Source organism: Salarias fasciatus, chromosome 23, assembly GCF_902148845.1.
Source record: "Salarias fasciatus chromosome 23, fSalaFa1.1, whole genome shotgun sequence".
NCBI lineage: Eukaryota > Metazoa > Chordata > Actinopteri > Blenniiformes > Blenniidae > Salarias > Salarias fasciatus.
Window position 1 is genome coordinate 9,657,094 of NC_043766.1, and position 288,358 is coordinate 9,945,451.

The 288,358-nt window shown below is 40.6% G+C and overlaps 13 protein-coding genes and 2 pseudogenes across 21 annotated transcripts in view; 3 read left to right on the top strand and 12 right to left on the bottom strand.

Annotated features, from left to right (window-relative positions):
- Positions 1–38,522: 38,522 nt before the first annotated feature.
- Positions 38,523–84,975, bottom strand: LOC115381579 (lysine-specific demethylase 4B-like; annotated as a pseudogene).
- An 11,177-nt stretch (positions 84,976–96,152) lies between these two features.
- uhrf1 (ubiquitin-like with PHD and ring finger domains 1) lies at positions 96,153–107,087 on the bottom strand. Its single transcript, XM_030084014.1, is given in 24 exon segments — positions 96,153–97,627; positions 97,881–97,979; positions 98,516–98,664; positions 98,871–98,928; positions 98,931–98,972; positions 99,341–99,469; positions 99,690–99,811; positions 99,814–99,863; positions 99,976–100,082; positions 100,299–100,387; positions 100,390–100,402; positions 100,810–100,902; positions 100,904–100,918; positions 101,092–101,160; positions 101,162–101,205; positions 101,208–101,215; positions 101,430–101,616; positions 101,777–101,892; positions 102,193–102,318; positions 102,320–102,406; positions 103,217–103,371; positions 104,327–104,614; positions 104,846–105,008; positions 106,970–107,087. Coding segments are annotated over 23 exon segments (2,346 nt in total). The 5' UTR covers positions 104,999–105,008; positions 106,970–107,087; the 3' UTR covers positions 96,153–97,480.
- Positions 107,088–113,547: 6,460 nt separating this feature from the next.
- kcnn1b (potassium intermediate/small conductance calcium-activated channel, subfamily N, member 1b) lies at positions 113,548–119,759 on the bottom strand. Its single transcript, XM_030083658.1, has 9 exons — positions 119,433–119,759; positions 117,864–118,298; positions 117,095–117,190; positions 115,890–116,308; positions 115,672–115,813; positions 114,815–114,925; positions 114,429–114,556; positions 114,162–114,231; positions 113,548–113,849 (listed from the first exon to the last, which is right to left on the bottom strand). Exons 1-9 carry the CDS (start codon positions 119,757–119,759, stop codon positions 113,565–113,567), a joined length of 2,013 nt encoding a protein of 670 aa, XP_029939518.1. The 3' UTR covers positions 113,548–113,564.
- A 3,980-nt stretch (positions 119,760–123,739) lies between these two features.
- ccdc124 (coiled-coil domain containing 124) lies at positions 123,740–126,644 on the bottom strand. 2 transcript variants are annotated; one of them, XM_030083779.1, is made up of 5 exons: positions 126,530–126,642; positions 125,863–126,040; positions 124,656–124,866; positions 124,402–124,507; positions 123,740–124,314 (listed from the first exon to the last, which is right to left on the bottom strand). In XM_030083779.1, exons 2-5 carry the CDS (start codon positions 126,019–126,021, stop codon positions 124,110–124,112), a joined length of 681 nt encoding a protein of 226 aa, XP_029939639.1. In that variant the 5' UTR covers positions 126,022–126,040; positions 126,530–126,642; the 3' UTR covers positions 123,740–124,109. The 2 variants fall into 2 exon arrangements, with proteins under 2 accessions (XP_029939639.1, XP_029939638.1); XM_030083778.1 differs by having other exon boundaries at positions 123,742–124,314; positions 125,863–126,043; positions 126,530–126,644.
- Positions 126,645–127,657: 1,013 nt separating this feature from the next.
- cluap1 (clusterin associated protein 1) lies at positions 127,658–132,695 on the bottom strand. 2 transcript variants are annotated; one of them, XM_030083091.1, is made up of 14 exons: positions 132,537–132,695; positions 132,106–132,162; positions 131,919–132,030; positions 131,638–131,722; positions 131,360–131,539; positions 130,964–131,059; positions 130,729–130,812; positions 130,478–130,611; positions 130,079–130,220; positions 129,889–129,961; positions 129,692–129,802; positions 129,018–129,067; positions 128,552–128,611; positions 127,658–127,906 (listed from the first exon to the last, which is right to left on the bottom strand). In XM_030083091.1, the coding sequence occupies exons 2-14, from the start codon at positions 132,125–132,127 to the stop codon at positions 127,733–127,735; spliced, it is 1,323 nt and encodes a 440-aa protein (XP_029938951.1). In that variant the 5' UTR covers positions 132,128–132,162; positions 132,537–132,695; the 3' UTR covers positions 127,658–127,732. The 2 variants fall into 2 exon arrangements, with proteins under 2 accessions (XP_029938951.1, XP_029938952.1); XM_030083092.1 differs by lacking the exon at positions 128,552–128,611.
- A 5,610-nt stretch (positions 132,696–138,305) lies between these two features.
- Positions 138,306–138,730, bottom strand: LOC115382012 (intraflagellar transport protein 57 homolog pseudogene; annotated as a pseudogene).
- An 808-nt stretch (positions 138,731–139,538) lies between these two features.
- On the bottom strand, positions 139,539–152,783 carry slc5a5 (solute carrier family 5 member 5). The gene is made up of 17 exons (XM_030083802.1): positions 152,709–152,783; positions 150,362–150,737; positions 149,431–149,496; positions 149,175–149,226; positions 148,926–148,993; positions 148,373–148,527; positions 148,080–148,220; positions 146,482–146,611; positions 145,988–146,076; positions 144,329–144,441; positions 144,034–144,104; positions 143,589–143,675; positions 142,140–142,342; positions 141,866–141,963; positions 141,188–141,273; positions 140,830–140,886; positions 139,539–140,573 (listed from the first exon to the last, which is right to left on the bottom strand). The coding sequence occupies exons 2-17, from the start codon at positions 150,707–150,709 to the stop codon at positions 140,442–140,444; spliced, it is 1,896 nt and encodes a 631-aa protein (XP_029939662.1). The 5' UTR covers positions 150,710–150,737; positions 152,709–152,783; the 3' UTR covers positions 139,539–140,441.
- A 7,144-nt stretch (positions 152,784–159,927) lies between these two features.
- Positions 159,928–177,891, top strand: jak3 (Janus kinase 3 (a protein tyrosine kinase, leukocyte)). Of its 3 annotated transcripts, none has more exons than XM_030083550.1 (24): positions 159,928–160,085; positions 162,080–162,286; positions 164,592–164,709; positions 164,918–165,035; positions 165,368–165,513; positions 165,683–165,986; positions 166,613–166,735; positions 166,851–167,008; positions 167,096–167,207; positions 169,015–169,195; positions 169,913–170,037; positions 170,181–170,312; positions 170,424–170,511; positions 171,359–171,483; positions 171,712–171,850; positions 171,966–172,117; positions 173,491–173,641; positions 174,197–174,324; positions 174,477–174,666; positions 175,199–175,323; positions 175,624–175,796; positions 176,347–176,464; positions 176,558–176,671; positions 177,094–177,891. In XM_030083550.1, exons 2-24 carry the CDS (start codon positions 162,088–162,090, stop codon positions 177,211–177,213), a joined length of 3,339 nt encoding a protein of 1,112 aa, XP_029939410.1. In that variant the 5' UTR covers positions 159,928–160,085; positions 162,080–162,087; the 3' UTR covers positions 177,214–177,891. The 3 variants fall into 3 exon arrangements, with proteins under 3 accessions (XP_029939410.1, XP_029939411.1, XP_029939412.1); XM_030083551.1 differs by lacking the exon at positions 159,928–160,085 and adding an exon at positions 160,512–160,592; XM_030083552.1 differs by lacking the exons at positions 159,928–160,085; positions 162,080–162,286 and adding an exon at positions 162,908–163,055.
- Positions 177,892–183,699: 5,808 nt separating this feature from the next.
- On the bottom strand, positions 183,700–190,298 carry LOC115382347 (N-acetyllactosaminide beta-1,3-N-acetylglucosaminyltransferase 3). The gene is made up of 2 exons (XM_030084085.1): positions 190,190–190,298; positions 183,700–187,172 (listed from the first exon to the last, which is right to left on the bottom strand). The coding sequence occupies exon 2, from the start codon at positions 187,160–187,162 to the stop codon at positions 185,996–185,998; it is 1,167 nt and encodes a 388-aa protein (XP_029939945.1). The 5' UTR covers positions 187,163–187,172; positions 190,190–190,298; the 3' UTR covers positions 183,700–185,995.
- Positions 190,299–192,566: 2,268 nt separating this feature from the next.
- LOC115381709 (potassium voltage-gated channel subfamily V member 2-like) lies at positions 192,567–196,821 on the bottom strand. The gene is made up of 2 exons (XM_030083271.1): positions 195,574–196,821; positions 192,567–192,854 (listed from the first exon to the last, which is right to left on the bottom strand). Exons 1-2 carry the CDS (start codon positions 196,819–196,821, stop codon positions 192,567–192,569), a joined length of 1,536 nt encoding a protein of 511 aa, XP_029939131.1.
- Positions 196,822–198,912: 2,091 nt separating this feature from the next.
- On the bottom strand, positions 198,913–220,209 carry LOC115382346 (low-density lipoprotein receptor-related protein 8-like). The gene is made up of 13 exons (XM_030084084.1): positions 220,140–220,209; positions 218,723–218,848; positions 215,627–216,004; positions 212,445–212,564; positions 212,126–212,251; positions 210,848–211,019; positions 208,435–208,650; positions 206,695–206,813; positions 206,312–206,451; positions 205,132–205,273; positions 204,861–205,058; positions 202,634–202,794; positions 198,913–201,129 (listed from the first exon to the last, which is right to left on the bottom strand). The coding sequence occupies exons 1-13, from the start codon at positions 220,198–220,200 to the stop codon at positions 201,094–201,096; spliced, it is 1,995 nt and encodes a 664-aa protein (XP_029939944.1). The 5' UTR covers positions 220,201–220,209; the 3' UTR covers positions 198,913–201,093.
- Positions 220,210–222,624: 2,415 nt separating this feature from the next.
- Positions 222,625–224,418, bottom strand: ndufa7 (NADH:ubiquinone oxidoreductase subunit A7). Its single transcript, XM_030082872.1, has 4 exons — positions 224,292–224,418; positions 224,013–224,062; positions 223,099–223,236; positions 222,625–222,838 (listed from the first exon to the last, which is right to left on the bottom strand). The coding sequence occupies exons 1-4, from the start codon at positions 224,340–224,342 to the stop codon at positions 222,751–222,753; spliced, it is 327 nt and encodes a 108-aa protein (XP_029938732.1). The 5' UTR covers positions 224,343–224,418; the 3' UTR covers positions 222,625–222,750.
- Positions 224,419–225,586: 1,168 nt separating this feature from the next.
- On the bottom strand, positions 225,587–269,530 carry mast3b (microtubule associated serine/threonine kinase 3b). Of its 4 annotated transcripts, XM_030082867.1 has the most exons (28): positions 269,305–269,530; positions 266,711–266,800; positions 255,105–255,193; positions 248,521–248,593; positions 246,315–246,335; positions 245,902–245,980; positions 244,083–244,240; positions 242,534–242,609; positions 241,450–241,659; positions 239,266–239,367; positions 238,657–238,789; positions 237,739–237,806; positions 236,498–236,589; positions 235,984–236,192; positions 235,645–235,783; positions 235,140–235,272; positions 234,839–235,004; positions 234,333–234,434; positions 233,968–234,090; positions 233,202–233,314; positions 232,797–232,966; positions 232,057–232,178; positions 231,756–231,956; positions 231,371–231,597; positions 231,119–231,241; positions 230,895–231,031; positions 229,902–230,086; positions 225,587–229,772 (listed from the first exon to the last, which is right to left on the bottom strand). In XM_030082867.1, exons 1-28 carry the CDS (start codon positions 269,349–269,351, stop codon positions 228,688–228,690), a joined length of 4,473 nt encoding a protein of 1,490 aa, XP_029938727.1. In that variant the 5' UTR covers positions 269,352–269,530; the 3' UTR covers positions 225,587–228,687. The 4 variants fall into 4 exon arrangements, with proteins under 4 accessions (XP_029938727.1, XP_029938728.1, XP_029938729.1 ...); XM_030082868.1 differs by lacking the exon at positions 246,315–246,335; XM_030082869.1 differs by lacking the exons at positions 266,711–266,800; positions 269,305–269,530 and adding an exon at positions 260,556–260,865.
- A 6,256-nt stretch (positions 269,531–275,786) lies between these two features.
- Positions 275,787–284,390, top strand: LOC115382344 (uncharacterized). Of its 2 annotated transcripts, XM_030084083.1 has the most exons (6): positions 275,787–276,044; positions 277,484–277,789; positions 278,791–278,943; positions 280,785–280,828; positions 280,916–281,061; positions 282,588–284,390. In XM_030084083.1, exons 1-5 carry the CDS (start codon positions 275,975–275,977, stop codon positions 281,057–281,059), a joined length of 717 nt encoding a protein of 238 aa, XP_029939943.1. In that variant the 5' UTR covers positions 275,787–275,974; the 3' UTR covers positions 281,060–281,061; positions 282,588–284,390. The 2 variants fall into 2 exon arrangements, with proteins under 2 accessions (XP_029939943.1, XP_029939942.1); XM_030084082.1 differs by having other exon boundaries at positions 280,916–284,390.
- A 3,634-nt stretch (positions 284,391–288,024) lies between these two features.
- il12rb1 (interleukin 12 receptor subunit beta 1) overlaps positions 288,025–288,358 on the top strand; it is an 18,923-nt gene continuing 18,589 nt past the window's right edge. The window contains exon 1 of the mRNA XM_030083279.1: positions 288,025–288,327. Coding sequence (XP_029939139.1) covers positions 288,255–288,327 — 73 coding nt within the window. The 5' untranslated portion in view covers positions 288,025–288,254. The remainder of the gene's footprint in view (positions 288,328–288,358) is intronic.

Genomic DNA, 288,358 nt, shown 5'->3' on the forward strand with positions numbered 1-288,358 from the left:
CATCAGTCATTTAGGACAACATTGGATCATTCAGAGATCCTCACTGAACTTCTGAAGTGAGTTTGCTGCACTGAAAGTAAAGAGGCCGAATAATTTGCACGCCCCACTTTTCAGTTTTTCATTTATTTAAAACGTTTAAATATCCAATAAATTTCGTTCCACTTCATGATTGTGTCCCACTTGTTGTTGACTCTTGACCAAAAATTAAAATTTTCTATCTTTATGTTTGAAGCCTGAAATGTGGCAAAATGCTGAAAAGCTCAAAGGGACCGAATACTTTCGCAAGGCACTGTATAGATGTTGCGCTCATTATCAGCTGTATTAATTGTAGTTGTGTGATATTTTAATATCACACAACTACAATTAATGCTTTCAATGTTCTTATTGATTAATGTGTTTTACTGAAATTGAAAGATTTAATCTGGAGCCTGTTTACTGACTTGTTTGCATGTTAATTGGATTATTATGTATGATTGACTGACTAAATTAGGTTAACTGGAAAGAAACTTAGATGTTTTTGTTTTTTCTTTGTTTTGTTTTTTTTCCTTTGGGTGTTTTCTTATCTGCTGTTTCCTCTTGCCAGAGATTACTTACTTTTAAATTCTCCATTCTTTGTCAAACTTTTTCCACCTTTACCTGTGAATCTTTTTTTGTATCAATATTGTGCATCAATATTTACAAATACCAATTGAATTTCAATTTACTTTTTAGGAAATGACAAGTTTTTGTTTTCTGCAGTTTTAGTGTTCGTGTGTCAAAGCAGTGCCTTTACTTGTCTGTGGTCTTGTCTTCCTGTACATCTGCTGAGCGAAGAGTTCAGGTGAGGTTTGCTCCCTTTTCAGAGGCCTTGATGTTGTAGCGCCGTCTGACTGCGAACTTTAGTGGTCCCTGCTCCCTTCACCGCTCGCTTTTTTGTGTACTTCTCTGTTAGAGGTTTTTAGATAAACTTTGCAATGTCTTGAATTCTCTGTCTTTTGTAATATTATCTGCAGAAGTCACCAGCACTTACTGTCACAGCATAAAATGCATAGGTCTGCTATGAGGTGGTGGTTATCTTCCCACAGGAAGGTTCGCAATTCTTTTTGCTTGGAAATGTAATTTGCCCCGATGGAGGTCACATTAAGTGAGAGGAAATTGTTTTAATTTGCTGGTTCAACACCCAATAATTCGACACTAATTTGTGAAATTTCCAAGAGCAATTGCTGCAACATAAAACAAACTGATAAACTAACTAATCATACTTTATTAATCCCCTTATGGAAATTCCTTTTTCCACCTTTACCCGTTGCAGGACGTGCTGTCTGCTGTGTTGAGCAGCTTCGGTGGGGGACTGATACCCCCTCGCTGTGTGGAGGAGAGACACCGCTGGTCCTTTATTCCTGCTGCTGTCAGACTTTACAGCCAACATTTGTAAACTGCTCTGGTTGCACCTGTGCAATATTTCCGTATCTGTCATCACCTTTTCAAATACCTGTGCAATATTTATTTAATGTTAATGTGCAATAATTATTCTGAAGCAAACTCATTCACTGACTGATTTTTATAAATATCCATACTGGATGTACTCAGAACATATTCTGTACATATTTATGTTTCTCTTGAGTGGCTTTTTACTGTTCTTATGCTGTTGCAACAAAGCAATTTCCCCACTGAGAATGTTACAAAGCTTATCTTAGCTCATCTTATCTTATCTTATCTTATCAATTGCTCAGATGCAGTGAGCATCCACCAGTCTTGCTCTGGCACTCAAAGAAGCGAGCTGTGGGATTCAAACCTGCAAGATCCTGATCCAAAGTCAACTCCTCCAACCTCAAGGAGCTTAATTCCGGGTTGTTACGAGTAACGAGTTTGATTTCTCCTGCTCTGATCGTCAACTGGTCAGATGTTGAGCGCTGGTCGCCATTTCAGCAAGGCTTCCTTTGATTGTTTTCGTTTCTCGCGCCAACTGTTTGCTTCACGCGGCAAAGTTTGGGGCCATGCACTGTGCTCATGCTGCATCGCTGTAGCACGCATTACAGCGCTGCATTTCCTCATAAAATGTGCCTCACAGTAAATCGGAGGTCGACGTGTTCCTACCTTCATCCAGTGACAACAACACCCCGGTGTGTTGGTGTGGTCCGCTTATAAAAGTGTGAATACTGCCACCCAAATCCTGGCGCTCATCAAACAGGCAGACCTTTTTGGAAAGGAAGTCTTAGTTTCCAAACACAAACAAGTGAGGTGGGACTGACGTTTGATTGAAGTCTGTTTGCAGCAAGGACCAAAGAGCTCTAATCCGGAGAACCAGGCTGTGACGGGCTTCAGAAGTGCTGGATTTCTGTCAGCGTTAATTGATGAGCATAACAGAGGTATTCCTGCAGGTGTTTTGACTCCTTTATACATTTTTTAAGCTGTTGGCGAGTTTGTGACTGGTTAAAAACATCACATTGAGCCCAGCACACAACCTTGCTCAGGAAGTTTTGTCAAAATATGGGACAGAGCATCTGTTCATTATGCAATTTGTCATCATCTTCTGGTCTGATGTTAAAAATGCCCCCTGTGACCGGGTTGTGGCCTTGAGTGTAAGGTTTTCTTCTCTCTGAGTCAAAAACTTTCATCATGCGGTGCCACAAACGTTGCAAGCTGATGCGAAATCAAAAATCCTGCCAAGTGTTATTTCATGTTTTTGAGTTCTATTGTGTACTGATCGTTTTCTTAGTTGATTGTTCCTGTTTTTACTTTTTCCTTTGTATAATTATTAATGAATCATAATTACCCTGGCTTCTGATGTGAAATGGATTGAACATTTACACTGTACAAGTTATTTGTCCAACAAAAATAGACCGTGAAATGACGAGACCATATCTTACTTTCTAAAGAGGCTGCAGTGCTGCAAGTAGTGAATAAACAAAATCCAAAAACCAGGCTTTACATTTGACCTCCTGAAAATGAACCATCTATTCCCACTGAAGCCTTAGAGACAACATGTCTGTGAAAATTTAACGTTTGTGTGTGTGTGTGTGTGTGTGTGTGTGTGTGTGTGTGTGTGTGTGTGTGTGTGTGTGTGTGTGTGTGTGTGTGTGTGTGTGTCGTGTGTGCACGCGAGTGCCCAAAAATCAGCAATTGGAGTTATTTTTGTCAACCAATTTTCTCCATCCGCAGAGCAACAAGCTTCCAACTTCATAAAACACCAACCTCCAGAGACTCGGAAGGAGAGGGAGGGATGAAGAGGTGAAGGCAGACAGCAGCAGATGAATAACAGGAAGAATTGATCGTGTGTACAGGAGGCGGCTGGATATATGGAAACACAACAGAAGATGAGAAGATGGAAAATTGGGCAATCAAACACGCACGAACAGAAAGCAGACAATTTTGGGGGGCTGTACAGACGTCTAATCGATTTGATTTCCCTCATTTTCAGCTGAAGCCAAATGTACACAAACACACACACAACACAGACCCACACGCACACACACTGTGGGAATGACAGCAGGGTACATTATGAAAACTGTAATCGAAGGAAACATCTCAGATGGTACCAGCATGTTAATATTGAATAATCACTCCCTCATTTCTCTCTCTCTCTCTCCTTCTCGTTCTCTCTCTCTTTGCCTCTGTGACCCCCGATTTATTGACGGAAAGAAAATCAAGGCTGCTAAAAGAACAAATTACAGGGTTTGAAAAGGAACACTTCCCTTGCGGGCGAAGGGACTTCAATTACAATGGAGAGCTGTGTTTGGCAAAAACAAAATAAATAAATAATCATAATCATAATTCAAAAACACACAATAAAAGTTGTCTGGTGGATTTGCTGCTCGCCTCTCCCCAAGAATCAATTTGTCATATTCAGGGACGTACGTATATGAGAAGCAATCTATTTCACACTCTGAAAGAATTACTCATTTCCAATTTTCCTTGTTGACATTTGAGCGGGGGCACTGTTTGTTTGTGTGTTTGTGTGTGTGTGTGTGTGTGTGTGTGTGGTGTGTGTGTGTGTGTGCGTGCGCCCGCCCGTCTGACTTCTTTAATTCTCTTTCTGGTGTTTTTTTTTTTCCTCGAGCTCTTTCAGAAATACCCTCTCCTGCTCTGGCCGTTGTCTGTAGTGGTCCACTACACAGCAGTATCATCCAGTAATGAGGACAAATGTGGACAATCCATGGAAATAGAAAAATTAGGAGGCACTTAAATGACGACCGGCACCGACTTTAACAAGTCTTTCTGGGCTTTGAAGCTTTTCTCAGCATGCTGTAGTCTTTTTCAATTTTCTAAAAGTAATCCATATTTTTTTAAGGGAATAAGGGAATAAGTAGGGGATACAATGAATAAGTGCTTTGTAGAAACAATAGTTGAGCTTTTAACACACACACACACACACACACACACACACACACACACACACACACACACACACACACATATATATATATATATATAATATATATATATATATAATATATTATATATATTATTCTTTTGAAACTCATCTGGATATAAGTCTGGTATTCAGTGAACTTTGAAAGGGAATGAACCCAGACACACCACAAAGGAAACTCAGACCTTGAACTCTCTTGAGATTTTTTTATAGATTTTAATGAATAAGCAGCCAAACATGTTGTGACTTGAGTCTCAATAAAGATAAAGCAGGAAAACTACATTGTAAGAACCCAAAAACAAACAGGATGGTATCGGCAATTGTGGAAGAAACTATGTAAAGCATACCAAATGGTAGCTTTCAGTGAATTTTGGGAATAAACCGACATGCCGTTGCACTACAGCGGTAACATTTCAACGGCAGATGCGAGTCCCGTATGTCTGCCTGTTTGCAGACGTGCAGCCTCCATACCGGGGACAAGAAGAGAAGAGCAGCCCTGACATGCTGGCTCCTCATGTATTTTGGCAGAATGGTAAAAAAACAGCAAAAATAGAAATCCTATAAGTACAATTACCAGGACCAGGACAACAAGGACTGCATTTCATATGCTTCACTTGAATGTTTTTTGTTGGAGACTAACTTATGATGAAAGCAGGTGTTTTTTGTTCATATTTTTATCTCGTCTTTCTCATTAATCATCCCAGCACCCCGGATTTATTTGCCATCTCTCTGTGTTAGACTATATTAAGTAGTTCAAACGGCTTCCCCCTCCAGCAGTTTCAACTGTAACCTGCTGTTGAGACACATAAAACACCAGTCAGAGCAACTAAACCGGTAAAATTAGTCTTTTATTTTAAAAACTGATTAAACTAACCTCCACTGACTATTCACGGGTTTTATGTGCCTAACAAGAACAAGGTGGTTTTCTGTTGCTTTAAAAAATAACCTTACAAACTGTTCATTTTCATTTAATTTAATCCCATTTGAATACATTTTATTTTTGCTGTTCAATGTGACAAATGCAACACTTACAATAAGTAATATTGAAGCATTCTTTCTCTTAAACTTGTGTCAAATCAATCCTGTAAACCAGACTGTATTGAAGACAGATCATGCTGTTCCTCCTACATTTGTCTTAGTTATTTAAATGTTTCACTTTTTTGAAATGTTCCATTTTCTGTTTGTTTGGATCTTTTTCACCTGTAATAAAAAAATAAAAAATAAATCAGTCAATATCATGAAAAGTCCAATCCTGTTACCTGCCCAGCATCAATGAAAAACAAGTCTTCAGTTCAGTAAAGACAAAGTGATTTGCAGTGTTATTGTTGGACTGAAAGCTACGATGAACACGTTAAGGACCGTGCTGCTGAAATCTGATCCTAGTCCTTTTTTTAAATACATTTATAACAAGCATAACTTCAGCGCAGATGCTTTGAATGGTTTATCATAGCTCGTACATGCAGGTGCGAAGTGGAACGGTTTCTGGTTTCTCCCAGTTAATTTTCTCCCAGTTAACTCGTCAGTAACAAAAAAGCAACACGCCCTCCTCCAGTCGTTTTACTGCTCACAGAGTTCAGAGGTGATAAACAGGCTCATCATCGCACATAAACCAAGAGTTTGGATAAAATGAAGCTAATAATGTACATTTATGCTCGTTTGCTGTACAGTCACTGTTGTTTTGAGCTATTGCACAAAATAAATAAGATGTTCTATATATACTCGTTTAAGTGGTCAAGGTTGCAGCTCGTGCCAACAGACAAGCGCAAAATGAGATTTAAAAAGGAGAGTAAACTATCTTCTTAACTTTCTTCAAATGCTCTCTTGTCATGTTGAGTGGCATCAACTCTTTTTCATGAGCTCTCCAAAACCACTGTTTTCTCTCCCAAGTTTAATTTTCTGGGACCTTTCTTCTTCCCAGTTAGTTTTGAATGCATCCAATTAATCAAATTCAGTCACTGGTCAGATATTCAAGCATTCGTTTTCACACAAACATGAAGGTTTATTCTTTTTTTTTTGTTTTGTTTTTGTTTTTTCGGCATCAGCTTGCCACATTCCAGTCTTAACCCAGATCTGAGAGCAAGAGAAATGACCACAGACTGATTGTCATATAAAACTGGAAATCTGAAATAGTGGTTGTTTTATCAACTGACACCTGAAGCATATGCAAGAAGAGTTTTGCGTTTCCTCTGTCAGGTTGTTGGAAGGTTTCATAACAAGATGGGGAAGTTTTCAGTCGATAGGAGTAGCTCACCATATTGCACAGTAAATATGTGCTGTAAACACATCTTTAGAGGTGAAATCTCCAGAATTGAGAGGTCTCTTCTTCTTATGCAGCAGTGAGATGAGATCTTGCTGAAAAAAGTGACATTTTTCAAAACAAGCATAAATGCTTGTTGATATAAGGACATAAATTCACTCTCACTTCAGACACTCATAAAAGAGCGAGAGGCTACACACTGAGTAAATGAGTCAATTTTCTGATCTTTCCAAATGAAACCGGGGAGACATTTTGTTTCCCTCTCACATCGTTTTGGCTTTTGGGCAAGATGTCAGTCGGCATTGCGGCGTCCATCCTGCTGTTGTCAGTTTTAACATTCGCCTAAGAGCAAATTGTTTGTCCAGTCAGAGAAATAAAGCACGGATGAAATGTCGTCATTTGTGAAAGCAGGCTTGCTGCTGGTTTTTTTTTTTTTTTTTTTTTTTTTTTTGACTCAGGCAGAGAAATAATGTCCCTTTTTTTAATTCCAAGTAGTTCCTTCGTAAAAAAAAAAAAAAAAAAAAAACAGAAAAATTACAGAGCACGACACCAGATGTATTTTTGAAAGCTGGAAAATGTGAACCGTGGGCGGTGAGTCAGAAGTAGTGCTCTAAAGTGACGAATGTTGATTTACATCTAAAGTGCAATTTAAATTTTTGCATGTAAATCTCTCATTTTTCTGTGGTCCACAAGGGGCGAGTTGAGCTTTTAACACATGCCGTCTACACGTTTACTGTAATTTCTCTGCAAATATGTCTTTTTCAGTTTTACTGTCTCACTGACACACACACTCACACAGACACACACACACACACACACACACACACACACACACACACACACACACACACACACACACACACACACACATAAAATCAGTCGGTTTCCATGACTTTCTCCTGACATTCCCCCTTCATACCTCATATATTCTTCCTCCATAGTGTGTGGCTCTCTCTCCACCATCCACTCTCCCTCCCTCCATCTGCTTGGCTGCACTGCCAACTGGGTCAATTAATCATCAAATACTATTTGCATATTTACAGTGGGGCTAAGCTAAGCTGATTACTGTTAGTCCAATAGCCGCTGATTCAACAGGGATTATGCTGCGACATAATGTGATGAGGATTTGGGGAAAACGGCTTTAGAGTGATCTGATTGGATCTCATCCCTGAATGCCTGAAAAACAGAGGAGTGCAACATCGGTGACCTTCACAAAACACCTCAGTGTCATCCGAAATTCCCACAAAAATTGATTCTCTCCTTTCACTGTGGATTTTCTTTCAGTTTTGTGTGTGTGTGTGTGTGTGTGGTGTTTGTGTGTGTGTGTGGTGTGTGTTTATTTTTACTGTTGTTTTTTTTTCCCCCCCTTTGTGAAAATCAGAATAGAACAGGCCCTTACAGTCAGACTGTGTCTGAATACTCCTGTCAAGCGACAAAAACCAGAAACACAAATATCGAACCGGGCTATTGTCACTGCGTCCTTTACAAACTCATTTGGTTTACGTCCAAATTATGTTCACTCAGACTGGGTGGCTGACATTGTGCTGCAGGTCTCAAGCCAAGCTGACATGTCAGCTTACTGCCTGAGCGTGGACTCACAATCACACTCCGTAATAAGGTTTGTTACAATCATTGCAGAAAAGAAAAAAAATCTCCTTGATGCACGACAGACAGTATTGCTTTGCTTTCCTCTGCAGCTGCTCATTACTGTAATTGGTGGCGCATCACACTGTTGTTATGTTGATGCTTTCTCTCTTCTCCCCCCCCCCCCCCCCCTCTCTCTCTCTCGTTGTTGGATCGGTGCAGGTCACACATGTTTTGGCTCAAGATTGTCTATCCTCAGGTCTAGTGCAGGCAGATACTGTCTGCTTCGAAAACAAATTTATGTGGCTTTGTTTGGGGAGCGGGTGCCAGGGCGAAAGGCTTTGGCACAACAGTGCACGGTCACTGACTCAACTTTCACTGCACTGCAATATTACATCATCCGCTGAGACACAGCAGGGCCCAATTAAACACATGCGAGACCACATACTCGGTAAATCACTTTGAAGGATCACAGCCGTATTTCTGCGCTTTAGAATGTGATTGCCGTCGTCATGATGAAAGATAAAGTAGCCATCACAAAAAATGTTGCAAGATTTTTAAGTGCTGTTTTGTTTATTACATGAATATTATATTAAATGGCTGAGAGTAAATGTGGTATGTTTGATATTATTGATGTTTTGAATCCTAATGACTTTGAGTATCTAAATTTATTTTCACTGTTATGAATAATAAAGTGTTGGACACACATTCAGGCACTAAACCTAAAAAATAATACTATTTTATGCTCATCTGATATTTGTGGTGATTAATAGAATAATCCAGCAGACTTCTCTCTCATAATAAACCTGCATTGTGATGAAGGATATGTTCTTAGATTCAGAACTTCGATTTGAGGAAGATTAGAAAACATACTAAAGCATTTGCTTTTTGTCAGCTCAGGTCGGGTTACATGGTGCCTGCCAACCTTTTTCCTTGCTGCCCCAGAAGATTACCTCGAGAGACTCTCATACAACAGGAGTCACTTTCAATGCAAACAATGGGCAGATTTCCAACTTTTTCAAGAAACTTTCCTGTTCTCTCAGACACACAGCTCTAATTCTGACAACCTGAAAGCAGGAAAAGACTCTTTTTAACAACAAAATGCCGATTTATCTTCCTTAAACTGAAACAATCCCTTCTTTAGTAGTCCAGAGTATGAACCCTCATCAACCTCATCTGTCCTCTTCACCCTGTGTCTTTTCTCACCTTTGAACCTCAGATCACCTCTTCCCTTTTCTAATTTCTCTCCACCCTCGATTCCCGCTTCATAAAATGGGGCAGGGAGAGGGGGAGTGGGGTGGGAGAGGTATTACGCTGGGATTAGGTCTCAGCCGGCTTTAATTCCACCTCCTGAAATGAGATCCATGCTGTAGCCAAAGAGAAGGCTGCTTACAGCCCTCACACACACACACACACACACACACACACAAACACACACACACAATTCAAGCATCCATCTTGTATTTATATTTCAGCTCTCTATGCAAAAAGGAAAAAGAGGAAAAAACAATGAACATGAAAAAATGAAAATGAGTGAAAACACAGATTGCTCATCTTAACAACCGTCATCATAGCAGAGACATCTTCACATTACTCCAGAAACGTCACATCTCTTCTAGGATGTGTTACTTCTTCAGTGGTATGTGCTCTTTTTATAGATTAAATGATTTAAGGCAGATATTGTTCAATATCTGAGTTCACGGTTCCTCATCTTTAAATAAAACACATTTTAAATTAGACCAAAAGGGTAGACAGTTAAATCTGTGTATTAATTCGATAATTCACGTGACGAAAGGAGCGGACTATTTTCGCTGCTGGAGGAAGAAAAGAAAGGCACAACAACATGTATTAAGTCCTTAGTGCTCTTTGTAGTTGAACGTTTAAAGTTCTTAACAAGATCCAACACACATTGTAAAACATTACACACATTACACAAACGGTCAGGAGATGAATTCGCCTGACCATGTTCTGCTTCAAAGAGACAACCAATATTAACAATAATAATAATAACAATAGATATAAAAGTGAACTTTTTCTCGCAATCACACAGTCATAATTTTTTTGATTACAATCAGTGTGTGACCTCTGAAATCATGCAGCGTGTGTTACCTCATCCAGAAACACGTCCAGGAGAAAATTAAGAGTGTCTAGTTTAATGCCCGTGTGTGTGTGTGTGTGTGTGTGTGTGTGTGTGTGTGTGTGAGTGAGAGAGAGAGAGAGAGAGAGAGAGAGAGAGAGAGAGAGAGAGAGAGAGAGAGAGAGAGAGAGAGATGGAGTGGAGACAGCTGGTGTGTTATCATGCGTTAACATGTGGAGTTTCACTGCCCCCTAGTGGTAACATTAGTTGACCACTTTAAGAAAAAAGAAAAGAAAGGAAAAGCGCACAGAATTGTGCGTGTGCGCGCGCTCTAAAGCTCCATTTAGAGGAGAGGAGAGGTAGAGGAAAAAAAGAGGACTGGCAGAGTGCGGGATTGGCCCGAGCCTCTGCAAACATCTTCCTTGCGACAGAAATAGAGAGTCCGTTCAGTGTCTGAGAGACATGGCGAGGCTGACCCGTTGTTCAGGAAGCACTGATTGATTTTATCCTTGTTTATATCTGTGTGGCGAGAGTAAACAAGCCACAGAGTAAAAGAGATGTTGTATGGGTGGGTGTGAGCACAAGGACACTGATAGACAATAAAGTGTGTGATTGAAAAACTGTTTTTTTCCCTTTCCTCCAGCCTTCTTAGTTCCATGCCTGTCCACTTTTTTGCCACAATGCAGCTTATAAAAGCACCCCGTGGTTGAAGAAAGAGTAAGGTTAGAGAAAGACAGCATGAGCCAAAATGAAAAAAAATGGAATGTAGATTTATAGAAGAACCGTTTGCAACTAACACATAAAATGAAATATTCTATAAGACAAGCATAAAGAGGGATGAGCAGGTGGGAAATGATGGAATTAGGATTTGCATTTAGAGATTAATGCACAGCTGTGTTGACCCTTTAACTTCGAGCATGAGCAGCAGACACAGACACAGTGAGGGCACAGGTTACACATGTTCAAATCTGTCTCTCTCTCCACACACACACACACACACACACACACACACACACACACACACACCACACACACCACACACACACACACACGCATACGCACATGCACTCTTCACAGTTTCATAAGTCCATTCATTGTTTTCCGCCAGTTTACTTGTGTGTATAAAATTCATTGAGCAGGTCGAGTCACAGGTGTTAACTGAATGAGAGCAGGTGCAGACGTTTCGCACAGGGTTGTATGAAGGTGAAAGGAGTGTCAAAAAATTCCAAGTGAAGTGGCGAGGTGCCAGAAGAGGGCTGAACTCATCTTTATGCAAATTTGGAGTCTGCAGCAATTACACAGATAGAGTAGTGAGTGTCCACTTGACTGATGCCAGTAAATGGAGCATTATTTTCCAGCCTGTGACGACTGAGTTAAAACTATCTTACTAGTAATTCAAAACTGACTAATTACCACAAAAAATGTAGAATTATAATAACAGCTCGTAAACTCCCAGCATACATGAGGGGTGGGGGGTTGGCCTGTCAGCTGATGGAGTTACTACTGCCTCCACCTCTGCAGTCAAGTTTACATTTCAGTACAATATCCTCAAAACATTGACCAGAAAATAAAGGATTTCTGTTTGAGAACGATACATGTTTAAACTTTCAACAGGCTGGACAAATGAAACGGGGTCATCTGGAGTATGAGAAAAGAAAACAGAAAATCCATCAGACGGCTGTAGCTCAACTGGGTGTGATCGAATCAAAACCAAACAAACCCAAGAAGACACTTTCAGAAACAAACTTCCTGAATATCTGAGTTCGACTGAAACTGTCAGCTCATTGTTCACTCCTGCTAAGCATTTACGTAGATAAAAGCTGTTTTTAAGATCAAGAACTACTGATATTTGTGTCAAGAGTCAAACTTTTACTTCATATTTTCTTTCAAAATGCATTTCCTCTGACATTATTTTCAGTCATTTATTTTCTGGTTGTTGCATGGCGTCTTTAATGAGTTGAGAGTTTCAAAAGACATGAAGGTATTGGCCTCGTATCAGTTCTCCTCTAGCTGCAGTCTGTAACTGTACAATTGAAGAATAAGATTTAATCCCTCCTTTTTGGGCTGAAAAAATTTCATTGCCGTGTTTCCTAAAGATGTGAAAATTCTCCATAACCTCATGAACACGTTCATCAGAAGTGTTAGGAATCGAGCTGCTGGAACCTCTGCAGATTTGCAGTGTGTTAAAAACACGCTGATATGAAGATCGTCAGTTAGTGAAAGCACAGACTGGATGGCTCCTCGTGAAGCCAGTGGGGAAAGGTTCACTCTGGCATCACTCTGCATTAGAAACACATTAGAAACCCAGAGACAAAGCTGAGATCAGGTGAGAAATAACAAGATGGTCCTTCAGACCACAGAAATATAGTTTTATGGATATCAAGACTGAAAATTAAAGACAACAGATGGGACCTGTTGGATAATGCACTGCTGATTAGTACAATTAGCCGACCTCCTTTGTGCAGCCATGGATCTTTATAGCATCAATCTGTGCTTACTTTGAGAGATAACTGAATTCATGTGGATATCACACTTCATTATCATTTTTCACTTTGGGAATTATGGATCTAAGAGTGTTTATTCCAATTAATTTGACTGTACAGAAGGTGTTCTTTAATGTATCTGTTACTCAGTATCTTACTGAAAAATGGATATGTGTGATTTATGAGTATTTTATTATCATTTGCAATATGATAAAATAATGCTGATAAATTAAGAGTTATGACAAGTGTTCAGCTATTCGGATCATCCTGTAATAAATCAGCATCTGAACAATCCTCTCACATAAGCATGGTAGGCATTTTACTCCTGACGTAAGAAGTCAAAACCTGCAGCGCGGAGAGAAACGCTGTTGGGAGACACTTTGACGGGGATTTGTTTTTGGAGCAGCGTTTCTCTCCGTTGGGGCTTGGTGTTTTTGCTTTTTGTCAAGCTCTTTGTCGCCACTCCTGAGTTGAGGAAAGCAGGGCGGGACTGTCAGTGAGTTGGTCGCCTGGTGGTCTGAGGTTGCCAGGTCAGGTGTAGAGAACAGCTGCAGCGCAGGAGTTTCCATATTGGACGGTGAGGGAGCCGAGTTTCCTGTCTGTCTCCCCACATGGGGAAGGACGACTTCACTGCATTTGAAGCCCCAAAACAATAACTGTAAGTCACAAAGTGCAAACGATATCATGAATACTGAAGGATTTAATTGAAACTCTTTGGCCACAATTAATATTTTTTTTTAATTCAGAATTAATTATTCTGGATTAAATTATTCAGAATTACAGTATTCTCCGTTGTGTTTATATGAGAATAGTAATTCTGAATTCAAGCTTGCATGGAAAACACGTTTATTTGCCTTTATTCAATTCAGCTTAAGATCTGGGAAAGGTTCTGATTGTACAGGGAAGTAAACAAAATCTGGTTCTTGTGTTTCTTTCTTTCTTTCTTTCTTTCTCTATTAATGTTCATACTCCCTCTTTGAAAAGGTCTGTATTTTTATGCTTCCCTCATTTCACTTTGTTTGTTCTGTCCATTTCTTCTAAGGCTCTTATTAAACAAGTTGTCTCCCTTCGATTTCAACGCTTCGGGCGGCCATCTTGGAATATGTGTATCTTACAGGACAAGGGAACCAGCATGTATAGCAGGACTGGAATTAAATAAAGTGGAATTAAGGTAGACGTGGTTGAGGAATTAGTTAATTCTGCTTTAAAATCTGAATAAACCAGCCACTTTATTTGGAATAAACATTTCATTTGGAATTGGGTGTTTACAAGGTCATTTTAAAGCGGAAGTTTTATTCTGAATTAAAGGTGGATTAAGACTATCATATGGCAGGTGAAGAGATCAAGACGATATAACAGAGAAAAGTACATTTCTTTAACCTCTGTCTGCAAGATTGTCTTTTACTTCTGCAAAGCAAAGATCAAACTGAAAGAATGAAATTTCAGCCATTAAAGATGTGAAATAAAACCATCAATAGAAAATAAGCCAGATCAACCTAGTGGTGTGCACAGATTCAAACTCACCTTTTATTCACCATGAAACATTTTTAGAAATAAAAGTACCTTTGGAAGAGCCCATAAACTGGATTTGGTTTTGACTGAATCAATCGCTGAGTCAAGTTAGTGTTGAAATACGCTCGATCTGTGGGAATAACTCTGTGATCAGTTAACGAGTGTTGATTATCGGCAGTTTCATTGACTGTGCTCCACGAAGGAAATTGCTTTGAGATTACTTTCCGAGCAGGTGCAGAGGAAAATGTTCACTGATTTTAATTTGTGGTTGTAATTTTCCACGCACATGCACCTTTTTCCAATAACCACCACATTATATCAAATACAAACTTTATGAAAGTGCCTGGTGTTTTTGAACTGGCCACAAAGGCTGGGATTTTCTTCTACATGCACTGCTTCTGGTTGACTTTTGAAGGCGCCACAGGTGAGATTTCTTTCTGGATATAGCGGTATCAAAGCAGCTCTGACAGGGAGCAAAATTCTACAAATCCTTTTAGCTTATCACTACTATTGTTTCTTAGTGTGACTCTTTTTCTTTTTAAACGGGAGAATATTTAGGGAGAAACGGCAGCAACATTAAGCTGCTTTGTTCTTTCATAAGGCTGGATTTGGGAGGGTTGGCGTTGGATCTTCTTCGAAAGCTATAAACTCCTTTCCAGTGGGATGTTAATAACATTTTCATTAGGGCAGGGAGGACAAGAATTGTGAGTGGCATTTCCAAACAGTTTGAAATGGTAAGCAGAGCTTTGCTGGCTGCAGTCACAATGTTGTGTTTTTTTCTCTTGAAGGCTCAAAAAAAAAAAAAAAAAAGATGCCCTTCCACAGAAATTCAGTCTGCGATTTCACAAAAGCAGCATCCATATCATCTACAATGAGGTACAAAAAGAGACAATCTACAGCGTGAAAGCATTTATCACCTTGTTTATTGAAGTATTTAACATCAAAGTGGAGCCATTAAATCCAGAGAGTCGACTGAGGCCTTTGAAAGGGAGCAGTTTCACACAAGTTCATTACATTTGATGTACACAATGAAAAAAATCAAATCTCTCAGACGTAATATCTCATTGCAGTTAGTTTAAAACAGGATTCAAATTGTTTAAGAGCATCATATACAGAATATCTTTGTCATTTTTCCAGTGAATACATATAAATCTGATCAATTCTGTTATATCTATTATGCATTTTTGCCATCGACTGTTGAGTTTCTGATAAGAAACTAAAGTGTGACCATTTCTCAGATACAGCCGTGCTTGTTTTATTTCCAGGATGTGCAGTGCAGCCGGGGCCTGATTTTAAGTGGTATTGCTGCTGCACATGTGAAAGTGTTGGCCCTGCAGGAGATCCTCAGCCAGCAGCTTCCAAATCATTTTAATTCAGTCGGCGCATACCGCTCCGTTTGATCTCAGTTGGGCTGGACCATTAAAATAATCACATTACTAACGCTCACAACTCAAAATTTCTCCTTTTGTTTCAGTCGAATATGTGCAGAGATTTTTTTTTTTTTTTTTTTTTAAAGTTTCATGCCCTTCTTACAAAAGATATTCTAAATGACCAAATGTTTTCCTCTAAGGCCAAACAGCCCTGATAGAAATGTCAAATGAAAAAGCATCACTTTTCACTTTGCGTCTGTGTTTGTGTTTAGTCTTTCCACATGATGACGGAGTCGAAGCGTTTTCAGAAAGTTCCAACCTGGGAACGTTTCCAAAAAGCTGTGTTTTCATTTGCTCAAAGTAATATGGTCGAGTGAACAAACCCCAGAAACACACCGAAAGCTTTGTGTGTTCACTTGAAATTATGGTTGTGTGAATAAGACATAAAGTAAGCTGATGTGACTGAAATCCTCTTTCAGTGAGTGAGTTTCTTGAAAACTTTTGACCAATACACAATTCTCCTGTAAACTTCAGAGTGCGTGCGTTGTAGGATCCAGGAGTGGGGCTCTCATGTCTCAGGCACTGTTTTGTGCGTAAGTAGTCTTTATAAATGAGGCCTCTGCACAATAGGGAGAGTTTAGTTTGGACTTTTAGGTTATGACTTCAAATACTCTTTTATTTGAGTAATGTAAGTTAATCTAATGTAAGTTAATTTTGATCAGAAAGTAAACAGCATATTCTTGAAAGACAACATTTTTACTTTGAATTTCTTAAATTCAAGTCACTGTCATGATAATGGATGGGACAACATACACCTGTTCAATGACTTGAAATCTTCACGTTTTACACTAAAAATTGATTTTAGGGGGAACGTCATAAAATAAAATAAGAGCCTGTCATACTTCATATCCTTGGATGAAATCTATCATGGTGAACAGTTTTTTCTTGCAGAAGGGCGTTAGTGCCATCGGTATCAGTAGTTCAGAGGCCTCACTAACAAATGCTTGATGTTTTTTCATGTTTATCAGCTCATCCCAAGTTACTTTAATAGTTTTAATGTGTTTATTCTACTTTGGTCATGTTGGCGAACAAAACAGTTTAGACATCTCATAAACCATTTTCTTATACAAGTGTTTATCTGACAATCAAAGCAGCATCTGTCGCCTGCAGTTTAAAACAGACACACATCCCGATCCCTGCGTCGTATTATTTACAGCCCTAATGACGATGGTTATTAGGATTGTATATTCAGGCTCCCGTCATAAATCAGCGAGGAGATATTGTAAAGACGGAAACTGTTTCAGAGTGTGAATCTTAATTTAGTGCCAAAAGAAAAAACTTTGCAGCAGATCAACTCTGTTTCACCATCTGCTGCTCTGCTCTGCAGCACTCAGGATGGCTTCAGCACACTGATTTAGACACAGGAACGCACCACATAAGTAAAGTGTGTGAATGAGAAAACAAATCCAGATACAAAGATAGCATTGTTACACTTTTTCCCTTTGATGTCAAGTAAATTGCAGACTTGGACTCATTACCAAAACACTCCAAAGTCAGAGCAGGACAGAGAAGGTTCCCACTCCAGCCCCCATCTCCAGCTACATGTAGATCAGGGGTGCTCAATCCTGTTCCTGGAGAGCCCCTATCCAGCATGTTTTAGTTCTCTCCCTGTTTTAACAAACCTGAATGCAATGACAGGCTCATCCTTGTGTTTTGTTAGGTGTTTGACGATGATACAATAATTGGATTCAGGTGTGTTAAAGCAGGGAGAGAACTAGAACATGCTGGATAGGGGCTCTCCAGGAACATTGAGCACCCCTGATGTAGATATTAGTGGGGATTTATTAGTTCACTCTCGTAAATTAAGTTATCAGTGACTGAAAATACTGCCAGCTACATGGGTGAACTCATGTAAAATGGTTTTCCCGTACTGCATCCTGGGGGACATCTGAATATGTAAAATAATAATAATAATAAATAAGTAAAGAAATAGTTATTCAATTCTAAAATGCTAGAGATTAAAAAAAATTCCAGTCTGGCCATGTTTTTGTTGTGCTGTGTTTTACTGTGAAGAGAAATATTGATCGACTCCTGGTAAAGAACCTAAGTGTTTCATTAAGATAATTATTTGGCCAATCAACAGTAACTTCATCAGCCAGTCAGCTGAATCAGTTATGTAACCTTGTTTTTTAACATTTATTTTCATTAAAAAAAAGTCTTGATTAAACAGAGCATTATCAGAGAAGTCAACTTAAAAAAAAAACTACATTTTTCCTACAGTATGTAAATACAGTAGTGTTTAATTCGTACGTTTTCGAGCTGCTCTCTTGTGTCTGACACCTCAGGTATAACATTTTAATTTCTACATTTTGTGTTGGGAAAGGAAATTAGAACACAACAAATAACTGAATAAAGAGAAAATGGTGTTAATAATCAACTATAATGTCTCTTTCAGACTACTTACAATGAAATAAGGTTCTTTTTTTTTTTTTCCAGAGACAGACAACATCACTCTGTGTTGTGCAGCAGCCCTCTGCAGCAGACGGTGAGCAGTATCCCCCTTTTCAGCTGGGAGGGACGACCAGCCAATTACATCTTCTTCCCCTCTTAAGTCCATTAATCACCTCATTACAAAGGCCTCTCTTCCCTTTAAGGAGAGTTTTGTCCTGCTATCACACTTTATCACATTAGTGCTTAATTAAGAATTATGTCCTAGCATCTTGGTTTTAATTATGTGAATGCCTGGCTCCATTTGTAAAGTAACTGCGTGGTGACATGCAGCAGAAGCAGCCACTGCAGGAAAGACACGGAGGGAAAACAGGCTGTGGCCTTTTGCTGAAGTAATGAATTTAGTTTTAATGATGAAGGAACACGGGCTGAGCCTCCAGGCGACAGCAGCTTATTCGGAAGAGTGAACACTGAAAATGAAAAGTGGATGTGTGTCACCTGACAATGCAAAAGTTGAATATAGATCCAAAGGCAGCAGCTGAAGTTACTGACATCCCAGCTGTGATTCTATAAGCACAATTAAAGAGGAAGCTCATCTCAGGGCTTCGTTCACTCCATTCAACTATTTCCTGAGTGCCGAGGCTAACCTGGCATTGTTAGTCAGAGTGGAGCTGATGAGGCTTCGGCATGATTTTTATTTACGGGCCAAGAGCCAACCTCATCGACCTCAAATGATCGAACCGATTAGTTGGGTTTTTTTCTCTGTAAAAGTGCCTTGAAATCACTCTTTTATGTAGTCACGCTTTATTATTTTTTCAAGTTTAAAGCATAGAGGTGGACTCGTCCATTCCAAGCTGAAGTCACCGAGGTGGTGGTAAGCTCCTCGGTGCAAGGCACCGGGGTGGATGAGATTCACCCCGAGTACCTTAAGTCTCTGGATGTGCAGGGACTGTCTTGGCTGACACGTCTCTGCAACATCGCTGGCGGTCGGGGACGGTGCCTCTGGATTGGCAGACTGGGTGGTGGTCCCCCTGTTTTAAAAGCTCCAACTATAGAGGATCACACTCCTCAGCCTCCCCGGGAAAGTCTACTCCAGGGTACTGGAGAGGAGGATTCGGCCGATAGTCGAACCTCGGATCCAGGAGGAACAATGTGGTTTTCGTCCTGGAACACTGGACCAGTTCCATACCCTCCATAGGTCGCTCGAGGGGTCGTGAGAATTCGCCCGACCCGTCCACATGTGTTTTGTGGACTTGGAGAAGGCGTTCGACCGCGTCCCTCGTGGTGTCTTGTTGGGGGTGCTCCGGAATACGAGTCTGGGGTCCCTTGTTAAGGGCCGCCCGGTCTTTGTATGACCAGAGTAGGAGGGTAGGAGAGTAGGACTGCATTGTCGGTAGTAAGTCGGACCTGTTCCCGGTGTATGTTGGACTCGGCAGGGCTGCCCTTTGTCACCGGTTCTGTTCATAATCTTTATGGACAGAATTTCTAGGTGCAGCCAGGGGCCGGAGGGGGTCCGGGTCGGGAACCACAGGATTTCATCTCTGCTTTTTGCAGATGATGTTGTCCTGTTGGCTCCATCAAACCTGGGCCTGCAGCATGCACTGGGACAGTGCGCATCCAAGTGAAGGATACAAGTGGCTGAAATGAGCTTCCTTCGTAGGGTGGCTGGGCGCTCCCTCAGAGATAGGTGAGGAGCTCAGTCACCAGGGAGGAGCTCGGAGTAGAGCTGCTACTCCTCCGCATCGAGAGGAGCCAGCTGAGGTGGCTCGGGCATCTGTTCAGGATGCCTCTTGGACGCCTCCCTGGGGAGGTGTTCCAGGCATGTCCCACTGGGAGGAGACTCCGGGGAAGACCCAGGACACGCTGGAGAGACTATGTCTCTTGGCTGGCCTGGGATCCTGGAAGAGCTGGAGGAAGTGTCTGGGGACAGGGAAGTCTGGGCATCTCTGCTTAGACTGCTGCCCCGTGACCCGGTCCCGGATAAGCAGTGGAAAATGGATGGATGAATGGATAAAGCATCGAGTGTTACCTTAGGCAATGAGCAGCAAAATCCTATTGCATGTCAAAGAGGGGTGCATAACAGACTGATCTGCTACAACATTCAGAAACTAGTTATTTTAAGTCACAAAACACTGTTATTATTTGATTTCCCAACATTCACTGAAAACTTAGCCAGCCTGTCAAAAGCAGTTTGCAACATGAGTAAACTGGAAGTTAGTGATTACTGAAGTGCCAAGACATGCAGTCAATACTGCCCGAGTGAACACTTATTACCACATTTACACATTAAGGTCCAAGTTGAACAACAGTCCATCTTTCGATTGCTACTTAAAATTGTATGTGGTTTGGACTGTAATACACACTGTGAATAGTTCCTTCATATTTTTATCAAAATGTCAAACGTGAAGGGACAAAATCATAGAAAAGTCATTACAAATTTTAAGAAAAGTGTAATTAACAATGATTGATTTACAAAACATGCGTCAATAACACTTAAAAATATTCTGACAGCCTGATTTTTGTTTATTTCCTAACTTCTCACAGAACTCACAGAAGCACAGTGTTGAACAGTGGCCAACAGGAGTGCTGGCTGATCACCAGAGAGTGAGAGAAGCTGCAGGCCACCGGCTCTTAAAAGGCTACTTCACAAAAATAGTTAAAGAAGTGAATGTTTGTCTCTAAAATATCAATACAGTTGAACAGAAAACAAAGATCAGGGTTTTGACAGTGTGGGAAAGTAGAACTGAGCAGCAGAAAAATGCATATTTGCTCGTAGAGTGATATGGATAAACACGTGTGAATGAAATTTACCGCTCAGTTTCACGGTTCTCAAAAGCCTTTCACACACATTTATATTCTTGTACATTCTTGAACAGTGAAAGAGAACAGCTCTGCTAACTGCACTGCATTTCATTGACTTTAACAACGCAGTCACTAAAAATCATTCAATGAATGTCAGAGCAATTTTAAATTTCCATCTACAAATGAGACTTTCCAGTCTATTTGGATTTGTCATTCTCGTACTGCAGATGGTTCCAGTGTTTTTGTTCTTTTTAGTAAACTAATCATTAATTGGACTTGTCAATAAATGTTTATGCTTTCCAACACAATCCAGAATTTATTTGTACACAACATGTCCACGATATATGGTAGTAATAGAGATTTAATTACTCATTTGACAACAGTACAGACAAATATACTTTAATTGCACATTTGGTGGAAAATGTGCCAAAACAGGATCTTTAGAAAACCCTGTATTAAAATGGGACATCTCTTTCTGCCCTCTCTCTTGATACTCCCACCTCCCTATCTTATCAGCCTCATATTCTCCATTCTCCCTCTGCTCTCGTCTCTTCTTCATGGCTTTTATCTGACATCGTAGTTGACTTGATAAATCCTTGGCTGACACAAAACCCCACATTCACTCCTTCCCTGAACAACCAACAAGAGAAAGTTGCTCTATGTCAAACCGAATAAACAGCCTCACATCTCCGTCGCTCATTCCAACCTTCTCGTGAAACTCGCCTCATGTTGGTCCATGACATCCCTGAACTTTCGTCTCGGCTATCAGTGTTTTGCTTTACGTGCCTCCTTTTACCACCTCAGTGACGAGGCATGAACCCCCTCCAGAGGTCCACCCTTGTGTAATCCTGCTTCCTATACGAGGAACCATAAACACGGCCTCCATTATCTAGTTTGATGTCGCTCGCTGTGGGAAGAGAGTTTACAACGGAGGAGAAGAGGAGGCGTCTTTGTTACTTTCAATTAGCAGGGAAAAACAGAGGCTCCTCAGCGAAGAGAGGATGGAGATTTCGGTGTTAGATGCGATAATTATCCAGAGGTTGTTGTGACAGGAGGGGAGGGCCGTGGAGCACATGTCGGCGCAGCGAGGGGTGGTTCCTCCCACGGTGCTGTTCAGGGTGGGGCAGCAATCACATGTGATAAAGGCTGATGTCTCCATTTTTTGTTTCCCCTCCACGGGCTCATCATCTTTTTGCATCGGCGCCGCTGCGCTCAGAACAGATTGATGATCGGGGCCGCTCCGAGAACAGCTTGAGATAAATTGTGAATTGATTCACATATGGATTGCAGGTTCGCCTCTAAACAAATTTGATCTGCGACTGAACATGTGTCAACTGGTACTTTAAAAATGATGAATTTGGCCCCATTTTACTCAAATAATACATCAAGTGTTGTGTGACTGGTACATTTCTGTATGTGCTCTCTGAAATTGTGACGCCTGCTGTAAAGAAATTCTCATAACTTCGTGTGAAAGCGATACACCCATCTTCTATAGCTGCTTTTTCTGTGAGTGATAAATTCAGAAAACTGACAACTATCCCTGCTATTGGGAAAATACACAGTCAAATGCAGCATTCATGCCTACAGACCGCTACCAATTAATCCAACAAGAATGTGTACGTGGAAGTAATGTGGAGAAAACTCACACATACAGAACATACAAATTCCACATGGAAAAAGCTTCAAGCCCTAATTTAAATTAAGGATTTCTCACAGTGAGGTGAGCCTGTTCACCAACACACGACTCTACACCTCACAATTAACCTCCCATACATCTGAAGTGCGAAATCCATTATGGTGAAAAGTCTCTTCCAGTATTTAATTAAAAGAAAATTCTCATGATGACAGCAGTTGTTCAGAAAAGTCAACGCTTCAAATAAAATGTATGACACTAAATATAAAAGACAATTTTTCAACAGGCATGAGCACACAAGTACAGTCAAGGTCATGCATCAAACTTTAGTTTTTTGCATGCATTTGTCTTATATAATTAAAATCTGTCAAAAAAATGTAACCAAGAATTGACTGAGTTGGAAAATGCAATTATGAGTTGTGATAACTGAAGTTTCGTTGATTTCTAAAGAAGATCTGAAGCTTTGCGTTCAAGTTGGACAAGTTGCTAATCTCCCTCCAAGTTTTGAACTTTTATCTGAAAATGCCGTGTAATTGTTGAAGAAAGGCAAACGTGCTGATCTCAAAATGTTGCTTTTTGTTTCTAACATTTCAGATCATTTCTTTTCTAATCCAGAAATGTTATGAGGAATAATTATTTCCATGTTATATTAACACAGTGATTTATAACAAGCTACCCTTGTTGGCATCATGTCTTATGAAAATCTTCCCATCTATATTCCTCTAAACCTCCTCCTGACCTGACTCAAAGGGTTTTTCATGTCTGGAAAGGATGCCGGACTGTCACCGGGTTTAGACACACACTGAGGCAATCATCTAAACACACATTTACTCCATCAGTCACTCCAGAGTCACCAGTTAAACCAGGAAGTATGTCTTTGGGTAGAAGCCGACGCACCCAGGGAACATCTCACCCAGCCCCAGGGAGAACATGCAGACAGAAAGGTTCTATTAGTGTGAGATGTGTTACAGAAATATTGCTGCACTCACACAACCGGTTTCAGAAAGCTGATGTTTCCTGGAGCAGGAAGTGATGAGCCAGAAATACAAACAATGGCAGCCAGAAAAACTAATGTCCGAACAAAGTTTGGAGAAAACAAGAGAAAATTTAAGTCACATGAAGACATTTTATGTCAGGTACATCCAATTAATCATGAAAATAAATTAACTGAATGATTTTCTTTCAAGCTTCAACTGGTTTCTAATGTTGAACATGAATGAATATTTTTGCTTTATTTGTTTTTAAAGAACGAAAAGATTATTTAATCATGAAACGCCTGAATAAGCAAACTCTGCTGACTTGAATTGTGAACTGAAAACCCGAGAATGAATTCAATGTGAACATCCTACAGTAATGGAAAATAGATCAAGTTGCAATTTGCCTAATGTGATTATTTCATATTTGCATGGAGTGTTGCTTTAAAGCTCTCAGGATTTCAAGGATTCACAAATGTTTTTTCAGGCCCTCAATTACAGATGCTTTTGAAGTGCCTTTTTTCTTTTCAGGAAGAGCAAATGAATGACTGTAAAGAAGATGAAAGGTCTTACTCAAGGGCTTGGAGCTCCGGCTGCTGGAGGGCATTTAACGGCAATTTCTGGATCAAATCAGAGCTGCAGTCATCTGTTTATTTTCTCACTGTCTCTCAATGTCCAACAGGAGGATCGCTCACCAGAAGCCAAGGAGAGAAAAAATAAATAAATATTTGCTTTGCATTCTTTTGTCGCCAGTAAGTTTGATGTAAACTCAAAATACAGTAAAATATCTGGTTGAAAACAAAATAACTGTTGTTTTTGAAAAGAAATTCTGCTTCACAAATATACCTGTAATTATTATAGCAATTTAATACTCTGGGCAATGAATCAACATGTTTTAATTAAGTCATTAAAAAGTTATCCAGAAAAAAGGAGAAAATAATAACAGAAGATCAGGGAGGGGATTTTTTTGTTTGTTGAACAATGTATAAAGTCTAAAAAATGGATTTTAATAAATGACATGATTGTTTTGCAGGATACATGCTGATGCTCAGACACTCTTTTCTGGCTGGTCTCATCTGTCTGATTCCATCTTAACTCACAATTAATGAATAGAACGCTTGTTGCTCTGCCAACAGGAACAAATCTGCTCTCCTGTAATAATCCCCTGGATGTTCAAGCTGACCCTCGGAGCCTTGACAACACACACAATGCGCCACGTCGGCGTTGTTTATTTAATTCAGCTTTATTCCAATGTTATGGTGGAGCAGGTGTGGCGAGTGAGGGCTGTGTAATTAACAACATTACACTCTTCACACTGCGTCTTTCGTTATTTTTAACTATAAGAAAGAAATCAACTCTCTTTGACTCTTTGACACGCATACGCACACACACACATACTCTCACACACACACACACACACACAAACAGGAAGAAACTCCAACTGTCAGAGGTTGTGCAGGAACTTATATCTCCTCTGCGGTTCTGCATGCAGGTTTTCTTTATCACATCAGGCAGCAGCAGTGAGACTGAGGTGATGTTGTCTTACTGTTAGTGAGAACATTTGCCCAAAAAGGACTCCAGCAGGTGTTTATGAGTGAAAGAAGGAAGCTAAAACAAGATTTCAACCCAAAGCCACATGAACACAGCTTTGATTGGGAAGACGCTATGGCAGCTCAGAGTTTTTCTGAGAGTGTTTTGGGGGTGTTACATGATATAATTAGTTGAACAAAAGAAGATTGAGTTAGATTGTCTAATTTGAGGAGACTGCCTGGAAGACAGAGATCCGGCCTTTGGCTGCTCGGACTTGTTTTTGGAGCGCCTCTTATCTTTACGCTGCCGATCCCACTTTGGGCCGCAGATCAATTTTAATGGGCTCGCCAGAAGTCCAGTAAATTGTCTAGCAAATTTGTGAATTAAGTGTGCTATATAAATTTGTCTCTCTCCGGTGCGTCCTGTCTCTCGCTCCCTCCCTGCTCGCCTCCTCGTTCTCCTTCCCCTGCTCATGAACGGCACGCAGGCCGCTGGCCGGCCAGTTTATCTCCATGTGGTGTCTGACCGCAGTGCGGCGCAGAGGAAGAGAGAGATGAGCGAGCAGCAGGCGTCTCGCTCCCAGTGGCAGCGCGTGTGACTGCTAAGCGCGCATATACAAGGACGGATTCATTACGCCTGGCTTGACAAGACCCCAAGGAAATGGAGAAGACCGGCTTTAATGCATTTTATGTGGTGCGGTGCGCAGTTTGAAATTAAACAACCTCCATCAACATTTTCAATCCCAACAGGAAGAGTAAGAAAGTTTAATGTCCAGCCGTGTTGGTGCGTGCTGGAGTGGTGATTTCTAATAACACGGCCAGCTTTGGGTTTTTCAGAGAGACATTGAGTTGTTCTGTGGATTTCTTTTTTAACACACAGTGGCCCTTTGAAACGCTTTTGGTCAGTGAGCCACAATCAGCAACAGGCTGAAACAGCATTTAAAAAAAAACTGGCTCCTTATTGAATTACTTGTTGTTTATGAGACTGTTTAATAACTTTAAATATGTTCAACCGTGTTAAGATGAACATCCTTCCCAAATTTTCTATTCTTTTCCAGTGTTTTCTTGTTTTTATTCCCCAGACTTTCCTTAGTAAATTCGATGTCTTGGTTGCTTCATATGGAAGGGGACGGCTCCTCGCTTGTACAGAGGTGTTGCAGAGGCACACGAGGAGGTTTTTTTTTTTTTTTCGGGCGGCCAACCTTCAGGTAACTCAGTCCTTCCTGAAGGGACATCTGTTCCCCCTTCCTGGTAAAGCACATCTTGGAGTTAAATCTACGTCTGAGAATTTGGAAATAATTTCACGGCCATTTTGGTCTGCAGACATTTTCCTGTTTAGCAACAATTTCTGCTAATTCTGTGTGAATGTATGTTATTAATGGTTGCATCATTTCACCAACTCTCAGAGAAGTATCATTTACCTTGTCTTGTGTGTTTGCATTTTTTTAATCTTTACAGATACGTAGTTTAACCCGCAGTCTGAGTCCTCCTGTTCTGCTCTGCAGGAAGCTTCACCGACTGACTCCTTCTTCACCCCACTTCCTGCCATGAATGCTATGATTTCTGGTTTGTCTGACCTTGATGAGACGAGCAGCAGAATGTTGGTTTGATCTCTGTGCGACATTCCTATGAGCTGTGGCGGTCATTTAAAGTGCAAAGGTGGCGCTAGAGAGCACATTTTTGGTGGTGATGGGATGTTGTATTCAAATGAAGCTTTTTCCAGAAGAGCAAAGAAAGGCTGAGTTGAGGTCCCAGGAAGGCTCCTGATTCATGATTTGTATCTTGAGTAAGAAAGGTCTGAGAACCCCTGCGCTGAGACACACTGCTTGTATCTGCAAATGTTTGAGTGTTCGCTTTAATGGTTTTCATTTTTTCCTTGTGTGTCTGATGAATTTCTTTTTCATCAGGACAACATTTGATGTGAGGACTCTGGAAAAAAGCATTTTGTTTTTCTTCCGTAACTAAACGTCTGCTGCAGCACAGTTTTCAGACTTTCTGCGGTTGAACTTTCTCTTTTGTGCAAGAAAATGTGTTTTTTTAAATGAAAGCACAACTCTAATGTAGACCTCTTTTAACAATGCCATTTTTTGACACTACAAAGTTGGCATTGCACATTGAAATCGAGGACCCACTCCTGGCTCACAGTGAAATTATCCCCAGTTTGACCTCTGAGGTTCCCTCTATGGAGCTGGATGTTCTCCATCAGCAGACAGGGGTTGGGCCCCTCCGGAGGGTGTGGCTGTCCATCTCTCTGTGTTGGATCTATGGTAGAGGAGCAACTCTAAAGAACAGGGGCGGAAAAGTTGTTCTCTCAAATTTCCACATGAGCAACTAGCACTGCTATCGAGGAATAAGTTCATTTCAGTTTTCCTCAATAAGGATTATTGCTTAAAAAAGGGGTTTGTTTGTTTTTTTTTATGAGTTCCTGTTGCTCTACTTCATGTTTACTCTGAGTCTGTTCAAGTCTATGTCTGAATCGCGATTATTTTTTTTCTAAATTCGCAGCTTGCGGCACAAGTAAAAAGAAAAAGAGCTTGATTTGAACACCAGTTTTGTGGGAAATAGTTTCCAGTTCTGTTAGCCAAGATGCTAGGCCAGACCAATAATGTCATAATGGCTAATAGTGTGAAAAACGTCACCATTGTAAGTGTAATGAAGCCAATAATAACAGAGATTTTCATTTGATTCGAGATTTGCCATGGACACCCTGAGGGCCAGTCAAGTGGAGGTTAAGGGCCACATGTGGCCCCCGGGCCTTATGTTGTCCAGGTCTGATGGATACGTTTAGTGGTCCAGCCAATTATGTCCCAATCCTCTATCATAACATCTCACACACACACACACACACACACACACCACACACACATACGAGCCCATCTTTAAGATCAGCCCTGTTTACATTAACATTAAATACTAATATACTGTGTCTCTGTGAGTGGATCCTCTTCATGAATATTTGAAAGTCATTAAAAGTGTGTCTACACGAGGGGCCGCACTGGGGGAAATACTTCAACATAAATCTATTTTAAAATGCTGACTACATCTGCACCCGACATTACTTTTGCCTGAAATATTTCACCAGCACAGAGACAATCAGATCCAGTGCAATGCGGGTGTTTTCAAAGTATTCCTCTTTCAAACAGCCGTTTCTTTTCTCTCTGGATTTCCGTGATGGCTTCCCAACGCCTCGACCTGAGGCAGCTGAGCTCTCGCTGGATAATTACCCTCAGCTTAGCAATCACACGGCTCCCAGCCTCCTCGCTGCATGTATAAAGATGCTCCCACCTTGCTCAACAGTTCCCGTCACAACAGGAAATAGCATTCGATGCTGGTGGAGGTGGAGGTGGAGGCGGAGATGTTGAGCCACATGATGCAGAACTGAGTTCATGAGAAGATCTGAAGATTTGCATTCAAGCTGAGGGTTGAAACATTTCTTCAAGTCTGTGCTGCAAGAGAAAATTCCATCCATCATCAAAGTCATATTCAAGACATTTTATATCAGGTACATCCAATTAATCAGGAGAAATTTTCTGTCAGAATAACATCAGGTTTCAACAGGCAGTGTTGAACGGTAATGGATACTTTCTGTGTTTTGTTTTTTTTTTGTTTTCCTTTTTTTTTTTTTTTTTTTTTTTAAGAAATGATTATTCAATCATGAAATGTCTGAATAAGGAAACTCTGCTGACTTGAATTGTGAACTGAAAAACCGAGAATGAATTCAATGTGAACTCCTACAGTAATGGAAAATAGATCAAGTTGCAATTTGCCTAATGTGATTATTTCATATTTGCATGGAGTGTTGCTTTAAAGCTCTCAGGATTTCAAGGATTCACAAATGTTTTTTCAGGCCCTCAATTACAGATGCTTTTGAAGTGCCTTTTTTCTTTTCAGGAAGAGCAAATGAATGACTGTAAAGAAGATGAAAGGTCTTACTCAAGGGCTTGGAGCTCCGGCTGCTGGAGGGCATTTAACGGCAATTTCTGGATCAAATCAGAGCTGCAGTCATTTGTTTATTTTCTCACTGTCTCTCAATGTCCAACAGGAGGATCGCTCACCAGAAGCCAAGGAGAGAAAAGGGGAAAAACTGATGACAAACAATAAGAGAGGTAAAAACCATTAGCATCAATGGATGCTGTCTTTCCCAATAACATTGTCACAGATGAAAAAAAGTCATCAGCTTCTTTCACATCAGCTGCTTTGCACCATCGTGAGGATTCAGGAACGTGACACAGGCAGAGAATAGCTGGAAAGCAGAAGAAAGACACAAACCACAGCAGTCTCTCTCGGTGCCGTTCGGCTGTTCTCCGCAGGACGCCATCTGGAATCGCCGAGGCTCAGATGGCTGAGCAGATCATCTTCCAGTCCAGACGCTGACGGCCGGACTTCCCTCTCGCCTTGTGAAGTGTCCTCGAGCAGAAACGAAACCGCCCCCCGCGTCACTGCCGGCGAAGGTCGAATGTCATGGCAGCCGTCCACGTTGGAGTGTGAGTGTGCACGTGGATGGATAAATGTGACTGTGCAAAGTGCCTTGAGATAGCTGACGGAGTGAGAGGGAGTCGGTGGAGTCTACTTTCTGTTTGCATTCAGCCGACTGCAGCCTCAAACACGACTCGCATGAGGATTTGCAATTACTTAACACATAACCGTTTTGTGTCAATAAGTGATGCTTGCATTGAAAAGGAAGGCTTGTAACAACAGCGGCGCGCCGCCGCCGCCGCCGCTTTGGAGTCCTGTGACGCCGAAAAGTTGATAACAAATTAAATCGGGTGGCTGAATGCTTTTTCTCTGAAAAAACGCAGAGACCAATCAGAGGAGCCTACACACATAATTTGTGCACTTAGAAAAACAAAAATTACCCAAAATATGCATTTGAAAAATAAACCCATTTAGAGGCAGCTGCAGAGCAGACGCAGTAGAATTATGTTGTGACTTGCTTGCAAAGTAAAAATGATGAGAGTCCTCGTTTCTGCAAGCGCTGCAGTTGAGAGTTTTCACAAAAAAGTAAATAACAGCAGCAGGGCTGGGCGGTCGTGAAAGTCTCTACCCCCTTCAAATGTAATTAAAAAACTTCTGGCAAAGGAATGAATTAAAGGCTCCCAGTTGCACTGATAACCCTGGCGTGGCAACAAGCAGGGGCTTTAACAGTCTCCTAATGGGGTTGCTTAAAAGCCCTTTAATATGTTTTCTCCTGTAAATGATCAAAACCTCAATAATGATCTTTATCAGAGCGAAAGAGAAAATGTTCACAAAGGATGAAAGGGAGGAAAAAAACACCACAGGCAACAACACTTGGATGGGCTAAAGGCTAATTGTGTCTGAAATGAGATTTTAAGCGTTTGAATTAGCAGAGGGTGCAGCTGAGAAATGGAAGGAAAATGGAGAGAAAATAAATGCAGGTCACATACAGATAAGCATGTCAGCTCCGAAAGTCTAACTCTGTTTGTGCAGCTCTTTTTAGCCGTGCCGTCTGGTGATTAATTAGGCTGACTTAGAGGAGCAAACCCTGTCATTACTTAGCATATTCATCTTTCATTTCACCCATTTAGATGCTCTCCTCCGCACTGCAGCTCATAGCTGAGTTCATGCATCACCAAATAAAAGTCACTGCAACCTGACGGCAGATGAAACACAGTATCGCCATAAATGATCGAGTAGGATGAAAGATCCGAGATAAAAGTTACAAGAAGACAGAAGCAATGAAAGAGACGCAAGATGTTAAAGAGCTCCTCCAACTGATACGTTTTTTTAGGTTTGTTGTGGCAGGACGGGCAAATGTAAGTATTAGATGATGAAGAGGGAGAAAGAAAACAGCATGAAGATGTGAAGAACAGTGTTTATTGCTCAAGTGAGGGAATAAATTGATGTAGCATCTCCAGCTGTGCACTCAGCTCTGTCAGCGCGTGTGGTCGGCATGCAAATACAAGGTGATGTATCTGGTCTGGTCTAAAGGGAGAGTGAGAGGGGGGAGAGAGAGAAGGAGGGAGGGAGAGAGGGAGGAGAGAGAGAAGAGAGAGAAGAGAGAGAGGAGAGAGAGAGATAGGCAATGTTTGGGGGGCTCAAAGACTAATGGGCCGATTAAGAGCTTCAAGGGGGCGGCCATTTATTTGTCGTGTGTGACTGGATAAAGATTCACTTCATTAAAAAGGCCCGGGCACTTACCAACAATGTTGGTGTGTGTGTGTGTGTGTGTGTGTGTGTGTGTTTTGCTTGCAACACCCCCCCCACCCCACCCCTCTCTGTCTATCTCTCTATCTATCTCCTTTCCTATTGATTGTAGAAAACAGCAGTCTAAATAAAGGTAGATTCCTCTCCAGTTGAAAAATGCCGCAGTGTGTTTGATCAGCAACATGCCACACCACCACCACCACCTCCACCACCACCACCTCCACCACCACCACCACAGGCACTGAAAGGCTATCCTGAAAGAAAAAAAGTAAAATAAAAATCAAGGCCGAAAGTCACATTAGGTTTACTTGTAAAGTTTCCTGAGTGTGAAAACTTTTGGTTTCCTTCGCGGGGTGAGCTCAAACATTTATCATGCAGAAAATTTATTCCAGGGCTGCACTGTCACCTAAAAGTGGGCATATTCCGAGTTTGATTTTGGAATTGGGTGCCTTTCTATGCAGAGCCCGTATTTTCTACCTATTTCACAGCCCAAAAAAAAATGTGTTTGAAGCTTTTTGGTGACTCTAAAATTGCTGGTATGGAAAGACATGCTTGTTTGTGACTTTCTGTTTTTGTTGGACCTGTGATGGACTCATTGAACAAGACCTTTTCTTCTTATTTTCAATTCAATTCAGCTTTATTTATATAGTACCAGGTACAACACAGTCATTTCAAGGCACTTTCACACAGAAAAACCCAACATCCATTAACAGTTATTTAAGACATTAATTACAAACAATTTAGTAGTTAAAGCACTTCATAGTGAAGAGACTGACTCAGACTCAGTGCTGCAGGTGTCACTGGTACATATAGAGTAGCTACTTACTGCAGAAATATGTAGACGAACTGCAGGCTGCCCGTGGCCTTTTTGCTGCGGTCGCCCACATTAACGCCAGCAGTCAACCGTCACCGATGTTTGTGCTTCATAAACCGTTTAATTACTTCAATAATGAGGGAACACCTGATTCACAGCTTAATCTAATAGTCCTCAAATGGACTGGACTAAATCACTGCACACTAATTTTCCTTATAAATTAAAAAAAAAAAAAAAACAAGCAAACACAAACAAAATATGTACACCAACAACTGAAAAGAACTGAAACATTTTTGAGAAGACTGTTTTCAAAAACTTCATTCAGTGGAATCTGGCAACATGAAATTCCACTTGTGATATAATCTGCAAACATGTACAAATACAAAAACTTCCACAGCGGTCATTTTCAGGTGAAACCGGGAGACGTTCTGTGGTACAGCAGGCCAGATGTGATCATGTGGCGCGGGTCTAAACTGCTGCTCAGAGACCTGGTCCTAAAGCTGGTCTCAGAGCTCCAGTCAGGCTCTTCCAGTCCTGCGTGCTGCTGGGTGAGAAACGTGCTTCACATAGTTGTGCACAGTAGTTAAAAAAGCAGACTTCAGTAGCAGCCGTGTAAACGTGTCTCTCAGTGATACTGGAAACATGACGCCATTACAGTCCGATCAGTGTCACAATCCGACGCCTCTGCTTTAGCTTCAAATGTAATCTGAACTCATTTTGGATTATGTTAAGGACCTGTTTCCACTGACAGAGTCTGAGCTGTCGTCCCATCCTGCTCCGAACCAACACTGCTGACACACAAAGGCAAATTAATTCACTGGATTAATTCAGTGATTATGTCTTGAAATGTATAACATAACGGAAACAGTAATTTATTGTTTGGTGTTGCTACTTTCAGTCTAAAAATCTAAAAACTTTTTGAAATTGGTTGTTTTCAGTTTGCTCTGAGCAGGGAAACAAATCTTTCCTGTGTCTAGCACCACATCAATGGATAATTTACAGACCCGTTTAAGATAATATTCTTTGTCTCTTAAATTTAGCAGCATTGAACCTTTTGTCTGATAATGTGATCTGGTTTTTATGTTCATTTGTTTTTTTGTTTTGTTTTTTTTTATTTTTTGTTACTGGCTGCTGTGAAGGACAGGCGTCCCTTGAAAAAGAGATTTCTGTCTCTATTATCTGTTCCTGGTTGAATGACGGCTTTGTAATAACAAAAAGTAACGACCAAACTGGTCTGTTGATGGAAAATCAAATTAAGTGTGTTTGTACTTTTGACATTACTTGATAAATGAACCAGTATGCAAAGCTCCCATCTCAATTAAAGTGCAACAATGGGGTTATTTATTCGAAATCAGGGGAGAAATCAACCCTTTGAGTGGGGGTCAATCATTTTATCATCTTGCCAAGCAGTCCATATTCAAAGTGGCCGCTGGAGGATGCCGCCTTGATGGATGTTAAATAGACAGAGTGTACATGCGTACATCGCTGCCAGCCTTTGCTCTCGAGGAGTTGGTAAAGATCAGGAAACACAAGTAATCCCTTTCTGACGTGGGACAGCGCTGACGAATTGAGATCCACTCAGTCATTATGGTAATAATGCTTTAGTGATGTGATTTACTAGGCAGAGATGTAATAAAAGCTTAAGGCTATAATGGAGCTTGTCATACCAACCAGCTTGTCAACATAATTACCACTTCCATCTGCAATTAGATCCTGCTGCATTCACTGACTTTAATTTCCATGTGAGCCTTACAGCTGTCTGACAGTCATCAGGCAGGCTGGAGGTTTTAATGCCGTCTTGAAGGACGTCTCGGTGGCGAGCGCCAGACGGCCTCACGGTACCTGCAGATGTGGGCTTTGAACTCCGTGGCCTCAAAACATCCTTTTACCGCAACTGTCCGCCCGCCTGCCGGAGCTGGAGGCTGAAGATGAGCGAAAGGCAGCGCACAACACACACACACACACACACCACACACACACACAACACACACACACACACCACACCTGTAAGGCGCCAGGAGCATCTAGAATAAATGGCCAAAATCCTGAACCCTGAAATCTCGCGGGGCTTTTCTTCGCGCTGTCCGTGTGTTTCCCCACGTTGCCCCGCAGCCCTAAAACACACCATAAGTTCTGTTTCTCTGTTTCTTAAAGCGGGTCAGCGTAAACTTTTGTCCTTCACAGTCGTCTTCACCTTGTTTCTCCTTAGTTTTACCCCTGGCTGGGTTCAACTGAATAAAGAAATCAAACTCTGGAGTTGTTAAAGTAATTGCCAAGCTGGCACATCCCCAGTTCCTCTGCAAAGACACGGCAGGCACTTCAGAATGTTAATGGCCGCCCTGATCCAGTGAGGGCAATGCAGGCTTGGTATATGCATAGCACGGAGCAGCAGTGTGTGTGTGTGTGTGAGAGTGTGTGTGAGAGAGCGAGAGAGAGAGAAGCAATGCCCACATGAACAATTTGCCCATGTGTTGATATGATGCAGGATTCTATTTTTTTCTCCCTCTTTCACAGACCTTCTGTCTTCTCTTCGATCTTCTATTCATTGAACTTCAGTCGGTGTTTCAGCTCTTAACCCTGGAAAGACAGAGTGAATCCTGTTTGTGCAGCGGCTGCAGCAGCACATGCCCGGATTGGAGCTAATGCTATTTGAAGGGGTCGTCGTGATGATGTCCTGGAGCCGCTCTGTGATGGATTTGATAATGACGTCTTTCAGGAAGGATGATGTTGTTTCCTTCATGTTTCAAGTCGTGTAAAAAAAAAAAGAGAGAGACAAAAATGAAGAAGAGACGATAGATTCACAGTGATTCAGGAGTCTGCACTCTCACCTCACAGTGCAGGGATCCTTTTTTCAAGTTCAGGCCAAGTCTGTCCTGAGTTTGCATGTTTTCCTTGTGTATTAATCAGAATGAGTAATGGAAATCATTCAGAAGCTGACGAGAGACGCTCATTTGCTTTAGATGTCTAATAAAGTACAGATTCTACTGGCTGTTGCTGATTTATGTGTGTCATCATCATGCAATGCAATGTTTGGTGAGCAGTAATTGCTAAATGATAGTTAAAAAAAACAAAAAAAAAAAAGCAGTTAACATCTACAAGACAAACCAGAAATGTACCCGTAGTGGTCTGAGGGCCCGATCCACATTATCAGAGTGGATTGTTATTTTGAGCAGCAGGTATTATGGTGATAACATCCCGGACTGTCTGCAGGCCTGTCAGCTCCACAGACATGGCTGTGCACACCTCTCACAGATACAGCAGCGATACCCCACAACACACCCTATTAAAGGACACCTTGACAGGATCATTCTGTGCACAGGGATTTATCCCCACTTGAGTTGCTGTTTATTTATTTAGATTTTTCCCCCCTTTAACACTGGTTAAAAAAACATTTTTGAGTTTACAATGAAACGGATTTGGAGCTGGTGGAGGGCTGCGTTGAGATAATCCACGCCTTAGAGCCTTACCAGACTTTTGTTTGACATTCACATAACCTATTAGGGAGAAATAAAACACTTGAGAACATATGAATCATTGTCTCTCTGCACTCATATCCTCCGGGTGGGAAATAGCCGGCAGACAAATGAGAGGAGCCCACATCTAATATACAAGAAAGCACACAGTTAATGCACCTCATCCGCATTCCCATGAGTCAAGCATCCTTGCAGAGTAATATATTCCATTTCCAAAAATATAAATTGGGGAAATTTTATTCTGAGGGAGTTTCAGTAGATCTGGATGGCGGTTCCTGCTAATTACATATGCCATCTGAAAATAACTTGTGCGACGATCCCAGCAAGGAAGCATAAAACACACTTCCCTGCTGCTCGGTTAATGTGAGGATCCAGGATTGCTGCCAATGAGCCACAACAGTGAGGAATAAACAGCAGTGCTGGTGTTTGCTCTGCCAATCGCTGGCAGTTTGTGGTATATTAATATGAGGTGGAGACAGATGATTATTTCTTTAAAGAGGTCATTTCACATCTCAAACTTGTCTTGGATGCCTGAAGGTGAAATCACATGAAGGTTGGAAAAAGAGTGAAGTTTCTCACTGCAAAAGTACGACTTCCTTCGTTCACTCACTGACTGCACTCTGCGTGTTTCTTTGTTCATGGTTTCACTCATAACAAAATTAAAATTCTCTGAATACTGAAAAGACTGCAAATAAACTAAGGGAAAATATGTCTAAAACATCACATTGTGTTACAGAACTGCAGAATTTTTCATCTTTCACTGTCGTATTATTGAAACAACACCACTTGCTGTATTTATACAGCTCTATTTTTCACATTTGGCTGAATGTCAGACCGGATTTTGTTGGATTGTGTGTGTTTGAACTGGAATATGGCAAAAAAACAAACTATTTTCTTGTTAAAATCTGAAAAACCATTAATTATATCACAATTTTAAAAGCTATTCCTTGTCATTTTCCTCTTAATGACTTATTTATCCTCTGAATGCATCTCTGCACTTTGCCTACCTGAGTGCAGGAGGGGTGAAGAGACGCACCTCGACGGCGAAAGGCCCTTTCTTTTACTTTTCCCAAGGCATCTTGTCAGATTTTGTTGTTACATTTTTGGCAGCAAACGGCTCTTTGTCCCATTTTCAGTTTTAGATGTGTTCCTGAAATGTTCAGTGCTGGCGAGGCAGAAGTCGTTCAGCTCACTGCTGGGCTGGTCACCTCTCCTCCACTTTCTGAAATCCTCTTTGGCAAAGATCCTAAATTACATTTTATGAGAGGAGCTTGTACTTTTACTATTGTCCTGTGCTAACCTTTACTCTTGTTTCCTCTAAAATAATCACTAGTATAGTTTAATTTGGATGAATTAGGTCGACTGAACTTCCATTTCAGAAGCTGTTTTCATTGAAACGACTGTAAAACACTCAAACTGCAACAAATTTCCAGAATTGTTGTATTATATACAATTAATTCTAGTTTCAATAGAATTAACTATCTTCCTAGAGCCACTTAAATGCAAACGATACAGTGATGGACTTGCAATTAATAATGAAGCATTTAATCAGGATGCACTGAAAGTTACCAAGACTTTCTCGCTCTTGTTTTGAAGTCAGTTTTGAGGTTCAAAGCTGCATTTTCCACTCAATGGGCAACTGAAAACACAAAAACACTGATGAGCTGGCAACTAGCAATCCACTTTAATCCCCATTCACTTGGACAAAGAACAGTAACTCTGTTCCAACTTTTTATCTTGTGACCCAAAAAAAAAGGAGGGGGGGGGGGGGAAAAAAAAAAAAACGTGACATTTACAAATTGGATTCACAATACGAGGCCTGTCTTATGTACAAGGTGATGGTGACAAAATTATTTCAGTAGTTTGATATATTCCTATAGCACCTCTATAGCACACACTCATATTCAGGGTGAACATGTGGTTTACAGCTCTCAGTACAAATAGAGAGATTCCTGCAAAATGTAGCCAATAATAATAAATTGTTTTAGATTGACAAGGTTGGTGAATTCCTTTCCGAAAAACAAACATAGAAAGGATACAGTACAATATTAGAAAAGAACAAACATTATACAATATTGATTTACATACATCATAAAACCAGTAATGGTAGATTATATATTGTGAGTTTAGGGTTCCCACATATTTTGCTTTTCCCAAATAGTTTCAAGGCTGCCATTTCTCATACCAGCGTCAAAATTTTGAACAGTTTTTAATAGAAAATGAGGCAACAAACGTTGGATAAGCAAAAGATACCCGAGGACCCAGTGCAGGTACGTTTCTGGGATGTCCTCGACTGTGTCAGAATTTGTTGGAGACTTCAACTTTAGTTCTAATATGTAGGAACCCTGAGACAACTTTATTTGAATGAAGAATAAAATATTCTTCTGTCAGCTACTATGACACATCTTCACAAAAAGTTCAATGAATCCTTCAGACACGTCTACGAGTGCTTGCATTCAACATGTTTCATATTCAATATTTGACTAAGACATTTAAATACTGAGTTCCCTCTACAATACTTTTTTTTTTTAGCTTTTTTTTAACCCCTTTACCCCATTTTTGCTGTTAAAATCTGAAAGCAAAACATCTCACTTTAAAATCCTATGGATGGATCGTGTGACACTTTTGAACCACAAACAGTTTCTGGATTTAAAAATATATATCTGTTGCTGGTTGTTCCTTAAAAATGAGAGAGAGAGAGAAGAGACAAAGAGAGAGAGAGAGAGAGAAAGAGAGCGAGATGAAGTCAACGGGGGGCCTCAGCGCTGGGAGGCCGACATGCTATTTTTAGGAGTGTGCCATCAATTACTAAATCGCGACGAGGTATGAGGTCAAAGGTCAATGCCGGCCAGGTCTGCGTACCTTCCAGCCATCTCATTTCATTTTGATTCGGTAAAACAAAAAAGGGAAACAAGCCGATTTACATTTTCCATGTTGATTGGTTAAAAAAAAAAAAAAAAAAAAAAAAAGAGTCCGAAGATGTTCTTCGTTTTAAAATGGCAGCGCAGACCGCGGCGCCTTGTGGTGTCCGGCCCCTCTGATGACAAGCTGCTTAAACGGAAGCAAGCTGTCAAAGACCGCCTTCCGTGTTCCCCTGCTCGTGTTGAATGTAGCTGGGCATGCAGCCGATGTTGATTTTTTTTTTTTTACCAATATAAAAACGAGGAATGAATTGTTTCCCATTTTCATTTTTTCCAAATCAAAACGCCAGAAGGTACGCGGACCCACCCAGAGATGTATATTCATATTAGGATGGGAAAAAAAAAACAGTAGCTGGCAAGAAATCCTTACAATAATAAAAAAAAAAAACTGTCAGTAAAGACAGATTATTAAAATAATAACATTAATGCTGAACATGAAGAAATGCTCTATTTAGCTTCTGCTTCTGCACAGGCTAAAGCACCACTGCAAATACGTTAACTTAAAAATAGGAAGGTAACATGCATTATAAGAGTACTCATGATGTTGAGTTGTTTCCTGCTCCCGGCCTGCCAGAGCCGGAGGAAGGAATACCGATGTCCATTAATACAGCACTCAGTAGGATCCGCTCCGTTAGCTTACTTCCAACAGGCTCGGCTTCCAGCGGCCGAGTGACAACGCAGCAGGTTCCTCCTCTCTAATACAGGGATCCGGGGCCGTCGTCTGAGGAAAATGTGAGTGCAGGAGCGTTTCCATGTAGGACACGAAGCCGCTGCTGGGCATGTAGCCGTCGGACATGTGCTGAGGTGGAGGTGGAGGCGACGGCGCGGACAGGAGGGGGTCAGAGTTCAAGGTTGACTGAAAGGGGGTTGACTGCAGTGTCAGCGTGGGGTCCGAGACCAGGCTGGACTCCGTTAGCGCGTCGGAGAGGGCAACACCGGTGTCCATCGGGCTCTCAGTGTCCACCTGAATGGCGCTGGCCGCGGGGACGGCATCCTGCGGCGCCACGGCCAGCTGGCTCAGAGGCTGGGAGGGCAGCGTCGTGTTAATACTGCTATCTGGGGCTGGCGTTGCCATCGGGACTGTCATTGCGGGGCCGGCGGGGGCACTGGTGGTCTCCATGGGGGTTTCGGCCGGCGTGGCAGAGGGAGACGGCGCCGTTTGGCCGCCTGGGCTTCGTCTACCGACGGGACGCTCTCCTGCTGTACGGGGGTCGACTGAAAGCAGACAGATGCAGACTTCAGACGGCGAGAAGAGGAACCTGACCACTACAAGCATGTGCTGATCATTTATTGCTAAAATAATTCCTGAGATGAGCGTCTCAAGCTTGATTTCAGTGAAATACTCACCAATCGGTTTCGGACCCTTTTGGGTAACTCGTGGTCCAGCTGATAGATCTCAGTGTGTTTGAGTATGAGCTGACTCTGGTCCTGAAACTCGACCTGCACAAACATAATCAAACAGCATCTGAACTCATCTGTTCATGCAAAGGTGCAATAGAAGAATCGGTGTACAGTCAAGTATTGGAGGTGACACTAAAGTGGAAAAGCGTTTTTCTCATGGCAGAAGAGGAGAAGTCGTCGAGTAGCGAGTAAAAGAGCCACGGCGAGTTAAAATTCAAAGTTGTACTCGGGCAGTCGCAGGTTGGATCTCAGGCATAACAAATGGTTCCATCAACAACTTGTGCTCCTGTGAAAACGTCCTTGACCGGGACACTGAACCCCAAAGCTGCTCACTGACTGGAGAGGAGCTTCATTTAAGCACTTTAAATGCAAATGTAGATTTTAAAGAATACAGAGGGAAAAAAGCGGCTGAGGTCGGGTTCGAGGTTCCGACTCTGTGACCAGCTGGAGGTTTGTTTTTCAGCTCATCACAGCGGAGCCTTCATCTTTGAGAGGCCTCTCCATATTTTAGGCAGCAGGTTACGCAGACAGTCAGACGACTCTGATTCACTGTGTGAAGAGCACTTCATGGGAAAAACAGACTTAAAGACAGAATTACAGGCTTAAACTGGTTGATAATCTACGAACCTTGTAAGAAACAGAACGAGACTGATGTCATCTTCGGGCTGACGAGGAAATCCGTGGTTGTAAATGTCGACATGTCTCAATCACGTGATGAAAGCATCCCCACCGAGAGAAACCGGTTAAAATTTAAAACAGCCACTTCAGGGTAGCTTAATCAGCTAAATGTAAGTTTTTGAGTGTTTGGCAAATAATTTAAATTAAGAATACGGTTTCTGGTTTGCGCTTGCTTTAAAGTAACAGCTACGATCCAGGGTTTTCTGATACTAGGTTGTGATTTGGGTGAATTTTTCAGATGCAGTTCTACACATTTGAATTAAAATTCTCCAGAACACACTGGTGCCACAACGCGAGCAGCTGGACCTTCCGCATGCTGATGAGGGTGAATCTGGGCGGTCCTGAGGGTGACGAAACCACACAGACCACCCTCCAACCAGAAGGTCACCGTTTTCATCACTTCTAGTCGTTCTGCATCAGATGTCATAAACGCCGTCACTCGTTGGCCAGCAGCCGTTTGCCACTTCACATCTTTGTTAAGCTATTCTGACAAATGACGGACTTGAGAAGTTTTTCAAAGCCGAGACTCAAAGTTAATGTTTCACCTTTTTTCTCCCCTTAACATCAATCTACCGATCAGTTGTAGCAGGTAGGAATTGCTACAACTTCACCCTACAGGGACTTAGGCCAGTCCAATCTTCAGACCACAACTGGTGTTTTCTCAATGAAGACCTGTTGATCTGACCTCTGACCGTTTGACTGTACAGGACCTGCTGTGTTTCACTCACCTGGTAGAACTTGTGGGTGTGCAGTCTGACAAAGGAAGCGTTTCGGATCTCCCCTCCGGGGTGCTGACCACAATGAGCTCCCCAACCTCAGGAGGACCACTGCGCAGGCAGTCGTGACTCTGACGGAGGAATACAGGGAGAAAATGAAACCGGGATCTGAATTTAAATAGTTGATGTGAAGAAATTAACCCAACGGGGTGGATTTAACCACAGTGCTGTTGTCGGTGTTTTTGTGACGCTTCATGTGTCCATTGCAGATTAACCTATAGATCTTTACCTTCTGTGTAATTCAAAGCGTGTTTTTTTCGATAGCATATGATCAATTCATGCTTGGCACTACAGCGTTAAAGGGGAACGGTCGTTTTTACAATCTGGACCTTATTTCACATTCGTCACAACAACATTTACGCACCCGTTTGACTTTCGTGTGATTTGCAGTTGGTTCGGAGATAATTAGATACTCCCATATCCATATAACGGCAGCGGGCGGGGCACCGACATGCAGCCGTTACAGACGCTCTTTCTCTTATGTTTGTTGTGGTGTGGTAGATACATGTACATTTATTAAGTCAGCATCACTTAGCGCTATTGGGAAGTCTGTAAAGCGGCTAGATTGAGCTACTCTCCGGGAACTCTGAAGCAATGATGTCATCACACTGCGCGTGGCGCACTGTGTTTGTTTACATGGAAGTAGCGTCTCTGCTCTGCAGTCAGACCAAGGCATCTCGATCGGCTTTTTTAGTCTGTCAGAGTTTATTTTCAGCTGGCTGTAACTTTGGTACAATGGTTCCAGTGTGCATATATCCTGGTTGTGAAAGTAAAATGACAATCTGGACGTCATTGAGCTCACAGGCTCCCACTTCGTGACCGGGATTTATTGAAGCTATGGCTAATAGCGCTCAACACGGACCCCAGCATCAAAGTTCAATCTTTACCACATTTGGATTATCGGGTGTGCAGTGCCCACTTCACATCTGAGGACTTCTTCCCAGTTCAGGAAAGAAATGAAGGCCAGAAGATCCAGAGAATGAATCTCAAAAAGAATGACATTCCAGCGGCTGCAGAGAGAGCAGGTCGAGGTAAGAAGACGCTAACGCTATTCATTTTTTTCTTTACTAATGTCTAGAGGCTGGGATGTTTACTGTTTAGTTCATTTGAGCAACAACAAAGGATGATACAAGTATATCTGTCAATGGCAAGAGTTGTACATAAACAGTAAAATATCTGTACACTGTTGCTCAAAAGGAGTAGGAACAAGTTTATAACATTCTAGCCAACTCTAGACATTAGTAAAGGAAAAAATGAATATTATTAGCATCACGTTACCTCGACCTGTCCTCCTCCTGCAGCCGCTGGAATGGCATTCTTTTTGAGATTCATTCTCTGGATCTTCTGGCCTTCATTTCTTTCCTGAACTGGGAAGAAATCCTCCGATGTGAAGTGGGCATTGCACACCCGATAATCCAAATGTGGTAAAGTTTGAACTGTGATGCTGGGGTCCGTGTTGAGCGCTATTAGCCATAGCTTCAATAAATCCCGGTCACGAAGTGGGAGCCTGTGAGCTCAATGACGTCCAGCTTGTCATTTTACTTTCACAACCAGGATATATGCACACTCAGACCATTGTACCAAAGTTACAACCAGCTGAAAATAAACTCTGACTGCCTAAAAAAGCCGATCGAGATGCCGTGGTCTGACTGCAGAGCAGAGACGCTACTTCCATGTAAACAAAGCCAGTGCGCCACGGCGCAGTGTGATGACATCATCGCTTCAGAGTTCCCGGAGAGGAGCTCAATCTAGCCGGTTACAGACTTCCCAATAGCGCTAAGTGATGCTGACTTAATAAATTTACATGTATCTACCACACCACAACAAACATAAGAGAAAAGAGCGTCTGTAACGGCTGCATGTCGGTGCCCCGCCCGCTGCCGTTATATGGATATGGGAGCATCTAATTATCTCCGAACCAACTGCAAATCACACGAAAGTCAAACGGTGCGTAAATGTTGTTGTGACGAATATGAAATAAGGTCCAGATTGTAAAAACGACCGTTCCCCTTTAATAGATTTCACTGAGTGTCAAGCTAATACTAGTGTGTCCTTGTTGGTTTTAAGCTAATTTCTAATGATGATTCGTTATATTTGCTACCAGCGACCAAGTCATCCAAATCTACTGAATATCATTTCAAATGAAAAGTTCAAATCAGAAAGCATAAAAGTGTTTTTCTTTTTCTAATATATTTTTGGTCCGGGAATACAGACTCTAAGTAATAAATAAAAAGTACGGAGCAGTGAGAGCACTTACCAATATGTTTTCAGGGAACAAGTTGTCACAGTAAGAGCCTTCATCAAAGTTGACCTCGTAGTACGTCTGCGTTGCCATGCCGATGACGGTGCAGTGGTAGTACCAGCCGTCGTTGTTGCGACCAATCACCTTTTGCCCCAGACTTGGACCCTGAGGAACCTTGGGTGGCGGGCGAGGCTGTGGAGAGAGAAAGTGTTGGGTTGAGTTGGAGACCTGAGTTCATTCAGCATTAATGTGGTCAAGATCCACTTAAAAAATGGAAATTCAATGTTTGAAATTCAAAAAACAAAAAAACTAGACAACAGGTGGTAGATATGGGAACCGGCAGCTCGGGAAAACAGAAAGAGTAAGGCTGGGATCAATCAGTGAGTCAAATATTCTCATAATAACAACAACCTGCCAGGCCTTTTTCTCCATTTTTCACTTACTTTTGGAGGCCCCCTTTTATGCTTGTGGCAGGTGACAGACACCACATACGGCCAGTCGGCAGGCATCATGATCACTCCGGCGATTTGGGCACAGGTGACATGGAAGGAGGTGGCGCAATTCTCGTGGGAGCACTGGATGCAGGCGCCACGGTTCTGATTGGCGCTCTTGCTGTGGCAGAACACGCATTTCTGTGAAAAGAAAAAAAAAAGAAGATACAGAGAAAAGTTAGTAACAGAGTCATCGGAGAATCTGAGCTGGAAAAGTTTTGTTTCACAGTATCGGTAAAGATTTGTAATACCTGACCTCTGAAACCCGCACTCGTGTGACTCCAAGAAGGTTAAAACAATTAAAGCTACGGTTTATCTCAAAAACAATTTCACTCTTCCAGTCTGAAACACCAAGAAATTGCAGTAATTGTAGGGCATTTCATGAAATAGATGGTGGAGGAGTCGGCGATGTTACAATTTTCGCCTCTCTCTGATCTTTGATTCTGTTTGGTACTCTAACGGGGCTCCTACTCATTAAAATAGAATGGATGTTTTCAGCTTTGCAAATAACATGCTCGTGCAATCATCTGTGTCTGTGCTGTGGTGACATTTCCATTTCCCCCCGCAACTTTGAATGTGCTAATAACAGGAGACCAAACTGTCACTTTGACATTCAAAATGTTTCTTTTTTATTCTGTCTGCTCACCCTGCCTCCTTTTGCATCACTCGCCCGACCTCTACTCTGACACGACCACGTGAAGACCGATCAAACCTGACCCGGCACACACGGGCCCCGCAGTCATTACTCTCCATATTAATCCACAGCTCTGCGTAAATACCGCCGCCTGCCTGGCTTCAAACCTCACGCTTCTTCATTTGCTGCTTTTTCATTCAGGCAAAAATATTAAGGGGGGGAGGGGGCTATGAAAAGCCTAACCGAGTGTAAAACTGTGCCTATTCAACACATGACAACGTTGTTCAAACAAATACTAACCATTATCCTGTAAGCTCTGACAACCATTATCAGCCTTCATTACAACCGTTCACTTTAATGCAATTACCTGATCATCTCACACAATGCAGCCCTAATCTCTGCTCTAAAATCCTCTATGAGAGCATCTGATCTCAGTAAATGATCAATTACAACAAAAAATACGAAAATTAATTGGTTTATTTTTTTGTACTGCCGTTATATCAGCAGCCGAAGCGGTGTTGTTCAGCTGGCCCTGGAGACAGGTTGACACCAGTGATGCCAGGGAGGCTGTTTTCTTCTGTTTGATTTACTGTTTATAATTTATTTCAATTTCACCTTCGTTCCAGTACAATTTGTAACAACGCACACAGCTTACTATATACAGCACACCACCACAAGACTATTTTTGTACAGGGGACATCAACTTGTAAGGGTTTACTTTTCATTATCTAAATGCAGCAAAAACTAGAGAGGGTGAGGCTGGTGTGAAATTACAGGGTTATTATGCTGCTCGTTAGATCTGGGTACTGTTAAAAGACATTTCTTGACACGTCTCAGATTATTTTCCACCGACAAATCAATTGGCTTGAGGAGCACTGCAATGTTTTTAACTCTAAAACAGAAAGAAAATGGAACTTTTCAGCACAGTATAAAATGATTTGTATCTGCCATATTTAAATGTTTATAAACTTTCTACTTCCGGAATCTTGTCTAGAAAGCTCTTCCACAGTTAAACTAGCCTGGCTTGACACTCGACGACAACAATAATTCAAGCCACTCTTTTCTATTTTGCTTGCACACAAAATCACCAGAAGCGAAACACCCTCAGGTAATCAAACGGAGAAGTAACTGGGCAGCTGATGAGCAATTAAAAGAAGTACTATTTCAAACAAAAAGCCGGAGTTCTTGCAAGACGTGGCAGAGTAGACCTGCAGAAGTAGGTGAAAAACTGTTTTAAAGACCGTGTGACGATTTATTTAAGCAGCCTGCGTTTCCGGGCTCGAGGTTGTTTCCACGAAAGAAGAGAAATGGCGAGATCCATAGGTACAAGAGGCAACGCTCCCTTTGAGAAAGGTACATCCTTTGAGGGTTCGAGCTTCGATACTGTAACCCAGGAATTCTGCAGTAACTAAGACAGAGGTAACATGTAAAATCTCCGTCCCTACAAATGAAATGTTCCAACCACGACCACTGAACGAGTTGCAATATGAATTTGCGTGTTCCCATTTGAACAGGCCGGTCCTTCCAATCATTAGACCGCAGAGCTTCTCCTCACTGCCTCTTAAGATATGGGCGAAACCTGCTTTGACAGCACTCAGATGCAAATGTCACCCGGCCTGCCTTTGATAGATTATTCAAAGTGGAGAAGAGAGGGGGGGGGAAGGGGGGGGGGGGGGGGGGGGGGGGGGGGGGGGGGGGGGGGGGGACACATTATTGGTAGATTTGTGATAATGTAGCACCAACTGCTTCTACCGCCTGCGAATGAAGCAGGGGAACAGAGAGGGAGACAAGAGCAGCAGAAGGAAGGGCGAGTTATGTTCAAAGACCCGGTAGCAATGGGGAAATTGCCTCCTGCCCACAGGATCTATGCAGTTCGTTTGACACAGTGAGAAATGACAGCTGACTATTCAACCATTGCTTCCAGCACAGCTGTTTTACCCCATGTCCTCCAGTGTCTGCAAAAACACATCAGTACATCCACCGGAGAAGAAGGGAGGTAACAGAGAGAGAGAGAGAGAGAGAGAAGAGAGAGAGAGAGAGAGAGAGAGAGAGAGAAGAGAGAGAGAAGAGGAGAGAGAGAGAGAGAGAGAGAGAGAGAGAGAGAGAGGAGGACAGCGAGTTGCCTCAACGTAAGTCAATGTTTCAGGAAGGAAAATGAGCTCATGAGAAAAAGGAAAAACATTTTAATGCTAAGGAAACAAAAGCAATTAAACAGTTGCTGTGGGCAACGAATACAGAAAACTGACAATTCTCTCCAGAGAAGGGATAATGATGAAAACTGTAAAAACAATCTTTAATGGATCCACATTTTGACCTGAGACACCCTACTACATCATGTTGAACTTCTTTTTCTAATCTGTCTGTTCAAACGTACCAGATTTTTGCGGGTCTCTGGGACGGCGCTGACATCCACTGGCTCCCTTTCAATGGAGTTGACAAAGCGAGCTTCAGCCACGGCGATGGCACAGATGACATGGACCCATCTGGTGATAGTGATATCGAAGAAATGCTGTCAGTGCTTCAGCAGAGACGACAAACTTGGACAGTGTCAGGAGAAAACTGTACGTCAAATACATTATTTTTTTTTTAAATGGATTCATCCACTCTTTCTTCAAGACACACATTCTTATCAACCTCTTGACGAGTTACTGCAGAATTTGTGGAAAAACTGTAAATGTCACGTCAAACCAAGAATTCAACACTTACCGGTTGTCTACTGTCTTTTTCAAAGCTCCTCCTCTCAAGTTACAAAGACAACACTCCTGAGGAGCAGAGACAAAACGAGAGAAGCCTTCAGCCAAAGGACACAGTGACAGGTTTTGTTTTGGCTTTATTCTTTTCTTAAACGTGTGCATGTTGAAACTGCAGCGGGCGCAGCTCAGCTCTTCAGCGGCGCTGACAGTCTAAATGCTGCGAGCGTCCGCAGCTGGCTCAAGCGCTCACAGATAGACAGTAGGCAGTGCTTTTGGCATCAGGTGTGGCTATCACTCACCACTGTCCAGGCTCCTGCTTCACATCTGGAACACGTCCAGGGACCACTGACAGAATCTGGCTTCACACCGTAACAACCTGCAAGGGAGGAAAACACTCATGACTCCACGTCTTCCCCGCAACACTTGGCACTTTAGTTTCCTCAGCGAGGCATGTAGCACTCATAAGGAGGAGTGGTCTGCACGGCAACCTCATCGCTGCATTCTGTTCATTTTCTTTCATGTTGCTCATTCTTGATTCATAACTTTCCCAATCTTTAAATCGCTTTGCGGGCCTGAGTAACATCTGAAATGAACGCCACAACAATGAGAAGCAGAAGGTTGGCGCACACAACTCTTGTTTTCAACAAGAGCACTTTCTGCTTCGTGCCCACTTTCATTTAACGTTGCCGTTTCCTCGCAGCTGAGTCCAGTGCATCCTGGATGACTAATGAACCGGCCATGAAGGTGCACACCAGCTTAAGGGGTAATAAGAATCCAGGAGAGCGTGTGTGTGTGTGTGTGTGTGTGTGTGTTTGTGTGTGTGTGTGTGTGTTGTGTTGTTGCAAAATGAGCCAAAGACATCCGTTCATTCATTTGTTCTACTCAACTGATGGATGAGTTTCTACACAATTGATGCCAAAATATTGATTATATTCCACCTAAGAATTTAATGTTATATTTGACAGGAAAAACTAGAACTAAGCAATTTCAGATATTCATCAATCACATATCACCACAATGACAAGCTTCCTGTCCACCATGCTTTGCTTTGCCAAAGGTTACATACCATGGACATTCTACTTTTTTGTGAAATAGTCCTAAAAGGAGCAGCAGGTGAAGGAGGCCTGGGTTCAAATACTGGCCTGGCATTTCTATGTGGAGTTTGCATGTTGTCCCTGTGCATGTGCGGGTTTCCTCTGGGCACTCCTGCTTCCTCCCAGAATCCCAAAACATGTATGTGAGGATAACTTGAGACTTAAACTGACCCCAGGTGTGAGTGTGTGTTTTCTGTATGTTTGTCCTGTGAAGGACTGGAGGCCTGTTCAGGGTGTATCCTGCCCTCAGCGGTAGTTAGCTGGGGTCAGCTCTAGCGCTCTTGCACCCTGAACAGGGAATAAGATGAGTGGGCGAAGATAGCAGAATAAATAGGAGCTGTGGTTTGTTTACCCTTTGCTGTATTTAGGAAGAGCTGTGTGTTGCTTCAACAGCCTCTTAGCTAGTTTAACCTGAGTCAAGGAGAGCCCCGTGGAGTGTGGCAAATGGGGAATTGAGCAGACAGTGTGTAGCACTGCTGTGTAGCAGAGCCTCATCCTCTGTGCATCCGATTTTCACAACACTACCCATGGGTCTAGTAGCCCATAATGCTGTGAATAGAAAACATGGTGTAATGTCAAGCACAGTCGTTTGTGTGCAGCTTTGACAGCAATATGCTTAATGTGGAATCCATACAATAAAACCTGTTTTTTTTATTTAAAAAAATAATTAAAAATGCCTTAATATTGTAAATATCCAAACCTCGCTTTTTATTCAATAAATATCCCATGAGCCACTCCTGTGCACGCTGTTGTAACAAGTGTCTTCACCGTCATTTCTTGGCATCAGCTTCAACTGAAGATGTAAATGTGATATTTGTCAATATTAATCACACTCACTGGCATGGACTTGCATGTTGCAGGAAGAACAGCGGATCAGTAGACTGGTGCCGTCCTCCCCGATGTGACAGTTGGTGGGCGGCGGCTCCGTGTTTCCGGCTCCCACGCTGAAGCACATTTCTGGAACCAATGGACGAGTCATGCTGCCGTGATGAGGAATGGAGGAGCGCGGCGAATCGTTTCCACTGGTCACGTCTTTTGTGGCTGCAGTGAATGAAAGAGGGGGGAAAATATTTCAGGAAAAGAAAAAAAAAAACATATCTCCAGGTTGGACTTCATAATAATCTCTTGATATCTGCCAAATAAATGCCATCTGTCCTACAACTCATACCTCACGTGAAGGAGTTCACTGAAGTGCAACAGGAATAACTACAATGCTACTTTAGCTCGTCTGCGCTGCACCACACAGATGCTGGTTTCAGATATTGGCTCAAATCTGCACGTTCAGTGAAATCACTGACTGAAAATTGAAGACATGAGTAGAACATGCCTTGAAGCATTTCAACTTGATGTATATGTTCAACTGTTTCCATTACACATGATGTGAACCTTGTTGGACAGACTCAAGTAGAAATCAATGGGAACTGTTTACATATGACCTGTTTACGCCCATTGAACCCGAACCGCAACTATTGCATCTCAGATTAAAACTGCGAAAAAAACACCGAAGCAGCAAGTTGCTGTACCTTTTTGTAGGGACAGAAGAGAGAGCAGACGGCGCAGTGTGGCTGAAGTGCGGCCACGGCAGCATTGAAGGCCACCTCAGCCCGGAAGTTGGGCGAGTGATTCTGCCACAGGTGCTCTTGCTTCTTCATGTCGCTATCCAGCGGCATGGGGACAGCTCTTTGGATGAGAAAAATTAAATTCATTAGTTGTCTCTGCAAAAGAAGACACCCACACTGAAGAAAATGACACACACTAAAAGATGCGGGAAGATTTGTTGCCAGTAATGATTTTCACTTTCCACTGAAATGCACATGAAGCATTTTTAGTGAAGCTCTGAAATCTTTTTAATAAGGGAATACTTGCCAAGAATAGCACATTCAGTGTCTTGACAATAACACCAGCGCTCTTGATATAATTGGCTGATGAACACAAACAGCCACGACGTCAATAATTTGCTGCTCTGAGTTGGAAATCAATTTTGAAGTGAAGCCCCAGAGGCTACTGATCCACGCCTGGACACAAAGCGGGAGCTCTTCCCCCAAGCTTCGCGTTCTACTCCCGCTTGTTCCCACTGTTGGCCTTCCCTCCCTTTTTGTCCCCCACCCGCCGATCTGAAGGACGGGCCCCAGTCCGGTCCCCTGCTGCAAACCTAAAGTGACTTTGAAAGAAGGTAATTGGAAGTCATGATCCCCAGATCAATACACGTCAGTCAGAAAATGAAAAGAAAAACACAGAGGGGGGGGGGGGGCGGCAGGAAAAAGGCCTTGCTGTCTTGATTTCATTACCCCACAGGGAGCTTCAGTCCTGCTTGTTTTTCTTTCCCCAGATCGATAAGCAAAACAAAAACGGTGCCTCTTAATTTTAAGTGCCATGATGGAGAGAACAATTAGTGAGACGAATAACAAAGATTTTACAAAATATCTGTGCTAATATGTTAAAATGTTCAACTTGTCAGTTTTATTTTGCTTTTTAAAAAGCTCCATACCTTTGTCACTGGAGGGGTCCTGTTTGACATGGACAGCGGAGAGCGTGTCGGCGGCTTGCTGAGCGGGTGGCGACGACTCTTCTTGACCTCTGTAGGCATTTCATCTTGGGGAAGCAAGTCTGAAGAAACATTTTATGGAAAGTTTTGCTTCTTTATGTGTTTTAACATTGCAGCATTCACTTGTAAATACAAAATCCTTAATGTGCTAAAAAATGGATACTACATGAAACTGTTGTTTCACGTTGTACTTGGCTGATGTTTAACTCTTAAATAAGTTCAGAGAAGAAAAATGATTTTCATTAGCACCAGTAGCAAAGCTAGATAAAGCTTTTCTTTATGTGTGATAATTTGTTGAGTATGCAGTAATAGTCAATCCTGACACCCATTTTTCATCATATTTTTTAAATAAAATCTGCAAAGATTACTGACTTCACGCAAACTTTCATGAATTTGCTTGTAATTCACTAGCTTCTTTCTTTCTTTATTTTTTTTTACAGGCTCCACTGTATTTTCAGATCTGCGACATGTTTACTTCACCTGGTAATTAAACTGTGAACGTTTCCTCACTGCTCAGTTGTGGTGTGCTACTATAGAATTACAAGTTGAGCACGGGGACCAGACTCACCTGAGTGGTGCCCACATCCTTCATGATGTCTGCTGGGCCGTTGCTGTGTCCAGACAATGAGGGGTCAGCTGTTGCCTTTTTGGAATTTTTGACGCTCGATGTGGCAAACTGCTCAAACGCTTCCTCAAATCCAGTGATGGCTGAGTGGAGGTTAGAAATCTTCTTCGGTTTTTTCTGCCTCTTCTCCTTCAGGTCATCTGGCAGGATCTGCTGTTTCATATCAGTTTCTTCTGTTTGCATTGAAATAAAAAAAAATGGGAGGGAGGGGAGGTCAGTCATTGATTATTGAACACAGATGAAATGAAAGTGCAAATGAAGTCTGGTGAGTTACTACCAGTGGGTTTTTTTTTTTTTTAAATGTTTTCATAAAGGTTATGTTTATGCTGGAGAAGAGCATCAGCTCTGATTACTCTCATACAGTTCCGATCTACTGAGGTTCATTCGAATATTGCTGTGCACGTCCTCCTCACCTTCCATAAATGGATTCTGTGCTGCTTTAGCAGCGGCTTCAGCTGCCTCCTGCTCCTCGCGCTCCAAAGCCTCGAGGGTTATCATTGCCTTCTGGGCAAGGCGTTCCTCCCTCTCCTGTCTCCGCTCAGCCTCGCGCTCCTCCACTTGACGCTGGTACTCGGCAGCATTCAGCTCAATGCCCTCCTCAGCCAGCACCTTGACTTCCTCCAACTTCAAACGACGGACCTGCTTCATCTTCTGCATGGCCCTGCAGCGGCACGGAGAAGTGGCTGAGTAAGCCCTTCATATGGTTTCACTTTCCATTGCACTGAATTTATACTTCCAACTCGCTATGTCACAAACGCAGATCATAAATTTGTTTTAACCAATGACACAAAATTAAACAGAGAATATATGAAGTGAAATATACTCAATTAACTGATTTACCTAAATAAATCTGCCAAAAAAACGAACGTATTCGGTCCAGACTTATTACCTCCGAAGGATCTTTGCTCGGTGGTTGACACGGTGCTGCCTCCAGCTCTCCAGCTCGGGGCTGCTGAGCTCCGTGGCCCTCAAGTGGTCCAGAACTGTGATGTCTTTGCCCTGCTTCCACATTTCATAACGGTCGGGCTGCAGGCAGCGCACAAACACATCCATGGAGATTTTCACCATGTCCTTACGACAGGTGCACTGAACAGAGGAACACAAAGAACAAGAGAGAAGAACTCCGAATTAGAGTCAGGAATCTGTGCAGGTGAAAATGGAAGCCAGTGCTGAACCTGAAATGAATAGGAATGAAAAACCAGGAAATCAATGTTGTGCATTCAAGCTTTTCAGAGCTACACTGGCGTCTCCACATAGCCACAAAATATCAGATATGTCATCTTTTCAAGCTACATATCACAAATGGCGGTGGGAAAAAGGCCTTCTGTGGCAAACTGATGAGGAACTGCACATACGAGAGTCAGCAAAGACCTGAAGAGGAAAGCAGTGTCACACTTAAAGAACTGCTCCTTAAATGAAAACTGTACTGATGAAACGTATGTAATATTCATAATAAAAAGGTCGATGCATGTTTTCAGGTCTATTTCACGGCTAAAATGTAATTAAAATTTGAAAAAAAAAACTCCATCTTATTACAAACCAATCAATCTTTCTGCGGAGTGGGGATTCAAGCAAAGCCGTGCACAAGTGAGTGAAAAATGGCGTGTACAAAAGTTTGCGAATGAAGGGGACAAATGAGAGAGATGAAACTAACAAAACTGGGGGAGGTTAGAGATGGGAAAAAAAAAGTGCCTTGCTTGCTGTATTACATTCTGGGCCTTTTATTTTCAGAGCTGTGCTGAGAGTCCTGTGTTCAATTACTGGAAAACACAACAGCTTCCACCTCCACAGCAAAACAATATCTAGCCTACATCTCATCTAGACACCACTTGACAGACGGAAACATTAAAATATGGTGTTGGGTGGAGGGTGTCGGAGCAGAAAGAAGGTGGGTGGGAGCAGTGGAAGAGGGGGCGAGTATGGGAGACTGCTGAAACCTTTGCTATTGTTTTATGAAAAGAAAGCACAAACGAAAGAAAACGCAATTAATCTTGTTTTTATACTGAATCTACCTGCTTAAGATGGTAGTCTTAAAAAAAGGGAGATGCTATGCACAGGGTTGCAATCCTCAAGTGGCCACAGTAAGTTACACGTTATTATCATATAAAAAGTTAATCAGATGAAACACTTTTGAAGATGCACGAGATCTGAAGAAACAAAAACTCGCCTGGAGGCAAGCAGCCAGTGAGGCCTGCACTACACTTAGGCTCCTAATGAAGCTAAATAATTGAAACCACAGAAAACCTGCAGTCCGGGGACTTTATAGATCTATAGAATCAGTGAATGTGGCGAGTATTAACGACAGAACACAGTCTGAGGCTGGCTTTCCTGACCAGCAGCAGGAAACAACGGATAATCAAATATTCTTCATGCTTACTGTGATCAGAGTACTGATGGGAGCAAAACTACAGAGTAAGATTAGATGATCCCACTAATGAAGAATAATATCAGAAATAATGAGGCCTTTTTCAGATGTGCATTGTCGAACTGTACTAACAAAGGAATCGTCTAATCGTTCTTCCATCTTTTCCACAAATGTGTCTTCACTGAGACCCACAGAGTTAGAAAACGTTCACTAAGTTTGAATAACTAAATTGTTCTAATTCTCTCACCCTCCTACTCGTTTTTGTCCTTTCTACATCTCCTCATACGCGCCCTCATTTGACAACAGCTGTTTAGAATGCTAAACAGAAAGGGGAGATTTAAAAGCAAACAGTAAGCAGTGTAGAAATGTTAATTAGTCAGCGTCGCAAGGCAACTGTGAAGCTGACAGTGTTTATAACAAACACTGTCTACAGCAGTGTACTGCTGCATCTGTCAGGTTTATGTTGCACCAAGTTTTCCGTTGTGAATGTCAGCAATATTCCAACTGTGATTAAACACTGCCCACTAATCTCACTGAGTGGCCAGAAGTCTGCAGTTCTCTTTTGAAAAATAAATGCTGTTAGTTACTGCAGGGCTCCTCTCTAATAGCTGAAAATGCCATGAGAGTACAGTGTGCGCAGCAAAACTAAAGAAACAGTTGGCCTTCAGAAACTTAAGATTCAATGACTCATTTTCATAGTAAGACTTTGCTTTCAATAAAAGTGAAAAAAATACTAAAAGGATAAATTACCATGAACTGTACGACTTGCTCATTTATTTCGCATGTGTCAGTCACATTCAAACTTGGCTTATCTTTAACCAACGCAGAGACATACAGAAAGGTTATTATTGTTGGAGTGTTGCTTCATTGTTCAACATTTATAGAAAGCTTCGTCAGAGGTGGTTCTCAATTAATTTCAATTAAAGGAACAGCAATTTTGAATGTGTACTCTACAAAAGATCAGTGTGGCAGAGACGGCCTTGGAGCTGCTTTACATCTCGTGAGCATCTGCGGTGTGGCTGTCACTGTCACATGGCAGGTCACCTCTTCCACACAGGCATTATTGATAAAAATAAGTTTATAATGTATTATCAAAAATCTCACTGAACTACCTTGTTCTCTCTGGGACTGACAGAGAACTGCGAATGTCTAATATGATTACTTTAAGTGTGCAACTTTTGTCAACAGCCTGAATATGGGAATTATGTTCTAGTGCCACATGTGCCGTGCGTTTTAGTGGCGTTAGATAAAAAAAAATATATTTTTCAGTGAATACAGATTTTTTTTTTTTTCCCTGTGAACACAGCTTGCCTTAGGCTCTGGTTATCGTTAGCTATGACAACAATCGAACTTGTCTGTTAAATAATGCAACAAGGCAACTGTACAACTGAAAGGACATATTTTTGTTAAGTCATGAACATTGGGCTCACTTAAACAAAGCCTGAAAAAAAAAACTCAAGATGCCTTATCGCAATGTGGCTGGACGTGTAAGTTTGAAGACAAATCTCTAGCAAAAGAAATAAAAAGAAGAGGAAAAAAATGCAACAAGTCATCTGCAATTCACTCTTGAGATGAAAAAGCGATGTGATTTAGTTTTGGACCAAGGGGGATGATTTCTGCTCTTCTCCCAGACAGAAAAATCACCCGGGAAGCCTGAGGGAGCAGCAGCAAAGTGTGACTGAGCACCAAATGAACAGAAAGAGGCTTTCAGTGAGAATACGACAGACCCAGCAGACATAAACTGTTAACATTCAGCAACATAATGGCGTGGCAAATATATCTGTTATAATGTGAAGGATGTTTTTTCCAGTTTCAGTTCTGCAGTGCACTCAGCATGCTGTTGTTTGTTGAAAAAAAAAAAAAAAAAAAACAAGCGAGAAGTTGCACAAACTGTTTTATCTTTTCATATAATAATTTTATACCAGATTGTTGGGGTCAGTTGTATGGTTTTTTAATTAAAAGAATAATAGAGACCAGTTCTTCTAATCACTGGATGACTCTGGGTGGTTCCTTCTTAAAGTTGGGTTGTACATTTTGTCCAATTACACAGAGTAAACAAATTTGCTTGAGGCACTTTGGAAAAAAAAGCCAGAGAAATAATGCAAATGAAGATTAAACACTCAGTGCGCGTGCAGGATGCTTTAAATAAAAGGTTAACTCAGGGTGGAGCGTTTCACTGAAAGACTGCTGACAACAGGTCTCCTCTGATCGCAGGTGCGAGTTCGCTTAGTAAGTCAGACAGATGGGTCAGCAACCCGGGAGCTTGTATCTAAGAAGACTAAGACGTTAAGCACAAACAATCTTGCTCCCTCCCTCTCCCTACTCTCTGTCATTTGCTGGCAGCCCCAAAATGGTGACAAATTCGATTCTTGGCCTCATCGTTCACTGCCCTGTTCAGTGCTGACAGAACAGAGCTGTATGGGGGGAGGGTGGAGAGAGGGAGGACAGACAGACAAACCAGTTAACGGATGACTGCTTGAGCCAAAGACAAGAGAAAGACCAAGAGAAGATGACAGTCTTTATTACTGCAAAGCATGCAATTGTGTAGGCGAGGGATATAAAACCAATGCGTGCGCATGACTCTTTACATAAATCAAACTACAGACACTGATGCGTCAGTCAATCTGTGGACTAAAAGCAAAGATCTGATCCCTGCAAAAAGGACGACAGAAAATCCAATGGGTATTTTCTCTTTCATCAGAATAATCTATAATGAAGAGGTGATCTGTACAGGACTCGAAATAAAAAGTCTCTGTAACAGCTATACAACCACACCACGCAAAAGGAGAGTGGAAAAACGGAGTGGAATGTGTAAATGCCAACAATAAAAACACAGAAGACGAAAGCTGAGCTGGCAGAAAGAGTGTCGATCAGTGGCTCGTGCTGCTGCACTTCACATTCCTCTGGCTCTGTGGGCTGAAGTGCCCCAGCGCTACACTGACGAGCTGTCCGCTCACATTAGCGGTGCAGAATGGATCACTCTTCCTTATCAATTTGAGACGACTGCAGAAGAGATGACCCCTGAGCACTGGCGGTTTTTGAAAAAAAGGGGGGTTCCTTAAATTACAAGGGCCACATGGGTAAAGCAGGAAGTGTGGGGGGGGGGGGGGGGGGGGGATGCACACCCTGAAAACTGGCACCTCAAATCTGACATGCAGTCAAGTAGAGAAAGTGATGCACCCACACATAAATGAAAGAGCAAGAAGGACTGAGCTGGGGAAAATCAAGCGGACTGTAGAAAGAAGACAAGGGAGGGGTTCCTTCCAGGGGACATTGTAGTTGGGACTCCTTCCACAACCAACCCGTGCCCTGTCAATTTCATGCTCAACAGCCCACAGGCAAAGGAGGCAGTTTGCGTCAGTGCAAGGATGCGAGGGTACAGTTAGTGTCGGTAACAGATGGTGTGCAGCAGAGAACCAGACGCTGCTTTTATATTTCGATATGATCTATTACTTCATGCCTTCAGAGAAGCAAACAGCCAGAGCAGGAAGCCTGCCTAGTTGCTCCTGAATCACACTTCAGATCAAATCTCTTCATCTGAAGTGTCGACCTTTGCCTGCAGAGTGTCTGAGCAATGATAAAAACATCACCATTTTTTTTCTTTCTTTCTTTGTGTGTGTGTGTGTGTGTGTGTGGTGTGTTGTGTGCGCGCGCGCGCGCTTTGTTGCAAGCAGCTTCATGCCAGTATTACCAAGTTAATACATTAACAGGATTTTGCTATTCAGGAGCCAACACTATGTTCAAACTGTAATCTAGTTTGTTGGTGTCCAGGTTGCATCAAAAGGAAACTTTTCAACACTTCAGTCTGACCTCCAATTACACTTCTGGGGCTACTCTATCAGTGTTCTTCAGTTCTCATTGTTTCTTAGACCCTGCCTCAGGGCTGAACACACACTAAAGTAGCTTGTCTTACCTGAGTGGCCATCTTTGCCATAATCCACCCACCGCAAGGTGGCAAAGTTTGTGGACTCTGCCCAGTTGAAGCGTGGTTGAAGCCAGCATGGTAGCCATAGGGATATGTAATCATAAACTCTCCTCTTTCTGTGTTATCTGGAAAATAGAAGGAGGAAAAAAAAAGAGTTACAATTTTGATCACACATCATCTGAGAACCCTGACAATAAGAAAATGTGATATTATGTTTGAGGGCGAATTGATCAGCTGTGTGAAGTTTCACTGGCTGCTGGAAGCAGCTGCTGGTGAGAGAAGGCGAAGAGTCTGATAATGAACAAACACTCATCTTTTTCCTCTGGTGAGTAAACAGCTGCTGGCAATCATGCAAAACTCTTTGTGAGAGCAGCTTCTACCTCATGTTTAGTTCCCAGAAAAGGTTTTCATTCATGTGGACTTAAAAGTTTGTATCGCTGGGCTGACTGTTGCGTGAGGGCTTAAAAGTTAACAGTTTACTTTTGTCCAACAGGAAAACTGAAATGTGATTTGGTAAGGCTCTGCAGTGAATGTATGAGCAACCCAAATATCCATTCCCTGAAATGACTCTAAAACTAATATATTAAAAACATTTCATAATTTGCTATTTCGGATGTAAATCATCGTATACTTTTTTTCTTCCAATTTTGCATTTTTTCATGCCCATAAAAAGGAGGTGGATGCTGTGAACATAAATATATATCTTACAGCATAGTATTAACCCTCATGATGTAGTCTTCGTGTTCACTATATTTTCCGCATGTTTGGTCTCACTTTGAACATTAAACAATTGACAATAACTAAAACAAATGTTGCATATGCCACAGTAATTAGGTGTGTAAAACACAGCCTTCTAGTTGTTTTTCAGAATAAATGGGGAATGGGCTGTAAAAACTTACATTAAGAGGGACAGTTTCACAAACAACTGCTGTTTAATTTGTTGAACTATCATTTTCTTAACAGAGTCACTTTAGAAGACAGTATTGATTGTTACCTCGCTCACAGATCTGGTGTCATTGATTCACAGACATTAGCATGAGTCACATGTCGGCTTGTTAGCAGGATTAAACAAGACAGAAAATGACAATTTGAAACTGCAAAATAATCTCAGTCCAATAACTGAAAATGCCACTGAGGAAAATTTCTGATCAGTATGTTTTTCGACACAGAAACCAGAGCACCAGGATTTGCATTGTTTGTTTGTTTTTTTTCATTATTATTATAGTAAAGAGGAGGAAGCTCTGTCGTTGGACTAGTGCAGGGGGGTCAAACCAAAATGTATAAACACTGCGGCGAGGAATCATCCCGGTAATTCCCTAAGTCTTTATTTGCATGCTGTCCGCATTGGTGTGGGGTGCAATTAAGCACCTCTACGTGATGCTCCTTTAAAGATCAACAAGGAACTCGACTCCTTGGAAACAAGTTTCCGTTAAACTTTTCTGACTCGCAAGCAGAGTTAATTCAACCTAACATGACTGCTGCTCTGAGTGCTGAGTGTCTTCCCATGAGCTCAGTGTTATTCTGAGAATGTTCAGAAATGTGAGGACGACTTAAGCACATTCTTTTTTAATGTGTTGCCCCAAAACTTAAGCCCTGTACGTCTGACTGTGGATCTCGACTTCTTTGTGATGCCTGGATCCCGGCAATCAAGAGACACATCAAGCCAGTCGAGGTGACAGGCGTGAGGGGGGAGACGGGGGTAGAGGCTGAAAGTGGAAGATAAACTTCCTCTACCAAAGGCAGTGGTGCAGATATCAAACGTCCCTTTTTGCTCTGGCAAGAACACAAGACGGGTTTTATTTTTTACACATGAATCAGGAAACATACTGTAGGTGTTAACAAGTAGTATGTTCACTGTGATAATGACGTCCTGAGGGAGAGTGACGCGGTAAGCGGGGTGGGAGGGGGGGGGGGTGCTGACTGTGGAGAACTTGGAATTCTGCTCTGTGCTAGTTTTTCCTTTTCCTCCGTCAAACTTATACGGTCTTGCACTTTGAGGACTCGTCTTGTGAAGAGAATAGACACAGAAAGAATGACAATTAATTTTCAATGACAGATATGAGAGATTATCCGACTCTGTAAAATCATTTCACAGAGCAGAGGACATAAAGTAAAGTATCCCTACTGGCTTCAAGCTTAATTCAGGTTTCTCTTATTGAGCCGTCAGTGTCCAGTGCATAATCCATTAGGCGACCTTGTAATCAGTCAACTTAAACATAATTAAAGTGATCAGATGACTTATGGCTCCAACTCATGTACACAGCAGTATCACCAAAGAAGTAGCAGAAGAATAGATATCTTCACCTTTGAGGTTTTTGTGCTGATTCTGCCCATTTTGCTTCCTTGTACGAGGATCTAATTCACTCTGTTAAATTTAATTGAATTCTTATAACCCGTTTGAATTTTCAGCTGCCACTCACCCTGTCAAAAGGAATTCCGTATTTCTTCAGGATGGATGGAGATATTAGTGTCATCTTGTGGCGAAGGAAAGCGTCGCACCCTTGTGAGCTGCCGGGGAAGAAGCCTGCAGAAGGGGACAGGGCGCATGTAGCGTGTGAGTCAATTTAATGGCAAACAGAATGGGAAGTCAATAAGAGAAACATCTGAAACGACGCCGCGAGTGTTCAAATCAGCAGCAAATAAAACAGAACATTACAATATGCCTGTGTTCCATAAAACATAAACTTAAGAAAACATACACCTGACGAAGAATGCAAACCTTCGTCAATAGCATTGTGAGGTATGAAAGTCTTTTGCCTTTTGGGCGTTTAAGTGAAACAACGGCGCTCATTGTTCAATCACACAACAGCGGTGGTTTGGTAAGTTCACAAGCTAGCAACAGTGCGATACTTGTTCCTGAAAGACACATATATAATCATTTTCCTGCTCCTCACAGCACGGTTCCTTCATACCTGTCAATAATCCGAGGACCATTTATGCTACAGGTGCAGCTTTTGTTCATTACCAAGTAATCACTTCCTGAAACCAGAAAATGTCTCTTCCACCAGTTACAATTTCATCCAGTATAAGCAACAGTGTAATCTTGGCTTAAGGACCTGCTAGGCTTTTTCAAAGTATACAACTACACAGCAAGTCTGGAAATAAATACACAATTACTGTTTTAAAACCAATTCTCATCTGTGTCCTGAAATTGAATTATTTAAATAATATTGGGAGGTCTAAAACCACAGCACTTTGATTGGTGAGGTTCCTCTTCCCAAGGTCAGAACAAAAAAATCTGCAATGAAAATTTCATAAAAACCCCAAGAACCATGTGCTATTCCAATGTGAGATGGATACTGTCATTTTTTTTTTTTTTTTATGAAAAACCAAAGCACACTTGCCTAACTGCAGTAACTTTCCACTGTTACTTTGTGTTACAAACAAACCCACCTCCTTCAAAATACAGACTGCTTTAAGGTCATAATATACCTCTGACATTTTGTGCTTTCAAAGGCCTAACTCTCTCTCTGAAACAAAGGCTCGCTTTTGCTCTTGGAGACAGAGAGACTCAGGCGGCCTCCGAATAATCAAAAGAAAGAATTTCTCCTCCATCCGTCGCTCCCTCGCTCTTTACTGTCTGTACCCACCGGTGCCTCAAAGGGGGGTCCATCCAAGCCTCCACCCAGTTAAACTTTAATGTGACTGACAGTATAATCGCACCCATTTCATCCTTCATTTTCACTGCATTGTTCAGTCTCTGTTCCACCCTACAAAGCAAAAGAGGGAGAGAGGGAGTCCACTCATTGCCTGCCTGCTTGTTGGAGCTGATAAAGGTGAATAATGTGCCGGCAGAGTCTGGGTATTAATCCCCATTAAAATGCAGCTGGCTCTCAGAGCTCTCCACGGGGTAATATTAACTTAAAGGCTTCATTCTGTCCTTTCGAGTTTGGAAATTAAGTTCCATTCTCTAGCCCTGCATCCTCCCATGCTGCCCACACCTGCCCAAAAAAAAACGTCTGAGGCTACAAATGAAATAATTCAGAGATGAGGAGTGATAACAGCAGTGGCTATCACTGTTTGAAACATTTGGAGAGGAGTTTTCAAGTAACAAGACTATTGTCCCGGTCTCATTTGGCATTCCTGCTACACTCATAACTGTCTTTTTAGGACCTCATAAACAGTTGGCTGCCTGTGCTGACGATGGCTTTGATAGGTCAGTGGGTGCCTGTTAAATAACGCTGGCTGTGTTTTCCTCCTACTGCCAGCTGCTAAGATAAAAAGAAGTACGGCTGAATTCTGACAAACTCAAAGCAGAACACTGACATAAAAAGTCTACATACAATTTATGTATAATACTACAAAATATAATGTATAACGATACGCTGCAAAGATTATTACGTTTCATTTTCAACAATGTCAAAGAACAAAATGACTGACACCTCATGTAATCAGCACTGAACTTCTACGAATGAAAACTACTCGTCTATGTTACCTCTATGTCATCGCCAGTAATGTAGTCCTAAAATTGTTTTAAAAACATAAATTTTTTTCTTAAACAGATGCTGCAGTGTCCTTCAGGCACACCTGGTTGATTGTGTGGAAGCCTGTCATTTGACTTGGACTGATTTTGGAGGGTGGAGCAGTGGTTAGCACTGTGGCCTCACACGAGAATGACGTAGGTTGAAATGCTGGTCGGGCTTTTCTGTGTGGAGTTGGTGTGTGTGTGTGTGTGTGTGTGTGTGTGTGTTTCCTCCAGGAAGATGGGTGTAGGGTGGGTGTAGGATGAGCAGTTCCTTCCCCTGCTCAGTGATCTCCAAGGGAAGGGGAAGATTTCATATCGTGCCGCTGGGTTCTACCAGTGGATCTTCCTCTGGTTGCCCATAAACAGGAGTCATTTCTTGGCTGCGCACCAAGACAGTTCCAAGCTGGACTTTTAGTCCTCTACTTAGCACGGTTGCCGCTTAGTGGCTTCCTCCTCCAGTTCACTGCTTTGAGTTAAGGTAAAAAAGGGTCATTTCCACAAAGTCAATTTACTTTAACATTTGAGTTTGATCAGAATTCTTCCTACGCTGGTGTCAGAGACAAGCAGTGAAATATAACTGTACTCTTATGCTATGTAGGACTGAATCAAATATCCAAACACTTGGATGGTGAAAACCAAACTATAAACTACCTTTAGTGGCAGAATACACGTTTCAAAATGAAAATTCAGAGCACCATCAATGAGCAGTGGCCACAGCTATACAATATTTAATCAATTCGAAATTATTCAGAATTCAATCCTTTAGAATTAAAGTATACTCCTTCATGTTTACATAGACATAGTCACTCCAAATTGAGGCTTATGTGGAAAACATGTTTAATCACCTGTATTTAATCCTGCTTAAGATCAGGGGACTGGGAAGGGTTCTGATTGGACGGGGCCGGATGTGACGTGTTTACATCTACCGGCAGAAAACAAACTGCTTCTTTAACTTTGATGCTACAGCTGTAAACAGGTCAAGATTGTCATTCTTCCATCCATGCACTGCTTTCATTTCATGCATTTCTTCGAAGGCTTTCATTAAATAAGTCGTCTTGGCTCAAGTCTACCGCTTGCTTTGAGCAGACATTCTGGAATATGTGCATCGCCGTGACAGGTCAAAGGAATGATAATGTGAAGAACAACGATAATTCATAAAAGTAGAATTAAAATATATACATGATCAAGGAATTATCTAATTCAGCTTTTTAAACAGAATAAACCAGAAACTTGGTGTAACATAACTTACTGCATAAAAATAAAATAAAAAAAAAAAAAACAAGAAAATGTATTTTTGCTCATGTTGCTCACTGGATGCATGCTTTCTTTAAAACTTAGTGGTTGGCTTAAAACTGTGTGTTTGTTTTAAGAGGAATTATTGACAGGTTTGTCTGTCTTGGGACCACAGTACACTGTATTAGAGCACCCAAACTATCTCAGATGGATAGGTGAAATTTAGTCTTTGATAATATGCCTGATTTGAATGAATATTGAGATTGATTTAAGAAAAAAAAAAAAAAAAAAGGAAATCCTCCTTCCCAAAGACTTACCTGTTACTCATTATATTCTGAGTGTTAAATATATTCCTTGCACACTGGTACAGGAAAAGCATAACAAGTGCCTGTGGTAGGACAGTGTGTGTCTGTTTAATCTAGTTTGGATTAGGAAACACTCCCTAATCATGCTAACATCTACTTCTGCAACATGCAGGACTTGAGTTAATCCCCATTGATCAAAACTGAGAGTAATGGAAGAAGAAGAACAAGGAGTGGGATAAAAGGATGCGTCTTGTGTCAAACGACAGAAGGCAGAAGAGCTTTGCTTCACTTGGTCTCATTTATGCAGCTCAGACATTAGTTCTAGGCTTAAAACAAAAACCCAGTCACAGGTGATTTTCCTCCCGTGGCAGTAAACAAATGCTAGTGTTGTTCATGAGAACGCAAATGTCTCTGCTAATCCCATTTTTTTTTGTGTTTTCAAAAGTTAGCATTACACCCTGCTTTCAAACTCGGCATAAATATTTAAAAAACATATATGCTTTTGCTCGGGGAGGCACTCCAAAATAAACTGAGGTGTTCCATGTTTAGTTGAAACCACAAATAGACAGCAAAATTCACCATTCTTATCACACACAGATGAATTTTGTGAACTCTACAGCAGTGTGCTGCCAGCAGTGGGATTCGAACCTGTGGACCTTAGATTCCAAGTCTGCATCTCTAACCTCTGGGTCCGGCCAATGCCCACTGGAGACACCACAGCAGGCATAAAAATTCACCGCTTGCTCCAAAGCACAATTTTCATCAAAACATAGTCCAGATTGTTTGGATTTTATTGCCTGGGTTTGGTAAGTTTGCTTCCAAATCTTTCTGCAAAACACACAGTCGTACTGCTGGCTTTACTTCACACAGCCTCTCCTCCAGATTTGGCGTGTACAACCCTCCTGATCTTTTTAGCACAAGTGGCTGCACACACAAAGTGTTTCAAGCTGCTCCTCCTTCCCAAACTACATTTAGCCCAGCCAGGTGAGGAAAAAAAATCAATGTTTTTATATGTGTTGAGAAAAAGTGGAATATCAGCATTTCTCACTAAGAATACACATGAAAGATTGTTTTCAGAGGCAGTGTATGCTATTTACTGTGAGGTCCATTGTGTTTGTCAGGCTAAAAGCTGCAGATAGGTTGTTTACTCTGAGTAGAGCTCTAAACAGTGCTGTGCCCAGGAGAGATGAAAAGGTGTACTGCTGAGACGTGCTGACTTAATTTCTGTTGATATTCAACAGCTGACGAGTAAGAATCTTTTAAATGTGCCCAGTGTCTAAAGGTTAAGTGTATATAATGTCATGGTGTTTGCTCAAAAAAAAGCTAAAGCATGTGCTTTTTCCACTTTATTGCATGTTATTCAACACAAGAATGACCGGCGCCCGATATGGCATTGTAATATAAAAGCGGAACATCCGGCTTTGAGCTTACCTTGAGCCAGACGCTCGAGCCTCTTGCCATGTTCGGGTGGGACAGCATACCTGCAAGTAGAGAACCAGGTGATCAGCTAAGAAAACGCTTAAGCACGCAATATGGTAATCAAGCCGAGAGCTCTCATTCGAAACAAGAAAAGATTAAGACTCGTGATGCTGTGATTGAGTGCAGGATTGTCAGAGTTGACTTTTATACCGTGACAACCGATGAAGATCAATCAACCTGCCTGCCACATATTATGAGAGGTGAAAGAATACAGTCACACTACAGGAGGAGTTTTAGATGAAGTTTCATCTTTTTAACAAACTGACATCACTTATATGTAGCACAATGAAAGAAAGAAAGAAGGACAGACACACTGCATCACAATAAAACTGACTGGTACAGAAAACACAACTTTTCTTGAAGCCTCAACTATGAAGGAGAAACTTTGGGTGACAGAACTATGGGAAAACATTAAAACGACAAGAAAATAAAGCTACTGCAAAAGTTAGATATTAGACTTTAGAGATTAAGCATTCTTCCATTCTTTCACCGTCAAAAGATAAGCCTAAAAAAGGGGTGGCAATAGCTTCTTTCATTTTAGATTTTTAAATTTTCTTTCCGCTTTTCCTTATAATGTACATAAGCAGTAAAACAATTTCTCTGCAGGTACAACTTGCAGCTTCAAATTTTTATCGAAAGGATATGTTCCAAGTCCAATACTGAACATGAACAGAAACTGAATGGACACGACACTTGCATAACTGGACTTCCTTTTTCCCACAGATTCTCATGCCATTGGTAATGAATGAAATCGCATGTCAACACAAATTTAAGGTAGAAGAGCAGAATGAAACAAAACCACAGGTTTGACCAAAATCACTGTTTCCCAAGTCACAAGTAACTACAATACCTCAAAAAAAATTAGTTGGCCAGTAATTGAACCCAGGACCTTCTTGCTGTGAGGCAAGAGCACAAACCACTGCTTCACCGTGCTGCTGGTTTATTTTAATACATTAAAAGTATTCATATAAATAAAGGGAAAAAGGTCCATAAAATCTCAATACTATAGCATACACTCACTGGACGCTTTATTAGGTACATGGCCATAAGCTAATGCTGTCAACATTGCCCTAAAATATGCTTTCAGAAAGATAACATTTCATTAGACTTGGGGTCTTTACAGAGATCCTGCTAAATGTGACATTTCACTGAATGCATGAAGACCACAGTCACTGGACTTTGAACAGCAGAGAGTCTTTTTTTTTTTTTTCTTACAGACGAATCACAATACATTATCATTACTGACAAAGACAGGACGCCATTCACATTCACGCTCTTCAGACACACAAAGCACTCGGCTATCCGTGAAGGCTGACATGACCTAACCTTAGAATGTTTTTTTTTAGCAAATGGCATTGCCACCACACAGGTGTCTCTGTAGGAAATGTGGTATAGTGTGCGCTGCGGGGCAGGAGTTCACGCCGCCACTCAAACACAAAGAGACAGGTCGCATATGGACATGTCGTGCATAAATGTCCTGCCTGCGACTGACCGGGCGGAGCTGCTTCCATCCAGGACGGCTGACTTCAAACAATAAAGCACACAGAGAGTCTCTGTCACTCTGACAGTGATTATGCTACAGCGTGCCAATGGAGGCACGAGTGCCGGCGGTTGCCAGCCCCAGGTCCAGAATGACCACGGATTGCTCCAAATAGCAATAACACAGAGCAACAAAAAGCACAAAAAAAAAAAAAAAAAAACAGGGAAAATTTGGACCGTGTATGTGTGTGGATACAGAGATTCTGTCATACACTATCATTATAATCTACCGATCCATCAAAATTGGGCAACCTGTAAACTGAATCTAAAATTAATGGGCTTCACCTTACTGGTCTTTGTGTCACTACTGTGGAAGAAAGATTAACGTTCTGCCTCTCCATCAGTTCTACACCGTCCAGGTGTTCTGCATGTTTCCGTTTGCCGCTTTGTAGTCTTTGCAATGAAAATATACAACAATTTGCAAGTACCACGCTCAGCTCAAGAAAGCTCCGCTATCCTGTGATCGGAGACTGTTAGATGGTGGATGCAGAGCTGCAGGGAATCCTTGCCATTATTCTGATACAGGAAACAAATGAAAAATTAATTGATCCATGACACACTTTTAAATAGCAGACTGTTAAGTTTTTTTTTTTTTGGTTTTTTTTTGACTTGGGGGAAATGTCAAGTCTTTTTCAAGTTAAAGGTTCAAATTTAAGTGAAGGCTGGAGTCGGTGATTCTGAACTTCATATGAGTGTGTGTGTGTGGGAGTGTTTACAGTTGGAGGGGTCGTGAGCGGTTGGGGTGGTGGGGAGGGTGTTGGGAGGGTGAGTGGGTGGGGACAGAGGTCCTGGGGATGTCCTCCACCTAGGCCCGTGGTTTTTCCTGAGATGTAAGTTATGATTTATCAAATATTAGAAAACAGACAGACACAGAGAATTGGTATGCAAAAAATATGTGATAAACAAATGGCTTGAACATACTAATGAAATTTTGAAGCTGAAGTTTTCTCTCCTTACAGCAGGAATAGGCAGACAGTTTTTAACACTGGACTCTGACATGGCCAAAGCTAATAAAATTAGTGCAAACAGGTGCTCCATTAACCATGCCTCGAATATTTACACTTAGCGTGTGAATTCACCTGTTAAATTATGCCAAAATGAGTAACCTCTGGCATGTCAGCCACTCAAACACCGTTTATATGTAATGAAATATACATGAGAAGTTGTGCATCCAAAGTAATCTGGTTTGAAAAAAAAAAAATCCAAACTAGATGAAAATAAAAATAAACTAAAAAAGAAAATGACATTGGTCCCTTACCCGTGCAACATGAATTATACCAATATGCACAAACAGCAGGTCAGGGGAAAGAAAACTTAAGTTGTACAACTTCCTGCTCAGCTTACTTTCTTGTGTCTGAGGTTTATCACAGCATGTGCAAAATTAAGCACATCTAAGTTGAATAAGTATTTGATTGCATAGCTTGTAAGCGAACACTAGTGTTGTCTAAAAAGCCACGCCTTCACACATTGACACAAATCAATGGGTAATTGCTTAAATGATAGTGACTATATGCTGGCTGTGTTTTCTTTAAGGTTGCGTCAAGTGAGAGCGAATCATTCCCACTTCTATAAAGTCTCGGTACGTCAGAGTATGACACATTACTCTAAAAGTCATATGCTACATGTAGAACGCAGGTCTTTTTGTGAATTGAGTGGGAGGGAATGAATTCAACTGGAATCTGTTCACTCGTGGAGTTATTACACACCCTTTATTACAGCATTTATTTCTTCTGGGCTGTATAAACCTCCAGAGACCTCAGGCAACCTCAGGTGAAAACAAAGCACGCATTTTTCCTCTTCTACTGAAGGACCGACAACTCGATGTTTGAAACAAGCGGAGAAACTGGAGTACACAATGAAAAAGTAAGAACAAAGATGGAGGGACGTGAGAGGCAACAACACTTAACACGGGAGAAGAATGAGTACAAGACATAGAGAAATGGAGGCATTTAAAAAAAAGACATTCCATTTCAGTCAGAGGGGCGAGACTGAAGATGGAGCCACACTGCCACCTGTAGGCCACACCTCAGACATTCAGATCAATGCAGACTACTTCTGTTTAATCAATATTTATTTTCACAACTATCAAGGAAGTGTTTTTTTTTTTTTAACTACTGCGGAGGTAAGGAAGTAAAAGTTAGAAATGTGACATCTGTCAATAAAACTATGAAGTTGTGTTCAAGTTATTACATTTTAGTGAAAATAATTTTTTGGGAGGGAAATAAATGCAATTAATGTCTGTAACTCTGTCATGACATGAAGACCATAATCTTTCTGAGAGAGTGTGACCACACTTCTAATTCCTGCAGTTTGCACCCAAACATAATGGGCAATGAGTGAGATGATAAAAATGAATCACGTTATACGAGTTGTAATTTGTCCTGTGGCTATAAGACCAAGGACAATAAAAAAGTAATAACTTCTGAGTCCTGGTGGTTTCCATTATCCTTCAGAGATAGCTGAAAACTTTGCATATACTTCAGCTCTAATCTGACCTTGGGTTATGGTTTTTCATTACAAACCTGACTCGTAATTGCCGAAAGGCATTATCGTAAGTGCCAATGTGACCAGATATAGCACTCAAGACTTTGTCTCTGCATATGCATCGCTCTGCCTCATTAACTTTTTGACATAGTATCTTAACCTATCAGTGGGTGCCAATTACACCACAGTTACTGTCTTGCATTGATAGTTTTCTATTGTCGGCAAACAGTTTGAACCCTTTCAAATTACAAAAGCAAGTGTCACACAACATGTACATGTGCAACAGCATCGCTGTTTTAAGGAAATGCAACTCAAACAGTTAACAGCTTCTGGAATAAATACTCCCACTGCTCTCATTACGGAGACAACAAGTCTAAAGATATATCAAGACAGTGCCACATCTGAAAGATACAACGGACTACAACAATAAGTGCAGTGGAGTCCACAACAGGCTACAGTGTTTGTGAAAGAAAGCCTAATTGCGTCAGAGCTACAGATTTGAACTGAAGATGAAATCAACAATGATCTTCAAGAGTCAGGAATGAAGAAACTGAGTTTATATCTGCTAGTGTTAAAGTATCCCTTCAAAGTGTTTCACGCTCTTTGCAAGCTGCTTTTTGTGTAAATGTGCACAAAATTGTGAAGCACCCGCCATCAGAGAACATCCCTCCGATGATCCCTTCTATCCCAGCAACAAACACTAAACAAATCAGCCGATCAGCGTGTGATCTCCCGCTCCCTCCCTCCTAAGGCCGCTGTTACCATGGCAGCAACACGTATGAAACTCCGGCAGCAGAGCGAGAAACACAAATAAAACAACACACAGCAAATGAAGGCTTGAACTCTTACACCTCTCCGAGGAAGAATATGATTTATCTACAGTGGGACGTCATTCCTGCGAGTCGGGAATTAAGGAGTCATGAGAGCATTAGAAACACGGCAGCATATATTAGTGAGATTTATCCAGAAATACATACATACATTCATGAAACCATATTATTTATTCAAATACACAACTTTAGAATTATAATATTTATAGGTGTGGGACAGTGCGGATTTGGTCAGGCCCTCTGCTGTGATGCTATTCAGTACTGAGTGATGAGAAGCCTTCTGGGGGAAGATATGTCTGCCGCTATGCAAGCTACTGGCGAGGACAAGGGACTGGAGTCACGCCAAGTACAACACAGGTGAAATGTTAAATAATTGGTGAGGTGGTTGTAATATTTTCCTTCTTTGTGTATTTCTTTTTTTTTTTTTTACTATCGTTGCAATGTCATGGAAAACTAATTATTTTCTTTAGTCCAGAGGAATACTGTGTAATTAATTAACTGTTGTATTGTGACCATGATGAATTATAACTTTATAAAGTTCTTACTGAAATATCCTAACATGTTTTGGGCATACTGATTGGGGTGGCTGTGGCTCAGTGGGGAGAGCAGTTGTCTCTCAATCGGGCGGTTGTTCGTTCGATCCCGTCTCTGTATGCATGTCGAAGTGTCCTTGGGCAAGACACTGAACCCTGAATTGCAAGTGTCTTGGATGGCAGCCGCCTCCACTGGTGTGTGAATGGGTGAATAAGATAATACAGTGCAAAGTGCTTTGGGACCCTTGCAGGGTGAAAAGCCATTTATACTGATGTTGGAATGTTTAACAAAGTTTTTTTTTTTTTTTTTTTTTTTTTGCAAAGTTTGGCGACAAGAACTTGCAGCTGAGACAAAGTTTAATGTACTAAAGAAGTTCCTCTCTTTCCTTCTAGATATGTCAGTGATGTTTCTGTGCAGTAAAGTAAGTAAGTAGCCAAAATGATCAATGATATTGTCATTAAACAACAGAAAACTACTTCACGCAACAAATTCACATTAAATTATTCAATACTTAAGTGCCTTATGAAAGGTATCACCTCTGAAAGTGGACACAATTACAAGACAGACAGAGTCAGGATGCGTCCAGAGGAAACCACTAAGCAGACTCAAAGCAGACAATTTTTCTAAAACCTAAGCAGGGTTTTCTCAAGTGGTGCGAAAGAACGTGCTCTCCAACACTGAATCTAAACCTAAACCGACCAGTCCACCGTCTGAATTGCAGTTACTTTGTAACTAATATGCAGATTTTTCAGCTCTCTGTGTCTGTCCTCTGGGAGCCGTCAAATGAGAGTGGTTGAAAACTGCTGGACTACAGAGGGGGGCTGCGAGCTGATGGATTCATAATAAATCTGTCCTGTTTCCGGGAACTTGCAGCTGGGCTATGCTTCACCATATCCCTTTCTATTCCATTTCGTCAGCCTTTTCCTACCTTCCCTTCACATGCTCGGAGGCTCGTCTTTTATCTGACAGCGCATCTACGGTTGTGTGTTGAGGAAGAGGGGTGATTGAGGGGTTCAGCATTGAAAAGAAAGAGAAAGAAAATACTGAAGGAATAAAGACAAGGAAAAAGTGACTGGCAGCTGAGGCTGAGATGTTATACACATTGTGTGTGTGTGTGTGTGTGTGTGTGTGTGTGTGTGTGTGTGTGTGTGTGTGTGTGGCGGAGGCTGACTTTGATGGGAGCAGAGTTGCAGGGGGAATGGAGTTAATTTCACAAACCGCTGCACTATGAGAGGAGAGGAAGAGAAAGATAAAGGGAGCTTGTGTGTGTGTTTTAAAGGGGCACGCTCTTGTTTAACAGCCTGTAATTACCCCACCACACAAGTACAAAAGTGAAAATGATTCGGTTCCAGCGGGGGGAAAAATGAAGGTGAAAGGGCTTGATGATAGCTCAAGTGAGAGGCAGAGTCACAGGAGAAAGAACAGAGCCCGGTCAGAATACTCAACAGAGTGAAAGAGTGGGAGAAAGAAGAAAAGCTGTTTTAAATGGTGAAAAAAAAGAGAGAAAAAGAAGAAGCTGTTCTTCAAACCTCCTGGGAGCAAATTAGGGAGGAATGATGTAAAGACTACAAAATTCAGGAACAAGCAATGCAAGACATTTGAAGGTTGTGCATGTTGGACTGAACCACCAGTTTAACATGGTGAGTTTGTGTTTGATTTCATTAAAGAACAAATCAATATGCCAGGTACGGTTTTCACAGGGTAGATTGTAAGATCCCACATAAAAAAAACACATTAATGTAAATGAAAATTCCAAAAAGTTCAACAGAGAATTTGTATGAGAAATTATTCACATTACTGTATGGTGAAACAAGAGTGCGATATTTTAACAGACACACAGCTGGAAAATGGAGTGTCTTTAGTACAACAGTAGATGGCGCCAAAGCTCCACATAATAGAGCAAGTATGTCAATTAAAAGAACCTTAACAGAAAAACACATCAAGTTACTGCTGTTTTCAGCATAATGTCACTGCTGTGTCACTACTTTGTGAGTTTTTACTAAACAGAAGCACACATTTACCTGCCAATGATGCAGCTCCATACTAAACTGTGCATATGACAGTGAAGATTTTGGTGTGCATCGCTCAGAACATAACTTACACGTGCCGATTACTCGATACGAGGCGGTGTCAAGTTATGGCCACACGTTTTCCGCTGGTGGTATCCAGACCAAAGAAAAGTACTACATGCACAGCGGTGCCAACACCAGCTGTCTCCAGCTTAATGAACATCATTTTCATCTCCTCGCACACGAACGCACGCACGCGCGCACGCATGCACACACGCACACACACACAGACAGAGGGGTAGTGACTTAGACCCACTGTTGAGGATATGTGTGAAAACTAGATGATGATTTAAATTAGATCAAATCAAAGAGAAGGGAAGCAGGAACACATACAGTTACCAAAAAAAGCTCCAGGAATTGGACGAGAAAGCAGAGGAAGGTGCAGGAGAAGCACAGTTGGAAGAAAGGTGCAAACAGAAAAGAAACCAACGCGCTCTCACACCGAGGTAATACTGTATTTCTGACAGTTGTGTGGATTGTGCTCCCCTCCTGCAGTGGTAGCAATGGAAAACAATGTGGAGGTGAAGCAAAAAAATGAAACAGATCCAAATAAAAGGGCAGAAAAGGAGAAAAAAAAAAGTAGGTTTTTTTTCTCTGGAACTCTGAACCTCCAAGGTGTGTGACAGAAAGTTGAGGCGCATATGCAACAATGATGCAGAAATGACTCCCAGTCACCTTTTGTGTGTCTGCTCTCTACTTCTACTGCATATCAGACTCAGTAAAAATAATGAGCTTTGGTTTGTTTTCTTAAATTAAGGTCTAGATATGCTACATGTAGCTGCAGATCAACCAGTATTGTTTGACAGAAGAAATGTTTTTGATCAAGCATTTATATATAAAAGCAAACACTGGAGGTAGAGAGGGAGCAAAGTTCTTCTATGAATTCAAAAAATATATCGTCTTACTACTGCCAGCATACTAGTATGCAAATATGACAAATCACTTGGCTGCACAGCTGTGAATCACTTCCACAGTCTCATTGCTAAAATTCAGTGTGAAGACTAGGAGAATTCAGCAGCAGTTTCCACTTCAACACTGTGTACTGATTCTCACTGTCTAAAATGTAGGTCACAATTGGGGACATCTACTGTGTCTACATTATGACAGCTTTATTGGTGTCACGTTAAAAAGGAAGTTGGTCCTGTATGTCAACAATGGCAGGTTGACGAGACTTTCTGCATGAACCTGAGACTGAAAAAATACTATACAGTCAGTGTGCACTGAGTGATTCTGCAGTGAGCTACAAGTGCTTCAATGTTTAGTTTGGAATAATTCTTAATAAGTATCTCAATAAGAATCATCTACTGAAGTCCATTCTGATGTGTCTTGTATAATGATGCATGGGCTGAACTAACCTATGACAGGAGTAATTGTTTTTGAGGTATATATTTCAAAGAAATGAGACAAATGCTCATCAGAGATGGCCGTATGCATAAAGGCTGGTCTATTTCACCCAGAGGTGAAGGGATTACGTTTGTGTCTTGCATAATCTGGCCACCAGGTGGTGCTGCTGACAAATGTATGACACCACGTGCCCATTAACAGGCAGATGGCTGTTATCTTATTACTGTATGTAAAGAATTTTCTTCACATACAGCAATTAAATTACTTCATCTGAAATCTATTTAACGGCTGCTTAGAGTGTTGATCCAGTGTTCCAGTGATCTTTGAGTGTTGAGCCAATTCTGGTGAAGAAATCTGTAGAACTCTGTTGAGAATGGCGTCACAAACTCCAACCAATCATGAAAACAACCCTCCATATAGTCGCAGCCGTTAACGGCTGAAAAACACCAGCAATCATTCTGCTGCTGCACAGAAGGCTTCAAGAAAGAAAAACTGACTGACCAGGACTTGGGCTGTCCAAAATGCAGATAGTTGATGCTGTAGAGGTCCATGTCCTCAGTGTGCCAGGCGAAGGTGGTCTTCCACATGCCAAAATATAAATAGGGGGTGTTGACGCCTTCAATCACGATGCCGCACTCCTGCTCCACCATATCCAGCAGAGTGTTGAGATGGCCGATGTTCCATTCATGAACATCCTGGACAGAAAACATGTATTTTAATCATTCCTCATTTGTACAAACGGCACAATAGTCCTATCATTGTTATTGTCATTGTTACTATGTTATTATCATTATTATAACAACAACTCCAATACACTCATGAAACACACCTCATCATATATGGATCCACTAACATCAGCGCCATAAATAGGAGATACAAATGTCAGGTTCTTCCAGTATTTCCTCTCCAGGTCATCAAAGTCTTTGTGGCGCGGCGTGCAGTACCTGTAAAATGATATAATCAGAGTTGGTTTGAAAACTGTGTCGCTGCTGTAATACATTAAACATGGTCGTCTTAGTTGCTTTTTTTTAACATGTGTAAATTTTCAAATGTAGATATGGTAAAATAATTAAAAGTGATTTCACACTGCAGTGACACTGGCGGAGATGTATTTATTTCTCAACTTCAATAATATTATAATCCTCAAATGTGCTTAGTTAGAGTATAAGTATTGGCTGTTGTGGGAAAAGACAAACGTTCTTGTTAACAAGCATGTGTCCTTGTTTAAAAAACACAAATATCTCAGAGGAGTGCATCAATTATTGTGAAACACAAAGACTTAAACGAAACAGCTTACATTCAGAAAGAAAAAAACAAAAATCACTACTTACTTCTTGCTGTTTGCCAGCTTGCGGTATTCACTCACTGTCATGGACTTCTTCTGAATGTTGTACTGAGTGAACAACCCTGACTGACCAGTCACCACCTGCATGATGGGAGCTGGAATCACCATGTCCTCAATAGTGTCGTAGGACCGGCGTGGCTTCCATCCATCTGGAGGGATTACCTACAGAACAAGAAGAAAAAAAAAACATTTGGATGCACTAAGATCACACTGAGCTTTACTTGGGACATTTTTATTACGCAGAGGGCATTCAAAGTTTTTATTTCCACCATTCGCACAAGGTTGGGAAGCTGTATTGAATGTAAATAAAAAAGTAAACATTTCACTCCCAAAAGAACACAAGCAATATGTTGATGGCCGGGCCTTTGTTGATGGGACTATTCGTTTCTATTGGTGAAAAGAGTTCCCTGCAGGGAGGCCAGTTCAGCACCAGCACCACTTTGTTTTATTGTGAAGCATCATTTAACATTATCTTATCGATTTACGATTTGTGGAGTTTGCATGTTCCTCCCCGTGTCTGGATGGGTTTCCTCCGGGATCTCCGGTTTCCCCCATCAACCGATAACATGCACGATAGGTCAACCCTCCAGTCAGGTGATTCTGACCATTAGCTGGGCGCTCTTGGCAGCTGCCCACTGCTCCTTACGGAATGCTTCAGTGGCATCAAAAGATGGGTTCATCTACCTAATTCTCTGGATTTGAACTGTAAACCACGCCCCGTTCTTCTCACATAGTCCTCTTCCTCCCTCTCCGCACGAGATTGTGAATTTTGGATTCTTTCACTAATTTTGTGAGCAAAAATGGCTTCATCCCCGGTACGCGTCTTTTAAATACATGCTTATTTAAATGCTGTTTGCTCTTAAGCTAATATGGACTGTTTGTAATACCGATATATTGTTTAAATAAAAGAGGAGAAATACGAACGCAGGCCTCAAAGCTTACTTCTATGTTATGAATAGGAAGACGGCTGGATGGAGCAACCATCAACAAGCGGTGTCAGGGCGAGTAGAGGCCGTGGTGGACGTGGGGCTGGTCGCGGGTCAGGCCGTGGAGGAGCGCGTACACTCTTTAGTAGAGGAAGCTGGGGGCTGGCTTCGCCTGTGCTAAGCCCGCACCTCCTCACCTCGAAATTTGATTGGCGGATCAGAACCCGGACCGTGCTAAGACAAGGCGACTTCGTCTTCCGGGTTTCGCCAGGGTAAAATGCTTATTTATAAGGCTGAGAGAGCTCACCGATGACAGTTTTTGAACTAAATGACTACTATTACATCACACTGTATGACAGTAAAGCTAAATTTACTCTAAAACAAGAAAAAAAAACGTAATTACCACAGCTTTAAATGCCGAGGATGAATTTCGTTGTACAGTCAGTGTATAATGACAAATAAAGCACCTTAATGTATCTTTAATTATGCAAGCATACTTTCATGGCTCTGCAACCAGTGTGGTCAATTGTCTGGCAGACTATGTACACTATTTTATCCAGTAGATGGCAGTGTTGTACTGCAAAAGGCCACGACACCACGCTGCTCTAGATTATCAGTATTTACAGCTCTTGTGCTCTATTCTTTGTTTTTGATCAGTTTTTTTCTTTTTTTAGAACTTTAAAGCTATGCTGTACATAGTTTTTTTTCTCTACTGTTCTGCTTGTTACTTAAAATTATTATATTGTATTCTGTTTATTTGTACACAACAACAGACGCATGTAAGCTTTTGGGACAAAAGCACAGACAATTAGGCACATAAGGATATGTGCTCATATCAGTTAACTGTTGTTACTAGGTACATGAGGGAAGACTCCCTCACATTATTTTCAACAATCCAGAGTAGCAGCTTCTGGGGTTAAAGATAAACAAAGAATCCCGTGAGTCCCGTGTGAAGCCTGTGTGTGTCTGTACATGTGTGTAGTTGTGTTGTCCTCACCTTAGCCAACCCAGCACGATGAGCTCCTTGACTTTCCATATAGACCATGTATTTAGCGAAGTCTTTAAACTCCTCCATGGTGGGTCTGAAAGTCATGATCTTACAGCTGGCGTTCATGGCAGTGGCTGGAGGCACCGGCGCCAGTAGGGGGCCAGAAACCAGTTCAGACCCCAAGTGGAGCTCTGCACCCACACTCGGGTCTGTAGGCTGAGCTGGAGTAAGAGCCGGAGCAGCATTGTGTTCCGATGTTACGGCGACTTCGGGTGTTTCAGCTATTGCTGGCTCCTTAGTGACAATCTGGTCTTGGGCTGCAATGGAGCCGAGGCCTCGAGGAGAAGCTGGTAACACATCAGGGGGCGTGGCTGTGGTAGGGTGAAGAGCCGACATTGTGTCCTGAGGCACAACACTCGCCATCTCATCCAAAAATGACTGCAGGTAAACCTGGAGGGGAGAGCACAAAAAGCACATTCCAATATTTAATGCTTAAGGATCATAAAAAAAGGAAGAAAAGAATATAACCAAACGTTGAAAAGTGTCCTTGTACACAGGGACCTCATTCAAAGAGTTCATTGTTATTTTTGAAAGACCATGTCTAAATCAAATGACTTGAACCTACTTCTAAACTTCTAATCACATCATGTGCAATGAGGAATAAGTAGGCAAGGCCAGTCATCACTACACCCCAAATAAAATTTGTTAAAAGTCTTGCTGTCTGAAATGCTGAAACCCCTCCAAAACCTTCCAACAAATCGGCTGTACGAAATCACACAAGTTATTTCAATTAAGAAAAATCCCATGCATGTCTCCGGTGAGTTTTTCATGTATGATGATAATGCTTTTTTTTTCATATTTGAAAAGCGTGAACACTTGAAAAGGGGTGAGTTAAAGTGCATATTAAATCACATGCATTCTGTGTGAAGCTTCTAATAAAATTTGCTCCACTTCCAAATACAGAAAAAAACACATAGGCTGTGTATGTACACACACACACACACACACACACACACACACACACACACACACACACACACACACACACACACACACACACACACACACACACACACACACACACACACACACACACACACACACACACACACACACACACGAATTATGTGCCCATTGCCCACCAACAAACAAGCGAGCAGGAGAGTGATGTGAGTCATAGAGATATATTCAGAAACACGGCACGTCAATGATTTGGGACTACTTAGGATCTGAGGAAACAGACGCCTAAACAGAAAAAAGTTGTTTGCAAGACAGGGTGTGGAGTTGGTGCTACAACAAGAGAAATCACAAAACATTTTCACAAACTTCCAAAAAAATACCGCACACCAGCCATACAAATGATTCTAACCACTTTTCCCTACTCAGCGACTCCAGTTATCGACAACTTCATACGCTCCACATGAACTTATGGCTTTTCCCACAAGCACCCACTTGGTTGGACTCACCTCCTTTTTCAGGCTTTTTGTTACGTGCTAGTTCCTGATACCAGTCGTTTTTCTAGTACCTACTTGGCCGCGGTTTCATATAAGCCGAGTTGAGCCGAAAACGTCAACCCCACAAGCACAATCCCAACAACAACGATCAGAGATGCACAGAAATCACCCCATGCAGCAACAGTGAGATGCAGACAATTCTTTGTCTGGGGGCCAGCGACAGAATTCAGCAGGAGCTTAGAGGGGCGTCGCACAACAAATGACGCTACTGGAGTTTCGGGTCGCCCTGCTATGACCACTCCACCCATGCCCAGGTGGAGTTCTATTGTGATGGAAAACAACCAAAACTGAGTCGAGTTGAGCCGAGTATTGCTAGAACTGCTTTATGCAAAAGTGCCATTCAAGGAACTATAGTGCTGTATGGACAAGATTGAAGTGTTTCATCTCATTACTGACTAAAATTGACCTTTACGCCTATGAACTGTGTTGGAATGGGACAAGATTGTTCAAGAAGCTGCGATAATGTAGAGACTTTGACCAATCACATTTGGGATATAAGGATGGCTGAGTCTGTGCATTTACTGGCAATAAAAAAAAATATGTGCTAGCAGTCAGGGGGAAGTTTAATTTGCAGAAGGGAGACAGCAGGTGATTTCCTTCTGGCATTGCACATGATTCACATGAGCACTGTGAGAGCACTCGCCATAATAATATGCATATTTACAATAATCAATCTTTTGCAATTACTTTTTTGTTGTTTGTTTTTAAAGATGTTTACAAAAAATGTTTTACCTTGCACTACAACCTATAGTTAGATTGGCAATAACAACTCTGACACTGAGGGGGCATTTGAATGTAAACGTATCAATTCATATTAATAAAAGAATTCAACTTTATTTCCGAGAAGTTTACTACTTTTGATTAATTTAAAGTTCAAATTATTCATGTAATGCTTCCTCCACACAATTCCTGATATTAAAGTGTCATAAAATACTGAAATTATCTTTGTTATCTTTGTAACAACTAGGGCTGCGCGGTATGACGGTATAATACCGTGTGACGGTGTAAAAGTTTAATACCTGTGGAAATTTTGCAATACCATTTATACCGGAGAGAGAGCAGATGTCTGCTGCAGCTCTCTGAGTCAGTGGACAGTCGTCTGCACTCGCTAACAGGACAGCTGGAGCGCAATTGTTTGGGTGCGTTTGTGCATTTTCACAGCGTGTCCCGACGTCCTGCGGGGTTTGTTCGCTGTGTTTCATTGGTCAGGTAAGCACAGGGTGCGCTCGAACAACACCAGCGAATCCAGGAGAGGTGCTAGCCATAATGGCGGACACAGAGACTAGCGGCTCTGGGAGTGACGCTAAAAACTCAGGTCTTTTTTTTCTTTCATGTTGTGATTTTTTTTTCAATAATTGAACTTATATAAACCGGAGTCTAAAAAAAAATAAAAGAGGAAAATGAGCAAATTTGAGAGTTTAGATATTTTTACGCAATTATCTGAATTTACATGGGAAAAATAATACCGTGATATATACCGTTACCGTGATAGGAAATTTCTGATACCGTGATATAAGATTTTGTTCATATCGCCCAACCCTAGTAACTACCATTTGGTTCTTTCCATATAAATGACCAGCAGTAAAATAGCAGCTGATCATAAAAACCAGATAAAAACTGAAAAATGACATGGAATTGCAGGCACCAGGAGGCTGAATATCACACCCTTACATGATGAGTAAATGGCTTTGAACATAGGTGGAAAAAAAAGACATACGCTGTACCAGTGAGCCACAGGTAACTACAGCTGCTGACTTACAGGTTGTACAGAGCACTGATCCTGGGACACATGTTCACTGTCACCACTTCTCCTCTGCAGCTCAGATTGCAAAGTCAAATTGAAATTTAGGACATTTTTTTGCAGGGCGGACACGAAAATGAAAATGCAGTTTGGATTGTTGATAATTCATTTTAATTTTGAGTCTGAAATTAAAATGATTGGCCCAAAATGAAAAAGCATTTTGGGCCAATACATTTTTATTTCATTTTTACACCATATTCACTTCCATACTATTTAATATTTTTATTATTAATTTTCTACTATTCTTTTATTCTTACTGTTAGTATCTTTGTACAATATGTAGCTGCTGTGCTAAAAGAATTTCCACATGTGAGAAGAAGAAGTAAAGTGACGAAGAAAGTTTGGGATTTTTTTGTTATTTTTGTTTTTTAAATGGTGCTTCCTCCCATTCCTTTTAAAATGTTGTTTTATGCATAATGATATCACATCTTTATATTTAAAAAAAGATAAAGTTTGTTAATTCATTCATTCATTGTAATCCCAAAATGAGGTCTATCTTAACTAAATAACTTATGTAAACAGTTTCCACAGTTAAGGACGTGTAATGCATTTCACACAGTCAAAGGAGAACTGCAATTTCATTTAGGGATAAAGTAACAACTAATTCTTCCCGTTTACTGCCAAAAAAGAGAAACAACAGGTGAGCGAGCAGCATTTCAGCACTCTCTCATTTGCATTCACTATACACAATGTTCCAGCTTTTCCAAGTCAAACTGCAACTTTTCAAACAAAAGCATAGAGAATTGGGTCATTTAAAAAAAAAAAAAGTCTGTTGAAAAAGGATAATATTTAACTAGTGGAAACTGCAGATGTGCACGTGACAGCAATAAAACAAAAACAAAAAATAAATAAAAAACAGGTGCCCCGCCAAAGCTGGCGTGTGGTGTGGCTGTGTCATGGCGAAAGCAGCAAAACTAAACTCTGGACTTTACTGAAACAGCCGGTCCAAGAGTCGCTTGAAAAGATGACTTCTGTAATGCTGACCCTGCTGCAGCCTGAAAGCAGAGTCAATGTGACGATGAGACCAAACATCTCTCAAATGCTACAAGCTTGAGTCAAGACTGTTTCCGAAGCCCAATGGGAGATGCAGTTGACTTTTTAAATCCACAGCTACCTATAACAATAACCGGTTCAGATGGAACAGCATACATATATAACACATTCTCAATAAGCCTTTAACTAATGTTCAGTAAAAAAAAAAAACCAAACAAATTTAAGTAAATTGACTACACACACTTATATAGTGTTTTTTACACTGCTTGACCAGAACTCAAAGTATAACACTGCAATTTACACTCACACACCAGTTGACGCACCTGCCATGCACGAGACTCAATCCATCCACTAAGAGCAGGTAGGGTTTCAGTGTCTTGCTCAACGATACTTCGGCATATGGATGGGGAGATGGAGTATCAAACAACCAAACTCCCAGCTGTGAGATGACCACTCTACCAACTGAGCCACAGAACAAGACGGCGGCAGCAATGCTCACCTGATCAGTCCAAGAAACAGGAAATGCTTTCAGGCATTTTAAAATAGTAGAAAAGCTTGACGGTTGTGAAGTCCACAATCATGACCTACTTCATGAGGTCCATGAGAAGTTAGGGGAGCAAATTAAAAAAATGATGGAAAGCACTGAAAAGCACCTTCTATCAAGCTAAGCTGAAAACAAGTCAAAGCAGAGCAGCTCCAACCAGCTTTCATTTTCAGAATTTAATGGCCGAGATAACTGGAAAACGGCCGCTGTCGAATTTGGATGACACTGGGTGGATGCAGGTTTCCAGACGACAGCTCTCCTGAGATACCTGACAGCGCATGTGGTATGAAAACACATCCTGCTATCACCTCTTTTTCAAAGTTCACCAAGTGTGCGTTCAGTTCAGGTTAAGGTGACAGATGCCTGCTAACTTAATCAGGGTGGTCAGCCAAAAGTCCAACCAGACAGGGTGGACAGCACATCTTCTGCTCTGAAATGCTGCTGTCACGTTCACTAACTCACTCAGCTGATTGTCTTATGGAGCCAGGTCCACCAACTAGGGCTGCAACAACTAACCACCTCCATGAAAGAGACGGGCGGAGAAAGCACGTCGGCCTGCTGGAGATGCACGAAGAGTCGCCTCGGTAAGCTAGCTTTAGCTTTAGCTTTCCTGCATGCGGTAACCTGTAGTCTAAGTCTTGGCTTTTAATAGTATTAAGGATCGACCGATATGGCTTTTTTAGGGCCGATGCCGATGCCAATTATTGGTACTTATGGAAACCGATAACCGATATGTTGAACCGATATTCATTGCAGCAAAAATGAACATTTTGGCATCAAAATGTAGCATTCAACTCTCTGCTCGCCGCTGCTGATAACACAACTCTTCCCTTCATTTTCTTGTATGTTGTCCCCTGTATGTCCTGTACTGTAGGAATAAAAATAATAATAAAATAACAATGGAGAATCCTGGTTGAACTAAAGTTGTAGGCTACTGCAACGCTAAAAAATATGTTAAAATCAATGTTATCACTAATCGATGCGCGCCCCCGTGGGGGAGTCATTTTTCGGCAGGCAGTCTGTTCTCGGCACGGTAACCAGTCGACCCCGGTCGCCCCGACCGACTCGGCCGGCGTCTTCTGTCACGCACTCACGCCACACATTGAAAACTGGAAAAAAAAAAAATCAGCGGTCGGTCTGTGACAGGCGTGCGTTTGATTCCTCCCGGTTCCACAGCAGCACCAGACACATTTACCGGTCATTTTTTTTTCAGTTTTCAATGTGTGGCGTGAGTGCGTGGCGGAAGATGCGTGGGGCCGACTGGACTGTAATCCGCTGCCGGTTGACCGCTGCCGGCCGACCGCTCCTGGCGTCCCGGCGAGCGGGCCGTCCGCCGGCGTCGGCCGCTCCTCGCGGCTGTGCAGCCGCGCGCCGTGCTCTCCGGTTGGGAGACTGGAGGACAAACTGTGGTTCTGGTGACTGACGGGTTAGAGGCGGAGAATCTGCCTCAAGCTTCATGTTTGCCGTTCTTTGGAACTGGCTAGCTTAGCTACAAGCAAGCAGAAGTTGTTTGCTCATGTGATCACATCACAATGCATTATGGGAGCCGTAGTCAAGACAACAGACTGACGACCGGGTGGTCTTTATTACCGTATTTTCTGAAAAAAAGCGCACCGAAATATAAGGCAGACAGTTGAGCTTTGAGACAATTAGAGGCTTTTAGGTGCACCTTATAGTGCGGGAAATACGGTAAAAAAAATTTTTATCGGATATTGGTGGAAAAAAAGGCCGATGCTGATTATTAGAAAAATGCCCAATATCGGCCGATATTATCGGCCAGGCCAATAATTGGTCGATCCTTAGTTTATTAACTTCTATTTACCACATTTCCCTCTGTAGAAAACCGGGTTTCTTTTTATGTTCTGTACTTGTCGGTTCCAGTCTTTTAAACGGCTTACCTGCTCTAAAGTGGTCTATGAAACATGAATACATGAACGTAAACAATTCACTTAGTATGTTGCTGATCCGGTCTGGGGCAGAAATACTATGTGTGTGTATGTGTGTGTATATGTATGTGTAATAAATACAATGCCTAGCTTAGAGATATGTAACAAATTATCTTGACATTTTCCTTTCATCACATTTACGCAGTCTCAAAAGAAGCAGAGGTGCCATGGATGCCTTTGTACAAAAGCAGTCGACATGTAGTCCACAACAAGCCGTCATCTACACACAAGCTATCCTCAACATGGTGAAAGACATGACGCCTCTCAGCATGGTTGACGACGACGGGTTTAAAGAAATGGTGGAGACGTTCAACTCTGAATACATCCTGCCATCAAGAACCCACTTCACCTGGCTGATGGAAGAAAAATATCAGGCAACCTTTCAGAAGGTAAGTTTATAATTAGCACACAGACACACACAATATTTGAGCAAATATCTATTTCATAACAGAATAAAGTACTAAAACTATATACTAAAATGCTTGCTGATTAATATATTAATTTACTGATGAGTTAATACTGATAACTTAAATGTCTGCAATGAGGCAAATCTTAACAGAATTGTTTAATTTTGTCTCCGCCTTTAACATTTTTACTAAAATCACCCCTCTCTTCTAAGGTAAAGGAGATGTTAGAAGAGGTCACCTCCATGGTGCTGACTGCTGATGTGTGGATCAGCTGTGCCAGGGAGTCATACCTTGGAGTTTCTTGCCATTTCATAACCAAAGACTGGGAAATGAAGACGCTCAACCTGGCCACCATGTCCCTGGAGGAAAGACATACTGCAGAAAACAGCGACGTGGATGGAGGAGATCATAATCAAATTCAACATCTTGCCCAAAATTACAGCTGTAGTTCACGATAATGGGGCCAACATAGTAGCTATGCGTCTGCTGGAAGAGAAGCATGGGTGGGCCTCTGTCCGCTGCACTGGGCACACACTCCAGCTCAGAGTAACAGTGCCTTCAAAGATAACGCCATCAGCAGAGCTTGAGGAGATTCAAGGAGCAGAGTGGAACTTCCACAGACGTGAGCAGGCCGACACTAAACTGAAGGCTAAACAGCATCAGATGAACTCACAAGATCACAAGCTTATCCAGGATGTCAGCACAGATGGAACAATAAAACCTTCACGGCACACAAACTTTCTGTGCAGCGCTCACTGTTTACATATTGCACATGTCTGTTCTCTTTTTTTTTAATTTTGTCATGCTGTGATATCATTGGTCAGATGAAGAAAAAAATATCTTGAACAACATGCAAATACGTCTGTTATTGTACTTACAGTTTTCACAGTGATTCAAGAAAGAAAAAGTTGTAATAAAATATTACTGAAGGAAAACGCTTTTTATGGTCTTTATTGTTGTTTAGATATACCTAAAGCAACTTGAAGCAAAATTGTAAAGGAAACTGCAAAAATTTGTCATTATCCGATTAGTCGATTAATCGTTTAAGTAATCGTCCGATTAATCGATTATGAAAATAACCGTTAGTTGCAGCCCTACCACCAACCCACCACGTCCATAGCTATTCACCCAACGCCCAGCTCAGGAGTTCCCTCGCCACCTCACTACCTTCAGAACAGGGAAAACAATGAGTCACATACACTACAGAACATTTTTGATTCAATTAAATTTGACTTTTGGTTTTGTTACTGCGATTAGGCTGAATTTGAGGTTTGGTTGTGTTCTGACTCTCCAGTGATATCAGTTTAAGGAATTACACCATTCTGACTTGTTTCTCTACAATTCTACAATTTTATTTAGCAGACGCTTTGTCCAAAGCAACGTACAACACTGGGGTAATGCAGGGTCAAGTGTCTTGCCCAAGGACACTTGAACATGCAGACAGGGATCGAACTCACAACATCCCGATTGTGGGATGACCGCTCTCCTCACTGAACCACAGTCACGCTATTTTCGAACATTGAAGCCATTTGTATTGAAAGGAGAAAAGTTTATACACTTGGTACAGCTAAATCAGATCTACTCAGGTAAACATTGAAGGATTGTTCCTCCAGGGTCAGATGTGCAGAATTTGTGTTGTTCAGCAACCTGTCAAGAATTGAGTTAGCATGAACAAGCTGTAAGTCTTCTCACTTAATGTTTTTCACACAGTAAAATTGGGAAAACACCGTTTGTTTTTTTTAACAATTATAATTAAGTAGAGTTGGACGACATAAAAAAAGCATATTAATTATTAAAAAATTCCAACTGATCGACAATTTTCGAAACAATTTAAAACATGTATTTTAAGTGCAGCCTCAGCTATTTAAAATGATTGCCTAATGACCTACTTTTAGTGAAGAACACACAAACCATGTACCATGTAAACAAACACCACTCAAGAACAAAAATCTATAGGTTAAAGTCAGCTCTCCCTTCAGTCCAGCATCACTCCGGGTTGGTTGTTTTTTTTTTCCCTCACTCATCCTCCTGGAGGAGCTGCTCGCCACTAGCCACTGGCTGCTAGCATTAACACACCAAAAGCAATACAACCTTTTCCCACCAATATAGTTCAGCTGGTACAATTATTATTCTGCCTCAGCTCATGGACACTTCAGCAGAGCCACAGTGGATCGTTTAGCATGGAGAGAAAACACACCAACACACCGTTCCACGCTGCAATCCAGGTGTGCCACTCCGTGTGTGTGGAAGAAAATATGGGCCAAAAATTTTAAAGATCATGACCTCATTATTTGACTTGCATTTCAATGAACAGGCTTCCTTATGTCACTGTGCTGCACAACTTCAAACCTAAAAACAGTATTTTCCTTCAGAGTAACCAATGGCTCAAGGAGTAGGATTTCACCTAACACCTGGGATCCTGGTTGAAGGTCCACATCTGGTGTCATAGTTATATTAACATTTCATTCATATTTTGAATTTGCATCAAGTGAAATTCAAATTCAAGCAGTCGCAGACTGAGAATACATTCAGTAAATGACTTTGTATGTGACGAGATCAGTTGTCGTGAACTTGGTGTTTTACCCTTATAGCTAATTACCTCCGCCAAGAAGGTTATGGAATCACGTCGGTTTGTTGGTTTGTTGGTTTATTTGTTAGCAACATTATGGAAAATTTATGGACGGATTGCAATGAAACTTTGTGGAAAGGTGGGTCTTTGGCTAACTTAGAATCCATTAAATTTTGGTGATGATCCGGATCACTGTCTGGATCCAGGAATTTTTTAAAGGATCATGAGAGATAGGGCAGTCTTTCACATAGTTGGGCAGGCCCGCCGACAGGGCACGCCACGCCGCACCGCACTGCACCCCACCGCTCCGATCACATCTCCGATCACAATGTTGTTTTGTTATATATGGTGTTCTTATTGTTGTTGGTGACTGATTTAACCTGTGGCGGAGGTCTGCGCTCTCTGAGTGCCAAATTCCAGTTTTAATTCTAATTTATTGAGTTTGTGGTTTTAGTGTTTTTATTGCAAGTCTTGTGCTATCAAACCAACCCTGGATAACGTGTGCAGTGGCCGCAAGCAGGTGTGGGGACAGCGCCTTAAAAACCAGCGGGACAAGAAAGCTGAAGGGAGACTGGGCCGACAGGGCCGACAGGGCTGACAGTCGCGGCCACTGCCCGAGGAGCAGCTCAGGAGAAGAGGGGTCACGGAAACTGGAACTGTTGGGGAGACAGGCCAAGAGGTCTGCCTGCAACAACACCCGCTATAGCAGAACCGCGAACCGGAGCAGCGAGTAGAGCCATATGAAATCCGTGTTAACGGAATCGCGGACGGAATCGCGGAAATGGCCAATAAAAACGGAATTGGAATAAAACGCGGAATATTGCGGAATTCGTCCTAATCTGGTCTGAAATTCAGTTTTCGGAGAAAATGGAACCTTATAGTGCAAAGCAAACATGCCGGGGGACCGCCCGAGCTGCTGCAACGTGTACGTCACTTCCACAGCGCTGCATGCTAAAGCTGCGTTCACAACGCCAAATGCTTTCCGCAATTTTGCGTCAAATACAATTGAAAACAAATGTGAACGCGCGTTCCAGCCGCGACGAGACACGACGCAACAACACGATGTCCAAGCGAGCTGCTCCCTCCCCTCTCACACATTCAAGAAAGTTATGAAACTCCACGCTAAGCGCTAAATACAGAGCAGAACAGTACACGGACTTTTATGCCTCAGGGGAAAAGCTTTTTTCGTAAATGCTGTCAACATACTGTGGACTGGACTCGCAAAGACGCATGCGACTAATTGAAAAGTATTTCTTTGTTGCAGGACTTTAAACATTAAATCGACTGTTATATCCTATTAAATTGTGGACATTTATTCATTTCCACTTACCAGACACCTTTTTTTATGGTAAAAATGAGCATAAAAAACAAATACCAAATTCAGAAATATTAAAACGGAAAAAACGGAATTTGGGAAAAATAAAACGGAATTGGGGAAAAAATAAAACGGATTTCATATACCTCTAGCAGCGAGGCCACAGAACGGGTAGCGGGCGGGAGGGCAGAGCGAGCCGCCCGCCGCGAGGAGCCGTCGCCGGCAGCTGTGAGAGGATCCACTAAAGAAGATAGCAAGGCTGTCTGTGGCCACAGCATGAAGTATGGTGTGCTGAGAGGCAGCATACGGTACGGGGGAGCAGAGCCAGGGAGGTGTACATTAGCATGTCGGAGAGAGACTTGGGTTGGGGGTTTTCAACTTTATTTCTTATTTATGTTTTCATAAATTTAAACTTTGATTTTGTGATGCGATTTTTTTTTTCGCTTCTGGCAGGGAGCACATTACTGTGTTATATTAGTCCGTCTGTTCCATAAGTCAGTGATCAAAATTATATCTATGTATTAATGATGGGGAAAAAACATTTAATTCTTTATCTTTTGGATCAGATTCTAGGCACCATTCTTTTGCGACTAAGACACTTTTATGACTGCTAACTTGTGTACGAATCATCCATATGATGCCGTTAATGGCATTAAAGTCTGGTGGGAAAAAGTATTTTTTAATCTTATCCACCATATTCAATATTTTGGAGTGTCCCCAAACCCAGTGGGTCACAGACCTGGTATTTACAGCCCTGTTTGCATGACAACAATTGACTAGAAACTGGATTGATACTGTTTAACATTCAAGGTTTTGATGACCATGGCAGTACTGGTAGCTTGTAAAAAAGAAGTGTTTTTGTTGTTTGCACTTATACAACAAGCAGTGTGATTTGAAAATGTGTAATAATTCAGTAACTCACAATACCACTGTTCTTTAAAGGAACTTTAAACATTTAAAATATAGTCACATGAACAGGTTCTCCATCTGACAGTGGTGGCTTTCTGGATTAGGAAAGTGGACTTCAGTTCCCAGGTTTGAATCCAACAGACCACACATGCTATTACAACAAATTCTACAAAAGTACCACGGACTTCTATCATGAGTTCATTATATTATAGAATTGCCATCAGTCTTACTTTGGTGATTTAGAAGATAACAAAAAAAAAAAAAAAAAACCAAGCCATCTAGGATTTCAGAGTGTGCCTATATTGCTAGAAACACTTTCCCAAAAAAGTGCACATTTATCATACAATCATCTGGATCATACACTGCTGCCAGTCAGTCATTTTGACATACCTTCTCATTCATTGTTTTTTCTTTATCTTATAAAGCGCCCTTACACAGCCTGGAGGTATGTTTTTGTAATTCCGCTCTAAAGAGACCATGTAAACACCTTAACACTTTGTTTGGAAATAAGTTTAAATTCAAATAAACTGGCTGGTTTACTCTCCTTCGGGAGTGGTATTTTATTAAATTAGGCCTGACTTTATTCCGGTCATTCCGCGCATGGTTGTCCATCGTGATGACATAATATTCCAAGATGGCGGCCCACGTACATAGACGATTTATTTAACAGGAGCCTTAGAAGAAACTGATATAATGAAAAGCAGATGGACGAGTACATAACAATGTGGACATTTTAATGTAATCGAGAAAGAAAGGGAGAAAAATCGCCAGGAACATGCTTTGTTTACTTCAGGTAGACATCACTACGTCGCGTCCACCCCCTGTCCAATCAGAACACTTTGCGATGCCAGGCGTTAAAGAGAATTTAATTCTCCGTTTTCCGATGAAAACATGAAGCTCATGAATACAATCCAGAATTGCTTGAGTCGGAATAAACCAACTCCGCATAAAAACACCCAAGTAACCAAAACTCATTGATGGTCTAACTAAAAGCAAGCTGGCTGGGGTGTCATGTTGCTGTGGGATGCTGTGGTAGCCGAACTGGTTCAGTGTGCATTCAGTTTTGAATAAAAACCCAACAGTGTCACCAGCAAAGCCCCACACACACAGACACACTGATGCGCGCACACACACACACACACACACACACACACACACACACACACACACACACACACACACACACACACACACCCACACACACACACACTGATGCGCACACACACACCACACACAACTCCTCCATGCTTCAGGGTGGGAACCATGCATGTAGAAACTATCCGTTCTACTTTTCTGCACTGCACAAAGACACGGTAAATAGAACCATAGATTTCAAATTTGGAGTCATCAGACCAAAGTACAGATTTCCACTGGTCTAACAGCCATTCCTTGTGTTTCTTTACCCAAACAAATCTCTTCCACTTGTTGCTTTTCTTTAGTAGAGGTTTCCTCACAGCTATTTGACCATAAAGGTCTGATTCAGTCTCCTTTTTTAAAGTTGATGAGGAGATGCGTCTGCTGCTATAACTGCGTGGCATTTATCTGAGGTGCTGTCAACATGTGAATTCTGATGCTGGTGACTCGAATAAAGTTATCCTCAGCAGCAGAGCTGAGTCCTGGTCTTCCTCTGCTAAGGCGGTCCTCAAGTGAGCCAGTTTTGGTTTTTGTGATTGCACCTGAGCACACACTGAAAGTTTTTTTCTCTTTTCCAGACTGACTGACTGTCAGTTCTTAAAGTGATTAAGGACTATTTTTTCTTCTATCTACTATACAGATTGGTTTTTAGCGTAATATAAATTCTACCAGCCTGACATCTATACAACACAGCTGATGGTCCCAACCCCATTAAGAAGGCAAGAAATTCCACAAATGAAACCTGACAAGGCAGACCTGTGGAGTGAAAACCGCTACAGGTGACCAGCTCAGGACGCTCACTCAGAGAAAGCCACGGGTTATCTGTGCTGTCCACAAAACAAAGGGTGGCTATTCGAGGAATCTTGAATACAAAACACCATTTGAGTTATTTCACCCTTTTTCATTTATATCATAATTCCAATCGTATTCATTCATGCTTCTGATACCTTCAGCACAAATCTACAATGTAAACAGTGAAGTAAAGAAAGAACAAACATTGAATGGGAAGGTGTGTCCAAACTCTTAACCGGTAGTGTATGTGGTAACACACTTCAAATACACACACTCACTATATACTGAATGGACAGTTTAAATAAGTTTGAACCTTTCCATTGTATTGTCGTCTCTCTTAAATTCACAACGCACCAAATTCAAGTCAAAACAAAAACTGCTTCTTGAGTGCAATGTCTTCAAAAAGGTCCACTCTTTATGTAATCAAGAAAACAGCTTTTCTGAAACAATGGCCCAGTTTACATGGTGTTTTTTCAATCCGATTGCAAACAATCGTATTAAACGCGAGTGTATTCATGTACGGCATACAAAGCGATCCACGATGAATCCCTGTTTACAAGGACCCTGTGTGAAGCGGATTATACAGCATCCTGTGACATGCGCACAAAGTCTCACGAGGAACTTTCCGGTCTTTAGCTCTGCAGCAGCAGTCCTCAGCGCCGAGCAGAGAGTTTCTATCTGCTGACATCTGCTCAAATAATGTCCCAACATCTCCATGATACGCTGCTGAAGGAGCGGCTGCTCCCCTGGCCGGAGCACCGCCGCAACGAGCAGCACGTCTCGGTGTGTGCTCTGCTCTGCATGCCGATGTTTCGAATTAACTGGTGCCCGTGTTAACTTGTGACCAATAGATGACTGAAACTTGTTGCCGTTCAGGCAAACGGTTATCGACAATTACATTGAGTGTATACGTTTAAAGTCTTTTGTGAGTCTTACCTTAACAACTGCGGTTATCAGCATGTGTTTACACAAACCTCTGCCATCATTCGTTAACACGGGAACCAGTTAATCCATAACACCGCCACGTCTTTTCAAATGTTTTATAACCATTGGGATTTACTTCACGTGCTAATACGCCATCCCTTGGACTACTGGAAGGAGTATTTTGTCCACTTTCGTCAGTCCGGCTCTGTCTCCTCTTCACCTCCCGCAGTTGAGCTAAGCTAACTACGATGCTAACAGCTGGGAGACAGCCACAGGACGCAGACACAAAAAAGGTATTTAGGAGCTTATCTCACTTTGTAAATGATAGGGATAGGGCGTGGGTCCAAAATCTTCGGAGTATTCTTTTAAATTTACCAGCACTTGTCTGATAAAGTGTACACTTAGTAGACAATCATCTGGATCTTTTGTGCATAGAGTAACATGTCTCCCACTTCTATGTGTACGGCAGATGCTTTCAAAACACTGCTTGCCTGAATGCAAAACTTTTCAGAAATGAAATCTCAAAAACAATGCCATTCTAAAAGTTTCACTGGTTTCAGATCTGATGACTGTGGAAACAAATGGAGCACAGTGAATTCAAGGTCTTCTTCAAGAAACAAGTTTGAGATTATTTGAGTTTTTGTGACACGGTACACTCTCCTGCTGCAAGTAGTCATCACAAGATTGATACAGTGTATCTATAAATGGATGTACTTGTTCACAACAGTATTCAGGTAGGCTGTGTGTATAAACATGGTCAATGGATACTAAGGAGACCAAGGTGTAAAACACACAAACAGCAACAAGCAACAATTTTCACATTTTTAGCAGAAAATGGCTTTTGCATTTTCATTCCAGAGAAGTTTTTCTTTGAGGCATTAATGTTTTATATGATTGGCATACGCAAATGGAGAAAATGCTATAATTTTGCATATCAACTGGTTGTTCTCCATTTCTTTTAATGCAATTACCCCCCCCACACACCACACACAGAAAATTACAATATAAACATTCAAGCAGCATTTAGCACTATATCCACATTGTATAGTCCCATTCTGTATCTGATAAGTTTTAAAAAAAAATGGGTTTCTGCATGTGAACTGGATGATGGTGTCATAAATTTATATTTTATTAAAGAAGCACTGTTCAATTCAAAAGAAAACAGCACAAGTTGCACACTGAATTCCTCCATTGTTATAGTGGATATACTGTGCAGAACCCAGCATTTCAGGAAAGTTGTGGTTTCATTGCTCATGCTAAACAGATTTCACTTACAAAGTGCTTTTCCACAGTTTGAGCAGTCCCCAGAACACCTTATACTGTCAATCACATTCACCCAAATGAGAAAAACTCAAATTGGAGGCAGCTGCCATGCAAGGCACTCGGTCCATCCATTTGGAGGAGTTTGGGGTTTGAGTGTCTTGCTCAAGGACACTTAGACATGTGGACAAAGAGGGTTTCAAACCCACAACCTCCAGACTGAGAGACTACTCAATCCACCAACCAAGCCACAGCTGCCTCTTATGGAGAGACACACTAAAGTGTTTCTCCAAAAAGCTTAATTGTCGCTGAATCAGAACATCACTGTCATGCAAACAAACATCCAAATCAAAATGAAAATTTGTCTTTCTTACTTAAAACATTCCTGCATTAATAGGGTCTCTGACTCCTTTTCTGAGTTGACAGGAGTGGCAGCCAGTGTGGTGATCTGTTGTTGTATATTATAGGCCTTAAGGTTTGACATGTCGTGTGCTCAAAAATTATGTTCTCCACACTGTGTTGTTTAAATAAATGACTAATCAAGTCGCTTCTGCCATTTTGATCCAGTCTGGCCATTCTTTAACTTCAACAAGGCACGTTCATCTGGAAAACAGCCACTCACTGACTCTGGTTATACATTAAAATCCCAGTAGAGTAGCAGTTTCCAGTATACTCAAGCAACAATTACTGATTCCGAAGATACTTCTGAAGTCACTTAAGTCACATGTCTTTCCAACTGCCATAGTTGGTTTGGACATCAACTGAGGTTCAAGTATTTATTAACTTCTAGATTGACTTTACTCTGAACTCCATTCAAACAAGTTACATTAAGAAATGTGTTTTACAAAAATAATTTCACTAACTTGCGCACAGATGACAGTTGGGTGTACTCTCATAGATAACACCAAAACAAAAAAACTTCTCATTGACTTTCTTCCAACTGAGAAAACATGCTAAATACTGTGTTTAACATATCACACACCGGGCACAAGAGACCCACATTTAAAGGGAACAGTCTACACTGCAAAAACTTGCCTGTAAACCCATCTACATTGGCAATGGCTAACCATAATTTGGATATGAACAAATATTATACCGTAATATGCTGAAAGAAACTAAAAGTAGCTTGTAGTTCAAATACACCTCTGCATTATATGGGTCTGCACCATAATGTATGCATTGGTGGCAACAATGTTAGGGCACACCGTGAATACAATGTACAAAGTAATTTAATCAAGTACTAAAAGATACCATTCAGGAACCCACGGTGAAGATCTGATTACATCAACCAACGACGCTATTGACCGTATCCCATCCTGATAAGCCACTGTGGAAGCTTTCATGACATGCAGCAAACAGATACAAACGAAGAAATTAGATGGACTTTTGATATCATTTTATGATTGGGAAAAAAACTCACTACCACGAAAAAGAACATGCTTATTGGCTTCGTACTGCAACATTTAGAGGGCCGTATTTGATCAGTGGCTGGAGGGCCATATGACCCCCCAGCTGTCCAACCACAACAAAAACTGGCCTACACAGATCTTTTAACTCAACCCGAAACAGTCAAACACGATGGCAGGCAGCCGTCCTCGCAACATGCAAATCATCTTTTGGGTCTTTAAATCACCCGAAGCCTGCTACTTGGCTCACATCTTTGTGAGAGTAAGAAGCACGCTTCTCGGACAGAGGCTGTTACTACTTGCGGCAGCCAAAGGCGACGACAGCTCCGCACAACTAACGCTAACTAACGCATTGTGTCCCAGATGGCAACGAACAAAACACCGCGGCTGAAGCCTCTCGGCGCGAGTATAATCCCAAACTCATGCGAATGACCGCGACCTCCTAAAGTTGTCCATGCACGCAAACCACGATGTACAGTTACCAAAATCTACACCTCGGTGTTAATGTATTGCCAGCTAACCTTGGTTAGCCTCGTTAGCTACTTCCATATCTGCATTCAGAAAAAAAAACAACAAAACACCGAGACGACAGATCGACACACTGATCCGTTCAACGGGAAAGCGCCCATGGCAAATAAATCCAGCAAAAACAACGAAGAGACATTTTACCTCCTGCAGAAAGGTACCGTCTTCTCTCTATTCTACTGAGTCGATCGGCTTTCGTTTCGCAAAAATTCCCTGGAACGATTTTCTTCTGCTGGAGATCTCTCGCGAAGCTCGCGCTGCGATTGGTCTAATGACGTCATGGCCACGACGTCGGTGCAAAAGTCCGGCGATATGATTGGTTCGCTGGATGATTGACATCGAAATGATCTAATGACACGGAGAGCTCACTGCAAGCATCGACCTGAGACAGTTTATCGACGTGCACGGCACGCACGTACACACTACCGGGTTTGCGAAAAGGCTGCTGTGTTTTATCGTCTGTAGAAACAGAAAACATTTACTCTTTGCAGGGAAACGCATCAAAGGAATCTCTGCACAGATGCATCGGCGCAGGTTTACTGGTCGATTGGCCATTCTAGCCACAACTTCAAAGGGTACAATCTGTTCTTCATCGTACTGAAATTAATGTCCAAATTAAATTTCGGAAGCATTTACCTCAAGTTGAAGAAATAAGAATACTGTACCTCTTGTTGCAGAAGGAAAACAAAAGTTGAGTTCATATTGTTTATTGAATGACAGAAAACGTATTAACACATTTTTTGCACTAAATGTGTGCAAGCAATTCTAGAAATACATATCAAAACTAATATGGACCAGGCATTTTACAATTCCAGAAAATATACATTTCCATTCTACGCAAATATTTGCATCTCCATCAAGTTTATTTCTTTCAGAATTGAACAGTAAAATCATTTATCATAAAGGCAATGGCTGAAGTAGCAAATACATGTATCTGGTTGAATTACATCAGATTTCAGAAGTAGCCATTAAGTTTGATGCAAGAAATTGACTTCAGGTATAACAAAGCAAACCACTGGAGACATGCAACCAACTTAAACCCCCCCTCCCATACAAATGGCAGTGATTATAAAAGAAAATACAACAGTAAAAGTTTACAGTAAGTAGTTAACGATTAAAGAAAAATACAAATCAATTTTCTAGACTCAAAGTTTGAATGTGAGGGACATCTAGAAAACTAGATAGATGGACATTACTACATTATACTTTTAAGATGGTTAAACACTGACCTTTCTTTGGTCTTTTCAGAAGAAAGGGAATCCAAACTACCACAAAATGATATTCCACTTGAAATCTGTTCACTTGCTCAGCTTCCAACGGTAGTTGTAAAGAACGGCAACTTTTAAAACAACTTTCAGAAAGTTGTTGTACATTAAAAAGTATAAAATATTAAAAAATAATAATAATCGTGAATTAAGGTACAAAGTCCACAGTCTGATGACACTGATCTCCAACAAGACACTTTTTTGAGACTTCCCAGCACCAAACACCTTTCTTCACTTGCCACATTAGTGCAACCTCGACTGTCTCATCACACCGGGACAAGGAAAAAATGATCGATAAAAAAAGCAATGTTTTAAAAGTTACACCAAAACGCAAAAAGAAACAAAGCCAAAGCATTTGAGGTCCAAATTCTAATACAAACACATCTCCAAAAGTTCAGGGGAAAACAGCTAAGCCATATTTGACATAACAGTTTGTTAATAAGAGCTGAACATGGGTTTAAAAGTGGCTGATTTTAGAATAAGGATAGCATTAGCATTAGTTAATGGAACAGCTAGAACAAGGAGAGGAAAATCAAGACTCGGGGTAATAATGGAGTACCGGAAATGTTATTAAGAAACTTTGAATTAATCTTGAACCTAACCCTCCCGACAGTTTCCAGGTGAGGGTGGCAGCATTGAAATCCACAAATATTGTAGTTTTATAATCACAAAAATATATTAAGACAAACTGATTCTTTATTGCCTCGATTGAAAAACACCCCTTACAGTTTACTTCCTGTTTGCTCAAGGGCCAAAGTCGGCAGAACCAATGATCATCGCCCATTGCTGTACCCTGGGAAAAACTGGCTTAAAATGTCTTGGAGAGCTTTGTTGACAGACATGGAGTAGTTCTTTCCCAGGTCGTGTCGACAGGCAGGGCAGGTGTACACCTCCGCTTTGAAGGACCGCTGAAGGCACTCCTGAAGCAAAGAGGGAAACGGACATCAAATTCAATCCTTTTCACATCAAGTAGCTTACTCTTATTTTCATTAAGCCAGTTAAAAATAGTCAAGTTTGGATAAAATTCTTCACTACACCAGATACGGTTACAGGCAGAGTCAATAACTTTACATATTTCAATCCCCAAGTATTCACTTCTTTCATAGCCATCATCAAATCTGTCAGATAGATGTACCACTGAATGCCAAGTGTGGGACATCAGGAGCTTCTTACCCTGCAGACATTGTGTTGGCACTCTGTGGTGATGGGCTGATAAACCACTTCTTGGCAGCAAATGCAAAGGAAAACCTCTTCAACTTTGCTCAGGAATTTCTGAAAAGAAGAAAGAAAATTTATTCTAGCATTCCCTTTGCACCAAGTAACTCATTGCTTAAAAAAAAAAAAAAACACCTTCTCATTTCATCATTTCACTACTTTGTGAGCTCTTTTGACTTTCATTAACAGATGTACATTTGGAGACAGCTGCTTCAATATAGTTTTCAAAAGAGAATAAAGTCCCTTAATTCTTATTGTAATAATTCACATTTTCTATTTTAAGACATAATATAAATGGATAAAGCATCATTAAAGCTCAGGGGTTTTTTTTATGTTACTGGATCACACCATTGCTAACATGTTTTGTATTTTTCCCAAAAGATAAAATCATTTGGCATATTTATTAAACTAAATCATCCAATTTGATGCATTTGTTTGTAGAGAACAGAATGTGGGGCAATTATTCAACACTACAACATTGTTTATGTAGAAACAAAAGTAACGGCAAAGTAACCGTAATAGGAATCCTGTGGAATCAGTCACTGGAGTTAAAGCTCAATGAGTGATTTGGTCAAATGGAAAACCATGCTCACCGGTCCAAGTGAGAGCGACTCGCGGGCTTCGTCCCACAGCTTCTTGTTTGCCGTGTCATTCTTGATCAGGGCTTTCTGCTCCGGAGAGAGTTTGTACACCTCCACCTTGATCTTCTTAGGAGTTTTGTTTGGAGAAGATTTTGGGGAATCTGGGACAAATCAAGAAACATGTTATTTATTCAGAATTCATGGAGCAGTAAAAAAAAAAGTCTTTAAGTGCAGTTGCTCCAAGAAAGCAAAAATCCATCAACTGCACCTAAATCTGATGTACAGTTCTTCGAGAGCAAACCACTGCATGTGATGTATGCATGTGATTAGTGACGCATGCAAACCCAAGAGAGACATGCAAACGTACCACTGGCCTGAGATTTTCTCTTGCTCTTTGCCTTGCTAGTGTGCTCTTCTTCCTCTTCCCATCATTCTTGTTTCTCCTTTCTTTCTGGTATCCAGCGGGATACTGCACATACAGTCTGATTACAACACCTTACCAACGAATAAGGTCAACAGCGGGAGAGTCTATTTTACAGTGTTTTCATATGTCACAGCAACATTCAACATGTAACATGCTCAGGGCAGGTTTCACCAATGTTCTTAGTTACAGTCACAAAATCAAGAAAATAAACAGAGTGGTCTCATCAATAGAATGATCAGGACTCAGGGAAATATTTTAGACTTGTTTGTAGCACAACGGCTTTAACTGCCAATATGATAAGGTCACAGACTCACACAGGAGTAGGAGGCACTATAGACCATCCGATGTGATATTTATATCAAGGGGATTGTTAATGACCCTGACAAACGCCACCAGTATCAAATCTGTCCTACCTGAATGGTCAGCCCAAGCTTCTTTATTCGCTCTTTGCCATCTCTGGTCCATGGCGCTGGCTCCTCATCGTCACGCTTCAGGAGATACCTCCACACCAGGAAGCCAGACTTTCCCTTGTCGGGCCAATACTTAACACCTGTGGCAAAGAAATAGGGAAAACTTAAAGGTCAACTTTAAAGAATAAAAGGTTACAAGCAATTAGCTGTTATTTAGTTGGTTCAGAAGTAATTGTGTACAGGAGCTAGAAGCAATCTACAGTGTTTATCTTGTCACTTGATAAATATATCACACAGTACAGCCAAAACAACTGAAATTACAAAAAGAGTAAAAAAAAAAAAAAAACATCACGGTCTTTCATACCTTGTAGATCCCATCGTAACGGTTTCCTTCCTCAGGGCAGTATTTACTGTGCTTGCGGCCTTTGCAGTTGCGGACAACTCTAACGGGTTTGCCCTGCTTCCAGTTTTGGCCTCGGCTCCGTGTTTGTCATTCACGGGGACATTGCAGTTCAGAGCCAGGGCCCTAGTGGATCGCAGAATATCAACCAAAACGGAAATCAGTAACACAAATTACATGTGTGAAAACAAAGCAAATTTTAAAAAGCGGCCACGTGCCGTGTCCTTCAGGGTCATACCGGTTCATGTGGGTGAGTGTCTGGTCACATGACTGCTCAGCCGTCCTCTTGTTTCCAGACAGATCTCGCCCTCCAGAACCAGTGTAAGTGAACTCATTACCATCGTCCTACAGCGGGAGACATTTACAAACATAAATTACAAAAAGCTTCATAAAGCATGCCATCAGGGACAGCCTAAATACGGTTTTGTGTTAGCATGTAACAACACATTGATAAGAAACATGGAGGAAGAACATCAGTCTGTCACTGACACATCTTTATTAAAAAAAAAAAAAAATCTGATTTGTTGTCAGTGGGATTAAATGAAAGGGAAAACAGCATACCACGTCATCCTCATAACCTCCAGCCAGGACCAGCGAGTAAGCACCATCATTGCTCCTGCCATGAATGCCAGCCACATGAGGCCTGTGACACCAGATTCACTAACCTACAAGATCAAAACAGTTGGGGTTACTGAAAATAAATACAGTTTGTGAGGGCAGCGGTGATATGGTTATCACTCTCCTCAAGCAAGCATGTACCCAGTTGTTCTTGTGTGGACTACGCATGTTCTTCTCATGCATGAATGTTTGATTTAGTTGATCTTACATGTTTCATCACAGTCCAAATTTAAAATTGATGGGGGTCTTGAGTGTTTATGCGAGTCTGTAATGATATCTTTTCTTTGTGACAGACTGGCACACAAGTCCACCTGGCACTTAACCAGATCCCAGTGAGCGTACTGGACAAAGCCAAGCTGGATGGATGCACTCTTACAGAAGCGTCAAGTTAAGTTTGAAAGCAGCATTTTTTATTTAATCATCAACATGTGACTAATAACATAAGAGAACAGACCTGCACTCTGAACTTCCACAGGGAACCAACTGGGATGCCAGGAATCGGGCCGTAGTGGTTGGAAGGGACGATCGTGCACTGCTTCGTACGACCAAACGCAGGCCATCCCCTAAAAAAACAAGAAAAAAAAAATATGCACACAAAAACCCACAAATGAATAACTTGCATTTGAAAATTGTGGTGTTGACAAATTGATGCTAAGAGTTTTCCACAGGGACATTGAATGTGTGAGCAGTGTGCTTATTTCTAAGCATATGTAAATAAACTTTAAAATACACTCACTTTACCCCAGTCCCTCTGACTGGAGGAGCTGGCTGATGCCATCTTAGCTTTCTTTTTGCTCTCCTTCAGGCTTCTCTCCTGCTCGTACAACCTCACTGGTGTCATTACGACAGCCGGGCAGTACCTGAGACAGCATGACATTTAACATAGTTAACACCATCACACAGAGAGGCAAAACTCTTCAAGAAAACAGGTCAATGACAAAAAAAATGACACAAAATTGGAGGCCGACTCTTTACGAGAGAATTACTCCCATTACTTCTCAGTAATACAAACATTCGATCTAATAATCTTCAGTTAAATGGCAAGCAGCTTCATTACACATAAAATCCACTGACCAGTCCTCATCTTCAGGGATGGAGGTGAGCGGAGGATCCAGGCAGTACGTGTGGTAGGCCATGTCACATTCGTCACACAGCAGCTGCTTATCCGGGTCCTGCTTGATGCCGCAAACTTTGCAGTTGCACCAGCGACAGTTTTTGTCGGGATCATCTTTGCAATGTTTGCACTCAGGTCCATTCGATCCTAAAGAGAGCAGAAAAGTTGTTATATGACAAGTTAATCAGAGGAGGGTAGGTCTGCTAAAATATGTACTGAATCTAGACCCTGATGATCAAATGAGCGACAACTGTCAACAACTATGGTTTGCAACTTTAAATTTTAAGGGGAGAGAAAAAAAATGTACTTTTTAATGGACTCTCAGATCCAGCTGGCCCATCGCTCAGTGAACCTGGCTCTTCAATTTTGTAGATTTCGGTCAGAAACATGATCCGACAGTCATTAAGAGAGTCACCAGCATCACTGCAAAAGAAAAAGCGACCAGTCACTGATCTGCAAAATGAAAATTAAGCTCAACATTTTCCTACATTGACAAGACAATACAGCATCTATAAGGAATAACTGAGATAAATCACTCATTACAAATACAGTGAAGTGAATTTGCAACGACCTGTCTTCAATTCTAAGATTAAAGGACAGAAGAACTTGAAATTTCTCAGGTGACACTATTGCAGCAACCACCTGTAACATCCAAAAATATACTTTGGTATAACTTGTGATCTTTAAGAACACAGTCCAGTTTCACCTCATATGAGTACTTACCCAAGAATAATCTTGGCGTAGATCTCGCGCAGAGTACGCGTCTCCCTCTTCCTCTGGATCTCAGCGTCATACCAGTAGCCGCGTTCTTTGGGATCGTCTGGGTTGTAGTTCACCATGACAACCATCCTGCTTCCAGCTGATGCACTGGTAAACTGTACGGGCCCGAGGACGAACATCCTTAGCCAGCAGCTGAATTACTCCATTTTCTGGGTAGCTGTGACAAGAAGTTACACACATCAGGGACAAACTACAGAAAGGTCTAGGTGCCTCTTGCACAGTGGCACTTGAGAGATTCATCACAAAGCACAAAAGCTCTCTTTTTTGCCCCCAAGTAAGACTCTTCAGCTGAATTAAAAAGATAGGCGTTTTCAATACCACTGCAAGGACAAAATGACTTCCATAAGAGGGTAAAGTCAGAGATATTTGGGGAAACTGGTATTTCAACTGCAAACATCTCATGCAATGATGTTCTCTTTCTATGCTTAATACAGCATGACACGCTCATTCCATGCAAATAGCATAAGGCCGCAACAGGAGCAAATTATGATGTTCAACAATTGAAAATACAGATTTTAAAGGTTCCTTTCAAGTAATTATGCTTGACCTGCTACAATAAGGTTGCACCCAACATGTGACAGGGCTTCAACCGACAAATGTTTGTTGTGTCTTGACACAAGCGAGTGAAGGATTGCTTGTTAATGCAGTAGTGTCAATAAATGTTCACGGTTGAACAGTCATTCAGTCATTGCAGGTCAGTCGTTTTCATAAAAGAAGCAAGTTAACATCTTCTATTGGTGAACATAGCGAACAAAACCATATGATTTAGGGCAAACTTCATTTTTTTTCCATCCACTGGTATTCTACCAGGCTACATTTGAAAAATACCTAAAAGCAGGAATGTATTGAACCATTGCACTGCAAGCGTAATGGACACAACAAAATAGTAAGTACCAAACAAAAAAATACTCAGGAAGTTTTGTCAAATAAGCTGACTTAGGACTTCAAAGCAATGAAATAGTCTTACTCTTCATATTTAACATGGTAAAGTATCTCATCTTCATCTGGCTCTGCTTCAGCAGCCTCTTCTTTTGGCATCTTGGCAGTCTTGGTCACATTTACTATCTGGGCTTCGAACCACGCTCCCATGTTCAGGTCTCTTGCGTCGACAAGCTCGTTGATCTTTAGACACAAAACATGTTATGATTAATCAAAGATAGGTTAGGAAATTAATGAAGTGACTGAAAAAGAAAAAAAAAGTCACTGAAGACAAAACATTTAATGAAATTTAGACACCAAAGTCATCCACACAAAGTCTGCAAAAGTTTTCTACTCGTGGGCAACTGGCACGTGAATTGACACTTCCAAAAATAGTAAATTGTGTAATCATAAAAAAGTAGCTTCAGTCAAGACAAACACACTACGAACTTTAAAGTTGGTGCTGATTAATAGCTCAGGTAGCTGTAGAAGTTGCGTTAAAGAACACAACAGTAATTTCTTAATAAGTTAAATACAACCTCAGTAATGTAAATAGCGAAGGAATAACTGAGGCACACAAGTATGAAAATGGCTCACTCAAATCACAACATCTTTTTTCTTTAACTGACTAAACTATAAGTCAACAATACAAAGCATCTCCACAGGATTGACTTAAATGTGTCTAAAAGTCCATGAAATTAAAGCTCGGGCCCAACAGTGGCATGTGTTGCCCCCCAAGTTAGACAGTATAGCCGTTTGGATGAAGAATAACATAAAACCATCAACACAGACAATTACTTTTTCTGTTTGCCTGCTGTTTGTTCATTTAGTCCTAGATTAAATGTCGGGAAAATTGAACTCGGTAGGTATTCGGTATTAGGTACTAGGTATTCGAGCCTGTATCTGTTAGTTGACGATTCACAACCGAAAAGTAAAATAAAAGTTTGGCATGCCACAACCATTTTTTTTTTTTTTTTTTTAACATAGATGGATGTGTGAATGGGTCAACCCCAAGAAGACTATTTAAAGCTTATAGCAGTGCCAATTCCAAACTAGTGTAAACACAGGTGTGGCACTGCAACATGGGGCCCGTTTTCCACCTAAATAGTAACATCACAACATTGACTTTACACTCAAAACTCAGTTTTTAACAGCATACCTTGAAAAATCCAAAGCCAGGATCAATAAGCTCTGGAGTGTTCATCTGGGCAACGGTGTCATTTGCCTGAGCGGAGGTGCCAGCGGTCTGGCCCTCCACTTCGCCGTGAGTGGAGCACTTGTCAGACTCGCTCTGAGTTGAACCACAACCGGAATCGGAGTCGGACAGCTCTGCTTCTTTGTCCTTGCTTTTCACAACATCAGCAGGGGGCATCTTCTGCCTAACAAGCAGCTGCACTATATCATTTAGGCCAACATTATAGTCAAAGATGGTATGGCCATCCTCCATCTGACAGAAGGGAAAAAAAAAACAAAAGAAAGTTTTTGATTTTTTTACATCTTTTGCCTTTAATTTTTCTGATGAGTAAATGATAAAGTAGCCTTGAAAACTAAACAATTACCATACTGAAACATCATGCCGGACAAAATTAACACGACATCCTCACCTATTTGGACATCTGTAGCTCTTAAGACACGACACTTATGAACACAGTCAAAGACATCTCTGAAAGAAACTCACCTGTTTTCCACGGTAAAAGAGCCTCTGCCTGTCTGGCTCCACATTGAAGAGCTCACTTATTTTGAGCCGTAGATCATCAACCTTAGTGAGTTTGGACAGAGAATCCACCCGGTGGGTTTCCTTCCCATCCATTGTGCGCACTTGAATCCACATTGCAGCTGCCCTGTGTCAACAGTCATACCATAAAAACTCTAAATAAATCATTACTGGACATAGCCAATGCAAACACTTCAACAATGCACATCTTATACAAGTTCCCTAAAAAATTATTAAAAGTAACTTACAATAGGTTAAAAGTCATGCATTTAAACATGAACTTTACACGTTTCTCCCATATTTTCTAATACATTAACAAAAAAAAAGCACTTAATATTAATTACAGTGTAATTCACGCTTTTTACACAAGCCAATTGACTTTTAATTCTTAATCATTACAATCTATACAAACATGTCAGTTGCAGCAAAAAGCTGACAGTGTTTTTCAGTTAAACATTGTCTCAATAAGCATTTCGTTACATTTAATTATTTGATTGCTCAGCTTGCACCTCACCCAACCACATTATCACAGCTACACAGATAAACAAGCCTGTGCACAAACTGCACTAAGACATTTGTCACCTATGAACTCAGCTAACCATACTTTTTCCAATCCCATTGGGGAAATTTCTTCTTTGACTGACTCATCCGATTTCTCAAATGTGAAGGTACAGCCTGATGGAGGCGTGGGTCATGCTCAGGTGGTCACAATGGTGATCTGTCAGCTGTGGGATTCAAACCTGCAAACCCCAGTTCCGACCTCAAGACCACCACTGTCCCAAGTACTGAATTTTATAACCTCCATGAAAATCTTGAGGATTTTCTTGTAGCATTTGAAACCAGCCACAAATGAGTATAAAGGATCAATCAGTCTAAATTTGAGACATTACGGACAATATTTCCATTGGGCAAATCAGAAATCTCTTTAATTTTGTGAATTCCAAAAAGTAAACCAACTAAACTAATACAGATCAAAGGTCTTCCTCCGTATGAAACTATCAGGTGTATCTTGAATCACCAGGAAATATTGAATCTACTCTTTGACAAATGTATATAAATAAGCATCAGTCGTGCTGCAGATGAAGTCTTCCTTGATGAATAAAGTGACTGTCACAGCTCCAGTCCCATCAGTGCATTGTGCAGCTGTCAGTACTGGGCTGTCACTTGAACAGAGTATAAGAAAGGGAGGGAACAAGCTGATTTAAATACAGTGCGGGAAACCGAGCGGCAGGCCACTCCCAGTTCTTTTAAAAGCACATCCGGACGCGAGGGAGCGCTAGCAAACAATGTGCCCTTCGCTCTCTCACAATGAAAAACGCCGAAAAAACGCCTGTAAATGTCATTTCACATCGAGCAATTCCACACTAAAGTGGTCCTTCACCTGCGTATTTCGTGTTTCGCTCATAAAAAGGGGTGAACGGGGAGCTCCGGGACTGTTAGGCCACCTCTCAGACGCTAGCAGCCGAGGTCTTGTTCACTCGGCTTTGCTAGCTCGAAATGAGCCAACAGTAGTGAACAAAACATGATCAACAACATGCAAAACAACCAGCACAACTGTCTCAACAGGGAAAACTTATCCGGCGCCATTCACACTTCACGATGGAGCCAAAAACACTTCGGGCCGTGTAGAGGAAGCAGAAAAATGACCAATCTCAGCTTAATATTGTTCGTTTTTCTGCCTGGAAACTGTTTAACATGAGGCTTGATCGAGTACTGTAGATTAAATTGTCTCACCTCAGATACACAGTAGAAAAATAATCATGCGCCCTGCTTGAGCTTGTTATCCACCCTTATTATTGCCCAGAGGCAAGCCATGGTACAGTTTATTGCTGCACAGACCTCCACTAACATGTGAAGTACAGGAAACTGAGGAACGGATCAAAAAGCGTGAAAACTACTCCTGGGAGTCATTCATTTGGTTCATTCTGAACTTCATTTCTCTTAAACTAAAAGACCTGCTGCTGTGAGTGAAAATGAAACGACCAAGCAAGTTAATAAATTATATAAATTTTTATATATATTAGTCAGCCACTCAAACATTTTGAGTTCAATATTGAAAGTTACAATAAAAGGAAATACTGATTTTACCTGTTTGCTTGTCCAAGTCAAAGTCAAGGATTTGGCGTTAACGGAATAACGCGCACGTTTTCCCCCAAATTAACTTCTTTGCAGGATTGGCACGACCAACTCTAAGCGTTGTTGGAGACTGATCAATGAGTTATTCTTCAAGACTTCAACATCCCGCCTGTTCTAAAAATGCCGCTTCGCCATTGGCCGTTTTCGTCTCTATAAATCAATACCATTGGGTAGAACCGCTGTCAATCAACGGAGTGGCTGGAGCTTAGCCTCAGCGCGCGAAACGCTAGTCTCGTGGGTGCAACTCGCCTCCTGACTTGAAGTATCGCGAGATTTCAGAAGAGCCACAGAGAGGCAGATGGTGGATGGTGGTAAACAAGCCCACTGGTAGACTTCATCTAACACGTCTCAAGCATGTGTCCTTCCATAGTGAGTCCTTCAGAGAAAAACGTACACGCTGGTGGATGAAGTAATTATCTCTAAAACAGAATGCAATAGAAAACTTTACTAATCTCAGAGAAAATTCTTTCCAGTATTCAATGTCAATGTCAATAAAATGTAACTGAGAATAAACGCTGATATTGAAATGTACATGCCAATATTATTATTTACAAAATGAACAGTGAATAAATACGTACACAATGAAGGGCCTGACAGTAAAAATTGCATGTAAATAAATACTATTTATTCTGCATGGAACAGTTATAGAGCCCGATGTCCACAAGAAGGTTCACTATAGAGCGCTTGGCGGGATGCTGTTCATCAGGACATCGTGGAGGCAGTGAGAGACCCCAGTATGGATCTTCATTTGTGCCCTATCCAAACAGAACTGGACTTAATGTGTCAGCAATATGTCCATTTCCTCAACTTAAAGATAATCTGTATCTGATGCCTGTTCAGACTACTTTGCACCATATTCTGGTTTCCTCCAATCTATTCTGATTAATTTAAGAGTTCATTTGAGAAAACAGTGAGTCCCAGCCAGGGGGACCCAACCCCCATTAAAGATGCCAAGGATTCCTGAAGGAGTCAAAGTTCTTTAGGTTTTAAGGAGTATAAGTTGTTTTAAGAATAGGTGAGATAGCATTTAATAAATCTATGTTACAACTTAGCTTAACCATTTACAATAGAGGAAATTTTTCATTTTAAAAATATGCAAAGGGTCAGATATATACTCAAAGGTAAGCTCACAAAGTAAACAGTAGGAGAAAAAGTGGCTAATGAATCAGTCAAAAAAAAAGAATGTATACCAAGAGAGTTACGATAATGTGGCTACAAAAAAGCAATGAAAAAAATTTGAGCTCAATGCATCTTTTGCAATAAACAGCTGGCAAATGACTGTATTAAACAATGTAAGCTGAAGTAGCAACAGTGGCCTAAACCAAACACCCCAAGACGCCATGTACATCCAAAGAGTTTATCCTCAGAAGGGAGAACTCATCCATATTTCAGATACTACAGAAATGGTGCCGGGTGAGGTGGTGGGGAGTGGGCATCACATAGGTTTACAATGATCACAAATATGTAGGTGACACAAGAAAAAGGCTGAGAACTGCTTTTAGGATTTAGATTTACTGATGACTTTAAATTGCCCCTTGGAATGACAGTGAGTGTGTAGCAGCCTGTCTGTGTGTTGGCCCCGCGTTTACCCATTGTTAGCTGGCGTTTTTAAAAAAAAACTAAATTACTGAATCCCTGAATGGATAAAGCAGAATATGAAACTAACTTTGTAATTTTACTATCCGGTGCGTTTCTTGAGACACTGTATGTTTCCAGCCAAACGAGAGGAGAGCTGATGTGACTCTCAGCCAATGGGAAGACGGGAGAGTGCACCACGCGCCGTCTGATAAAGCTCCGTCCAATGGCTGAAGCTGGATGATTCCACTGGAGCTACGGGCAGACGTGAGGTCTGGAGACGGTTCAACTGTGTAATTCTGTTGTCGAAGATAACGCTGGACGCTAATTTCAGTGTAATTACGAGTATGCACTCGAAATAAAGCGTTACCTGCAGTGAGGATTATAGCGCAATGTGCATTCCAGTTTGCCCCCCTTTATACCTCAGTTTACCAGCGTTTAAACGCACATTTATGGGATTATATTTTAAAAAGCGGATCCTTTCTTTTCCGCAAATGTAAGTGTTACGGTGTTGAAGCCTGAAGTCACATTTTGTTCTTAAATAAACGTGAACAACGCCACGAGTCAGCTGTGTAAATGTGTCACGCTGGAGACTGATTGCATCCACATCGTAGCGCACGGAGTAATATTCTCGTTTTTTTATTGTTGCTGTATGAAATGTGTCGAGGACGCAACATGAGGAAATTATGGAATTTCACGCACCCCACAAACCAATGACTCTAACCTCACTGTTTTGCAGGATGCTGCAACCAGATCCGTGCACCATCTCAAAATGAAAGAAATAAAGAAAACAATGTGTCCCTCCAACGTTTAGTGAATTGTTTTACGAGTAGCTGGGTGCATATCTGCGATGCTTTTTAATATTTCAGACGGAGAATTAACTCATACATCAATAGCCTGGGTCGTTCCTTCGCGTAAATAAAAATACAGCAATGATTCCGGTAGCAGACATTACAAATACAGCTTTCATCGAACATACTGGATGCTTTTAACGCGTAAACTGTGGGGAAAACCCTAAAGAGAATCTTTCGTGGTGAGCACTGCTATTAGCATTAGCTTGTAACACTAGCTCCCGCTACTGCAGAGCTTTTCAGACGCAGTAGGACCACTACACCTCCATCCTTTGACGGAAAATGTCCTTTTCGGGCATTGTTCGACTCGGGGTTTATAACTTAATGTAAGTATCCCGGTTTTCGCCGTTTTTCCAGAGACTGTAAGGATGTATTTTAATGTGGCGGCGCTTTGGTTCAAGATACTACGGTACTTTCGTCTCCGGCGTGAGTCCAGCAGACTGCCTGCTTCTCTCCTGTCTGGTTGCTTTGGTCACAATATTACGGTACTGTGAGGCGCAGGCTGCCTTCTGATCCTGTTCACAAAGCAGAAAACACAATTTCCTCCCCCAGACAGTGGGGCTCAGTCGTGTTTCAGTCAGGTATCTCCTGTCAACACTTCTTTCCTGGGTAAAGCATGTATGAAGAGATATGTCTAATATTTGAAAATATTAGTTTGATATAAAAAAAATTATAATGATAAAAAAGATAGCAAATAGTAAGATTTGATATTACAATACTAATATTCTTTTTTGATTGTAATTGCTAATTTAATATAAATTGTAATAAATATGACTAATATTTAAAAACATTTTTTGGTAATATCTATTGTTGTATTTTTTCATGAATACAGTACTTTTTAATGAATCAGTTTCCGATTTATTAAATTTTGTAACCGTGAAAAACGTTGCTCATTTGTAGAAGTGTTTTTTTGAATTATTTGGAAAAAGGGATTAAAAAATAGCTACAAACAAATAAGGGATTCAATTTTAAATAAAAATTTCTAAACAAAGAAGTAATCATCAATTTAAATTGCTCTCTTCCAGGATTATATTAGAGAACCATCTGGATTCATGAACTTAATTCTGAACATGTGAAATGTGTCAGGTGCAGTGGAAACTCTGGGCTTATTATAATAATGAAATGGAAGAGCTGATTGATATGAAATTCAGTTTATGGTAAACGATCTCCACTTACATAGCACTTTTCCTCTGCATTAGCAGACCCCCAAAGCGCTTACACTGCATTAACACATCTACCCATTCACACTCACATTCACACACCAGTGGTGGCGGCCGCCATGCAAGGCGCTCAGTCCATCCACTGGGGGCATTTTGGGGTTCAGTGTCTTGCCCAAGGACACGTCGACATGCAGACGGGAGGAGACAGGAATCGAACCAACAACCTCCCGATTGCAAGACAACTCTCCCCACTGAACCACAGCCGCCCACATGAACTTACATTCATCTGTTATCAAAGTAATCTTGCTATTTAAAAAAAAAAGAAGCTCACTTATCTCGTGGCATACTTTCAAGCACCCCCATTTCAGAACCACTGCTCTAGTACAACCACAAAAAGTCAGTGCTGCTTTTCCAAATTTCCCATCCAATTTATGTAAAATCAGGTCATTCAATATATATTGTTTTCTAACATCATCCCATCCAATAGACAACTGTCACTAAACTCACCTTATGAAGAAAGTCCTAAGGTAAGACACATAACCAAGGAAACACATTTACAATGCAGGAGAAAGATAAATAAGAAATACACACAAGCAATCAAGCTCCAATCTGTTCCACTCAGAGGCAAAAGCCCCATGGGGTTAAGTGAGGCCAATGCTCCCATCAAAACAACACTCCAATCTTGATGCAGGGAACAAAACAGACGATATTGAGGTTTGCTGCGGTGATACATGAAGCGGAAAAATTTCGATCCTCTCCAGCAACTCACTCGGATATACCTGAATGCAGTGATAAATGACACTATGACAACAGCAACAGAATTTTCTCAAGAGTTTATTTTAGTTCATACAGCCAAGCATCTCTATGAGGTTATCCCTAAATAAAGTTAATGTCTACAAAATGCCTATCACATTTATGATACAGAAAAACAAGGTTGATGGTGTAATTTTAAACTATACCCCTAAAAAACAAACACACAAAAAAAATGTAAATCTCACCTGACATCCAAATTTTATTGCTTTGAAGTTGATTAAAACATGTTCAGCTGTAAGGTGGTTGTTAAAAAAATAATAATAAAAACAAAAACTGACACATAGTAAGTAACATTAAATGGCTTCTTAGCTGTTGTTGTCATCCTCAGTTCAGTTCAGCTGAGTTCACCGGGACATGGGTCTTTACTGGAGGTTTTTCTTGGGCAGGTAATCTCAAGTGGTCCCTTCAGGGACTTTGTTATTGTTGTCAGTAGCATGCAGGGCATGATCTGTAATGATCATTATATAAACAATATAATCTGAAAATGGAAGTTACTGTTTTGATACCATCAAAGTAAACATTTGAACAAAAACTAAAAATTGAGGGAAAAATAAAATAAAGCAAAAGTGCTCTTTTGTCCAAAACTATGAAGATAGAAGTTTATAGAAAAAAATATATATACATACACATATATGTTTGTGTGTGTGTGTGTGTATATATATATCTATATATATATATATATATATATATATATATATATATATATATATATATATATATATATATATATATATATATATATATATATATGTATATATATATATATGTGTGTGTGTGTGTGTGTGTGTATATATATATATATTTTTTTTTTTTATTATTATTTTTTTTAATTCATGAAAATTGTGACAAACAAAACTAATGAATGCTTAATGTTCAAATACATGCTTTCTACCAGGGGAAATAATAATAGCAACTGAGCAACTTGGATAATTAAGCAAGTTTGTGACAATTATCCAAAATATACTTTTCTGGACCTTTGATTAGGCTTCTTTTTTTTTTTGTTTTTGTTGTTGTTGTTGTAAAAGCTTGATGACTCCTTCTCCAAAAACAAAAAGCCACAGTTCTTTTATCCCGATGCAAATAGCTAACTATCTATCAGCTAAGTTGATTTATGGTTAAGTGAACTAAGGTTAATCAGAATATAAAATTCTGAGTGAATATTGAAGTGTTGCTTTTTCACTTTAGTCTCTATTGTTCAACTTTTATTCATAAAGTTTAACTCATTCAGTCCAGTACAGCATCTGCCATCAAGTATCAGAGGCAGTTCTACTTAATTTTTGCAGCTGGTGCAGCTTAATCATCATACAGTTACCACTTTAAGTCTCCAACTCTGAGACAACCACTGACTTTACCCCATATTTTATGAAAATCTTCCTTCCTTCACAGCTAGACGAAATGATATTATTATAGCAATTATTGTTTGGCCTTTTCTTTCCACTGGAATATCTACATTTTTATTTAATCTGTTTCAAATATTATCAGCAGACATCATTAATATTGTTTACAAACCGTTGTCTCAGCTGTTTCTTTTAAACAATCCTTCTTTGAGTTTCGTTGTGATCACAAAGGTAACTGAACTAAAGTTTCCTGTTCCTAATGTTAATAAAGTGTGTATTTAACATTTTGCTTTTATTTGCATTAGAAATTGAGGAGACCCTTAACTGACAGTACTTTTTAATTTCATACAGGTGTGTAATTTAAAGCTTTTCACAAGTGCTACACGAACTGATTTGAACATATTTTGAGTCTATACGTCTAACAACGTTGTACACATTTATACCTACATTTTAAAACAAATATATTTGCTTTTTATGCTCTACATTTTTCCAGCAGAAGAGTTTCTGTATTTTCTTGAGTGAGATTATCAGAAGTTAAACACCAATATTTCTACTAACTAAACACTTTCAGCAAAGGAATAAGGAATGATGTTTGTCTCTTCCTGCAATATCCCCTGACAGCGGCATTTCCACCGCGATTAGACCTGCTCAACATGTGGCCATGACTACTACTCTCAGGGGTGAATGTGCAAAACTCTGTGAATATCTAGCACAGTGTTAAAAGAAAAGAAGTGCATGCTGAGAAAATCCCCCGCAGCATGGAAAAAGGTTGCACACTAAGAAGAAAAAAAGAAACCCTGAGTGAGGTACATCAGCCGTATGGCGTCTCCGGGGTGGTGGATCCTGGACAGAGCTGCCTGGCGGGCACTGAGCAGCACTCGGAGCTTAGAGAGGATGACAGGAAGTGGACACGACAGGCAAAGTCATCTAGGAAATCCTTCTGTAGCTTTGTTATTCCTTGAGAAAGCACAGCAGGCAGGGACTGTACACTGAGGAGAATGGAGTCGAGTTTCTCCTCCATTGCCACAATCCTCCTGTCCAGCTCAGCACTCCGATGCTGCAGTTCTGACACCAGGTCATACATCATGTTCTGAGTCTGCAAATCAACATGAAAACTGTTCACTCATGTCATATGCTCTGATCACTTTCAAGAAATGATCATCCTTCAAATAAAACACAAACAAGACATAGATTATTAAGTGAAAGTTTCTCTTTCATATCCTTCAATCCATAAAATAAAATACACTTGCCCTTATACCATGTAACAGTATTTACAGAGAATTAAAAAAGCATGCATTTTTATTTGAACAATAATCCAGAGTAGGAGGAGAAGACAACACATGTGTGGTGATAGCCACTGTGTCTTAAAACATAAACTGATGATTCAAATTACAGTGTGTATTCAAACCTTTGCAAGATCAGCAATTGTGTTGGCCTGGTCAGTTAACTTCCTTTGCTCCAGTTTGACCTCCCGCAGCCTAAAGTTCACAAAAAAGAAAAAGTCAACAAGTCACTTCCAAGTTAAATTAGGTAACTATGCAGGATACCGTGTGTCCTAAGTCACACTTCCTTTCATAACATAAAGAAACATCCTGTCAGAGCTTTTACTGTAAGTTTTTAAAACAAAAAGCACATGAGAAAAAACACTCCATGACGAAGGTGCAGTGACACATACTGGTGGATAGCTTGGAGGAATTTACGCTGATGGTGTCTCACGGTGGCGTGATCGATCTTCTTGACCAGTTTAGTGTTTTTGTAGATGAGCCATGTCTCTCTCAGCACGTTTGCGGCTGTGTTTTTTATCTGAAAGGCATGACAATGCCACCGGGAAACAGACAGCAGAAATGTCTCTAACAAGAGTTCAAAAATCAGTTTCATAGATTTTTCATCTCTTTATTTATTACCTATTTTACAACTGTATTTCATCCAAGTAAATTCTATTTAATTTTTGCCTTATTCATTCATATTACACACATTTTGACACCCATTTAAGTGAAAAATATAGGAAAATTTTAAGGAGTCTTTGTAAGTATACTTCACTACATCTTTGTGTGAACAGACCTTTTTATAAAGTTGAGTATCCATCATGAAGTTGTGGACATGTTTTTCTGCCCTGGTGAGTTCGGACTTTCTTGCAACAACAGCGACAACCAGAGCTGTGCAACCAGCGCCCTGAGAATAAAAGGGGCATTAGTATCTTTGTGGATATTAACAGCACCTTAGAAGAAGACAAAGAAGAGGAAGAACAGCTCAAGAGGAGAACATTACTGAAAGGAGAGTTTTACTCAGTGCTGTATAGACCCATGAATGTGGTGCTCCCTCTAGTGGTACATTGGGGGAAAGTCATAAATGTATATTTTTAAATAAAATTTAAATATATCATAAAAGTAAAGTTACCAAACAGTACAAAACTCAAAGTGAAAAAATGTAAAACATATGACATTCATATAATTTAAGTAATAAGTCATAGCTAACAGGGTAACACTGTGAAAAGTCTGAGAACCAATAAACACCAACTGTTAAACAACAAGAAACTATCCTCTGGTGGTGCGTCAATGCAAAAAATACAACTATAGTCAGTTTTCTGAATCATTTGACATTTCAGTCAATGATTTCTAATTACTGGGCCTTGAATTGTTTTAATCAACTGTATAACTGTGCAAGGTGTGGATTTAGTGGCTGATGACTAGAGTTAACATTGGTTGCAGGTTTAGAGCTTATCTGTGGACATCTTTCATTTTATGTTAACCAAACATTCTGCAAAAACAGTCTTGAGAATTCCTTTCAATAAGTAGGAGATACATATGTGTGAACATGTAATGCATTGAAAAGTCTTTGAACTGTATGTCACATGGCCTCAAGCCCTTATTTTATACTCTAATTCATGTCAGAAAGTACCGTGCCACTATGACTCTCACCATTATTCCTGTTAACAAGCAAACTCCTTTCCCACAGTAGGTGTGAGGGACCATATCTCCATATCCGATGGACAGGAAGGTTATGGAGATCAACCACATTGCATCAAGGAAGGTGCTTGTTTTTTCTTGTGCATCGTGATACCTGTGGGGATCGACAGTGTTCTTGTATCATCATGACATGTAAAATGAAATTGAAATGAAAGGTTTCAGTTCGATACCTCTCACATACGCGCACAGTCCAAGCTGCAATTATCCAACAAGACACACTGAAGACAAGCAGGACTGTGCCAGGACATATGGTCATCAAAGTCTTCATGACAAATCGAGTGTCAAAGTTGATCTTGTTGAGTGCCCCAATACTGCGAGAGGAAGCATCTGTGAACAGCTTGGAGTGGAGCAGCATCACCCGTCCAATCAGGTACAGGCGCAGAAACATTGGCACTGAAAGCACGATGTCGAGGTCTGCGTCTGCCACTGATGCCGTGTAACTTAAGGCAAGTCGAGCCGTCCAGGTGAACACATACTGGCCTGGGATCGGATGGACAGCACAGACCAGCAGCTCCAACACAACAGACAGGATTCTCTGAAAGGTCATGGCTATTCTCCAGTCGTCTGCCCCGTTATCCACCATGAAGAGCTGTGGAGGAGGAGACAGCTGCAGGTTTATGGATGTTATGGATTCCTGTAGGAAAACACATTTGTTTGGAATATTGATTTAATTAGTGTTTTGAAAGTGTGTCAACTATGCAATGAAGGATTATTTCTCATTTCACACCAGAGAATAAAATGACTGTCATCTGAGTTTTGGTTTAAACTGAAGTTGTGTTTTTCTGGAGGGAATTGAAACTTGTGATATCTTTACAACTTCTAAAATAGCTTATGTCACACCAATTATCAACTCATGCTTGAATACATTAAATAGTAAACTGTGATTTGACTGAAAGTGCAGAATTCCCTCGATGAACTAGATTTTACTCGGGGGCAACTGAAATGGCCTCCAGCTGCAGTTTGTGAAGGTTCACAGTTTGCCAGAAGTCACCAGAGGAAAGCTGACAGTGTTAAATATATGATGAAGTATTTGTTCTGGTGATTATAAAATCAGCTTAAGGAACTTTACAATCAGCAACTTGTTGGATACTGTGAGTTAAAAGTATTGATTTGACATCTTTGATATTTTTTGTTGATGATTTACTCATGTAGAGAATGTTACAGATGAAAACGTGTTCATTCGGTCAGCAAAGAACCGCCTATTCTAAGATTACAGATTAAAAATCACTGTGTAATATCTTCAAAACCTTGTAGTTTAGCTTGAAAATAAATTTTTGATCATCCTGTTTATTGAGTCTCATGATATGGTCAGAAGAAACTTTACCAATCATGTGAAGGCATGGATTTTGTCTGCTTTGTTTATCCAAAGTTATACCTGGATTTCCCTTGCATGGTACATCACAATGAGTACTAGCAGAATTGCCGTAGAGAGGCTGATCAGGCCCTTCAGGATATAAGAATATAAGGATTCCTGTACAGAATGGAGACAAGAAAAAATAATATAGAGTTATTAGAACCTACTGTAAAGGCACATTGAATGAGCATTATAATAAATGTTCACAGAATAGTGTTTTTTAGACATGTACAGGGAGACTGAACTGTCTAAACAACTTTGTTGGTGAGCAAACGCACATTGAAATCTGCTCTTGCTTGAACCAGTAGCCAAATGTGGAGAGCTGCTTGGCATTTTGTATTAATTTTCACCCCTTTGATCAGAAAACAAGCTGCATTCTGAAACATCTGCAGGCCTCAAAAACTATTCTTTTGATAAACCTGATAAGTGGATGTTATGCAGTAAACAGTCTGAAATGTTATTATGAATGAATTGTGGAAGAAATTATTCCCATCTTGCCTATGTAGAAAAGAAAAGAGAAAAGAAAGGAACCCAAATTGATATTGAATAGCAAAGTCACCATTAAACACACAGAGTTATTCAGAGATGGAGAAAAAATATCACACAATATGCCAAACTGTGCAGCGAAAATGTGGTGTTTGTATGGTCGGACTGTTGCTACAAGTTTCTCTCACTGTTTTAGATCTTGTGCTGTGCAAAAACTCAGAACCTATCATAACAGGTTTGAAATGTGTTTTTGCAGTAATTCTTTATAAATGAAGTACTATGCATTCAAACAGGCCTGCAGTACCTTGTTATAAATCCCCCTCGACAGCTCAGTTTCGATGACCATGACAATGATGCCAAACATCCCACAGACTAAAGCATAGTCACTGAGCTGCTTTCGTTTCCCAAAGAGAACTTTTCTCTGACCGAGCCGGTAGCTGAAGTCCTTTGTCTTTTTCTGAGGGTGAGTGCTTTCTTCCCTGGTCAGTTTTCCACTGTTGGTCTTACTGGAGTCTTCTCTGATGACTTTAGAGAAGGCGTCTTCCAGTATGGCGTTGTGGAGGAGCTGGAGAGGCTGCTGGCCTGAGTGAAGATCTGCAAGGCTTGATCTTAAGGTGCCGTGACTGCTCAACTGCCGCACCACATCCCCATTGAGGATGTCGCTGGTTTCTAAGGCATCGCTCAGCGGTGGGCTGTGTTTAGGAAGAGAAAGTCTCGATCCACTGAGGTTCTGAGAAGTCTGGTTGCAGAAGGGAGAGGGCTTGTCACATTGCATGTAGAATCACATAGAACATACTGTACGCAGAGAAGGAAAGTTATTGGTAAAAACATGTAAATACCATTGCCTTCAAAATTACAAAATACACAGAAGAGTGCTCCCATGTGATTAAGTGCAAAGATTACTTGCTATGCTTGTCTGTGTGCTCCAACTATTCAGACGCACTTATAAATTGTATAACATTTTCTTCGAAGCCATAGCAAAGTCAAACTTTGAAATTTTTAGCTGACCAAGTTTCTAAGCATTTCTTAAAGCATTATCAGGATTTTACATCTGCATATCAGTCAGAAGCAGAGAGCACATACTGAAGTAAAAATCTCATACCTGACTGTGCCGCTGTCTTGCTTTCTCCTCCACTAAATGGTGGTTCTCAAGTGAACTATACTGGCTGAGGGAGAAGGACCTGATGCTTTTGTGTCTGAGTGCTGTACATGACCTGTTCCCCCATGGAGTGCTGGCTGTGGGTTTGTGAGGTAGATGTTGACACTTGAGGACTATGGGCGAGTCTCCGTTCGACTTGGTCGTTTGATCATTAGCTATCGAGCAGCCATCGTCTTGCTTTTGACGCTGCTGTACTAGAAGTGGTTCTTTACCAAAGAGCTCTCTCCAATTGACATCTTCACCAGCAGCTGGCAGAGACTGATTTAGAACTTTTTGTTTTTTCCTTGAGTGACTGACCGAGGTCAAAGGAATATTGAATAAATTCGGACAGTTTGCGTGACAGTTGTCCTTTAGTTTAAAATGATTGCGTGGCTGTTCTTTTGGGGCGTCTTTTTCAAAAGACATAAAATTGGCCATTGGATGGTTTGCTGTTGGCTTCCAAAAATCTTTCTGGTTTGATTGCTGCGGTAAAACCTGGCCAGTCACTGACATTTGGCCTCCCTCAGGGAAAGGCGGGCTGAGTGGCGAAGAGGAAAAGCTTATCTTATTTGTAACCCTGGGAAAACTGTCTCGAAGTGTGTTGTGTTGTGACTGGAACTGAAAACCAGAGGCCTCTGCATGTTGCTGACAATCACAAGTGTCATTGTGATTTGGATGTCCCACACTGGCCTGGGCTCTCCCAGCTGAGGGCGATTCTTCTACCATGCTGCTTACCTGATCACAGAGGAGCAGCCAGTCCTGATCACTCAGCTGTGATAAAGTTAGGTTTTCAGTTTTCAGGGGCGACATCCGGGCCGAGCTTTTTGGAGGGCTGATTCCATTAGACTTTTCATGTGGTGAAGATACGCAGCGCAGACTTTTCTCCTGTGCGGATGAAGGTGTTTCGACAGAGCTTCCAGAGTACGGCTTCCCCTCATGGGCCTTTGTCAGAGAAGCAGGACAGCCTGCGTTGCAGTGCTCATGGTCCTCGTCTCGAAAGACTTCACCTGTTGAGTCAAGACGACGAGTCGCGTTGGTGGGTTTAACCAAAATCAACCTCATGGCATCGCTGCAAAGCTGAAATGACATTACACAGATAAGTTTTCACATGTTAGCACACAGGGGAATGTATAAATGCGGAAATGTGCGACTTAAATACACATTTTTACTTTGTGAGAAACAATTCAGCCTTTAAAGAACAACAACAGAGAGTTTGGGCTGCAGGGAAATCAGTGTTTGACTGATGATAACCACACATATTTATTTGAACCCAGATGTTTTTAAGTCCAACAATGAGGTAGGTGCTTCTCTAAATACGTATGAACTTCAGGTAAGTGCAGTTGCTGAGTCCAGTTGGTACTTTACTAAATGGTAAATGGATTTCACTTATATAAATGTACAGTGCATTTCCACCACTTGAGCAGTTCCAAAAGCACTTTGTATTGTTTATTTTATTTTCCCATTCACACACACACACACACACACACACACACACACACACACACACACACACACACACACACACACGCACAGTCTCGTATTTCTATCCTTGTGGGGACCTTCCATTGACTCCCATTCATGTCTAGCCCCTAACCCTGACCCTTACCCTAACCCTAACCCACACCACAACAAAGCCTAACCCTAAAGAAATGTTTTTGCACTTTTACTTTTTTCAGTAACAACAACATGGTCAAGAAAACACTGTTTCTCCTACTTAGGACCGGAAAAAGGTCCCCACAAGGCACGTCGTTCCACGTTTTGCTATCCTTGTGGGGACATTTGGCCCCAACAAGGATAGAAATATGAGAACACACACACACACACACACACACACACACACACACACACACACACACACACACACACACACACACTAATGGAGGCAACTGCCATGCAAGGCAGTCATCCATCCACTGGGAGCAGTTTGGGGTTTAGTGTCTTGCTCAAGGACACTTCAACATGTGAATAGGTGTGGGAGGCGAACATGCAACCGTCCTATTGAGAGATGACCTGCTCCATAAACCAGGTCAGAGTCAGAGTCACCTCTGCATCAGTGTAACCCTGCAACTGGTGGTTGTGGTCTTGTTTTGCCTCCAGAATGAGTTCCATCTGTTTTTACCCAAATGTGTAATATTAAAGGCAACCTAGTTTGCATTTTGGAAATATGGATCATTGTATTCGTTACTGAGCAGCAAGTAAATATTTTATTCTTAAAGCACATATTGTTTAGGTGTTAATAATCCACTTTTTTCTGAGCGACAACAAAACCAGAAGTACAAAAACATGAACAGATTCACAAAAAATACTAACCTAATGTGGCATTTTCAGTTAAGGTAGTAGGATAAGTGTTGAACTAACACCTATTCTCCCCAGTGCCTGTAAATACATAGAAAAACATGAGGAATAAGCCATGATTTCTATGAAAAAAAAATCATTGTTCAGGTGTGTCTGAATTTAAACTCTCCTGTCAAGAACAGATGTAATCTCAGTGCTGTATTTCTTTCTACCGTACAGGCAAAGATGACAGAATACAAGTTCCACATTCAACCACAGTAGGAAAAAACATTGGAAATGAAATTATTAATAGTTTTCTTTTTTTTTGGTGGTTATCTTTATGGATATTCTTAAAAACTCTTTGTGTTCTATGAGTCAGAATTAAAGGTGGGAAATACTTTAACAACCAAATCAAGTATTTTGAAATTCTACTTTTATTATATACGTTATTTTTCTCATGTATGAGAACTTAATATTTTAAGGGTTTATTTTTGCTTTCTGTTTTGCTTTACTCAGATATATAAAAACGGCACCACAAATAAAGCCCATATTTTGCATTTACACCCTTTTCTCCTCCAGATAGTTTAATTGGTTTAGAAAAAAAACAACATAACAACAGACATTGGTCAATCTGCATTTAGGCAAGTAAACTTTGATACAGTATATTACACCTGTATTTTACAAATTAAAACTTACTAATTTCATTAACATTATGTGAAGTTTCTACTTTGCCAGGTGACTTACCTTCTCCTTCAGTTTGGTATATAGTCCAATCTTGAGGAAGCAGGTTACAAACAGAAAGTCCACCCAATTAGCAAAACACAAGCGTTAAGAGGAAGAAGAGCAGCCTGAGTGGGTGTTGGTCAGCCGCTTGCCTCCTCCCAGGCCGAACACTTGATTAAAGAGCTTCAGAGACGCTTTCCTTTGAAAGTAATGATTAGAATTCAACATGAAGAAAGAATAGGGCAGCAGCAGCTGGCCTGTTAAATGGTTGCCATGCAAATAGACAGGGAGTGGGAGGGTGCAGCAACAGGTTGAGATGTGCAGAAAAACATAAAAAATCTGGAACATCAGACTGGCGTTTGGGACATCAGACACAGAAGCTCAAAGACATCCGCAGAAATATGGGGAGGATTGGTACATTGTAAGGAAAGACAAAAGGAAGTGGCACCTTTCAATTAAAAGTGGAACAAAAGGTCACTTTAACTTGCCATTGAAGCTCCGTGAATCAAAGGCCTTCACACGTCTCTTATCTGCCCCGCCACCAGAGCCTGTAGCACAAATGGATCCTTTCTCAAATGTGGTGGGCTGAATAAACAAGCCTGTTGGTACAAGGCATCAACAGCTGTGTCTCTGAACCCCTCAACATTTCTTACATCATACTTTTAGGACCAAGCATGTGAACACACACTTAACAAATAAATAAATAAAAATAAATAAAATGAAAATACAGATTAATCAACAAGTTATAACAGCAAATAGCCTCAAATGTTCATGGTCCACATGTAGAGCAGAGATAAGAAATATTTTTTCTGAGTAAAACACACTAACTTCCCAAAAAAAAAAAAAAAATCCAGCTATTTTTCTCCCCTCCAGTTTTCTGCCTCTCAAAAGGCCTTTTGTACTTAAATTTCTGAATTGTTAAACCGTCTCTGTGGAGATCATTTTAATCAAGCCACTCTTCAGAAATAATTGTTAAACCAAGTGAAATCTTAATCATATTTAAGAAGCCAGTGGTTTTAAATGTGTTTGCTGTCTCTTCTCTTGGCATCAAACAGACCTACAAAGCCGGTGGCTCTGCTGCCTCAGCAGCTCACTTTATGAATGTTGCTGTGCTGGAGAAATCCATTGTGACCAGAAGCAGCAGTGACTGCACACACTGGACATATAAATGATTACTATAGTGAATTTAAAGCTCCAGCTGTCACTGTACTTTCAGCAACATAAACATTGTTGAAGCACTGGAATATCAATTTGAAAATGTTTGCATCACTTCTGCGGCTGCACTTTAACCAGATGTTGCAACTTTTGTTTTGTGCATTTTAGTACCAGTAAAGCTGTCATGTTGGGATTGAAACCTGGCTTTCTGTTGCCGCTCATCAACTTTATCTGCAGTGAAAAGTAAACTGGCTAAAAGCCAACGGGTCTGGCACAATAGATAAGAGAGGTCAATTCAGCAACTGAAGTCTGGTGATTTCCTGATACAATGAAAAGCATGTTGCTCGGTTTTTGAATGCGTACAAAATGTAATTTTGTGTTTTTATTCATTTAAAAACTTGACAGCATTTTGTGGTTGTAGATCAGTATTCATCAGTTCATTTTCGACTATTTTTTTTTAACTCCATGAGTTTTAATTTTAAGTCTGAATCAAATAACATAACTCTACAAAAGATTTTAATTTTACCAGAAATGGGGTTTAATTTTAACAATTAAACCCAAATTATATGTGAAAAGGTCTTTTATCATACTGGTTTGGTGTTAAATGTTACTTAGAGGTATGTTTACAGTGGACAAGCCACCCAAGATATTTGTGCTACATTTACACTGATGGTTTGTATCAATCAGGATATTACATTTGTAGCCATTCAACTACACCAGAACAAATGTGTACTTAGTTAATCCATGCTATGTAAATTGTCATTTTAAAAATCTGGATTTTTTTTAAACTATCCAACCATAGCACCCACAATGTGCCACTGACTGCTCAGCATGTGGCTCACTGTTGCCTTCTAAAAACATGAAATGTATATTTACAAGCAAACAAGACAGGTTGATGATTGAGCTGTGAACTTTAATAAGTTACTCTCAAAACATCAGGCTTTGCAGCTCCCCAGGAAAGCGGAAGAAGAGTAGATTCATTAGATGCCCCATGAAAGGCCGCGTGCACACATTAATCATTTGTTACTTTGATTGATGCAGGATTGGCATTGATTGGTGAAAATGAGCTTCTCCTTGCTAGTGAATGGAACAACAAGCCAAGTCCTCAAGCAATGCAGAAACAAGAGTTCAAGGGTGTGTTTTTTTAAGCTCTCATTAGTAACACATAATTTGTAATGACGTTATTCAATTTTAAAGTGGAAGTCTTCAATGTGCATCAGTGAACAGTTTTAAGTTGGAGTTATGAGGGACCAAGTGCATTCACTTGGAGTTGAATGTGGTGAAGCGTTGGTTTAGGGGGTTTTCTGGGGCCTTTGTCCACTCCTTCTTCAACTGTTGTTTCAACTGTGACAAACGCATGTTGGGGTTCTCCTTTTTCAGACGAGGCATATTTGCCTCCTCGAAGGCAGCGAATGCTGCTTTCATCCTCCGCTCCGGATGGCGGTCAAGGTCCTCAGGCCCCGTACTGGGAGACAAGAAGAGAGGATCAGAAACACAGACCATTGGCAATCCCTGCAATCACAGGAGCAGCTATCACATGCAGGATCAATACCTCAGCACAGCGATGGCATCTTCTATTGTTCTGGCTTCAACCGTTCCTTCATCGGGGATAATTCTGTTCACATTCTCCTCCAATGGAGTCTCCAAATGGCTCTTTTCTGCATTAAGAAATAAATGGATCACAAACAACAAAGTTTTTATCTAAATGTAATGAATTTAATTCCTGAGACTATTTAGATACCCAGATGTTGGGTGAAGAGATTATATTTTTCTAAACGGCACTCTTGTCGTCAGATTGCACATTACCATTTGGCTTGAGCTGCTGTTGCTGCTGTTTCAGCTGTTGCTGTTCCTGCTCCTTCTGAAGTGTTTCTTCAATCTGGGCCCGAGTTACTTTCCCTCCAACAGCAAGCCCTGCTGGCGCTTTGCCTTTCAGCCGAGAATTCTCCTCATCCAGAAGTCGCTGGTTTTCCTTTTTCCTTTCAAGGAGTTCCGCTCTCCTCTTCTCCTTGTCATCCTTTAGCAGCAAAAAACATCATCAGAGAAGGGAGCTGTGCCTCAAATAAGCTCTTTTTTGTTGCTAAAACTCTACATGCACAATAGTACATGGGTTTATTTATGTTTTCATTAAATTTCACTTTTTCAACATACTCAAGATCCTTTTCAATGTTGTTCACTCCTCCAACATGTGAGAGTTCCCCTATCAAGCATTTACTTTTCAAACCAAAACTCTTGTTTTAGTTCTCTGAATGTTAGCCTGGCACGCCAGACTGTCTCTCCATGCTCAGGGATACATGTCTTTATATGTGTGTAACACATAAATAAAGTCAGTCTGGCATGCCAGGCTATCTGAATGTGTGTTTCTGAAATCAGTCGACAAAGAGGAAATACTATCATCAAAGCCAAAACAAGTACTTCATGGTTCATCCTTGAATTTGCGAGCACTTTCTGGGCATTTGAAATCTTTTGTCGTGTTTATACAAACATATGTTTAGATATATCTACTTAGGAGAACATTTGTTAGCATTTCCTTTTTACTTAGGCTTGTTCCAAAGTTTCAACATATCACTCATGGTTTTAGTTCATGCTAATTTAACCATAGACATTAGTACACATTTGAGTCCAATTATGCTGTCCTAACCTTCACCATATGGATTGGGGGCTCCCTCACAAATTATTTGGTGAAGTACAGAGATTTAAAAGTCTCAGATGGAATATTTGATTTTACGGCTGGAACTGTCTGAGAATTGGTGACTGATGCTGCAGCAGCTTGTCTGCATTGCTGGCCACTGCATTCAGGGACACAGCTGGATTACATTATTTTCCTAATCGTGTCTAATTGTTCGTTATTACTGTACGGATCTATGTAAACTCTTTTTCGTGCCTACGGGGCGTTGAAGGTGACCTATACGAAGTGTACCTGGCCCTCGGTGTTTGCGGAATTTGATTCAACGTAGGTATGAGAGGCTTAAGACACATTAACAGACGGATGAAGAAGGCAGCGAAGACTCACCTTTCGCTGCTCTTTTTTGAGTACATGCTTGTCAGTTTCTTGCCAGAGGGCATCCTCTTCCTCCTTCTTCTTCCGGGCATCTGCCACCGCCTTGGCTTCAGCCTTGCGAGCTCTGGCTGTGGCCGCCTTGGAGTTCTCTCCCTGGAACTTCTTTGGCATCCCAACAGCTACTGTTCAGCTGCTGAAGGAATAAACAAAAGATGCCACGAACTGAGCAAAAAGCTCATTGCTGAAAGGTACAGCTACACGGACAACAACAGTGAAAAATAGTACAGGTCTGTGTTTTTAGTGTTTATCTTTTCAGACTGAAGTGTTTTTTGATAAAGAGAGAGCAGCAGCTCCTTTATGACTGCCCAGGCAGGACGACGGACTCGAATATGCTCAAATAAACATTCCTTTAAATCGCGGGTTTGAAAAAAAAAAGGCCACACATTAACACACGAGTCTGTGAACAGGAGCTCAACAAAGCCACGAATAAAATCTCTCCGAATGCAGAGATCGACCACAGTGTGCCTGTCAGAGCAGCTAGCTAGCATTAGCTCAGGGTGATAAACCGGAGGAGTTCGACTTGATAACCGCTGGGGCGTTCCCCGCGCCGACTGTAATCTGGCATGAAAATGACTTTTAACTGACCACATTGAAAATGAGTATGGAAGAGATTTCCTACCAGTATGAGAAGAAATGTGGTTGGTAAGCAGACAAATTCCCTGCTGCTTCGAAGAGGCAGCCGCCACCTCCTCTCCGAAACCAGCGCGCAGCCCGATGACGCCCCCCTCTTCTTCTTCTGTGGCCTGGAGGATCGCAAGCAGCCTGCATGTCCGAAGCGCCCTCTACTGCGCATAGACAGTAACTGCATGTCCTACTCTGCGGCCCAGTTTCTTCAAGCAGTGGTAAAGGCAGAGGAGAAATTCAAGTCTGTTCAATCTGAAACCTCCCACCAGATGCCACTATAGTCTATTACACGGTGGCCTTTCAAATTAACCAATAGATGGTGCCACAGATCCTTTATTTCCATTTCCATGAGATTTAAAAACAGTATTCACAACCAGTGAATATTTATTTATCGTTTTCTATTTTGCATTTACGTATATGTAAGTCTAAGCATATAAGTGTATATCTTAGATTATCATTACATTCCATTTTATTTGAAACAGAAAGGTGACATTTTCACTGTTGTAAATGCCAATGTATGTATTTATAGAGAGAGAGAGAGAGAGAGAGAGAGAGAGAGAGAGAGAGAGAGAGAGAGAGAGAGAGAAAGAAGTACCTTTGAAAAAAAATACTTTTAAATATAGTTGAGTAGTTTTGTGGTACACATTTCAGCCTTGTATGGTATCCAAGACAACTCCACTTCAAGTTGTGACAGACCGTGCAGGGTCTCATGAGCGCTGAGGCGATCCCAGCTTACTGTTGGGGGAGGGCAGGATACAGCCTGGACACGTTGCCAGTCTATCACAGAGCAACCGCAGAGAGACAAACAACCACACACTCACCATCACAGCTGGGGTCACTGATGAACCTCACATGCATGTTTTTGGACCGTGTGAGGATACAGGAGTACCCAGAGGAAAAACACCCAAAGTGCAAAATGTATTATCACATAGACTATCTGTATAATGAACCTTCACTCACTGTAAGCACTGGCTGCTGTTTTACATTGTAAATTTGTTATATTCCATCTGATGTCACTTTAAATCCATTTACAGTGATCTGTGACACACTACAAAAACAGCAAATGAGTCAAGGAACAGATACTTTAAAAATGTTCATGTTTTATTACTTTAAACACTTAACATATACACATATATAGCAATGACACAGTCTGAGCGACAACAATAACTGTAAAGTAAAACAAATATTATGACTGGCTTCAGAAGTCATTGTCACTTTCCTCCAGCAGAGGGGGTCTCATTCCTCCTCTCGAGGAACGATTACCCCTGGACACTGGGCCCTCCAAACTGTCCTCCTCCAAATCTTTGCTCTCCTCTTCGCCTTCCTCGTCTTCTTCATCATCCTCATCCACATCTATCTCACTGTCTTCAGACTAAAACAGCAGTGGAAGAGAGCCGGGACATGAAAGCACAACAACAATCACAAAGACAAAGACAACAAATTAGAATTTTTTCCAAGAAAACAAACTAACAACAGAAACAATGGGAATTTAAACATTTAACTCAAACCAAACACAAAATCTAAAGCTAAAGTTTCCTAACTATTTAATCTGACAGAAACATTTATTTACTAAATAAGGTCTTTCTGCAGTAAAAACATGGACTTCACAAGTCATTTCACAAGGATTTACAGTACTACATAATGCCCAGAAGGACATACAGAAGGTGCTTCTCTTAAAGGAAAAATCCACTCTAAACTCAAAAAGATGCACATTTTGAGATGCATCAGTATAAAAACAAAAAACAAAAAACAAATAAGCCAGATTTTTTTCACTCTAAGGACACTATTTCTGTTGTAAAATACAATTTATCATGTATGTGTTCCTTGGGTACATTTTAAAATAGCTGTGCATCAATAAAACATACTATAACCTAATAATAGTGATAAAGATCAGTAGGGATTTATCATGAGGTTTGACTCCATTTTCAGCTAATAGAACCATGGATGTTTCCTTTAAATACAGAAAGAGAAGGAACAGAGAGTAGACTACATTCCTACTTCCTGGTCCTGCACAAACCTTTCCTTTCCGCTGTTTTTTGGCTGGAGGGATTGACTTTCTGGAAACAGCTAACAAGGCCTTATGAAATGCAAGTCAGTAACAGAAAAGAAAACATATAGTCATGTTGGATAACCATAGGGTGAGAAACTGATGAGACGTGGCATATAGAGCACTTTTAGTGACTGCTATCTAACAGGGGTGGGCATTCCTGGTCCTGGACGGCCACAGTCCTGAATGTTTTCAATGTTCCCCTGCTCTAACACACCTGAATGTAATGAATGTATCAAAAAGAAGCTCTGCAGAAAGCTTGATGACAAGTCAATCATTACTATCAGTTATGTGTTGAAGTGAGGACACAATGAAATCGGACAGGAATGCGGCCCTCAGCGACCACAGGTGCTCATCTCTGAGTCTAGAGCCACTGCGAAAGAATTAATCAGAAGAGACAGGAAGAAAGGAGAACAAATGAAGTGGCTTTACCAACCTCATCAGTGTCACCACCGTGCATGGTGCCGATGAAGTGTGCTCCTCTACCTGTGACAAAAACGTATTGCTGGGTTTAAATAAACAAGGGTCATTTCTTATGAGAAATAACTGGAGATAAAAAAAAAAAAAAACAGAGCTATAAAGACACTCCCACTCCATGAACTGATATCCTCACTTTGTTGTATAAATTTAAGATAGGGAGGTGGAGGTTGATGTAAACAGTGTAATAATAGTACCAGCCCTTAAGCATCAGTTTGTGTCCAGTAGGAAAAAGAAAATATCTGACAGTAGACCAGGTCAGGTTGTTTTAGAGCAGTGGTTGTAAAACTTTTTAAAATGTGTACTAGTTGAGAAAATATTGACATATTGAATGTTGAGCCTTCTACCTTCAAGGCCGACCTGAACATACAGAAGCAAAGTCTTACCTGTTAGCTATGAACTATCATAATACTAACACTAAAATCAAATTCACGGTTTATTTTATTTTTTTTACAAGTTTTTTACAATGTTGATCATTTTATATCTACATTTATGACTCACCTCCATGAACCACTGGTAGTATTTCTACCAGTTTTAGAATTATGGTTTAAAAGGTTTGTGCATCGTTTCTGGAAACAGATGAGGGTGCCACCATTAAGCATGAAGATAATAAGCAATCCTTCACATGCATACCTGCCATGATGCCGTTGCGTGTTGGCCGTGGCTTTGAGGGCCGCCACTCTTCCATGTCGCTATCTGAACCTTCATCTTCAAGAACTTCCATATCAGAGTCTTCATCTTTTACTGTAGAAAATATATTGCATAAATTCAATAAGGAAACCACAAAAAAATACTGAGATGTGATATTATAGTTCGCATCTTTGTCTCACAGGAGCTTTTCATCAGATCCCGCTCCTCCTCCCTCAATTTCTGTTGCATTATCCTCATAGTGTTTTCAGCTTCCTGCAAGAGAAACCCTTTTTGTAAAATGCTGCATCCATGTAAATACACGGAGAATCTCACAAGAAGCGGTTTATTAAAACAAGTGAGAATCACTGATTTACATCTACACATACACACCTCAAACCTCTCTTGTTCCAGTCTGTGGTATTCATCCAGTTGAGACTCCAGGAAGGTCAAGTTTCTGAATTTTTCCACATATGTGTCATACTGCTTCTGCAAATCTTCCTCAATCTTCTCATATTCATCCATGAATGCTGGCCTTTGACAATAAGGAAAGAAAAACAAATCTTCTTTTTTTGTAAGGGTACAATGAGAGGAGCATATATACCAATATATGTATATGTACTGCAGTATGTTTGAAAAAAGAAAAAGTTGTGAAGTTGGTGAAATCTTAACTTTGAATCACACACAATTAGTCCAATAATAATTTGAAGCTACTTTGTTCACTTTTAAGTTTTGTTTTAATTGTCCCGTTGGAAAAAGCAGTAATAACTGTTAAGCTATTGTGCTACTGACCTTACACTCTGCAGTGTCTGCAGTCTCTTCTGATTCCTCTCCAGCTCCTGCTTTTTCTTTTCTATCTTGGCATCCAGACTGGTCTCATCAGAAGCAACATTATTCAGCATGTCCTTTGTTTTTTCCACATTTTCCTTGAACACAAAAGCATAGCATGTGAATCAGTGCAACAGTAGCTACCATTTACAAATAGGCCCTGTGTGAACTCAAGAAAAATGTGAACACAAAGGTAACCTTTGGTTCATACTGACCAGAACTTCCTTGATGGCAGCTCTCAGGGCCTTTTCGGTCTCATTGATTTCCAGAGGTCTGGCAATGGCTGCAGTTCTAATTTCCTGAGAATGACAAAGAAATACAGGCAGTGTCAAACATTGACGCAACTTCAAAGACAGTGCAATACAATCCTGCAACTGCAATTCCACAGTAACGTGGAATGTGTGCTCTGTATTTCTCTAAATCATAAATTTGTATGTTAGCACATCTCACCCTTAGCTCCACCTCTTTTCCCAGTAAATCAAACAGACAGGCTCCTTTTGATGTGACCTCGGACGCCAGTTGCCGAGCTGCTTTAAGATCTGCAATCTAAAGAGAAGACAAAGTAAGACTGAATCAATTTTCTCTTCAAGAACAGAATTTACACAAATGGAAAAAACAAACTTCAGGATTTTAGTCCCATTCCATATGGAATGTTAGGTCAGACATGCTGTGCTGATCCCTCAAACACAACCTGAATATGATATACTCTCATGTCCAAAAACCGTATCAGTCCAACAATGTACTTGTGCTTTGCCAGAATTCAAACCTCACACCGCAAGTTTTGAAGCGAATGAGGTGTAGAAATATGCAAATACATTTTCAAATAAAGCATCAGTTGTGCTTTACCCGTGAGCCGAGGTCAAATTTGAACTTGCTGCTGTCCTCCTCAACCTTGTCTTCCAAAGCCAGCTGCTTGGTTTTCATTGCATTGTAAAGCACAGCAGTGATTTTCAACATTTCTTTCACAGCGTAGCCATCAGCCTGATAGAGACGCTTAGTGTTAAGTTTGATGTGAGCCTTTGTTGCCTGCAGGAAAATTAGAAGGATTAGGAAATGACCAACAGCAAGAAGAAACAACCGATAAAGGAAAACAAAATTCTGATAAATGAAAAATGAGTTGTCACCATGAACTGGACCACAGCCTTGATGAAAAATATTCTGTCTGATTCTGTCTCCACATCAGTGGGAATATCTGTGTGAGGTTCATATCTACACAGGGCGAGAGTGGAACAGGGAAAAACAGTTACCAACAAGAATTATACATCTGTATTTCTTGCTTTACATATGGCTTAGCTGAGTAGAAAAATACTTATAAAGAAGTTACAGGAAATAATAGATGGCATACTGTGATCTGATGACAAGCATCCAAACAAACGTAACAAAGCACATGTAAAATCAAACATACCTTTTTACAAGCCATATGAGGATTTCTGCCACCAGAGAGAAGTTAGGTGTTCTGAAATTCTCCATGGATATCAAGCGAGGATATCCTAAACCCCTCATCATTTCTGTAAAATCTGGAAAAACACAGGACAACTGCGTTTTACAACTACACTGCAGTCAGGAGGGGACAGGAAGCAAGCATCACTTACTTCTTAGATCCCTGTAGGACATGGTAATCTCTGTTCACGTATAACGTGGCCTGGTTTCTATTTTAGAAGAAGAGTAAAGAAGTTGTTTAGTGAAAAATAAACTTAACATTAATGCATTACAGAAATGACAAGCAACACATCGCAATTGGTAAAAACATACTTGCGAACGGACTTCCAATAACTTATCACACTAGGATTATAAAATCCAGTGATTCATTTATATGTTCCACCGGCTAAACTGGTTTCCAACTAATTTAGATGTCACTGTTGTGCAATGAAACGCAGCGCGTGAACGAAGCCTGGGTGCTAGCTTGTTGCTATGTGGACTCTCGGGAATGGTTCGGCCGTGGCTAACAGCGTGTTAGCTTGCTGAAACACAGCTGTAACCAAATGTAACACGGCGTATACAGAGAGAGAGAGGGGAGAGTTACCTGCTGCGTCTATCCAAGCTGCTTTCTAATCTCAGTTTGGTCGTCTTTCTTCGAAGCCTGCTGGCATCTCCGTTGCCATGGACCGTCTCTGATAGTTCTTGTCTACGGAAGCCCGACGAGGTCAAAATCCACTTAAGACAAAATGATGAAAATATTGAGATTTCTTTAGTCATGTCAGTGTTCACACTCAACAGTCCGTTTTAGTCTTCACTCGCGGTAAGATTAAATAAATAAATAAATGAATAAATAAATAAAGCATGTCTTTATTTGAAATGGTCCTTTTGCCCTGTGTTTGAATGGAGATCTAAGAATACATTTGCCCTGCCTTCTCTTTGGACCAGGCGATTTTAGTTGTGGGAGGACACACAGCCCAATTTCATCTTGAGTTGGTCTGACTGGTGTGATGATAACCTTTAAATTCAAACTTTCAAATTATTCTTTAAAGGCGCCGAGTATACATGATGAAAATGTCTATAATTTGCCTTGTGAAGTTTGAGTTTAGGTCAGGGTCTCTCTGAACTCTGCATGTTCTACCTATGCTTGCACAAGTTTTGCATTTTCCTGATTTCCACCCACAAACTAATATCCTGTGTATGTTTCGTTCTAAACTGAATACTGAGTATGAATGTCAGTGTAGGCTCTACATTTTTTTTTTTTTTTTTTTTTTTTTTTTGCATGTTCTTCCTGTGCATGCATTGATTTTTTTTTTCCTGGTGCTGTGTGGTCCTGATAGATAGATAGATAGATAGATAGATAGATAGATAGATAGATAGATAGATAGATAGATAGATAGATAGATAGATAGATAGATAGATAGAGCTGTTCAGTTCCTGGGTCAGGAAGTTTTCAGAAGTGCGGTTCTTGCAGCGGCCGCGGGGAGGCGCCACCTCTCAGGCAGCGCTGCCGGTCTTCATATCCACGGGCTGCACTCTTGACGCAGAGCGCCATGGAGCAAACTGGCGAGCCCCCTCACAACAATAACAACCCGGCCGGCAATGAGCCTCCCGCCTGCGGCCTGCTCAGCAAACGCCTGAAGGAGCTGGAGAATGCCGCCCTGCAGACCAATTTAATCTCACGAATGGAGACGGAATCCGGGGCGGACGCCGCGGGCTGGACGGAGCAGCAGTCCGGGGAAGGAGAGCAGTCGAACGGCTTGCCCTTGAACCAGCAGTCGGCCGCTCCGCAGCTCGGCGAGGACCCGGAGGAGGAGGAAGTGGAGCCGGGTACGAATCAGGCCAAAGAGCGCGTCGAGGAGGAGAGGACGCTGACGGACCATTTAAACAAACGACTGCTTTCGTCGTTCCTGGAAAAACTCAATGAACGAGACCTGGCGCTCGCCGGGGTCCAGCGGCTGGACTGTGCTGTAGCCGACGAGGACTCGAACAGGGCCGCGGATGAGTGGTGAAGCAGCGGGCACCGTGGAGGCGGCTGCGGGGGGATTCAGGAACAACATGCACAACTCCTCACCATCAAAGACTGACCTGCAGTGTGGCTTACACCTTCATCTTCAGAGACTGAGTGTCTGGAAATATTACGCTTACTTTTATATCTGATGAACGGATGAAACATGTAAGAAAAGGCAATAAAGGACCCATGTGATGACATGCTTTTGTAATGTTTGTTACCATGTGGCAGCCACGATTGAAACAACCGTGTGGCTTCATTTATGTTTTGAGGTGAGAGTTTATCATCAGTATAAAAAGCCCAGCTTATGATTTGTTCACTCTGTGTGTAAAATAGGTGGTTAAAATGCAGTATAGTACCCAGCCAGCCTACATAATTTAGTGAAAGTACCAATTAAGTGGTTTAACAACACACCAGTAAAAAAAATAACATATTGTGCTAGACTGTGGCTAGATTGTTTATATCTCCACAACTGGAATTGCACGCCCTTTCCTTTTACAAATACGTTACATTATGTTTAGAATATAAATATGAAGACGGACTTTAAACTATGAAATGGACAGGTTACAGGTTAGCGTTGACAGGGATTCAAATAGCTTCTATGTGGAGTCTGCATGTTCTCCCCATGTATGTGGGTTTCCTGCGTGAGGATAATTGATTACCCCCTGTGTGTGGTCGTCCCTCCCTGTGATGGACAGGCGACTTGCCCAGGGTGTGTCCTCCCCACAGTCAGCTGGGATTGGTTCATGACCCTGAACAGGATCAAGCAGTAAAGTTGAGGCATGGATAGACAGAGTAAACCAGAAGTGTAATGAGTAAGACAATTGTCAGGATTCAAAGCAGAATTATCAATGGTTTTACTGGAAACTCCTCCTGGTGACACCCATCATGAAGTTGATGTGAAGGCCTGGACATTGTTACACTGAGTTTTTTGGCAAAATGTTATTGTTGTACTATATTTCTAGAGAGAAATTTTGGTAACACTTAATGAAAATAACCCACGCGCGCGAGCACACACACACACACACACACACACACACACACACACACACACACACACACACACACGTTTATCTAAAGTGAAAAGTAGTTATAAGAATAAAGACTCCATGTATCTTTAATTTGATTATGTACAGTAATAAGTTACAATTTCTTCATTATGAACGTCAAGTGTCTGCTTAGCCTGCTGCCCCCTTGACCTGGTCCCAGATAGGCAGAAAATCGATGGATGGATGGATGGATGGATGGATGGATGGATGGATGGGATTTAAACAATGTGGGAAAAAAGTTAAAATGTGATAGTTTGTAAGGGTAGAATTCTTGTTTAACAGTGCCTTGAAATCTAATTATTTTTGGATGTTTTACATTTCAAGGTTAAGTTTCTAGTATAGTTTAAAATTTAAAATTTTTTTTTTTCCAGTTGATGTTGTTAGTCTTTTATGACATTCTCTTGAACAACTGGTGTTTTTGCTTTTCAAAATAAAAGTAAAAGATTATTGGTCATCCCAGTGAGGTCCAGTCCAAATCTTCTGAAGTAAGTTGCCCTTTTCAAGTAGGGGAGCTGCAGTTCAAACCTTGTGAGAGTGGGGAACACTTGTCAAACAGCAATTTTGTATCGTGGAGCAACATACAGTGAATTGTCTGTCAGTCCAGGCGGAACTAGAAATGACGACTCATCTGATGCAGTCACCTCAAAGGTCACACTGGACCTTCTGGAGTCCCAGGTTCGGCCCATGGACTGTGTTTAACAGCTGAGCACAATGTTGAGCTCCAATTATTCCCCCTTATACATCACCCAGCCCTAACCTGAAATGAAACAATACAAACTCCGAGCTTGGTGAGGACAGGAGCAGGGAGAGCTCAAACATGCAGGACTGGTGCTCTACAGGAACAAGACTGGTGACCCCTGCTCCAGACCAACCACTCACATAACTCTGGAAGACATAATCTCACTTCTTCCACTTTGTATTCAGTCTGGAGTACTGCAGTTTGTCAGAGATCAGTTGTTATTCTGTGGCCTCAGCTCTGAAGTCCAACACCTCTCTCCTCAAATGTCTGAATTTGAGTTCTGACCATCTGCACTTGAGCAGCTGTGTGAATTTCTGCAGAGTCCACTCTGTCATCTGCAGACTCTGAGGTCAGTTGACTGTTTCTGTTGTAGAACTAAAAACGTTTGTCAGCAGCTACGATCTGAGACGCTGATCCTGCAGTGAGAGAGTGGACTGAGCTCAGCAGCTTGTTACTGATGTGTGATGAACATCCAGAGCAACAGAACAGCTCATTGATCAGGAACTGCTCATTTATTCTGCTGCTTTCTGTCTTTATTCAAGTTGGTAAACTGCAAGCTATCAAAGATCTGCTCCTCTTCTCAGGTCTCAACTCTGATGTTCAACACCGCCCTCCAGTGCATGATCGCTGATTAATTGAATAGGGTGGATTCTGAGAGGTCATTCATCAGTGTGCTGCTAGTTAAGAAATAATCTATTCTAGAGTAGGAATGGTGATCTGAAGAGAAGAATGTGTATTCTCTTGCAGTGGGGTGGTGAGAGCGCCAGGCATCGCAAAGACCAAAACCCTTTCATGTATTGTTTCACAGTTTCCGAGGCTTCCTGTGGTACTGAGCCTGTCCATTCATTGTCACACACCATGCTGAAGTCCCCTCCTATAATCCATGTGTGATCTGAGTGACCATCCAGTGAGGACAGGAGGGAGTGAATAAAGGAGGGCTCATCAACATTTGGTCCATCTATGTTAGCAATGCAGAATTTAATGTTTTGGAGGGACAATGTGACAATTATAAATCTGCCTTATGGATCTGCAATTGAATTATCAGTAGAAAAGCTTAACGTTCTACTGATAAGAGCTGCTACTCCTCTTTGCCTGGAGTTGTAACAGGTTGAGTACACATGTGGAAACTGTGTTGATGGAAGAAGATCTATTGATGAATTTGATAAATGAGTTTCCTGTAATAAGACAATGTCTGCCAGTAAATCCTGCAACCAATGGGTAAATTTCAGTCTCTTTTCCCTTGTACCAGTCCCATGCACATTCCAGGAAACAAAGTTTGGTGTTCATGACTGTTAAAATGAGTGTTCCATGCATGTCACCAAACCTGGTGTCTAAATGGAGCCCACTTATTTGCGAGCACGCATACATACCAGCTGAGTGTGTGTGAATCTGTCCATTAAAATGCTTGGAGTGTACGTGTGACTGTGCAGTGTTGATGTGTGTCAGCAGACTGATACTCCAGTGTCTGAGTGCTCCGCAGTTGGAGTTACTACAGTAACATTTGCAGTAATTGGTGAGACAGAAGAAGAGTGAAAAGTGAAAAGAGTGACAGTGAAAAAAAACCCCAAATACTTTGGAAAACATATCAGCTGTGAGCAGTGCAATGGAGATAGACAGTGACTGACTGTACATTATGGTGGTTTTATGTATTAATATTGTGTGGAGACATTATGGGAGGGTGCAGGGCACAGCAGCTGAGATCAGTAGAGCCATGGAGTGATGCTCTGGGCTTGGTACAGCTGGCCATTGATCAATAACTTTTCCACCATGATGAGAGCACAGGAGCACTCGCAGTTTGATTTCTTCCTGATGGGGAACAGGACTTTGTGCCGATTCAGGATCTCTTCAGGAAACTGGCCGTTGATGCCAGAGTTAGTTCTCTTCAGCTCCTGGCCAGGGGGGGACCAGCAACCTGCTCCTTCTGTTTAAAGTTCACAAGCTTGGCTATGATGGATGTTGGTCACCGAGTGTTTTACCACCCAGATGGTGTACTCTGTGGAAGGAAATTTTTGTTTTTTTTTTTATCAAGAGCTTCAGGTGAGTTTTGATGAAACTTATCACAGTTGTCTCAGGGTCTTTCTCCATCTGATCTGGGATTCCATAGAAAACTATGTTGTCCCTCATGCTCCTGGCCTGGAGATCGATATCTTTCATCTTCTTATTTTCCTCAGGTCATCCCCTCAGTGAGAGATTTTACCAACCCTCTGAAGCTGGAATTCTCCACTGACAGCATTTCAACCTGCTGCTGGCTGAAATTCCAGGGACTCGCGTATGGCCTGGAATTCCTTTTGGAGGACTACCAGCAGGCTCAGACAGGCATCAAAGCTTAATAGTTTTCTTATCTATGGAGATAAGAAAGTCTGTCATTCGCAGGTGGAGAGATGGCACCAGGTGATTCCTTCCTGGTTTTCAGAACCGCGTTAGCGAAAATAGTACAGTTAAATGAATGAATGAATCTTTGAACGCACTTAGTTTGAATCTATCGTCTCACAGTAAGTAAGTCACTTACCACTTGCCCTTCTGTCAGGTGAGTATCTGATGCAGCAAGCCTGCAAGGAATGAATATGTCCATGTCCACTAAACAAAGTGTCCGGTGGCAGGCTCGGGGGTGTTGGTGGTCTACGTGTCGCGGGTCATGTTGGACTTCTCATTGAGCTTGGCCTGCAGCAGTGTCCTGCAGTCTCCTGCTTCAGCTTGGTCAGACGCTGCTTGATCTTCTCCACTGGAGCTCCATCAGACCTGCTGCTGCCCTTCTCCTCCATCTCCTGCTTCACTTCATCCAGCTCCTCACGCATCTCAGCCAGGACTGCGGTTTTCTCTGTTAATCTTGCACTGGCCTGCTGCTAGCACTCCTTCACCTCGCTCAGTTTGGCTTGAGCACTGCGGCACTCCTGGATCAGATGCTCCAGCTGGTCATTGATGTACTTTTCTCTACTGCTCACTTTATGCAGAGTCTTCCCTGCATCCTCCGGCAGCTCGTCCAGGTAGCTCTTGATCCTCATCTATGTGCTGATGAGTCTGGTCCATGTGCCTCAGCCAGACATTCCAGCACAAAGCAGATGTATTCACCAGAGGCAGACTTCAGTTTGGAGGGTGGAAAGCCCACCTTCACACCAAAAGATCTGAGTTCCACCAGGGTGTTGGAGACGGTGGCGTTGGACTTGTCATACTCCTGAGAATCAGTGAAAGGCTTCCTGGCTAAAATGATGAGGCATGTTCCGAGGACGGTGAACGTGTAGAACTGCTCGCCTGTGTTAGATGTGAGATACGGGCTGTAGACGAAGTAATAGCTGGACAGGTTATGTTGTGTTTAGCCAGAACTTCCTTATAATTAAGGAGCATCAACTTGTCTAGCAGACTCCCTATCACCACAAGAACATGATAAACTGCTCCTGGACCACGGCCGTCCTCGTCTCTTGCCTGCCATTGAGTTTAGTCGTACTGTGGGACCGCAAAATGAAGAATTTAAAAGAAAGAGAGAGCTTCTTGGTTCCTTTAGTCCGATTTAATGAGAGCTAACCCAGTTAAGTGGCTATCATTAGCTGCAAATTTCTGACAGAAGAAAAAACAAAACAATTATCTTGAAGCTGTCTTGAAACTCTCCTGAACTTCCAAACCCTTAAAAATAGTACAAACCTTAAGCTGAACAGCAGATGGCAGCAATTCCCTTTAATCTTTTACACTGTTAGTATAGCCACATTCTGCAGTGCACATGAGCAATAAGTGCAAGTCCCAATGTCAGGAAAAGAAATTGTTTTGTGAAATATATTTTATTTGTTATCAGAAAAATGCTTGTATTTTAGTGTGTTCTTTTTTTTTTTTTTTTTTTTTTTTTTTTAAATCACATGATATGCTTAAACCACTGGATGTTGTACTGGAATATGATCATTAGTCAAAGCCCATCCACTGAACAGTGGAAACTCTACCTGCAACTGAAACAATGGGATATAATGGTAACCGTCAAACTGCAGCATACAACAATTAAATACAAGCCATAATGTGCTGTAAGCTACCTATACCTTCACACGAAGCACAGCTGCAAAACTACAGGACATACAGAATCTGTCACCTTTCCTTCACACAGATTCACTGTTCTGCCAAAGCCCATTCTGATTACTTGCACAAATGAAATAAAACTATGTGATCTGTGACGTTTATGTGTAGTGTCAGCTGTATTTAGAATGATAATACAATAACTTCAACCGATTTCTGGTAGCTTTGCTATGCTTTCTGTAGTACGTTTATAGTAAGCGAATATCTGCAACTCAAAGATAACTTGTTTATAAATACACAATTCCACCCTGACTACACAGTGGAGAATGACTAAACTGTTGAATTCCTGGTAGTGCAGATTCAAAGCCAAACTATGTTTGTTCATCATCGGTTCTACACCTGATGCTTTCTGAAGTGCAGGTGTGCCTTTGTACAGATACGGAACATACCAGAATGAATATTCTGGCGAGAAATGCTTTTATACCTTCTGAAGATAGTACATTATCTTTCTATAGACACTTGTCACAATAATAAAGACTCAATTGTATCTGTAGAGCTATCCTAAAAATTACAAAGACTAAAACATAAGGCGCTACAGTATTGCACTAAAGAAAAAAGTCCAGACACCCCCCACCCCCCCAAAAAAAACAAAACAAAACAAAAAAAAAACAATAATTGTGACAGAAGAGTAAATGCCATGTTGCTATTTGGGATACCTCTCTAAATCAATGCTTTATCTGTGCGTAGTGATTTAATCTTTCCAACGTCTGTTTGTTCTTCTTTTTCATTCATGTCATCTCTTGGAAGACTCTTCAAAGGGACAGTCTGCCGTTTATCTGCCACCTTCTCTCCCTGCAAAATTAACAAAAATCTCGGGTCAAAACAGAACTAAAAAACAACAAAACAACAACAACAACACCTTACAGTTACAGGGAAAATTAAGACAAGTGTAAATTACCCATTTGTTTATTGGGAAAACACAACATCATTCAAAACCCTACACATTATAATCTAATATTTGTCAGTTTGGTAATTTGCATACGATAGTATGTTGCATTGAAAAGCAACAAATCAGTTTCTTATCAAAGTTATTGCTGTTGATTCTCACAGTTGCTTGCAGTGTACTGAGACGAATGAAGGGAAACACTCTGGACAAAGCACCAGTCTGAAAACAAACAGAAAGTGTAAATAATGCCCATGCAATGTATTTGTAACTGTGAGCAGGCTACACCTGTATTGTGAAAAAAAAGGCAGAGGGGGCTTTTGACACACTTGGCTTATTCTTGGCTCTCAGTCGCTTTTCCTATCGCTCTCCTTTAGCTCCTCCCCCTCCCTAGTGCCTCTGCATGTCTCTCAACACAATTGATACGATCATCACAACATCATGAATCATTGGCTGATATGTAGTTTTCTTCTAAAGGAATAAAGTTACGTGGCTAAAAGAGGTGAGAGTGCATGATACTTACTCCATGTTCTGAAGGTTCCCCCGCTTTAAATGTGTTCAGATCCCACCACAACAAACCTTTTTTGATATCAGTCCTCTTCGTTGGTCCTGCATTAACACAAAAATAGCACAAAGGGGTCAATAGACAAAATAACATCCATGAAAATGAAACAATGGACTTTCAAAGAATAGGAAAACATTTTCTTTCATGGAAAACAAAAGACAAAACAGTGTTGTGTGCCTTATTCTAAACACACACACACACACACACACACACACACACACACACACACACACACACACACACACACACACACACACTACAACGCAAACAAAAAACCAAATGGAAAGCCACTGTTAAATACCAGTTTAGTGAAAACCGTCCAAAATGACAACATCAGAAACAGGCAGGGTGAAAGGACTGATCCAGTTCCCCCTAGCCAAATCTGCTGTTGTCAGATGGAAAAATTTATGCCGGTGTTACAATCAGATATTTTTTCAGTTTAAACATTCAGAGCAGTAACAGACCTGATCAAGTTAACTGATCAGTAGGTCCATTTGAGTGGTTCAGGAAGAATAATAATCACAGCACCGAGCTTTTTGATTTTGTTATAAGTAGAAAGAGTCAAAATAACAATGGAGTTACCAGTGGTCTTCCTTCACTTGAGCACTTTATAAGATCATGAAATTATTGCTTTACCTGTTATGTAGCTCATAATCACTCCGACTATTACAACAGAGCTGGTTGCCACTGCACCGAAGTAGAGATAGGACATCGAGTAGAAGCTATGCAAGCCCCTTGACGAAGGAAAAAAAGAGTTAAAACTTTGCACACTGAGAAAGTGAAGTTCTTGCAGAATCGCAAACAGAAGAAACCAAACTACGAAATTCACCATACAGAAGTAATCACAGTAAAATCAAATACAAAATGCATATATTTTTTCTGACTTCTATATACTTTTATGCTCACTGACCACTCATTGTCTGGGTGGAGTTTGGTGGAGATGGAGTGCAGGTCCTGGCTCGGCCTGCTGTTCCCGGAGATGTTAGTGGAGCCACAGTCTTCTGTGAAGCTGGGGAGGACTCCCATGGTTTTCTCACTGGGTGGATAAAGAGTCGATCCTATAGCAAGCCACAGAGAAACACAGAAGCCCACGAAGAGGCCTGAAAATGCCCCCTGAAAGACAGTAAAAGACATTTTTTTGTCATTGTTCAGTTATGCATGTCAAATTGTAGAATAAACACTGAGTTGTCTAAAAATTTGTGATAACAATTGTTAAGAGATAGTTTTCTTTTTTGATGTCTCTTTTTAAATCAACTTTCCCTTTGTTATGACTCAGCCGACTCTTCCAGTGCAGTGAAAATGGGTCTTCTAAACTACTAATTGTCTCAATCATTGCCACTGATGCAGGTATTGTGTTATAAGACCAAATTGAAAATGGGAGAAAATGTTTGGCTGTTTATCATTTTCATGATTTTTTTCAATAATTAAGGTGCGGCCAAGCAGAGATTTTCACTTTTGCCACCAAAATGTCTTGGTACAAGTGACCAAACCAGCAACTTCTTGGGATGCTGTTTTTCACTTGAGAAGGTGCATAAATTAAGTAACAGCTGCTTGTAATAAGTAAGGTTATAAGTCAGCAAAGTCTTTGATCAAAACATTCAAGACAAAATCTAAAAGTGACATTTAAATTCTCACAATATTTTTGGCATTTTTGGCTTAGGTTTACCTAAGCAAGATGGCGATTTGACCCATTTAAGATGGCGATTTGAAACCCAGCACAGCCAATCCTGTCCTGTTTTCTCTGACATCACGCCCTTACGCAAGTTAAGCCCCTCCCACAAGAACGTGCGACGTACGCCCCTCGACCAGTCATGGTTAGAGCCTCATGGGCTCTTCTGATTGGTCAAAGATACCTGGAGCTGTTGAGATTCCTTTTCAGCTCAGAACAGAGACAGATAGAAACGCTGCACCCTCGCGGTAGTGCAATTATGCTACACTCCTAAAGGATTATCAATGGATACTCTAACATTTAATCCAAAGAAAACACTGAAAAATTAGCATTGACTAGCAAAATCCTGCCTACAGCAACTTTAACACACATCAAACATGTTTCTAAAATTCTTTTGAAAATATCACCTCTCGTTGTGAAATATCTAAAAAGAGCGAGTTTCTCTCACAGTGTAAACTGAAGGATAAAGGGTCTTTATGAAACATTATGTGAAAATGGAGCTACTGTATTTTTTCAGGAGGTTAAAATGTAGATGAACTGAGCAAGTAATTTATATGTCTCATTACTGTCAATGGTTTTCTCAGTTGAAAAACAATGTACCCTGAATTTTTATTTGGATATTCTTGCACCTATCCGATGTTACTTTATAATTATGAATGATCACGGATCATTAAGTCATTTGTCACTCACCATTCTATTTGTCATTGGGACAAACATTCCCAAAATAAATACGCCCAGTATTGGACCGCTGACAACACCCATGACAGTGAATGATCCCTGAAGAAAAAGCACACATTATACACTGAAGCAGATAACCAAATTATTCTTTGCTCATTGTCAAATTTGTTGCTCAAATATCTGAAAAATTTCCTCTTGATTTTTTTTTTAGACATTTAAATTGAATTAAAATAGCAGCAAAGGAGAGTTATAGAAGTACTAACTCTTGTTGTGTATAACTGTTTTGTCATTATATTAAAGCATTGCATCAGACTTTAACATATTTTTAAATTTTCATGAGCTATTTGCAGATAGAGTACATATGCTACTTTCATTTATTTTGCACTTGGCTGCTGCGATATTACAGATGTGGATTTTTCAGGAGAGATAAGAAGTCGGAAGACTGTAGATGTTCTACCTGAAGAACTCCCCAGTCCAAGAAGGAAGACAGAGCAGCAACTGTGATGCAAGCAGCTCCATACAGAAATGCTAATAAAGAAAGGAGAAACATGCTAAATGTGAGCTCAACCTACAATCTTGGGCAAAGTCTATTATTTGAACAGCCGCTTGCATGAAATGTGCCACTGTAATCTTCCATGAACAGAAGGTGGAAAAATCTATCTTGATTTATATATATTTTGTTTGAAAAGGAAAAAATCACTTTTGAGGACTGACATTAATGGCAACTGCATATGCATCAAGAATGGACATACACAGTGATTTGGAAAGAAGGACCAGTTTCTTCTGTGGCATGCGGTGCAGGCGGGGCTGCAGCAGATCCTCCATTGTCACTGCAGCCATCGCATTGATACTTGTGGAAGCCGTGCTATCAAAAGAAACCGAGTTACCATAAATCCAATTAATTCAGAACACAACGTTGGAAAAAAAAGGCATAGCATTTATTTGTTTCTTTGTCTTGTGAGTTTCAGTGCTCCCCCCTGTGCAGGCATGGGTAGTCCAGTTTAATCCTTTTGGTTTAAAAACATACATGTGAATTTAACTGATGACCCTAAATTGACCTCCCAGTCACCATTAGAGAAAGCACCACTCTTAGCACTTTCAAGGGGAAGCTGAAAGCGTGGTTATTAGAAAATCAAACATGCAACCTGTAATGCAGTGCAGTTGCTGGGTCATCATCAGAGTTTCCTTTATTTTTCATTACATGTATACAAAATTACACATTTCTGTGAATGACTTTTCTGACCGTTTGGATATTATGATTTATCTTTTATTTGTTTTTTGTTTTTGCTGCATGTGCAACTGAGTATACAGGGCCTTGTGCAATATAAACTGGCACTTTAAACTGATGTGCACTTTAAGGTGTTGTGCAATCTTACCTGGCACTCATGCACTTTAGCACTTGACAGTTTATCCAGCAACTATGCACTTTCCTCCTGAAAATGAAACTATTATGGTCTTCCTACCAGTGGGTTAGCTCTCCACCCACAGTAAACCTGTACTGCAATTTATCTGTTTATATATTATGGTTTGTGTTTTTATTTTTTCTTTTGGTATTTTTTCACTGTCAATGTTTGTATTATATTAATACGTTGAGAAACGTTGTGTTGTCTTGCTATGTTTCTATGTAAATGGGACTACGGATGGAAATTAGCATCAAGCTGCAATCTCGCATGTTTACATGTTCAGTAATGTGCGCTGTCCCATATAAACAAAAAAAACAAAACTAAACTAAACAAAAAAAAATGCACAGAGGTGTGACTGTGAGTGTGTGTGTGTGTGTGTGTGTGTGTGTGTGTGTGTGTGTGTGTGTGTGTGTGTGTGTGTGTGTGTGTGTGTGTTCTTGTGTTTCTATCCTTGTCGGGGCCAAATGTCCCCACAAGGATAGCAAAACGTGGAACGACGTGCCTTGTGGGGACCTTTTTCCGGTCCTAAGTAGGAGAAACAGTGTTTTCTTGACCATGTTGTTGTTACTGAAAAAAGTAAAAGTGCAAAAACATTTCTTTAGGGTTAGGCTTTGTTGTGGTGTGGGTTAGGGTTAGGGTAAGGGTCAGGGTTAGGGGCTAGACATGAATGGGAGTCAATTGACGGTCCCCACAAGGATAGAAATACAAGACTCTGTGTGTGTGTGTGTGTGTGTGTGTGTGTGTGTGTGTGTGTGTGTGTGTGTGTGTGTGTGTGTGTGTGTGTGCGCGCCCTGCGATGTACTGGTGGACTGGTGGCCTGTCCAGGGTGAACACTGCCTTCACCATGGTTGGCTGGGATTGGCTTTCGTGCCCTTCGACCATGATCAGGATAACGCAGTGATGAAGAAGGATGGAACTTGTGTTGATAATAATAATGCCAATATCAAATGCCTTTTCTTTCTTGGTTTGCAGTAAAACTAAAACTAAAAGAAACTAAAACTGAAATACCTCAGAGTGCCACTGTATGCACAGGCGAGGAAAAGTCCTGGGAATCCTGGATGACTTCTGAATATGTCCAACACAAAGTATGGCATATACTTCACCGGACGAGCATGGAGGTGAAAATGGAAAGGTTAGTGTGTAGCCAGTTTGTTACACAGGCAGCTTTTTATCTTGTGAACCTGCACAATATGCTTAAAATTTTAGCTTTTTAAATTACAGCTACAGTAAAGTAACAGCGCCCTTGTGAGTTTACATCCAAACAAGTGTCCTACTTAAACAAAAAATTAAAAAAACATAGAAGAAGTTTAATACAAAAAACCCTTTTGGTCTAAATTCTGAAATGTATTGAAGAGGCAAAAAAATGTGACGTTAAGAGCGTGGCAGGCTCCAATTTAAGTAGCCTTCTATCTAAACCAGCAGGTTGGTAGTGTATATCTTCTACCAGTGAAATCATGCCTAAGCCGAGATTTAGTCACTATAAACTCAATCAACTGAATTACCAGATCAGGAGCCGTAATCTTCCCAGACTTCAGAGGGTCACAGCTGATGTAGTAGGCGAACATGACAATGCCACAGGTTCCTGCGCTGCTCACAATGAGGCAGAGACCCACTTGGTTGACAAACAGAGCCCTATTCAACAAAGTGTGATCAATAACCCAGTGATGGAACAACGCAGACATAGAAATGATCTGAGAAATGACAGGTTTCCGATTCAAACCATTTGGTGAAAAAGCTTTTGAACTTGTTAATAAATAAAGATTGATTAAAAATGGATTAAAAATAAAAAGCTTTTAGGTAATTCGAAAGAATAGCTACTGTTCAAAACAAGATAAAAGGTTTCAAGCTGAGACATGTTAGGGTGGGTCCCTTACCACTGTTATATACACAAACATTTGGAGAGCTGTAGAGCTGCTTTTCCCCTCTGTAACGGCCAGCTTTTGGTTTAGCACTGTAACTGTTCTGCATGATTGCAGTTTATCTCCGTTTTTTTTTGTTTTTGTTTTTGTTACTGCTTTGTTCCATTGTTCTTAGTATAGAAATCTGCTTCTGGCAGCAAGCGCAAACATCCGAATGTCAATTCTAAAGTATTTCTAGAAAAGAGCCATTATCAGAATGATTCACAAAGCAGGAATATCTGGACCACACCAATAATTTATTTATAAACTCTGGAATACTAAAACTCCCAGCCTTAGTAGAGTTCAAAACAGCTAAACTAATGTACAAACACACAACTGCCAGGTAATATACAGAAACTCCTTGCTGATAGAGAGGGGTCTTATGATTAAAGGGGAGCCTGAACTTCAAAATCGGAAGTGTTCGAAGAAACATTAAGAAGACATGAACCTCATTTAGCGCAGTGAGGGTTTTGAGCAAACTATGTCAAGATTGAGACAATGTTCAAGCATGAGACTGCTTAAAAAAAGACTCAGACTGATCATGATCAACAAGCACAGGGACGAAGACTTATGGTGAATTTATGTGTGTGTTTGTACAGGGCATTAGTGTGTACTTTGCATTGAACTTGGATCTTCTATTACTCTCTCTCTTTAATTAAAAAAAAGTTATTTGCTTCATCAGCACTCCGTAAGTGCTCACTCTAATTACAAATTATAGTTGTTTCCCATATTTGAATAAATTTCTCATCTTTGTAGGTGTTTGCGTGCATCTGGAACCATAGTTCTTACAAGTTCATCAGGATGAGGATGGTGGTTGGCATTGCAATAACAATGTCACCTTAAAACAAATAGTCTTCTGATGCTGTCTGATGTCTGTGTAAATATTGAAATTATATTCTGAACTGTCACTAATAAAAATAAAAATCCACCTGGTATACAAACTAAAGGAAAATAAGGGAAATGACCTTCCCACTTTGCTGTCCTCAGATCTCTATTTACTGTCATCAGCGGCTTAACGTCTTATGCATCGGATGCGATGGGCAGTTTGAAGATATCTTCATCATTACCCTTTCTCGTACAGTTTCACTTTAGGCTTTCAAAGAAATCCTCATAAATTGGGATTGCTTCACAGACGCTACAATAATATTATACTTTGAGTTCAACTCCTTGAATGCATGCTGACGTCTTGAAGCGTCACTCACCACTGGGCCTCCCTCTCTGTCCTGCAGGAGATGTAGCGCTGGACTTGAGCTTGGTTCACCCCGTACATGGACAGCCAGACCAATGTACCCCCGACTGAGAGGCTCCAGAAAGTGTAACGCTGCCGTGGGTCAACACTAAAACTAAATTAAGAACAACTACCGTCACATGTACAGCTTAATAATACAAGTTACATTTTAGTCAAGTTGTGGTAATGAAGAATGCAAGAATACAGCTTGATTTGTTCTCATTAGAGAGTGACATCCAAAAAGTCAAATGTTGAAAGTGCCTTTACTTATCAAAATTTACGCGTGAGCCATTGTTGGCGATCTCCAGTACCCGTGCAGGACCACCAACCAGAACTGTGCCGTGGATGAAAATGGCCACAAACCCTGACAGCATAACAAGGATCTGGAAAACGTCGGTCCATATCACAGCTTTCATGCCACCCTGCACACAGATGATGGACAAGACGCATTCGCACCGTAGCGGACGAGGAAACACCACAACACACTGTAGTATACAAGACTGTAAGTCACAATGCGTCTCTTACACCACGAGACGAGGTTAGTCATTGACCTTGCTGCTGCTTGCTGTGTGACCTTGACTGTGTGGAGATGCATTTTCTTTCTTTCTTCATATGTTCATTAAAGCAAAGATAAACAAAAATACCAGACTTTCATCAAAATGAGTAAAGGATACTTGCTTATAGCCACAGAATGAGACCCAGAATGAGACCCAGAAAATAATTACAAAGTTTTAATGGTGGAATAATCAATCCGTCAATCCCTCCTCCTCAAGCAGCTTTAAGCTCAATGCAAGTTCAATGAGCTCATGTGGATACTTACCAGTGTGGTGTACAAGGTGCAGATGATCCCAGTAGAAAACAGAGACACCCACATATTGAGCCCAGTAGCTGTAAAAACACAAGGAGAGTTTCACTTTAATATATCCAATTCTTAAACAGTTGATATATACATAATTTTTTTAAAAATGTGAGTGAGCTTTTACCAATATACCTGTAACTTTTGTTATTATTATTACTGTTATTATGAATGTTTTCCGTTTCCTATGCAGTCGGAGAGACTCTGTATTACCTTGGTTGAGGATTAATGCTGGCGCATAGATAACAATCCCCGTATAGAGCAGCTGAGGACAAACAAAAGCTGTCAACAGACTGTATGAAAATGATTTTAATCAAGTCTGTGCAATCTGGTTTCACAGCACATGCTGGCTGACGCTTGTATTTAAAATAGCAAAACATTTGCTGTTGTTTTTACACCATTTCAATCTACGTGGCGACTGGTCTTCAGCCAGAATGAATAATGGAGAACAGAATCATCCGTCCCTTACCGTTGCAATAAGAAACTGGACACTTCCCAACAGCTGCATGCCTCGGCCAAATCTCATCTTCAGATACTGTGACGGGCAGATGGCCAGAGTTATGACTCAGAGCATGTCTGCACACACCCCTCATCCATCTTCACCTCCAATATTTACAGTGTTTCATGATCCACAGGTGCATTTATATGATGTCTCAAGAGAATTCTGAGCATTTCTCTATTTGGGCTTGATTAAAAACAACTTTGGTATTCAATCTGTTTCAGCAAAGCTCATCTTGGATAGCTCTCCAGTGCTACAATCAATTCTTCATTGAATCGAATATCTTGTTTCTTCTACAATAAATGATCTCATGAGAGTATTCTACCACAGAACAACAGCAAAACTCACCATTTTCATAAATTTCACTGTAAAAAGTAGAGGACACGCATTTCAAAACCGCTTTTAAGGATTTACATGTTGTTTTTTTACAGTGTCTATTAGAGGAATCAGCTGGTGCATGTCAGAATATATATTCTTGGCCACTTCAGCTTTGCAAGTTTTTTTTTTTTTTTCATCTTTTTTTCATCTCGGTGTTCTACAAAGTAGCCAGAGGTGGCTATCAGGTTTGGTTTCTTTTATAAATGTTTATTATATAAGCCTGTATTCGCTTTGTCAACTTTAAATCACTTTGCACTGTGCACAACCCCTGCCACATTTATTGCAATGGCCGCTCTGAAAGTTCAATTAATGATTTGATGAGCAAAAACGCAAAAGTACCATAAAATAAAAATACAACAGCATAATAAAACATGAGAAATCTTTTTGCAAGTTGTCTACTGACATGATTGCTTGCTTTAAAATAATACAAAATATCTTTAGAAAAACTTTCCATCTGTAATTTTAGGCTATTTTTGCTCAGTCAATAAACAGACTGAGCCAGTAGTTGAAAGCTCATTATGACCTGATTAGTGCTGGTGATCCTCAGTCTATAGAACACAGGCAGGAAGAGGTAGGCCGTCAGCAGGGAGTTGATGCTCTGTCCGAGGCACATGTAGAGGAATTTAAAGCCATAGCGAAAAGCTTCTGCAGGAACACCCAAAACCTGGACTGCTGACATAAAACTGGCACAGAGCGACAGGCCCACAGGCACAGCCGGCAAGCTGCGACCCCCGGTGAAGAAATCCTCAGCAGTGGCATCCCTCGGCTTCTTCTTTAGTGCTTGGAAAAGTCCTATTGCCATCGAAATTAACAGCATGGCAGAAAAAACTGCATAGTCAGCCAAAACAAAGCCAGTTTGATCTTTCATCATTTGTATATGATCCAGACGTTTGGTGGATCTGTTAGAGGACAAGACAGTTTATTAGTAACCAAACAATGGACAGAATCTGGTGGACACACTTTTTGGGTTTTTAAATGAGTAAAAAAAAAAAAAAAATTATGGAAGAACTGTAAAGGGAAAGGAAAAAGAAGGGAAATGAGCTTGTTAAGAAAAAAAAAATCATAAAATTAATAAAAATGACTGAATTTTGTGATTGAGGTGTAGATCCAGATGACAGGGGACCACAATAAGAAACCGAATGGCAATTTATTGCATTTATATTAGCATGGCTGTCTTCTCTGTCATTGAAGTCATCTCGTCAGATTCTGTCTTTATACCTCCTTCACACCCACACACTGAGTAAACATGATCCATTTTTTTGACAATCGTTTCAGTCTCTAAAAGCTTTATACTGTGACTTATTGGCTACATCGTTGATTTTACATTGTCTTGATACCTGCTGACATTTTGGAGTGAGTTTGTACAATCTTAAACCATTACGCACTGCCGTCCACAGCGGCGAGGATTCGCAGACCTCGGCGGACTCAGTAGGTCAGAGTGAGAGGGGTATTAACCCCGTGTGAACTGTGACCCCTAAATACTAAATTCTTGCACTTTGTGTTATCTGAGACTAAAAAGAAATTGATGATTTGTCTCATGATTAAATTTATAAAACATGATGGAAGCAGAGGATAGTGGAAATGTTTGTTCAGGCTCAGACGGTAAAAGTCTGAATACTGCACTTTAACAGTGTAAGAGCTGATTAAATGTGTGGTTCCTCTGTTGACAAGTGGTGATACTCAGGAAGTCTTCACATTGTAACTTTTACGGTCCTCCACAGAAGAGGCATAAACACAGAGTGCCTGTTTAAATGCAAGAAATCCTCAGGGGCAAAGTGATTAACTGAAATAATAAACAGAGATGGAAACAAACTATCATAATAATAACACTCCACAGCCATACATAGAAGAATGACTAATTATTGTCACAACAAAAGTGATTAATCGAGGGAACAATTGGTATTTCTCTGTTTATTATGATTTTTTTCTCTTATCTACCTAGATAGCCAGGCTTCAGCTGGAAAGGTGCTGCTGTTAACTGAGTGTAATCAAGATAAGTAATTCAGCAAGAAGACCCCAGAACTAGTTAATGAATTTGCCAAAAGGACTCCATGGCAAAGGATTTTTTTTTTTTTTTTTAATGACTTGACCTTTTTCTTTTTTGCCAGACATACAATAATATAAAGTGAAAAGATAGAGCCTTACTTTTAAATTTTAAATTCTGGCAAAATAATAAAAAAAAAATGTCTATGACTACAAGGACATTCATTAACCCTTTATGGCACCAGTGACCATATATGATAACATTTCTCCTTGAGCCTTCAGAACTGATGGTGATAAATTAATGACAGACACTCCGCACCCCTGAACAGAAAGTTGTGCCACACATAAAGGCAGATACTGATTTTTGAGGGATTTCTGGAATCGGCTTTATGCTTCTCATAATAACAGAAACAAGGCATTGTTTTGTTTCTGGTGAAGCAACTCTTACTCCTGCTCAGTAAACCGGTGAACCTTATTGATTATGCAACCTCTAACATAAATTCAGTGGGAAAAAAATTGGGGGAGCAAAATAAGACAAACTCAAATTTTTCATTCTTTACCATTGTTGTTGAGATATTAAATTTTATATAATCTTTACGTTAAAGATCATAAAAATCAAGCCAATGAAAAGTAAAAAAGTCATAATCTCAAAATATGTCTGGAAACTCTTCATCAAAATGTATTTCAAATGGAGTCCTTTCATGTGTAGTCCCCTAAATTTCAAAACATGTCATTTATCAAAATACATTTTTGCAAAAAAAATCCAATTAAATATTGAGCTCGTTAAATCAATGTGTGCTATGGGGGAGTCAAGGTTTTTCAGGCAAAATGCATCAAATATTTCTTCAGGAAAAGGAAAAGCTAAAGAAAATTTTTCAAAAACTCACCACTGCTACTCAGTTCAGCTGCGGTGCTGCTTCCAGCCAGAGAGGAATGTGCAACAGCTCTAGGCGGCTGATTCGATCTGTGCATGTGTGTGTGTGTGTGTGTGTGTGTGTGTGTGTGTGTGTGTGTGTGTGTGTGTAGGTTGCTGTTTGAATAGCTAGTCACGCCTGACTTTTTTTTTTACTCATTGTTTTTGGCAGGAACTGAGGCTCATTGACCTGCTAAAGACTCAAACGTGTAAATTACCAAAATTGTGATGGATTTCATGGATTTAGGTGAACTTTCTGTTCAAAGTGGTTAATAGTTACATTCTTCTTTATCTCGTCTCTACCCCTGAACCAACAGTACCGCATAGCTCTCTCAAAAGGCAGTAAACTTCATTAAATCCTTCATCAATTTTTAAGAAAACCCCATATAAAAGTAGCTTATCTTGGGTTTTTTGTTTGTTTGTTTGTGTTTTGTGATAAACACAGCTGCGTGTCATCCTAACCAGATAAATTTGAACTGGTATCTAATACAATAATTTTGTTTATTTTAAAACTGGCAAAACTGTAAATGTCAGCTAAAATGCTACTCTCCTATGAAAAATTAAAGAAGTATTCTGGTGCCAACAGGTACTTGTTTCTCATTGTAAAGATATCTGGCCAATATCTTCTTTATTTCATTTGCTACCACATAGAATTTGGGAAACTGGGCCCCTAAGACAAGCTTTAAGTAGCTTTTTGGGGTGATCCCTTCACACATCCATCTATGTAAAAAAAAAAAAAGTTAGTTAAAGTACTGGGCTCGATGTTTTTGCCAAGTGTTGTTGCTTTATGTATATGTTTCTGGTGCATGTATGTTTGCTGCATATGTGGACGTCGCACATGTATTTGCTCTACATCTACATCTATATTGTAAATGTGTTTGTAGCATATGTTACTTGTATGTGTTGTGGTCATTACTGACTGATTTTGCCCATTCGTCTCACTTTGCATATGATGCTCTTGCCCTCTGCTGGTGGCTTATGAAGTTGTCTACACATGTGTTTGTCTTCTGTAATGGGTTACAGTCAGGTCGGCACCAATCCAAGCTGGCCCTACCCGACTCAGCACAGCGGTGCAGCTGGGATCGTGATAAAAAAAAAAAAAAAAAAAAGAGGCTTTTGGCCGAGTTGGTAAGCAGCTTACAGCCAAGTCGGCACTAACCAACTTGGCCACTTGAGGGGCCCCCGCAAGGCCGAGTTCGCTAGGTGCCGACTTCACTTGGTGCTGACTTGACTGTATCCCGGGGGCGGTGCCGAGTTGGGCTGGGCTGACTTGGATTGGTGCCGACCTGACTGTATCCCTTCTGTAATTAGTTCATGTCGTTGCTCTCTGCTATTGGTCCTTGTCGTTGGTCCTTGTTGTTGGTGTATGTAGTTGTTCTGCCTGTTTGTTGCTCTCGTCATTAATCACTGTTAAAATGAACCACGTGTGATCCAATTTTTAATTAGACATAAGGGAAAATATTGGTCTTTCAATTAAAGAAGGTTTAAATGTTCCAATTTTAAAGTCGTTTTTGCTTCAGGTATTAATCAGGGTGTGTGAGAGAATTGCTTTATGCCGATGACTCTGCCTTGGTTGCTACAAATCTACAAGATATACAAGAGATTACCAGTCTATTTGTTGAAGCAGCAACATGCTTTGGTTTGCAAATAAATGCCTCCAAAACTGAGCTTCTGTACCAACTACCACCGCACAAACAGCCTGAGCAACCAGCCGTAGAGGTGAATGGTGAGGCCTTGAAAACAACTGCCATTTTCACCTACCTAGGGAGCACAGTCACCAGCAAGAACTCATCTCATGCTGAGATTGACCGAAGAATTCGAGCTGTCTGTAAGGCCTCATTCCCACATACGCGGTCACTGCGCGGTCACTGCGCGGGCACGGGGCGGACACGTAGACGGCGCGGGCGCTGGAGCGGCGTGTTCAGGTGTTCCTTTCTCACCAGGACGGTCTGCGTGACCGGGTTGTCCGCGGCAATGGGCTACTAGGCCCTGTCTTCACTCAAAAGCCTCCTCAATAACTGAATTGTGTTCTCAAAACAAAACAGCTCTGACCAGAGCGCCTTTCTGTTGCCAGATTGGGTGGAGTTTCCGCCAACAAAGCTTCTTTTTAAACACGTCGGATGGGTTGATTAAATGATTATGTGTTTATGACGTGTTTTTTTTATCATACAAATACGGTTTTATCGTGCATTTTGTGCATTTTTAACCGAGATGGAGGTTTAGGCTGCTTTCTACAAGTTTCAGATTTTTTTATGGGCTAGATCGACAGATCTGGCAACCTCCTCCAGTGGACTGCAGAGGCGCCGCAGACAGTGCTGCGGTGATTCCGTTCTGTAGACGGAACGCAGCCAGAAAGGTTGTTCTGTTGTACGTGATTTTTCTGCAGGCCATACAAATCGCCGACTTTCAGAAGGAAGCGTGTGCGATGTGCGCGCTCAGAATAACAGTTCGCATCGTGCGTTACGGAAGCCTCACACGGACAAAAGTGCGGCAAACGAAGAGAGTGGGGAGGGAGCGACCGTTTTCTCACTGCATCTAGATGGAGATGGGGTTGACCGCGGACCCCCTCCTCGAAGCGGCCCCAGCTCAATCCCAAAAGTTGGTCGACCCAACTGTTTTCAATGGGACCCTGCTCCAAGTCGCGCGGAAAAATAGACGGACCAGAACACTGGCAAAAGCCTCTTGTGTAGACCAGTTTGTGGGCAGACATGAGCTCAATGCATGCATAGAAAGCCTAGTTGACACGAGATGTGTGTTTATGCCATTGGTTTCAATGGGACACCGCGCACAGCCCGCTCAAGTCCGCGCAGAAAAATAGACTTGATTTCTATTTAAAAAAATCAGCGCAGATTTGAACGGGCCATGCGTGGGCTTGCATGTTCCCCGCGCGTGGAGTGTGAAAGGACTGATCTGTTTGCATGCAGTTCTGACTTTTCCACGCAGAAACCGTGCAAATCCAAACAGATCCGCGCTCGCACAGCCGCGTATATGTGAATGAGGCGTAAGGGTTTTTTTGGTCATTACAGCAGCCACTCTGGTCCCGACACGACATCAAGCTCTGTACGGAGATCAAAATCTACAACACAGCTGTATTGCCATCACTTCTATACATCACGGAAGCCATGATCCTCTACCGCCGACACATCAAACAACTTGGGAGCAGCAAGCTTCAGACAGGTCCAACTGGCATGTTGCTCTGCATCAAACCACCAAAAGTATAGAGTAGAAAAGAAGAACCGATTATCTGTCCACTCATGATTGTCGTCACATTGTTCTAAGTGCCAGTGATTTCACCTGTGGCAAATGTGGGTGACCATGTAGATCAAGAGCCAGTCTGATGGCTCACCTACGTGCATGCAAGAGATAACAAACAACACCCAACATACAAAACACCTCTCCACCTCACTTATCCTCATCGAAATCTATGGACTGCCGAGAGAAAAAAAAAATCAGGGCACCTTAGAGGTCCTAACAAAAACGGTATCAGGCTAATGATGAGTGTTACATTTATTGTTCTAAAACTTTTGAAAAACATTCAGTGTGCATTTTTTTAAATGAAAGTAATTTATATTTATTTCTGCTGAAAAATTCAGATCAAAATGATCAAAATGCCATTTGTGTCTTTGTTCAGTGGCTCTGGTCGTCCCTGAGGCTCGGATATATCAGAACCCTCCACTTCTTTCTGTAAATCAAATACCGGACGATTTCAGAGACAAAGTTAAACTCTGACACACAAGGTACAAAAAGATACAATAAACCTTCATTTAGAACACATCAAAGCCAAACATCTTTCTTGCACGTCAACAGAAAGTTTTTGTTACAATCACATAGAACCATAGAGAGAACATTTTCATTGAGGCAAACAGAAGTTTGGATACATTCGGGGGGGGGGGGGGGGGGGGGGAACTGCAGTGACAGTTAATTTTTTTCAAAAGTTTTAGAACAACAGATGTCTGAGGATTGCTGCTCCCAAGTTGTTTGATGTGTCGGCGGTAGAGGATCATGGCTTCCGTGGAGTATAGAAGTGATGGCAATACAGCTGTGTTGTAGATTTTGATCTCCGTACAGAGCTTGATGTCGTGTCAGGACCAGAGTGGCTGCTGTAATGACCCAAAAGCCTTACAGACAGCTCGAATTCTTCGGTCAATCTCAGCATGAGATGAGTTCTTGCTGGTGACTGTGCTCCCTAGGTAGGTGAAAATGGCAGTTGTTTTCAAGGCCTCACCATTCACCTCTACGGCTGGTTGCTCAGGCTGTTTGTGCGGTGGTAGTTGGTACAGAAGCTCAGTTTTGGAGGCATTTATTTGCAAACCAAAGCATGTTGCTGCTTCAACAAATAGATTGGTAATCTCTTGTATATCTTGTAGATTTGTAGCAACCAAGGCAGAGTCATCGGCATAAAGCAATTCTCTCACACACCCTGATTAATACCTGAAGCAAAAACGGCTTTAAACATTTTAAACATTTTATTGAAAGACCAATATTTTTCATAATGTCAAACTAAAAACTGGATCACGTGTGGCTCATTTTAACAGTGATTAATGACGAGCAACTACATACACCAACAAGGACCAACGACAAGGACCAATAGCAGAGAGCAACGACATGAACCAATCACAGAAGACAAACACATGTGCAGACAACTTCATAAGCCACCAGCAGAGGGCAAGAGCATCATATGCAAAGTGAGACGAATGGGCAAAATCAGTGAGTAATGACCACAACACATACAAGCAACATATGCAACAAACACATTTACAATATAGATGTAGCTGTAGAGCAAATACATGTGCGACGTCCACATATGCAGCAAACATACATGCACCAGAAACATATACATAAAGCAACAACACTTGGCAAAAACATCGAGCCCAGTACTTTAACTAACTTTTTTTTTTTTTTTTTTTTTTACATAGATGGATGTGTGAAGGGATCACCCCAAAAAGCTACTTTAAAGCTTGTCTTAGGGGCCCAGTTTCCCAAATTCTGTGTGGTAGCAAATGAGATAAAGAAGATATTAGCCAGATATCTTTACAATGAGAAACAAGCGATTGTCTTTTTATTCCTGGTGGTGCAGATATGAGTGGGGAGGTCACATAGTTTACTGTTGAGTTTGTGGACAACCTGGTACGTGATACAAGCATTCTGAAAGCAATTACATTGTGACGGTGGAAAAGTGAACTGGTTGGAGAATTAAATTCAGACCATGACATGACTTATTTTTAAGAACCTCTAGTCCTTTGAAGTGGCTGGGAAATGTGTTGCTCCAAATTACGTTGCAATAATGCAGATGGGGTTCAAATAAGGTTTTATACAAGGTGAGTAGAGTGGAGAGAGGGAGAAAATGGCAGAGCCTAAAGAACAAAGCTGCAAGTTTGACTGTGTTTTTGTTGTTGTTGTTGTCGTTGAATTGACAATATGCCATTTGAAATTTTTGCAAGTGAGAAGCTCATCAATAAAGATCCTCAGATATTTAGAAGAGCTGACTCTGTCAATATTAGGCCCATTTATATAGAGACAAATTTGCTTTGTGTCAACTTTATTAGGTTTACAAAACACAATGTAGTTTGTTTTGTTGATGTTTAGAGAAAGTTTTTTCTTATTTAGGTTTGTCTGGATTCTTATAAGAGAAGAATACATTTGTGTCATCAGCAAATAATACTCTGTGTTGTGCAGAAGAAGAACTGACAAAGTCATTTATATACAAGTTGAAGAGTAGTGGTCCTAATATAGAACCTTGAGGGACCCCGTGGCATATGGATTTACATACAGAACTCTGGTTATTGATATAAACATATTGGTTTCTTCTAGACGGGTAACTTCTGAGCCAAACCACAGCTAGGCCTCTGATGCCATCGTGGTGGAGTTTAGAAATCAGGATTAGGAATCCCTGTCTTCCTTCAGCATGCTATATAGATGCCTCTGGTCCCAGAAGAAGTCCACCGGCAGAGCCTGGTTCTTTTCTAGAAGGTCATGTGAGGAGTCAACACGGGCCAAGATGGTGCCACGACTTGGAAAAAGTCATGTTATGTACTTCCCTTGTTCTTCCCTTGAAAGATATGTAGAGCAAATAAAAATTCTCTTTTTTGAACTGTCAAACCTTTTATAAAACATTGTCCAAGATTTTAGAAATTGAAACATTTTCAATCAAAACCCCAGGTAATTAAAACCCTCTTACTGGAGGTGAGGCCCTACCAAAATCTTTCATCCATTCTCCGAAACCTCAATGTCGTCCTGTTTATTTACTATGAAAACAATGTCTTCAACGCAAGCTGATAGCTTAAAAGTTTCCACACAGCCAGGTAAAGTTACACCTAAATACCAGACAAGGAGCAGCCCTGTCTCACCCCTCTGATGACTTTAAAGGAGTGTCACGGGTGTGTGCAGGTACTGCAGCTTGCGCATGTAGCTTGGAGCCAATCCGACCAGCAGGTTGGCTCCTGAAATACACAATCTGGACATTTTAATTTTAAAATAGGTTAAGACTTTCTAAAATCAAGTCAAAGAGGTTGAAAGAGATCATTCAAAAGAAAAGATGAAAGGGTTAAAAACGATCAGGGGTGAACAGAGTCCACAAGGAAAACCCCAGACAAACCCAAGAGTATCATTTACACATTTAACCCCTCTTGCATGAATGAGTTACGACTCACTCTACAAGTAAATGCTGACAGACCTGATGAATATTAGCACTGTCAGAGCAAATATTTGATTATCAATTGCTCACAGGGATAATGGTTTGTCAAATAATGAAATTCTAAGTTGGACATAGGCCATTCATTGACTCTCTGCATTTTTTTCTGTTTTCTTTTATGTTACCTTTCTCATCAGAGGTCAAACTCTGTACAAAAAAAAGAGCAATAAGCCAAACACTTGCTCTTTGAATCATAGTGATAAACAAAAGCGACATTATGATTTTTAAGCTTTGTTCAGGTTCAAGTTCATCCGTTTCTAACCATGAGAAACTGTCTGTTCGATAAATCTCCCCATATGACTGGGAAAACAGATATGAATTACGTAGGAAACGTAAATCTTGTACACATTGTTTCAGAAAAGTGACCCTGGTAATAATCTGACACATAAAAATGTTTTGGAGTTCACTGGGTGGTTTTTTGCAACTACAACAGGAAACTGAGAGCAGAAGAGAAAAAAACCACAGCTGTCAGGTGGTTCTCTTTTCCTGTAATGACAGATGAGTTGATTTTTCGACTAACAGCAGTTACTTCAACGATTGCAACTCATACTAATCTTCTTTTTGTTTTCAAATTGACCAGGACATGCACTAAATGGGAACCAGACAGCTGTATCAAGTGTTGGCGGGCCACTTCGTCAGGATCTGAATGTGACTGAACAGGTTTGACAATTATTTCCTTTAAAAGCTTTAGAAAGCCTTTTGCCCGACTGACTTGCTTCATACGTTTGGGAAAAAATTTATTATTTTTTCATGTTGTTCTTGAAACATGCTATTTAGAATATTTGTCACTCAAAGCCTAAAGTTTAGACAGAATATAATTCCTTTTGCAACTCGCAATATTAAAGTGTTGAGTGACATAAAAAAAAAAGTGGTGGGGTCTGCAAGGTCTGAGTTCAACAGAGAGAGAGCAAGAGGGAGCTGAGATAATCTCCTCACAATTTACAATCTGTATCCTGAGGGAAAAAATGTGTTGGTATGTTACACTTCTTTTTTCTTTTTTTAAGATGTGGGCAGAGGAAGACAAACATGTTCAGCGTGCTCAGATACATGAGCGCCCTGAATAAGTGTTGTCATATTTCTTTATGTAAAACAGGAAATCTGACTTAACTTCCTGTCAGCACACACTGAGAGAGAAAAAGTCAACACAATTTTGGCTTACATTTTAAGGTATGAGTCTATAAATAATTTTATTTACTAATAACACCTATTTTAACCACTAGAAGTAAAACTGTGTTGGTACTTTCACCCATTATCTGCTCATATGTTTCACTTATGTAACTGTCTTCTCATCGGGGACAGAGTGAGAGCTTTGAAACAGCTTAGCAGTATGCTGGATGAGGAAGATATGCTTGTTGTAGGATTGTGTGCATTTAAAAGTTCATGGAGTTAAGGGTCACGGGTGTAACTGGTTAAAGCAATTAAACTTTTTTCACATTTGTTATTGCTGATGATTTTAAAACACCATGCTAATGTAAACATCAAGTTTTACATCAATCACAAGGAGTGCCTCAATGTTTTTATGTTATGTATTAAATATGCTGTGACGTACTGTTCAGTACTGATGGATATAGAGGATTAGCCTCTATATTCTTTATATAATTTTTTAAATGATGCTACTGTATTGACTAGCTGGGGCAGTGGTGGCCCAGACGTTAGTGAAGCAGACTTGGAGTCTGAGGTCCTCAGGTTGAAGTCGCACAGTGGTGACCGGTCACAGGTCAACAATGTGGGTCTCTGGTTGAGACCCTTGACCAGCAGCAGTTCTCTGAGCACCACACTGCCTCAATCCACTGCTCCAGCAAACAAGATGTTTACGTAAGCTTTCAGTGACTATAGGCTGCTGAAGCTATCAGCCCGTTAAGTCTGAACTGAAAACACTGGTGTGTACAGCTGTCTTCAGGTAAAGAACAAATATTTTATTAAGGAAATCTGTATCTCAGGTTTTAAGTATTGATAAAGTGTTTTTGTCTTGTTTTTTCTTGTTTTACAGCCTTTTAAATTGTTGATGTATTGTTCTGATCTCTTTCAGTTCATTGGCTTTCTTTGCATCTGCAAAACTTTAATCAGTCCCTTTGTGACTAGTGGATACTTTTTGTGTGCACCAAAAAAAATTCTATTAGTCTGTTAAGCAAACCTTTCAACCAATCTTCTCACAAAGAATAAAACTCCACTGAGTGGCAGCCCCTTTATTTTAATAATGTGCTTAGTATTACAAAAACAATACTGAACCGAAATTCCTCATTCTGAACATTATTTGATTGACTTAACAGTAATATATATTATTAGTGTTCAAACAGAATTGAGGAAAAAGGAAACAAATTATCAAAATGATCATAAAATTAAATGGGATTTAAAAAAATTATCCTTGCCAACTAATAACTATGCAAAAATATAATGAGATAAGCAGGTGCCGCATCCAGACGGAGTAGAGACGTAAACATAGATATCCAAGAGCAAATACTAAATAGAAAAAGTGAGAGATCAAAATCACTTCTTTCATTGAGAAATAAAAATAAAATGAACATCATTTTTGTGATCTGATTTTTTTGTTATCATGGTTCCTTTTCTAATTGGTATATTTTTTTTACGCTCTGACTCATATTAATCTGAGGGTGATAGAACACGATCATCACCTTTTTGTTGATTTTTTTTAGACGCATTCATGGATTTGAGTGAGGAAGAGTCGACCCCTCTGGTCATCAGAGAACGTGGAGGTAGCCAGAGGTCCAGCTCAAGCACAACCCCCAATCTAAGAGTACACCTCTACTTCTTCCCTGGAACAAAAGACGCAACAACGATTCAGATTTCATCTGGTCACATATCTGCTGAAAACGTCTGCATTCAAGCAGCTAAGAAATGTGGTAAGAATTTTCTGACTAAACGGTCTCTGTATAAAAATATTCAGTGTCAGCCTTCTTCTTCTTCTTCCCCAGCTATTAGTAATAGTTTCATAGGATTTTGTTATCGTCGTCATCATCATAATATACATGATGTTGCAACATTGCTGGTTAGATATAGCAAAAGCAAATGAATGACAGAATGAATGAATGCTGCTTTTCTTGAAATTTTCAACAAATTATTGTTGTTTTATAAGGCTAATTACCTATTTAAAAAAGGAGACATCAGTCAAGACGCTGGTTTCATTTTCTACTACAACCCAACTGACACCAACTTTCCAGTTCTTAAAAAGTGTAAGAAGGCATCTTTATGACTTCTGCCAACGCCAAACTGACCTGTTTGGTGGAGGCCTGCACTTTCCGATTGGTTTTCTAGCTTCCCAAATGAAAAGTACCATGTTTTTAAGGTGCATGCATTTATAGGAAGAGCAGCAGAGCGGTGTATGTGGGTTTCAACCACATACACAGCTCTGCTGCTCTTCCTATAAATGCATGCACCTTAAAAACATGGTACTTTTCATTAGGGAAGCTAGAAAACCAATCGGAAAGGAAGAGTCGACCCCTCTGGTCATCAGAGAACGTGGAGGTAGCCAGAGGTCCAGCTCAAGCACAACCCCCAATCTAAGAGTACACATCTACTTCTTCCCTGGAACAAAAGACGCAACAATGATTCAGATTTCATCTGGTCACATATCTGCTGAAAACGTCTGCATTCAAGCAGCTAAGAAATGTGGTAAGAATTTTCTGACTAAACGGTCTCTGCATAAAAATATTCAGTGTCAGCCTTCTTCTTCTTCTTCCCCAGCTATTAGTAATAGTTTCATAGGATTTTGTTATCGTCGTCATCATCATAATATACATGATGTTGCAACATTGCTGGTTAGATATAGCAAAAGCAAATGAATGACAGAATGAATGAATGCTGCCTTTCTTGAAATTTTCAACAAATTATTGTTGTTTTATAAGGCTAATTACCTATTTAAAAAAGTAGACATCAGTCAAGACGCTGGTTTCATTTTCTACTACAACCCAACTGACACCAACTTTCCAGTTCTTAAAAAGTGTAAGAAGGCATCTTTATGACTTCTGCCAACGCCAAACTGACCTGTTTGGTGGAGGCCTGCGCTTTCCGATTGGTTTTCTAGCTTCCCTAATGAAAAGTACCATGTTTTTAAGGTGCATGCATTTATAGGAAGAGCAGCAGAGCGGTGTATGTGGGTTTCAACCATGAAAAATCTAGCAAATGTTCTTTGTCAAGGCCAAACATATTGATACCATTTGGTGGATTGAATGATTGACAATTGAACACTGTCAGAGATCCTGCAGGGAGGTTGAGAGAGAGTGAGAAAGCACAGAACAGAGGAGAGAGACAACAACATAACATTCCTCCATATGTTTAGGTTCCAGTGGACCTCTTGCTGAAATGGGTACAAACTTTCCTGATGGTGAAGGATCGTCATATCAGGCCTCTTAGTGATCAGCTCCATGCAGTCTGTTCTGAATTGTCTGGGCAGAGAGCATACATGTCATCCTGCAAACTTTGACAGAAAATTTGTGGGAAAGTGTTTAAAGTTCCACAGTGCAGACAAGTTGGAAAATTATCTTGTTGGGTTGTTGTTTAGTTGGGACAGTCAATCTGCGACGTCTCTCAGACATTTGCTTTAGTACGCCAACAAACACCATAAGTGATCACTGTACCAAGGCCCGTTCTAACATCGGGGAACCAGAAACTAAGAATAAAGGCTAATAGCTGCAGCAAAGAAGAGCTGTTTGGTATTTCCAGCAAAAAATTTGGCAAAAGTCAGGAACAACCAACAAAATCACCCCTGTTGCCTGTTCCACAAATGTAGTGCAGTTTTGAAGAGGAGTAAACAGGATTTCCTAAGATATAGGCAAAGAAGCATTGTTAGAACTAATTTCCTTGCATTTTGTGAGTCGTTTATGAAGTTGGAGAGGATTGTGTCAATTTGGTGGTGGTAGACGATAAAAACCTGCTGACATAACATGCTTGCTTACTCCTTTTAAAATGACATAAGTTCATTATGTTAGGAAAGGTAACCTTTAAACTACATAAGCTAAAACGCCTTCCTGTATCTGTTTTAGAAGCTACACTTAGTAGCTACACTTAACCAAAAGTCAAGGGTTTATTTTGTCTTCTGCTTCATCATCATGGCCACTCATACGTCTCATCTCGATGGCATGACACCATTTCATGTCCATTTGACTGCTGAAATCTATCAGCATTTATTTAATTTGCTTATTTTTGCAGGAATCCTACCGGTATACCTAAATCTTTTTGCCTTGGCATCTGCTGATCTCTCAATTTGGTATCCTCCATCTCACATGTTTGACTCAGATGAGAACTTACAAGTTAACTTTCGAGTCAGGTTGGTCAAACTTCTCGAATATTATGCATGCATTTTTTTTTCAAATTGGGAAAATGTTGTTTGCAGCTGTATACAGTATATAGAAGAATGCAATTGAATGAGGATAAGAGAGTACATTGAATGTTCCCAGGATAAATGCTGAATGTGTGTGTGTGTGTGTGTGTGTGTGTGTGTGTGTGTGTGTGTGTGTGTGTGTGTGTGTGAGAAGGTTCTTCTTTGGAAACTGGTTTGGACAAGGACCAAGAGCATCTTATCGCTACAGTCTGTCAAGAGACGCAGGCTCTAAAGTGCTTGACTGCGGTGTCATTGATTATCTGTTTGCTCAGGTAAAGTAAACAATTATCCACTCACAGGAATGAAAACAGTTTATTGATGAAACAGGTCTGTGGACAACTGTAAAGAAAAATACAAATGACGTTGAGTGTTTGAACCCATTTCAAGGTTCTTCGTTGCAATTTATCAGTGAAGTTAAAAAACGATAGAGCTGTTTTTTTTTGTACAAGTAATGCTTGTTTTCACCTGTTTTTTTTAGCATGCTTTACCTTTTTAAGTCTTGTTTTCTGTCCATATTTTCAGCATTTTGTGGTGCTCAGAATTACTTTAAGTGCAATATCCAAACAATAAAGACAACAATGAATTGTTTTATTTTTATGCTTAGTTGCGAAGTGACTTTATTGCAAGCGAGGCTGGTGTAGCTCCACCTTTGAGCACCCAAGACGAATGCCTTGGTCTTGCAGTGCTGGACTTGTCGAGAATGGCAACAGAGCAGCGTCAGAGCATAAAGGAACTCTGCAAGACGGTCAGGTATTTATAATGCAAAGTGTATATCAGTGCATGTCTGAATTACTGCAACAATCTGGAGGATGTATTTACTATTTTTGCTGGCCTTTCTTACCAGTTTCTCCCAAATTACAAAATATCAAGTCAACTGTCGTAACCTAAAATCCTCACGGTCAACAATGTTTCTCTTCAGCTACAAATCATGCCTTCCCAAGTCACATCGCTACGACATCCAGAGACGAAACCGACTGGATCGGTATCGGATCCGAAACACTCTCAAGTGTTCATTAAAGAAACTCAGCAACTGCTCCATTGACGACTGCGGCTTGAAACTCAAGTACCTGATTGACTTGGCTGGCATTGTCCCAGTTGTGGGAAGTGAAACCTTTCGTGTAAATAATTCTTCCTCACAGTCAAAGCCTCCTTTCTCTCTTGTGCGAGTCACTGGGGAAACGGGCATTCAAACCAGTGGGAGTGATCAGCCTGATGAAGACCTGGTAAGAACGAGTTCAAATTCAATATGAGGGGATATCCCTCATATGTTAACAACTACTGTTTAATAATTCACTTCCTGCTACATTTCAAACATGTTTAACAGTGCAAGAGATTTGAATATTCCAGGGGAAATCCTGATGTGAAGGGTGGAATTTCTTAGACATGATTTCTCGCCCGTAGATTGAGCTATGATATTGCAGGTCTCCTGCTTTCTACCCTATATGAGTCATGCGGGTCATGATATTTCCAAAAACAGATAATGAAACCTTAGTTGAGCTTCTTCTTTAAAAAAAAAAATAATAATAATAATAATAATAAAAATTTGGCCTCTCACTTTAAATCTTTGATTAGTCTTTGAAGACCTAACTCCTGCAGTCTTTTTAATGAGAGGTGAAACATCAACATGTTGTTGTGCTAACATGTTTTTTCAAAGAATGCAGTACAAATGGCACAGGTCAATTTCATGCATTTGTCTTGAAGTGGCTGAACGTAGGTCACTATGTTCTTTAAATGCTGTCTGGCTGATGCTGTCCTGTCTCTCCTCCATCTATCTGCCTAAAAATTTTACTCATGCTTCATGCATTCATAAACATTGGTTTAAATGAACACAAATGCATTTCATTTTTAGGACTGGCAGACCTTCTGCGACTTTCAAGAAATCATAGACATCAGTGTAAAGAGAGTGTGTCATGAGCAGGTTCAACAGGACAGCAGAATGGTTTCAATAACACGCAAGGATGACAGATGCTTGGTAAAAAACAAAACAAAAAAACAAACAAACAAATAAACCTTACAACTCTTTTTGAACAAAACTGATTGAATTTGAAAATATATGCTTTTTTCTGCCCACATAATTTGCATGATAGGAGGCCATGTTCCAGACTCTCAAGGAAGCACAATCATTTGTGTCACTTGTTGACGGATACTTCAGACTGACCACAGACTCTAGTCATTTCTTCTGTCAAGACATTGCTCCACCGAGTATTCTGGAAGGGATCAAAAACCACTGTCATGGCCCAATCACGTGAGTCACTTTGGCAAGTGCCTATTCTGGTACAAGCATTTCACATGCACGAATGAAAAATGCGTATCTGTTATCTCTTTTATTCAGATCAGAGTTTGCGGTCAACAAGCTGAAAAAGTCTGGATCCAAAGGAGGTTCCTTTGTTCTTCGACAAAGTCCCAAGATCTATGACAACTTCTTTCTCACAGTTTGTGTTCAGGTAAAGACAAAAAAACTTGACTAAACTACAGTGTATTCAGTAATTATTTTGTGGATACAGCTGCATGGTTTTCGTATTGTTAGAAATTGGTGTTGCCGTTCAGTTTTCTGTGGTGCTTAGATGCAACAAAAAAAATTACAATTGCAGTCGCCCATAAAGCCTGGGAAGTACAGGCTTTTAACTGGGAATGTTGAAAGATGGGGGGGGGGGGGGAACATATTATCACTAAAATCTTAAAAATTTGAATACAATGTTTGAAATGCACCAAACTGCTTCATTAAACTCAGGGTCATAGGGTGGTGAAATCAATCCTTGCTGAAAGCAATGTACAGTCTGGACAGCAGCATGCTTGTCCATCAGAAGGCAAATAAACTCATTCAAGAAAAAGACTACCCTGAAAAAACCCACTGAATAATATGTCAGGTTCTATCCTTGGGTATCTTTCATTTAACACCAGCTCCCTGTGGTTCAAATCGTAGAGCATAATAACATCTGTTATCACTATTATGCAGATGACACACAGCTCTATATATCAGTGTCAGGGAATGACCACAGCCTCTGATACTAGCTGGTACCCAGACTGTGTCCTGGTCAGCCAGCATTGCTTGGAATTTGTGGAGGTTTTGAGAAAATATCCGACGTATTACTTACCGCAGGAGTATAAGGTGGTGCTGCGGGTGTGCTTCTACATTCCCTCAAGCATGCATGTTGGCACGACGCTTCATGTGCTTGTCAGCTCACTCCAGAATCAACACCCAGAGGCATATTTTTGTGTTTGTAGAGGATTTTAATCATGTCATCTGACAGACTGGGTTGTTTTCATAAAAACATAGACATTGCAACCAGAGGAGACAATAATCTGGACGAGGTTGACTTGAACAAGCAGGGTGTGTATGTTGTGGTACCATTCCCTCATCTGGGTTTCTCTAGCACATCTCTGTCAAAGTGGTACTTGTTCATCAACCTTTGCTGAAAACCAACCAGCTGACACAGACGGCCACCACTCTGTGGCCCAGTGCAGCAGTCCCTTCACTGCAGGACTGCGTTGAAAAGACGGATTGACCGGAGAAGGACTAAATCTGGAGGAGTACGCCTTTTGGCATGTCGTTAAAAATACTCCACAGCATTATCAATAGAACAACAGGATTCCACATGACTCACAAGACTCATGAACAAATATACTGAAGTCACAATGCTGCACCACACCATCATAACTGCACCATTATTTTTAGTTGTCTATTATGCTGCACTGTTTTTTTTTTTTTTATATTCCAATATTTTTATTCCCTTTTGCTCTTCTATTCTTAATTTTCTGTCTGTGTATGCTGCTGGTCCCAAGAAACAAATTTTGTTTAATTATTAAAGCATGGACAATGACAATAAATACCTTGAACCTCAATGCATAAATAAAATTAATGAGTGGATCAGAACATTTTACAACATATGAGAAGGAAAAACTAAGATACTTCCCTTACTTCCTCATCAGGAGGCCAGCATGGTATTAATATAGCACTTTTCTTTTCCTTTTTTTGTTCTGTTCTTTTTTCTTCTTCTACTGATTCAGACATCCATTGATTCCTTCATACAGCAGTGCTGATGGCTGCCTTACCAATGCTCCATCATGCATCAAGAAAAAAAAATCAGGGTTCAGCATCGTTGCTCAAATATAGTGAGACATGTGGACAGGGAGAGACAGGATCAAACATGATTGAAAGACACATTTTGGGCAAACAGAGCCACAACCATCTTACTCATCACTCAACCTCTTTCTATGATCTTACATGAATGAATATTTGCTTATTTGCAGACCCCACTTGGACTTGATTATAAAGACTGCCTCATCATTAAAAATGAACAATACACACTTTCTGGAGTCCACAAATCATTTTCCAGCTTGAGGGCACTCACTACCAACTATCAACACAACAAGCTGCTGCTGGCTGAAGTGCCGGTAAAGTTGGGATGCTGCTGCCCACCTCGACCCAAAGGTATGTCTCTCAAGTACGATAGTTTCAAACAGCAATAAAATAACCATGTTAGGATCTCTTCTAGATATAGGGGACAATGGGAATCATTTAGGGACAAGTAGGATTCATGGGATTTTTTTTTTCATTAAAACTGTGACTGATATTTTTTGGAAAACAGTAAAACAACAAAGTTTTAAGCCTTGACCTGAATAAACAAAGTTTGAGCAGCTCCTTATTATTCAGATAGTAGGAAACTACAAGATGCATGCTTGGTTTGAGTCCCGACTCTGAATTAAACATTTAAAAACCTCTCTCTCTCTCTCTCTCTCTCTCTCTCTCTCTCTCTCTCTCTCTCTCTCTCTCTCTCTCTCTCTCTCTCTCTCTCTCTCTCTCTATATATATATATATATACATATATGTGTGTGTGTGTGTGTATATGTGTATATATATATATATATATATATATATATATATATATATATATATATATATATACATACATACATACATGTATATTTGTTTAAGCAAGCTGATCATGTTGCTAAAGTACAAAACAAAGAAAAAAGCCCAAGCTTTGTACATGTTTGAACTTGAATGTAAAGCATATATGCTGTACATTCATGTAGTCACACCACTTCTGGTCAATCATTCCAGTTTCTATATTTTTACGTTGCAGTGAAATAACTCCACTTTTCATAGCCTTCGTGAACTGATAGTGTTTTTCTTCTGCTCCCAAAGAACTCACCAATCTGATCATCGTCCGCAATGGCACCGCTGTGGAAACTCATGGATCTCCAACACCAGAAAGAAATCAGTTCAGTCACATCCAGTTCCACATGATCAAATATGAAGACCTGAAATGGGTAAGTGTTAAGTTTTCAGGACAGTCCTCTGAAATTATTCTTTGAGTAACAGATTCAGACTTGGTATGCAGAAATCAAAGTGAGTAAAAGTTTATGAGGAAAGTGTTCCTAGATAGAGTTTCTGTATATATGCTCTGTGGTAGGATGAAAGCCTTGGACAGGGCTCCTTCACTCGGATTTACAGAGGCCATAAAACCGACATTCGTGATGGTGAGAATTACACAACAGAGGTCCTGCTCAAAGAGCTGGATGCTGGTCACAAGAACTGCTGGGAGGTGGGTGGCCTCAACAGAAAACGTTTTCGACTTTGTTTTGCTGAATCCTGAAAGACTTGATAAGTGTTTATTTACATTGAACATGTTGTTTTTCCACCTCGTTTGTTGCAGTCATTCTTTGAATCTGCCAGCCTGATGAGTCAGATTTCCCACAAACACCTCCTCCTTGTCTATGGTGTCAGTGTTCATGGAGTACAAAGTAAGTTGAGAGGAAGCTGCACTTTGCCGAATATATGTATTTGTATGCTGCATAAATTTGAAGCAAATATGGATGCTAACAATTTAAATTGGGTGAATGTGATAGTGTTTGGAGAGTGGAGAAGCAGTGGAAATGTGCCGCAAAATCATGTCGCACTGTGCCTGCCATTCGAACTACATAATATTTTCCTTGTTCTATTAATATCTGAACCGAAAAAAGAAGATTTCCTTGATTTCGAGGGGACACCTGTTAAAGAATAATTTTGATGTCTCTTTTTGACCTGCTCAATGAACCAACTGTTAGGAATTACCTGAAACATTGGTCTTAATTTCTGGTTTACTGTCTACTAGGGGGTGAGCCGACCATTAATCCTGAACTAAGCCCTCTTTTCCAGATAGCATCATGAGAGATGTCCAGCTGTAAGAAATATTAGTCTGTATCCTCAGTGTGTGTGTGTGGCATATTAGCAGACATAAATAAACATTAGTTTTCTTTGTTGACAGCTGCCTGCTCCTATGTAGATGTTGGTAGTTTATCTCAGATGTTTAGTTGCTGTTGCGGTTCATAAAGGTTTTTCTATCAGCTATTGCTGAGACTTGGATTATCGAGTATCTTTTCTCCAACTAACTGGTATCAGTTCAACTGAATGCAAAGTAGGAATCAGTTCTTATACCAGTGAACATGAGAATTTGCTGGTAACTGAGCCAGTGTGTCACTGCAACACCGCAGTGTCAAACAAAAGCAAAATGAGTCCTCATTTGACCCCAGTTTGCTCCGCAGCCGGGTGTTTTAGATTCTGTTTGGTTTGAAACACAGCTGTAGAAACAAACCTCACTGTGCTTTGCAGACATCATGGTACAGGAGTTTGTCAAGTACGGGGCCCTTGACCTCTACTTGAAGCGAGGGAGATCTGTGTCAGTGAGCTGGAAACTTGATGTGGCCAAACAGCTTGCATCTGCCCTCAACTTTCTGGTAAGAAAGACTATTGAATATAGAAAAAACAGTTTGGAGCAGGACTGTTTGGGTGGTTTCTTCAATGGCAATTTATAACCAACAGAAATCACATTTTTAGTATCTGTCCTTGCAGGGTCATAATTGCTAAAAACCTTTTTTCAGTTGACATTGAAATTTTATCAGCAATAGTTTCAGCCTGGATGTTTTCTCTGCTGTGGGTCTGCAGTGTTCTTAACTGTCTTGCAGGAAGAGAAACACATTGTTCATGGGAATATTTGTGCCAAAAATCTGCTTCTGGCAAGAGAGGGTGATCAGTCTCAGGGCATCAGTCCTTTTATCAAGCTGAGCGACCCCGGCATCAGCGTGGCCATGCTCGGCACTGATGGTAAGTCTAAGAGTCTTACATACTGTATGTCATACCAACACTTCAGAGCATATTTGTCTCAAACCACAGACATGAGCTGATAATGTGGCAATAAGTTGATATTTTTCCCCTGGAGTGGTCCTGGATAGGATCCCCTGGGTGGCCCCTGAGGTACTGGATGCCCCTGATGACCTGACCCTTGAATGTGACAAATGGAGCTTCGGTGCCACCGTGTGGGAAATCTTCAACAATGGAAACTCACCACTCCAAGGCTGGGACCTCGATGAGGTACAAGGGAATCTAACTAGTGACTGGATAGATCTGCAGTTTGAATTCAACTCTGCTGCACTTCAAGGTTTTGAAAGCATTTAGACGTCTATTGATAATACCTTACCACTGCGTTACAGAGTCTGCAGAGCTTATGTAATGTGGTATTAGTTCTGCACTCATTTGATGTGTTCCTGTAGTTTATGCTTTTTAATAAATATTTTTAAAAGTATAGGAGGAGTTTTGCATCAGTACTTAATAACCTTAACAATTATGAGCTTTCTCTATTGCATTTGCAATAAATTAATGTTAAAAATGTGTGCCATAATAAATCAATTCATATTTTTTACTCTTACACTTTATTTTTATCATGATTTCTTTGAAAAAAATAAAAAAAAATGATGCTGCTGTCCGGCACCAACTACCTTAAGCTCCACCACATGCAGTATTTTAGATTAGTGCTGTCATTAATGTAATTATTAGAGGTTTGTCATCAATTCATTTTTTTAAATTTGTGATAATTCGCAGAATTAGGTTCAGGGTTAGCAGTTGGTTCAAAGAAGAGAAACTGGAGAGAAAACTCATTTTACTGTCATTGGGACTTCATCGTTTTTCTCATCCCTGTGCAGTTCAGGTGAATTATGAGGATTAGATTTCTCATTTGAAGCTTGAAAATGTTACAAATATCCTGCCATGGTTGTCTCTGTTTTGGACTGTTCAACACCGAAAGGGAAACTGGGACTGGCCTTCCCTTGAGCATCTCAACTTGAAAATGTTGCATGGTTCAAATTCCACATTTCTGAGTGCTTTCTGAAGTGAAACTGCTCCTCTTAAGTTGAAAGATTCAGATAAAGCCATTTTTGTGCATTAAATTGGTGATTTAGTGTGTTGACTTCAAGTTCACAAATAATGGGATTAATCGTGATTAATTGTGGTCAGAGTTGCGATTAGTCAGTTGAAAATATTGAATTGATTGACAGCACTACTTCTGATCATTTGTCTTTTTATTTGACATCTTTTTTATGTAATTAATTTGTTCTCGGCTTCTGCAGAAGTTGGTATCGACTCATTGTTTTGCATCAGGTGGACTCCTGTACGGAAAATTTTAAATTGTGCCAGAGGACTGCTATACAGTGCAGCTCACTTCCAGTAAAGCCACTGATTTCAAGGATGGAGATATCATTTGACTGATGTTTAAGTTTGAATAATTCAATATAATTAAAGACAACTAGAACACTACCAGTGTTCATATTTACTAAATCAAAACATTTTCCTGGTTAATTCTTGTGATCACAACACTAATGGTAAAGGTAATTATACAGTTCAAATCATCAGCTTTTGCTCAATAGCTAACACAGTAAATGTTTAATACTGCTAATGCTTTTGTTTTGTAGAAGCGGCAGTTTTATGAGAGTTTCCAGAAGTTGCCGCCCTCTCAGTGGGCAGAGCTGGCAGATCTCATCACTCAGTGTATGGACTACCAGGCGGCTCTCAGGCCTTCCTGTCGCAGCATCATCCGCCAACTCAACAGTCTCATCACATCAGGTAATGATGTTCGGTATACCGAGCTGCAAATCATTCCAAACTATATGATTTTGAATCATTTCGGTTCGGGATATGTCTGAATCCTTAAATAGACCCACACTGTAATTCATTAATCATATTCATATTTGTTTTTATTCTCTTCATGTTTTCTGTAACTGTGTCTATAACACATGTTCAGATAGAAATGCAGGCCTCAAATAAGTACTGAGCCTCACATTTATTAAAGTTTTTTGAATTAATTGCTGGCAGAGTGAGATGTATATAAAGGCTCACCAGTATCAAACCAATGCAAAAGCCACAAGACAAGGAAACGATAATCAAATTTCTTTTGTATTCATGTGGTTTTCATTCTGTTTCTTTTTTATTTGCGCTAGTTGGTATGTGTTTATATTCTCATAAAATTCACAATTTATAACTTTCTATTTCTATATAACATTCTACAGTGAGTAGAACTGCATCATCTATACTCACAGTGTTCTGTCAGTATGGATGTGGAATCCTTCAGCTGCACCGTTAAAGGAAATATGTTTATCTATTACGTTTCTTTCATTAAAGATTATGAGATACTTCACTCGACCGAGCCTGTCACACAGAACCCAGCGTGGAGAGCTCTCAGCTCGGTTCCTCACAACCAGGCTTTGTTTGAGGAGAGACATCTTCGTTACATCTCCCCACTGGGAAAAGTAAGTGTGAAACAGCAGTATTTTGAAAAGTTTCTTTGCCTTAACTCCTAAATGCCACCGATGCCTGTTGGAATCTTCTGATAGATTAATCCGATGAAAGACAAAGCTACATTTATTTTGACTTTTGGGCGTCATTATGTGACTTTGTACAGGGAAACTTTGGCAACGTTGAGCTTTGCCGGTACGACCCGCTGGGTGACAACACAGGCGAGCTGGTGGCTGTGAAGAGGCTGCAGCCCAACAAGCAGTCGACCCTGGACGATTTCCAAAAGGAGGTGAACACACTCAGTGTTTTACACTGCGACTACATCGTCAAATACAGAGGCGTGTGTTACAGCATGGGTAAGACAAAAAAAAAAACAAACTAAAACTAAAACTCTTTCCTCTGCATTGAAAACATATTTGACAACCAGCTCTTTCATAAATTGACCAGATGCATATGATGAACATATGACTGATGTTGAAGCAGAAGTTTTAGACTCTTTTGCCATATTTTGACATTTTCACCAGCAGTTCACCGGCGAACTCTGTGACTTGTCTTTTACGTGTAGTAACAACAGTGTAATTTTTTTTTTATATTTGATTGATCAACCTTATTAGAGTGATAATAACAATGAAATGATATTGGAATGCATGACATGAAACCTTATCACTTGATTTATTTATTTATGTATTTATTTATTTATTTATTTAATCACTTATCACTTGATTTAAAGTTATTGCTCAAAGTTTAGCTTTTTTTATTTGTTGCATCAAAGCTTTATTTTTAATTTGAATAGTGACTATTTCTCTACAGAGTCGAATGCTACTACTTTATATGCAAGTCTTGAAAATTTCCCAACATACAGATACATTTAAAATTTGCTGTTCCCAGGTCGCCTCAGCATGAGTTTAGTGATGGAGTATCTTCCTCACGGCAGCCTCATTGGCTACATGGATAATAACAGACACAACATCAGCACCAGGTTGATGCTGCTATTCGCCTCTCAGATCTGTAAGGTAAGAAGGATTTTTGATTGTTATTTTTTTTATTTTGATCATGTACCTAACTGGTGTTCACTATGGGAATGCCTGCCTTCTTCACATAAGCTGTGTTAAAGGTTTTTATGCCATTTGACATGAAAGTTGACTCCTCAGGTGAATCACATGAGGGTGAGTGAATGATTGGAAGCAAAGAGGGAAGACACACTGGAGAGACAAACATATAGTATATTTATTATGATTGTTTCTCAGTGGTTGTAACAAACTTCAAGCAACCTGAGAAAATAAGATCATGTCTCCTGTGTTTTATTTCCACAGGGCATGGAGTACCTGCAGACCCTGCGCTATGTTCACCGTGACCTCGCAGCCAGAAATATTCTTGTGGCAAGTGACTCACTGGTGAAAATAGCTGATTTTGGACTGACCAAAGTTATTCCTTTCGACAAGGAATATTACCGAGTCACACATCCTGGAGAGAGTCCAATCTTCTGGTGGGTTGGTGTGTTTTAGGGACAGTTTGGCCGATCCAGTCACTCCCTCCAGGAACTCACTGTATCGTAGTTATTACTCCTCATTGTGCCCTGGATGTTGCTGAAGCTTTATGAAAATAATATTGGTTTTATACTTACATTTATGTGGGCAGAATTGTAGAAGATGACTATTTCTGAAGCCAGGGAATTTCAAATTATTTATGGTGTAAATTATACTGTCCAGAGAGAACTGCCAATCTCAGCTTTACATAGAGTTCCTCCTCAAAAATGCAAAAAACTGTTTTGGGAATAATTCCACTTCTGCAGTAATTTTTTCAGCAGATTCAACTTTTTCTCTTTTTGTTTTTTTTTTTCTGAAGTGAACTGATGGCGACATATAAATGGGAACGTATTGTCAGTAACTGAACATTTATGAAGCCCACATTTTAATGTTGTGGGAACTTGCATAATGCAGAAATACATGGGCCAAAATGTCAAACCATTGTTTGAAAGTACACAAAAACAATAAATGTGTTTGGTTTAATGGCCCAACACTTCTCCTTTAATGCAGGTACGCACCAGAGTCCATCAATGAGTCCATTTTCTCCCACAAATCAGATGTCTGGAGTTTTGGGGTTGTTCTCCATGAGCTCTTCTCCTATTGTGACATAAACTGCAATCCGAAAAGAGTAAGAAAGTTTATTTGTGGGGTTTTTTTTCTTATGTGTCCTTCAGATTAGCATTTTGCTTTAAAAAAAAATGTTTGTTTGTTTGTTTTAAAGCTCTTCATGCAGGAGATTGGCCACAGTGTGCAAGGAACCTCAATTTCAATGCATTTGGCCAATATTCTGAAGAACAACTGGAGGCTGCCAGTTCCTCCGGCCTGTCCACCCAAGGTACCCTCTTGCTGTTTTCTGTCACAGGTTTTGATTTCTTGTATAGATAAGCCTTTCTGGATGATTTTCAGTATTGCCATATTTGGTCTGAATTGAACTCTGATTTATAAGACACCCACTCCTTTAAAAAATCTCCAAAGATGAAAAAGATTTTGCAAACAAAACATTACTTTTATAATGACTATAATGACCTTATTTTTTAACATCTTAAATTATGTTTTGAATACACAACCTACAATCTCCGGTGTCAGTTTAGCCCTCTTGCAGATTGTATTTCCTACTCTCCCCTTCATCCCAAAGGTTTGTTTCTTGTTGTCTTGCAGCTTTCATAATCTCAAATGACTTATCCCACACATGTAATTTATTAAAATTATTTAGTGTAATGATTTTCTCACTTTGTTTTCATGTTTTTACTTCACTAGGTGTACAGTTTGATGAAGCAGTGCTGGAAGTACAACTTTGACGAACGGCCGTGTTTCACCACTCTGGGAAACCAAATAGAGACCATCATACAGGATGACAGAGAAAACGCCAAAGGCTGACAATGAGTCTCCCGCCTAAAAACACACGCTTAGCAGCATCAAAACTGGATGACAAGACTTAGTTCACTGTCTCAGGGAAAATACAGAGGAGTAGATATCAGTGACGGGTAGAAACTGTTTTGCACCAACAGAATACTGACAAATAATTGCATGTTTATCAGCAGTGGCGCTCTCTGTCCTCAGCCTCAGAGTAACCTTAAATAATGACCATGTCACACCACTTTATTAGTGATGTAATACACAGTGACATGTGTAGATTCTGTCATGACAAAGCCATAAGAAACATTGTTGTACTTACAGAAACTTAGTAAAATAAGTTTGTTTTTTTCAACTCTGAAGTTCGAATCTGTGGAAAATGAGAAGATAAAAATAGTAGCATACAGAATATCAGGTTGTAGGCATGTATGCATCATTGAAATATAAAAATACATCTTACCATATGTGTATCTGACATTAGTAAATAGAATAGTTGGATACAACTGAGCAGAACAGTACAGAACTGCTAAACTCACCAAGGACAAGCTTTGCCTGGAAATCAGCTGTTTTTGCCACATGTGCTTTACTTTCCTATTGTTTTTATTGTTTCTTTTCTCATTTTAAAAATGTGTCTGTAATGCTGTTTTGACTTTGTGACTTTTTCTCTTTGTTACACAATAAAATACATTAGTTTTGAATGCCTAATGTGAGATGAGTCACAGATTTAGATGGTTTGTGCCCATGGTAAAATTAAGTGTTTTTTGTCAATGCGAAATGACTTTTTCACAGTTGACTGTTGCTGATAGGTTGATAATTGAAGCCTGAAGAAGTGAGAGAGTGACAACTTGACACGTTACTAATTATTAATCAGGAGCCTCAGTGTGTGACAGGAAGAAACTCGTGTAGCCACATTAACACAGCACTTCCTCATCGTGACCGTCGCAGATCAACTGCTTGTAGCAGAATTTTTTTTCCTCTGAACAATCCTCTATTTAACAAAACAGAAACCAGAAATTTCATCAATCTTATGTTTATTAGCTGATATAGTGTGCAATGTGAGTTTGTACATACTTGTATATGGCAATAAATTGACCAAGTTCTAACCTCTACTGAGTCAGACGAATCAGCAGCAACGATGCATGTCAATGCACCCACGCTTTCCTGTGCCTGTACTAAATAAGGATCACACATAACAAGAGGTTGAACTAAGGAATTAAAAATATACTTTAAATAAAAGTTTGATATTGCAACTGAGTAAATCAACAATTAAAATTAATATTCAAACCTTATGATCTGCATGTCTCTTTATAAGTTTTGTTAACATAGAAAATTCCCGCTTTGTTGTTGCATTTGTTGGACCAGTGTCAATTTTTATGAAATTGACTGTTTATCTGAGCAATGCTTTCTGAGCATAAATGTTTTTGTTCATTGAATTGAAGACATAAGGCAGATAAATATTCTAAGTAACTAACACTGGTAGTTTTTGCAAAGAGTGTTAAGTTTTGTTTCTTTAAAAAGTATGTTTTCTTGAAATGTAATGCATTGTGACAGGACTAACAAAGAATTAGAAAAAAAAAAGATTGTTTAAACAGTGTTGAAAAAGTAGGGGGTAGTGATACTCTGGCTCCCGGAGCAGCAGCTGCTGGGGGTCCCGGCTGGGGCCTTCCTCTGCTCCCCTCTGGGCCGGTGCGTGGATGTCTCCTGGGGGGATGGCTGGGGTCTGGGCTCTGGGATTTCTGCCGACCGTCTGGGTTTTGAGGGCCTCTCAGAGCTGCTTCTGATCTTCATAGAGGTCAGACGACATAATTGCATGATCACAGTCACATTTGCATGATCACGCTGGTCTTTACTCACTCTCCATATTCTGCATGTGGATTCATTTTCACCTTGTTGTCTTGTGGTGTGTTGGACTATTGGCTGGACTACATTAGGTCTCTCCTGCTGTTCTGGTTGGTAGTTTGATAGATGTATCCTAAACTTGCACTTCCCGGATAATTCTGCATGTAATTGCACTCTTTTTCTTCTCTTCACTCTCTCGCTCTGTCTTTATGCTTTATTTGTATTTCATACATGAACACAATATGGAAATAATCATTGTTAGCTGGGTCTCATATCGAAGCTAACAGATGAATGCTGAGAAGATCTGGGGCAGGTTAGAGGGCAACAAGTATAAACAATGGATGGATCCCACCTTTTGTGTGTTATTACTTAATTTGCTCTTAAATAATGTGTAGCTTGATTCTGCCATGGACAACAAGTAAACACAAAAGAATTTGGGATTGTATGAAGTATGAAGTCTCCACCTCTCGGCAATATGTAGTCACATACAGCTGCTATTATGTTTGTTAAACAAAAAAGAAAAAGATTACTTGTTTAACATACAACATACCCTTTTCAAAAACTCTTACAAAGTTTCACACAATAGCATTGTCAACAGCAGCCATTCAAATTATTATGCTTGTATAAAATCCAGGTCTTATTAGTACAGGAATTAATATTATTTGTTGAAAGAATAAACTTATTGACTCCTAAATGAAGACTGATATGTTTTATTCATACATATTGTGCAGAGTAGTAACTGAATTATATAATGTGAATTGTTCCTCAGTAAAACTAAAATTACACACTGGAGAAAAACAGTCACAAAAATGACATATTGAAAGTATATTTATTGGGAGTTTGTTACTTAGACCTGGATCACACACAACTGACAACAGATATTGAAGGAACAGTTACTATACTTCCTCAAGAAGTTCAAACAGGCACGTCTCTCTCACCACCTGCTAGCTGACGTCTTCCATTCAGAGCATTTTGACCGACTGCTGCTCAAAAATGACAAGATCTGGGTTGAGGGCAGCAAAGCGCCTTCACTGCCTGCACACACAGACATTTACACTACCAGAGTGGAAAAGAAAGCCAGGGTAAAGACACCACACACTCTGTTCTCGCCGTTTGCCTCAGGAAGACGCCATCGGACGCTAAAGATAAAATAAAGCAGCTTCTACACCATAACGAGACGACCATCACTCCCTGCACCCAAAGTCCTCTGACTCACTGATATACACTATCTTATTAACCTATACACTGCATTTATGTTGATAGTGCTTGTAAATGCAGCACCATACTTCAATGTGTGTATTTGTATTCATATTTTGGTAACACTTTGCTTGAAGCACCCCTGTATAACACTCATAAATGATCACAATGCTTTCTAACATCAGGACCTAACCCTAACCCTAATCCTATGCTGTATAGTGGGTTATAAAGCATTGTGATCATTTATGAGTGTTTATAACTACTTATAATGTGTTATACTGGGTACTTCAAGTAAAGTGTTACCCATATTTTCATCATATTTGTTGTCTGGAATATGCGTACTAATTGTCTTAACTGCTTACTGCTCTGGAAACTAGAGCAGCTAATCTGGGTTTCATTGTTTTCAAGTGGTGACCGTAAAAAACCTCAACTTCACCTTCAGTTAAAGGATTTCAGTTAATAGGTGTTTCCAGAGAAACAACAGACTCCAAATAAAAAAAAGAACAAGGATTACATATTGAAATAGTAACACATGGTTTCTTTAGCATTCACTTCCTTACTTGACACCTGTAGCTCTTCACAATGTCCACTTTACTGTCAATGCCGTCACTGAACAAATGAAATAGGTAAGTGATTGTGATTGTGCTGCTTTTTTTAAATTGTATGAAAAGTGCTGTATAAATTCGGAACCACTGTGCCACCAATTTGCAGCTGGATCACGACTGACTAATTATGAATGTGCAGTTATGAAATGCGAGCATTATAATCGATGGTTAAGTGTGTTTTGGTGCTGCTCAGCATTTCTTTGTGTGATCTTGTGACTGTGTAATATAAATTGAATTTACGTCAGTGCATTGTTCCACACAGTCACAGTGGGCTGTAATTCAGAGGGTTTCATACATATCGTGAAACTATCACACCAAAGAGGGACTCTACACTACTCATTGCTGCTTTGTCATTTGAGGTGGCCTGTAAAAACTGACTTACCGATGTTGGAATGTATGGAGCTATTTACAGTATTATCACCTATATGTGCAAGGCATGCTGTGTGTCCATGTAGGCAGGAATGAAATCCCAGGCAGGGTGTTTTTCTTCTGTTAATCTGCTGAATTCTCCAAAACAAACAAGCAACTTCAGAAGTCAGGGTTCGGGTGTCTTTTGATTTCCTCAGAGCGTCACCCCTGTAGCAGCTCCATAGCTCATTTTCTTCAGTGTTCATGTTCCGTAATATTAGTGCCAAATCTATAATAATTACATTAAAAGTGTTTTGTGTACAGACTTCAATCCTGTTTCAGCTGTTTCTTTTCTTTAGATGGCATTTAAATGTACCAGTCCTTTCTGTTTTCATGTATTGATAAAATCAGCCTGGTATAAAAAAAAAAAATTAACCACAGACAACTAGCTAAAAAGCAAGAGGTAAATAAAAATGAAAGACATAATTTTACATTTTAATTTTTATTGAGCCAAGCTTATGTGTTGATGGAAGATGATTACAGGAAATGGTGTGTGACAGTTCCAGAGTACGGTTCACTTTGTTACTTTTTCATTTCTGTATTTATTAAAAAATCACTCAAAACAATCAATCATTTCCATTTATTTTTCATTTAAGGCACAAATACATTAATGTCTTGACAAATAAATAGTCCATGCAAATAAGGATGATTCAAAACCTTAAATTCAAAAGCGGAATTAACCCTGAGAAAACATTCTTGCAGGTTTTTTTTTTTTTTTTTTTTTTTTTTTTTTTGCAACTGTCAATACCACAGTATCCGTTTAACACACCCACAACTACTAAGTTTCAATATACAGCACAACCTAGAATGGGTTGAGTACAGCATACATTTTACATAGGAATAATTAAAATAAGAAAAAAAAACTCCAATCAAACAATGCTGGTGGCTCTGAACCGATTTATATCTAATGTGTGGGAAGACAATATAATAATAATGATCAGAACGGATGCTGTCTCAATATCCACCTATGGTAACAACAACATAGTAAAGTACAAATATGAAGTTAAATAAATGCTTTATGCAGAATAACCCATTACCATAGTTGCACCCGTAGATAATATGGTATCTCATACATTTTTTTTACAGTATTTCCCATTGCTATGATAGTTGAACCATATTAACAGGTGTCGTTTCAACTTGATGTTACTTTTTTCATTTTCTGTGTAACTCGTGTAATTATTACAGGTGTTATTAATTCAGGAGGAAAGTTCACAGAGGAGGTTGAACGGGTTTATGATAACAGACTCAAACGGGTGCATAAAGGGGGAAAGAACCTCTGGTGCTTGCAGAATCTACATGTGCTAGGGGAATGTATTTGGTGCCTGTTATTCTATTGATCTATTATGCATGACAGATAGTTGAATTAGGGGATTTAAGGATTACACCTTGACAATAACGATCCGACAGTTTGGTTTATGCTTTGAGCCCATATTTGACTTTAAATTTACAAAAATAAAACAAAAAACAGTCTCACAATAGACTAACAGCTTTGTGAACTTGCAATTTTCCTATACCTGCAAAGATTTTTGGTGCCTTTTGTGACAATTTGGCATGCAGTGATAATGAATGATTGTAGTTTGAAATAATCAAAAAAAAGATCCTTTATTGATCCCTTATGCAAACTTGTAAACAAACTCTGGCGTTTTCCACTTTGGTGTAGCTGGTCGGTCTTGACAGCTGAAACAATCAGTTTAATCCATAATTGCCATTAACTATGAGTGAATAGATCATTGAACAAATATCAGTAGCATTGTTTCATTTGTTTTGTTTTTTTAGTCATTGGAGCTGAAACAACTTGTCCCTTTTATTTTGCATTTCTGCAAGAGCATCAATTTATTACTGATCACAGTGCCAGTTAGGATTGAATAAATGATGGTTGAAATAATAAAAATGTTTTTTATAGTGTAAAATGTATATATTGTGTTGAACTAACTTTTGATGAGTTTGACATTAAAAAAATAATAATTACACAACTCATGAGGAATAGTGGAAATATAGCAGAGAAGTCATGAAACTCCAACAGTGTGCCAGTTTCAGTGTTTCTTCATCAGATTTTAAAGGTGCATTAAGGAGTTTTACAACCTTAAAAATACTTATTTTCCACCATAAATATGTTACACATTTTTAATGATGTGTACAATGTGCCCTGACATATTCATTACAAGTACCTCTAACAGCGCTAAATTGTCACTTGAAAGTTGCAGTGCCGGTCCGGCACCAGCATTTTTTTTGGGAGAATTTGAAAGGAATGACGTAATGCGCTCTCCGGCTGGTTAGGTTTCGTTTTGTCCACCATTACTCCGCCAGATGCTTAGTGAGCAACAACTGAGCAGGAGCTTCCAGAAAATAAGAAAAGACTGGCTTCTAGCACTGCCACAGCTCCAGCACAGACGCCACCAGGTAAAAGAAACTTACATTTTACTTGAGCGCTACTAAACGAGCGAGGAAGGAGTTCCCCTCTTCCGTGCACGCAAGTCACAGGGACGAGTTTTTCACGAAGCTGCATTACGCCCAAGGCCTGCAGGGGGTGCTGTTTCGCATAAAATGTGCAAACTCCTTAATGCACCTTTAATGAAGAGATCTTAGATTTGCATCAAAATGTCATTCTGTTAACATCTTCACACCCTGCCTTGTCATATCCAAGAAGGACCAACACAACTTCAATTTAGTTACACTTTTATGGCATTTTTTTTTTCTTACAAACATCTGTCCATAGGTTAAATGAAAGGTTGGTATAATCATCATTTTGTTTTTTGGGAGCTTGTTTCAGGCGTCTTGCATGGATTCCACTGCTGGCACTGATATTTGTCGAAGCCGTTCACTGGAGAAACTAATCCCCATCGAAACCATTCCTCCGGCAACATGAAATATGTCAGGCTGTTAGTAGCAATAACATGTTCTTGTTATCAGTTGTAACAGTAGCTGTGGCGGATTGGCTCCACGTCAACGTAAGCTCACTTTTAATAGAGGAGTTTATATAAAGGTCGCCTCTGTCAGCTGTTTTGTATCAGTTTATTATTGTTATCCAGTCATTAATCTTGCTTCATTCGAGAATCAAAAACATCCAGTTCAGCAAGATTTACTTTCACAACTAACGCACTCGTTTGTGGCAACAAATAAAGTAAATCCACTGCTTCTCTACGGCGTGGCCAGAAAAAGAAATTGAGTATTAATTTTGGATCATTTGTACCAGTCACTCTGAAACCATGAGTTGTTGTGCTTCTGTTAACATCTCCCGCCCACACACACACACACAGACACACACACACACACACACACACACACACACACACACACACACACACACACACACACACACACACACACACACACAAACTTTCCATCAAACACAATCTGTCTGGACCTGCAATATGTTTAATCGTTGAAATGAAAGCAACGCAGCTTACAAAATGGAGATATACAAACACTATTTTCACCATAACTGTACCTTATGCTGAATTAAGCAATATAAGAACTGTCAAAAATAAATTACAATTTGACTGTTAAACTATTGAACCATTTCAGCAGTTCTAGCTGTTTGTCCTATTTGGTATGTTTTTAGAAGTATAAACATTTAGAGTCATCTTTAGCAGTTTTACCTTTTAAGTGGTGTTAGCTATTTTAGAAGTTTTTGAAAAATCAGCAATTTACAGACATTTAAGTAGCTTTGGTTAATTATACAGTTTTAGTTACCTTTAGCAACTGCTATGATTTTGCACTTTCTTCATTGCTGTGTTGTTTGTTAATTTTTCACCACGTGACACACAGGTAAACCTGAATCATTGGCAGTAAAAGCAAATGACTTTAAAAATCAAACGGAACTGAATGTATCTTCTTGGATCTATCTCTATCCGAGAGGTGTGGTTTGGAATTATGAAAGCAGAAGGGATATTGTAGGGGTCATACAACTGAATTATCTCATTTAAGTGTCATAACAGCCACGAAGACTGATGAGATAAGCTTCCTTTGAAGCTTTTCTTTGCTGAGTGACATAGTTAAAGAAAACAAAATGTGAACTTGTCTGAGTTGCAGGGGCCACGGAAAAATCTCATGTACCTCCAGAGGCATCCAGACCGAGTCTTAAAATAAGAATATTGTCTGATGTAAAACATCAGACAATAAAATAAGTGATCCTTTAATGTAATATTACTACTTGAGCAGCATGAGAGTGAGCCCTTCGAGGAAGGCTCAAGCTCTCCCCTCTCATCAACCCCTGGATGAAGCTCTTCATATTAACAGAGGAGCCAGGCCTTCTCCCAGAAAGCATGCTATAATGCACCTTGAATTAAAACAACTTTTGCAAGTTTTTGGTTCATTTCAGGGTCTTAAGGATTGAATTGGATGCAATCTGTAACCCCGCCACTTGATGGCACTAAATTTAAGGCAGAGATGAACTTGGTCTATTAGCAAGGCACAGCAACATGAGACAAACTGGGATGGAAACCTTCAGCATGGGAGAAAGAGGAATCAGGACCGGTCAATCAGCAAGTAAACAAGAAGTTCACAAGAACAGAGAAACAAACTGAGCATACATTCATCAGGGGAGCTGAAATGTGTCCCACGCACCTCCCATAAAATAACAAAGTCAATGATTTACCATCGTCAGATATCTGTTCTCAGATGTTGCGGACATTAAAGTCTGATGTGAAGCAAGGGTTTGCCTCAAACATTTGAAACAGTAAACCAAAGTAGAAATCAAGTCACTCCCAGCATGCACTGCCCACACAAATAGAAAACGAGACATTTCACAGGCTTCGCTATAGCCTGCTGGGCTGTGTAGTGATACCAAAGGTTTTTCTTGGATTACATTTTAGATTTGGCTCGTGTGTTCTGTGCCACATCAGATACATCTGAACTGGAAGGAATCTGTGTACCAACAGCATCTCTCTGTAATAGCAGGGATCGTATCCGTCCAGTCCGCGGGAAGGAATGTACAGTCCTGCTGTCTTCACGCCCATATGCGAGGCAGGACTCAGCCCTGCTTTGGCGAGACACATCCCCATGTAAACATCATCGATCGGAAGAATGGGAATGGTCTTAGACATATTGTATATGACCAAGGCTGTGTAGCCAGACAGTAAGAAGCCCCCTCCACCACAGTAAGGGGGGTACTGGTTTGACTCCTGAACCTGAACGGGGATGAAATATTTACTCCCTGGAGAGCGGATGGGCCCCACATTTTGAATCAGATGCCCGGTAAACAAATGCTTGCTCCCATCATTGTCGTGTAAGCCTTGGAGATACTCGACCATGTTGTCAGTGTTGGCGAAGACGTCGTCGTCGCCATTCAGATGGAAGCGAGCGTTCGGACAGTTCCTTTCCATCCATTCCAAGAAGACGATCTGCTTCAGGGTCAGGTTGTAAAAGGTGTCACTGAAGTCCCACTGCAGGATGTCATTGTGCTCTCGCTGTTCGAGCTGCAGCAGCTTTTTCAGTCTCTGCTTCTCGAAACCAACACCCGACACTCCCGTGATGAAGACCCTCCGAATCCACGCACCGTTGTGCAACCGCTCCTTCGCCCACGTTTTGCGCAGCACCTCACGGCGTTCATAGTTCCCGGGGGAGCTTTTGATGACCAGCAGAAGAAAGATTTCTCCAGATCTGTCGGCTCCTCCACATTTGTTGGGAAGATCCAGCAGCAGGGGGAAATGGCGACAGTGCTGATAATAGAGAAAATCCCTCATGGCCTCAGGGAGGGTGCTGAAGCCCGTGATGTTGGCGGCAGACAGATTCTGTTGACATGTCGGCCAGGAGTACACGAAAGGGTTTTCTTTGATGGGATGGCTGATTCGTTGGCCACTGTCATTTTCCAAATGTGCGTGTAGATTTATGGTTTTGTGATCGATGAAGTCTTTACAGAGATGTAGGACAAGCACACACAGAGCTCCAGCTATCAATAAAGTTCTCGTCCTGATGGATCTCATCCTTGACACTCTGTGGACACAAGACAAATACAAACAGATGCCTGATCAATACATCATTTTAATACAGCACAAAAGGTGATTAAGCGACTTCTGTTGACAGAAACAATCGCAGTATTTTTTTTTTCCAGTATTTGTAGACACACAACATGAATTTAACAGAATAAAATATGGATGAAAAGTTAAAAAAAAAAAAAAAACTCGACAGTTCAAAGTAAAGAAATTGATTTTTCAATACACATGTTGCAGTATGTACAATACACCTCAGACTTTTTCTGAGGACCCGCAGCAAAACTAAATCACAAGAGAATTCATCCGGACCTTCAATGTGAACTACACACCAACAGTAAGCGAGAGATTATATCACACTGGGCAATAAACCATAATGTCATTCTTAATCCTGTGTGTTTCACTTTGGTCTCACATCAGTAAGGAACATGCATTTGTGGGATGGACAGTAGAGCTGAGTATGTGAGCGGAAAAATACTGGTTGTATATTCTCCACCAACAGCAAACGGCTTCTCTCTTTATGTAAGAGGAGAAATAATACAAGTCTGATCTCTACTCATCTGTAATGGGAAAGAATAATAAATAGTAACAGTTTATGTACTTAAACATCAGATGACTCAGTAGCGTGATAAGATTAACAAGTGTGTATGGTATGTGAATGGTGTGTTTGCCTGATGGAAGTTACAAGTTCATTTGATTTCAAAGTCACTGGCAATCCTGTACAAATCAAGAGATGTGTTGAATTAATGGGCTCTGCATGTTATTTACTGCTCACTTATTCTTCCTTACATGTCTTGCTGTGTCGATCAACCTTCAAATCAAATATAAATAAAACAAATATCTTAAAGAAATGAGAAATATGTTGCACAAACAAAAGAAATCGTTACACTCCCAGAAATCCACTGTGTGCCAAATCACGTACTGTGAAACCTAACGACTTGTTTTATCAGAGTAAATTCGCTGCCACGTCCAGATTCTGTCCGGAAGTTGTTTTTGTTTTTCAAAAAACCTGCTTTTTAAATCTATTTTTGTGAGTTACAATTGTGAATAATAATATATTTTTCTTTCCATCGTTCTTTCTCAATCTATCCTTCTGTAATGCAGCACATATAAAGGAAGGTTAGGTACTAATAGAAGCTTTCTGCTTTTGCCTAGTCTTGTTCAATCAGCACGTCACATGCATACAAATGACTTTGTGAATATTTACTATGGATTTTTTTTCAGATGTATGTCACTGATTGACAAAATAAATTCATTCATTTTTCAATCATTTGTGGTTTTTGATGTTATTAATCTACCGTATGGGTCTAATCTACTGTTTACTGTTCTTTATGGCCTTTAATTTCTCCAAGTACACACACAGTTATAGCTAACGAGGTTTATGGCTTCAAATTCTGGCCTGTTTCTGCTGGAAATTTTGTCCTGGTAGAATAATATTTTCATCAGTCGTGCCTAATGATGAGAATTGTTGATTTTTGTTCCTCCTTTTTGTTAAAGTATGTAATATAAAATGTAAACTGTTGCAATTCAATAATTTTGAAAAAACTTGAAAACTTACTGAATAGTTCAGTCTTTTACATACTGTCTGAAATAACTCTGAAAAGTGTACTGCGTTATTAAAAAAAAACTACCGTAAATTTACCCTTAACGCTCACTGGCACAAACAAAAACTGGGCGACACATCAAAGCACAAGCCTCACAATTCACCAGATTCATGAGATTGTTCATGATGCTCCATTAGTGTGCAAATAGTGCCAAGATGCTGTTTGTTGTTTTTCTTTTTGTTGGGTGAAAGAAGCAGTTACTGAGTCAACATGAAACCATTTGTCCAAGCTGTATGATTTTACAAGTCAAACAACAGAAGTCGGTTCTTAAATTGGCACTGTTCGGGGCCCACCTGACCAAGAAACTAGAAGCTGAGAAGCAGACTTTATGGGCAGACCAGACATTAGGTGGCTCTGCATCTGCCTGCCTGCAAAACACACACAGAAGTCTACTGTCCACTGGTAAAGGACCAAACGCTGTCCTATGTCCTCCAAATGAGGGAACTACAGTATGTCACAAAGCCAAAGCCAGTTACTAAATGACAGGAAGAAAGTAATTTTTAAACAAAACATGCAGTAAAGGAAAACTACCAAGTTCACACAAATCTAGTGAGACTCAGGAAACCACGCTTTGAAGTGAAACATCCTGGTCAATGGTGTTGGATGGATATGATTCAGTGTTATACTCATCTTTTTTTTTTCTTTCTAAATCTTAGCCATTATGTCAAAGAGTGTCACCACAATTCCAGAGGCATTTCCATCAAAATCCAATATATTTGAAGTTTACCAAAATAATGTCCATGAATCAGTCATATTTCAGCTACCCTGGTTTGGCTACAGTCATTGTTTGATGTTGAGAAAGATAAGGGTCAAACGGGAGATAAAGGAGGTTCAATGTGTTAAATAAGCAACCAGTTCTCTTAGGAAATCTTAACTAAACAGAAGTGTTAAAGAATAGCAGTCTTCTTAATATATACCTTAATGCCGGTAATGTTGTCTTTGATTCTGAATCAATACTTCCTCCAGCTGCAGTGGAAATAACAGCTGACTTACAGGTTCACACCATCAGTTCATCTCACCAAGCCGGACGTTAACCAGCATTTCACTGAATATATAGTTAGAAGATCACTGTCTTGAGTATCAATATCAATAAACGGTCTGACCCTCTGTCACAGTATTTGTTCCTTATTTGTTAAAAATTACTTTTTTAATAGACAAACAAAAAAAAAAAGACAAAAATGTACTCTGAGTCATATTGTTGCTTTGAAAAAATATATGAGATTAAATTGTGTGATTCGGAGTGAATCAAGCCATTTACTCTTCAGCATTATGAAGGCATCTGATTTGACATATTTCTGATATTTCCCGTTACTTGGCGGAAACTCGCCCTGACTGTCGGAGTCACGTCGCCCCGGCAGACACTTTCAGCTCGACATTTCACAACTTTTGAGAATAAATTGGTGATTTCTGCCCTTACCCGTTCGTCGCCGCCGCTTTTCAGGGTAAATAAATAGGAAAAAGAGCGGAGCGCTGCTGCTTCAAGCCATGGTCCGGCCGCTGCTGCTGCCCTGCCCGCCCGCAGGGCGGTGCCTGTTTCTGCACGAGCCGCGGCTGCTTCTAAAGTCTCATTTGCATTATCGGTATAAGATGAGTGCAAACACTACATCAAGATTACAAGACTACATCCACTAGTCATGTTGAACTCCTGCAGATATCAAGAGCTTGGAGGATTTATTACAACCATATTTCACACGATAATCTAAAGCGAACAGTTTGCAGTGCCCACTGCTTCTTTTGCTGTTTGTGCTTTAACTTTTTTTTTATTACACAATGAAAGATTATGAACAAAACCTTAACATATTTATACCTCATTACACCAAATATATTGACGACTAAAGCTATAGGACAATTTAATTGTAATAATGAGAGTATTTTTTATATTTATTTTTGTAATTAATTACTTTTTTTTCCCAAAGAGAAGAATAGATATCGTCCAAAGCATTCAATACATTATATATTGTTCAGTTCCCTCTATCCATTCCCCAACAATAGAGGGAACATGTTCCTGGGATATTATTAAGAAATTATTAAATAATTAAATAGCCTCTGATCTTCATCAAGAGCATAAGTCTGGGCATTAACCCCTCTTTCGCTCCACTCCCTGAAAGAAAAGGTCAACCCACTAAAACAAGGAGTATTCATGAAAAAGAGGACCTTGTGTCTGCCACTTTATCTCAGTGCCGGTGATCTTCCAGTCCACTACATAAGGAATATATGAAGGATTGGATGCTAAGCCACTGGTCAATGTCATAGTAATCTTGACAGTAATTTCTGATACTCACTATTTGCTTATAGGTAATGTGGAAATTCAAGGTTTCATCAACATATCTTTAAAGGAAAGACTGAATGACATCAACCAGGAGTGTCTGACTCATTTCCTGTAGGTGGTCACTTGCAGCCAGACTTAAACACTGGTGGGCTGACAATAGTAACAGTAGTAATCACAAGTATGTAGAACAGATCTTCACTTTTTGTCAGTGTAAATATAAAAGGAAATTCTAACAGATCTTAACAAAAATAAGCAATATTTAAATAATGTGCATTTTTTTAGTGATGCTTCCTGGTGCGAAATACGATGAATTGTCACCCATATTATTATTATTATTATTATTCTTTTAATTTGAGTTGACTTGTGTGTTTATAATGTGACCTTCATTACTTTTGGGAACTGTTCTTTTCAATGTATGTTTTAACTATTTTCTACTAAGATTTTTTAAATCACAAAAAATTGAATATTTTGAATTTTTCAACAAAAAGTGGAGTAATTTGTTCAGCAGTTTTGTACCTTTCATTTTCTCATGTAATTATTGTGTTTTTTAAAGAGTTCATTATGTGCCGTTGTCTTCTTTTGACTACATCTTGAAGGTAAATAAAAGAATCAAGATCAAGATTCTAACACATGCCAGGACCCGTATTTTGCTATTTTGATTTTGTCAAACAAAGCAGGACTGTCTTGGCGAGATCTCTGGGAAGCGGCCGATATGGCTTCAGGTAAAAGGCAGGTTTCACTGCAGACAGCGCTAAAAATAAAGTCTACAAAAATCTCTTCAATGCACAGTAAATTGTCAACGTTGGTCACCATTTTTAATTCAGAAAGTTTCAGGTTATAACATTTTTGTCGACTGTCAGCATGTTAACAAAGAAATACTTCGTGTTCCGGTATCTGTGTTCATATGGCGTATTAACAGAAACTCTTCAAACACTATCAGGCAGAAACGGGCGATAATTTTAACGAAGTTGATCATACTACAATGTGAAGATGTTCTGCTTTAAAGTAAATGTGCAGTTGCATTTGTCAAAGCCACTTCAGACAGATTTTTCAGACTTATGCACAATCCAACACAAGCTGAGAGTCACACTCCAGTCATTTACAGGTATTACAGGCACTCGTTGATAAAATTCCATCTACTTTATATCATGAGCTGATAGCAGCTGAAGATTCAGAGATGGGATTCAGCAAATGCATTACAAGGTCCATAATTTTCCATCAGTGCTATGAAACATTTAACTTGGCGGCTGTCAAAGATCTACTAGAAGAGACGTCAGGTCACAGAGTTCAGACCCTGCAGACGTTAAAACACCTCTCCACTTCCTCTTCCTGAACACTCAATGAAATGCATTGTTCTAATTTTTTGTGCTTTCTTTCTTTTTTTTGGTTCCTTTTTTTTTTCTATAATTATTATCATGATTTCACAATTTTCACTGCCCTGACCCCAGCACCATACATGAACACACAGTCACAGGTTGATCAGTCAACAGACTGACCCTTCACCCCTCCCCGGCTCCCGCTGCATTCAGTCTGGATTCTCACTGTGGCGTTCTGAGCCGTTGTCCTCTGTGGGATGGAAACACGTGTCCATTTTGTGCCTGAGCCTCTTCTTCAGCTGGAAGCGGCGTTGGACAGAGATGGAGTTGTACTCCTGGGCCTTTAGTTTGCTGTAGTAATCGGAGAACTTGTTGAAGAGGAAGGAGATAGGCATGCCGTTGAGGATGATACCAAACGAGATGCAGCCGAATGCCACAAAGCGTCCGAGGATGGTTACAGGAACCACATCCCCGTATCCCACCGTGGAGATGCTGACCTAAGAGAGAGGAGCGAGTTTCTAAAATCAGTTTTCAGGAACTGAAAGAAATGATACTTCATATGCCTTCATCCCTCTTTGCTTTAAGCTTTCTAAAAAACATTGATTAGAATACATTTCTGGAAAGGACAAGAACACAAATGAATTAATGTATATAATTGTTTGCAATCTCTCCAATAAAAAATAAAAAAAAGAGAATACATTTCAATTAGTATAACACATTGATAGATGACATAAAATTTGTTTTATTATGCTGCAGAGAATAGATATAAATCTTTATTATTTGTCTAATTGTAGTTGTTTTCAATGCCTGTGTGCTTCTCCTTTGAGAGCAGTTGTGTCCCCCATGGAGTGGACAGAAAGGGATTAATCGCATACTGATCAATATAATTGTGCCTGCCATAACAAACATTAATATGTTCATAATTCATATTCAGTCCGGCTCTTGTAATTATTGTCATGTTTTATCTTAAAATGGTGATTCAGTTTGTAATAATATTATTTGTTGTTCTCCGTATTGTTACTATTCTGTTGTTAATTCTTTTCTCGCAGTAAATATGGGGAAACGTCCACTAAAATAATCTCAGTCTCAGAAAAAAACCTTAAAATTATAGCAAAATAGCTCAATTTCAAGTATTATGTGCTTTAACTTAAATTTAATCTTTATCTGTCATCATTTAATGGCCACATGTGGCCCATAATCCACAGTATTGATATTATTTAATGTTTACTATTGACTTACAAACCACCATCCATCTAAAATTATTATACAGTTTGAGTTGTTAAACCATGTTTTTTTTAAACAAAACTAAATCTGCTTGTGGAATATAACCAATCCCGTTTGTCCTAATTCCAGATATAAGCGTCTCCACAGGGAAAAATGTGCTTTTCCAAAAGTTCATGGGAAACTCACTTCCTCTTTGTTACAGTATGTCCACACACACACACACACACACACACACACACACACACACACACACACACACACACACACACACACACACACACACACACACAAATTTTATTTTCACATCATCTTCTCTTAGGAAACCCACCAAAACAGAAACTTTCTCAGACCTTGGTGTCTAACCGCGCCGCCAACTCTCATCCTCTCCCTCCCTCTCTGAGAAACCGACGCTGAGCAGACTGTCCGTATGCCTGAACATCTGCACCAGCTGGCCTCCTGGCTGCGGATGGGATTTTGCAACATTCCCACTGATGCCAAACCCACTGAAGGGCCATGGTAATGAGGGATCGCCTCCCAAAGGGGCTTTCATTAGCCTCCTACTGCATAGGATGAATAACATGTGAACCTTAAGAAGGAGAATTTTGTGCAACTATGTGTGGATTCGCAAAGTTGATTGTGATGTGTGGTTGGTGGACGTAGTAACAAAACTTTGCATAAGAAACAACCTGGACAGTAAAAAAAAAGAAATAAATAAAATGCAAGTATACATGCAAAATAATTTTTCACTTCATGCATTTAAAAATATCCTGAGACCATCACAAAAAAGGCCTGCTGGGAGATCAAAAATGTACTTTTCAAAGATTAAAGTGGGAGATTATCAAATACTTTCAGTGGTTTTTCATCACTCATGAAACTTCATGAGAGCATTTTTTTTCTTAATTTAGGGTTAAGAAAACAAAAAGATTTATACATTTTATGCATTCACTGCTTCCTTTCAGAACAACACCCAATTGGTAAGTCACAGTTCTTAATGTGGGGAAACAAATACATGTATTTTTAAGTGAGTAAATTTTAATCTAGTTCATTGACCAAATTCATGATTTTAAGTTGAAGTGATTTTAAGAGAGCTGTTTAAGTCTTTGAATTCCTAGTTAAAAACAATAAGATATTAAACATTAACTGTTGTGAAACATTTCTTCAGAATGAAAGGATTGAAGTACTTCCTGCAGCGAGCAGAAGCAATGTGAACGACTTTACCTTCGATTACCGTGAGGTGACTCACTTTCACTGAAACATCAGAAGCCAGATATTTTTTGAAAGAAAAAAATCATGCAAGTGCTTAATGTTAATGTCTTTTAAATTCTTGATTTGGGAACACCTGATTGAAGAATAGTTGTTTTCTACACATAAAATATTCATTTGAAAAATGAAGAGACTTATGGTGGTGGCAGGGACCTCATGGGCCGACGTCCTACACGCCTCATGCTTCAGGTCTCTCGGGGTTTCAACACCTGATCGAAAGGTGGGCCTCATTATTGGTCTTTTTTTTATAAGCTTGATAACGACATCAACATTAGTTTGAGGGGCGCTGAGGCGGGGAGAGACCTGAAACATGCAGGACGTCTGCCTTCAAGGCCTCGAGTTGCCTGCCAAAGTTAGAGGGATCAACTTGGAATTGGGAGTTTGTAGACTCAACGGTCACTGTGGACAAGTCACCACTGTGGCTCTCCTCAAGGCCCATGATGCCCATCAGCTCCCTGGTGCACCGAACTGTGGCCGCACTGTAGAAAAAGGACTGGCCAAGGCAGAAAAGGGACTTCGTCAAGGAGATTTATGAAATATAATCACAATGAGGAACTTCTCATACTTGAACAAGACGGTGACGGTTTGCAATGGTTCCTTTTTCATTGCTTCCTTTGTCTGGGTGCAGTGTTGCATAATACATAAAGTCATCCACACACACACATACAAAAACAACAGATAACTGTGAGATAGAGCATGACAACAGGTTATTTTATTACTGATACTTACTGCAGCCCACCACCAGGCATACGGGATGCTGCTGATGGGAGATTCCTTGGTTTCCCTCTCTGCTGAATGCAGGAGAGCCGAGAAAGTGAAAATTCCCATGGCGATGAAGAGGAAAATGCAACAGGCCTGCTGATAGCACTGCCTCAGGGTAAATCCGAATGCCCTCATGCCAGTTGAATGTCGGGCGAGTTTCAAAATCCGGAAGATCCGCAGCAGTTTGACAACTTTGAGGACGTGGCTGACCTTGCTGACTCGAGCCATGGCCCTGAGGTCCTCCTGTGCATTCATATCCTCTGCATCAGAAAAGGCCTCAAAGATGATCTGCACAAAGTAAGGCATGACCGACACTAAGTCCACGAAGTTCAGAGCACTCTTCAAAAACATGGTCATGTTCGGAGTCGTGATAAGGCGAATTACATACTCAAAGGTGAAGAACACAATGGTGATGATCTCCACCCATTCCATGTACGTTTTGTCATTAATTCTGTAAGTCTGGAGTTCTTCAACAGTGTTGAGAGACATTGCAACAATGGAGAACAGCACGAAAAGGTTGGAGACCACAGTGAATGCTTTTGCCATAGCTGAGGAGTAAGTATTTTCCACAATGTTCCACACCGTCCTCCGAATGTCTCCAAAAACCATGTCCTTGAAGTACTCCTCGTTGTACTTTGTCTCGATCTCAGCCATCAGCTCCCTCTCCACCTTCAGATTGTCTTTCACCTCATCCACCTTTTCCTCAAACACCATCCAGCAACACAACTGGGTGTCTTTCAGGCTCAGGCCCCAGTACTCGATTTCCTCCTCAAAGTTGATGGGGCACATTTCTCGTATGATCCACAGCACTCCGCTCGCGTAAAAATGGCAGATGTGGTGGAAGAAGGCAGGGTCGCGGTCGAAGAAGAACTCGTTCTTGTGCACAGAGTAGTCATCGCACAGCGTGAGAAGTTTCGTCCGGTCTGTGCAGAGAGCTAAGGAACCTATTCGGGTGTTTGGGTGTTGAGCGGCACTCTGTTTGGGGATCTGAAAAACTTTCCCTCCAACATTTAAGTTGATGTTCTGCTCCCACTGCGATCTGTCCCCAGATCTGACGTTAGGAGTGTCCAGATTTTCCAGAGAGCTCCATGGTTTGACTGTTTTCTCCTGGGCAAATGGGAATACTTTATCCTGAACACCTTTGGAGAGACAGTTGATAGTCGAGCGACGGTTTTGCAGAGAATTCTGCAGCTGAGTCCTCTGTGAACCGGCCATAGCAACTCCGAATGAAGGCAGACTGTGTATGCAGCTTGAAAAGAGCTTTGGAAAAGAAAAACAAAGAAGAAAACGCTCTTGAAAAATAATCCTAGCTATACATGTTGGTTTTGCTGAATCATCAGAAAAAAATAATTGCATCTGGTCCTGCAGGAACTGATATCCCGGTGACGAGCAGTGCTTCTTCCTGTTTTGAAGGCTCAGTTGTGGCTGAAAGTAGAGGAAGTCAGGGGGAGAGGACGAGAGGAAGAGAATCCCCCATCTGCCTGTTACTGCAACGGCAACACATTTGTTTCATGTGACCTGGAGAGCAAGGACAGGCAGGAGGGATTTTACCCTTTTAATCTCATTGGTACAACTCCAAGTTTCCTTAAGAAGACAGGGAGGCGGGATTAGGAAACAAAGTTGATTTAAGGATTTTGAAGTGACGGGGCAAATGGTCAAATGAGGCCTTAATGGCCATTTTTCTGCCATTTAAATCATACAATGTATTTTTCACTTCTTCTATTGGCCTAAAAGGGTATTCTATAATTGGAAATGAAAAACTGACAGATGCATTGTTGTGGGGAATAAATTAAATCCTACAACAGTGACATGCCCCCCCACTCCCTGTGTGAGAATGCATGTATAAGGGAATATGTCAACAAATACAAATAAATTATCAGTAGTATACTACATAGCTCTCATTTTAGTTTTTTGATATTTTAAATGACATTAAACCGGAGTGTACATTTATTTGCTATCTAATTATTGCTTTTACACACTATAATGTCTTACTTACGGTAGTTAAAAAAAAAAGCAATGTTAGGCTGTACCTGACAGGTCAGACATGAGCTGTGCACGGACGAAGACCTAAAACTTAACAAACCATAAGCCATCCATTTCATTTATTTGACTTATCAGGATGAGGGTGCATGGATACTCCACACAGAAAAGTATCAGCGCAAAATAAAATCAACCTTCTGTTTGGGAAGTAGATAAAACTGCTGTTACATTTAACCCTGGAAGACTGGACAAATAATCCATCTATCGAGCTGCTTCACACAGGAGCTCTGGAGCTGATTCCTTCTAACCGGAGGCAGCTTGAATACAGCTCTGTGTTTCAGTTCAGTGGAAGTAGTTTTGTAAGAAGCCCCATACACAGGGAGAACATGCAAACTTCACACACACCAAGCCCATGATCTTCTCACTATGAGGTGGAAAACTTAATCTCCAAACCCAAGACAAATTCTTTTAGGATCAAAGGCCATGCTACCCATAATCTAAAACAAAAGTTGTGGGAATATATAACCTGTAAATATGTCGCTGAACCACAGCTGGCAAGTTGGTGAATGTGATTTTGTTCAATTTTCATTCTTTTAACAAGTTAAAAATTAAGACTTCATGTATTGTCTTTCTGTGAATACATAGCAATTAATGATTAAAGTGTGGGATTAAATTTAGGACTGGCAGTGAACTGTTATGAGGCGGCGTCACGCTGGGTGTTAGACGCTCCTGTGACTCTTACAGGCCACAGCTTCCTGTTCCTTTCAACTTAATCAATACAATGTGATCTTCTCCTGACCTACTTGTGAAGCTCTACATCTGATCATAAGGTAGTACTTGCCAGGGACAGCGGGGCTGGGCAGCTTTGATGGAAAAATAAAAACACGGGTGTGTACACGGCCGTCTGTGCCGAGGCATTTAAACAGATCAAGAAGTCAGTAGGTTAAGGGAGGTTAAAGAGGATGAAAACCTCTCCGGTGATGGTAAAGTGATATAATGATGCCAGTTGCTGGCTCAGAGGCTGTACATTCATGTACTGCTTTCAACTAAAGCCTGTTCAGCTGCAACAAGTACCGTCTTTCATTATTACACTGAAAATGCTCCAATGAAGAAGCATTTTTAAAGATAAAATTAAACACTTCACAATGTGATCCCAGGACCTGCTTGCTGTGAGAAAAGAATGCAAATCACTCACCACCATGTAGCCTACTTGACTTAAAAAACCACTGATTTTCATAGTGTACTCTACCACAGACGTCTTGCTGTCAGTCTGAAATGTGAAGGTAGAAAGAGTCGGGACGCGTCAAGTAAATATGGAGACATAAGCAGGAAAAACAAAATACTTTATTTGATTTGACTGTAGCATTGAACAGTGTTAACAGACATTAACTACCCCAAAAATAAATACAACACACCTTCAAAATAAATACCAACCAAATATTCATAGGTTTGAGGGCACACTAACAACATTATTTCTTAACTAGTGCCAGTAGATTCATAGCGATCCCATAGATTGTGCCGTTTCACTGTGGCTGTCAGGATAAACACTGAACAACTTAATTTAAAAGCAGAGTCTACTGAATCATGCTGACTGAGTGTTCAACCAAAAGCAAAACCAAACTTCCCATAGACATTTCACACAACAACACCCAGACAGTATTTCTTCACCCCCTCACACTTGTGCACACAAAACAAATCTGCAACGAAAGCAATTAACTACGTCTTTGAATATTGCCGCTGAACTAGAAAGGCTGTTTGCTTCTGTTATTTAATGGAATCATTTTGAAAAAGAAAAAAGAAAAAAGAGCACATCAGTACAAATAAATCATAAGGCAGGAAGTGGCAGACACAGCAATGAAATACAATCAATAGGATTCAACTTTGAAATCACCAAAACGTAGAAGTGCTGGCAAGAACCGTTCTCCACCTTTAGAAAGCTCTTCATGAACTGTTCCTATGTTTCTGCTCCTCACGCTCAGCCCTCAGCCCTCAGCCCATTATTATTACTCTCATTCGATGCTCCGACAGGAAGTGAGCGAGTGCATAAAAGTGAAATATGAACTGACAAGTAGGACTCAGACACATCTCAGCTTTCACGAAGCGCAGAGAGGGCACATTTTATCACATTTCCTCTTGGCTATGGAGCCAAACACAGAGACATTCATTCATTCATTCATTAATTCAAGGCCACTTTAAAAGATTATGCCATCTTTCAATTGCATTTTGAGCTTTGGGTATCAACATTGCAAAAAATTAGGACAGCCAGCAGAGATGTGGCTCCAACTGTACCGCAAACCCCAAACATCAGACAGGAAAACAAACAACCAAACAAAAAGAAACAGTATCCTCCTGTTAAATACAGCTCACATCTTTCTGGAATGAATCAAAACATTTTAACCCTCAAGAGACTGATTTTGCATGAGCTTTTATCAAATTCCCACTTGTGATTATTGTGGCCCAGAGTGTTTGCTGCAAATATTCACTGACAAGGGAGGAAATGTACCTTCGTCCTGAATAATTACAACAAGGTGCTTGTTTGGTGAGTTACTGCTCCGCTCACATCATACCAGCTAAGATGTTTAATTTTATTGTATTTGAGATAAATATGGCAAATGGTTGAAAAAGGAAAACAAAGGATTTTATGAAATATTGTATTATTATCAGAAAATGTATATTTAAGTTTCAAGATTCAATTCATAACTTCATAACCATGAAACTTTGAATATTTAAGATGTGGATGTAAAGTAAATCTTATATGTATGGAAGTTACACTGTTAAAAAGACAGACTGTTGCATTTTATTCAGTTTTTTTGTAGATGCAGCTGCAAATTCCTCTCTCGTGGGTAAACCAGGAATAAAATCAGGTGGGCAGTGGATTTCTGAAAATTACAGCTGACAGACATTAAACAATGAGAAAGTGCATCTAAACATCAAACTCAACAGTAGCATCAAAACTACAGAGCATTACTCAATAGGTTGACTAATGTTTTCATCTGTAGAAAAATATATTAAATGTTTTTCTTAGTGCTTGATTTGTTAGATCCTAGAATTCGCCAAACCTTTCAATCTTTCAAAACATCCTCACAAAACATGTTTCAATCTGACAAAATGCAGAAACATTTGAGAGGCTGAGATTAAAATGTCTTAACCGTCTTAACTTGGGATACTGAGCATCAACAAGCAATAGAAACTACAGCATTTTTTTTTCTCCAAGATATTTAAGGAAGAAGAAATAAATCAGATATGTGCGTGTCCACAGCTTTCAGAGAGTTCATCACTGACTGAGGCGTATTCTATAATGGACCCAACAGGATCACTGAATTTGAATAACTTCTTCTGAAGTTAATGGACCTGCTCTGAAGGCAAATGTTAACCCCTCGTAGACACAACCGACATGACCTGAACGTGTGCGGTTTTCGCCTCGTTGTCCTTTCAGCTCCGAGGTCACAGCGAGGATTGAGACACCAATCGGTGAAAGCCGGTCAGGTGACCCACTGTGCCGCTCCTTCATTCACCATCCAAGTCTGGCTTAAGCAGAGTTTCCTGGCGGCGGAGAAGACACGGCTTAGTTGACATACTGCACACCGTAAGCCTTTATCCTGATGAGACCTGCTGGAGGCAACTTTATCTAACAGCCACAGGTAAATACAGCAAAAGCTGTCCAACATCGTGACCAAAACAGATAAGCAGATTTTTATTCAGAGGTTTTTTTAATGTTTACTATATAGTCAATAGTTTGTCAAGTACACAAAAAGAAAACTAATAAATCATGGTGCTTTAAGTTTGCAATGACAGATATGCACTGCCTGGGAAAGTATTCACTGAAAATGAAAACAAATGACATGATTATCAGACTGCTACTTCATTTTTGTTAACCTAGGTTTGAGAAGTTTTAAGCCTGTTGTTTCAGTTGCGTCAGTAAGTGGCGAACACTGTGCACTACAAAGCTAACTGTCAATGTCTAAAAAGAAAATCTTTTTTCTTTCTTTCTGGGTTTCCTCTGGAGGAAACACCTGCTGACTCTGTGGCAAGCTGTAGCTTTTCTTTAGGGCTGAGGCAGAAACTGAAACTGCACTAACCTTCTGTTTTTTTTTTTTCTTCCTTTTACCAAATTCACAGAAGAACAACAACGACCTATTCATTGACGGAACCAGTTGTTCAGAAAATGTAGACAAAATACCACAAATTATTTCCTCTTGATTTAGCTTCAATGGAGGCTGTATCTGGTTTCTGTTCTTTTTTTAACGCACGCACACGCACGCATTCGCGCGCACACACACACACACACACACACACACACACACACACACACACACACACACACACACACACACACACACACACACACACACACACACACACACACACACACACACACACGATTGTCAGAAACGTGTCACGAGAAGCAGACATAAAAAAAAGTACGGAAATAAAGACAAAAAACAGAGACCTCCAAACAAAGCATCGTAACAAGCAGTTTCTGTCAGAATTCTTCTACGGGAGCCAGTGGATACTTCGAACGACAGAACCCCAGTTTTAGAAAAGACTAATATTTCTATTTCTAGTTACTGATAGTAAACAGTACGGAACAAGGAAGACACACATTAGGGATCAATAACGCTGACTTCAAAAACCATATCAACAATTAATGGAAGTTTACTCCAATCTCTCCAGCTTTTGGTTGATTGGTGTCGACTTCATGTTGGCCTGTGAGAGCTGAAGGCTTATTAAGGGGAAAAAAAGTTCTTAGCTGGTTTAAAAAGCTGACAGGCAAACATGAAAAGATCAAGATGTGCTCCTAATTCTATGAGAGTAAATATATACGGTCCGGGGTTTTTCCCCATGTGCGCTAATCCTGTTTCGCCACCTTGTACAAACAGCTTCCTGAATATCCACGACTGGGAAAACCAACTCGTCTGTGATTTGGATCTAAATGTGTACAGTACGTATGTATATATATACACACACAGCTGAATGAAAGCTATCTCCTCTCTGAATGAAAAGGCCTGTAGGTGTGTGTGAGTGTGTGTGCAGGAGCTGCTCTTGCCTTGGACAGACTGGCGTTGGGGCCCACGTGTGAACTCTGGATGATTAACGGGTCTCGGGACTCTTTAAGCGAGAAGCTGAGCACAGTGAGCGACCTTGGAGGCCTCGGCTCTTCCCTCCACCACCACACCGTCAGGCCCGCCAGCAGCACACTGAAGAGCACTGAGAAACAAGAAACACACACACGGCATCATTTTTTGGAGGGTACGGTCATGAGCTGACGTCAACTTTCTGGGTGAAGTCACCCCGCCTAACCTCCCCTGAGCGGACAAACAGCCAGCTGCTCGGATTTAATGAAGCTGCCTGTGGGAAAGATCTTGAAAAGCAGCAGTGATTCATAGAGAGAGCCGCACATTCACCAGAAACACACGTCTGTCTGGACTGGCAGAGCTTCCCGCATGCAAATACACACACAGATCTACACACTAGTTCTGTATCAAGATAAGCCTCAAAATCACACAATTGCAATACATTTTTAAACTAGATTTTAATCTTAATATGTTGATTTTTTTTTTTTAAACTGGCATCTTAAATGGAGTAGTTTTCTTGTTTTTAGGCCCTCAGTGGTGATGGCAGCAGTGTAACCCACATGACTTCTCAGAAGCATGGTTACAGTATGACTCAGCTGCGAGAGCACAGTCCTCACAAGGATGTCCTGAATCTCACAGTGGACGAGTTTAATGTGCAGCACACTGGTGCTGGGAACAGTTGGGAAGCCTATCACAAATCACCTGTGGGAAACATGGATTTCCAACACTTTACGTTCGTTAGAAATGAGAATGAAATGAGAGCCACTTTCCTCTTTTCACATTAAACATGGTTTTAAGAACTCTGAGACATTTCAGAAATTGAAATGACTAAATTGAAATGACTCATCAAGCAAGAATGAAAACAGTATGCAAAGTTTAAGAGGTGCGACTTGAAAGTATTATAAAGACCCACAATGACTGTCACAGCAGACGCCCCAATTCTACCATTTATATCTGTCTAGCAACATCAAAAGCTTTCAGAAGTAATGCTGTTCAGTTTAACTAAGAAAATCCAGAGTTTAACTGAGTGTTTACTTAGTGTACAGCTGGTACTTCATCATGGACTCTTGCATTGTCTCACTCTTCCTAGCCAGCTCCTCCCACTGTGCCGAAAACAAGCCAGAAACTCAGAGGAAGGAACCTCTGCAGCTGGAGCTCCTAAACTTCAGAATCGTTTTCCTTTGTCAGACACTCATTTTCAAACTATTTTAATAGGAAACCACATTAGGTTTAATCTGAGCTGATCAGCCACGAGGGACACTCCTGCGGCAATCCAGCAGGTAAAAGGGGGTCCGATGTTTTAAAAAGGAGCTAAAATCTCTGAACTAGTGGTGAAAATCCAAGATTTTTCAACATTATTTAGGAAATTACATGAAATAATTTGTACACATAAATTAGAATGATTAAAACAAAAACAAGAAGGAAATAACTGGAAAGTAAATAAAGAACAGTTTTCTACTAAAATATTTTTAGGTTTGGGTCAAGTAACTGGAAGTTGCAGTGGAGAGGTTTTCCAGTTCCACATCCCTCAGAACACACTGGGGGTCTATATCTAAGGCATTTCAGAATATTGACTCTCATCTGTCTCTGTTCGATTCATCCTAATTACAATTACAAGACTGACATAGAGCGTGAGCGGGTTTACACAAGGACAATAACTGGCGATCCCAATTATACAGCTGTATTTATCCAATCACAGTTAGTCATTTCAAATAGATGTATTGCAATAAAGAAAATCACAGGTTCATTAATAAGGAACAGAAGCAAGATTGTTTTCTTAGGGTCTTTAGTCGAGTTCCTGCTTTGATGTTACTGTAAGGAAGACCATTTGTGAGTCAGCCAGCAAGAGGAGAGGAAGCTGAAAGGACAATAACACGATCATGAAGATAGCATGAACTAGAGAAGAGACAGACTTGAGACTTGGTGAAACCATTCCGTCTGTTGTTGTAGTTTCACGGCTGAATAAATACAATGCTGAATGTTGATCTGCTGTTGTCCATCGCTCCCAACATTAAGAATGATCAGTAAGGAATTCAGGCTAAAGAGAGAGAAGTCCAACATTACTGAGCAGAGCAGCTCCAAACTCTGGGGCTTCAAGAAACCCAGAGAAGTCCTGGACCTGGTGTTTTTGATTAAGGAGGCAATTTTTATGCATTACAAGTTACAGTAATCTCTTCTGAGAAATTGTGAAACACTTACCAATGAGAGAGAGGACTCCTGCCAGTGTAGGGTCAGACAAAACTGATCCAGAAACTGTGTGAGAAATCATCGGAACTTCCTGAGATTCGTTCTGTGCTTTTCTTGGAGAGTTGCAGCCAAACTTGGGATTCTCAGGCAGCAGGTCAGTGACTCGCTCGTGTTGGCACACCGCTCCGACACACTCGCACAAAGGCGGCCCTTTGGACCAGAAAAAAGAGAAGTCAGTTGATGAAAACTTAGTGATCATGAAGTCTGGGAAACATCATCATACCGTTTGGTTGAAGAACAGGGTGGACGAGGGCCAGGCCGCCTGGCGAGGCGACGCGAGACTGCAGAACCGTGAGGTTTCTGCCGTTGTGCTTGTCTGCTCTGCAGATGGAGCGGGTAACTTCATCACTCCAATACACAAACCCCTGAAGTACAAAGAAAAATGTGAATGTCTCATCTCTTGGCTTCGAGGGATTTTTCAGTTTCATCACTTTTGCAAATTCACACTGATTATAACGGCTGTTAAGACATTTGTTTTGCATCTTTGGCCAATCTCTGTTCATGTTCAAGAGGAAAAAGGAGTCTCAAGACTAGTTTTAAGAATAGACAGTGAAGGGGCTCGTCTGACACACAGTGGTGGCTCATTCCACAACTTAGCGCCGACGGCAGAGAGAGCTCCGACCCCTCTGAGCTTCTGAGCTTCCACTTGGACCTGGGCACCTCCAGGAGCAGCTGATCAGCTGACCTGAGGCACCGAGCAGGAGTCCAGGGGTGCAGGGTTCGGGTGAGACCACTCAAAGAAATATAACCTGTTTTTTTTCAGCTAAAAATTAAAAGGTTCAGTGGTGTCCAGGGTTTAATGTTGTCGAGGCATACGGTATCAGTAGGAAGACCTGTTTTCTCTTTAACGGGCCATATATCTGACTAATGTCTGCATAACAGTGAAAAAATGATGCCATAACTTCTAAAGATGAACTCCCGTTGCGGTAAGTAGAGAAGTGAGCAAGAATCCTAAAACTGAGCCCTGTGGGACCCCATATGGAGAACCAGCAGAGGAGGATTGAGCCAGCAAGGCTAACATACATGGTTCTGTCTGTCACGTTAAACCATGTACCGCTAACTAAACCAAACCTCACAGATCCTATTATACTGTTTCTTTAAAAAGGCTGTCAGCCAATCATTTGCCATCCCGCAACTTTCCAAAGCTTCTTTACATAATTTTGCAAATACTGCACCTCTTAATGACATGTTCATTCAAACTCAATCGACACACATTCAATGGTGTGAAGTTGATCTGACTGTAAATAACAACAACAGTCACAAAGAAAGTTAAGACTGCACCTAGCACATGTTGAAACACTAGAGGCCCAGAAGGAAATGCCACCTGGCTGAAAGACAAGTCCCATGTCCTAACATTAGAAAGGTGTTACACGAGAAGCAGTTAAGAAATGTGACAGTTGTACCTCAAACACAGCCAGTCCAAACAGCCGGTCCAGATAGCCATTAGACTCTACCACTGTTTTACGGTGACGTCCTTCAAGATCTACTCTGGAGATGCTCCTTGTTTTCTGGTCAAACCAGTACAGCAACTGGCGAGGCATATCTACAAAAATAAATAAATAAATAAATAAATAAATAAATAAATAAATAAATAAATGAATAAATAAATAAATACATGTGTTAGTAAGGTCAAGCAAACTGAAGCAGTATGGGACTTGTAACATATTCACATTAACTTCAACGTCAAATAATTCCTGATGGAAAGGGCCAGTGCTCTCACAATGCCATAGCGATTGTAGAAAAATCAAGACAGCAGTGCACTTTGAGCAATCGTCATGAGACAAACCTAGGGAGAGTGCGACGGGCTGGTGAATTGATGAATCAACCAGAGTCATCCGGCCCTGCCCGTCCAAGCCGGCACTCTCAATCTTCGGGGATCGGCCACACTGAGTCCAGAAAAGCAACCTGAGAAAACCAAAACTCTTCAGTTCCATTGTTCTTTTCAAAATACTTTTTTTATGTATCTAAATTTATGTGTAGTTTTTAGGATAAATATTGTTTTAATCTTAATTTTGCAGAGAACTAACATCTGGCATTGGCTAGGGAGTCATTTACAAGAAATGCCAGAAAAAGAAGACCAGAATAAAATTGTTTGTGCTCTTCTTCTTTCAAGTGTGCCATCATTTAACACAAATAAATCAATCTATGAAAGGAAGCCCATATGGTCTTATGAAAAAGCATTTGAGTACAGACCTGATGGGCATATCGTCACCTTTTTCACCCTCTGTGTTGAATAACGGGTCAATTAACGCACCCTTCTTTACTTAGTGACTGCCCAGCAAACTGTGTTGCCCTTCCTTAGATCAATACTCCACTGAAACGGCTCTTGATAGAGTGTCTGGTGACATTATGATGGATGCAGGCTCGGGTGGCCACAGAGTCCTGGTCTTACTAGACACGGTCGATCACTTTGCACTGGTCGATCAGCTGGAATCTGAGACAGGGCTTTCAGGGTCTGTCCTCCAGTAGTTCTGCTCATATATAAAAAGGAAGAACTTTTAATGTGTCAAACCTCTCTGTAGAGTTGGACAAGGCTCTGTTTTAGGCCCTCGTCTCTTCTTGCGGTATTCGATGCCTCTTATTCGCTGATTCATGGTTTTAAAAATGTGTCTTATCACTTTTATGCTGACGACATACAGCTATATTTTTCTTTTAATGACTTCGAGTTTAAGTGTCATGCATCAAATACTTGCTCTCTTCAAACTATCTACAGATAAATTCAAACAAAACAGAAACCTTGATCATTGCACCCGACAAAAAGATCCGCCAAGATTAGAGCCAGTCTTGGTGCTCTGGGCTCCTCCGTCAATCCCAGCCTCAGAAACTTTGGGGTTATGTTTGATCAGACCGTTTCTTTGAGAGTTCGCTCTCGTCAACTGACCAAAAACTGTTTTCATCAACTGAGAAATACATCAAAAAATGTTGGCCTGAAGACCAAAATCCCTGGAAGGTCCTAAAGACACGATTTAAAACCCGGGAGACCGATCCTTTCAGGGTGTTGCTCCCAGACTCTGGAGCCACTTGCCCCTGTCGCTCCGTATGGCCGAGTCTGTGGACTCCTTCAAAAACGACTTGAGGATTGTTTTATTTAGAGAAGCTTTTAGATGAATATCGCACCAGAAAAATCTATGATATGTAAGAATTTTGTCTTTTTCTTTGTTCTGTGGAGCACTTTGTGATTTCATCTGTGAAAAACATTTCAGAAATAAAATTTGAACAGTTTCATATTTCCTACAAGAAAGTGAAATGAAAAATAACACTGTTGCTGTTTTAATCTAAGTGGTATTGCTAATTTATCTTCGGATTTACCCCAAGTAATTTTCAATGAAGTTAGTTTCTGAGGTTTCTTCCTGTGAAACAGTATGCAGTATCTGATGAGACATCTAGTTTGTGTTTTTTAATCTCTCCTCTGGACCAACAGTGGCATCAGCTTTGGATACCTGCTTTACCCGGAGGAGGCATTTATCACGCTGTGAGCAATTAAAAAAAAATTTAAAAAAAAGCTAATAAATGCCTGCTCTCTTACTGTCTGAGAGGATCCACAGCCACAGCAGAGGGCTGGTCGAGTTTTGAGATAAGCACACGCTGAGCTGAACCGTCCAGCAGCGCGACGCTGACCCAACCGAGCTCTGTGCTGGTCCAGTAGAGAAGATGGTTGACCCAGTCCACGGCCAGAGCCGACAGCGGGGCTTCGGCTCTGAGCACCAACGCAGCTTTCTGTGGTTTTCCGTCCAGCGAGATCCTGAGAAGGATCCAAGAGAGTTAAAACACGCCGATTTATGTCAGGTAAGTGTCAGGGGAAAATGACTCAATGAGCCTATGGAACACAAACATTAAGAGAGGGAGGCCCCCACAACGGCCAAAAGCATCTCCAAAGAGACGCAACCTTAAACTTTCTGTGACAAGTGACTATAATCAATAACTTCCTTTTATCTAAAATTAAAAATATGCACAGACAAATATAACTTGGGTGGGTGTTTTTTATATGCAACTTGCAGTATTTATGCTTAAACGTTGTGATAATCAGAAACACTGCTGTGTTTTGTCAAATGTCTCAAATAAGTAAACATGGTTCAAATATGTAAATGACTAGATTCTTTCCATTCCATTAGCAAATGGCACTCTGACATAAGAAGCACGACAGTGGCCGAATCCCATTTCACCCCTTAGCCCTTCCCCTTAGCCCTTCCCCTTGGCCCTTCCCCTTGGCCCTCCGCCTATGAAACGGAGTGCTAAGGGGTAGGGGAGAAAGTCAACCCCTCCGAATTGGGACACCCCTCCGACAATCGCGTACGTCATCAGTAGTCGCCGCTGCCGATGACGTAGGCAGATGCGACAATTATCTGCCGAAGAAGAATGTTTTTCTTACATTTTAAAACTTTATTGACAAAATACTGACATTTATGAACGTCTTTCGTTGCGGACGCCGCCATCTTGCCGATCTTGGAAGGCTTTCTGAGAAATCTGTCATCCAGTGGCGCCGGTGGCGAGGGGCGCTTGTTTTGTTCGCCTGGACCGTCAGTGGCGGGTGGGGTTAGTTCACTTCCGCATTGGCGGGGGCGCTCGTTTCCCACCCGCGCATTCCAGGCGGGCCGTGTTGAAGAAACCAGTTTATTGAAAATAATCGTCTATCTGTTGTGTTTGGAATGCGCCTGGAATGCGCGGGTGTGGAAACGATCACTCCAGTCAATGCGGAAGTGAATTAACCCCGCCCGCCAGGCATGATCTAGGCTGAAAGAACAAGCGCCCCTCGCCATCGGCCGATACCCCTCCGTTTGGAGTGTGCCTCTCGAGAATCTCCTTTTGGAGGGGTGACTGGCCCTCTTTCTTGGCCCTACCCCTCCGTCATAATGACAATTGGGACACTCCTACCCCTCCACGTGAACGCGCAAAACGAGGGGTAGGGCCAAGGGGAAGGGCTAAGGGGTGAAATGGGATTCAGCCAGTGTTAAGAAAATAGGAGAGGCGGGGTGCTTTTAACGTGCCGCTCCTCAGGGCCCTGTAAACCGCCCACAGTAAACATGACACACTCCTGAGTGCTTCGGACAATCAAACTTTCCATTATCTTTTACTCTTGTTTCCATTAAGAAAATACACTCCAGTTCCGTTTTTGTCTGAACGACAAATAATACACTTCTAAAACTAATAAAACTTTTATATAAAAGTTATGCAAAGCAAAAACGAATGCAAAGTGTTCTGCACGATTAGAGATGAGCTGCACTCTCCACCCACTGCACAGTGCAAACAGAAATACACTCCCGGTCACACAGGTGATGAAGTGGCTTAGGGCAGAAAGCTGTGGCTCCACAAACCTCCATATTTAAACCACTTAAACAGGCAGTCTGATCTCAGCAGTAGCGTTTTCAATTACTCAGGACACGAAAGAAGTGCAGCAGTTTAGACATGAGTTCAGACTCAAATCAAGACCAGAGCCTTTCTGAGTGGAGTTTGCATGTTTTTGCCGAGTATTTCATTGTACTCCTCTTCCCTTCGTAATTTAAAGAAGCTAACTGGTGGCTTCATATTGATCATGTGTTAGTTGACTCATACTGACCGGGGGCCTCTATAGGGTGTGTTTCTTTGTTTCCAGTGTCTGCCTTGTTTGGCTCTCGCTCTCTGCGTCATATATCCAGAAAGATCAATGAGGCTCTGACTCATTTTAATAATGATTCTCAAAGTTACACTTTACAAAAATATCATGACTGAGACACAGGATCTAGTCAGGGAAGGTTTCGGGATGCCGCTGGAGGCAGTGAACGGAGTGCAGAGGATATCTTGTTGAAACAACGGGGCCAGATAAACAGTGGAAAAATTGGGTGGACGGCTTCACCAGAGGCCAAAGGTTATGAGGTTTTACTGGAGTTACACCTATCGCACGGTTCACATGTGCGTCTCTGGGAGACTGAGGACGTGTGTGGAGGCTACAGCTCCTCTCCTACCTGTATATCAGGCCCTGTCCACGTGGGGCCCAGTAGAGGCTACGGCTGGAAGCCAGGACCGCCACAGGTCCTGCTCCCGGCAAATGTGGGGCCAGTTCCACGAGATATGGACCAGTGAGTTTTGTCCACCGTATTCCTTCAGACGCTGTGAATACCAGCTGAGCCTCGTCTCCTGGATGGACATATGTGTAAAACATTTTTAAATGGGTTAACAGATTAGCTACATAGTCAAAACCAAAAAAGGTGCCAACACTCCGGAGAGAGCAAAGTAGTAAAGTAACTCAACGTGAAAATCAAATTAACAACATTAGGCATAAATTATTTCTTAAGTAGTAGCACTTCAAGGTGAATCCCACAATGTGAGAGAATATTTTTTTGAAGTTGAGCAAGAAAAAGCCAGTGTCAGAGGCAGAAAAGGAAGTGGGAAGAGGAAAAATGCTGTTTCATTTGTTTCATGTATCTGGGAGTACACTACTCTCACACGATTTTCTATGAATGATTCACAAGTAGTCAAGGTTACTTTTTAAGACAATGTCCTTGGGGGATTCTCAGAAAGGTCTAACTCAGAATTTGAGAATCCAAATTTTATGTTGATTCAATAATTAATTATTTAATTTATTTTTTAAACAGATGGTGGATGTCATTCAAACAGGCCCCATCATATCTTAAAGAGAGAGATTGGTCCCATATTGTCCCAGGAGAACGCTTCGTTCTCACAGTGCTGGTCTGCTGGAGGTCCCTACGTTCTCTAAAAGTAGAACAGGAGGCAGAGCTTCAGCTATCAGGCTCCTTTCATGTGGAACCAGCTCCCAGTTTCTGTTATTGAGGCTGACACAGTTTCTACTTTCAAGGCTTAAGACCGTTCTATTTAGTAAAGCTTACTGCTATAGGTTAAGACTGCCGGGGGAGCGACACTGACCTTTTGTTTCTCACTTGCCGTGTTTCACTTTTAGGTGTCATTAACCACTGCCTCACTTCCTGTCTATCAAGTCTGTGCCCCCCGCCCACACAAAGGTTTCTTCTTTCAAAAGGGAGCTTTTCCTTTCCACAGTCGCTTATGCTTGCTCAAGGGGATCTGTTGGGTTTTTGGCTGTAAAAGAGCCTGGAAATGGCCGTGCTGTATTTGGAGCTACATACTGTAAGTAAAACTGAACTGGACTGAACTGAGTTCAGATAAAAGGAACAGGAATCAAAATTCCAGGTGTGTGTAAAGCACTGAACAAGAAACCTTCCTGCAATAAATAATCGGTGGATGAGTGAAATGCACGCGTTGCTCACCTTTGGCTTTGCACTCTCTGGATGTGGGATTCATGTAATAGCCCTCGTGGCAGCCGCAGTTGTGGCTGCCATTTATGTAAACACATAGCTGATCACAGACGTCACTCTCCAGACAAGTGTCAACCTCTACAAAGGAGAAAAGGAGTGTGAAGGATAATGTATTTCCACTTCTGCATACCTGGTTTATAGTAAGTTGATGAATAACCACAAAGCAAACAGTTTCACATGAGGGTGGGTGGGGGGGGGAAGTAACACAGAACCTTTATTACTGTCAGGATCACATCAATAGCTAATACACCCAGTCATGAGGAAAACTCACCCTCACACTGGGTATCGTCAACCAGCCTCATGTTGTCAGGACAGGAGCAGAGGAAACCCATCGGTTGGTCCAAACACAGATGCGAGCAGCCGCCGTTATTCACATGACACTCGTTTTGATCTGGAAGAGCAAACATGACACCAGTTATGGTTCAGAGATCCGCAACAGGGTTTATTCAAAAATAAAATAGAAAACACAGAAAAGAAAAAAAAATAAAATAAAAGCTTCATTCTTAAAAGCAACCACAGTTAGGATACTGTTCATTGCTTCCTGTATTTGCAGTGTGACAGAGGCAGAGAGGACAGCGAAGCACAGCCGAGGATCTACTGAGAGCTCTGGTGACTGACGGCTGCTTTCAGGAAGGATCCACGGTGATGTTTCTTTTCACAGTGAAGGAGCTCTCTATAGCTCTGTGAAGAGGTGCTGCGATGGAAACTATTGCATCAGGAATCGACTGGGGCGGGTCCAACGAGAAATAATTCTGAGAAACTTTGCAAAAAAAACAAAACAAACAAAAACCAAGGCATTGCCAGAACAACTGTCCTGTCAGATCACTGGTGCTCCAGAGCAGCTGCTGAGGGACTCTGAGGTGAGCCGAGCCGAGTTAGTCTCAGTGAATACAACATCCATCAAAGTGCAATTAAACATTTTAAACCCCAAACGATGCATATCTTTGACTCACTTTTCCTGTAATGTAACCTCTGTGGGGCTCTGCTCTCTCAACATTTTCTGTAGGGTTTTTTTCTGTACTGACGTCTTCCAGTTAAAAGTTCTGAGTCTTTAGTATTTTCAGGAACCTGAGCCAAACTTTACTGTTATAAAAGCAGCTTAAAGTCGATGTAAAGAATATATAGCCTCCTTTAACACTGGGTTGACACTTGCATTTGGAGTTCTGTCTCATTTTGTTTTGTCTAGTTTTCCTATGTCTGTTGAGGGCGTCGCTGTGGGGAGAGCAGCTCATGAGTCACTCAGCCTGTCCAGTAAAATGTGCAACACACTATGTCATATTTGGAGACTTGTTTGAAAAATGCCATGTTTTAGGAGTGTCTTGTTTGGAGCCTGCCACCATAAACAAAACATGAATGCTGCCACAATTTATTTTATACTGCATTGTATTTTGATGTTTATTATTGCCGAAAATTCTTTGGTCCTTATTTTATTTATTCTGTTTTTTTTAATATATGCTGCATGCTTTTAGCATTCAATGCACTTTAATTGTCTTTGTTATAGCTTTTAATGTTACTTTTCATGTTTGTACTTTAAATTGCCGTGTTGCAATGTGTTGTTTCAGGAATAGTTGTTTTGTCAAGTTTTGCATGAACGAAAATATCTTATAAAATAAACAAAACAAAACAAAAAAAAACCCCAAAACAACAACAACAATATTCTTTGGTTGCTCTATGAGATTATTAAACTTGTTTCAGACATATCCCTGTTTAGATTATATATACATATTACGCTGGAATGCAGCACAACAGCTAGTTGCATCTCTGACTGCTCTGATTGTACCTCTGCTTTGAATAAAACACTGAAGGTGACGAGGATGCAACATACTTGCAAACTTCCCGGTTCATTCAGGTTATCGGTTAAAGCATCTACGGTGTGGCTGCTGCATTCCTTCATGGAAGTGGTGAATACTCAAAGCACTGATGTGTTTTCAATGCTTTTCGACTTCAGGTTACATGAAGTGTTTCCCACTGGAAGTGAAAGCCTTCAAAGGGAACAAACACAGGATGCAACCAGCAGCAGAAGCCGTTGGTAAGTTCGTAAAAATAACACATTTATCAAACTTGCGCTGCAAAAAAAAAAAAAAAAACAGCATTGTCATTGAAGCAATGTCACAAGACATGCTGTATGTCACACGAGCTGTGAAGCAACACAAATAAAACAAAAAACTAATTAAAAAGGGGGGAAAAAAATTTCTCCTAATAACCAATGACCCCAAACATCAACACTACAAAAACTCTATATTTATCTCATTCTTTAATAGATGAAATTTAAGAATAAAAATTGAAATTTAAAATCCCTATCAAAGACAGAAGTATAACACATATTACAGCATTTCTCTGAATGTCCTCATTAGTCATTATATTAGCCGTTTGATGTGGGAAATTCTACAATTCTACAATTTCATTTAGCAGACGCTTTCGTCCAAAGCGACGTACAACACAGCCAAGAATTCAGACAAAAGGAAGAACCTTCAGTAAGTGCAAAAAGCGCTTCAAGTGCGATCGGTCAAAGGTGTTGCATCAAGTTGCAGAAGAAGTGCCAACCACCACCCCCATTTTTTTTCTTTTTCTTTTTTTTTTTCTCAACTTAGTCAGTGCTAAATAAGTGCTGGTTTTTGGAGCACTTGAAAATGTTTACTGCTGATTGGTGCACAGATCACAAGTTCTGTTGGAGCCCTCTGTGCAGAGACGCCATGCTTTGTGGTAAAAGGAGCAGATCCTTACTGGCCCCTGCTGGCTGGCTGGTTACTCACACATCAGGGCCAAAGCGTTGCACAATGTGCAACCAGAACACAACACAGCCACATGGGATCAATATCTACAGTAAAACAAATCAGACTCCTCCTGCGCTCTGAGTCTATACTCTTGTTTGAAGAACAGTTTTGAATATTTTGAAGATGTCAGCAGGAAGTATGTCTTATATAACCAGAGGAGCATGAGGGCATCATGGTATTTAATTAAATCAAACGTGGGATGGTCAGAACAAAACAAAACAAAAAGTCAACATAAGATAATGACACTTGGCAATAATACCCGGTATTTGCTGACACAAGTCAAGTTTCAGCCCCTGAATACCAAATCAACAGACTGTTGTCTTGAATAACAAACTTCGGCCAACGTTCATTTGTCCGTTTCAAAAAGGACAGGAGTGAGTTTGAGTTACAAAATACAGATCACATGGATGCCACATGTACAGACACGCAATGTCGTAGCAGCAGGATAACAGAGGATCCACACTTCCAGCCTGCATCACACAATCTCGTGTGAAAGTCTCACACACTCACAAAGCCACAAAGGGTTTCCAGTGTACACTGGATCCTGTTTTCACTGAAGGACTGTTGCTTTTTTCTTCTTCTATTAGGGGTTCTTTTCATTTGTATTTTATTCCATCCTCAAGCCAAGTTTCTTTTGGGGGGAAAAAGAAGTCATCTGCTGGTTGATGCTGCCACTCACCACAGTCGTCTTCATCACTGCCGTCGGCGCAGTCTGGCCAGCGGTCGCACCTCCAGGTCTGCCGGATGCAATGGCCGTCTCCACACTGAAACTCGGACACCGAACATTTGGAAGAAGGCTGCTGGGGGGGTTCCGCTGAACTGCACCGCTCCTTGAGCTCGTCTCGTCCGTCTCTGCAATCGGCCCGTCCGTCACAGACCTTGCTTCTGAGCAGGCAGGCGTCGGACGGCCCGCAGGAGAAAACGCCCGCCGTGCAGCTCTGACAGGAAGCCTCGTCGCTCCCGTCGCCACAGTCGTCCATGCCGTTGCACATTAAATGTGACGATACGCATTTTTTGTTGCGGCAGGCAAATTCGGCTGTTTGGCATCCTTTGTCTCCTGTGAAAAGTCACAGATCCGAGTTACATGTTTGATAAGTTTGTATCATGCGAGTTTCAGTTTTGGTCCCAACTTCTCATTCAGTGGAGAGAGGTTTATATAAGTTGAGTTGTAAATCCTACACCATTCACCTGATTTGTTTGGGAATACATCCAAATTAAAGCTACGACTCGTGGCTCCCTTCTGGAAGGCCTATGCAGACTATAAGATCTCTATAAAAACACATATCTGCATTTCCTCCCTGTCAGCTTCAGAACTGACCTTCAGATTCTTCATCTTGGTTTTACTGAGTTTCAAGCTTGCTTTTAACATGTCCCTGAACAAAAAGCCCGCAGTGAGGCAGCATCTTATTCATTTTATTTTGATATCAGCCTTTAGTCAGTCCTCCCTAAATTTCACCAGCATGTTTCCTGTAAGATGCAGACAAAGTAACTTCTGGATCATATTCACACAAACTTAGCTGAAGCTCACACCATGACCTCCATCCCACAGCTGGGACTTCACTCCAATTGTTTTCTTTGTTACTCTTTCTCAAGTGCTCCCCCCTCATTCAATCCGTGAAGCCAAACAGTAAGGGCAGTCAAAGTGTGGCAGGGAATCCAGGTCATCCATAACCACACAACTCCACTCAAACTATAAACGTCTCCTTCCTGATAGACCTAAATCAGGTTTATGCTCACTCTGCTGATGGGGAAGCCGTGACCACAGCCAGACCCTCTGCAGATCATCGGCCCCTCTCACACTCTGTACAGCGCTTCTCACTGACATTTTCAACCCGTCTCTTGCTACAAGAAGCAGCAGCAGCTCAAATCCACCACCTGGGCATCCCACACACCCTCTGTCACTGGATAATGGACTTTCTGACTGACAGACCACTCAGACCAGGACACACCTGCTTCTCCACCATGACACTCAACACAGGCGTACCACAGGGCTCTGTTCTGAGCCCATTCCTTCGCTCCCTCTTCACCCGTGACTTCAGGCCTGTGCATAGATCTGACTCCATGGTAAGGTCAGAAGATGATCCCGCAGTGATCATCAGCAACAACAGGGAGGTACAGCATCCGGCTGCTTGTTGAGAGGACAATAAGTGGCTCCTTAACACCACCAAAACAAATGATTCTCATCTTGGCATTAAGGACGGAGAGGGGGAGACAGCACAGATCGATCTGCACCAACGGGATGGCTGTGGAACATGCCTCCAGCTTCAAATTCCTGGGGACCAAGAGGACCTTTCTTGGTTTCAGGGAGGCACTTCAGGTGCCTCGGAACCAGAACAGCTTTTCTCCCAGACCTGTTCCCCCTTTTAAACCCTGAACCACACAGACTCAACTCCACCTGACTGTCCTCAATCGGAACTTGTTTCACATCAACTACATCTAAATAGTAACACTTGAACCTTTGTCTTCTGGCTGCTAACAAAGTTTTCCTTTTTAATCACTCATTTTCTGTATATAATATAGCCATGCCTCTATATTGCACATCTGGGAGGGATGCCAAATGACTTCTCACTACTCTGCACTTGTGCAGAATAATGACAAGGGAGCAGCGGAGTGGCTGTGGCTCAGCTGGTAGAGCAGTTGTCTTACAATCAGGAGCCAGTCGGTTTGAATCTCCCTGTTCATATGCCAAAGTGTCTTTGGGCAAGACACTGAACCCCTAACTGAGTCCATCTACCATTTGTGCATGTGACACAAATGGCAATAAACTGGCATCCTAATGTACTGAAGAAGTATTTCTGGAAGTGACTGTAGCTTATAAGTAACATAAACTAAAGAACACATATTTGAGCTGAGCTTAATGTACAAATACGGAACACCAGAGAAAGCGTCTGTCGGGAGGAGTTCAGTCAAGCCCAACAAGTCCACTCTGTGGCCCCTTCTCCTCTGAGTGCCTCCCTTCCAACCAAAACAGAGGTGAGGAAAAAAGCTGGATGCTTTTACGGAGATTTACTTTGTAACTCAAACAAAACTGGAGCAAAAGTGAAACTGCGATCCAGTTGCTAACAAGGTTGGAGTAGTTTACTCACATTACATCCTTTTACATTAAGGTTTTCTTTTCCCAATATATCTTGCAACAGTGCTGAATTTCATAACAGAAAAGAAAAAAAAAATGAGTTCACAAAACCTTTCAGGTCCGTGTTTTACATCTCTGATCTCAAATATTCATCCCTGCTGGCTCGACTCACATCAACAACCTTAATATTGAATGACTGAAATCACATTAAATCCGTTAAGGAGAGCTTTCTCCTGCAGAACTTTCCCCCCCTGCAGCTTATTTTTCATGTGAAACACTGAAATCTCCCAGGAATTTATCATCGGAGGCTCTAATAACTGGACAGGATTACAAAAACAGGACTTTGAAACAGCTTTTTCCCACACAAGAATGAAATGAGCCAAGAACCAGCATTTCAAGGGAAAATGTACTCCTTGAAGTAAAGGATGGCATTAAGATTTTAACAATATTGCTTTTTCAGTTAATATTTATATATAATCAGGGTTATCGCATGAAACGTAGGGTGAAATCAAGGATTTTTTTGTACCCCTCCGCTTCAACATTTGTCTTTGAAGTAGTTTTAAACAGAAACCAAAAGTTCAATAAATCAGAATGTAGTTGTAGTTATATATGACAAATCCATATTTTGGTTTTACACATCTTTTATTATTCTTTCTTTGTGTGTATCGCAGGAAAGAGTCATGCAGTTGGCTTCGTACTCACCACAGTGATTTTCATCTGACCCGTCCTTACAGTCTTTTTGTCCGTCACACACTAACCGGTCCGAGACACACGAGCCGTCACCGCACCGGAACTCCAGCTGTTTGGGGCAGGCGGGCAGAGAGTGACCTGCAGCGGTTGGAATAAGCACACAACGGTTTTAGAGTCAAGCCGCAGAGTGGCCAGACGACAAGATAAGTCGTGAAACAGATCACAGAAAGCAAAACAGCTTTCACACCATTCAGCATGCCTTATCTACTCAGAAGTTCGCAGCCTGATTTTGTGGTGCTTCTTCAGTCTGGATGAAAGCCTGTACTGCATTGCAACCCATACGACAAATACAAACATGAATTTAAAAACTCGATTATACATTATTTTTCCTTTTTTTTCACACCAATTCCAAAATTATTTGATATTGTGTTGCTTTACTTCAAGTTATTGTACTGTATCTCTTTCATTATGATTTTGACTCCACACCTAAATATATTTGAATTGTATATTTATTTAAATTTTCTATATCTCTTGTTATAACAACAGTGGCCAAAAATGTAAAAAAATCAATTCATTTACCGGTATATTAATTTCTGATTTCTGTTGATTTACTGTCACAACTTGTTTTGCATTTGGACAACCTGTCACTGCCGTCTGGACAGTCATTTTTTACTGGCATGACAGGTGTTAATAATATGATTTCTAAATACTTTCCAAGAATAACCCTTTGAAAAAAAAATGTTTATTTGCGGGCTTGCTGCACTCTGTTTGACTGTAAGGCAGCTGCTTAGTGATATGTTCCATTCTTTTTATCTTTTTATTGTTTTATTGTTGTAGTAGATATATTTTAATTCCATATATATGTGTATATATATATATATATATATATATATATATATATATATATATATATGGTTATTATAATCTTTATTTATCCATAAGTTCAGTTCAGTATGAGTGTAAGTTAAATATAAGTTAAGCACGGGGACAGTTTAAGTGTAAGTATTGTGTAAATATGAAGCAATATCAATTGCTTTATAGCAGAAACATGGTGTACAAATAAAGCTGATTTTCCTTTTTTGGTGAATGATATGCATGAGTCATGTTTTCGTAATACAATGGAAACAGAGGCATGCAAACAACGTGAAACGGAAAACGTCCAATTAGCACGTACATATGAGACAAGATTGCACTGCAGTATGCACTTCGGTTCAGACGATGGTAAACCTGCTTAAGGTTCTGCATGTTTTTAATGTTTTGCAGGAAGAAGTCAAAGCCGCGACCACTAAAGCGTGCAGAGGAAACAGTAAACATGCGGCACTCGTGCAAGCTGCCGCACTCAAAACTTTACATTTTTATGCTGTATATCGCTGCACACAAGCATGCAGCTTAATTCCACACACGCGCCACAGAAAGTCCGATATCTTACCACGAGTATGGAGCCAGATGAGAGGCGCGATGAGGAGAAATAAAGCTCCAAGGTGTCCCATGCTGGACGTCCTCCACAGCAGCGCGCGGCGCGGAGAGATGACGTCAGAGTCAGTGCTGTCAAACCGAATGAATGACTGAAGCGCATCATGTAAGTTCATATGTAAGTTTGTTTTATTCTAGATCGGTAACCAGCTAATCATTCACCAATGAATTGATAATATTATAATATAATATCTAATAATATTTTAAAGGTTTGCAAATATATTCCACTTTTCACCATTTCTCGATCAAACTCACAGAATGGAACACCATGGAACAGAAATACCATATTAAATCTAGATATTTTTTTTCTGGTAGTAGTATTGTAATAAAACAATTATAACAAAATTAATCACGCATATGTCCTTTGTTCTAACTGAACAGTCTCTTACTTGGTTGAAAAAGTGGAAAAATGTTGAAAAGACTGGTATTGCACAATATTTATTTACGTGCACTGTGATGATATAGAAAAATTCACATCTAATAATATGATTTTTAGGGTTTTTTTTTTCTTTCGTAAATGACATGTCATTGGAAAAACACTTCTCATGATGTATTATTCTTTGCCAATAAAGAAGGCCATGAATTCTGATATTTGTGAGATAATTTGATTTTCAAACTGTGAAACAAATTGTAGGGATTATTTAAAAGAAAAGGAAGAAGCATTTTTTCTACCCTACATAATTCTATATATCGATCTTCCTTCCCACTCCATCTTTTTCAGGAACTGATCCCAGCAAACATGGGCAAATGTTACCACCACTCACCTCACACATTCCCATCCACACTCACATTCACGTCGATGTGCAGTCCAGAGTCTAACCTCAAAAGGAAGAACACACGAAGACCACATCGAAACATCAAGCATATTGGACCCACAATTTTGATTTCAGGCAAGAACACTAACCACTACATCACCAGGTTGGGTTAAATACGGACAGACATAGCTTCACTTATTAAAAAAATAAAATAAAATAAAGTTGGGAAAAGATAACCCCGTGATTAATTTTCTTTTTTTTTTTAACTTTTTTAGTTTATTTCTATCTGCTGGTTGCAGAACACAAAAAAAAAGTTAGAAAAAAAAATCCACTTATCTTCTGCACAACGATCAACTTAAGATCACGGATGCTGGCATGACACACATACACATGCACACTATCGATGCAGAATAATCAGTCAATCTAAAAAGCATGTTTTTTGTTTTTTCGATCAAACCAGAGTACCTTGAGAAGCTCACGTATTCCCAGTGAGAACAAGAAAATCACATACAAAAGGCCCACCTGCCACAAAATGAGCAGAGGTTGATCTTGCTGTAAAGGATTAGTGCTCATCGCTGCACCACCTTTGCATGTGAAGTTTGAACTCAAGGATGGCATAATTACATTTCTATAGGAGACAATTATTCGTTATGTATATAGATGTGAAATTGTGTCTCCACTTGCAGGACTGCATACAGGGCAGTGCTTGGAGTTGAAAAGACTTAAGTTTAAACTAAGCTATGTCCTCAAACTGACTAAAATGACATGGCACTGCAAAACCATTAACTGGCAAGCTGATGCAGCTTCAGCTCAACATGAGAGAATAAATTCAGACTTGCTGCCCTGACAGCTTATGCAATGTGCCACAGGAACAATTAAGCACCTATGAAAAAAGCATTTATTAATACCTTCCAATAAAAGACATGTGCAACCATTGCATACAACTGTTGTATGAGTTACGTTTCATTAGCTGTGGTTACTTCCCAATTTTTTTTCAAGGTAGCAACTGTAAGCAGGTAGATAATCGGAGTAGCTTGCATCTAATCCCATGAGTACAAAATCAGCTAGTAGGTTGGAGAGCAGAGTTCGTCTAGCTGAAGTGTACATCAGATTCTTGTAGGTCCTATTTTTATTTGCTCATGTATGAAAAGCAGAAATTGATTAAGAAAAACAATAAAGATTGTGGTTGAGGGTTGCACTGCATTCCAAGTCATTGTTGGTGGAATGCAAGAGTTTGTAAATGTCCACAGCACTGCAAGAACCAGAAAGCTTGCGGCCTTGTCAATTTACAAGTTGATTCCTCAAAGTACCGTAAGGGGTCACACAGATTGAAATTCAGTGTTCAGCTAAAGGACCACTGGTCTATTCCTCTTCTATAGCTACTGCTTTCTCTCACTCAGTCATGGAGTCCTGAAGACAGCAGAAGCCAGGCTACACCCAGACAGGTTAAACTCATATTCACACCCATGAGCAATATGAGTCATCAATTAAACTTAAATACAAACACGCGGTGGACATACACACACAGGCCCCTAACCTGTAAGTCACATCAGGGAAATCCTTGCTGTGGAGCATTAATGCTAACCCAGGGTCTCAAACCCTGTTCCTGGAGACCCTCTATCCAGCCTGTTTAAGCTGTCATTCTGACAGACAAATTAGGAGAGCAAAACTAAAAAGAACAAAAAGTAACATACAACATCTTTTATTCACACTTTCTATAGTACAAGTTATGACATACAGCCTTTTGTAAGGAGAGCTCTGCAGCAGATGCAGATGGAGAACTGATGCTGATGCTGAGTTGTATGCTGCTGCTCAGAGGTATGGCTGGTCTGTAGAGAGAGCGGGAGGTTGGTACACTGCACCGGGGGTCACAGGAAGCTTTGGTGCTTCAGCAACTTCACTGGAAATGAGTAAACACACATCACACAAAGGAAATAGTAAAAGATTCAGAAAAAACATATAGATTTGAGATCACAAATTTCATAAACAGCTGTTGTGCTGCCACACTGATTTATCAACAGCACAGTCTTTGAATGGTGTCATTCAACAGAAATATGGATGACTGGAATTACCAATCTTTACTTCACAAATCTGGTCAGCTGTGATCTTCAGCATGTTCAGCACCTTTTTAACATGATAACCAAGAGCTGCTTTATTCACCTTCCAGCGGTAAGAGCCTTCTGAGCAGACATCACAACTGTTGCTGGTACCGACTCTCTGCGGCCATCTCTGGTAAAATAGTAGTTGGCTGCATATTTGTGGCTTGGACCGACTGGCAGTTTGGGTGGTGGCTGCGTCCTGTAGGGTAAAGAGATGTCAGTATTACCCATATTTCCTCTGGTTAAACGCAGACTTTTTCAACCTTCATTGGGACAAATAAAAGCCTGAGGGGCAGCACATGCCAAGTACTGATGACACCTGCGATGCTGCAGAGTATTTTTGAGGGGAACAAGTTCACATACATTTTATTTTTCAGTTCTAAAATTTTAGATATGGTCTTTAGCAGATCCACGGCTTCCGAGACTGCTGAAATACTCTATTTACACCCAGTGTAGGTACTGTCCTGTTTACAGCTGATGAAACTAATCCAAATTGCTCATCTAGTTATTATTTTCATTTCAAACACTGATTCTAATCAATGTCGTTTTGGGAATGTAAGTGTTTTGTGACAACATAACACGATTTAGTGCACAGCACAATGAAACATATTTAACATTTGTTAAATACCTTTCAACTTACTTGAAAGGTATTTTCCAGCAAAAAAGTGTCATTTTTGGTAGCAAATACATGCAATCATATAATATTGAGTCCAACTAAATATATATAGAAATATTTATTCCAGATTTGAAGTGAAGCAATAGAATTGACTGACATTATAGTTCCAACACACTGCTTGTCATATTCTTGAACTGCTGATGGTTCCCAGGTAGTAATAACTGTCATCTCAGCAAGTTGTCATCCAGTTTTGCTTGAAGCTAGCCTTAAACAGGGTGATGTATTGCCATGAAAACCCCATGAAGAGCGTGCTTATACAGACAAAAAAAAAAAAAAACAGATCTTTCACTCAGTCCTACCTCTTTGCGACCTCCTCATATCTCAGCTGCAGTTTGGCCTGCAGGTCATGCTGAAAACACAAACAGCTGAAGTAAACACACGATCAAAAAGATTCATTGTGTCCGTTTCTAGTGAGAGTAACTTTAGCTCTAATGCACCGACAGCTAACATCAACCACACCGCGGCTCTGCCTTTACTGTGCGGCTTCAAACGAGAAACTCATCCCGACATAATGTGTGGTGTCTTCACGTTGTGTCCTCTCCTTGTTTCTAAAGCTCGCCCCTGGTTTTGTCTCTTACCCCTGATAAGAAGTTCCGCAGCCTCTGGATCAGTTTAGTAGCTGTAGCCATGTTAGCTGTTGTGAAGGACACGGCTCTTCTTCGCTGGAGGTAAAAAGGCGCCGCTCGGCTCAGTGCTGACACCTGGCGGCCAACCGGATCACTGCGCCACGGCACTGCACCCAGTTTCAGTCTTGATCTGAGTATCACGCATCATCCATCCATCCATCCATCCATCCATCCATCCAGCTTCTGAGTCAGTGGTTTCCATCACTGTTTCAATCTTTCTCTTTAGCTTGACACATCACTATTTCTTCTCCTGTTGTTCACTTTGGTGTACCGTTGTGTCTTGACATTCAGCATGCACATATCCTTGAGATAATTTAAAACATTTAAATTTGTGTTAAAAGTTGAGTGCCTCAATCCACAGTTATTCATTTCAGCAGAAACAAAGATTTTTCATAAGAGGTTTGTTGTTAACATCAGAATTCCAGAAATCTCACATCAGCAGTATTTATCGTCACGTCTGTCTTCTTCTTCTAGGGCACTCTTGAAAATGAGACCCACTTGTTTAAACAAATGTTAATCAAATAAATATATTCTTATCACTTCAACTCAGGGTCATAGTGGGCTGGAGCCAATCCCAGCTCAGTGTGGGTAAGGGCAGAGTACACCCCGGAAAACAACACTCACACTGAAAGTCAATTGGAGAAAACCTGCATGCAGAGAGAAGTGTACAACCCTGATAAAACCATTTATGCACTAAACTCTAGACACATTAAGTAGTTGTAGCTTTGATTTTAGGATTTTATTAAGGCTTTGATTTTTTGTGTGTTGTGTTGTATTTTGCTCTATTCAGTAAGCACTTAAAGGTTAGCACTTCATTTTCATTGTTGTAATACAATGACAATAAATACATTCTGACTGGAGGCACAGAGAGACCCTGAACTGCATCCAAAGTGAGGCTTTAATCATTAAAGAAACTGAGGATTGTAACAGAATGGAAGTTGGATGAATTGGAAGTTGAGCTTGTAACAATCTGAAGTTGAAACGATATGGTGCTCAGCCTTTTAGAAACCTTTCACCAATTTCAGAATAGTCAACAGCTTAGTTAATCACGCCACTGCCGCTCAAAGTCATAATGAAAGCAGTATATTATCACTGTTTCCTTAGAAACTGGCTGCCAGAAAATTAACAGTGTGTTGCATTCCATCATATTATGTTAAGACACTTTTTTCACCTAAACACGGGCAATTATATATTTTTTTCTCTAATCAGAGCTAACAATGGCAAAGATCAGAGGAATTCAATGTTATGAGGAGTCAAGGAGAAATACAAAGTTTATTTGTTGCACGAGAAAACACAGTACAGGGCGACACCGCCAATATACCATGCAGTCAAGTATTACAGCTGTGTGCTTGTCTCATGCAGCATGCACTGAACAGAAGAGTCCACAGGAGAACACATGCACGCATACAACAGATTTTCCTGCCACTTTGTTCAGGATGAGCACATCACACCAGCTGACCTGCAGAAATAATCACCTCCCACTGCAGAAACATGAAACTTTTAACTGCTGGAGGTCAGCAAACTATGTTCACATTCATATCAGAATCCAGATTATCCAAAAGAAAGATCCGTTTCTCCCTTTTTCTCCTTTTGAAAAACTTAGATGTATTAGTGACATTCTGTAAAGCTCTGCAGCCCATTTTAAAGCTGTGCACATTTCAATCCATAGAAGTCAATGAATCTAAATTTGTTTATGTAAAAATTACCTTTCAATTTCTTTGACACAAAATGCTAGAATTTCATTTAAAATAACAGGACTAATGAAATTTGTATCATCGTCATCCTGCTGCATTTTGAAATGCCATATAAGACATCATTCCAAAATAAAACAAAACAAAAACAACAACAACAAAAAAACAAAACAGAAAACTAGTGGCAAAAACCAGGTAACACAAAAACATAAAACCAAGAACGGCTTTGTCAAAACCAAGCAAAAACAGATATGTAACGTCAAGGAGATGCGTTTCCTTCTGTGGTATCAAAGAGGATAGTTTCAACATATTCAGCCACAGGATACAAAATGTTTGTACAGTACATAGCATGTTTGTTCATTGTAAACACTTGTTTTAAAATGCAGACGATAACCCAGGCCACTGTTTGATGTCCTGGAAGGCTGTGCCTTCCAAACTGTTACCAAGGTGGGGGGTGGGGGGGTCTGAGTAACACATCGATGGATTAATTTGATACTTCTCGAACAGAAGACCAATAGAAAGTGGATACAAAAGCCAGTTAACAGTGACAGGAAAATTACATTTCAGGCGTCACTTCTGTAGTGAAAACGTACATCCAGACAGCAAGGATGTGGATCGCATTTCTGCATCCCAACAAGACACGATTTTATAAAACAGCTTATCCCTTCAAGTCAGAACTGACAAAGTTGTGGTGCCACACATCATTGTGCATATGAAGTCCTTCAATACATTTGGAAATATACAGAGCCTCATTTCTTTTTTTAGCCAAAATATACATCAATATTTGTACAATACAAAGACAAAAAACACTTGTTCAAATGAGCCCTGGGTTTGGATTCACTGTGGATGTGTCCCTCAGCTGTTTCACCTTTGACATTTATTACAAAACTCATGTCAAAATACATTAGTGCACATTCCCTCTCTGATGTAAACATCACTACACAGTACATTAAGGAGGTGCGGACCATTCAGGCATGAAGGTTAAATGATGCTCATGCCAAACTGTCACGCGCCTGATTCCAGAAAATAATACTCCAAAATACAAAGGGATGCAACACTTTCAATGTTCAACATGACATGGCAAAGTAATTAAGCCCAAAAAGGTAAGCTAATATAACAAAACAAAAAAACAAACAAACAAAAAAAAAAATCTCTTTATGCCCACCCTCTGCCCAACGGTTGCACGCCTTTCTCTTAATTGACATACCGGGTTTTTTTTCTTTGTGTTTTGTTTTGTTCTTGGTCGGTACTGTGTGGCTTTCAGAACCGCAATTTTCCGGAGGTACCCTACTGAAGAAATCAGTAAAGCTCTATCCATATATCTTTCAGACATTTTATAAGCCATCGCCGAGTTATTAATTAGTAAAAATCCCACAATAACCTGACCCTCCATGTTTTCATTTAGCACAGCATTGTTATGAAGCCATAACAGACAACTCTTTACATCTGCAGGTCTGATAAAGATGCCAGTGAGTGTGAAGCAAACCAGACCTGAGCGCAACACCCCCAACTTTTTGTGGCGACCAAGAAACTCAATCCAAAGTGTGAAGGTCGTCTTTTTGTGAGCCGCACCATGACCCTCAGTTACTGTGATTTGAGAAGGGGAGGAAAAAAACAAACAAAAAACTGTGACCCCAAATTCACACCTCAAGTTATATGAATTACAGAAATGAGAGTTGTCACTGAAATACGAGCCAAACAACAAAGCTAATCCTTCGTTTCCTGACAGGTTTCTTCTTTCTTTCACAAAGAGATTGTTTCACGGTTGTGCAAACTTTGGAAAATGTCATACACTGTTGCTGTAGTTATTTTGTTTTTCCTGAAGCATGATTAGTCCTTCATAGCTTTTGTATGTTGAGCATTCTGGATATTGTGGTGCCAATAAAGGAGCTGCACTGAAGAAGCAGTACGGTGCTGTGCAGTGTGCATATTCTACATGTGAGCCCAGAGCAAAAAGTAAGGACATTTTTGTTTTGTAGACATTTTTTTTGCATCTCGACAGTGAAAGCCTATATCCACTGCATGACTAATGTAGCACTGTTTTTTTGACAGTGTAAAACTGATTTCCAAATAACACTGTAAAAATAAAAAATCTACTTAACAGAAATGTCTTTACTTTTTGTGCTGTTCATATTTTCGCTTAAAAGAAAGGGTCCTCCTGGCAACAGATCAGACAGTGAGGCTTCAGTGATTCGGTTGACAGAAATCAGCCAAGCTGAAGGTTTGAAGATCTGCAGCAAAACCACAGAAGTTGTGCGAAAAAAAAAGAAAAAAAAAATTTCATACCATTTGGTCCCAGTTATACCCAGTATCTCTCCTCGACTCATCCGTACCTCAACAATACACTGAACATCATTAGAAAATAAAACTTCATTCAAAATACATAAACCCATGTGTCATGGATACAAAAATGCTGACTGGGACTATTCAGCCGATGAGAACTTCCCTCTTTCCCTGTTACAAAGGATAGTACTTTACAAACGTAATAAATAAGACCTGACACTGTGATGCCTCCAGGCATATATTTACATTAGAAAATTCAAGTAAAATTTTCTGTTTTTTTTTTAACCACTTAAGTATGTAAATGAGTTCTGGACTCGCAGCTTGTCGGAGTGGGACTGGAAACAGCTTGGCGGAGTGAGTCCGCTGATGAGCTGTCACTTTCTCGACTGCCCTTTCTGAGCAGCTTCCTCTCTGCTCTCGGGCTTCTCCGCTGCCGGAGCAGCCTGAGGCCCACGAGGAACGGTTTCTTCTGCCCGGCTGCAGCTGCTCTCGGTAAGCAGATGCTCCATTTTTGGCTGCTGAGCTGACATGCTGCCCACCTCGGGCTCGGGCTTTTCCTCCGTGTCCTCTCCATCCGAGCACGGCTCCCACTCGTCCTGCTCCTCGCTCTCCGTCGAGCCCTGCACGGCGATCTGCGGGACCAGAGTGAATCTCCTCACTGCCGGCGCCTCCAGCTCGACCCCCTCGCTACTCTGAGGCCGAGTGACCACCCAAGCTGTCCTCTGCTGCTGCTCCGGCTGCGTGTTGGCTCCTGAAGCCGTCCCGGGAGCAGAGCTGCTGGCTTTCTCCTCTGGCTCGTCGAAGCTCACTTCCTGCACCGCCTCCTGCTTCTTGAACGAATCCCGCCGCTCCGACAGGTTCAGCTTCCGCATCACGACCAGCTGCTCTGATCTCTCGATGCCCGCGTCTCGTATCCTCTGGCTGCAGATGTAGCCCCCCAGTCTGCTGTGGTCCGCACCGATATAAGAGCCTCCGCAGGCAACTTCCACTTCTGAGTCGCCCAGAAGATCGCCCTCGCCGTAAAACGGGACCTCCAGCGTGTGCCTGCGGGGAGTGTATGACTTCTTGTCAGCGTGATAGACTCCGGACAGCTTCTCGGCTGACTGCACCCTCTTGAGCAAGGGGGAGCGCGGCGGCTCGGCGCTGCGCGGACGCACAATGTGTCGAACGATTGTCGGGGGCGAGAGAGTTTTGCCATGGTACGTGTGAAGCGATTTCGCAAAACCCGGCAGTGGAGAGGGCGAGCGCTGCGGCGAAAGGGGCTGGCTGGAGGACGAGGATGAATTGCATGCCAGAGGTGAGGGGGGGATGTTGCTGGTTGACTTGCGCCGGCCCACTTTAGTGTAGCGCTGGGTGTTCAGTTTGGAGCCCAGGCCGTGAAGCGAGCTGGGCCGGATGTGCGCAGCGGGGGAGCTGGGAGAGCTCGAGCATGGAGACGTGCTCTGAGGAGAGTTAGTGTCTGGGGAGGAGAAATAAAACCATCACTACTGCAACATGCCACGGTGAAATATTTAACCGCTAGCTGCTCACATGCGTTGTTTAAACTTCATTTAATGTGCGACTGCACGTCCTGCGGTGTTGAACTCACCCAAGCCCTGATGGTCGGGCGCAGGGCTGCGGCAGGGCGTGGAGGGGCCGGGGGAGAGGCTGTGTGTGGGGGAACCTGGAAGACTCTCACTGGAGGAAACGGAGTGATGGAGACCTGAGGAGAAGCTGCGGCTGCTGTGCATCACTGTGCTCTGCTTCGACAGTTTCTTCAAGATGCTTCGTCGTCTGGAAGAGAGACGACGTGTGGAACTATGAGCTTGCTTTAAAGTTGCAGTTTTTCAAACACTCAAAGAGGGAAGTGAATTTTTTGGAAAAATCTTTATGATCGTTAATTGCTGGTAAATAGAGACAAGAGTTCGTTTCTCATTATGACTATTATTAAAAGTGATTCTCGATAAAAAAAAAAAAAAACACTTTCATAACAATAAATGTAACATTATTATAATTTCTGCTGAGGTTTTGCTGTTGCATCAGTGTGGCAGTTTTAGCCTTTTACTCAAATATTATGAAATAAATTGTGATCCAACAAGAGAGAAAGAGACAGAGAGAGACAGAGAGAGACAGAGAGAGAGAGAGAGAGAGAGAGAGACAGAGAGAGAGAGAGAGAGAGAGAGAGAGAGAGAGAGAGAGAGAGAGACAGTGTGTTTAGGCTACTGTTTTTCTGGGACAGCACAGCGGACCATTTGGTTCATATGTTTGATTTGGCACAAAGTTTTACACCAGATGTCTTTCCTGACAACCTGAGCAGCTGAGGACCAGGAGCCTTGCTGAAGTAAACGAGCTGTTGAGTCATTTACTTATCAATACAAGATTGTTCTAACAAACTTAGGACATATTTACAAAAAAAAAAAAAAAGCAATTTCAAGAGTTGAACAGAAAGAAAAGGCTGATTATTGATGGTAAACAACAAAAAAAGTTTCCAACACAAGATGGCAACAGAGGACACAGATTATCTGGTGCTTGGCAGCAACAGCAAGTAAACAGGATGACTAACACAGCAGAAGTGAAGGAGCAGCAGTAAACAAATCCTCACCTGTCATAATTATCTCTCCTCTTGCTCTTCTTGCTGCGGCGGGCCATCTTGCCTTTGTGTTTAGTCTTTCGGGCTGGACCGACTTTGATCGACGTGTTCTCCAGAGCTATGGTCTGCAGCGAGACTTTGCTGCCGCTCTGCAAGATAATATTGTGCTGAGTTGCAGAAATGTATTCTGAACTGGACCACTGAGTTGCCAGAGGAGTGTTTGCCAGCTGCCGTACCTTCAGCAGCAGTTCGATCATCTCTGGGTGAACCAGGCCCTGAACAGACTCTCCGTTCACGTGGGTGATAAGGTCTCCGGTGCAGAGACCTGCCTGGTGAGCTGGGCTCCCCTCCTCCACACTCTTAAAACAAGGCAGAGTTTCATTTCAGCATTACGTTACGTAACCACCCCTTCGAGTCTGAGATCAGCAAAATGAAACAAACAGAATCTGCAGTTTCACTGTAGCGCCGGTTTCGGAGGTAAGACTCACCGACACCATGTGATGCACGGTGTAGATGTCGCTGTCGCCCATGTAGACCCGGATGGCCTGCAGGGTGAACCCGTACTTCTTCCCGGAGGTGTGGATGATGATGGGCGGCCTCAGGCTGCTGGGGCTGAAGGCCAGATCCCGATTGGGGGACGAGTCACGAGACGAGGGGTTGGAAGACAGCGAGCGTGGGGAGATGGGACTGGGCTGGAGGCAGCTGGGTGATTCATCTGAATCGAACACAGACAGGACTTTATACACACCCGTCGGCCAAAACATTATGACCACATGCCTAAGATTATCCAGGACCTCCTCCCTCCCTCGCTGTCCCACATGATATTGAGAGTTTGGCTTGTTGCTTCAGTGTGATGAGGATCGGCAGGTGTACCTGGAGTGATTATGAGGGAGAGAGCTGACACAGAGGCTGACTTGGGAACCTTCCCTCCACATGGAAGCCTCTGTCTGTCCGGCGTCTCCAGCTGGTTGCCAAAGCGCTTGGGAGCCGCTGGGTCTTTAGGAGAAGAGTGTTTGGCCCCGGTGCTGTTGCTACGGATTCTAATCCTCCGAAGGTTTGACACCACGACCTCAGCTGACAATAAATGAGATTAAACACTGCGTTAATATTTTGGCTGAGAATCCTTCTCTGAAAAGCATCTGGAAATGAGGGTGTGTGAAAATCCTGGGCTAACCTTCGTCATCGGTGGAGAGAGCGAATCGGGGCATCGTCTCAAGGCTGTGAGTGCTGCTCATCACCAGAGGACTGGTGCTGCGCTCAGACTGGGAGGAGCTCGACGAAGCTCGAGGGCGAAGGCTGCAAACAGTCAAAGACCAGTTGGACAAGTAAATCAAGCAATCACTACAACAGCCGTGTCTTCTTACATCTTACAGGGAGACACAAGAGAGGTGACACAAAGGGCTGGTCAGTTCTTCTTAATTAGCTTTCCTAATTCTGGCAGTAATCTATTTTAATTCAGTAAAAAAAAAAAAAAAAAAAAAAAAAGTCACAAGATTAGCTTAAAGGAGGAAAAAAGTTTTACACATGTGCATCTGAGTCAAAACTGGAACGCAGTATTTCATTGTGTTTTTTCAAGGCAAGAAAGGAAAAGTGTCAACACACCACCCTCCACCCAGTTGGCGTTCTGACCAGTAAAAGTGGAAAGCTTTGGCTGATTTCAGTTTAGGGTGTCAATCTTGTTGCCTGTGACCTTTCACTGTGTGAGTGAAAGCTGTCATTTTATAACGACAGAGCAAAGAACATACACAGTGCCTGTGGGCACTGCGATCATTCAGAGTCCCACCGAAGGTGTTTCATATGAACAGCTGCTGTTAAAGTCAACGACGGCTTTGAGTCATTTTTATTCTCCAAAACAAACATCAGTGACGAGTTGCAATACAACTCAAAACTCAGTAGTTTGCGGCTGGAGACTACCTGGCCATGCGTCCAGAAGCCCTGCGCTCCGCGCTGCTGTCTGCCGGGCTCAGTGACGGACCGAGCCCAGTTACAGAGTCGCAGCGGTCGTCCTTGTCTTCGCTGTGGCTGCGGTCTGACGAGAAACTGAGGTTGGACGGCGTCGCCAGATGTTCCGTGCTGCTGTAAACCTGAGAGGAAAAACGGAGGGATGTGAAACAGACTCCGCATGTTCTGGCAGCGACTTTGAAGAGTTGAACTTCTGTTTCCCCAGAAAGGTCAGAGAGCGACACACACACTGCACATTTATCATGTTGACGCAAAATAAAATTACACAACTTTTAATTTTACCACAAAATTAGCATTCATTTTATCAAACGCTTTAGAAGGGACGTCTACTAATTGAACCATGCTGGGAGTGTTCACCTTGCTGAAGCGATGCGACCAGGAAGCAAATTGCCTGATTTCCAGGGAAGACTCTTCGTCGTTTGTTTCCTCATCCTCGTCAGATGCCAGATGATGATAGCGCTCTGAACGAGCTGAACACAGAGGAACAGGACACAAAATCAAACAGGAAATCCAACAGTCTAATTCCAATCATACATGAACTCATCGCCCAACACACCACTATCCTGACTGACTGACTTGAAATCAGCAGAGCTGGTGATCGAAGGAGGAAGCTGAGTTCAGCAGAATTCTTACGAAAGATAAATGAAGTTTGTACTGTAAATCTTTAGGTTTCTTGTTTTTTCTGGGTTGGGTGCTCCTTCCTGATGTTTTATTTCGATTCTTACAGTTTCATGGAATAGCGAAGCTGCTATACATTTGGGCTGCTGGGAGATCTTTATATTACCAAATCTCTAGTTTATTCACCCTCCACACATTCATGCCATCTTTACCCGTTCCTCTCCCATAGTCTGCGCTCTCGCCTATCATTCATCTCTTTTTACTTTCCTGTACGATATTTTTTTACAGTTGCATTAGAAGTTGCTGTCTGACGCCGTCTTGTTTGTTATTTACCCTCCTTCCTTTTTTTCTATGCCAACTATCAAACCTCACAGAGGCAACAAGGAAAGAGTCAAGCAGGATGGCTGTATTCTTCCTCCAGTATAAAGTATCACGTGATTCCTTTGCTTTTCTTTTAGTAGTCTTTGATGCGGTCTTGTAATTCACATCACAAGCTGTAACTCACTATCAAAGTAGCTGGTGTCGTCCTCGGCTTCCAGCTGAGGGATGAACTCAGCTTTCTGTCGAAGGAGGCCGTTCCAGTCCAAACCCTGGAAGAATGGATGCTGCTTCACCTCGGAGGCTCCACCTACAACCGTTTTAAAAGTCAGTCAATCACCCAAATAAAATTAAAACATCAACTGAAAAACAATTAATAACATGTTTAATTGTTTCTGCATCCTGTTTTCACGTTTGTAAATTAAACTTCGTTTTTTTAATGACGTCCCAGTTAATCTTTCTGAAAAACATTCCACTGAATTCTGATAATTGACTTTGAGGGAAGCTCATCATTTTCAGCCTTACAAACTAAAGAAGTGTAGTGAACGGTACCTGTGCCCAGTCGATCTAAAGGGCTCTGTCTGAGCAGGCGGGTGATCAGGTCCTGAGCATCAGCGGGAAGCGCATCGTCTCCTTCTGGCCAAATTATCTCATCTAATAAACACAAGTCACAGGCCAATCAGACGACAATGAACCAAAACGTCAAGTAAAATGTAAATAAATTTCATGACTGTAGAGAAACCAAATTAAAAAAGAAAGAAAGAAAGAAAGAAAGTGATGTGTTTGGCTTCTCCGAGCATTAATTCAGATAGTGCCTTCATGGTGCTAAGCATAATATAACAGCTGAGTTAATTTACTCAATTCTATAATCTATAGTAGGTGAAGTAAAAGATGCAATATTCACCTAAATAATTTTCAGTTAAATTTCAAGGTAACTCTTTATCCAAATAGGTCTTCCTGTGTTTTGGAGGCTCGCTCTGAAGTGCTCAGCTCATGTTAACAAACCACCGGTGCAGGTATATCTTTCCCCTCTAATTTTCACTCTCATTTCAACTCACCACTGACAACTTGTCCGAACAGCTCCTCAGGAGTGTCTCCAAAAAACGGGACGCAGCCGACCAGGAATTCGTAGAGGATGATCCCCATTGCCCACCAGTCCACGGGTTTCCCATAGCCCTGTCTGAGAATTACCTCTGGGGCGATGTACTCGGGCGTGCCACACACCTGCACAACCACACCAACAGTTTAAAATCACACACAACTTCTAATAACTTCTGTAAAAGAAAAACAAAAAAAAAGCAATGATCTTCTTGCATGCTTCAAGGTTCTACATGTTTTTCGACATTACGACTTCCTGACCTGTTTGTCCAGAAACTCCCGGGTGTCTTTCTCTATGTGGCCCTCATACAGGTTGGTGGTCATATTCATCAGGCCAATTTTAGAAAGACCGAAGTCTGTCAGCTTGATATGACCCATTGACGTAATCAACAAACTGTTGGGTGGGAAAGATGACAAAAAGTACAACTCAAGCCAATTCTTTACTTTCAAGTAGCAGACACAAGCTACCTTTTTCCTCAGTTTAACCCACACAGAGAAGAGTTAATATAAAACAAAAAATTATTATTATTGCGTATGTGTTTGCAAGTTCATCTCACACATCGTTAGTGAGGAAAACGATGAGATATAGATCAAATTTTTCAGAAATGTTCAATAATGCAGTAAACAAAACATTGAAATATTTGTATCTAACAATAAAATATTACATCAAATAAATCCTGAAGAAACACATGAGCACAAGATCAGTATACACACTTCAGAAAACATCAGTTTTTGTTACTGGCCCAGATGGTTTTTCCATTCTTACTTGTCAGGTTTCAGGTCTCGATGCACGATGCCGTAGTTGTGAAGGTACTCCAGAGCCAGAACGGTTTCAGCAAAATACAACCTGGTCATCTCAACAGGTAATGGGCCCATATTCTTCAGCAAGTTGGCACAGTCTCCACCTTCAGAGAATAGAAATACTTAAAACCACAAACTGAAAAAAAAGCAGTGAATGCAGGACAAGCCCCATGTGTTCTGAAAGTATTAGCTGCTAGAAACAAATGAAAGAGAATTGAGGTGTTTCCATATTCAATTGTCTCTATAAGCCATTATTATTCGGAAACTTCTACATTACGTCAATCGCCGCCATCATCCTTCTCACCTTCTACATACTCCATCACCATGCAGAGGTGGCGTCGTGTCTCAAAAGAGCAGAACATTGAAACAACAAAGGGGTTTTCAGCAAATGTGAGGATGTCTCGCTCCACAAACGCCTGCTGGATCTGGTTTCTCAGCACGAGGTTCTGCCGATTAATCTTCTTCATGGCAAACCGTTGCCGTGTTTCCTTGTGACGGACGAGATACACAGCCCTGCCAAGAAAAATAAAACTTATAAAAGCACCATCAGGAGAGCTGTAATGAGATATTTACTTTGAAAACAAAGCCAACCACATTGCAATTAATCATTCAGTCGAAAGAAAGTTAAACGTTAAATTCTGCACTGTTATAAGTTTTCACTGAGGGCAGAAAGCAGAAGTGAAAAAGGATTTTTCAAAGGTATTTTCAGGCATCTCTTTGAATCCTTAAGTCTATTTTCACAATAAAAACAACAGTGTTAAAAAAAACAAAAAAACAAGTACAATAGATCACTGAAAACCATGGATGTTCTTTCCTACCCGTAAGCTCCATTACTGATGAGTTTGATGGTCTCAAAATCGCTCTCAAGAGGTTTCCGTCGAGTTGGAGTCAGTGTCTGTGGAGCCTTATTCTGCAAAGATACAGCAAAAACATGATGCTTGGGAATTTCTCAGCACAACAAAAGCACAAATAATGTAACTGGTTTTTGCAGTATACTGTCTGTTTGGCCATTTTCTCCTGCAGTGCAACATGAGCCCTCTTACAGGTAAACAACCAAATATAGAATGCTCTTATTCAAATAAATGTGAAATTCTGGACCGTCAAAACAAACTGACTTTCACATAACACTCAATTTTACAATAACCCTTTCATTTAATTTTGAAAAAATTTGAAGAATTACTGAAATACCCACTCTCTTTATGAATGCTCATTGGCACCAGTAATTTATGATTTGTGGTTTTGCAGCATCTATTTTTCCTTTAACAACACCTGAAACTGAACATTTACTGACATTTTGACATGTTTTCCACCACACTTCAATTTGCACTGATCTTAAGACACTTGGCTTGTCTTGTGTCTGTAATATCATCCGATTGGCCTTTTACAGCAATTTTGCATACAAAGAACGAACAAAAGAAAACCTTGTCAATTAAAGAGTGCTTTAAATAGAAAAAGAAATGAATGTGCGAATTTCAAGTTAAAAAACAGCGTCCAAGCCACCAGGTAATATTACATACAGCACAGTCCTTATTTAAACACAGTCACTCCAGTGGAGGGTTTGCTTCAGGGTGACGGTGTGTGTGAATGTGTTTTGTGCATGTGTGGATATCAGGCTCAGTCCTCTTCTTTTCTACAGTCATTCACTCACTCCACACGGTTAAGTGACCCCAAACAACAAAGGATCCAGCTCTCTCTACTAATGAACTCTTTCTTTGCTATTAATATCAGTGTAACGGCTGTGATGATTTACGCCACTGACTTTGTTGCTTTGCAACTACACACTGCAGCGTGAAGCAGCTCAATATGACTTTGTAACTTCCTGAAACATTTTCTCTGATTTACTGATTCGTAAAGTGCTTCTTATAAAGCTTCAGCTACCATGTACACGTACACATCCGTTTCAAAATTAGCTGCCAGATTTCTTGAGAGTTAAAAAAAAAAACACACAGTTTATAGCAATGTATGTCAGCCAAACAGAATAAGTATAACCGATTAGGGTATATTTTTTTAAAACCAAATACTCTTTAAATACATGAAATGCAAGAAAAGTGAGGCTCACCTCCACATTAGCATCTGGCTCCACCGTCACCGAGGGACTGGCATCATACTGCTCAAGCTGCACCATTTCTAGAGACAACGGAAGGAGACAGAGATGAATACAGTATTACTGGGTTTATTCTTCAGCTCCTCCAAATGCGAGACACATGTGGGAGACACAGTTCTACAAAATGTTTAGAAAACTACGGTGATTTGGTATCTGGATGCCGTCTGTTCTGTTGTCGGTGCTGTAAATATTTAGGACAGGCACACATACCTGCTTCCTTCAGCTCGGAAGTATGGCTGTAAAACTTTTATGAACCTCTAAAAATCCCCGGGGTGACTTAACTTGAATGTCAAGCTGCACTGCTGGGTTTCCATCAGCAGGCTGAACTGCTCAGATGTCACCACTGAATCACTTTGTTGGACAAACAGCACAATACAACACATTCCTCTAGTATCTTAAAGCCATTTCCTTTCATTTGAGAAATGAACCAGGCATTTAGATTCTTCATCATTATCATTAATGCATCTGTCACTGTATGAATCAAGTTAATCTGCAATATTTACTTCAGCTTCTTATCCTGAAGAGTATGTGACTTACAGCTATTCAAGAAAACTGTGGAAATGATAATTAATGGTGAAATCTAACCCAGATCGTTTCCTCCATGTGGGCAGACGGTGATATGACAGTCTCACTATGTGTTGCCGGTGTGAAGTTATGTTCACAATAATGTGTTGAGATCACCAGAAAATAAAGATGGCGTGTGTTACGAGACATCTGAAACTACTTGGTGTCGCCTTGAAATAAACAGTTCCATCAACATCGGTGACTTTCCTGATATAGGAGAAATACTGCCAGGCGGCGAGTGCACTTCGCTTGAATGACTCTGTATTCGAGAGGATTAAAGCTTAATATGATGAGAAAGAGTTTTCCTACCTTCTAGCGGGTCTCTGGTAAGACCCAGCTGGCTGATGATGTACCGTGGGATGTCCGACTTGATCCCCTGGCCGACTTTAGCGTGACCCTCCGCTGCTTCAAGGAGATGGTAAAACTCTTCCGGGTCAAACTCCTAGAAGCGACAGCAGAAAGTGATCAATGTGTCTAAAATAAAAGTTAAAAAACAACAGCTAATGTGTATAAATGACATGACACAAAGGCCTAGAAAGATGATAGATAGTTCATCAGCAAGCCTGCAAGTTTACTTGCTTTTGATTAACTACCTCAGTTTTTTAAAAAAGAAAAGTCATTAAGATCATTCAAGTATAAACACTATGACACAACTCATTAAACAAATACAACCCTACCTCAAGCATACTAAGCAGATAAAAAGAAAAAAACAAACACAACAAAACATTTACTTATTCACTTGCTGATCAGGAATAATTTATTCTTAAAAGGAATATTCTCTTCATTTTGTGGTGCACACACTCTCATTCTATCAGAATGTAATTTCAGTGCTGCTTTAAAGCGAACCGACTTTCATCCGTTTTCAATCAAGTTAATCTCATTTTCAATTAGGAAGAGATTTTCTTAACCGCAGCTTACCAAACATTCAAGGAGGCGAGCCGGCCGGGAGATTATGATGAGGATCTTCCTCACCAGCTGGGTGATGACGCTGACCTCCTCGCTTTCTGAGCGCTCGAATGCCTGAAAAACAGCGCAGAAAAAGAAAAAAAAAGAGTGAAAGAGTGTAAAACGTAACTTGTGGTATTTTTACCTCCAACAATTTACAACAAAACATGAAAATTAAATCCCTCAAAAGTGTTGGTCAAACTAGTACTACATGAAGTTGTTTGTTTTCTTGGGCAGAGGAAGTGCGAAATTCACTTCGCATCTGAAACAAGAAAAGAATTCAAAATGAGAAAAGGAACAAATTGATGTAACGATTTCATGTTTCTGCTTCTGTAATATTTAGATAAAAGGTGGGAGTTTTTAATACTTCACTTCAACACATTTATTTTTGAAACGGAATAATCTGAAAGTGTAAAACAACTCATCAGTGCTTAGTAAAGTTGGTTAAGCAATCAAAATGTATTGACAGAGTTTCACTTGGAGGCACTAGTTTGTCAAACAAGGTGTGAATGTATGGAGCACAGTGTTCACTGTCGGGCAGCATCAGGATGAAGGATGAAGGATGAAAACAGCCTGCCTGCCTGACTGAATGGATATATCAGTGACGCAACTCTAAAGCAGAGGAATTACAGAATAATCACTAGGTGGAGCCTTAATGAGTCATTCACAGCTTTTCTTATAGAGAACTGGGAGTAAGAAGCTGAGACAATGACTACTAGTTACACACTCGCTCCTCTCATCCATACGATACAGGCAGCATGGAGTCAGTATCGACCCCAGGGACGGATAGTGTTAAGGATAGTGTTAAGAATTCTTTAGTACCACTACTTGTATCGATACAACCTATTGATCCGGCAATTTAACAGTATTCTTGTCGGTTGATCAGTTGTTCCTTGTTTTTTCATAAAGCAAGCATCTTTTCAACAAATCACCGATGATTACACCAAACAACAATGGGCTATGATAGACCCAAAGCCTCCCAGCAAAACCTCGGCTATTCATGCCAGTTTGTCTCATTTTAAGTTTGATTTGATGTTTGAATAAGAATATGTAGGCAGAAAACATTCATGACGCTTCAGCAGGTGCCAAACTTTGTTTATTACAAAAAAGTCTGAAATTAAGAGCAGTCCAAAAAAGGCCTAATCTTTTGTCCCTTGTTGGAAGTAACTTTGTCCCTTAACTTTAACTTACTCTTCCTATTGACGCTCTGCTCATATGCAAGCTCATCAGAGTTATAATCAATCCTAATCAATCCTGATGTCGAAGTGAAATATGACAGTTCTGTTATCTGAAAGTCAGAAGATCAGCCCTGTCCTGTGTACCATGCAGTAGAAAACACATCATCCTCACAGACTCACTAGATAATCTTGTTCTGTGCTGCAACGCTGAAATCATTTCGTCTTGTTTTTGCAGGCGTTGCTCCTTTGTACTGTTTTTCACAACAACTTTTGCCTGCTTAAACCAAGTTGCTGCCCTTAGAACCGCTGTGTTGCACAAAATGGGTTTTTCATTCATGGCTGCAGACAGATAAGCTGAGAAGGCCCTGTTCAACTCCACCATGTTGTCATTTTCTGGTAAAACAGTGGCAAGTAAGCCGTGTGACTTTTCATTTTGTTTGTGAAATGGGATTTATTTCAATGTCAAACAGTAAGCGCTGAGGACGGAAAGCAACATTTTATCCATGAAACTGTTCAGCGATTTAACAAAGTGGCCACAAAACCAAGCTCGTGTGTTTGTTCCTCTGCATGAGAACAGACTTATCAGTTCAGCTGGAGGTGCAGGGAGTCGGCAATGCCTTCTGTCTGACAGCATGCTCAGAAACACTGGTGGAGGTTGCTATAGAAACTGATATTTTATCACAACACAAAAAAACTTGTGACTAAAGTGTTGCTCACTATCATGGAGAATTTCCACAACCAGATCTATTGTGTTTGCCTACGGCTATTGGATGGATATTGAGTGATGGGCTTGATTGCACATAACAGTCCAGTTCAATCAATCCCCTTTCGTAACTTTATCACATCTGAGTGACGGGTTAAAGGGCTGAATGTTAGCCAGTCAGACGCTGTTGCTCAAAGCTCAAACATAACACTGAGAATGTTCAGTTTACATTCAGTATGTTTTCTTTGGATATCCGTCAGCGGGTTTCTTCCTCACCTCGTGAAGCAGGTTTTCCAGTTTCTCCTGCAGCTCAGCAAAGTAGCGGGAAGTAACCAGGCCTTTCTGGGATTTGTCCAGACAATCCCTGACCAGCTCAACCAGCTGGTGCTGGATGAAGCCCAGCACCCCGTCAGCCAGTGGGAGGGAGCTGTCTGGAGAGTAGTGGGTGACGATCTCCAACAAGCGCTCCTCCATCTGGGCCGTGGCCTGCATGGGGGACAAACACGACAACGCCACTGTGAAGTCTTTCAAAAGGAAGAGTAATTACTATTGGAAAAAAAAAAAAAAAACTTTGTGGATGAATCCTTAATGGTGATTCATTAATTATTGAGCCACTTGAGAAACCTCCAAAGGCCTTTAAACAATAGTAATATTTTTGTTCATGCATATTTTTTTACAAGCTGTTGACAACTTGCACAGATAACACAAGTGCTGTTGGGTGAATCATTCTGGTTGGGTTAATGTGTACATGCATGTGCAATCAGATGTAAAGATGTGTATAGAAGCAAATAATGTAATTTATTTGTAAAGACTTGTGAAGCACTCCAAGTTGCTTTTCACTGCCTGAACTTTTCCACAGCTCATAAGCAAAGACGGATTAATTTTTTTTTTTTTTTTTTTTTAAAGAGGGGGGGGGGTTTGACTTTTCAGTGAGGTTTTGTTCAAGGTGTTGTTATTCTGAATATCACAAAATAAAAGTTCAAACATACATTTTTCATTATTTTCTGCATTCTTTCCTAACTCACCCCACTTCCTGTGGGGGTTTATGTGCAGAGCTGGTGAATGAGCACAGCTGGAATGATGCTGTTCAAACATTTCAGTAAAATTAGTTTACCTTCCACATGAATAGTTTTGATGCTGAAGACTTGCGAATAGGCCTGTGCTATGACATAATCTCAATAAAGGGTCAGTGTTAATTTATACATACCAGTACAGAGGGATTTGTACCACACTACAGAATGAATACATGTAAGCAAGGCTTTTCTTTCTCCCATGATCCTCTAGAACGGTAGTGGTGGCATACACATATATGCTACAATTGTTCAAACATATCAAAGGTTTACTAATGGGTATGACATACCTTTGGAAATCGTTCCCTGTAGACATGGTTCATCATGACGATCTCATTATCAAAGGAAACACTTGATCGTCCAGGGCTGCAGCAAAAAAAAGAAAAAAATCAACATTAATAAGAAGGTTTAAATTGATCACCACCGTAACATTCATCAGTCCACAAATCAATGCACCTCTCCTCCCAAGCAACTGTGCTCGAATGGGGTGTCAAAGTGGTTCTGGTCATCGAGGACATCACAGTTATTTACAAAAGATCAACAATCACTTCATTTCAGCTCCATGAACAAAACTAGTCTCAACCCACAGCCTGGGAATGAGCTTTTGAGGGTGTGTGTGTGTGTGTGTGTGTGTGTGTGTGTGTGTGTGTGTGTGTGTGTGTGTTTTGCACATTGCATTTTTTTACATCATATTTTATTTCAGCCAGCAGAAAGTCATGTTGTGGGCTGGTATGAAATTTTGGTGGCTCTAAGCTGCTTAAGCCGTCATCGAGGTGGATTCAGTGTCGGGCGCAGATGTTTCTTTTTCCTCACCAACCAGCAGAGGTTTCTTCTGGCCAAACTGTCTGAATCATTGACATAAACCAATTAGTCCTTTCCTGCAACATCACTTCAGTATTTAGCTCCATACGATGGGTGTATTTTTACAGAGATAACTGACTTGATGAAGCTTCAGAGAGAACAGATGGAGAAAAAGCCTATCACATGCAGACAGACTAGCTGAGCCATTTTTTTTTTTTTTTTTTTTGGTCATGAAAGGCGCCTCTGTTAAACTAGATCTCTGCTCCCGGACATGCCACTGCAGCTTTAACGTGGCTCTCTGCATCAAGCCCTTCGTACCCTAAATCCACCCACCCCCAGCCACAGTTCAGTAGCTCGATCCCCGAGGCACTCTGTAAGCTAGCACGCCCAGACACGGCACACCATGGTGCCAGAACACAGAGCACTCAGGCGTCACACAAACAGCACAGAGCACAGCCAACATGCAAAAGTTGTCATAACCACACAGCTCGGCAGCCAGATCTCCACTTGCCTGCTGGCCAACAGGTAAATGCAACTGGACCAGAGGTGCCAAAATCCTGCATGTTGTTTGCAACCTATCTTGGTCGTGCCGGTGCAGGCACATCCTGGCATGTGAATGCCGCCCAGTGTATGGTGATACATTCAATTCAAGGCAAAGTGCAACAAATCTCATCCAAATTGTGGCGAAAAAAAAATAAAGTTTGCTCTCAAAAACAAAATATAATTTTGTTATGATGTGAAACATAAAGCTGAGATTTTGTTGAGGTTTGGTGGTGAGAAATAGCAGACACTTGCTCAACCTATAAAGAGAGTAATATTAATGCTAATACAGATTAAAATTAGTAAACAAGTATCAAGTTATTTCATAATCTTTCATGACTGTCGATGCAAGGTTTCTAGGTATATTTTGCAGTTTGTGGCCTTCAACGTTTCACAAACAAACAAATAAATAAAGCATGAGCTTCAAGAAGTCAATGAAAAAAAACACTAATAATATAAGAGGCATCGAGAGTAAATTGTCAAGGTGATATCATCTACCTGAGGCTGCGAGACCGAGGTCGTATGACTGTTGAAGGGCGCCCATCCTCGTCCGTGATGCTGTCTGTGCTGCGGAAGTGTTTGAAGAGAAAGTGCAGCTCGTCTTGTGTCGGCTGGTAGGGAAGCTGGTGAAGGCGCTCCTGAGAGGACGAGGATGACTACAAAACAATAAATACATTAAAACACAAGCCCAGATCAGTTGTCATGCCACTGTGGATTTTTTTTTTTTTAATTGTATATTTTTGGGGAGGGGAATCCCAAAACATCAGCCATTTGCAAAATCTTACAGCAATATGAAGAAGCTGAAACTACTTAAGGTGAAAGGAATTTGAACAAATGCGGCGTCTTTCAATGTTTTCATTTTATCATTTTGTCTGTATGGACTCTATCATTTTGCAGCTGGTAGTTCCTTCCAATTTTGTGAGCAGTTCTAGGTTAAATGACAATTTAAATGTGAATGCTCTGTTACTAGACACAAAGCTACAAATTATATAATTACAATGCAATTCATGAAATAACAAAAGACAAAGTCAGTACAACACTGCCAGGTGGAAATTTCATGCAGCCAAGTTATGATCAGTGGGTTTCAAAGGTGCTACATGCAGTAATTTGTGCTTACGAAAAACTCCTGGAGCCACGAGTGTCTACAGCTGCAAAGAGGACATTCCTACGGTTCTGTCCTGCCTTTCTAACCTCAGTGTTACATTAGAGAGGCCTAAGTGCACATTGCAAAAACACACAAACCTGTACATAAACATAGTAATTACAGCTGCACTTGAAACAAGGCAGAGATTATGAAACAGTTTTTTTTCAGTTACCTTGACCCAGTAACTTTTTCTTTTTTAAACTTAGACGAGTTTCCCTTGATTGCTGCATTTAATGTGATTTCTTTGTTAAAAGTCATGTGATTGCAGATAAGATGCCAGTGGACTGGCGTCAATGCACAGTGTAAATAAAAAAAGACAAAGCCAGGAGAAGCATCATTCACTATGCAACTGAGCAATTGTCTCTGTCAACTGAGGATCTGGGTAAACTCTCAAACTGAACAGTACATTTCCTGCAATCTGTTAAATTTCACTGCCCATGTGTTGTGAACAGAAGAGCAGAGGGACAGCATCTGTGCAGTCTCTTTATGGTTTAAGTCTCAGAGGACAACTGAGGAGCCACATTGTTCCTGCTGACCTCTGGTCCAATACACAGGACGACCCAATACATGTCTGTTTCTTTAAGCGCCACATGGCAGACTTTCTAAAGACTTGGATTACTGTGTCACTGAGTCAAAAACACTCATTTGAACGTAGTTTAACACCAGTTCATTGTATCTTCAATCTCAGTATTTGACTGAATAAACAACAGAAAGACTAGTTATACATTTTCAACTCCTAACCCTTATCTTAATCATAATTCAATTTTAACCTAAAACACATCTTAAGCTAACAATGTAATTATTTTTCTGGTGGGGACTTATGTCTATGTTCTTTGTATGGTGGCCCATCATCACCACAATGTGTGTATGTAAACAGATGCACAACCCAACAACAATATTACCAAATACACTTTACTTTATCTCCTCATTAAAATGCACACACGCAGACTGTGTGTATTCGCTATCACACTGTTTCACTGACTGCTAGACTGACTCATTCAAAGCAGACGACTGATGAAAACAATTAACGGTTTGTCATCTCGGCGCTGGCATCCGCTGTTCATCATTGCATAAACCAATGTGCTATTTGGGCTAAGTGAGGTGTCAGAAATGCCTGGCCGGCATGTGTTGACCGAAGAGGATGGCGCTGTGTTTTTAGGGGGGATTACTTACTGAGACAGTGGAGCTTGGCGGATTGGTTCCATAGCCAGATGAAGGGAGGGAAGCCAGGGACCATCGCCGGCCCTCAGCTCTGAGAGAAAAGGCCGAGCATATTATATAAGCCTGAGCAGCATAGGCATTAGTTAGTATTTCATATGTGGATCTCCTTACGTAACAGACGACGGAGGAGCCCTATGACTACAAGAGCGTGAAATTAATGTCTCTTTTCCTTAATCATATCTAATAAGGTTGTCTTTCTCGTCACTGCTTCTCTTTTGTATTTCTGGCCAGCATAGTGATTACAAAACTCATAAAACAGCTCCACAATATTTTTTTTTTTTTTTGGTCAGAGGAAACATTTTGTGAAAAGAAAATGAAATAAAACATGCCTGAAACAAGATGCAAAAAATGAAAAAAGAAGCTACCTGTCAGCACGAGCCAAGTGACTGTGAAGACAACAGAAACAGAGAAAGAGAAAAGCAAAGAGAGTTCCAGTGAGTTTTAGCAGACTTGTGCAAGTGAAACCGTGACCTCTGGCATTCAGCTGAAGGATTGGGACTGACAATGTTGCTTTTCATGCCAGTTTCCATTTGCCCAGATATAAGGAGTAGGAGTCGTGAGCAAACTAATTTGGGGAAATATTTTATATAACACAAAGAAAAAAAAATGGTCAGAATGAAACACCATGGAAAAGACCTTGACTTAAGTAGAAAGGATTTTGCAGTCTGTTCATGCAGCAATGACAATATCAAAGATTTTTGATCAGCTTTTTCACACAAGCTCTTATAAGCTCCCCGCAAACACAATTTCAAGTGACAGTCACCATTAAATACAACCAAACAAATTTGCAATATTGTTTGGGGCTATTTCCATGTGTGTGATCAGCAAAATAAAGATCACACACATAGACACACACACAAACACACAGAGCAATCAAAGCAGGGTTTGTTTTTTAAATAAACTACTTGTTTTTACTACTAGTGTTTACCTGTTGTAAATCGGCCATGAGAATTCTGCAAGCGCATTATGACCACTACAGGGGTATTTTTTTTAGCCACAGTAATACCAGGATATTTATTTCCTCTGTGAGTTTTGTTCATTAGAAGCTCATAAAATTCAACAGAAGGACCGCTGAACACAAACATTGGATGAAAATGTAGAACAGCACTGAGAGGTTGTAAAGGCTTTGAATCTTTTGTAGCTCTGTGCTGATGGTTGACTAATGAAGGTTTGGCACTAGAATACTCCTTTTTCAGAAAATACTGTGTATGAATCAACTGATCACAAATGACTTTGCCTCAATATTTAAATTAGTTATAAGGAAAACATCTGTGCAGCTGAGAAAAAAAAAATCTAAATATTTGAGGAGCAGAGATGAGAGAATAGCTTTCAGTCAGTCAAGGTGCTCTTTACACTTTCCTCTGAGCAGATGTGTTAAAGGATGAGGCACCTGAAGTGCTCATGAGTTTTTAATGACTGCTCTTGGGTGTCTTTAGGCCGCCGCCTCACTCGTAGGCTACACATGCCCGCAGCAAGACAAGCGTGTTGCCATGGGAACGTGGCTGAAAGATATGTACGTGGGCTTTGGGGGACCCCTCTATCTTTCTGAACCGATCCTCCCGGAGAGGAGTGGACTGTAAAAGACGACCTGGCGGAGGGGAGCGGGATGAAACGAACACTCCAGGCTGAGTCAGTGCTGCTGTTTCCCTCCCAGCTTCCGATCGCACGCACACCAAATCTGTCAGGAAACCCTCAGTGTGCTCACACTTCACATTTATTCTTTATTTCTAAGTGTTAATTTCTTATTATTAGATATTTATCACTTTTGAAATATCACCACATTACTATATGAAAAGTTGTATTTCTTTAATAATTTGAAAGTTTATGTCACAGTAAAGCCAACAAAAATTAAAGACAAAAGAGCTTTTAGATTTTTAATGTGCGCCAAAAATCACTCAAGAAATTTCAACAAGGCAACTCAAACTGAACAGTTTTCAAGGGATGTCTCAAAACAAATAACATCTACGCAGTGCATTAAATTCATGATTTTTTTCTTGTCAAGGACCGAATTGGGTGTTCAAACACAAATTTGGATGGAAAATGTGCTTTGTTTCTGTGCAAAGAAGTTGAAATAAAATCCATCACAATCTGCGTAAGCAGCAACTGTTATGTAATGATGAATTCAGACCAATTTCCAAAATGTTTTTTCTTCTTTACAGTAAAACCAGAATTAACTTCAGGGTAAGTACGCTACAGGTGTGGTTTAATTGTTACATTTCTATTAAGTAGTAATTGGGGGTGCGTCACAAGGCCAGTGTATAATTCACCAGTTCTGTAGAAAAACGTCTGCGGCAAAACATTCATCTAATGGATAAATTGATCATTTATAGTCAACCCTCAAAGTAATGACTGTTCCATTACATTTTTTGTACACCCACACACCAGTAGGTGGACTCTTTGGTCATTTTAATTTCACTTTATCCGACATTGATTTGGTTTATTCAATAAACTGCTTTCAAAATGAAATCCCACACTTAAAAACCCGAAAATGCAATGGAAGAAGTAGTTTTCCTTGGGATACAGGGAGATTGACAAAGAAGTGTGAGTGCTCTTAGCAGAGAGCGTGCATACCTTCGAGCGAATGGAAAGTTGAGGCATGTGCTGGTCGACACATTTCGAGGGCTGTCCAGAGGGCTGCTTGCAGCTGGAAGAGGAAAAACCGAGTCACAACGAGGCATTATTCACAATGGTAATAACAAAGCTTTGAAAACAGAACAGAGGACACGAAGCAGTATAAATCTTTCCCAAGAGAGAGAATAAACAAAGGATGATGACTTATCTAGGCAGGTTCATCTCATCACTGCAAAACCAGCATTAGCCATCACCTCAAAGTGATCCAATTTATCATCTTTTTAGTTACTTTTCCAAAAATGAGACATTTTGTTAACACTCCTAATTCAAATAGAGGCCTCATCTTGCTTAGGATAACTACAGTCTAGAGATCTGGGTATGCTGGAAATGGGTTTGTTTACATGCAAGTGGATGAGTACTCAATTATAGCTGATTGCTCTGTCTGTGATTAGGTAATCCTTGGGATGATTGAGTTCAAAAGGGAGCACATTTATACACTGCAGCTATGAGCAGCTCTTGAGTAAAACTCTTTTCATAGAGTGCAGCTGCTTGCTGGCGTAAAGGGGCTGAACTGTTTCTACATCAGCTGCTTACTCGGGAAACAGAATGTCACCAAGCTTTCCGATATCTCCTGTCATTATGTCCTGTCCTGCCAGTATGGGATAAAGCCTAAAGCCAAAACCCAAAACATGTTTCTTTTGTTAAAGGATAAAAATGAGGAGTCATTTTTTTTATTGACTGAATTAAACAATTTCCAATCAGTGGTATATCTAAGTTTGCAACAATGACAATTCCTTGAGCAAGTTGATTTCTGGCAAATGACAAGGACGACTTCTTCACCTCCAATTTATTCTTCCTCAAGAATTACTGTGCCGGCTCTCCCCTGGGCCAACAAACACCACACAATTCACACAACAAACATTTATTTTGCTAAATTTAATGCAGCAATTTTCAGATATTATTCAACTTCTGCTGTGTGTCATAACTCCCCTGACTGAGCTCAGGTTGTGCAGACGAGTTAATCGATCTATTCATCATATATACCTGCATTATCGCATTTGCAACTTATCCAATGAGACACGGTATACATTGGACTTTGTTACCCCTCAGAGTTAACACACAGAGGCCAATAATTACACACATTCATGCCTATGGACAACTTAAGAGTCACCAATCAAACCATCACACTCTTCATTGGACTGTGGGAGGAAGATGGTGGCAGCATGGGAAAAAAAAAACAAAAACAACAACCTTCAGTCAAGACAGAAAAGGCAATTAGTGCAGAATTGGACAAAGGATGTTCTTGCTGGGAGGGAAAACGACCGCTCCACTACGTGGCCCATGCAAAATTATGCTACTAAAAAAAAAATAAAAAAAGTTTATGCTGCATTTTGAGAGGTGTTCCCTGGGTTACTAGAATGTGTCTGCATACTTAACGGCGTGAACCAGATGCTCTCTGAGGTGCTGTTTACAAGAGTTGGAGTAGCTTAATCTAGTATTAGAGGCCATGTGGGAGGTTCAAGTGACCTACAGCTTACAAGCATTCATTTGAAAATCTGCTATCTGAGCAACACAAAACTCAGCTAATGTCCTGAGGGAGACCCAATTCTGTGAAGCCAAGTCAGGGTTCCATTTTTATCGTGACCCACCTGGACCTGTAAACATTTTTTAATATGCTTTAAAAATACTACTACTGCTACTGCCACTACTGCTAACAATAATAATAATAATAATAATAATAATAATAATAATAATAATAATAATAATAACAATAATAATAATAATAATAATAATAATAATAACAATTCAGTAAAAAATAAATAATTCCAGTCATTCCGGCAGTAAACACAATGAAAATTCTTCTTTTTTTTAACATGGTATCATTCAAGTGAGCACAGACCACAGATGGTGAATATTGTTTTCAGATTAACAAACACTCAGACCAATTTGATAAGCTTGTGAAACTAAACGATTTGGATTAATTGTAATAACATAATGTGGTGAAAAACATTAATAAACCGAGATATTGGAATATTGCAACTATAGTGTAAGCTTTCATTTTGAACTAGGACAATGATCAGGAGGAATGTGTGCATTTGCTTTGCTGCAAATGGCAACTCCAAGGTTCATAGTAGATCAAAACAAAAAAAAAAAATCCACATTAACATGCACCTGAAAAGAGGCCCTCACATGTGCAGTCCTTCAAAAAAATTACAACTAGAGGCATCTCACAGGATTTTATACAATTCCCAATGATGCAAACTCAAACAAAAGTCTGGTTTGTTTATACAGGTGCAACAGTAGGTAAACACACTTCACTTTATTTTTTGATAACACAGTGGGTGACATGGTTTTTGTACCAAAGCCCAGTGACAGTACTTACTAGAAAAGCAGTGGAAAAGGAGGCACAGAGAGGGGGAGAAGCAGGGGAAACTGACAATAAAACGGAAAATCGAGGGCTGAATTACCGACAAGAATCCAAGATTGGTATGTGGGAAATAAACCACATCACCATCCACAGGGGCAGCAACATCTCAAATGTTAAAGCTCACACTTCACTGGCTGAGGAATTGAATTGCTTTTTTCTTTTGGACGTTCTGAGGTCAGCAGGTCATGGCACCCTCCCTGACCTTCACTGACCTTGTTAGCACCAGGTGAGGCGTGAACTCAGGTCAGTGAACCCAGGAAAGCCACTGGTCCAGGCAATACGCTTTGTAAAGGGCTGGTGGCACGTGCAGATTACCTTTTGGAGATCCTCACCAGGTTATTCAATCTGTCCCTGTCCACAGCTACATCCCCACCTGCCTCTAATCTCGAAAACACTTTTAAACAGCAACTCTGAACAACTACAGGTCCATCGCGCTCACATCACTGCTGTGACAAAGTGTTTTGGCAGGCTGGTCTCCCATCACATCAAGGGCAGGCTCCCCTCAACATTTGATTCCCATCAGTTTGCCTACTGGGAAAACCAATCCATTGAGGATGCCATCATCCTCGCCCTCCTGTTGACGATGAGCTACCTGGAAGCACTATACACGAGGTGCAAAGCCAACAAGCTGCTGCTGAACATCGCAAAAAAGCAAGGAGGTCATTGTAGACTTGCGCAGGACCAGAATGCAAAACGGTTGGCTTCACATCAGTGGGGATGTGGTGGAGACTGTGTCCAATAACAATGAGGCACTGAATGCGAAGGTTCAGCAGAGGGTACACCTTGTGAGGGTTCTTAGGAAGTGGATCAGAGGCTGCTGGTGACCTAGGGGTCCTATAGAGGGTCATAAAAAGTAATTCATTTTCTGAAGCTGTTAAGGGTCACAGGTTGCTGGAGCCAATTCCAGTTACTTATGGGTGAGGGCAGGGTAAACCCTGGACAGTTTGCCAGTATATCACAGGGCCAACACATAGGGACAGACAACCACATCCACACCTAGGGCTAAATTTAGGGTCATCAATTAATGCCACTTGCATGTTTTTGGACCATGGGAGGAAGCTGGAATAACCTGTGTGCGTGGGAACTAATCACTGCACCACCGCCGGTGCAGGGCCGAGGGGGTTGTAAACACAGGCCAGAAAATGCCCTCTGACCTCCTCTTAAAAAGACTTTTAAAAAGTTTTTATCCTTGAGCCATCAACTGCTGACCAGGATTTCAGTATTTTAATCTCCTCAAATCCAATCTTGTCCATCGACACGCTGCAAATGGTGTTTTCCAATTGTTTACCTCGCAACACTTATATATATGTGTGTGTGTGTGTGTGTGTGTGTGTGTGTGTGTGTGTGTGTGTGTGTGTGTGTGTGTGTGTGTGTGTGTATATATCACTATATTATGTGTACTTGTATATGTACTATTTGTATAATGTGTATTTTTTTCCTACTTTTCATTGATGCACAAGAGGAGCAGCATCTGCAGTTTTATTATATGACACATACTGTATAATGACACATAAACCTATTCAACTTAAAAGACACAGAGAGATCACTGAATGGGATGGACATCAAAGAATAAGACAGTTTGTTCCTCCACTACTGAAGAGACATGCCAGACCACAATGCTTAAGCCCCTTCTCCTGGCAATGTTCACTATTCCGTGTGCATTGCTTTCCCAGGAACAAATTTTATTCCCCCTCACTGATGAGCTCAACCGGTCCAAATTACAAACTTGCAAGAGCAGTCTAAAAATGAGGTCTGAGAATCAATTGACCCGACAGAGATCAGAGGCTACATTGGCCCCCAGACCCTTACCCACAGAGTGGTCACTCACCAAATGCACTATCTTTGGGAAACTATGTCTAAAAAGAAGTTGTGCCTCTTGAGCCGCACCACCTCACTGAATGGACCTGTGGGCACTGGGTTGACGCAATGCCCACAGGTGTCCCAGCCATGACGCTAGCAGAAGCATAACACCGCTACAATTCAAGCCAATCCTTGCCTAACGGCCTCCAAAAACAGATACAAAGACCCAAACCGAAAGACACTCAGCCATACACTTAGTCAGACACTCTTAACACAAAGGTGTTAAGAGTTTTCAGACACATATTTTAATTAGGAAAAGTTCTGAAAATGAATATTTGTTATGAATAATGAGGACTGAGGTTAATAAATCAAAAAAAAAAAAAACTTCAACAATATACAGATACATAACACATCACCAGTAATTATCAAAAAGTATTTTTTGTGTGTGTGTTTCCTGGGGGTTTCAAGTGGAGGACAGAATGAGGGGACCCTCATGGTTTACATGAAAATTACCAAATAAGAACAAAGCCAAGAAAGGTGAGAGTGACTGTCAATGGCCCAGTTTACATGGGAGTTTTTTCAATCCGATTGTAAACAATCGTATTAAACGCGAGTGTATTCATGTACGGCATACAAAGCGATACGAGATGAATCCTCGTTTACAAGGACCCTGGGTGAAGCGGATTATACAGCGTTCTGTGACATGCGCACAAAGTCTCTCGAGGAACTTTGAGGTCTGCAGCAGCAGTCCTCAGCGCCGAGCAGAGTGTTTTTATCTGCTGATATCTGCTCAAATAATGTCCCAACATCTCCATGATGCGCTGCTGAATGAGCGGGTGCTCCCCTGGCTGGAGCACCGCCGCGCCGAGCGGCACGTCTCAGCGTGTGCACTGCTCTGCATGCCGATGTTTCGAATTAACTGGTGCCCGTGTTAACTTGTGACCAATAGATGACTGAAACTTGTAGTCGCTCTGGAGAACGTTGGTTATCGACAGTTACAGTGAGTGTATACGTTTAAAGTCTTTTGTGACTCTTACTTTAACAACTGCTGTAATCAGCATGTGTTTGCACAGGCCTCCTCCGTCATTCATTAACACGGGAACCAGTTAATCCATAACACCAGCCGGACGATCACTCGTATTCTGCCACAGAGCTCTTTATACAACTCGCTGTTTCACAGTTTGCTTCCATCTCGCCTCTCCAGTGTCTGTTCTCTCGGGGTTTTTATTAAAAAAGTGTTTTTCAACCACCGTTGTGTTTTTCTGCTTGTTTTTGACTGTCCTGCTTCACGTTTACTTCGCACGTCATTACGTACGGGGACACACATGCGCGGAACAAATATTCCCCCGTTTAATCCGCTCCGCTGTCAGGCGGTTTACAAGGGACACGGAGCGAATTGTCAATCGGTGTACACCACCTTGTACAATCGGCTCCGAAATACAATTCGCTCCGAGTGAAGCGGATCCACTCGGACGTTTACATGATGCATTTACTCCACCATATAAGCAGATTATACGTGGGCCATGTAAACGTGCCTACTATCTAAAAGGGACCTGGAGCAATGCTGCACAGACTCTCGATCAAACTACTTTGATCAAAACCGACATGTCTGTCTTTTCATTCAGTGCACAAAAAGAGAACAATTTAACTTTTGGATGGGCACATTGCTGGAAACATACTTCAGCACCAGACAGGTAAGAAAGACATCATAATGCCTGCATGACTGGCACTGAACGTGCAGCATATAATTGAATAAAGTGTATATTCTCATGATAGAAACTAGTATAAAGACATTGGAACATACATTTTTTCATCTTTATACAGCACAAGAAAAACACTGGCACAATAAGGACTGTAAGTAATAGGTTTGGACTGGAATGAAAAGAAGAGGATGCTAGTCCTGATTTGACTCTTTTACTTCAGCAAAAATAATAAAGGAACTGCTGTGGAATTCTACTTACTTACGGTTGTACTACTTTTTCAACAATCTTCTCTTTTGTGTCAAACAATTCTGGTTTAAAAAACATTTGTGTGAAATGCAACATGAAGTCATTGGTTCATTGTCCTATTACTTTTCTTACCACAAAAACACCAAGATGAACCAAAACCGCAAGTGTAGAATTATAAACTAAAAACGTCATTGAAGACATTGATTTTTTTCTTCGTTTTAAATGGTAGGACACAACAATATACTTTGCTTTTCAGAAGAAGATTGTGCAACAATCCTCCTTTAAGTGGATGGTTCTGAGATAATATTACTAAGCTCCAGTCTGGCGATCTGCACTGTCATGTTTGTCAAGCCTGTAGCAAGAAAAAGAAAAAAAAAAAACTGTGAGGGGATTTAATCGGCTCTTACCAGTGTGGAGGGAGAGGGGGGACAGTGGTCGGGACAGGGTCGGTGAGGGCGTCCCAACACCAAGGCTCTTTCTATTGCTGCTGCGACAGCTGGAAACATAAAAGGAGAAAGAGATAAGTCATTGGATAGCCAGGCTAAACACACACAATTTGCATGCAAATGTTTCTGCAGTAGTTTGCATACTGACCACAAGTGCACGACTGGCTATGAAAAGATTTAACGCAACACAATTGTCTAGAAAAAAGCAAGGGAATAGGAAGCATTAACAGGCAAAATTTGGGTTTAATTTGGGTTCAGCAATAAATTAATCTTAATGCAGGATCATTACCAAATTTTAGACCAATTACAGTCATAAGGCTTCACCTTATTTTCTCAATGACACAGCAGAAAAAGCTAGCAAGAGTGGAAGAAGGCAGACAGGAGGAAATGTTTTATTGTGTGAGAGCTTTTATATTAAAACCCTCTGAACAGCACTGTAAATGTCATTTCTTGACACCGAACTTCTTTTGCGAGAATGCATTAAGTCCAGCATTTAAACTGAACTTCGCGCTACTTGGTTCAATCTACTGACTATACCAATATTTTGGAGTTGGGCGATGATGACCCACTCCACCAAATAAGTCAGCATTTTGTCTGCTCTGCTGGTGAAGAAGCCTTGAACTCTACAGGGACAGAAATAAAAACAAGTGGTAATAATAAAAACACAACCGGACCGTGTGACAGGGAAAGTGTCCAATACCAAAAAGCACAGTTTAAAATTTGTTGGGCATTTTTGACACAAACTGACATAACCTGCTCTTCTCATTGCTTTCTCACTAAAATATGAGGATTGTTTCAAGAAGTTGTCAGATAAATGATATGTTCAACGATAAACAGGTTTTTTTTTTTTGTTCTTTTTTTTTCGACAAACAATTAGAAGTTGCTGCATACAAAATATGTATCATATGCCTGAAAACTAAATACACGTGACGTTCAACAAATATCAGTCAGGTTTTGATTCTGTATTTCAACTGGAGTTTTTCATAAAAGTGATAATACACTACCAACTTAACAAGACCATCACGTTGCAGTATTTATGTCAGAGGTGTCCCAGATCCTGTCCTAATAACACACATCGCAGTCAGATTTGTCAAACAACATTGCTCAAAAACATACACACTGATCACAATTTTTGTCATATGGCAGAGACCTAAATAGGATTTTTTTTTATTGTTGTTGTTGTTTTGTTTTCCAAAAGTAATTTAGTTGGGAAATGCTTACCAGGTTTTGAACTTGTAGTTAAGTGTATAATGAATTTCAAATGAAGCAGAGCTGCCATCTTCTGCATATTGAAAGGGGAACTAACACTATGCACTAATGTAAACATCAGTCGACAAAGATGTCACACTGAACAAAGCTTCATTGATGTCAGACTTTCAAAGGAATTTCCTGAAAAAAACATTTCTTTTAAGCAGCTGATACATGAGTAAAACAAAAACCAAGATTTCAACTTTGACTACTTGTCACCACAAGCAAATGATCGTCTTTTTGCAGAAAAAAAGCTCTGAATGGTCTCCTAGGGTCATTTGCATCTTATGAGCTGAAGTTAGTTGCATGTTTCTGTTAACATTCTTATTAGCCCTTGTCAACAATAACACGGTCCCTTGAAGTTAACATTCTCTCACTTTCAGATGATTAATAAGAGAAAGCCAAACCCAACCATACTATTGAACTGTTAAAGCAAACTATTGATAAAAATCATAAACTGTATACTTCATCAAGATGCAAGTTTACCCAATTTATTAAGAAAAAATGAACCACGGTAGAATTACTCATTTAAGACCCAACATTATGAGCCTTTGATGACATATTTGACTCATAGAGTGCTCTAGCTTGTCTTAATGCATCTGCGAGTCCGTCAAGCCTGAAGACACAAAAGCATTCAGACAGTGCAACACTGGGCGGATTAACAAGACCCTTGACCTCTTAAGTAGCAAACTGTTATCTCTTAAGCTCTGACTGTTGCTCAATACTGAATGACACCAAAACATAGCCGCTTTATTTACACCTTTTAAACATGTCCGCAGGACACTTTTCGCTATTGTTTAACTCTGGCTTATAGTAAATTTTATTGTGCTGTTCTGCACATTTCCAATACTAAACCTAAACTCCCACAACAGAGACAGCCCTAAGTGAATAATGGTTTGCTTGTTTTTCCACTCATTTTGTTGCAGTTTTGCTGCGATTTTGAATAACCATTAACAGAAGAAAAAAAAGACAGGAGGTGCTTTGAACTGACCTGTCGTCTACAATGCCACAATTCCAGCAATGAGTAACTCCTTCAAATAACAAGTTTTAACTCAAAGTGTGAACCTGCAGACATTCTGGTGGAGGCTACATGCTTTGTTGTTTGAATACATGGCAGATAAACAGGGGTGTATGTGCATGGGGGTCCTCAACTACACATGCCTGGTTGTCCCTGATAAGTAACACTATTGCAAAGATGTCACAGCATTAGTGTCATTTCTGTTCTATTTAATCTTACATGAGCAATCACTGTTAATTATCAAATGATCTGATCATCACTTGTTTTAATTAATTGTGATGTGTCCACTGTACATTCAGACTTCACAAAGTTCACATGCAAGCATGTGCAGCACATTTTTGGATGAAAATAAACAATTATTTGAAGCTTGAAAATGATTTTAAAAAATCTGTATATATGATAAAACACCACCACATTGGTTACTTTAAAGAGGTGCCGCACTTTCAAATCTACACAGTATATTGTCCAGGAATGGTTCCTGATAAAAGACTTCTGGACCACCCTGACAGACTGCAAGACTTTGCCAGCTTTAACAATGTCAAACTAAGATAGGCTCCGGTCCAAAGAAACCGTATGGTACCTTCCGGAGTCTAGAGCAGACCCAAGAAATGACTTTGATTCTGTAAGTTCATGTTTTTTTAAGTCAGTGGGAGTAATATCAGCATTGGAAAGCAGCGTTATAAAGCCACGCACGAGCTAGTTTCTTCTGAGCATTTCAAGCAATGAAACAATTCAACAGGGTACACTAACAGGAGAGGTTTTCAGTCCAACTAATTATCATCTTTAGTAGTTGTCAACAATCACAAACACACAACATTTTGTGCCTGTGAGACGATACAGAACTGCACTGACCTTGAAACTCAATACGCATCAGACAAATACCAACCTGATATGGAATATTTTGACTTCAAGTTCCCAGGGACACTAGGTGCATTACATTGGACTTTTAATTGCTCTATAAAGCTTAATAAAATTAATTGTGCTCTAAAATGACCTGTAATTTTTATCTAGAATTAAATTTAATTCTGAATAAAACAGCAGGTTTACCCTCATTTAGGCGTCGAATTATATGACTTTTTTACGGTCATTCTGCACATGCTCATCCAACTTTCCTCTGAAAAACAAAACAACGTTATTCTGGTGGCTGTCGCCTATATAAATTGGGCTGACTGAAGCCATGGGAGAGAAGGTTGGAGTTCAGTTCGAGCGCTAACCTTACTCTCAGTCAGCTGACTAGCCCGTAACCCTTGCAATCCTAAAATAAAACCTCCTTGTGCCGCGTCGACACCTTGGATCTGCATCTTTGGGTCTGTTTCACCAAAAATTCCACAACAAGCCAAGGAGAAAAAAAAAATGCACCCCTCTTAAAACTTTTCACACCAGTTCCACTTTTTTGAGCTTTTATGTCTCTGCTAGGTGAGATTTAACCTAGGCAATCAGGATTATTCCTGCCCTGTGAGCAACTCTGCCTTCATGAATATTTACTCTGACTCTGATCTGCAGATGGGTACAGATGATGAGGGGGATCTGATGACAGACACAATACAGAGGGGAACCCTCCTATCTACAGACTGGAGGCTGGAAGGATGTGTGTGTGCACACACCGACAGTAACAGCCGGGCCAGCTTGAGACACAGATGTCCAAGACACCATCCAGGTTTGAATGTGTGTGTTTGTGTGTAATGGAGGGAGGAGACCTAAATAACCCAGGCACTGATAATCTTCTTTCAATCAAGCAGATATATTAATCTTTCAGCTTCTAAAATATAAACCTTTATTCCCTTCATTTAATCTATTTTGACCTGAATAGGTTGCCAATCTGCATCAACTTAAGAAAAGAGCGTAAAACGTAATAAAATTTTCACCATGTTCTCATGCAACAATTGCAATAAAATCATTGTGGCAATTGATAATGATAAATGTTCAGCTCAGTGTTGATTATGTAATAAATACATTTATGGAAGCATGCAACATTTGGCATCTCTAACTTCTTAGTTGTTGGATCTTCATTAGGGCCCAGCTTTATTGTCACTTTGGGTAAGTAACTTAAACCAATCTTTGAAAGAAAATATTTATTTTAGTACTATCGATGGATATAATCTCTTGGTCACAAAGCCACTCGAGATCCTGTGCGAAGGTCTGCATCTACTAGTTACCAGCTTTTATTTCCACTTACACAATGTGACAAAATTTCAACTTTTCTATGTTCCTAGGTTTAAAGTGTTTTTTTTCCTGGTTGTTTGTGCTTAAAGTTATTTCAAAAAACAAAAATGTTGCAGTTTAAATGTTGCTTTTAAGACCAGGGCCATGAAGCCATGCTCTTGTCCAAACTGTAAGTGACAAAAGCATAAATTTTCTTATGAACAATACTTTAAGAAATAAAAGCACATTTCTGCCATTTTTTAGCTTTATTAACATACTAAAAACTACAAAAAAATTATGGTTTTTACCTTAAATCGGTTATTTTATCGCCAAAGACACACAAGAAAAGTTTGAAAATCAAAATGGCCATATCTATCCAAGCCTGGGAGTGAAGATGTTCTTTCCACCCAGGAACAAAATGTGTGTTACATCGAGTTGTCTCCCACAACCATGATACTGCAAATAAATAAACACTCAGCATCGCATTCTAAAGTGTTGCGAGCAATCACAATGGAGAGATAAGCTCATCTACTAACTACTCAACAAACCGTGTCTCTGTGACCTATGACCTCTCCATACAGTTTTATGTGCTGAGCTGCAGCATCACTTGGAGTTCACCGCGGAAACATCTGTAATTTACATCTACGAGTTCAACAAAAGCCCAAAGTCTTTCAATCCGAACCTCTATTTTTAAGGAAAAGTCACTTTTAAAGCCATTGTTTGCACCAGCAGCTCTTTGTGGAGCTGTTTCTTCTACAGTAGTGGAGCTGAGACCAGATGAACAGACTGGGACGGGAGCGGGAGCTAGCTCGTGTTTTTAGCATTCTGGCTCAACGGTTGAAAAACACAATGTTAAACCAGAGAGCGAGACGGAAAGACAGACGCGAACAAAGACCAGCCGCGGTCAGCTGAATCACACACGATGTCGTTTTCACACAACAAAAAGCCTCAAAATAACCAGTTGAGCGAGTTTGATTCTGCACATCCCAACTCTGGTGAACTACCTTTTGGAGCGCTTGAGCAGCGCCCCCGGGACGAACCGCGACTTGTTCTGGCTCGGCACCGCAGACCACTGGCTCGGGTCCGACATGCTGGACGGCTTTCTCTTGAAGTTTGGGTCTTGTTTTAAAAAACTGAGGCTCGGCTGGTTGTGTGACCCGCTGGCTCTTCTCCCCCTGCTGCTGCTGCTGCTAGTCTCCCCACCATCGCCTCCTCTTCTCGGCGGGTCCTTTTGTATTCACGCAGACTTTGCCCGCCGCCTCACCGGGATCCCGGAGCAGCCGTCACATCCTGTAACATCTGTGGATGAAGTCCTGATCCAGGAGCATGTCCCCCATGACGACGCGTGGCCGCGTTTGCGTGCTGTTGTGTTTTCTCCTGTTACTGAGCCCTGCGCTGCAGCGGCATACTCCGGTTTGGAGAGACTGGCTGCGTGTGAGCAGAGCCGGAGCCCGGTGCTGCCTTCAGGGGCTGCTCGTTATCTTCAGCTTCACACTGCTGCAGAGACTCAGCACAGCGTCTCCGGGTGCTGGACAATTCATGTCCAATTCCAGTTCCCACCTAAGCAATAATTTCGTACACGAATCGAAGTTTTTACATGGGACATGTCAAAAAATGCAGTCAGTCCTTTACTGAAAATTTTCTCCATTTGAATTACTACCAAATGGAAGGCAATGCAATATTATTATAATGCATGCAGTATGACTTTGAAAAATGCTTAAGAACATTTTAGGAAAAGTATTCACAAAAATAAATAACAGAAAAAAAAATAACCCTCATGAATTATTCATCTGATCTAATCTAATCTTTAATGAGCTGAACAGTTTTTCTGAGTATAGACTGAAGATGCAAAATTATTCTAAGATGTCTCATGTCTCTCACTGGAGCATACTTTTTGTGATTTCATGTTATTTTTTAATCATATGTATTTTCAAGGAGATTTTTCACCACTGATTTTTTTATCACTTGGCTTCTGATTTTGGTCATCTGTATGTCTTTGTGGTTGTTTTGTCATGAATGCAGTGACAGTGTGTTGTCACATTTTCATTTATTTAGGTCTGGTTATCCATCTAATAGGTTATTGTTGTAATGTTGCATGTTTTTTGGGGATGTTTTAGACGCACTAAATTCTTTATCAACCTAGCCAAGGTTTTTCATATATTTATTGTTCTTTATGGTCATTTTTAGTTTATTCTCGTCCTTATTGAGGTAGTTTTAGTTTTCTTTCTGGGATCTACATACTCTGTATTATACTTATGGGATGATGCAATAACTTGTTAACTGCAGCAGGAGAGGTTTCATCCTGATCATAGTGCAACTAAAGACAGCAACACGTCTGTTACAGCTCTGATTACACAGCAAACAAAAGCAAAATACTAACACAGCTAAAGGTTGGAGAGTGGGTGTTTGACCTACACTGTCCCACATAAACTTACAGAAAGAGGAACCAAATACCTTTTTTTGGTAATTCCCCTCTTGCCCATATATAGCTTACAATAGGCTGATAAGCTTATCGCCAACATGGTCATGCTCTAGTATATCTGGCCCTGGTGTATTCTTCAATAAGGGTACAGCACCAATGTATGTGATGTTAACGAAGCACATTAGGAGATATGGAGGTTTTCTATGTAGAAGAATGCACAGAAAACAAGAGTAATGCTCCATTATCTTGAGAGAACCTGTGTAATGCGGTGGTTTATTCATACTGATAGTGCAGTAAAATTTTCAAGAAGAGTCCAAACATTTGCTGTACAAACAATCTTCTCGTCTGCTTCCTATTACCCCTGGTTGCCCCAGCCTCGCCACTGAATGAAAAACTCCCACAGACCCTGAAAGCATCTTAAGATGTTGTTGGGCTGTTCCATTTAGAGGGTGTTTCCTGACAAAGTTTAACAGAGTGGTACAGTCCAAAATGTTTCTCTACACGTGCTTCAGCTGTGTTGAGTGCATATCAATGCAGCACATTCAAAAGTGTTGTTCTTAAAGGAAGTTTTTGTTTCTTCAAATTTGTCAGGTAAATTGTCAATAATAAAAATAAAAAGTAATTGTTTTAAAATGTATTTTTTCAGTGTTGGGTAAATGATATATTGCTTGCAATGGTCAGTACAATGCAAATAATATATTTCAAATAATATATTAAGTGAAAGTTATATATGAAAGTCAGTGGTTGCAGAACATTGGCCACTGCCAGTAATATATTACTTTCCCAACACTGCTAAGAATGCTCTCATATGCACAGGGTAGAAGCATCTGAAGGCAAATGAAACAGCTCAGGTATTTGTCTACCTCAGTCCCTCACCACTTATTCGCACAAACGGAAAAATCTTCAGTAGTAATCAGTAGTTCATAAATATATTCAATTAAATTTCTTTTTTAACATTTGATTTGTAAATCATAAATAGAAATAATTACGCCTAAAATGCAGCTCAGATCAGTTAAAAAAAATGACCACAATGGAATAAAATCCATCACCCTCCCACAGTAATTGAACCTCCTTGACCTGCAGAACAAACAACAAACAACACATCAAATAAATGATTCTCAAAATCAAATTGAGAGTGGAAGTCACACCATTTACTCTCAGCTACGAGGCAGCATGTTTATTTTCACACTCATCCACATTACAAGCCTTTAGTGGAAGTCATGTGCGTTGGGCTTCATATGTAGAGCTGCGACTGCCATACCAAATGACACATTCACCTTTCTGGTTCTCTTTTTCTATTTCTTTCTTTCTATTAATTACACCTTGGCTATTAGCATTAAGTGAAATTGCTCCACACCTAATGTATCAGAATATATTCAAATACACACTACTGAGGCCAGAGAAGGAGCTAGTTTCTGCATGATAAATTGGGAGTTGGGAGGTCTTGAGTGTGCAATATAATTATTTAAGGCAGCTGTATCAAACTCATTTTAGATCAGGGAGAAATTAGAGGGTGTCATACCAGTGAAATGGCAGCACAATGATGCACAAAAACCATCCACAAAAACAAATGTTTTAGTGCATATAAATAGAATACATACAGTGAAAAAGTAAACTCTTTAAGATAGGTACAATTTCAACCTTATGCCAATTTTACACTTGGTATCCTGATGCAAAATACAGTAAAATGTCTCTTTCAATCCTGCTGTAACTAAAAATGCAACAATAACTCAACTATATGCGCAGTCATCTCACAGGCTGGGCTGGACCCTCTAATGTCCCTGGTTTGGTCCACGGACCATATGTTTGACAGATTTGACCACAATGACAGAAAGCATGAAGGAAATGCTCCCTCCTGTCAGAAATGCAGAACTCCAGAGGTGACGAAAAGATTGCATTTTTCTGCTCAACATTGGATGGGTGAAATCACCAGTTCCTCTGTAAAGCACTTTTCTGTCATTTGTGCAATCAGTCCTAACGATCCATTATTTGCACAGAGCGATCTGTAGATCACGCCCATCACCCAAAAGTGCCAGACATTTCCTCTAATAGTTTTTGACCATATTTGCATGTCACTACGTGGTATCTGTATGGAAACTTAAGACATGAGCATGTGAGAAGGGGCGGGGCCTTGAGTGCAGCTCGCTTCAGAGTGAGAGAGACTGTAGGCAGGCGACGAACAGGGAAACACAGTGACTCTGAAAACTGATATTTTGACCAAAAAAACATATCGAAGTAAATGATACTATAGTTTTCAAAAGTCTATTTTGAGTAAATGCCGATATTTCATTGATTTCGGTATGCCACCTAGCGCTAAATAACACGACCACACGTTCTAAAACTATCAAACATTCTGAAACTGTCACACATTCTGAAATGAGTTGCATCCCGCCTGGTTGTAGGCGGGTCATTCGAGGCTGTTAGCTTAGCCCCTGGCGGGCTTCCTGGATGTGTTTTGGACGATTTGCTTCTGCTTGGGCATCACTGGGTGGGGCACGGTCTCGGCATCCAGCTTACATGCTGGGACAGGAGGTCAACTTATTGCTGAGGTACATGGCTGCAGCAGTACAAATATTAACACATGTTGCAAGTAGCTGCTACAGTGCTGCGTGCAAATTTGGCCTCACGATTGGTTCAGCGCAGAGTGGCTCTCATTATTATTATTATTACCATTGACTATTCCTATTTTCTGTCAAAGCATAGGCATAATCTATCGAAAAGTCTATTGACCATGTATCATATGTCTATTGAGGGAATGTTGATTTGTAATATATATATCTATCTTTTTTTGGCAAGCCCTACAGTCGTATGAAAGTCACGTCACATTCATCACGTTTGAAAGATTTTTTTTGCAATTCCAGTTAAATATGCAGATTTTTTTAAGGGAGTAGACAAGATTCATTGCTGACTAAATGGTGACAGCCCAGCACTGCTCACACATCCAGAAACATGCTGGATGCAGCTGCCTCTGTTTGCAGTTTTGCCTTCCTCCTCAGCACCCAGCACCGTTGCCAAGCAACCCACATAGACTTAGAGACAACTAATAAACGGGAGGTCTTCACTGGTGAAACAGAGGCACAAAATATACAAAAATAAATAAATAAAATAACAAACTGTGATTTACTCTGGACTTTTTTTCTCACTGGAGTTATTGAATTTTAGTTTCACAATTTCAGTGTTCAGAATCCTGGGCTGTAAAATGTTTTTAGCACTGCTATCGACAACTAGTTTACCATAAATATTCCATGTAAATTTTGAAATTTCACAGGTTTTTAAATGGTCTGAAAAAAGGCAGAAAATGTATATTTAATCTGACACATTATGTAAAGATTTTAAAGACCTTTCTTGGTGTTTACACATAAATGTCAAGTAATTTTCACCTTGAAGCCCGTAAGTGATTAACTGAAGGTCTATATACAGTAGTAACTGCTCTGCAGTCTTTTTATTGTACTATTGGATTTTCTTCAGCAGCTGGATTCAAGCTGAGACAAGCGCAACAAACATTTTTGTCATCTGACTGAAACATGAATCCTGCAGAGAGAGAGAGAGAGAGAGAGAGAGAGAGAGAGAGCTCTGTCTCAATATCTCTGCAATCATTGGACAACTGTCAAAAACTCCATGTAACATTGAATAAACTGTGTTGTTTTAAAGAAGGACTGATGCAGGCTGCCAGATAACATTAATTGCCAATCATTTTAGTGGTGTTCAAACTACTGTGGACTCTTCAATAAAAATAAAGTCTAGAAGATTGAGCGGGACCAGGTAGTGGTTAACACTCTTGCCTCATAGTGAGAAGGTTCTTTGGTGTTTGAGTCCGTTTTGAGCTTGGCAACCTTTCTGTGGGGAGTTATGGTCCTAGTGGGAAAGTGTGGGTTTTCTTCAGGTACTAATGTTTATTCTCGCAGTCTAAAATGTTTCAGAGATCAATGTATGATTTTAATATAAATTAAATTAATTAAATGGATGCATAGTATGTGTGAAGTATAGCAAGATATTGCACATCAGAGCTAAGGCAAATAAAGAATGGATGTCGTTGAGTCTGTTTCTCTTTCTGGGGGAAGCAGAAATATGCAATGATCAAGATGTTTTATTCATGGTCAGTGTAAATGCTGCTCTCCAAAAAACTGCCTTGAAAATCCCTTGGTCTTATAACTAGGATCATTGAGGTATATCTTACAGTGTAACAATCCATCAATATGCTTCAATGGGATATAAATACAAAAGGTGGGATATCTGTAATTTGATTTTCACAGTTTCTAAAGCATTTTTACTTAGAACTTTATTTCCACTTTATATCTGGTCTATGAATCAAATTGATTGAACAGACTGTTTTGAAACCATCACTTAATTATTAACCAGTAAAAAATTGGAAAACAATGTGATTTCCCTCTGGGATGAATAAAGTATTGTCACATTAAATTTCAATCTCTGGTATACATTTTTTGGTGAAGGGATAATTTTTGCCTAGACTAAATAATAAATAAAAGAATGCTCTGTCATTGAATGATGCTGATTTGTTGAATGTGGGGTGGTTTACTCCAAACCACAATGCCCTAATTAATGGCCATGCAATGGTGAGACTCACTGATGTGTCTGTGATGAGAAATGGGAGTGTGTGACAGAGGAAAAAGACTTGAAAGACAACATCCGGTAATGAAGGGTCAGACCTGCTGACTGTGGGTTTTACACAATAGTGTTTTGCATGCAGAGAGAGTCCGTGTGACCTGGCGGTCTTACCTCCAGGGATGAAGGGTTTGTAAGGGGCTGCATGGGCTGCATGGGCTGCAGGGGCTCAGGAGGGTGGGGCTCTGGCAAGTGGGTGATAAACTGTAAGGCAAGACATGGTTGCACGTATTAATGCGCTGACTCGGCATGTTGGCGCGCCAGCATCTCTCATATGTTGACTTCTATCTGAGGCTCCAGGTTAACGTCCACCTCTGCAACCAGCAGCTGCAGACTCATTGGCAATGTTTCTTCTGGTTGTTATATCCATCATTGGATGTGTCTGATTATCCAGCATCCAATCTCATGTGAGCTCTTGCACAACAATAAGTCAACAGTGGTGTGCCAACACAACGGGAAGGAAATTTCATCACCCAGCATACATATCCTGAACAAACTCTGATGCAACATTTAACAGTGTGCAGGAGTATCTGTTCTCTGGCATCACACTAATTCATCTGCCGCAGACACAGATGTGGGGTGAAATTTAAGCCGGATTTTGACACGCTTGAGACTCCTACGAGCAGTCAACATTAAATGATTTTTTCATTCTATTTTGACATTATCCACTGTATTACATGCTACTGTGTCATGATTTTTTTTCATCAAAAAAATGCATGCTTAACCCACTCAGCTATCCCAAAGTCTGTATCTGATCCAGCATGGAGGGTTTTTTTTTTTCCTATTGATTTTCATTGGCTCTACAAAGCTGCTATTGTCTCAGTGCTGCAGAAGCTTCTCAGTGCTAAACACAGCACTGGCTATCACAGCACTAATGAATGTGTTGTCATAGTAATGCAGGGAGGATGGCAGGAAAAACAACTCCTTGCACAAAGACTCTGTAGTTTTGGCTGGTAATTACACAACACATGCAAGTCATTACATTGTTGTTGGTTTTTTTAATTATTTATTTTGACACATCCTCTCTTTCAGACCCTTAATGCAAAGATCCCCATGGAGTTTGAGTGAGTAATTATCCAACATTTACATATTGCATTTCCATTTTATCTGCACTTCATAGATGCTCATGTCCAGAGTGTAAATTAAGTAGAAAATCTCAGCCTGAGTCATTTGGTGACATTCGCGCTGAATATCTCTCTCTCTGACATTACAAGTGGCGGCAGCTCTGCTAGGATGTCAGCAGGATTGTTTTGAAGCACAAAAAGAAAAAAACGTAATCAATATAAAGAAAATTCAATATATCCTCTAGGAATCTCATTAAAATCACAAAACAAGGCCTTAAATCTGAATGCAAGAAAGCTGCAGCAAGACACAGAATGTCTGAATAAAAGATTCACCGGTATCTACAGCATTCCCAGAAATCTTTACCTAAGAACTTGTAAACATCTGCAAAATAATAAGTCTTGTACACAAACAAAAGTGTTGTGTGACTCTGGTCACATTTGCACTACAGGTAGCGTTTTGGTTCAGTGAATGTTGCAACTGATGCATCCATCCACACTTCAGTAGGATCGTGAAAACCTCTCTCTCCCTGCTCTCTGAGTGTGACACCTCCTCTGTATTTCTGCGCGGGAACAGACACTACTGAGGGCCTAAAAATGAAAATGAAATGAGAACAGCGCATGCTCAGCTGAGACGGTCCATGGAGGAGGAGGTAGATAGATGGATCACAGAGTGAGGATGTGAGCAGGGAGCTCCTACGCCTTATGGATCGGCATCTAGTGGGCAGAAGGTGTACTCCCCCCCACCCCACAGCCTCCACCCCTCTGTACAAAAAAAGACTACATACACTCTGGAGGAAGAGTGGGCGGATATAAGACTGCAGTCCTGTCCTTTGATGGAGAAATCACAGGTTAACAGTCAAGACAAAATCAAATATTCCTCCTAAAGACTAAGAGCTGTTCGTCTGTTTAGCAGAGTCTGATTCATGCAGGAGTATAAATGATAACAAAATGGCAGTGGAAAGAAAAATTCAAAATTAAACTACAAAGATAAAATTTACAGTACTGTATAAGTTACACCTCTAAAGCAGAGTCAAACATCTGGCCTGAATAAAGTTGTTAAATGGCGTGCTCTATGAAACTAGGACTAATAAAAACTTTATCTTCTTGTTTAAGTTGTTTTACTTCCTTGTTGTTTATGCTGTTTGGTTTGAGCAAGTTTAACCAGCTACAAGTTGTGTAAACACACTCTCACAACAGAATTGAAAAGCACAATTTAAAAAAAAATCCATGCAGGAAAAGTTCAACTTTTGATTTAAAAAAGAAAAAGGCATCAGGTACTGATGAGAACAATGGATTCTAAAAGAGAAAACAAATAGAGGCCACTGATGAGGAAACACCTGTTACTTTCCTCTTCCCTCCAAATGTAACGCTGTCTCCAAAACAAGAGGGCAAACTGACACTTTTCACTTGACCGTGACAAATATACATTTCGTGGAAATATGAGATGGTGTTTTTAGTGTTGGTGAGCGCGTTGGAACCGGAGCCACTTTGCATGAAAAGAAAAAAAAAACTCGAGTTTGACAGTCGAGTACAGCCAGTACTGCGCGAGCTCCCAGAGACGCTGTCATTTCAAGTTGAAAACACGACAAGCGAGGCTGTCTGCGCGAGTCCAGCGCGAGATGAAATGTAAAAAGCAGAACTTACTCCAGAGTCAGAGAGGGGATCTTCAGTTTGTCGCGTCTCGACTTCATGGTGGCAGACCTCCGGGCTGGAGCTCCTCTCGGGCTCTCACAGCCGCGCGCCGCTCGCGCTCTCGCTCGGCTTGCTGCCACTCATCGCGGCGGAGAGAGACTATAAATAACCCGTCAAACCAAGTATCGTTTACCGGCGGATGCACAGGATTCCGGAGAGCTTGTTGTTGATGTTGTTGCTGCTGTTTTGATTTCTCCGCGTAAACAGACACAATGGGACGCAGTTAAGAGTGGCGAAAGGAGCCCTCGAGCAGTATCTCTCCTGCGCGTTTCACTTCTCGTGCGTCCGCCTGGCGCACCGGAGAGCGACTCCCACAAGAGCGACCGCGAGAGCGACGGGTCACCGCTAACCTCCATGTGACTGGTGGGAACGGGAGGAAGGGGGGTGATGGGGGGAGTCTGCTGGATGGGGGTGGCCAGATCAATTTTGGCAGTGGGTGGGAGACAATCAGTGGAGAGGTTGGGTGAGGACGGGGGAGAAGTCGGTGTTGTGACTGATATATAATTTACAAACTTGATTGTGGTTATTAATTAAAAAAAAAAACACGAAGTGTGCACTTGAGGAAATCCCTGTCCTTTAAATTATAATTATCCACAGCAGGTATTCGGTGACATTTGTAGCGCTTGCTGGATGAATCCAGGCTAATAAACTGGTGTGATAATGTGTCACAAAGTACGCAGCAGATCTGTGAACACTGGCAGGCTGCTGGTCGTGATGAGGCTGGGGAATACCTAAGCTGGAAACCGTGACAGCTGCCACACGAGCTGCATTTCCCAATGTGTGTGTATGTGTGCGTGCATGTGCGTGCGTGCGTGTGATCATCACAGTCTCGACAAGCCTTTGTTTTCCTGTCATTAATTGCATGGACAGAGTCGATTACCCCAATGAGCAGCGCGTCGTGTGCAGGTGGACGTGCAGAGAGCAAATCACATTACTGAGCCTCTGTTTATTCAGGGCTCCCCGAGTCTGCCAGCACGTGTGGACTGAGGGTTTTTACACGTTTTTGCAGCATGCTTCAAAGAAGATTTCCCAAGCATGTGTGGGTGGGTGTTTTTACCGCTATGTGAATGTATATGTGTGTGTGTGTGTGTGTGTGTGTGTGTGTGTGTGTGTGTGTGTGTGTGTGTGTGTGTGCTTGATGCTCCTATGCTCTTCCAGATACCTACACTGCAGAGGGACATTCAGTGCTGGTATCTGATCTGCAGGCTGTGTGTGCAGGCATGGTGGGTATGTTGTTACTTTTTGCACCTTTGCTGCTTGGTTTCCATGGAAAAGACCTACCTGCGTCCATCTCCAACAGTAACCACAAAAGGTGATTATACCAGTGTCTTCCCAGTTGCTAGGGAGCTGTGATGGTCTGCCATTGGCGCTGGGAGTTTAAACTATAGGTACAATAACATTGACTAACCAGTTATCTCTTCAACGTCCGGCCATCCCTGTATCACCTCACCGTGCATATTATTTGGTATTTGCAAGCTGCGCTTTGTGAATAAACCAAAGGTTTTCATTTGTCCATTTGTATTTCATGTCATAATGAAATAGAAAAAATGGGAACTAAAAGTAAAATGCACCATTTTGTTGCAAAACACTTTTATACATGTCAAGTAAAAAGACTCAGTGGTTAGACCAGCTCTACTTTCAAATACAGCGTTAGTGGACTAATAGTCTGAATTGCCTTGTCCATATCTCAAAGTGCCGTTGTGCAGGGCAATCATTTCAGTCGAGGTTACACTTTACAAGGCAGCCATAACTCCTGGTATGTGTGTGTGTGCGTGTGTGTGTGTGTGTGTGTGTGTGTGTGTGTGTGTGTGTGTGTGTGTGTGTGTGTGTGTGTGTGTGTGTGTGCGTGTGTGTGTGTGTGTGTGTGTGTGTGTGTGTGCGTGTGTGTGTGTGTGTGTGTGTGTGTGTGTGTGTGAATGTAACTAACAATGTAAAGCACTTTGAGAATGCTGAGGCTGTGAAGTCACTGTTAGGTATAATGAAAAGGTGAATTCCAGCTGAAGTTATTGTGAATAACCTCGAGGTACCGGTGTGATGATTCCAGACTTTATATCAATGCTCAGTGTGATGCTGATGACTTGATGCTATTTAGAGTGTAGCGATCACAAGTGTTGTTCACAATGCTTTTTAGAATAAAATCTAAAAGATTACTTCTTGGCATGAGATAAAGTGTGCAGTGTGTGAGATCTAAGTTTCCCTCCCAAGAGTCCCCAGCGCCAGTAATTGAAGACTTTGATATGCATTTATTTGAAATCCCCTGAAATAAGATTAATTCAGCAGAAGAGGAGATATGGGCAAAGGTTGTGAAAAAAAGCATCCCATCTGGACTTTTCTTGAAATTCATCCTCACATAATGACTGATCCATTGTTCACTATCCAGCAAAAAAGGCATAATTCCTGATCTGCATAACACCAGGTCTGTCTTAGATCACTCACTGATTTGTGAGTTTCTCAGGTGTTATGACACCAAGCCGACAAGTGAATGCCTTCACTGCAGCTGCACGAATAACACAAGTTGAAACAGGAAATCTGTGGAGCTGCTCTGTAGGAAGGAATGTATCTCTGCTGCTTCCGTTTTGTGTCACATCAGTCTAAGTCTCTCAACCCACCTGCCGAATGCATGTGCGTGTGCGAGCGAGAGAGAGAGAGAGCAGTAGAGGAGGGATGTATTTGCATGTGCAGAGCCTGCTGGGTGGCTGAATGTGTGTAGTGGTGCTGGTGGTGGGTTTTCCCATCCTCAATTGATTGGTAAATGTTTTGCTGGAGCAGCATTTAATAGCAGAGTCGATTTCGCAGTTACCATGGTGATGAGGGTTTTCCTGCTCGTGCTTTTCCCCTCAGTCTGGTGTGCTCCCATCTGAGATGAAGCTTAGCTAAATGGCAGCAAATGGCAGCAGAGTCAGATTTTAGACATTACATCATGCTTTGTTTTTTCTGAGCTGCTCAAGCGCCGATATATAGAAACAACCTGTGATCGTAACTGCAAAGAACTGCACCTAATAGGATATGTGCATCACAAATTACTATTGTAAGTTAAATGTTTATGTTGTTGTGATGATTGAGTGTTAATCTATGGTGAAAGGATGACTCAAATGCAGTCAGTGAGGCCATAGATATAATTCCACAGTGACTTAGATGAGAACTTATTGTACTCTTTATGTATAAAGAAGACTCATTCCAACCTAGTCACGCTAGTGTGGCTGAGATGAAAAAGGCTGCTCGGTAACATTAACACACATCAGATGAATATTACTAATGAATGTTGGTTTGGTGGTAAAACGTCTTTCCTCTAGAGAGTTAACCTTCCCATTCTCAGCTCAGATAATGTTCTCGCCAGCTGTCAACAACTCGACACCTTGAACTTTATCTACCTCTGCCCACCCTTGTTGACATACCTCCAATATATCCTGTTTGAAAAACAGGCTGTTCAGACAAGGAAATCAAAGAAGCTTCCTTTCATGCTCAAATAATGGCTTCAAACTCCAAATTCAATATATCAAACGTAAAATGAAAGCGTAAAATGCGAGGCCTTGGTTTACTTATTTGATTACTCGCTGGGACTGAAGTCTAGATTTGATGTTTTTATTCTGTAAATACAAGAAGAGCTGAGTGTGTCTGATCCATGAAGCGAACAATGGAGCTGTCACATTTTACTGGAACTTTACCAAAAAGTAAGGCCTAATAATTGTAGGCTTCCGTGGTTATGCGTAGGTGTTTGTAGGTGAGAGGGAAAGTTAAAAAAATCAGAAGGCTTGTGTGACAACCTGTCAGAGAAATGTAATGGTACCATGGTGTCCAGAAGATGGCGTACCATTGTAGCAGTAACGGTAGAAGAGGTTTTGGTTTTTTTTTAGGATCTATGAAGATGTGTAAGTAGTCACCTTTTTTGCACTTACTCCTCTTAAATGTACAAGATGGTGGATGTCAGTCTTCTGAACAGTCTTGTGTCTCAGATGGTGAAAGTCTCCCCGTCACAGCTAAATACAGTAGCGCCATGATATAAAACTCTCATTGAAAAAATATTGTATATCATTAATTTTTAATAAAAACGATTTTTGTTCAATGTTTCCTTTCACAATAAGGAAAACTAACCAAAGTCAATAATACAAATCCTTATTATTATTATCATTATTATTATTATTATTATTATTATTATTATTATTATTATTATTATTATTATTATTATTATGTGTGTGTACACTCTGTAAAAGAAATCTGCTGAAGACACTGCAATAGAGTAATTTGTCAAAATGTGTTTCAGCAAAACTTTAAAAACCAAGAATGACACAAACCATATTTTCTTAGTATTTACTGACTGAGGGCTGGCAGAGTGCATGTTGGGACTATAACACAGTCAGCTGGAGCTGCGCCTGTGCAGCTAAACTCTGACAGGGAGAAAGTGCATTTGGTTACATTACATTGCATTACGTGATGTTTGTGCCCCTTCAGCTGAGTCATCGGTTTCGGTGTATAGCAGGGGGTCGTCATCTGTCATGCTGAGTTTTCGTACTGACGCGGGAGACTGAGAGCTGCAGTGAACTCAGTGCCGGCCCAAGCCCAAGCAGTGCAGTAAGCCTGTGGTAAAAAAAAGTGCAGTTTTTGACAAATTTTTTTTTTACACACCCATGTTGCGGTAAAACTGAGGCTAAAAATAGCAGTCTCAAAATCTAAACTCTTACACTCTGTTTCTGTATACATTAGTGGACATTTGTCCTTAGTCTTTACACATAAAATCAATCCAAAGACAGAAAATCATTTTTGCTTGTCTTTTTATATGCTTTTCTTTCTGTTTTAAACAAATTAGCAAAGTATCAAGATGACTGTGTTATGCAGTCAGTAGCTACACCTCCAGATATGTGGATTTCGTGGTAATTTACCTTTGAAATGGTTTGCTACTGAAAAACCTGAGTGATGTCTGAGGAAAAAAAAGAAAATATGACTAATCCTGTAGTTTAAAGGTTCAAAGATTTAGCTCCTTTACATTTACATTATGAAGTGTGTTGTCTATATCTTATGACACAAGACATCTAATTTCTTTAATTTCTTTGTACAATTAACAGATGAACTTGTTTTCACTTGTTTTTTATGTTAAACCTACCTAAAAATGAAAGGGCGATATGCAGAGAACATAACACTTGTCATGGTCATCACAGTGAACAGAAGTCTGTCAGAAAACTGTCCAGAAAAGGCAGTTTATAACCAGCTCAGTGTGCCAACGAATAACTGGGAGGTTGGGAAACTCCTGCTTTCCACTAAGCGAACTGGGAATCCGGTCATGATCATTAGAAAAAAAAAACATTGTTGCTTAGTTATGTGTCCTGTGGAAATAGGACGCACTCCTGGACTCAGGATCAACAAGTATTCAGTCTGCTAGCTTTTTATTGATGCTTGATTGATGTGATGATACTTTTTACATTTCCATTTTTAATGTTTGGACATTATTTCAGCTGTATGTTGTTCTTTACTTGTGATGAGAATGTCATGCTGTTGAACTGATCTAGAATTAAAGTTTTCAAACAGTGTTCTTATTTTTGTTAATTTTTTTGCTTTTAATCCTTTGGGTGTCATACAAAGTGAGAGGGAAACACTTTTCCGGTTATTCTGTAAGTCCTGGACCTATAGGAAATTGACAAATACAATCTGTTTGTCTGTCTGTTCATTGAATATAGAATTGAAATGAAAAACTGTGACGATAAACTCATCTTCCCCTACCAGAGCCTCACATAAATACATTCTTAAAACCTTTTGTTTCAGCTAGAGATGGAAGAAACTAGATAATAAGCACTAATAAAAAAAATAAAAAAAAACTGGCAGGAACTTTGTTGTTTTCTGTTTACAGCATGCTTGTGAATTCCATGAAGCACAATAACATTATGCCCCTACTTTAAAATTCATCTAAAATGAATTTCAGCAGTTGACTCAAGTCGAAATGTTGACATGAATTTCTTGTCACTTTATTAAAAAAAACAGCAAGAAGAACAAAACAAACAAAAAACTCTAATAAGTTACAACAAAGCCCAAGGCATAAATATTGGGATAAATTAGCTTTTGTAATTATGTAGAAATTAAGTTGTTACATTGTGAAAAACAGAAATAATTTAAGAGTTAAAAGTGGTAAATGAGTAAATGTCCCCAGTCCCCATGTAGTGTGTCTTGTCTTTTCCCCTTGTTTTTTCTTCCATTATGCTTTTGTCATGTCTTGAAATCATGTGACTGACAGCCTCTCTGGGTATTCACCTCAGCTCCATGAACGTCTTTGAAGCTCTATAACAGGAGGTGTGTGTGTGTGTGTGTGTGTGTGTGTGTGTGTGTGTGTGTGTGTGTGTGTGTGCATGCATACTTGTGTGTGTGAGTGAGAAAGAGAAAGAGAGAGAGAGAGAGAGAGAGAGAGAGAGAGAGAGAGAGAGAGAGAGAGAGGTGCTGAAGATAGATAAGCTGATATTTATGTGAGTTTCTGTCTGCCGTTTCCTTTCTTCAGATTCGCAAGCAGAAGCGTAAAACCAGACCAAACCAAATCCAAACCTTAAGAATCAGAAATCAGAGGTCTTATCATCATCGAAAAATCAGTGAGCTTGAAGCGGCGTATTTCCAGTCCGGAGAGCAGCTCAGCTTCTCTTCTACCATGGTTGACGTCTTCGTCTCAAAGCAGCTCGGGCTGGTTTTGATCATCACAGCTCAGATGATATTTATTGGTAAGTTTTCTTTTTAATTTTAGCTTTTATTCTGAGACAACAAGAGTTTTATTTGTCGTGTTTGTTGTTGATGAAGTTTATGAACCTGCTTGAAAACCTCAGAGGTTAACTGATCACTTACAGACCTTTTGGTTGATGTTCCCTAAAATTGAATCTAATTCCTAAAGTTTAATATGTGGCGTCGTCTCTCTGATGACTCACACAGAGGAAGAACATTAACTGATCTGAGTGTCAGCAACGTATCCAGATAGTGATGGTTTCATTTGAGTCTCAACATTATTCCGAAGGCCTTTTTTTGTGATCGCCCGTGTAGTTTTCCCACAGCAAACAGACAGTGAATCTGGAAGAGTGTTTTAAAACCTCTACTACACAAATGCTTGGGTTTCATTGAAAGAGTGCGATAACGAGAGCGACTGTCAGATTTAATTTTATAAAAAGTAGTAAAAAGCACTCAAGCATAACACGTGCAAATAGGCCACAGGAGTTTGAATCATGTACTTGAACTGTTCCTTCTCTAAAAATCAACTGTTGTTTGGAGCAATATGATGGGAGCAGATCAAGAAACAAGATCAGAACAAAAGATATAAAATTGTGTTTTGAGCAGAAAATTTTTGTTTGAAAACATCCATGTAATGAATGTATTACGCTCAGCTATTTGGAGCACGATGACTGCAGAAGCAGCTTTTTAAACCTTATTGAGGTTTTTACTTTACACGTGTGCTTCTTATGTGCCGGTCGGAGAAAGGTAAATTACACAGAACTGCCAAAGGGTCCAATGTTAAACGCTCAGTCAGTCCAAAGTAATATTAGTGATTGTAACATAAGTTGTCTAACTTTGAATTTCCAAGGCACTCCTCATTAAAACAGAAGCAGGGAAGGGGGTAACATAAGATATACAGCTGCATTTTAATCTGCCTAAAGCAGCTGAAATTCTTTTCAAACGTGATGTTACTCCAGTTTTACAGCAGCATGTTTACATAAGATTAAGGCAAATTGTTGTAGGTTGATCTAGTTTGAAGCACTCTACTTTCAGCATTGAAAAATATTCTACTGGTCAAATTTACCAGAGAGATATGAGCTGGACTTGACTTGATCTCTTACATTTTATACTATTTCATAATTCTGCTTTATGTCTATTAAAAAAAGTTTTTATTTAGTTAATTACTTTCACTGACCAGAATAATGAAATCAAAACAAAACGAATGAATGATAGATTAAAGCGCAATACTGAGGAAGTAAATGAAAGCAATTCTATCTTGATTAGCAGGTTAAATGACTGTAGACCCATTAATATTCATTAAAAACATAAATGGAAGAGCAATAACTTATTCGTCTACACTGCTAATATTTCAAGTTTATCTTCAATGCATCGTGTTGAAGTTGTGACTGTGCAACGTTGTGTTGTTCCAGCAACGTTTTCTTGATTTGCCTCCTCACAGGTCAAGGCCACGAACAAGTCAATGGATTTATCGGCAGCAGCATCACCCTCCAGTTCACATTTAACGTCAACATCACAAACACCCGCATTGGAGTTTATTTCGTAGAAAAACACACAAAGATTAACGACAACGTAGACTGCAGCTCCTGCTTTGACATCTACCCTCATAACTCCACTGTGTTCTACCACATCACCAACCTCACTAAACAAAACAAAGTGTATTATGCCAGTTTGCTGCGCTCGGAACTAGTCATCGATAGTAATAAAGTGCGGCTGATTGTTCAAGAAGAGACCAAAAGCACAACAGGTATGGTTACACTTTCTGATGACAGAGTGCATGTTTATAAAAGGACATCATTAGGGACAATGATTGTGAAACAAAACCAAAAAAAAAAAAACACAATTCCTAAAGAAAGTTTTTCAATATCACTTGTCATGTTTAGTTTTGGTGATTAAAAATGAAAAATGCAGTTTTTTTATTCCAGTTGTAGCTACTCTCTTCTAAACCTTTCACTGCCCAGAAGTAGGCCTTCACAGTTCTGTCTGGCTGTGTTTTGCAGATTCTTCAGGTTGATAATACGCACCATCTTGTTTCTTTATACACATTTAGCTGTTTGAGAACAAAAATTCTGTTTATTCACACTCTGTGATCCAGATCCTGCAGTTTCGAAAAGGACTTAGATTTGCTTCGGACATTTCATGGAGGCTAAATCTTTACTTTTTGTTGTCTTGTAAACTGTCAGATCTAACCCTTTTTAGAGTGTGATGAGTAAAGCCACAAATCTCCCCTTTATTTTCTGAATTCTGAAACAAAACAAAGTGCCAAGTAAGACAGAAAATGAATGAATGAAAGAACGAATTAACGAATGAATGAATGAATGAATGAATGAATGTACATTCCTTTGTTAATACTGAAATTTTGAAATGCTTTATCAGTAGAAGGGGTTGTGAGAAGTCAAAAAGTGGTAGGAAAGTTGTCAGGGAAATTGCTCACAATTAAAAAGCACACAAAAAATTGTAATGTTACTCCTTAGTTTATATCAGTACTTGTTTTCTTTTAATTTCCTTTACAAAGTGTTCAGCCTGTTAACCACAGCGATCCAACTTTACATTTTCAGCAATGAAGAATCACCAGAAGAGCAAGAAAAAAAGGTGTAGAGTGTGAACAAATCTCCAGCACAGCCTAGCGTAGCTCAGCGTCTGTTGTGATGACTGCAATTGCCACAGTGCTTCTCATAGAAATGTGGATGGAAAATAATGCGGCGATGAGTAAATATTTTCGTAATGCTGTCTTTTAAACTCCCTCAGTTTCTCAGACGCCAACCAACTCCGTAATCTCTCAAGACGAGGAAAGTTCCAGTTTCTTTTCCTCTCACAGTTTCATCCTCCTCGTGGTTGTCCCTGCAGTGCTGTTAGCTGCTGCACTACCACTTTTAATCTTTTGCTTTGAGAAAACCAAAGGTAAGGACGCATTTTATAAAACACAATCTTTCTATGACTGTTTAACTGTCTTTGTGTCAACAAGACCCAGGAAGTAACTTGACAGGATATTCAACATTTAACAGGATGTAACAGAAAAATCTAATGTATTATTTTTGAAATATCAACAACGGAAGTAACACAGTTAACAGTAATTTTCAATCAACAAGCTATCTAACAAGAGAAACATTCTTAACTGTGGAAACAAATGTGCAATTGTGTGGTGAGATGCATAAAAATGAAAACCAAATTGCAGTTTCACATCCTTTTGTTGCATGTGATGACTCACAACTTTTAAAAAGAAGTCCTCCTTCAGTTATTGCCAGTGCAGCTTTGTCTACCATCAGTGAGAGCTTGATGGAAAAAAAAAAAGAAAAAGTTGCTTGCATCATTTTATCAGACTTTACACACGTTCTCTTAGCCCAGAAACATTCTCCTCTGGCCTACTTTGAGTAGGAGAATGGTAACTTTCAAATTTTGACACCCCCGCTGACCTCAGAAGCCACATTTGAAGATTTCCCCTGTGTGTACAAAATGCAGCATTTTGATGACTTTGCAGTGCTTCATCTGTCCTGCTAATCTAGTCTAAATGTTATCAAGACAAACAGTTTGTCAGAAAACAGCCCGATCGCAGAGATGACAGGCACTTTTCCATGATCTAGATTGTGAGTAAGCTTGAACTGGAAAAGCTTTGATTCAATTCAATTCAATTCAATTAAGCTTTATTCACGTAGCGCCACTTACAACACAGTCATTTCTAGGCTGTTTTTACAGAGAAAACCCAACAGATCCACATGGGCAAGCACAGGCAACAGTGGAAAGAAAAAACTGCCTTTGAAAAGGAAGAAACCTGCAGAACTAGGCTCAGAGGTGGCGGCTTTCTGCTATTCTGATTGGTTTGAGGGGATGGAAAGAGAGGAAAGGAGAGGACAGACAGATTGATTCTCTGAATCAACTCAAAGTTAATTCTGCTTGATGCAGGTGGATCAATACAGGAGGCCTCAGATGGAGATCCTTGGGGATGTGAGAGAGAGAGAGAGAGAGAGAGAGAGAGAGAGAGAGAGAGAGAGAGAGAGAGAGAGAGAGAGAGAGAGAGAGAGAGAGAGAGAGAGAGAGAGAGAACAGGAGGGAGAGAGTTCACGGACTCGAAGAGAGACAATGATTAATGGCATGTACATAGCAGTGAAACATGTGAAGTGAGGAAGAAGAGAAGACGGCCTCCCGAACTGAAACTGGTTCCACATGGCAGGAGCCTGAGGTTAGGTTTAGGATAGAGGATAATTTTAAGGCTTAGAGTTAGCATTAAGATTAATGTTGAGCTGAAAATAATGGCTGGTTAGGATGTGTTTTTAGAGAGAGGGAGAGCGAGAGAGAGTGCGACAGAGTTAGAGCCAAGGTTGATAAAGTCAGATCATATTTGACATACTTTTTCATGAACTATCATATACATACTTGTAGATAACCACTCTGGATTTCTACAAATGCTAATATTGTGAAATATTTATGTATGAAGAAAAAACATGTACTTAATACAATTTTTTGGCAAAACTGCAATGAAGATGATTGGTTCTACTCATATATCTGTTTATATGAAGCTATGGTCAAGAGTAAAGAACTGAGTTTGACAGAATAGATGCAGTTTAAAGTGATTAACGGAATGTTCTGACAATTAAATTAAATTAAAGAAATGATAGATGTATTAAAAAGTGTTGTATTCCATCATGAGCTCTCTCACTGCTCCATGCACAAATGTATACAGCACAATGCAACATGTACATGTTTAACTGTGCTGACTGAAATTTTCACTCATTCTTTTAATACAGTCAAAAAACAACAAGAACAACAAACCTCAAACCCTACATTGCAGGTATGACCTTTGTCTTTGTACCAGTAATGGAAAAAATAACAGCCGAACAAAATAATTCAACTTCAATTTCTTGAACTTCCCCTGCAGGAAACGATTGAGGTGTCCAGTTTGCCAGCGTCTTCATTGGTTTACAGCGTCCTGGACTTCCCCAAAAGACCTCCTACTGTTGTGGAGATGAGTTCCAGTGATACAGACTATGCAGTTGTCAGCTGTCTGCCAGAGCAGAGATAAAAGTAAATCTCCTGCTGCTTTGTGCTCTGTGTCCACATGTGGCGATGTTTAATCTAAAAATGGTGTGCTCTGCTCTCATAATTAATCCTTCCACTGCACAGCCTTATTGTGATGCAAACACACAGAGCTGGGTGGAGGAGTCACTGATGTGCATCAGATACCATCGAGGTTCATTTCATGCGAGGCGGTCATAAAATCCAAATGTGGACTGTGGCAGCAGAAAATTACTCCACCACACAGAAAAGCACTTTGACCTGAACTTTGAGCAAACAACCAATAAGAACCAACATTTCTGGATGTTTTCACAAGAAAATGTGATTCTCAGAGCCTGGATGCTGATGTGTGGTTCAAAAACTAGCCCATGCCGTATGCTCTTTAATACAACTTGATTTCCTTCAGGTGTTATAGGAAAACAAGATCAGAAATTAATTTACCTGTTTATTCATTATTAAATAAAACATTCAGCTGTTTAGTAAGAGTGATTGAAAGCTAGATAAAAACAATTAAAGTAACAAGTTCAAAAGTATAATAGAAAGATATTCTATCAACATTTATGGAAAAATAAGAAGTTGACAGATGCATGTTAACACTTTCTACATTAATTGCCTTTAACTGTAAATGTCGGTGTGTGTGTGGTTATATGTCTCTGTGTTTCCTTGCCGCCACTGTTCATCAGCTGGGATCCTTCATATTAAAGCCCTAGAGTGACACATTCATGTATTTATACATTCCTCAAACATAAATAATATAAAGTCAAGGATTTGTCGTTGTGTCATCCTGGTGCCAGAGTTCTTCAACAATCAACAACAAAATATCCCCTTTAGAGAACACTGCTGAGTTGTAGTAAATGATTTTATTCTAGGGTCATTGTATTTTTTGCTAAAATTTACTGAATCACCTCGTTTTGAAAGATTTCAGGTTGAGTTGCAGCATATTTCCCATGACTATTTCAAATCTCGAGGATTGCATTTATGTTTAAATGCCATCCTTCACAGAAAAGAAAACTGAGCACCTTCAGAGGAACAGATTCAGGCACACACATTCGATGTGCTGTCACCACCTACATACTGTATATCCACAGGTCAAATGTATGATTTTTCCATTCAGTGCAGAGATGTTACACCTCTGCATGCTACAAATTGAAACCAACCTCTTTTCCTCATTAAGGCGTTGTATTATTGTGATTGTGACAACAGAAAAGGACACAGTTTACACCAGTTTTGTGTATGTTAAAGTCATAAAAGTGATTGATGCATTTATGAAACGTTAAAATGAAAGAGTGTGGCAGAAAGTAACAATGCTATAAATATAATATACATTTCACTGGGTGTTGCACAGCAGTGATGTGGTCTGAGTCCAGGATGGGCTTCTCTGTATCTAAACAGGCCGTGGGTTTTCTCTGGGTCTTACAGTGTCCTCTTACAATCCAAAAACATGCACTTGAGGATAATCAGTAACACTAAACGTCGCAGGTATGAATGAGTGTCTCTCTCTCTCTCCCGGTGTTTGCCCTGTGATGGACTGCTAGCCTGCCTGGGATGTGCCCTGCCTTGCCCATGGTCAGCTGGGACTGGCTCGGTCGCACCATCAGCCTGCAGAAGTGAAGATGGTTGAAGTTCAATGGATTTCATTTTAAAAAAAAAAAATGCAGTGACAACATACCAAAATTTAAGCTTGTCAAACTGGTATCCACAGTGTTCAGGAGCAAAGGGACAAACCAGCAATTGCTTGACAGCAACTGCCACAGAAATGTTTGCTGCAGTAGGACCTTCCCATGATGTCCTCTAACTTTCACCCAATATCAGCTGGGATCTGCTCAAGCTTTACAGAAGATAGACGGATAGCTTACTGTCTTGAGAGCAGCAACAGCAACAGGCACAATTTCGGCATAAACCGTGAAAGAACATTTCCCTAAAGCCTATGGTGAGCATGCAAGAAGAAATAAGCCAATGTATTAAACCAGTGTACGACTCACAGAGACAAAGACGCTGTTGTTTAGTGCAGCAGCTGCCTCAGCTCAGTCACTGACCGCCGGTTGGTGTGTGGTTACAGAAGCTGCATCCAGCACCACAACACCAACCAGTCAATCAAGCTCCACCCGTCCTGCTTCTCCGTCCATGTCCACTGAGGGTTGTTGTCTAAGAACACCATCTGACTGTAGCGAGCAACAGCACACTCAATCCATGCTGATGCAGCAAATAGGTATTTGTCCATCTCTGACTCAATTAATCAACATTCAGTAGCATTATTTTCTTTTTCCATCTTCTTGTGAGCTGTGATGGACAGTGGGTCTGTCAGGGATCAGCTACACAGTTTTTTTGTGTACTTCTGTACTATTTTAAGTCACATTTCATTTTTCTTTTAAGGCAGAAGCCTTTAAAGGAGATTCCATCATACAACTGTTGCCCACCCCATCAACAATTTTAAAGAAAGAAGAAGAAAAGCAATATTAAAAATGTGCTTTTGTTTTGTATATGTTTTTATAGAACAAAGAATAGAAACATTGTAGGTCTTTATATTTTGAAAACCAATTCTGTATTATCATCAGGCTCACCATTCATATTCAAATGTTTGTCTTCTCTTGCAGCTGCATTATTTTTTTTCTCATTAAGTAGACATCGCTCTCTCTCTCTCTCTCTCTCTCTCTCTCTCTCTCTCTCATACACACACACACACACACACACACACACACGCACACGCCTTGGCTTGTCATTGCTTCATTCTTCTTTTTCAAATTTCATTCAGTGCTGCTGATTTATAAAGATGCTCTCCGACTTGCCTGCTGTAGAGCAAATGGCTCCCTCATACTAACTAAATAAACGCCATGCGCCTGTTTCACCTCTTACCAGCAGCTAGGTCATTTGGAGAGATGGTGAGTGATTAACACAGTGAAGAGTCTTTTGGCCCAGACTGCTGCTCAGACTGACATCTAGTGGCAGCGAGCCAACACAGGAATCCCACTGAAACATTTCCGCAGAGAGGGCTGCAGCAACAGCGTCTCCTCAGGGCCACAGGCTGTTTTTCAGTTCACAACTATTTCATGTCACCAGGAAAGAAACATATAGTGCAAAAACCAAGTGGCTGTAGAAAGGTACATTATCAATGACATAGGTATTTTGAAATATTAAAGAGCATCATCTTGCTGTGTCCACTGTTAAATATCATGAACGATGTCAAACAAATTCAAGAAGTTTATGTCTTAATGTGTTTTTTTTCCTACTGTTGTTTATATTGCAATCTCATATTCACTTGTTTTGTGTTAGAATATTCTCAATGATCTGTGAAACTCTGAAAAATAATAAGCCACATTAAAGGTGCTATTTAAATATCATTTGACTGATTAATGGATTGAGTTACTGTCCCTTAAGTCTCTGAATTCCAATCTAATTTGTTATTTCTGTTTTTTTTTCTTCTTTTTTAAAATGGAGTTGCTCTGTTTTCCTTTCTTTCTTTTTTTCTTATTATTTTTATTAGATTTTGGGTGATTTATTTTGCCAGCAGCATTCTCTGTTTTGTTTCTGTGTTGTGCCGAACTGCAATTCACTTCATACGTCAGTGAAATTAGGAAGTATCCCCGAAAACAAGTGTTTTCTTTGTACAGTGTGAGCAACAACAATGAATTATACTTCATGCACGGACCGTTTTTGTTTAAATTCTGGTTGATATATGTTGTACCTGATGAATGCCACTGTGTGCATGTTGATGGCCTCGACCTGGTTCTTACCTGATGACATCCCAATGTCCGTACTGTGGATCCCGGTGGTGCCCATCAGTGAGTTTCTGGCTCATTCTTAGCGTACAGCTTGATATCTCCCATGCGGAGCTGATTGCTGCCCCACTTTAGAGTTGTTGGCTGTGGCCAGTAACGATCTGACCCGAGGGCGTTCAGGTATTTGCAGAGCAACAGTCGTACATGCCGCACTTGATGCTAACCTGGGCAATGGACTTTGAGCGGGCTTCCAGGATCAGTTTCCACACTCCGCCGAGTTATTCAGGAGGTCAGAAGGTCAATAGGTCACAGAGAGAGAGGGAGAGAGAGAGAGAGAGAGATTTTGTGTGTGTGTGTGTGTGTGTGTGTGTGTGTGTGTGTGTGTGTGTCATTTATCATGTGTAACAGCAGTTTAAGAGCTGGGAACAGTTTCATCTGTTTCGGGGAACTGTGAACTCATGACATGTTTAATGAAACCAAACACAGAAAGAAATATTAAACTTATATTTTTAAAATGACAAATTTTATTATTATTATTATTATTTTTTTTTAATACTGTATTGAAATTAGTATCTTAAAAAATTGGACTCCATTCATCCACACCTGGAGGCAAAGTTAGTGAGGTGACTTTTAAAATCAGTCTGTTCATCTCAAACTGAGAAAGGTTCAGGTTCTCCTCAAGAAATATGGCTTATTTTTATTCTTTGGGAGAGTCTCTGGGCTGGACATCATCTGTGTCCTCTTCAAATCTCTCTCTGTTTCATTTTCTGTTGTCTGTTGTGTCTTTTGCTCACAACCATGGCGTCATTCAGTTTGTTGGACAGTTGGGGGACGTTTGTCTGTGGTGGGAAGGACGGCACCTCAAAGTAAAGCTCCTCCCAGTGTTTTTCTGCTCTCAGCGGGTCCACAACTGTTTTGAGGTTTACGTGCAAAAACTGCACTCAGAAGAATATGAGGTTGTTGCAACTTTTCATGTCAAGTGTACTGTGTGTAGAGCAGCTCTTTTACAGGCTGACTGAGATCTGTATGCACACAGCACACACTCTTCCATCTATTTTCAATTAGTTTTTAGAAATTCCCATTTTTTAATGAAAAAAATTGATGTAACAGCAGGTGAAAACTTTAAATGAACTTAAAATGTTATGAATCTTTTGAATTTTAAAACCTAATTCATTTGCATAATGGTCAGTTTCATTATGAGGGAAGGCAAGGTGAATTCAGCCTTTCTGTTCTTTTACTCTTCATTGTGAATGCCCTTAGTTTACTACTTCAGAAAGCAATCAGTTTAGTCTCACTTGAGAATGTACATTTCATGGCCACTATTTCTTTGCTTTAGTCAAGTTCAAGTCTCAATTTTTGTCATTTTCTTCATGTTTTTCTCCACTTCGGATGTCCTAATGTCTGTTCCTGCTGCTTGTTGTTTGCTGAACATCTGTGTTCCCGATATATAGGAGGATCTCGGCTTGCTCTTGTGTCTTTCCAAGAAAACTCGCTTCAATGTGTAATTTTCTTTCTGAATTGTCTGTCGTTCTCTATTCTGTCTCTGCCAATTCCCAGTATGTTCTTCTGTTCTCAGTGCTTTTGCTTGGTTTCACTTTGTGTGGATTCAGAACTGTGACCTTAAGTGACTGCTTCCTCATGTTTACCAACCATTGATTCATTTTTGTACCACACTCAAAGTGTTTTTGTGTTTTGGGAACAAATGAAATCGATTAGCTACACATTAAGGAGGTAAGCTGTACCTGCAGGAGTCAGCTAAAAAATGTGCATTTCCGACATGTAAACTTAAATCACCTTTTAAAAATGAAACTGCAAGTGATTTGACACGAAACAGTGAAAATGGGAAATGTGGAAAAGAATGGGGATGTGAGATCAAGTGGTAGGAGATGAAGGAAAAGGCTGTCCTTGCCCTGAAAGGGTCGATTACATGTGATTTATAAACACTGTGTTTCAGTATTTGTGTAAGTTTCATTCATAACAACAGTCACCAGAAAACTGAGGGAAATTAAAAACATATACATTTCAGACACAATTACAGCAGTGCATCTACTATGGAAATTTGACTTTTCTTAAGTGAAGACTAATCTACAGAGTGTTAGAGTCTGTCACGCAGAGCACACAGCAGCACGAGAGAAAGTCTCCTTGAAGTTACTGAGAGTGGGAAAAAAGATAGAATACAGAAGATACCGAGATGGGACGTGTACACTCCAAATGGAGTGAGGAATGGAGGGAAATCTGCATAAATTCACTGCTGTCAGAGATGTGGTAGTAAAATGTGTGATTCCTTCAGAGTACAAAAGGATATATGTTAAGAGACGTACATAATGTAGATTCCCACAGCAATTTACACAAAGGATGTGTGTGTGTGTGTGTGTGTGTGTGGGGGGGGGGGGGGGGGGGGGGGGGTAATGTTTGTAGTGGTAGTTGTTGTAGTCAATCACGTCACTTTAACCTTAGTTAAGTAGTCATGAGTGTGCGTGTTGGCTTACCTGGAGCGGAGGGAAGGAAGTCCGCCTGCACACCTGCTCCGGTCTACACTGCTGTAAGATGAAAGCTGGCTCCTTTCCAGATTGTTATTAATGGCAGCCTCCTGCACCCAAGCCCCTTGTCTTTGCTTTGGCTCCATCATATCACCCCTGTCATTGTGTCTCCCTCGTGCTTCACAAGAGAAAACTAGAGAAAAGAAGAAATTCTTATTCTTACGGAGTATATATGGATTAAAGCAATATTTTTTGCAATTCAAACAATTGTAAATGTCAGTAGTACTAATTTAATTCAGTGTACTTGAACTTAAAATCGCTCCAGGAACTGATGACCCTGCAATGGATAAAGCTGTTAAGAAGATGAATGGACAGATGTGTATGAAGTATCTACACTGGAGCAGAAAAATTACTCAGTTGCAAAAAAAAAAAACAAAGCAAAAAATACAAAAAACAAAAAAGCAAAACAAAACATACTGACACGGATGTCAAGCATCAAGCAGAAATTTTACCTGTTCCAAGTGACTGATGGAGAACATGGAGATACTGTATTTAGGTTTGAACATGTGATTTAGAGGAGTTGAGTAGAAACATGGTGTCATTTGTTCAGCATACAGGAAAAACAAAGCCCACTGTGAAAAAGTACAGAGACTTAGAATACTACATTATCACAGTAATATGAATACTTTGTATATTATTTTTAATATGTTATGAGGGGTGCATATTGACTGCTTTATCACGGACAGGTATATCTGAAACGGTGCAGAAAAAACACCAGCATGAAAAAGTCCAAAGCTGACTTGAATGACTCACATACAGACACGGTGTTGTGGCGCAGTGCTCCCTCCACCCACCTGCCGCTTTGCACAAATATGAAAACTGAAACACACGTACCTCGTGCAACATTTCTGAGAAACACCACTGAGTTATATGAAGGTAGACTGGCTGCATCAACTCTTCCCCTGAGTAACTTTCATTTTGAACTTTCCTCTCTATAGTCTACATCATGGAAACTTTTAATCCCTGGAGCTCACTACAAGGATATGCTATATTTATGTTTTTGTGGATGATCAATAAAGGTAAACATCTATTCCAAATTATTATCATTAT

Excerpts from the sequence above, each read along its gene's own strand:
- mast3b (XM_030082867.1), bottom strand. The coding sequence starts at position 269,351 with ATGAAGTCGAGACGCGACAAACTGAAGATCCCCTCTCTGACTCTGGA. Across the intron at positions 235,784-235,983 it reads GGTGATGGAGTATGTAGAAG|GTGGAGACTGTGCCAACTTG; the intron begins GTGAGAAGGATG and ends TATTCTCTGAAG. Across the intron at positions 229,773-229,901 it reads GCCCGACCATCAGGGCTTGG|ACACTAACTCTCCTCAGAGC; the intron begins GTGAGTTCAACA and ends TCTCCTCCCCAG.
- LOC115382344 (XM_030084082.1), top strand. The coding sequence starts at position 275,975 with ATGGTTGACGTCTTCGTCTCAAAGCAGCTCGGGCTGGTTTTGATCATC. Across the intron at positions 276,045-277,483 it reads AGCTCAGATGATATTTATTG|GTCAAGGCCACGAACAAGTC; the intron begins GTAAGTTTTCTT and ends GCCTCCTCACAG. Across the intron at positions 280,829-280,915 it reads CCTCAAACCCTACATTGCAG|GAAACGATTGAGGTGTCCAG; the intron begins GTATGACCTTTG and ends CTTCCCCTGCAG.
- LOC115382346 (XM_030084084.1), bottom strand. The coding sequence starts at position 220,200 with ATGGGACACCTTGGAGCTTTATTTCTCCTCATCGCGCCTCTCATCTGG. Across the intron at positions 208,651-210,847 it reads GGACAGGGCCTGATATACAG|GATCTCGCTGGACGGAAAAC; the intron begins GTAGGAGAGGAG and ends GATCCTTCTCAG. Across the intron at positions 205,059-205,131 it reads CCCTGTTCTTCAACCAAACG|GGCCGCCTTTGTGCGAGTGT; the intron begins GTATGATGATGT and ends TCTGGTCCAAAG.
- jak3 (XM_030083550.1), top strand. The coding sequence starts at position 162,088 with ATGGATTTGAGTGAGGAAGAGTCGACCCCTCTGGTCATCAGAGAACGT. Across the intron at positions 165,036-165,367 it reads TTGATTATCTGTTTGCTCAG|TTGCGAAGTGACTTTATTGC; the intron begins GTAAAGTAAACA and ends TTTTATGCTTAG. Across the intron at positions 165,514-165,682 it reads GAACTCTGCAAGACGGTCAG|CTACAAATCATGCCTTCCCA; the intron begins GTATTTATAATG and ends GTTTCTCTTCAG.
- ccdc124 (XM_030083779.1), bottom strand. The coding sequence starts at position 126,021 with ATGCCAAAGAAGTTCCAGGGAGAGAACTCCAAGGCGGCCACAGCCAGA. Across the intron at positions 124,867-125,862 it reads TCAAAAAAGAGCAGCGAAAG|GATGACAAGGAGAAGAGGAG; the intron begins GTGAGTCTTCGC and ends TTGCTGCTAAAG. Across the intron at positions 124,315-124,401 it reads GATGCCATCGCTGTGCTGAG|TACGGGGCCTGAGGACCTTG; the intron begins GTATTGATCCTG and ends CTTGTCTCCCAG.
- slc5a5 (XM_030083802.1), bottom strand. The coding sequence starts at position 150,709 with ATGATGAAAGATCAAACTGGCTTTGTTTTGGCTGACTATGCAGTTTTT. Across the intron at positions 149,497-150,361 it reads GGATCACCAGCACTAATCAG|TATCTGAAGATGAGATTTGG; the intron begins GTCATAATGAGC and ends TGCCCGTCACAG. Across the intron at positions 141,274-141,865 it reads GATTATGAGCTACATAACAG|GACCAACGAAGAGGACTGAT; the intron begins GTAAAGCAATAA and ends GTGTTAATGCAG.
- cluap1 (XM_030083091.1), bottom strand. The coding sequence starts at position 132,127 with ATGTCCTACAGGGATCTAAGAA. Across the intron at positions 129,962-130,078 it reads TGGAACAAGAGAGGTTTGAG|GAAGCTGAAAACACTATGAG; the intron begins GTGTGTATGTGT and ends TTTCTCTTGCAG. Across the intron at positions 127,907-128,551 it reads AAAAACAGCGGAAAGGAAAG|TCTGAAGACAGTGAGATAGA; the intron begins GTTTGTGCAGGA and ends CTGCTGTTTTAG.
- ndufa7 (XM_030082872.1), bottom strand. The coding sequence starts at position 224,342 with ATGGCTACAGCTACTAAACTGATCCAGAGGCTGCGGAACTTCTTATCA. Across the intron at positions 224,063-224,291 it reads TGCGGAACTTCTTATCAGGG|CATGACCTGCAGGCCAAACT; the intron begins GTAAGAGACAAA and ends TTGTGTTTTCAG. Across the intron at positions 223,237-224,012 it reads TATGAGGAGGTCGCAAAGAG|GACGCAGCCACCACCCAAAC; the intron begins GTAGGACTGAGT and ends TTTACCCTACAG.
- kcnn1b (XM_030083658.1), bottom strand. The coding sequence starts at position 119,759 with ATGAGGTTGATTTTGGTTAAACCCACCAACGCGACTCGTCGTCTTGAC. Across the intron at positions 118,299-119,432 it reads GGCTGCTCCTCTGTGATCAG|ACTTCTCAGAACCTCAGTGG; the intron begins GTAAGCAGCATG and ends TTCTGCAACCAG. Across the intron at positions 115,814-115,889 it reads ACTGTGCGCGTATGTGAGAG|GTATCACGATGCACAAGAAA; the intron begins GTATCGAACTGA and ends CGATCCCCACAG.
- LOC115382347 (XM_030084085.1), bottom strand. The coding sequence starts at position 187,162 with ATGAGATCCATCAGGACGAGAACTTTATTGATAGCTGGAGCTCTGTGT.
- LOC115381709 (XM_030083271.1), bottom strand. The coding sequence starts at position 196,821 with ATGGCCGGTTCACAGAGGACTCAGCTGCAGAATTCTCTGCAAAACCGT. Across the intron at positions 192,855-195,573 it reads ATGCCTGGTGGTGGGCTGCA|GTCAGCATCTCCACGGTGGG; the intron begins GTAAGTATCAGT and ends CCTCTCTCTTAG.